This window comes from Schistocerca cancellata, chromosome 1 (assembly GCF_023864275.1).
Source record: "Schistocerca cancellata isolate TAMUIC-IGC-003103 chromosome 1, iqSchCanc2.1, whole genome shotgun sequence".
NCBI classification, from domain to species: Eukaryota; Metazoa; Arthropoda; class Insecta; order Orthoptera; family Acrididae; genus Schistocerca; species Schistocerca cancellata.
The window spans coordinates 1,084,481,579-1,084,734,208 of NC_064626.1; the positions used below are offsets into that span (position 1 = coordinate 1,084,481,579).

Below are 252,630 nucleotides of genomic sequence, written 5' to 3' on the forward strand. Positions count from 1 at the left end.
AGTATTATAATGTCGGTAATGTGTCGCTACGGTACTAATTCAACAACTCCTACGTCGTAAATCCAGAGATAATGTATTCTCTAATTAACTTACAGAAAGAGTCGTAATAAAATATTCAATTACTGTTCACTGTTAATAATGTCACTCAATCACCTTTAGCCTTCTATCAAGAAAATAATTGTTTCACATTTACAGAATAAAGTTCAATTAGATGATGTAGAAGACACGAAGTATTAAAGTTATAACTGAGTTTATTGAGCTTTTGAATTATCTAACCACTGCACTAGAAAGAACACCGATCTGTCATTCAAGGAACTGAAGCTACGATTTACATCATCAATTCTGACACTGACTACAGCTTCCGAAACACTGCGTATCTGTGAATTCTTCATGACTGCGTATATATGTTTCCTCCTCAAGTCTATTTGTAGAGCTTATGTCGGCGTTTGGTATATTGCTATGTCCTTCAATGTTCGTGACGATCACAGATCACGACGACTAAGTTCCAGAATTGATTAAGTATCACACGAATTACTTTTCCCTCGAGTATAATATCTCTGTTCCGTTGTCTGGCTAAACGGTAAATGTTCTATCACTTTTCTTCACAACTATGACTAACACGTCAAGACGATACATGAAAAACTTTAAAATTCCAGATCGGTCTGAAACAATCTAGTATCGGTCAATAAGCGTCGGCTACAAGAGAGCGAATTAACATCTCTATTGAAGTTTTTCATTGTAGTCGCTGCGAACTTACAGCTCGATGCGGCCACAGCTTTTTTATTGGATAAATGTTATCTCTGATCACTTTATCTTGTCTGGGTCTTAATCTTCGTAAAGCATATATTTTTAATTCTGATGAATTCTTCTCGGGTAATCAGCCGAGTAGTGGCGTCGTCTTGTCGCAACGTTCCAATGAGTTTCGTACCCATCATCTTCTCTCGCATCTCACTTCGCCAGAAGTGTTAACCCGAGAAGAATTCATCAGTGGAATACGCCGAGAAAGACTGCAATCGCTTATTTTTTGAATTCTTTATTTAGAGTTTCATGCTTCGTAGATTAAGTGACCATCTGATAGTCTTTCATTTAGTTCTTTCCGTAGAATAGATGTTGTTAGTTCCCTAGTATTATTGTTGGTCAAACTTTCAATAGTGTTAGTTAGTATTTTGTTCCCAATAGCTGCCGTCAAGGTCGTGATCACTACTTTTTATATCTTTTGCTGTCAAAATGGATGTCATTAAGGGCTCTATATTTTGGGTTTTATAGTACCCGTGGCCAAACTTCAATAAGGTACGACTGGAATTAGTAATCACGTCCATATACCTTTGGGTAACATTTTGTAGGTATTTGAAATTGTATAATTACATAGACTCAGTCGTAGACGAGGTAGGTTGCAGACTTCGGTTCACATGCTGGGTACTGGGAAAATGCAGTGAGTCTACAAAGAAGACTGCTTACAGGTTTGTTTGACTCACGAAGAGCATCACGAAACTCGCAGACCCTTGAAGATAAACGGCAGTAATCTAGTGAAAACCTATTTGTAAAATTTCAAGAACCTGTACCAAGGCAAAAATCAACAGACTTTCTCCAGACCCCTCCAAATCGGTCCGCTAGGAATCGCGAAAACGAAACTAATTACAGCACGCGCAGAGGCATTTGGCAGTTCCATACTGATCGGAACGGAAAGAAACTATAATATATGGTGCAACAGTAAATATTTTTTGCCATGCACTTCACAGTGTTTGCACAGTTTGTAAATGTATACTTCTTTTTGGTCTGGAGAAGACTGGTGGATCACTTGTGGAGCGAGTATTTACTATTACACTGCAATTTATACTTGAGTAGTTAGCCTCCTTTTATTATTTCCGACACATGGTTTTAATTGGCAAATGTGTTTAATCCTTGATTTCTTTCTGATACCCTACTCATTTTGTGTACAAAGTCTTAAGATAAGACATGATAAACTGCAAGTGAAAAAGACTAACAGTAAAATGTGAAGACGCATCAAAGTACGGGTACACGGAAAAACCATGTGATTTGTTTAAAATACAGGCTACTTACGTACTAGCGAGTTTGTTTGCGTGGTCATTCTGTGTAAAGGTTACTTAGCCACTGCCTTCCATTCACCGTACTTCGCCATAGTTGAACAGTAGACCTATCAAGTGACATGTAACTGCGAGAAAAAATGTGATACGAGGAATCAGATACTATAGTGTTGTGCATGGAAGGAGGTGGGTTGTGAGACGGTGCACGATCGGCAGCGTACCACGTGACGCTCCAGTCAGTAGCGTCATTCTGTCACATCTGACTCTAGCGTCCGCTTTGGGGAGGACGTACAACACTTGCTTCCGTGCGAGTTCAGGTATGTTGAAAGTAGTTAGCCATACGCATTGGCTTCTTTTACATATGTGAAGCATCTTCAGTGGCTGCAATACATGTTTATTTTTATACAAATAGTGAATGCATTATCTAGTAATTACAATTTCCAGTGCACGAAGGCACACATGGCTAGCATCATTGGAAATCGTAAGCAACACGAAACGATAATTTAATCTCACGAAACGTACACTGCCAAAGTTGTTTTTCAACAAGAGACAAACGCGAGAAAAAGGCAGTAAACTACTTACAACTGCTACACAAGTATTACAGGCCACTGAGAGTGATTCATAAATAAAAGAAGCGAAACGCGTATGGCAAAAAGCAAACTGCCTTTCATTTAGTTTCAAACACGGAACATATCTCCATGAACTTTGAAGCAACTAAGGAACGATGGAAAACGGAAAACATGACGAAAATAATTTAGCATTTGACAAACCTTTCACGCAGGAGGATCGTACAAACATACCGTCGTTTGAGTCTCGTACAGATTCCCGTATGGAGGACATAGTGATAGACATCCCTGGGGTTGTGAAGTAGCTGAATGGGTTGAAAATAAATAAATCGCCAGGTCGTGATGGGATTCCAATTCGGTTTTACAGAGAGTACTCTACTGCATTGGCTCCTTACTTAGCTTGCATTTATCGCGAATCTCTTGCCCAACGTAAAGTCAGGAGCCACTGGAAAAAAGCGCAGGTGACGTCTGTATATAAGAAGGGTAGAAGGACGGATCCTCAAAATTACAGACCAATACCCCTAACATTAGTTTGTTGCAGGATTCTCGAACATATTCTCAGTTCGAATATAATGAATTTCCTTGAGACAGAGAAGTTGCTGTCCATAATCAACACGGCCTTAGAAGCATCGCTCCTGCGAAACGCAACTCGCCCTTTTTTCACATATCTTGCGAACCATGGAAGAAGGGTATCAGACAGATGCCATATTCCTTGACTTCCGGAAAGCGTTTGACTCGGTGCCCCACTGCAGACTGCTAACTAAGGTACGAGCATATGGGATTGGTTCCAAATATGTGAGTGGCTCGAAGACTTCTTAAGTAGTAGAACCCAGTACGTTGTCCTCGATGGTGAGTGTTCATCGGAGGTGAGGGTATCATCTGGAGTGTCCCAGGGAAGTGTGGTAGGCCCGCTGTTGTTTTCTATCTACATAAATGATCTTTTGGATAGGGTGGATAGCAATATGCGGCTGTTTGCTGATGATGCTGTGGTGTACGGGAAGGTGTCGTCGTTGAGTGACTGTAGGAGGATACAAGATGACTTGGACAGGATTTGTGATTGGTGTAAAGAATGGCAGCTAACTCTAAATATAGATAAATGTAAATTAATGCAGATGAATAGGAAAAAGAATCCCGTAATGTTTGAATACTCCATTAGTAGTGTAGCGCTTGACACAGTCACGTCGATTAAATATTTGGGCGTAACATTGCAGAGAAGTATGAAGTGGGACAAGCATGTAATGGAAGTTGTGGGGAAGGGGGATAGTCGGTCTTCGGTTCATTGGTAGAATTTTGGGAAGATGTGGTTCATCTGTAAAGGAGACCGCTTATAAAACACTAATACGACCTATTCTTGAGTATTGGTCGAGCGTTTGGGATCCCTATCAGGTCGGATTGAGGGAGGACATAGAAGCAATTCAGAGGCGGGCTGCTAGATCTCGTACAGAGGCATATAGGCAGTCATTTTTCCCTCGTTATGTTTGGGAGTGGAACAGGGAGAGAAGATGCTAGTTGTGGTACGAGGTACCCTCCGCCATGCACCTTATGGTGGATTGCGGAGTATTTATGTAGATGTAGATGTTGTATAGGAGTAGGCAGAAGAATAAAATTTGGCTCATCATGGCGCTTAGTCCAGTGTTACCAGTTACCAGGGCAGGCAACGGCTGGAGTTTCTGGCATGCGACAAAGAACAGAGAGTGCAATGCCGAGTCTCCAGTGTATTTTCCCCCCTTGTGTGCACAGATCAGTTCACACAGCCGCTTCCTTACTTACACGCCACTATACAAGTTAGACGTACCTCTTATATAATCACAAGCATTTTAAGTTTGAATATTATGTCTGTTTATTTAAACATATACTCACTATGTTGTCCTGCGCCCAGTGACAAATGAAACACATTTATCTTACCACGTAACTGTTACTGCGTTTAAGGAAAATAAAACGTTCACAAAAGAGGTTAGAAATGAAAACATTTAAATTAGCGTTTATTGTTGGTTAATAATATCATGGGTTCGGGATGCAACTCGAAATGTATGAACCTCTGTTCCTTAACAGAGGATACAATATACTGAGAAAATTTTCTGATAAAGTAATTTTAGCCTCACAGACTTAACACCGTAACAGTTCTGTGCCACACTTCTTTGGCAACAAACAATCAAACCGATATCTGATAAAAAAAATGGCTACGAAGCCATGGTGTGAACAGCAGGTGGTGGACCGCGCAGCAGAGCATCTGGGTGGAGCAGCAATGCAGGGCGGGCAGGCCATGTGTTCAGACGCGCGCCCTCTTCGCGCTGGGAGCCGTCGCCTGCTCTTGGGTTTGGACGTCTTCAGAGGCAGCGCGCTTCCGAGAGGCGGCGTCTTCTGGTCGCGCTTCCTTCGCAAGTTCATCTTCAGGGTGCCTCCTGTCCGCTACCTGCAGGATATACGATCTTGTTAGTAACTGTCTACTACACTTAACAAACAGCCAGCCCATATTGTTGTTATCACTATGGCCACATACAAGGGTGATTCATTGATTATGCTACAAACTTCCAGCGACGACAGAGAAGGGTATACGTATCAACTTAAGATAAAAGACCCTGGTCCGGAAACGACCGACTCGAAAATTATAAGGGAAAATTGTTCTGAAACCTCTAGACCTCTTCTGTTGCTCTCTTTGCTTTGCATGTCGTGGGAGGAGGTAGTAAGAGCCAAAACAAGAAAAAATGTAGAGTAAACATGGGTTCTAAAGTGGATCCCTCAAGTGCTACGAGCACTGGTTCGTCTTTACTACTATGGAGCACATCTCTTATACTGAAAAAGTACTCGCAGCTCATAAGATACGCATTTTAGTTCCCACGTTTACTAGACAAAAAAAAATGGTTCAAATGGCTCTGAGCACTATGGGACTCAACATCTTAGGTCATAAGTCCCCTAGAACTTAGAACTACTTAAACCTAACTAACCTAAGGACATCACACACACCCATGCCCGAGGCAGGATTCGAACCTGCGACCGTAGCAGTCCCGCGGTTCCGGACTGCAGCGCCAGAACCGCTAGACCACCGCGGCCGGCGTTTACTAGACATTTTTTTCTTGGTTTGGCCCATCCTACCTCCTCCTAAAACGTGGTGAGCAGAAAGCTTGCAGCAGAAGAGATCCACTGTTATAGGTAACGGAAAGATTTTCGCTTTTAACTGTCGACTCGAGCGTTTTCGAACTATAGTCGCTTAGCTCAAATTGGCACATTTATAAAATAATCATATCACCCTATATAATCTACATCTTACTGTACTGTACAATGCAGTAGGAGGTTCGAGTCCTCCCTCGGGCATGGTTGTATGTGTTTGTACTTAAGATAATTTAGGGTAAGTAATGTGTATGCTTAGGAACTGATGACCTTAGCAGTTAAGTCCCATAAGATTTCACACATTTGAACATTTTTTTTGTACTGTACAAACAAAAAATGCAAGCAGAACACCCAGATAGAACAAATACAAACTAATCAAGTTTAGTCCACATATTACGCAGGTTGCAGAGTTAAAAGAAAGTTTTGTACACATTTGACAAAATTATTCATCAAACAGACGGCCATGAGAGTTTTGATTGCGTAAGATAACAAGTGATCTCTCCAGAGCTTAGCGGAAGAGTTTCTTCGGAAGAGATTAGTGATGGCTCTTAAGGTGCTCCATGATTTCAAATGGTATAAGACCATGTCGACGACGGATATTGGAGATTTAGTGAACTGAAGTTTCCTCTCTGAGGTTGGCTGTTGTAACTGTTTTCTGAGTGGGAACCAATTCTAAAGTTAACTTCACGGCATACCTGCAGACTGAAGAGGTGTATACACTGATGTGCCAAAACTAATGACCACCTGCTTAATGGCTTCTTTGTCTGCCTGTGGAAAGAAATACGTCGCTGATTCTGCGTATCAGGGATCATACAGTTCGTCGGTGGGTTTTTGGACGTATGTGGCATCAGATGTCTACGAACATTTTAGGTAATTCGCATAAATAACGGACCGCTGACTTGCATACACGGTGATGGCCCCAGATAGCGATCCAGACGGATTCCATAGGATTTACGCCAGGCGAATTTAGTTACCGAGGCATCAACGTATATTCACTGTACTACTCCTCAAACCACTGTGGCACGATTCTGGCTCTGACACATGGTGACTATTTAACTGCTGAAAGATGACATCGCCGTTGCCCGCATCTCGTGGTCGTGCGGTAGCGTTCTCGCTTCCCACGCCCGGGTTCCCGGGTTCGATTCCCGGCGGGGTCAGGGATATTCTCTGCCTCGTGATGGCTGGGTGTTGTGTGCTGTCCTTAGGTTAGTTAGGTTTAAGTAGTTCTAAGTTCTAGGGGACTTATGACCACAGCAGTTGAGTCCCATAGTGCTCAGAGCCATTTGAACCATTTGACATCGCCGTTGGGGAACACATCAACCATGCAGAGGTGCAGGTGACTCGCAAATTTCGTTCTCAGATTACTACCACAGGTCCCTTGCAGTCGAAGGAGAATGTCTCCCATAGCATAATACGGCACCCACCAGCCTGAGTCCGTGGTGAGCTGTAGGTTTCGAGCTGCCATACACCTCGGTAACGGCGTTTGTGGAGAAGACTAGCCACCTAGTGTAGCAAAATGTGGTTTACTCGAAAAGACGGCACGTTTCTATTGATCGAGGGCCGAATCCCGATGGTCCTGTCCCCACTGCAGTCATAACTGACGATGTCGTTAGTTCAACCAGTGAACACGTATGGGTGGTGTGCTGCGGAGCTCCATGTTCAACAATCTACGTTGAACGGTGTGCTGCGAAACACTTGTGCGTGCACCAGCATTGTGCTCTTTCGGCAGAGATGCCACAGATCACCATCTGTCCTACTTTACAGAGCAGACAAGCCTCCGAACCCCACGTTCTGTGAAGAGTCGCGGATGTGCAACCGTCATAATGTTTTGGCTTATCAGTGTGTAACATCAGCATGAAATCAACAGTGGCTTGATTTAAGTGAAGGTATGGAGTAACCAAAAATACTATTTGTAGATGTAGAGGAACTAGAACTGCTATTTTGTAGATAAAGTGAGGCAAATTAATTCAAAACATTGAACTGAGATGTATCTTATTTAGACTGGCCGACAAAAATGTAAAGCATCTACACTCCTGGAAATGGAAAAAGAACACATTGACACCGGTGTGTCAGACCCACCATACTTGCTCCGGACACTGCGAGAGGGCTGTACAAGCAATGATCACACGCACGGCACAGCGGACACACGAGGATCCGTGGTGTTGGCCGTCGAATGGCGCTAGCTGCGCAGCATTTGTGCACCGCCGCCGTCAGTGTCAGCCAGTTTGCCGTGGCATACGGAGCTCCATCGCAGTCTACAACACTGGTAGCATGCCGCGACAGCGTGGACGTGAACCGTATGTGCAGTTGACGGACTTTGAGCGAGGGCGTATAGTGGGCATGCGGGAGGCCGGGTGGACGTACCGCCGAATTGCTCAACACGTGGGGCGTGAGGTCTCCACAGTACATCGATGTTGTCGCCAGTGGTCGGCGGAAGGTGCACGTGCCCGTCGACCTGGGACCGGACCGCAGCGACGCACGGATGCACGCCAAGACCGTAGGATCCTACGCAGTGCCGTAGGGGACCGCACCGCCACTTCCCAGCAAATTAGGGACACTGTTGCTCCTGGGGTATCGGCGAGGACCATTCGCAACCGTCTCCATGAAGCTGGGCTACGGTCCCGCACACCGTTAGGCCGTCTTCCGCTCACGCCCCAACATCGTGCAGCTCGCCTCCAGTGGTGTCGCGACAGGCGTGAATGGAGGGACTAATGGAGACGTGTCGTCTTCAGCGATGAGAGTCGCTTCTGCCTTGGTGCCAATGATGGTCGTATGCGTGTTTGGCGCCGTGCAGGTGAGCGCCACAATCAGGACTGCATACGACCGAGGCACACAGGGCCAACACCCGGCATCATGATGTGGGGAGCGATCTCCTACACTGGCCGTACACCACTGGTGATCGTCGAGGGAACACTGAATAGTGCACGGTACATCCAAACCGTCATCGGACCCATCGTTCTACCATTCCTAGACCGGCAAGGGAACTTGCTGTTCCAACAGGACAATGCACGTCCGCATGTATCCCGTGCCACCCAACGTGCTCTAGAAGGTGTAAGTCAACTACCCTGGCCAGCAAGATCTCCGGATGTTTGGGACTGGATGAAGCGTCGTCTCACGCGGTCTGCACGTCCAGCACGAACGCTGGTCCAACTGAGGCGCCAGGTGGAAATGGCATGGCAAGCCGTTCCACAGGACTACATCCAGCATCTCTACGATCGTCTCCATGGGAGAATAGCAGCCTGCATTGCTGCGTAAGGTGGATATACACTGTACTAGTGCCGACATTGTGCATGCTCTGTTGCCTGTGTCTATGTGCCTGTGGTTCTGTCAGTGTGATCATGTGATGTATCTGACCCCAGGAATGTGTCAATAAAGTTTCCCCTTCCTGGGACAATGAATTCACGGTGTTCTTATTTCAATTTCCAGGAGTGTAGAAGACTTCCTCGGATGTCAATGTAACTTCTTACATGAACAAACTATCGGTGGGTATCTAAATGATTAGCGTTCCGTTGCGGTATGAGGGCCGTGAATGGCATCAGGTGTAGTGTTATCACAGTGAAAGACCTTGCGAAGCCCGTCCTCGTGTCAGAGTTATCGGCAGCTGACAGAGTTTGGTGGGTGCCACATTGTGGGTCTCCACCTGGCCGGCTGGTCGAATCGTGCAGTATCCAAATTGTGGTGGGTTCGAGTGTGACAGAGGCGTAATGTTGGACTGCATGGGACCGTGATGCTGGCATACTCGTTCGTCGAGGTTCTGGCTGACCACCTCTGACCCCCGTATTGCGCTCCAAGCACACTGTAATACATTCACATTTCCGTCTGCCGTCCGAGAACAAGTAACAGCCCACTTGGAACATTCTGTGTCATCCTGCGCCATTTGGTTGAAGGCTAGCAGCATGAGAACTAGAGAACTACCGTCCGTTGTGTAGTCTGCCGTTAACGCCACAAGACAGACTGCTGCGTTTGGAATGGTGCCGTGGCCTGAGAGTATGAAATGCTGATGAAAAGCATTGCACCGTGTTACTCCCGGGTTCATAGTGTGGGGAACCATAGGGGAAGACTTCAGGTAGACACTGAGCGGACTGACGGCGAAGCGGTACGTCACGTAAATACTACATTGTGATTTGTTACTTCTCACGCAACTTTATTGTGGCGTCGCTTTACAACGGGACTATGCTAATCCACAAACTGCGCATGTCTCTATGAACCGTGTGTCTAATCTTCAGGTACTGCTGTGAACAACAATTTCTCTTTATATGTCCCTGATAAAACATGTATCAACTCCGTTCAAAAATGGTTCAAATGGCTCTGAGCACTATGGGACTTAACATCTGAGGTCATCAGTCCCCTAGAACTTAGAACTGCTTAAACCTAACTAACCTAAGGACATCACACACATCCATTTCCGAGGCAGGATTCAAACCTGCGACCGTAGCGGTCGCGCGGTTCCAGACTGAAGCGCCTAGAACCGCTCGGCCACCGCGGCCGGCACACGTGATCAGACAGATTGCTTACGTATATTTCACCTATCAGAGTCGTATCTGGACGTATCAACTGCACGCGCCCCACACCATTACAGAGCCTCCACCAGCTTGAACAGTCCCCTGCTGACAAGCAGGGTCCATGGATTCATGAGATTTGCCTCCACACGCGTACACGTCCACCCGTTCGATACAATTTCAAACGAGACTCGTCCAACCAGGCAACACGTTTGCAGTCATCAACAGTCCAGTGTCGGTATTGAGGGGCCAGACGAGGCGTAAAGCTTTGTGTCGTGCAAAAAAATGGTTCAAATGGCTCTGAGCACTATTGGACTTAACCTCTGTGGTCATCAGTCCCCTAGAACTTAGAACTACTTAAACCTAACTAACCTAAGGACATCACACACATCCATGCCCGAGGCAGGATTCGAACCTGCGACCGTAGCAGTCGCGCGGTTCCGGACTGCGCGCCTAGATTGTGTCGTGCGGTCAGCAAGGGTACACAAGTGTACCTTCGGTTACGAAAGCCCATATCGAAAATGTTTCGTTGAATGGTTCGCACGCTGACACTTGTTGATGGCCCAGCATTGAAATGTGCAGCAATTTGCGGAAGGGTTTCACTTCTGTCACTTTGAACGATTCTCTTCAGTCGCCGTTGGTCGCATTCTTGCAGGATGCTTTCCCGGCAGCAGCAAAATCGGAGATATGCTGTTTTACGGGATTCCTGATATTCACGGTACACTCGTGAAATGGTCGTACGGGAAAATTCCCACTTCATCGCTACCTCGGAGATCCTGTGTCCATTGCTCGTGCGCCGACTATAACACCACGTTGAAACTCAAATTTTGTTAACCTGACATTGTAGCTGCAGTAACCGATCTAACAACTGCGCCAGACACTTGTTATCTTATGAAGGCGTTGCCTACCGCAGCGTCGAATTCTGCCTGTTTATATATCTCTGTATTTGAATGTTCATGTCTATACCAGTTTCTTTGGAGGAGACAGAGAGAAGAATACACCAAACAAATAACCGAGATCGATTTGTGTAGGTGCTTATCTGAAATATAGAGATAGGTACAAGAAGAAAATTGCGGAGGACCACATCGAGGCAGTCAGAAAACCGATGAAATGGCGTTAGGATTTTAATAACTAGAACACATCAAGTTTGAAGTATGTTCGTACGTGACCTAGAGAGATCAGATTTGTAGTACAGCGTTAGATAATCCGACAGGATTCTCCATTGTTCAGATTAGTTTGGGACCATTACTTCTCAATATTTTTATGATAAGGGGTGTAATTTATACACCATAGACAGCCCAAACTCTTCTCTTCGAAGACAAAATTACTTCTCCCACAGGATCCTACACTATCTTTTCGAATTTCGCCGCGCAAAAGACACCTCGTCCAGAAACACTGCCATTTCTCTGTGACTTAACCTTTCCGGTTTGTCGTAAGCTTTATACAAGGTGACAAATTTATTCCTGACGGGGGTCTATTACGAAAATTCCCATTGTACGGTATTTATGCATTTCAGGCTGTACACCGTGTTGCATCATGTATCTAATTCCCCTCCTCATGTTCTTGTAATGAGTAACGTCTACCAGTTGCGAACTATGAGCAATGGTAAACTGTACTATGGACCCATCACAGACGACTGGGTATAGTTTTTCACGCTCGCACCATCGACGTCGACGCTGGAGCACAGGGTCCCAACAATAAGCGCCCTTTTGGAAGAGGCCTTGCACATTTTCTGGTAACAGGTAACTGGGAATTTAGCCTTTTAAAATGTGGAATATTGAGTTGTCTGAGCCGGGCGATTTGTTGTCACGTCTGTTTCGAGTACACTACCGAAATTTCACTGGGAAGCTTACACATCCTCCATTCAATCCCGATCTCTCCCATACTTTTTGAGCCCTGAAGAAATTTATGGCCGTCGATTTGCTTCGAAACAAGAGGTGCACGCCTGGGAAAAAATCATGCTTTCGTAGACAACAGCAAAACTTTTTCCATTGAGGAATTGACTATTTATCTCACAGTGGAATTGATGTATTAAAAGTTATGGTGATTACTTTTCACCACCATCATAATCACCGTCTCCTTTCAGGGATTAGCTGTTGTAGTCACCAGTTACAGTCTCTACCACCATCATTATCACCGTCTCCTTTCAGGGATTAGCTGTTGTAGTCACCAGTTACAGTCTCTATCATCAATCCACAGATCCATCCATCCACCCATCCATCTCTTAAGAGGTGTATCTAGTTCTCTCTTTCCAGTAGGCAGATAGTTCATGATCTTTTTTTCTATTTTCTATCATTCTATCAACATGATCTTTCCATTTCTTTCTAGTCTATCTTGTCATGAACTGAAAAGATTTTTAAATTCGATCTTATCGTTTCCTTCTTTATTTTATCCATTTTATTACAGTCCCTTGCATATCCCATGAACTTCATCTCTGTTGCCTGTATGTGATTTTCCTTATTTTTTGATACTCTCTTGTATATACCAAGCCACGTAATCACTCTCTGCGGATACAATGGCTTCTCCATTATTACTCGAGTGTCTTTAGTGCCCCAAATCTTGCATTTTTGATTGTTCACGAAGCTATTCAACACAGAAAGCGCCTCATCAGCGACCGTTGTTTTCATTATGATATTGTTGTCCGCTCTTTGTTTCGCAAGCACCCAAGGTGCAAATGCTCGGCGATTTTCCTGATCGTTTGGCTTCAATTCTTATGTTAGTTGGATTTTATCGGCTGTCCATATATTAGATACAGCCAGAATTTTATGGAATTTCCGTTTTTGTTTTCTCCCCAAAGTTGCTCCATTGCTGCGCAGATAACTTGGTATTTATTACCCTTTTTCTCTGTTTATTTGTCACAGTTAGAACTAATATCACATCCTATATAACTGAAGTCGGATACTTGTTTTAAAATTTTCTCATTCATTATTATTTTCGATCTGACTGCTTTCCTTCCTCTTAAAGCTATTATCTACGTCTTATTTACAGAACTGTATACTGCTGTTTGTAAATTATCCTCCCTTTCCTGTAAAATTGTCTGGTCATCAGCATATAACAGAGTTATTTAATGGTACACTAAATCTTATTTTAATTCCTGATTGTATCTCATCTTTCCACTTTGTATCTTACGCAGTCAGTATACACATTAAATAAAGTGAATGTCAGACAACAACCTTGTCGAACTCTTTGATTTATTAAAATTTCATATGACATTTTCGAATTTGGATTTATAACTATTTTTATATTTATATTTAGACTCTTTATGATATTAATATCGTGTTTATAAGAACGTTTCATTTCCAACATTTTACACAAAAGGGGTCTTTTTACCTCATCAAAGGTTTTCTCATAATCAAAAACTGCTACATGCGGTGCTAAGACGAATTTCCGACGTTTCCCACTAACCTGTGGTATTATGAGTATGTTATCATTACACGAATGTCCCTTTCTGAAATAAGAATTTTCCTATATATTCTACATCCTGCATTCAGTAGACTTATTCCTCTATAATTTACTGCGTCCTTCTTATTGACTTTTTAAGATATAGAAGTAAGACCGAAATTTAGCTATGTTCCATACTTCAGGCATTGAACAGTTCTCCCAGTGCATATTTAAGATATGGAGGAAGCAAAATCCGAAAACGATTCCTCCATATCTCATTAAGTCAGCATTAATGCCCTTTAGGTCAGTACCTTTTCTTTTTTTCTGTATTTCAGGCTGCTTTAAATTCTTTTATGTCTAACTGATATACAGAGTTACTATCAGTTTTTATGGAATAATTTTATTTACTATCTTCATCATACCATACATTTCTGTAATGGTGTGTCTATTGATTTTCTGTTATTATATTAATGGCTACAGTATCTTTCTCCGTTTTATTCATATGACTCATAAGTTTAAATCCTATATTCTGTTTTTCGCGAATGTCATCTTCAGCATTAGCAATGAATCTTTCCCAGGCTTCGCCAAACCACCTTTTTATTAAAGTCTTTGTTTCATTTCTTTTCTGGTTGTATATTTCCCAGGATTCAATTGTTCGTATTTATAAATAAGCGTTATAAGCGTTTTCCTTTAATTATTGTTGGTTATTTCTGTATTCCATATTTTAAGACCTCTTTTCTGGTCTGATATTTTACTTTTTCCTAGTACCTCACTAGATATTTTCAACACTGCTGACTTTTATCTTTCCCACACTTCTCTAATGGTTGAAATTGCTCTGAGCACTATGGGACTTAACATCGGAGGTCATCAGTCCCTTAGAACTTTGAACTACTGAAACCTAACTAACCTAAGGACATCACACACATCCATGCCCAATGGCAGGATTCGATCCTGCGACCATAGCAGTCGCGCGGTTCCGGACTGAAGCGCCTGGAACCGCTCGGTCACAGAGGCCGGTACACAGTTCTCTAATATCGTCTTTAGTTTCAACCATTTGCAATAAACGTGTGAGTCTTCGTTGATATAAATTAGTCGTACTTCCACTTTATTTCTGCATAACATGAACTTTTTGTTTCAAGTTTTGGCGTTGGGGCAACTTTACATTTGATTGTTTACTCCATCCTATATTTCAATCGTTGGAGTGACTAGGAAGTGATCAGAGCTTATATCATACCCTCGAAACACCTCTAAATATATGAACCATTACTTTTGAAATATTAAACAGTTTGCTCACTTTCTTCCTGTATCGTTTTAATTTGACTGCCCTTATAAAGAAGCGAAATATGGGAAATCACATTTTTGTTGTCCCTCGAAGCTGTTTGTTAAGGTACCACCAGTTGGTACTTAGTTTCAGGTTATGGGTTCCAGGACAGTCGTTTAGTAATACTGATATTTTCTTACCGTGTCTAACGTTTAACGTAAGATTATATCAGCATTTAATTTTTATTTATGTTCATCAATAACTCTACGAAATATTGAAAATACCTTCCTTCGTAGCATATGGATGCCGTTACATAGGCAAATTGGGACCGAGACTGCTAGCCGTTTAGTAAAATGCGAGGGGCGTTCAGTAAGTAATTCAACAACTGTAGTGATTCGAGAATTTCTGTATAAATTCTGGAACAACTCGGCCTTCCACAGTCTCGAACACACGATATTTTAGATATGATTGGGAAAAAGGAACCCTATCTACTGCGCGTCACCTGTCTGTGTGTTCAGGTCTGAAGTTTGTCGTGAGAAGACTGTAGACATGGCGGTCGAACAGCACCTACAAGTACTTGTCGGTCTGTCCATGGAAGTCGTAGCGAAAGCACATGGAAGAACCAAGGAACTTCTGTGTTATTCTGTGCTGTTTTGTAATAGTGACTATTGTTAGTGACAAAAGAACAGTTGAGTTGAGAAAGACTTTTAAGTAACTCTTAACACAGACTTGCTAGAGGCAAGACATGTTTATGATTTCTTTGGTTGTTAAAGCAACTCTGTTGTAAATGTATCTTAATTGTTTCTAATGTGAGACGACACGGGTGACTCACAAGAAGTCGAATATTTATGTGAGAAATGATGATTTTGTTCTTTGTGGAAGTTGAAATATACCGAAAGTGAACCAAAAGTGCTCTTCGAGTACCTACTTACTTCACGAATAAAGGGAGAGTCTCGTATGTTCCTTTAACTAGCATCATTCACCGGAGAAGAAGTTTTTAGAGATTGACGTAGGCAGCTATCCAGAGAAGAAGATCGGCTGTGCATAACAAGTAAGTCGACTCGTGTAAAAGAAGTGGTAAGGTTGCAATCCAATGTCACACATTCTTGTCGTGAAAGACGTTAAGACACTTTTTTAGGCTAGTATGTTGGAAAAAATCAGAATTTGCTATGGAGCATAGTAGAATCTTTCTGTTTCAGCCCATGTAGATTCACGAAGTTCCGATTCAAGGCGTCGCTATATGTAGCTTTCAGAACGGCGTCTCTAACTGAGTTGTATTCCAAGCAGACAGCTGTCGCTAAGTTTCTTTTGGTGGAAAATGAAAGCATCGCAGATATTCACAGGTGCTTGTAGAACGTCTATGGAGACAGGGCAGTGAACAAAAGCACGATAAGTCGTTAGGCAAGGCGTCTGTCATCATCGCCCCCAGGTCGCACAGACCCGTCCGGTCTCCCACGTGCCGGCTGTCAGCACACAGCTGTGGCTTATGCAATGTTCGGACGTGCGGACACTCTCATTCGAGGTAATCGACGGACACAAACACTCCGCTGCCCAACTGGACGCCTTTCTTCGTAGGGCTGATAGACTCGTCCACCAGCTGGGGTACTCAAAGCTTTGCGCCGGCCAGTGTGTCCGTGCGATTCTAGGCGCTACAGTCTGGAGCCGAGCCCGAGCGACCGCTACGGTCGCAGCTTCGAATCCTGCCTCGGGCATGGGTGTGTGTGATGTCCTTAGGTTAGTTAGGTTTAAGTAGTTCTAAGTTCTAGGGGACTGATGACGATAGGAGTTAAGTCGCATAGTGCTCAGAGCCATTTGAACCATTTTTCAAAGCTTTGTGCCTGCTGTGTTTCTCGGCGCCTAACAGTGGACCATAAGGAGCAACGGAGACCACCTGTCCGTTATTGCTTGAGCGTTACGAGGCTGATCGTGACAGTTTTTTGTCGAGTTCAGGCTACGAAACATGAAGTAATCAGTCCGGACGGGAAACAAAAAACCAGTCAATGGAGTGGCACCACAGCATCTCTCCTCCGAAGGAATCGTTCAAAACCGCACCCTCAGTCGAGAAAGTCGTGACGACGGTATTCTTGGACTCTGAAGCGGTTAATTTGTTTGATGTCTTCAGTGAGACGTAGCCTGAAGTGTACTGTGCTACCCTCAGTAAATTAGAGAAACGACTTCAGTGTGTTCGTAGCCACAAAAATGCAAATGAAGTTCTCCTTGTCCATGACAACGCAAGGGTCCACGCAAGACTGCGTAGCTGACAGGAGCTCAGAAAACTTTATCGGACGTTTTTTTCTCATTCAGCCTAGAGGCCGGATCTTGGACCTCCATCTGCTAGGCCCAATTAAGGGTGCCCTCAGTGGGAAGCAGTTGGTAGATGATTGAGAGGTTACTGACTCGGACGTCGATCCGTAGAGCGGCAAGGTAGGAGTAGGCAAAATGCAACAGGGAATAACAATATTAATGTGCTAATAGTAAACTGCAGGAGCGTCTATAGAAAGGTCCCAGAACTGCTCTCATTAATAAACGGTAACAACGCTCATATAGTACTAGGGACAGAAAGTTGGCTGAAGCCAGACGTAAACACTAACGAAATCCTAAACTCAGATTGGAATGTATACCGCAGAGACAGGCTGGACAGTGAAGGGGGAGGCGTGTTTATAGCGATAAGAAGTGCAATAGTATCGAAGGAAATTGACGGAGATCCGAAATGTGAAATGATTTGGGTGAAGGTCACGGTTAAAGCAGGCTCAGACATGGTAATTGGATGTCTCTATTGGCCCCCTGGCTCAGCAGCTGTTGTGGCTGAGCACCTGAAGGATAATTTGGAAAATATTTCGAGTAGATTTCCCCACCATGTTATAGTTCTGGGTGGAGATTTTAATTTGCCGGATATAGACTGGGAGACTCAAACGTTCATAACGGGTGGCAGGGACAAAGAATCCAGTGAAATTTTTTTAAGTGCTTTATCTGAAAACTACCTTGAGCAGTTAAACAGAGAACCGACTCGTGGCGACAACATATTAGACCTTCTGGTGACAAACAGACCCGAACTATTTGAAAAAGTTAACGCAGAACAGGGAATCAGCGATCATAAAGCGGTTACGGCATCGATGATTTCAGCCGTAAATAGGAATATTAAAAAGGGTAGGAAGATTTTTCTGTTTAGAAAAAGTGACAAAAAAGCAGATTTCAGAGTACCTGTTGGCTCAACACAAAATTTTTGTCTCAAGTACAGATAGTGTTGAGGATCAGTGGACAAAGTTCAAAACCGTCGTACATAATGCGTTAGATGAGTATGCGACAAGCAAGATCGTAAGAGATGGAAAAGAGCCACCGTGGTACAACAACCGAGTTAGAAAACTGCTGCGGAAGCATAGGGAACTTCACAGCAAACATAAACATAGCCAAAGCCTTGCAGACCAACAAAAATTACGCGAAGCGAAATGTACTGTGAGGAGGGCTATACGAGAGGCGCTGAATGAATTCGAAAGTAAAGTTCTATGTACTGACTTGGCAGAAAATCCTAAGAAATTTTGGTCTTATGTCAAAGCGGTAGGTGGATCAAAACAAAATGTCCAGACACTCTGTGACCAAAATGGTACTGAAACAGAGGATGACAGACTAAAGGCCGAAATACTAAATGTCTTTTTCCAAAGTTGTTTCACAGAGGAAGACTGCACTGAAGTTCCTTCTCTAGATTGTCGCACAGATGACAAAATGGTAGATATCGAAATAGACGACAGAGGGATAGAGAAACAATTAAAATCGCTCAAAAGAAGAAAGGCCTCTGGACCTGATGGGATACCAGTTCAATTTTACACAGAGTACGCGAAGGAACTTGCCCCCCTTCTTGCAGCGGTGTACCGTAGGTCTCTAGAAGAGCGTAGCGTTCCAAAGGATTGGAAAAGGGCACAGGTCATCCCCGTTTTCAAGAAGGGACGTCGAACAGATGTGCAGAACTATAGACCTATATCTCTAACGTCGATCAGTTGTAGAATTTTGGAACACGTATTGTGTTCGAGTATAATGACTTTTCTGGAGACTAGAAATCTACTCTGTAGGAATCAGCATGGGTTTCGAAAAAGACGGTCATGTGAAACCCAGCTCGCGCTATTCGTCCACGAGACTCAGAGGGCCATAGACACAGGTTCACAGGTAGATGCCGTGTTTCTTGACTTCCGCAAGGCGTTCGATACAGTTCCCCACAGTCGTTTAATGAACAAAGTAAGAGCATATGGACTATCAGACCAATTGTGTGATTGGATTCAGGAGTTCCTAGATAACAGGACGCAGCATGTCATTCTCAATGGAGAGAAGTCTTCCGAAGTAAGAGTGATTTCAGGTGTGCCGCAGGGGAGTGTCATAGGACCGTTGCTATTCAAAATATACATAAATGACCTGGTGGATGACATCGGAAGTTCACCGAGGCTTTTTGCAGATGATGCTGTGGTGTATCGAGAGGTTGTAACATTGGAAAATTGTACTGAAATGCAGGAGGATCTGCAGCGAATTGACGCATGGTGCAGGGAATGGCAACTGAATCTCAATGTAGACAAGTGTAATGTGCTGCGAATACACAGAAAAATAGATCCTTTATCATTTAGCTACGAAATAGCAGGTCAGCAACTGGAAGCAGTTAATACCATAAATTTCTGGGAGTACACATTAGGAGTGATTTAAAATGGAATGATCATATAATGTTGATCGTCGGTAAAGCAGATACCAGACTGAGACTCATTGGAAGAATCCTAAGGAAATGCAATCCGAAAACAAAGGAAGTAGGTTACAGTACGCTTGTTCGCCCACTGCTTGAATACTGCTCAGCAGTGTGGGATCCGTACAAGATAGGGACGATAGAAGATATAGAGAAGATCCAACGGAGAGCAGCGCGCTTCGTTACAGGATCATTTAGTAATCGCGAAAGCGTTACGGAGATGATAGATAAACTCCAGTGGAAGACTCTGCAGGAGAGACGCTCAGTAGCTCGGTACGGGCTTTTGTCAAAGTTTCGATAACATACGTTCACCGAAGAGTCAAGCAGTATATTGCTCCCTCCTACGTATATCTCGCGAAGAGACCATGAGGATAAAATCAGAGAGATTAGAGCCCACACAGAGGCATACCGACAATCCTTCTTTCCACGAACAATACGAGACTGGAATAGAAGGGAGAACCGATAGAGGTACTCAAGGTACCCTCCGCCACACACCGTCAGGTGGCTTGCGGAGTATGGATGTAGATGTAGATGTAGATGTGTTACCATGTGGGCATACAGGCCCTCCCACTAAGGTGACCTAAGGCCGTCGAATTGGACGGATGGTTATGTTGAAAAATAGGATTTTGTAAGCAAAGGAGTGGAGAATAATGCGATTTATTGAAACCCTGAATAAAACGACCTGCTTGTATAAAAATAATTGTGCTGTATTAGTTACTGAATGCCCCTCGTAGATATTCAGAGTTCGGACTGTTTTTCTTGACAGTCGGTAGCACTCGCAAGGAGGCAGGAGGGACAGTAAGGGGGAGGCTGAGACCGAGCAGATGGGTGGGAAGGCGCGGCAGCAGCGAGGCACCGACCTGGCGGTGGACGACGAGCGCCCAGTCGCGGGGCCCGAAGACGGCGAGGTCCGCGCCGGCGGCCGCCAGCTGCTGCAGGCCGGCGCGGTGGTTGTCGCCGTGGTGGGCGAACACCGCAGCGAAGCGCAGCGACAGCCGCACCCGGCCGCACAGCTGCCGCAGCGCGGCCGCGCACTCGCTGCACGGCGACACGTTCGCCAGCACCGTCACGCTCCTGCAGCACACACAGTAGAGATGGGCAAAACTGTTCTTTTCAGAGATCGGATCAGAACTGTTCACTCCCTGAAATGAATTAGCTCTTTTTCATAACTCACCACTCATTTACAATAGAAAATAAATGGAAGGCACATTGCCCTTTACACTTGGTTTATTCCAGTACTATACCTTTATTTCGATCTTATTTGATCCTATTTTGAAGTAACACAGATAATGAGTAAGAATTTTGTATTGTTTATTGAAATTTCCACGATATGACAAAGTTTTTGATTATTGATATATTTTGCACTATCGTGGTTTTTTGGGTGATCGGAAAATGTTGTAACTTGAGATTTACATTAACAATATATTTGGCTATAATGTATTAAAATTTCATTAACCTCATCCAAATACATCGCAAGCCATATATTTTTAAAGTGAACCTTTCCTTCCAAAGACGCCTAAAATCGCAAAATCCGTACCAGAATAAGAAAAAAGATATAAATTTGACTGTAAAACGAAAGTGCTGCATATAGCCTTACGCAGAATAAAACAAGGAAAATATTGGTGTATCACATTTTGCGATACGTTTATCGGTTCGCTCGTAATTAAAGCGTAAATTCGAGTGTCCATAATAAAAATCCTATAGTAAGAGGAGTCGTCAGGAACCTAATCTGTTCAGCTTAAATAAATAAAAATAAAATAAAAACAAATGATGTATACATAACTTAATAATGTAATATACATAGCGGTATTACTACGAAGAACAATAACCAGTAGAGACAAACTCCGATGTAGAAGCACTGAGTCGAGCAGGTCGAGCCGCGAGCTGTATTACTGCGTGATCTAAGACCGCAGAGACCAGAGTGACACCTGAGTTTCTTTGCTCAACGCTCTGGCTAGAGTCGAGAATGGTGGGGTGAGCATTGAGCGGGCGAGTTCCAAGGGTGGGGGGAGCGGTGAACGGCCACCAGTCACCCGCTCCGTTCTCTTGCGAGCAGGATGTTGCAAGTAGTTCTTATGTTATCTGCTAGGTGGCTCTCTGTCCTGTTGCTCGCATCAACTGCCCAGAGGGCAGGACGTGCGACTGAAACGATCGCCGACAGAATGCGATGCAAAGTTAAGCTGTGCCAGACACTGCACGCGGCAGACGACGCACAGAGACGGCACGGCATATGTGAAACACAAAATCCAATGGGGCACTGCACAATGCAGGCAGCCAAGGTAGAAGCAGGGCAGAGGCCGGCGCTGGCTGTGTTGTGTGGCGTGCACTGTGCTGTGACCAGCAGAGGCACTGCTGATATGCTCCGTCTCTCTCTCTCTCTATCTCTCTCTCTCTGCCGTGGGAAACGTTTGGAGCTACCGTTCTTTTTTTCTGAATCACTGATTGTTCATTCCTTTGAAAGATTCAACTCTATGAATTAGTTCAAGAGCGCATCCCCCATCTCTAACACACAGCACACGACACACAGCACCGGTCAGTTCCTGTCTCTGCTTCTCGACATCAGTCACACTTTAAGAAATGCGCTCAACCAAAACTACGGTTCAGTAGTTTTGGTACGGTAGTATTGGTAGTATTGACCAGAAGTATTGGTAGTATAACTAGAGAAAGATACAAATGAATCTGTCAGAGAGAACCTGGGAACCGATGACTTCTCTTTGATTTTTTGTTTGTGTGGTTGTTCGTTTTGCACATAATTAGGCCCGCTCGTCATTCAGTGTCAGTCCATTACGTATTTTATATCTTTAAAAGAATACAAATTTCATTTTATAAGTAATAAAAATTAAATGAGTGCATAACTTCTGTTCCTATATGTCAACAAAGCAGCTATGTTTGATACAACTACAGTATACATCCACATATAATATGTATATGTAATAATTGTTATTTTGTACTCAACTGAACGTTCTTTATCATGATCAAAGGTAAGAGTTTCCCGTTATTACTGATGACGTCAAAGTTGTTTATGAATAACAGAAACATGTTTTATACAGGGTGTTACAAAAAGGTACGGCCAAACTTTCAGGAAACATTCCTCACACACAAATAAAGAAAAGATGTTATGTGGACATGTGTCCGGAAACGCTTACTACGGTTCAGTAGTTTTGGTACGGTACATAAATGACACAACAAATGGTAGGATGACCAGAAGTATTTGTAGTATAACTAGAGAAAGATACAAATGAATCTGTCAGAGAGAACCTGGGAGCCGATGACTTCTGTTTGATTTTTTGTTTGTGTGGTTGTTTGATTTGCACATAATTAGACCCGCTTGTCATTCAGTGTCAGTCCATTACGTATTTCATATCTTTAAAAGAATACAAATTTCATTTTATAAGTAATAAAAATTAAATGAGTGCATAACTTCTGTTCCTTTATGTCAACAAAGCAGCTACGTTTGATACAACTACAGTATACATCCACATATAATATGTGTATGTAATAGTTGTCATTTTGTACTCAACTGAACGTTCTTCATCATGATCAAAGGTAAGAGTTTCCCGTTATTACTGATGACGTCAAAGTTGTTTATGAATAACAGAAACATGTTTTATACAGGGTGTTACAAAAAGGTACGGCCAAATTTTCAGGAAACATTCCTCACACACAAATAAAGAAAATATGTTATGTGGACATGTGTCCGGAAACGCTTAATTTCCATGTTAGAGCTCATTTTAGTTGCGTCAGTATGTACTGTACTTCCTCGATTCACCGCCAGTTGGCCCAATTGAAGAAAGGTAATGTTGACTTCGGTGCTTGTGTTGACATGCGACTCATTGCTCTACAGTACTAGCATCAAGCACATCAGTACGTAGCGTCAACAGGTTAGTGTTCATCACGAACGTGGTTTTGCAGTCAGTGCAATGTTTACAAATGCGGAGTTGTCAGATGCCCATTTGATGTATGGATTAGCACGGGCCGGCCGCGGTGGCCGTGCGGTTCTGGCGCTGCAATCCGGAACCGCGGGACTGCTACGGTCGCAGGTTCGAATCCTGCTTCGGGCATGGGTGTGTCTGATGTCCTTAGGTTAGTTAGGTTTAAGTAGTTCTAAGTTCTAGGGGACTTATGACCCAAGATGTTGAGTCCCATAGTGCTCAGCGCCATTTCAACCATTTGATTAGCACGAGGCAATAGCCGTGGCGCGGTACGTTTGTATCGAGACAGATTTCCAGAACGAAGGTGTCCCGACAGGTAGACGCTCGAAGCAATTGATCGGCGTCTTAGGGAGCACGGAACATTCCAGCCTATGACTCGCGACTGGGGAAGACCTAGAACGACGAGGACACCTGCAACGGACGAGGCAATTCTTCGTGCAGTTGACGATAACTCTAATGTCAGCGTCAGAGAAGTTGCTGCTGTACAAGGTAACGTTGACCACGTCACTGTGTGGAAATTGCTACGGGAGAACCAGTTGTTTCCGTACCATGTACAGCGTGTGCAGGCACTATCAACAGCTGATTGGCCTCCACGGGTACACTTCTGCGAATGGTTCAACCAACAATGTGTCAATCCTCATTTCAGTGCAAATGTTCTCTTTACGGATGAGACTTCATTCCAACGTGATCAAATTGTAAATTTTCACAATAAACATGTGTGGACTGACGAGAATCCGCACGCAATTGTGCAATCACGTCATCAACACAGATTTTCTGTGAACGTTTGGGCAGGTATTGTTGGTGATGTCTTGATTGGGCCCCATGTTCTTCCACCTACGCTCAATGGAGCACGTTATCATGATTTCATACGGGATACTCTACCTGTGCTGCTAGAATATGTGCCTTTACAAGTACGACACAGCATGTGGTTCATGCACGATGGAGCTCCTGCACATTTCAGTCGAAGTGTTCGTACGCTTCTCAACAACAGATTCGGTGACCGATGGATTGGTAGAGGCGGACCAATTCCATGGCCTCCACGCTCTCCTGACCTCAACCCTCTTGACTTTCATTTATGGAGGCATTTGAAAGCTCTTGTCTACGCAGCTCCGGTACCAAATGTAGAGACTCTTCGTGCTCGTATTGTGGACGGCTGTGATACAATACGCCGTTCTCCAGGGCTCCATCAGCGCATCAGGAATTCCATGCGACGGAGGTTGGATGCATGTATCCTCGCTAACGGAGGACATTTTGAACATTTCCTGTAACAAAGTGTTTGAAGTCACGCTGGTACGCTCTGTTGCTGTGTGTTTCCATTCCATGATGAATGTGATTTGAAGAGAAGTAATAAAATGAGCTCTAACATGGAAAGTAAGCGTTTCCGGACACATGTCCACATAACATATTTTCTTTCTTTGTGTGTGAGGAATGTTTCCTGAAAGTTTGGCCGTACCTTTTTGTGACACCCTGTATACAATGTGTACAACTCTACTTCCGCCGTTTGGCCATCGGTGGCGACAACGCAGCTTGGATCTCGGTCAACATAAACTTATATATTTATTTATTTACACGTCAAGATCCGTAGGACCAAATTGAGGAGCAAATCCCCAAGGTCATGGAACGTGTCAGTACATGAACTTACAACATAAAACTTGTAACAGATAAAAATAAATGTTCATGAATCTGATAAAAGTCAATCCATAAGTTTCAGTAAACGCTATCAGCGATACAATAAGAATCAGCATAATTTTTCAAGGAACTCCTCGACAGAATAGAAGGAGTGACCCATGAGGAAACTCTTCAGTTTCGATTTGAAAGCGCGTGGATTACTGCTAATATTTTTGAATTCGAGTCGCAGCTTTTTGCACAAGAGTTAAGGAAGTCCGATCCAAATGGAGGTTTGATTTCTGCCGAGTATTAACCGAGTGAAAGCTACTTATTCTTGGGAATAAACTAATATTGGTAACAAGAAACGACAATAAGGAATATACATATTGAGAGGCCAATGTCAAAATACCCGGACTCGTGAACAGAGGTCGACAAGAGGTTCGTGAACTCACACCACGTATTGCCCGAACCGCTCGTTTCTGAGCCAAAAATATCCTTCTAGAATGGGAAGAGTTACCCCAAAACATAATACCATACGACATAAGTGAATCAAAACAAGCAAAGTAGACTGATTTACGAGTCGAAGTATCACTCACTTCTGATACCGTTCGAATAGTAAAAATGGTAGTATTAAGTCTTTGAACAAGATCCTGAACGTGGGCTTTCCACGACAGCTTACTATCTATCTGAACACCTACAAATTTGAACTGTTCAGTTTCACAAATCATATGCCCGTTCTGTGAGATTAAAACGTCAGGTTTTGTGAATTGTGTGTTAGAAACTGTAAAAACTGAGTCTTACTGTGATTTAACGTTAGTTTACTTTCTACAAGCCATGAACTGAGGCCATGTACTGCATTATTTGAAACCGACTCAATGTTGCACACAACATCCTTTACTACCAAGCTAGTGTCATCAGCAAACAGAAATATTTTAGAGTTACCCATAATACTAGATGGCGTATCATTTATGTAAATAAGGAACAGGAGCGGCCCCAACACTGATCCCTGGGGCAGCCCCCACTTGACAGTGCCCCACTCAGATCCCACATCGTTATCGACACTGAGAAGAATGACCTTTTGCTGCCTGTTGCTAAAGTAAGAGGTGAACCAATTGTGAGCTACTCCCCTTATCCCGTAATGGTCCAACTTCTGGAGCAATATTGTGAGATCAACACAGTCAAATGCCTTAGTTAAATCAAAAAATATGCCAAGCGTTCGAAACTTCTTGTTTAGCCCATCCAGTAACTCAAAGAGAAAAGAGAATATAGCATTTTCAGTTGTCAAATAACTTCTAAAGCCGAACTGTACATTTGATAGCAAATCGTGTGATGTAAATTGATCAATTAACCTTACATACACACCCGTTTCGATAACTTTTGCAAACACTGGTGGCATAGAAATAGGTCTAAAATTATCTACATTATCCCTTTCACCCTTTTTATAAAGCGGCTTTACTACTGAGTACTTTAATCGCTCAGGAAACTGACCATTCCTAAATGAAAAATTACAAATATGACTAAATACAGGGCTAACTTGTACAGCACAGTACTTTAATATTCTGCTAGACACTCCATCATAACCATGAGAGTCCTTAGTCTACAGTGATTCAATTATTGACTCAATCTCCTTCTTGTCTGTATCACAGAGGAGCATTTCAGACATTAATCTCGGAAAGGCATTTGCTAAGAAATTTATATGATTTCCTGTAGAAGCTAAATTTTTATTTAATTCACCAGCAATGCTCAGAAAATGGTTATTAAATTCTGTACATACATCTCATTTATCAGTAACAGAAATATTATTACTGCGAACTGACTTTATATCATCGACCTTGTGCTTCACAACTGACCACATGGCTTTAATTTTATCCTGTGAATTAGCTCTTCTATTTGCATACCACTTACTCTTTGCCTTCCTAATAACATTTTTAAGCACCTTACAACACTGTTTGTAATGGGCTACTGTAGCTTGATTGTGACTACTTCTAACATTTTGATATAATTCCCGCTTTGTTCTACAAGATATCCTTATCCCACTAGTGAGCCAACCGGGCTGCCCATTACTGCTAGTGCCCCGTTTAGAATGTTCTAATGGAAAGCAACTCTCAAAGAGCATGAGAAATGTGTTATGGAAAGCATTGTATTTATCATCTATATTATCGGCACTATAAACATCTTGCCACTCTTGTTCCTTCGCAAGTTTTAAAAAACTCTCTATTGCCGTTGGATTAACTTCCTTACACAGTTTGTAATTAAATATGACATTGGTTTGAGTACAAAAACATTTTAGTGTCAAAATTTGTGAATCATGGTCTGAAAGGCCATTCACCCTTTTAGTAACAGAAACTGATTCAAACATTAGTCGATTTGTGTCTGCATCATAAAGTTGTTCTTGATTGAAAATGTCAGTCTGCGAGCCTAATTCTCGTCATTTGTTGAGTCTCGTAGAATGCTCTCCAGTACGTATGGTAAGGACAGTATTAGTAAAAAAACGTGTCGTGAGTGGTTTCAACGCTTCGAGAACAGTGATTTTGACGTCGTACACCGGCATAGTGGTGGAAGAGGGAATGTTTTCGAAGATGCAGGATTGGAGACATTGCTGAGTGAAGAGTCGAGTCAAACTCAAGAAGTATTGGCATGATTAGTGGGAGTGACACAGCGAGCCATTTCAAAACGTCTCAAGCCCATGGGCGCTGAAACCAAGAGACGTTGAACGGCATTTGTATGTTTGTGAACAGTTGCTTCAGAGGCAGAAAGGGAAGGGATTTCTGCATCGCATTGTCACGGGGGACCAAAATTTGGTATATTACGATAACCCTAAACGCAAAAAATAATGGAGCTATTCCGGCCATGCTTCCACGTCGACGGCCAAACGGAATATTCACGGCTCCAAGATCATGCTCTGCATTTGGTGGGACGAGTTCGGCGTCGTGTACTATGAGGTGTTAAACCAAGTGAAACAATCACAGGTGCTCGTTATCGAACGAAATTAATGCGTTTGAACAGAGCATTAAAAGACGAAAGGTCGCAATACAGCGAGAGGCACGATAAAGTGATGTTACAGCACGACAAGGCTCGACCCCCCGTTGCAAAAGAGGTCAAAATGTACTTGGAAACGTTAAAATGGGAAGTGTTACCCCACCCGCGGTGTTCTCCAGACATTTCTCCTTCTGACTATAACCTGTTTAGATCAATGGTGCGTGACCTGGCTGACCAACACTTCCGATCTCATGAAGAAGTCACAAATTGGATCGTTTTGTGGACCGTTTCAGAGATGAACAATGGTTTCGACGCGGGATTCGTACACTGCCCTAAAGATGGGAGAAAGTAGTGGCCAGCGATGGAAAATACTTTGAATGATACAAGTGTAACCAATTTGTTTCATTAAAGCCTCAAATGTTGGGGAAAAACGGCGGAAGCAAAGTTGTACACCTTGTAATATAAGAGTGCATAGTTTCACGGTGATATGTACTAATAAAAGTTTCCCGGACTTTCAGCCGTCATTACGGAACGAGCAGACTATAAAGCGAAGATTCGGTTGATGTTGGAGGAGGAGACATATCAAAAACTGTCAAAGGATTGAGCTTCAAGAATAATGAGGAAGACGTCGGAGATTCTCAAGATGTCGTCGCTGGAAGAGACTGTCATCAAAAATCTCCTGCCTCGGGCACCTCGACCACCTACATTGTATCGCCTTCCCAAGGTTCACAAGAAGAACGCTCCTCTACGCCCTATCGCCAGCACCGTTGCATCGCCGATTTACAGACTCGCGAAACATCTGGCCAACCTCCTTGTCCCCCACATTTTGGTCACTGTGTGCACCACATCAAGAATACAGGCAACTTCATCACTCGAACTAAATGCCTGCGTCTTGGAGAAGGGGATATTATGGTCAGCTTTGATGTAATTCATTGTTCACGCGTATTCCATTAAATACTCTATAGATCTTCTCTCCCAGTTATTTGACGACAGTGTTATTGATTTATTCAAGCATACTCTGAGGTCATCGTATTTCTTGTATGATGGAGATTATTTCAACCAGACGGACGGCGTTGCGATGGGAAGCCCATTAGCTTCCGTTGTAGCCAGTCTGTTCACGGACTACTTTAAAAACACCGCCCGGAACACAGCTCCTGAAAACCCTAGTTGTTTTTATCGTTACGTCGACGACACGTTCGTTGTCTGGTGTCATGGTCGTTAAAAGCTGGGAGAATTCTTGGACCACATCAACAACATCCATGACAACATCAAGTTCACAATGGAGATAGAGATACATGGTGCCTTGCCGTTCCTTGATGTCCTCGTCCGCCGCAAAGCAAATGGGTGTCTCAGCCACAGCGTTTACTGGAAACCCATCCACATAGACCGATATCTGCTATCACCATCCGTCGCAGAAACGTTCTGTTCTGAGGATCTTAGTGCATCGAGGCGAAACCGTCTCAGATTCTGAAAACTTGCCGAAGGAACTGAGCCACTTACGGAATGTATTCAAGGAAAACGGCTACAACAACCACCAATTTCACAAGCTATCTTTCCGAAAGCACGTAAGCTGAAAGACTCCTAGGAGAACTCGAAGAAGTTTGCGTCCTTGCTGTTCTGTGGCTCAAAAACAGGAAAGATAAGCCGGGTCCTAAAGAGGCATAAAATCGATTCAGTCTTCAGAGCACCAGCAAAAATTCGACAACTCTTGAGGCCTGTGAAAGACGACGTTGGCCTCAGAATTCCATGAGCATATAAAATACCACCTGTGTGTGGACAGTTATAAATCGGACAGACTGTGCATACCATTGAACAGCGCTGTGTAGAACACGAGAGATGTTTTAGTCTACGGTACCTAGAGAAATTAGCGGTAGCAGAGCATCCACTAGAAAACGGTCATTGTATTGCAATCGACGAGACATCTATTATCAAACGGACTAACAGTTTTTGGGATAGCGCAATAAAAGAAGCGATAGAAATAAAAATTTGTGAAAACACGTTCAATAAAGAGGGGAACCGGCCATCGGAAGGTTGAAGCGAGCGCGGTGGCCGCAAAACGCAAACATTACCATATATGGTGCCGGAGCGGGTAGCAATGACGTCACGGCAGGCAGCGCGGCTATATAAAGGAGGGCAGCAGCAACCAGAAGACAGTCACCACTTCACAATGGCCGAGGAGTACTTGGCTGAAAGCTGGTGGATTTTAAACCACTTGACGAGGTTGGAAGCCCAAGAAACTTTTATTGTGTTTTATATAATTTTAAAGAAGTACTAAGGCGATGTTTCATATATTTTCATTTTGTGATTTTTTATTTTACCTTTCGTGTTTGAGGAAATAGCGCTTTCTAGTGCTACATCATTAATCTGTATTGTTTCCTTTTTCTTTTTCGGGGAAAACCTGAACATTTCAGTTTTGCTACAAATACTGTTTAGTTTTAAGCAGCAAACAGGAGGAAAACTTTATAGAACAACAACGTTCCATAGGTTACATAGTCCTTTACATACCCTCACTCGGTTTCTAGACGGTTCACCGCTTCCGCCTACTTGGGGATTTCAGTAAGACACTGCTCGCATATGTGAAGAAAGTGATCGTAATGATGTAACGCCAGATAGGTATGCAACACACCTAACATAAAGGTAATGCAGGTGCGACCTTAACTGATCAAAGCTACTAGGAAAACTGCTGTAGCCTATGATTACTTATGGTAGTCAACGGTAGCTTACGGCAGTCTTACAGCTCTACTCACAGTAAACCAGGCCTGGCCGAACAGCGCTCCGGCCGCAACCCTGCCTACCGCTCCGAGCGCAGCGGCGAGTGGAGCTGAGGAATGAGGAGGAAGAGGAAAATGAAGGCTGCAGCCGGATGCTACTAGGGCAAGGCAGCCGCCTTCTCAGACGCCACGAAGTTCGCTGACAGTTCTACTTGTCTTAAAGTAGATTTGCCTCAGGAATACTATGGCGCCTGTACACTTGTCCGAAAAAGATAAAGCTCCATTCCGAATGGGAATTGCTATACATTACGTATTCTGCAGTCACGGAAGCTGTTTATCACAACAGGTGAATGGCACACATCCCAGCATTACAGAGGCAGCTACCTGCCGGCCATACAGACGAACGTCTCTTATCAGCTGTAGTTCACTTCCTTGATGCTTGGTAGACTTCATGTGACCTCTCTCACCCGCATGAGGATGGACACAGGTGTTATCCCGCCAACCTTTACAGTTTGCACATCATCGCTTGATGACAGGGTGATCAGGGCAACGGCGGTGGTGGATCTGAAGCACATCATATTGGCGTGTACGAAGTACTCGGCAGCACAGGCGATCTTATACAAAAAATTGGTCGGGGGGGGAGGGGTGGAGAGAGGGGGGGCTACTTTACTTCTATGGTTCAATATATACAGGTATTTGCTCGCGAACTATTTAAAAGACGTCGGTGTTCGCTTTGACCTATAAGCTACACTCCTGGAAATTGAAATAAGATCACCGTGAATTCATTGTCCCAGGAAGGGGAAACTTTATTGACACATTCCTGGGGTCAGATACATCACATGATCACACTGACAGAACCACAGGCACATAGACACAGGCAACAGAGCATGCACAATGTCGGCACTAGTACAGTGTATATCCACCTTTCGCAGCAATGCAGGCTGCTATTCTCCCATGGAGACGATCGTAAAGATGCTGGATGTAGTCCTGTGGAACGGCTTGCCATGCCATTTCCACCTGCCGCCACAGTTGGACCAGCGTTCGTGCTGGACGTGCAGACCGCGTGAGACGACGCTTCATCCAGTCCCAAACATGCTCAATGGGGGACAGATCCGGAGATCTTGCTGGGCAGGGTAGTTGACTTACACCTTCTAGAGCACGTTGGGTGGCACGGGATACATGCGGACGTGCATTGTCCTGTTGGAACAGCAAGTTCCCTTGCCGGTCTAGGAATGGTAGAACGATGGGTTCGATGACGGTTTGGATGTACCGTGCACTATTCAGTGTCCCCTCGACGATCACCAGTGGTGTACGGCCAGTGTAGGAGATCGCTTCCCACACCATGATGCCGGGTGTTGGCCCTGTGTGCCTCGGTCGTATGCAGTCCTGATTGTGGCGCTCACCTGCAAGGCGCCAAACACGCATACGACCATCATTGGCACCAAGGCAGAAGCGACTCTCATCGCTGAAGACGACACGTCTCCATTCGTCCCTCCATTCACGCCTGTCGCGACACCACTGGAGGCGGGCTGCACGATGTTGGGGCGTGAGCGGAAGACGGCCTAACGGTGTGCGGGACGGTAGCCCAGCTTCATGGAGACGGTTGCGAATGGTCCTCGCCGATACCCCAGGAGCAACAGTGTCCCTAATTTGCTGGGAAGTGGCGGTGCGGTCCCCTACGGCACTGCGTAGGATCCTACGGTCTTGGCGTGCATCCGTGCGTCGCTGCGGTCCGGTCCCAGGTCGACGGGCACGTGCACCTTCCGCCGACCACTGGCGACAACATCGATGTACTGTGGAGACCTCACGCCCCACGTGTTGAGCAATTCGGCGGTACGTCCACCCGGCCTCCCGCATGCCCACTATACGCCCTCGCTCAAAGTCCGTCAACTGCACATACGGTTCACGTCCACGCTGTCGCGGGATGCTACCAGTGTTAAAAGACTGCGATGGAGCTCCGTATGCCACGGCAAACTGGCTGACACTGACGGCGGCGGTGCACAAATGCTGCGCAGCTAGCGCCATTCGACGGCCAACACCGCGGTTCCTGGTGTGTCCGCTGTGCCGTGCGTGTGATCATTGCTTGTACAGCGCTCTCGCAGTGTCCGGAGCAAGTATGGTGGGTCTGACACACCGGTGTCAATGTGTTCTTTTTTCCATTTCCAGGAGTGTATGTGTATCTTGTTCTCCCATAGAACCATTCCGGTTAGAAAACTGGGACACCTGTTTGTCTTTTTACTTTGCTTAAAGCATTTATCTTTGTAAATGACGCCTGTCTCCAGCTCTCAATGATAAGTTGCCGTGGATATCATTCTCCTCTGGAAGCCGTCCGGGTCGAACCCTGGGTCATAAGTTCGTGTTTTTTAATTTATATAACGAGCTTATCTTTGTACTTCACAGGTTTATCATTATTCTACTGTCAGAATTTCACTAATGTTAACTTGGCATTGTTTTAACTACTGCTGAATGTCTGATATTCACCTTTTAGTGTTTTTATTTTACGTTAAGAACATACTGCATGCGTTCAAATGGCTCTGAGCACTATGGGACTTAACATCTGTGGTCAGCAGTCAAATGGTTCAAATGGCACTGAGCACTATGGGACTTAACTTCTGAGGTCATCAGTCACCTAGAACTTAGAACTACTTAAACCTAACTAACCTAAGGACATCACACACATCCATGCCCGAGGCAGGATTCGAACCTGCGACCGTAGCGGTCACGCGGTTCCTAACTGAAGCGCTTAGAACCGTTCGACCACACCGGCCTGCGGTCAGCAGTCGTATATCCTCCTAGCCGAATATTATTTTTATTTATGCATGTTATCCCAAAGAAAAATCTTTCGTAGTTACATTATTCAAAATAGACACAGAGACTTTTAGACAAATAGAGTTGTCACTACTCCGCGTAGGGGAGTTTACTATGTCATTCTTTCCCTATTCCTGGAAGTGTATCCTCTTGCCCGAAGAAGAGCGGAAGAGCATCTGCACTCATCTGTTCCAAGTTTTGTCAACAGAAGTTCAAGACAGGTGGAGGTAATTCACTTGTACTTTATTAGAAACGAAACGCTACTTTAGAACAAGTGTTTCTGTCTTTGAGATCAAAGACAGAAACACTAGTTCTAAAGTAGCGTTTCGTTTCTAATAAAGTACAAGTGAATTACCTCCACCTGTCTTGAACCTCTGTTTTACTCTTTTTTGAAAGACGGAGGAACGATAAACTGCTCGCAGAATCATCACTTTCTCATCATGCGATACAGCAAGAAAAAGTGGCTGCTACACGGAAGTTGCCGTCATATGGCACACTCGAGAGGCGTACTTTAGCTTTTGCTGTCCGCATTAGACGACACCGTTGCGCCATCATGAGCCATCATGCTTTTAATTATGTAAGCAACTTGTCGCAGGCCCTTTGACACCAAAGAAACTGACATTCTAAAAAAAGGAAATGATGGGGACTTTCATTTCACACATTGCGTTGTACACGGCCGAAGAGGACAAGCATAGCTCGAAAGGAAGCGTGCAGACCGCGATGTTACAATGTAGAGAATAATGATTGAATACCAAAGCCAACTACAATTAACAAACAGAGGTAAAGCCTTACATTCGTCATTCGTGGTTAAACTTTGATTTTCGTCTTGTCTCTTTCTCCTTTCCTTCAAACCGTCATATTCTCTTGCGTTCGGAATCCATACAGACTAGCAGATAACGAAGACACCGGAGATACATTCATCTCTCATTCAGTCTGCTCTCTACATCTGACTATGCCATGTTAATTATTTCGTCTCCAGACAGTGGAGGTAATCAACATGTTCAACAGTTTGCTGGACATATTCCATTTAAGTTTAGTCATTGCACTATAATACTGACACATTCCTGCTATCACTGAAAAATCCTTCGTCCTGCCTCACAACGTTTATTGCTATGATGTTTTCCCATCTCTCTTACAATGATTACCTTCGCAAAGCCATTTCCTAAATTTTCATATTTCCTTTGTTATTCACTTCCGTGGTACATTTCTGTCATGTTTTTTTTTATTATGAACTGCGATTATACACTACGCAGTATAGTTAGTTCATATATAACATTTTCTGTAAGCTATGCTATATTTGTGCTGTAAACTGCTCTTAATATTACACATTTATCGTTGCAACGTCTGTGGCTGTGGTGGTCTAGGGGCTGGAGCACTACACTCAAGCTCTGGAGTCCCGGTTTCAGTCCTGGGTTGGAGCGGGGAGTTTTGCTTCACCCAATTTCCTATCAAATTGAGTCCTGGGCATCTTTCTCCGGGAGGGGGGGGGATAAAATGTGACCGAGAGTCGACGAGGAGATGGGCTCAACATGCTCACCTTCCTAGTGCCACAGCTAACGAAAGTCCGCACTCTATTTAAATTCAGGCCGCAACCTTTTCACGGTTTGAGCGCCACACACTTTACCTCCTACGTTTTAATAGTATATCTGAGGCGTGGTTTGTGCTATTGAATAATGCGTATGGTTTAATATTATCCTGTGATTGCTCCTTCACTAAAAAAAAGCTACAAAATGCAAATTTCGTTGTCTTTGGATTTTATACACAGCATGCTTTTTACAGGTATATAGGTGAGTAAGAAAGTTCCTGAACCTGAAAATATGAAGCATGCTTTTTAGAGATATTTAGATTTGTAAGAAAGCTTCTGAACTTGAAAATATGAATATCACAATAACTTTATCTTGCAACTCTTCCATTCGGTCCGTATTTGAATAGAAAAATGACAATATGGGAATTGTGAGTCCGCCTTGATGCAAAACAATTTGTTGTTTATTTACTTATTCCCCCAAACTAGTTTCAGCAACAGATATCGCCATCGTCAGTGGGTTCTTTAAATCTTATTTATTGTATGTTATGACATGTCTACAAGAACTGTTGCGCTGTTTGCGGCATATTTATTGTGCTTTTTTCTGTTGCCGTTTTTCCCAGCATACATTATGTCATCTGCAAGTTCATTGGACTGCGTGCAGCTAATTCTACACAGAGGAAGATGCCATAATGTTTTGGATCATAAATAAAGTGCGAAAGGTTTTGCTTTCCTGTGTCTAGATTTAGAGGCATGCCGTCGAACGAACTTGCAGATGACATGATGCACGCTGAAAAAAAGGCACCAGAAAAAAGCACAGAAAATACACTACTGGCCATTAAAATTGCTACACCACGAAGATGATGTGCCACAGACGCGAATTTAACCGACAGGAAGAAGATGCTGCGATATGCAAATGATTAGCTTTCCAGAGCATTCACACAAGGTTGGCGCGGGTGGCGACACCTACAACGTGCTAACATGAGGAAAGTTTCCAGCAGATTTCTGATACACAAACAGCAGCTGACCGGCGTTGCCTGGTGAAACGTTGTTGTGATGCCTCGTGTAAGGAGGAGAAATGCGAACCATCACGTTTCCGACTTTGATAAAGGTCGGATTGTAGCCTATTGCGATTGCGGTTTATCGTATCGCGACAGTGCTGCTCGCGTTGGTCGAGATTCAATGACTGTTAACAGAATATAGAATCGGAGGGTTCAGGAGGGTAATACGGAACGCCGTGCTGGATCCCAACGCTCTCATATCAGTAGTATTCGAGATGACAGGCATCTTATCCGCATGGCTGTAACGGATCGTGCAGCCACGTCTCGATCCCTGAGTCAACAGATGGGGACGTTTGCAAGACAACCATCTGCACAACAGTTCGACGACGTTTGCAGCAGCATGGACTATCAGCGCGTAGACCATTGCTGCGGTTACCCTTGACGCTGCATCACAGACAGGAGCGCCTGCGACGGTGTACTCAACGACGAACATGGATACACGAATGGCAAAACGTAATTTTTTCGGATGAATCCAGATTCTGTTTACAGCATCATGATGGCCGCATCCGTGTTTGGCGACATCGCGGTGAACGCACATTGGAAGCGTGTATTCGTCGTCGGGGTTGATGGTATGGGGTGCCATTGGTTACACGTCTCGGTCACCTCTTGTTCGCATTGACGGCACTTTGAACAGTGGACGTTACATTTGAGATGTGTTACGACCCGTGGCTCTACCCTTCATTCGATCCTTGCGAAACCCTACATTTCAGCAGGATAATGCACGGCCGCACGTTGCAGGTCCTGTACGGACCTTTCTGGATACAGAAAATGTTTGACTGCTGCCCTGGCCAGCACATTCTGATCTCTCACCAATTGAAAACGTCTGGTCAATGGTGGCCGAGCAACTGGCTCGTCGCAATACGCCATCCAAGCTCTGTTTGACTCAATGCCCAGGCGTATCAAGGCCGTTATTACGGCGAGAGGTTGTTGTTGTGGGTACTGATTTCTCAGGATCTATGCACCCAAATTGCGTGAAAATGTAATCACATGTCAGATCTAATATAATATATTTGTCCAATGAATACCCGTTTCTCATCTGATTTCTTCTTGGTGTAGCAATTTTAATGGCCAGTAGTGTATACCGCAAACAGCGACATCAGTTCTTAGAAACATGTCATAACATACAGTAGATAAGATTTGAAGAACACACTGCAGATGGCGACATTTGTCGTTGTAACTGGTTTGCGGGAATAAATATGTAAATAAACAACAAAGTGTTTTGCAGCAAGGTCGACTCACAATTCCCATATTCTTACATGAATATGACATTTGTTGCAAAAAGTCACATTCACTACTAAATCTTCAATTTTTTAGTTACTTTTGCTGAAAAATTTTAAATGTTTACGGAGTCTACTGTAAAGGGGCATTAAAAACTATAAGTTGTTTAGTATTTTGAAACAAAGTACAGGACAAGATTAGACCATTTCATAAAGTTCCCCCCTTCTTCAGTCTACAAAAATGCTACGACGCAAGGATGACAGCACGTAGCGTATGAAATTTCTTTTATGTAAGAGCTGAGCCAATTCTTTCACCTACAGCATCGTAAATGCGGGGCACTCTCTCGGTGAAATTGCCTGCCCTAGTTTTTCCACACCCTCTTCACGTTAGTTCACAGGCTAAGCACTGATAGTATGCCGTGTGCGCATCGACCATCTCTTCATAATTATGCTGTACAGATGGAGGTGATAATTTAATTTTAGCTACTGACGACGCCTTTGGCACGATTGTTTTTATGCATCTCCACTGCAGGATGCGATTTTAGTACATGACTAAATGTTTTAGTGCTTGTAATACTTCGGTAATTTTCATGGTTACTTAAAGCTATAAGTGTTTTTTCTTCTGCCGGCCGGGGTGGCCGAGCGGTTCGAGGCGCTACAGGTTTAAGTAGTTCTAAGTTCTAGGGGACTGATGACCTCAGAAGTTAAGTCCCATAGTGCTCAGAGCCATTTGAACCATTTCTGTTTCTTCTACCTCGGTTATGTTTCTAAGTTTCTTTTGCTAATGAACGTGTCTTACTGTTCAGGTGCATTTTTGCTTCTGATGAAGGTATATTTAGATGTACCGAAACCGTGGTCAAGGATTTCAATAAATCTGCAACTGTTTGGCTGTTATCGTCTACCGTGAAAATTTTCAACAGTTGCTGCTTCAGCCACGTTTAAAATTTTGATACTTTTGCTACATGAATAATAGTCACAGGATGTGCTACAAACCCTAAGATAAAAAAGAAACATGTATCACCATGCAGTTGCACATGTTTAACCACAAGACCACATCGATTACGTAAGATTTCGAACATTTTTATTGTTCATCTTAGAATTCCATAAGGACTTTTACAGCTGATGTACGGTTAACTGACGTTTAATTGTAACAATTCTTACCTACATTTACGTGTCTGTAATAAATTTTCAGTGCGCCGCTGCCTTGAAATTTCGCACTGTATAACGCACAAGCTATAAATCGGAAACCATAAAAAGTAGCGAGTGAGGAATATCACGTGATCGATTTCTTGTTTTAGCCGAACTTCATCCGGCTTTCTCATTTTTGTCACTAGTAATTCTGTGGTTGTTGTGAAAGCGTGATAATACATGTGCGAACTTGTAAGGTAGGTAATTGCTGATTTTCTTAGAAATCATGCCTAATATCTGCACAGCATATAACTGCGCGCACAAGCAATAAAACTGCGAATATATCAACTCAAAGTATGTACCTCCTGTTTAAAATTATTATCTGCTTGTGGATTTGTATATTTTGGTATTATACACCTGCAGAGAAAGAACTTTCATGTGTTTGACTTAACGTGAATACATTAATTTATCATTTTCCTCTAGATTTCGTTATTTCCTTATGAATTACCATTACCACGACCGTGAGGTTTGACTTACAAAAACATGTCAGAGGATTTTTCACTTTCCTTCATTTTGGCCGCGGTGTTGCCTCTCTGTCGTATTCTGATTCTCTGGTGTAACAATGTTTGTGATTCTCTGCTCGATTAGTTAAAAGAATGCAGTGTGATTGAACGGGGCCCAAGTATTTGCTTTCAATGTATTCAGACACCTAAGATCAGACGAAAGAGGTAAAGCAAGAACAGAGCCTGTCACAGCAGGAGAATATAAAACCCATTTTAAAAAACAGTTCAACCAGGAATTCTCATACGCAACATTTAACACTAACTAAAGCGATGCAAATTTCTGCTCGTTATTTGTTGCTTTGTGCCTCATTATTCGGTTGACATACAATTTTTTATATGTTTGCTTCTTACATTCGAAGAGCAGAGCCGGTGGTTTAAGATATGACTCATTATAGAGCTTACTTCTCTTCATCCACGAAGCAAGCAAGTTGGAAGTGGCAAAGGGGAGTCGCAAGAGTTTTGTTTTCCCTCCCTGGGTGGGGGGATTCTGGCTAAGACATTTGCCTGCTAGGCAAAGTAAACATCCATAAACCCATTGGATGGAACCGTGTATATTATTATCATTTCCGGTAAAAGTTGAGTTGTCTATGCGGAAGACGTCACACCAGCTGTTGCCTGTTTTAGAACGATATTTTCCTACATGGTTTCTGCTACTTTGTTTAATAAAGTGCCGTAACTTCGTTTTACAAAACGAATAAACTAGTTTAATACGTTCTCTTTAATTGTAATACCTTAAAGAAACCTTCTTTACGATTCCACCGATATCTAAATTTGAAACTCATTTGTTATGCACTCTTCGCGCATTGAAAAAGTGGTGCAGAAAATCAGCGTTTCGGAATAACTACACTCCTGGAAATGGAAAAAAGAACACATTGACACCGGTGTGTTAGACCCACCATACTTGCTCCGGACACTGCGAGAGGGCTGTACAAGCAATGATCACACGCACGGCACAGCGGACACACCAGGAACCGCGGTGTTGGCCGTCGAATGGCGCTAGCTGCGCAGCATTTGTGCACCGCCGCCGTCAGTGTCAGCCAGTTTGCCGTGGCATACGGAGCTCCATCGCAGTCTTTAACACTGGTAGCATGCCGCGACAGCGTGGACGTGAACCGTATGTGCAGTTGACGGACTTTGAGCGAGGGCGTATAGTGGGCATGCGGGAGGCCGGGTGGACGTACCGCCGAATTGCTCAACACGTGGGGCGTGAGGTCTCCACAGTACATCGATGTTGTCGCCAGTGGTCGGCGGAAGGTGCACGTGCCCGTCGACCTGGGACCGGACCGCAGCGACGCACGGATGCACGCCAAGACCGTAGGATCCTACGCAGTGCCGTAGGGGACCGTACCGCCACTTCCCAGCAAATTAGGGACACTGTTGCTCCTGGGGTATCGGCGAGGACCATTCGCAACCGTCTCCATGAAGCTGGGCTACGGTCCCGCACACCGTTAGGCCGTCTTCCGCTCACGCCCCAACATCGTGCAGCCCGCCTCCAGTGGTGTCGCGACAGGCGTGAATGGAGGGACGAATGGAGACGTGTCGTCTTCAGCGATGAGAGTCGCTTCTGCCTTGGTGCCAATGATGGTCGTATGCGTGTTTGGCGCCGTGCAGGTGAGCGCCACAATCAGGACCGCATACCACCGAGGCACACAGGGCCAACACCCGGCATCATGGTGTGGGGAGCGATCTCCTACACTGGCCGTACACCACTGGTGATCGTCGAGGGGACACTGAATAGTGCACGGTACATCCAAACCGTCATCGAAACCATCGTTCTACCATTCCTAGACCGGCAAGGGAACTTGCTGTTCCAACAGGACAATGGACGTCCGCATGTATCCCGTGCCACCCAACGTGCTCTAGAAGGTGTAAGTCAACTACCCTGGCCAGCAAGATCTCCGGATCTGTCCCCCATTGAGCATGTTTGGGACTGGATGAAGCGTCGTCTCACGCGGTCTGCACGTCCAGCACGAACGCTGGTCCAACTGAGGCGCCAGGTGGAAATGGCATGGCAAGCCGTTCCACAGGACTACATCCAGCATCTCTACGATCGTCTCCATGGGAGAATAGCAGCCTGCATTGCTGCGAAAGGTGGATATATACTGTACTAGTGCCGACATTGTGCATGCTCTGTTGCCTGTGTCTATGTGCTTGTGGTTCTGTCAGTGTGATCATGTGATGTATCTGACCCCAGGAATGTGTCAATAAAGTTTCCCCTTCCTGGGACAATGAATTCACGGTGTTCTTATTTCAATTTCCAGGAGTGTATATTATTGTACAGTATATATGTATGTGGAATGTAATTGATATAACTGCTGATATTTTTATTCGTTACTGAGGATAGTGTACTGTATAACATTACATCAGTATTCACGTCATTTGGAGAGTAATAATTATATCTATTAGAAGTTATATGTTTTTGTAGGTTGGTTAGTACCTGCAAGTACATGTGGCAAGAGTAGTCATTAATGCTTATTTTCCCCTGGGCAGCAGATCAGGTGTTGAACTGTGGGCGCATCGACGTGAAATGGGTAGTCTAGACCGAAAGGCGTAGTCCACTTAGTGGTGCAGTTACGACTGTGCAGCAAACATCAGGCAGTAAATTATGCGACGTGCTTTCTGGAAGGCTGCTCGAGGCAGAGAATAAACAACCAACACACTGATGTGCGTACTTACTAAGGTACCACATATACAGACATCAGCACTCATACCAAGTAGACTCTGTATCTCATCACTGATAGCAAGGTGGATTTAATCTTGATATCAGTATGGATCTATTCTGAATTGTAGAGATATCGTAGGTTAACAATAAATAAACTAGCTCCACTCTGCAGTTATGGCGTTACACGTTTAACGCAATAAAACTTGTAACAACACAGCTGTACTCTGAAGCTACTTTATTTATTGTTATTGTTATATGTGGCTGTGTTCCCACCATTCACCATGACAGGTAATGAAGAGGAAGCTTCGTTAGTGGTTTTACGCATGAAGTAAGAAAAGGATCTATGATTTCTTTCATGCTAGGAAGCTTGGAAGACAATAAAAAATTCAGTAGCAGTCACACCAACCAGTTTTCTACTCTACTCCACCTCCCCCCCCCCCCCCCCCAAGTTTCGTCACTAAAGTGTTAATTGAATCCTGAGAAAAAAAGTAATTATAAGTACAGGCAGTTGTGCGTGACGCCTGCCGCGTTATAAGATCGCCGCTACGTTGTTGCGGAAGCTGGGCGAAAGCAAATTCCGGTGTCTTTCTTCGTGACTGACTGAAAATGTTTCGTGGTGAGCTGCTAATTGTCTAATTATGACTGCCATCGTTTCCGCTACTTGTAATTATAATGTCTATAATGTCAGACTGCTGTGGGACAAGGCGTCGAACATCTTCACTGTCGTAGCAGGCTCATCCCCAACAGAGCAGAGTTCGTTAGGAGTAGGTAACAGTCGTGCGTATGAACTATTAAACTTCTTCGAATTTATCATAAAGTAAGGGATGTTGTGCGAAACGGGACAATTTATGTCTGTTGTCAGTTCGCTTCAGTTATCTTAAAATGTTCCTTTCGTAGGTAATTCTCCGATCGTTGGTACTATGAAAACAATGAGCAATAACAGTGGAAGGTCTAATTTACAAGATGATTTTGTTCTCAGTTCAATTTTCATTATCTCAGTAGATTTCCTTGCGAATTTTTATTTTAAGAGAGGACTGACAGTCGTTTGTGACGTCTCTGATCAAATGCAACGCTTTTTGAAGCTCAGGCCAAACTTCCAACCATACGATAGTGAAAATGCTCGCTTTTCTCCTCAATTGCGTGTTATAGTGTTAAATAGCCACAGGTCATCATTTATAATTTACTGGTTTCATAGATGTCGACTCATTAATCTTAAGAAACAGAGTCAACTATTAGGTGTTTACTTTGTAAAGAAACCATCAAATAAATCATTTGCGTTTTAACGGAACATGGCCAACATTTTGTCAGCCTGACATTACGAACAAAACTGTCTATTAGAAGACGATAGAACATGGACGTCTGGTTTGTAAGAGAGTTGAGGGCGAGCTGTCCATTTCTTCCGAAAGGCCCCTACATACAAACAGCATTTTATGCATCTTTTATGGTCTTTGATGTCTTCATTATTCTTTTTGTTTAAATTACAGGTGCTAAAACTATTACAATGAAACCGAATGAAATGTCCTATGTTTCGCTGTAGCTACATTTCTTCAGGTCACTTAGAAACACACACAACCGGTTTCGCAACTATTGAGGTACCTCTTCTAGTGTCAGTTCCACCGAGAGTAAGAGAACTGGAAATATTTGAAAACATCACCTTCGGCACGGCTCTAGCAAAGTTAAACTGTTTCTAACATTTGAAGCAAATTAGCACCGAGAAAATGGTAATGTTGCGCTTTACGTCACAAGCCCTGCTGAGTGTGTGTAACATTTCGAAGTTGTGGAGTGTCGGTCAGAAGCCAAGGAGACTTCTCTTCACTAGGAGACTTCTCACTGGCTGTTCGGAGAACTTCCATGTATGGTATCATTGCTTTTACTTTACGGTTATTGGGCGAAACGCTTGAGGCAGAAGTCCCACAGTCGCTGATAGCGGAGCTGGGTGGTGGAGTCCGAAGTGTGCTGTCCTCTGTGATCACAATGAGGTTCATGACTATTAATATCTGGAGGTGAAATGTGTAAAATGTCAAGAACAGTTGTACTGATCATTGGCACTGATTCCAAGATCATGAAGTGTGATCAGCGTTATTACTAACACGTGTCATGTACTGTTTTACGATATAGGCAGTCATGTAGAATGTTGTGTAGTACGAGTATTTCGTGTGTTTTATTTTAAAAGGGTTGTGGGAAAAAATAGAGAGCTAATTGAAGGACGACATCCCTTAAAGCTACGCGCCCTTTACTGAAAAGCAGACATGTGTTTCCCTACAATCACGGTAGAGTGAGGTGACAAAAATCACGTGATACCTCCTAATATCATGTCGGACGTCCTTTTGCCCGGCGTAATGCAGAAACTGGATGTGGCATCGACTCAACAAGTCGTTGGAAGTCCCCCACAAAAATATTGACCCATGCTACTTCTATAGCTGTCCATAATTTCGGAACTGTTGCCACTGCAGGATTTTGGGCACGAATTAATCTCTCGATTACGTCCCATAAATGTTCGATGGGATTCATGTGGGGTCATATGGGTGGCCAAGTCATTCGCTCCAACTGTCCAGAATGTTCTTCAAACTATACAATGAAGGCTTTCACGACTGGATGTTTCAGCTGCCGAGAATTATTCCGGGTTGTATGGCCGTGGTCCATAGAACTCTTCTATCCCTGACGTTTCGTCCAAAGCTGCGTTGGACATTTTCGGAGGTGTTCCTGGTTGTGCTGATTCTTGCCGACTGGCGAGTCGAACGTCGAAGATCGGCCTAAATACCGTGGAAAGTAGGCGTGTCTGGATTTCACGTGATAGCAGAGATAAACCTTTTCAAGGATAAAATATTACTATCGGTCATAGCACGATAAAGATAAAAACTTCTAATCGATTCTGTAGCGCCACTGTCCATATATCGGTGAGTTTCATAGCTTCTTCTTTTCTGTTAAAATTATCCCAGTGTTTATATATTGAGATGGCTTCTCCATATAGCCGTGGATAATAGTTCGTCATAGTACATAAAACTTCAGTTTCCGAAAATTTTACTGCGTGATCACCCGACTGAAGAGCATGTTCCATACGGCTGACTTGTCTGTTTTCCCTAGTCGGCAAAGACTCTTATGTTCCTTCAACCATGTATTCACACTTCTCTTATTAGTTCCAATGTAGACCCTACCACATGTGCAAGGAATCTTGTATACACCACTTGCAGACAAAGGGGGACGTTTATCCTTAACGGAACAAAGTTCCTGGCCTATTTTCTTAGTTGGTCTGAAAATCAGCCGAACGTTATGTTTCCTTAAAATCTTGCCAATTTGATCCGTTACTTTTTTGATGAAGCGTAGAGAAACCGTGTTCTTCCATCGCTGTGTCCTATTGTTGTCTTTATTCGGTCGCAAACCTCTATTTATTTCCTTACTAGAGTACCCATTCTTCTCAAAAACCTACTTTAGGCGTTTTAACTCGGCGTCCAGGTATCCCGGCGCACAAATTCTTGTAGCTCTGTCCACTAGACGTTTAATTATACGTCTTTTCTGTTGTGGAACCAATCGCGAACAACTGCGGTCCGGTGACATGGTCCATTGTCATCCATATAAATTCCATCGTTGTTTGGGAAGTCCATGAATGGCTGCAAACGGTCTCCAAGTAGCCGAATATAATAATTCCCAGGCAATGATTGGTTCAGTTGACCACAAGAGCCAGTCCATTCCATGTAACTCAGCTTCCTGAATCCTTTTCACAGGAATCACCTGAATGCAAATGACAGCTCCGTCAATGCACTGCCCTTTTATATCTTGTGTACGCTATACTATCCGCATGCGTGCATGCTGCTAACTCATGACTTTCGTCACCTCAGTGCAGCTGCATCATCACTTCTTAAGAGGAATCACGACCGAGCATGTACTTCGGCAGCGAGAGGGACATTCAGGCCTAGCAGATGCAATGTAGTTGTACACATCCAGTTGCAGACCACACGTGTACATCTGGGATGTTATCCCAACCACCAGGGCACGGATTATACAGCAGAAGTGTGGTACGTTTTTATCGTTATATGGATGACACATTCGTTAGAAGGTATTGGCTCGCCAGAACAACATTCATGTCTACTTCAAACTCCATGTGGGGGTAGAGGTAGATGGCGTGTTGGTTTTTATGCTATCCTCCGTCGAAAATCCAATGGGTAACTGAGATATAGAGCACATAAGAGACCCATCCATACGGACCGATATCTGCACACTCTCGGCCAACACCATTCGAATAAGAATCACACTATTATGAAGACTTTAGTCCTTTGTTTTGACGCTGAAAATCTGCCACAAGATCTAAGGGAAGTAGTAAATTCTATCGTGAAAATGACTATGATCACTGCTAATTTCGCAGGCCACGTCAGGCGAAGCTTAAAACCAAAACACCTCAGAACGGTTCCTGAAGACGCACAAACTTACAGCTGTGTTCAGTCCCCCCGCCGCTGCAAAGTAAGGGAAGGCCTGAAGAAGATGGTATAGTACTCAGAACTCCTGGTACGTAAGGTACCTGTGAGAATCATTGCACTATGTTGTGGTAACAGTACGCACCATACCACAATGTCCGACTTAGTGTGAGAAACGTTCACGGCTACACTGTTCCGAAAAATACAGCCAAGGCGGAACATCAGTTAGAATATGGACACCGAATCGCATTCGACACCACCTCATTACGAGGACTAACGGCTTTTTTCGGATAGTGTAATAAAACAACGTAATGAAGTTAAAACCTAGGAAATAAATTAAAAAATATGGCGCCAACACCTTAGTATTTTGTAGGATCCTGTAACAGCGAGATTGAAGAGGGTATGAATATCGTCTTATTTGGTGATGAGCTGAGAGCCGGTAAAGATCACGACAGGTATCGCGGCTCTATAAAGGTGAGACCATTGACTGCATGACAGTCACCACTTCATAATGGGTAAGATATTAAATAAAGGGAAATCTTTGGAAGAAAAGCGAAGTTGCTCTCGCGTGACACTGTTGGACAAACTACGAGAACTGATGAGTGTGGAAATTCTGCTGCTTACATCAAAAATTATGCGTAATGACGACGAGATTAAAAAAAGATAGATTTTGGCGCGGATAAAACCATACTAATGAATGAAATAATAGAGAAACTCCCTAATATTGGTACCTAACATCTTGCTTCATGCACTGTACAATGGTTTCCGGAGCACTTGTCTAGATGTGCATGTTGGTATAGTTAATAGCGGCACCAATTTGTAAAATGACTTTCAAACGTTAGTCAGTCTGATCAACGATAATTGACTGACCATTGCAGCTCGTGGATAGTCACAAGAGTAGATTCGGCAGATTGTGTGTCCTACTACAGAATTACTACGATGGGATTGAAATCATTTGATCTCGTGGTTTCGGACAAAAAAATGGTTCAAATGGCTCTGAGCACTATGGGACATAACTGCTAAGGTCATCACTCCCCTAGAACTTAGAACTACTTAAACCTAACTAACCTAAGGACATCACACACATCCATGCCCAAGGCAGGATTCGAACCTGCGACCGTAGCGATCGAGCGGTTCCAGACTGTAGCGCCTAGAACCGCTCGGCCACACCGTCCGGCGTTTCGGACAGGCATCATAGTTTTCACGCAGGGTGCAATTGGGCAGTGTTTTGTCTTGCCGCAAGTACATTTCTTTGGCAGCTGTTGTAGCCTTCTACGCAGCTCGTATGGTCGATGTATCACAGCAGAGCTATCAACCGCGCTACTCATCCTCCCAGTTGTAAAATCCCACGATATACTCACCCACTCCTAGTATTGTTCATCTATGGGGAATCACGAAAGGATCTCTTCTGCAGCGTGAGCTTCTCCTCCATCCTGAACCACAAGTATCCAGTCACAGGCCGTTACCAAATTTCTCCGTATTCCTAATCTCACTGAATGTGATTTTCGGCTAGCTCAAGTATCGAATAAGGCCACCATTGAACCACGTTGCGACCAAAACTTTATGGTTATTACGGTTGAAGTGGCCTCTAGCATACATTTAAACGGCTTTGGTCCCCGGTGCAATGGTCTCTTGAGGAGTTGGGCAATAGTAGCTCATGTAATCGTCTCGTTAGGGACTACAGGTGGTCAGGGCAACAGTTTCACTACAATCGAAATACTTGCTGCAGATGTTAGACGCAATAGCCAAAGTAAAAGTGAAGTCCGGGATGAAATTTCCCATACTTTTCCCTCTACGATCAGTTTCCATTCAAAGTTATTTTAAGCTACATTGATCCTTCGTGAGTTATTTACAGTATTTGATATGAGAATACCACAATAATGTGTCCCCGACTGTCCCACTCATCTAGGAGAAAAGCTCAACTTCTCCTGCATGGCAGCTATCGCTCTGCTGACCAGTAAACTTAGAACACTATGAACGTGGCCTGCCACAAAGTTAGCTTGTTATGATGCGTACAATATGGTGAGATATGCAAATGGGATTTCAGAGCAACCACCCAAATTAGGTAGAGATGACGCGATCTATATTCTGTGTAACCTCCTCACTACGTTTATCAATGAAATTTAGCATAACCTTACCTCCCAATCTATAAAAGTCTACGTATTACCAAAACTATGTACACACAAACTGTTATTCGACTTAAACTCGTATGCTAACGTTTGACTAAACAGAACCTAATTTGAACTGAACTGCTCCTGATCTGAGTGCAGCTTGTCCTTATGTTAAATGCGCAACTGAAGTAAAAACGATTATCTGTTGCTAATGAAAATTATCACTTACCTCTCGTTTTGACAACATTGTTGCAGATTTCTCAAAAGAACAACAGCAAACAGCAAGCAGGCAGCGGATCAGCTAGTTTTCTGTTTGTAAATACACATTCAGACTGTTGCGTGTGGTAAAGAGTAACGACGAACAGTGGGGTGAGGAGAGAAAATATTCCTATGAAACGACATGTCAAGATAACGATTTTAGAATTAAGTACGTATTAAAAAAGACAGAGTAATACTTCACGTGACAGTCACACATAACATGAGTCTGAACAATACTATCATTACCAAAGTGAACAATGTTAAAAGAGAAATTCTATAAAAACCAAACGGCGTAACCAGTTAATATGTTAGTCCATGACTCAGGGAAGTGGGTTGGTCTTTCTCTCAGTTCCGAGCAAGTAAACTAGCTCACAATAATCAATCCTAGCTGCGCAAGGCTGGAGCCTTTTCTCAACCTTCTTCTCTTCAGAAACCATAACATTATTCAAGATATATTATTCAAAAATCCATAACAAATAGCAAACTTATTTAAAAAGAAAAATATCACAGTCAGCTATTCCACAAATAATAAATTACAACAAAAAGTAATCCATGATGTAATACCTCCAAGAGTCCCTACCGTTAATCAGGAATATACAAACTCAAATGCGATACATGCCCGAAATTCTACATTGGACAGACAGGCAGAAGTTTTGAAATTAGATACAAAGAACATATTGATGCTTTAAGAAAACTTGAACAAATCAACATTTGCAGCCCATATTGCTGAAGAAAACCATTCAGTGGGAAACTATGAGGACAATTTAAAAATTTTACATCTAGCAGAAAAAGGAGCCACTATGAATATTTAGAAGAAATAGAAATACATACACACAAAAACAGCACCCCAGACTATATCCTCAATAAACAAAGTTAGCTAACACCCCTTTCCTGAAAAATTTCCAAAAATTATTTTCCAACCTCCAAAGCAAATAATATTAGTACGGCTATCTGCAGATCAAGTAGCAAATTTATATGTTACTATAATTCTCATGATGCTAAATGTAATTAAATAATATACTATTTTACCTATACAATGCTATATATATATATATATATATATATATATATATATATATATATATATATATATATATATATATTAACAATATCAACTCAAAAATTCAATGTCTCTGTACTAGTGTAAAAGGCATTACAGTTGCGTAAATGAATATATGATCCTTTCCAAACATAGGACATCATCGTCAAATGTTACGATATATCATAGCATATTTGATACTCATATGTTTGTAAGCTCTTTGTATGTATCAAAACATGTGGTACGTAGTAGAAATCTTCTCAGTGACAAATCTAAAGTGTTCAGTGAGAACAGTTTACGTGTGCGACAATAAGAATGCAGTGGGAATGTATTCACATCTGTTGGACGAATCTTATGAAAACAAAAACTCCAAATCGACATTTCACGTAAGTCACATGCAACGAAAATCTGTAACGCAACCATCTGTGTGTGGCGTATTTATAATTATGTTTTACTTATATTTTAGGACAATTAATCTGTAAATACTACACCACATGTCATAAAGAAAGCGTGTAAACCGTCTGAGGATGAATCACAACGATTCGAAACCAGTAACGGTACCCTTTGAATAAAGGAACTGAAAGTAAATTTGTGGCTGGTTGCTGTCCTAACACCACCAACATTTATATTCATTTCACCTTTCAGTGCACAGATCATACCCATGCTTGCCGTCCTTTACCACATTCTTTAAATCACACGTCAACACAGCACTGCTGAATTCGTCCATCACCTACCACGCTTCAACTAAGAATGTATCAGACTACGCAGGGCCTAAAAATGTGCCACAACAAGACCACAGATTGTTTAACAGTTAAGTAACTTGCACTCTCTCTTTCTCTAACTTGCACATCGATGACATACAAAAGTCAAAACGACTTTCCTGTAAATCAGGAAACATTATGCTGCACGATTCTCATTGAATATGGAGAAATATCTACCAGTCAGTTTTCGAAGTTCTTACAGCAAGCGGCAGGATCATCGTCTGCCTAGATAGCGGTTGATCGTTCTCCCATTTATCGGAATCGCATGAGTATAGTGCGAATATGGAATCATTGAGTTGAGGAACGTCAAAATCAACGACATGCGGGATCTAAGCGGCTCCACGTAACGTGCGCCTGAGAGGGTACATTACCCGCTCAGCCGTCCAGGATTGTGGAGTGACGTAAAGTAACGGGCTCCTTTGCAGCAAGACAAGTAGCATCCACATGTATAGTGTGAGGACGTGTAGAGCACCAAGGACTGTCAGCACGGTGTCCATTGTTTTGCGTCCCCTGAATGAGGCAGCAGTTATATGTGTAATTTGTGTAGTTTGCAACTGAATTAGTCGCAGGCGAAGGAACTGTAATACAATGAAAACTAGAATCCAGCATTCCTTCATTTATTAATCCATTTTACTCGTCTCGGCATTAGCTGTCATCAGAATCGTGGTTCAGATAAGAATCATGAGATTACATACACTCCTGGAAATTGAAATAAGAACACCGTGAATTCATTGTCCCAGGAAGGGGAAACTTTATTGACACATTCCTGGGGTCAGATACATCACATGATCACACTGACAGAACCACAGGCACATAGACACAGGCAACAGAGCATGCACAATGTCGGCACTAGTACAGTGTATATCCACCTTTCGCAGCAATGCAGGCTGCTATTCTCCCATGGAGACGATCGTAGAGATGCTGGATGTAGTCCTGTGGAACGGCTTGCCATGCCATTTCCACCTGGCGCCTCAGTTGGACCAGCGTTCGTGCTGGACGTGCAGACCGCGTGAGACGACGCTTCATCCAGTCCCAAACATGCTCAATGGGGGACAGATCCGGAGATCTTGCTGGCCAGGGTAGTTGACTTACACCTTCTAGAGCACGTTGGGTGGCACGGGAGACATGCGGACGTGCATTGTCCTATTGGAACAGCAAGTTCCCTTGCCGGTCTAGGAATGGTAGAACGATGGGTTCGATGACGGTTTGGATGTACCGTGCACTATTCAGTGTCCCCTCGACGATCACCAGTGGTGTACGGCCAGTGTAGGAGATCGCTCCCCACACCATGATGCCGGGTGTTGGCCCTGTGTGCCTCGATCGTATGCAGTCCTGATTGTGGCGCTCACCTGCACGGCGCCAAACACGCATACGACCATCATTGGCACCAAGGCAGAAGCGACTCTCATCGCTGAAGACGACACGTCTCCATTCGTCCCTCCATTCATGCCTGTCGCGACACCACTGGAGGCGGGCTGCACGATGTTGGGGCGTGAGCGGAAGACGCCCTAACGGTGTGCGGGACCGTAGCCCAGCTTCATGGAGACGGTTGCGAATGGTCCTCACCGATACCCCAGGAGCAACAGTGTCCCTAATTTGCTGGGAAGTGGCGGTGCGGTCCCCTACGGCACTGCGTAGGATCCTACGGTCTTGGCGTGCATCCGTGCGTCGCTGCGGTCCGGTCCCAGGTCGACGGGCACGTGCACCTTCCGCCAACCACTGGCGACAACATCGATGTACTGTGGAGACCTCACGCTCCACGTGTTGAGCAATTCGGCGGTACGTCCACCCGGCCTCCCGCATGCCCACTATACGCCCTCGCTCAAAGTCCGTCAACTGCACATACGGTTCACGTCCACGCTGTCGCGGCATGCTACCAGTGTTAAAGACTGCGATGGAGGTCCGTATGCCACGGCAAACTGGCTGACACTGACGGCGGCGGTGCACAAATGCTGCGCAGCTAGCGCCATTCGACGGCCAACACCGCGGTTCCTGGTGTGTCCGCTGTGCCGTGCGTGTGATCATTGCTTGTACAGCCCTCTCGCAGTGTCCGGAGCAAGTATGGTGGGTCTGACACACCGGTGTCAATGTGTTCTTTTTTCCATTTCCAGGAGTGTAGTTACAGGGTTGACTTGCAATCAACATGAGCAGATTAAGTCTGCTCACGTTCTTTCCAAGTTTCCTTTTTTTAATACACACAGTAATACACATAACGGAGACTAGTCATCAATAATAAAATCCTCTCGACTATTTACAACAGTCCGCCAACGCTGGGGTGACTTTTCTATCCCGCAGCTGAAGAAATCACGTGGTTTCGTTACGAGTAAATCGTCGAGCCACGTTCGGAGCGCATTTCCATACGGAATGTAAGTTCCTTGAAAGTTGCTCGATAGAGAGCACGAATGGTGGAAATTTGACGGCGCAAGATCAGGGGAATAAGGTGGATGCGGAATGACTTCGCAATCCTTTTTCATATGTTAGAATAAAGGCACCATTTCTCTTCACCAGTAACGATACAGGATTGGAATGGTCCGCGTTGTTCACGAGCCAGTTGATGACGAGTTAGCAGACATGCACGTATGGTCACCTGCAGGTTTTTGTGATTTTGGCTTAGAGCATTCGGTACGCATACACCCGAGTTTTGAACCTTCCCCTTTGCATGTCAATGTCCACGTTAGGGGAATGATCACAGTTCACAACGTTTTCCAGTTCTCGACTACAATGACGTGGCTAATGTGGACTAATGCCTTTAAACGATTTTCATCAAGCCCCGAAGATCTTCCTAAACATGGAGAGTCACTACCGTCAAAACAATGTTCCTTAAAACGAGAAAACCCTTTTCTTGCCGTGCTCTGTCCAGTGGCACTATCCCCATAAAGAGCGCAAATGTTTCTGACTACCTTCGCTGCTGTCACGACTCTATTGGACGCCAACAAAAGAATATGTCGGAAATGTTACGATTTCTTCTCTTAGCAGTCCATTTTTAGCGCCTAAACTTCCACTCACTATGTTCAAATGACAAAATGACAATATGTAAACTCAGATAGCAATAGTGAACTTTTGCAAATAAAAAATGACCGTCGATAAACAAAGCCGCAGCAACGGGAATAGTAGCTTGCAAAAAAACACGCTACGAAATGATGCACCAGCGTAATACAACTATGTCTTCTTCCTAATATACTGGAAAATTACACTACTGGCCATTAAAATTGCTGCACCACGAAGATGACGTGCTACAGACGCGAAATTTAACCGACAGGAAGTAGATGCTGTCAGATGCAAATGCTTAGCGTTTCAGAGCATTCACACAACGTTGGCGCCGGGGGCGACACCTACAACGTGCTGACATGAGGAAACTTTCCAACCGATTTCTCATACACAAACAGCAGCTAACCGGCGTTGCCTGGTGAAATGTTGTTGTGATGCCTCGTGTAAGTGCGTACCATCACGTTTCCGACTTTGATAAAGGTCGGATTGTAGCCTATCGCGATTTCGGTTTATTGTATCGCGACATTGCTGCTCGCGTTGGTCGATATCAAGTGACTGTTAGCAGAATATGGAATCGGTGGGTTCAGGAGGGAAATACGGAACGCCGTGCTGGATCCCAACGACCTCGTATCACTAGCAGTCGAGATGACGGGCATCTTATCCGCATGGCTGTAACGGATCATGCAGCCACATCTCGATCCCTGAGTCAACAGATGGGGACGTTTGCAAGACAACAACCATCTGCACGAACAGTTCGACGACGTTTGCAGCAGCATGGACTATCAGCTCGGAGACAATGGCAGCGGTTTTCCCTTGACGCTGCATCACAGACAGGAGCGCCTGCGATGGTATTCTCGACGACGAACCTGGGTGCACGAATGGCAAAACGTCATTTTTAAGGATGGATCCAGGTTCTGTTTACAGCATCATGATGGTCGCTTCCGTGTTTGGCGACATCACAGTGAACGCAGATTAGAAGCGCGTATTCGTCATCGCCATACTGGCGTATCACCCGGGATGATGGTATGGGGTGCCATTGGTTACACGTCTCGGTCACCTCTTGTTCGCATTGACGGCACTTTGAACAGTGGACGTTACATATCAGATGTGTTATGACCTGTGGCTCTATCCTTCATTCGATCCCTGCGAAACTCTACATTTCAGCAGGATAATGCACGACCGCATGTTGCAGGTTCTGTACAGGCCTTTCTGGATACAGAAAATGTTCGACTGCTACCCTGGCCAGCACATTCTCCATTCCAGCAATTGGCTCGTCACAATACGCCAGTCACTACTCTTGATGAACTGTTGTATCGTGTTGAAGCTGCATGGGCAGCTGTACCTGTACACGCCACCCAAGCTCTGTTGGACTCAATGCCCAGGCGTATCAAGGCCGTTATTACGGCCAGAGATGGTTGTTCTGGGTACTGATTTCTCAGGATCTATGCACCCAAATTGCGTGAAAACGTAATCACATGTCAGTTTTAGTATAGTATATTTGTCCAATGAATACCCGTTTATCATCTGCATTTCCTCTTGGTGTAGCAATTTTAATGGCCAGTAGTGTACTTGCGATCATTCCTGACGTGGTGTGTTTAATGGTCGGCAGTGTATTCAGCCAGCTGGTCGTCAGTGTAGTAGACACGGAGGCCGTTAGCTGAGGCTGCAGAGCACCCACCTGAGCTGCGGCCTCGCGTTGACGGCGTCCACTAGCTGCAGCTCGGCGTGCTGGCCGCAGCCGCGGCTGGACAGGTGCAGCCACTCCGAGGTTCCGTCTCTCGCCGCCAGGCGCGCCCACAGCTCGCTCCACGCCTCCGCCGGCCCGCCGCGGTTCGTGCACCACGCCTCACCGGCTGCCTCCTGCTGGCCCTCCTCTCTGTATACAGAGCGTACTAGTAAGTGCTGTGCCTCGCCTTTACCACTGAAACTATCCTAGACCTATGGGTGAAGCACTATAAAAACCATAACAGATTTCTTATGTCGTAACACACAACACAGTACTGTCACTTATCTCTGCCGGTACTACACTTTAGCATAATTGCTAAAGTGCCGGTAATTAATAAATTTCGCATGTGCAGTCCGTTCGAAGCTAACGGCGTAGCTGCAGTGGTAACACCGGTTCCCATCATATGACCGAAGTTATGTGCTATCGGACTGGCCTAGAATTTGGATTGGTGACCGTCCGGGACTGCCGAGCACTGTTGACAAGTGGGATGCACTCAGCACTTGTGGTAACAATTGACGAGCTGCTTGACTGAGAAGTAGCGGCTCCAATCACGAAAACTGAAAACGGCTGGGAGAGGTATGTGCTGACCACATGCTCCTCCAATCTGCATCCAGTGACACCTGTCGGCCTAGGATGATACGGCGGTCGGTCGGCCTCGTTGGGCAATCCGAGACCTGTTCGGTCGGAGGGACGGAGAATAGAGAGGGAGAGAGAGAGTGTTAGAAAATCGACATGAGAGATGAGGAAGCTGGTGTGGACTTGAGATACAAGTTGTGTAAGATAAGTAATGAGATTGATTTTTTTATCTACCAAAACTTTTATTTTCTTCGGGCAACAATATTGTACCCTTCAAAGTAGATCCCTTCGGCAGCTATAGTATAGGCGGAGTCGTTCCCAGTGTAGGTAGCAGCGCTGAAACGCTTCTACTGGCAGGGCATTTAACATATCGGTCACATTCTTTTGAATGTTCTACAGAGTAGCAAAATGACGCCCTTTTAATACATTTTTCAGTTTCGGGAATGGAAAAGTTTTACAAGGACTCAAATCAGATGAATGGGGATGGGGGGTGAGGGGTGGGGCTGTGGAACAGCAGGAGTGCCTTTCGAGGCCAAAAATTCCTTGATGGAAGTGGCCGTGTGGCTTGGGGCGTTGTCGTGATGCAACATCGACTCGATTCACCGGCTTCCTGAGCCTTTCAGGGACATCTTTGTAGAACACTTGGTTGACACAAACAATACCGTCGGAGGAACATCCGCAACTGAGCATTATACCAGAGGTTGTAAATACTGTTACAGTTGTAAGGTTCTCTTATTTAGGGCAGGACCGCTTTCGGGCTCTTATGTGCCCATCTTCGGATGTCGTAAATCTGCGCTCACTGGTAGCAAACTGCGTCTTATACTCGTTCACCGTGATGCTTGGAGTCACAGCACCAAGTTACGACACCTGAGGATGGGCGTGTAAGAGCCCGAAACCAGTCGTGTCCTAAATAAAAGAACCTTACAACTGCAGCAGTATTTTCAACTTGGTTGACAGTTGGTCACCGCGCGGTATTATCCGAGCGGTGGGAGGCACTGCAGCCATGGACTGTGCGGCTGGTTCCGGCGGAGGTTCGAGTCCTCCCTCGGGCATGGGTGTGTGTGTTTGTCCTTAGGATAATTTAGGTTAAGTAGTGTGTAAGCTTAGGGACTGATGACCTTAGCAGTTAAGTCCCATAAGATTTAACACTTTTCTTTTTTTTTTTTTGGACAGTTGGTCCTGGAAGAACAAATTCTTTATGCACGATACCCCTACTGATAAAGCGAATCAGTATTTTTATTATCTTTGATTCGTTCATTCGAACTTTTTTCGCTAGAGGAGAGGTCTCAGTGTGCCACCCTCACGTCACCGCTTTGTCTCAGGACCGTACACAGAAATCCACGATTCCTCGTTACCTTTGATCATAGAACTGAACCATTCGTGGTCGTTGGTAATCTTATCAAGGAGATCAACGGACACGTTTCTCCGATTGTACTGCTCAGTTTTGAGATTTTTCGGCACTATTTTAGTACAGACCTTTCGTATGTCCAAAACTTCAGTCAAAATTTGATGTCCAAAAAAAGTGTTTAAAGTTAACAGGTCATCCATCACCATTGTTGTTAAACATCAGTTTGATCTCAGAAGAGCAAGCACACGTTCAACGTTTTCATTGGTTTTTTAAGTTGAAGGTCTCCGTGAGAGAGGTTCATCTTCAACGTATTCTCGGCCTTTAAAAATTATTTTTGCCAGCAGAAAACTTGTGGTCTTGATACGGAATGTTCCCCATAGGCCTGTTTCAAAGGTCACACTCACGGTTTCCCCAAGTTTAACATGAAACTTTGTGGCATAAAGTCGCTTTAAATCCTGCTGTTCCCTTTCCGTAACACACAACAAAAACAAAGCTTCACCGATGGCGCGCTCAAATATCACGTGATGTACGGAGCTGAAACTCGGACTGAGAATCTGGAAGGGCTGAAGACGCCTGTCAACACAAATAGAACAAGAAAGTGTTGCCAGATTGCTCACAGTGTTGTCAGTCTGATTACTTTTCTTACACATTTCGTGTGTAAGATACAATATCAGTTAAAGTTAAAATGTTATATAAATTAAATAACAAGAATTTATACCTAAACAAGGTTCCTGAAGAAACTGCCAATGTTATAACTGAAGAATTTGAAATTACAGAACGGTTTATGCATAAGCATAATTGGTAGGCTGTTTCCATGACTGTATGTTTATCATACGAGTATAAATAAAAACACGACATAATCAATAACTAACAGTTCAGATTTTTACTTATGAGGCTTTTCGGAGGCTTTTGAGCCCTGTGAGAGTCTTTATCGATACCTGCCTCTGTAGCGTAACTTCTTTGGCACATTGTCTGTTAACCGTGGCTCGGGCGTCCCTCCAGTGGGTAACATTGTAGTAGTTCGTGAACATAAATGCTCGCGTATGAACTACATATAAAATTGCAAATGATGTAAAGCTAAAATGTAGAGGTCTCGACTAAAGTACACAATGACGATGCGTAGAACTGCAGACATTTCGACGTTGTTGGCTTTTCCCGGGACAATACATCTGAGCTAAAAATCGGAACTGTCCCCTGGTGATACAGCATAGCCTTTAAGTTCTTATGAAAAGATTGTTGTAGTGCTGTTCATTGAAACTGGATCCGCAGTTGCGATTAATTATTTGAATGATTTGATATTGCCGCAGCTGTCATTTTTGGTCAAATGTTTCAGCGGAGCGAAAATCAAGCAGTCTAAAAGATCACACAATCTTTTTTGTCCCATTCTTTATAAGTAATAGACGGAAATGGACAAATGAGGTGTCAAATAGATCAGCTTAAAGTCTAGTTCTGAAATATAAGGTTTAATTCCTTAAAAGTACTAAAAATAATTAAGAAAAATTAGTTAGGATTTTGACGAAAATAACTGTCCGAATCTTCTTAACCGAACCAAGAGTGGAAAGTCTATAAATGGCGTACCAAATTAGCCAGCGTGAGGTCTATTTCTCCAAAAAAGATTTAATTCTTTCGAAGTTGTCAGGGTAATTAAGGAAAGCGCAATCAGTGATTTGAGGAGAAAATGAAATATTTCACCAATACTGGCTGCCAACTATATAAATGAGCTATCAAAAAAATTCATGTGTTCAAGGGCTAGCTATTTTGGGCATAAAAAATTATACTGATGTACAAATTGTGAATTCGTTCTTTCATGTTGAAAAAATAAAATCAAATTACAGCATAAATTGAAACGTCTCTGCTTTCTCTTGAACTCTATCACTCTTAATAATAAAAGAATACTGAAACGTATTTAAATAAATTATACTTCATGCTTTCTGAACAAAAATTAAAAAGAAAAAGAAATCGGCCAAATGTTTTCTGAAATGATTTGCCAAAAAGCAAGAAATGAAACGGATTAGAGAAACGCAGACGCGTCTCATTTGCTGTACAAGATTTCGAGTTTCAGTCGAAGGCGAGTCAAATATTTCTGTAACATATTTTATTTCTTACTTTTAGACAAATCATTTCACAAGACGTATGACCCTTTTTTGTTCATTTATTTATTTTACTTTTGCTTTTTGTACTACTGCCAGTATTGGTGTTAAACTATTGTCAAGTAATCCTTTAAACGGAAATGTATTAACTTAAAGTTGCCCAAATGTTGTTTAAACCAGGAAAAATTAAAAGTACAACGTTCTAACTAGCGAATGAGTGTTGACTGATGATGAAAACCTTTATTTTTATAAAATCGCTAGCAAATTTAAGCACTGAACTCATAGCTATACTTGGAATTTAACGAAGATATGAGTAAAAAATTTCGTGAGATTCTAAACTGATATACCTCGCAAGATCCAATAATGCACTTTATTCGTAAGACACTTCTTTATTGAATATTTGCATCCCTCCAGACTTCTCACGAAAACTGAATGTGAAAACGTAGCTTCAGTAAGAACATAAATTCCTTGTATTAGTGATAAATTTCGTGGCAACGTGCATGCTTATTATTACGGGAACGACGAACCCGCTGAGTTCACTGCCATGTAGTAGGCTACGTAAAAGTAGATAGAAACAGAAGGTATTCAGCGCCACAGTGCTTCTTTGTAAGTTTTACATCACTTCTAACATTTCACTTTCACAGATAGGCGTCCACATAGCGAAAGCAACGTTTTACTCTGCCGTTACTAGTCCATGATCTCGTTCTGAACGGGCTATTCATACCATTCTGGATCAAATTTACTTCAAAATCAGATGCGAAAGCACACTGCGGAAAGCTAAATCTTCTTCGGTGACAGTCTGAATCATGTAAAGCTATGTGAGTAAACATTATCATCAGAAATATTAAGCTCTCACGTTTCTTTTCTAATACGTGAGTCAAGATTAGCAGCAGGCCTATTTGTGTTTGACACTGACGTTTTTATCCCGTTGTCTGTTGCTGAATTAAGAGATTTGGTTTATCTTGTCTTTTTACTCATTTCAAAAATCTTTATTGACAGATTCCATAAATAGTTGTTTCTTAATCACATCAGGATTTTGGTGTTTTATCTTGCAAAACATGCCTCTGTTGTGTAAGACTGGAAGGAGATAAATCTGGTGTTACTTATTGTTCTTCACAAGATAATTATAAGGGGCGATAAAAAGTTTCCGTTCGAATGCCGCACAGTCCAGAAACGGAATTTCAATCAGACAAAACTGCCGTGAGTTTCGAGGTAATCATTCCCCCGAAGCACTCGGTTCTTAAAACAATGTGCTCTGCTGTGTGAAGTCAGTAACTGCATTCTGCGGGTCATCGTCCGATCGGAATCGTACACTCATCAAGGCCACTTTCACTCTTTACGGACTGAAGGCGCGATAATCGCATGGGGGAGAGTTCATGTAGGACGCGTGCTCGAGGCCTTCCATTTTAATAGACGAAACTCCTGCGTTATATTTGTTTGCGATATTTGGTCGTCCGTTATCGCGGCGCAGCAACACCCCTTGGAGCAGCATTACACAACCGTGCTTTTCGACACATTTTTCGTTCTCCGATGTACGTCTATCGGTGTTTGCCCTTCGGTAGCCAAGAAAAGAGTAACAGGTCCTGTTCGGATGTATTGCAATTAGACTAGGTTCTGGACGTTAAAGATTTTAATAGCGTCTTCCGAGGAGCAATTTCTCATTCTCTTTCGATTAAATACGAACAGTTTTGAAGGCACGGACAAGCATACATTTTCATTACGCGAGTAGCAGGCCCGACCGAAGTCATCCAAGGATGAAATGCGGCCACACGCAGTATCTTCTGTGTGCCAAGGCCCCATGGGAACCGTCTACTTGCAGCAGGATTAAGACCACGCGTGCTTCTGTCCGTGCTATCACTGACATGACGCCATCGTCAGGCACGGGTACTTTGGTCCCATGAAAGAGTTGAATGGGGAGTGTAACGGAGCTCTGCTGTCTTCGGTGATGAAAGTGGGTGCATTCGCCCACGACACAAGGCTCCCATCCCAGCTTTATGGTGCAGGAGGCCATCAATTGTAATTCGCCGTGATATTTGATTTTTCTGCAGAGTAAAGTAACCTCTGCCCGCTACAATGAACAGGTTGTTACTGGCGTGCATTTCTTCGAAGACAAGGTCACTTGCTTTTACAGCAGAGCAATGCACGTCCACATATGGGTGCCGGGTCGCAACGCGCTCTTCGTGGTGTACAACAGCTACCCTGACCAGGAAGACTTCTTGAAAATTGAACACGTATGGTACATGATGAACCGAGAGTTTACTCGTTCTCAGAGCCTGCAAAAACCGTTACCAAATAGCAACAAAAGGCCCATGACGCGTGGGACGGTGTATCACATGACGCCATTCGCGACCTTAATAATAGTTTGCATGCAAGAATAATCGACTGCGTTGCCGCAGAGGGAGGTACACTGTGTACTGATGTGACGGAGAACCCTGTACTGTGACGTTTGTTTCATTTGGTCTGAATTTGTCATGAAATCCTGCAATGATTAACTACCTTCCACCTCACTTCTAAGTAAAATGACTTTGTCCTTGAGGGTGTTGAATATCTGTTTCCATCAGTGTACGTATGCAGCATTCAATGTCATCCGTAACAGAAACTGCATGTTGTGGTTCTGAAGATCCCTGCTGCTTTTATCTTGCGCTTTACTTTTCCATTACCAAATTGATTTGTCAGAATCTGTAGTAAGTGTCCGTTCTTCTGGGAAAGGTTCATGGACATCTTCTGCAGCGTTTTCTAAAAAATGGTTCAAATGGCTCTAAGCACTATGGGACTTAACATCTGAGGTCATCAGTCCCCTAGACTTATAACGGGAGGCCACGACGTTTGGAACTCGGATTTACTGCAAACTTCGTACAATCGTAGTACTCCATGAGGACAACAAAATGTGTAAGCAGTAGCGCGTACTTCTCAAGCGTTACTGAGAAAATCGTAAGATAATTTCGGTCGTCGATGAGAAAATCGTAAGATAATTTCGGTCGTCGAATATATATATATATATATATATATATATATATATATATATATATATATATATATCGGGGCCGTTTTAACCATGAAGCGACTGCAGCCGAGTGGTGTCGGCGCGGTAGCTCAGCGTGTTCGCTCAGAGCGTTAGCTACCCTTTATACAGGGCTATTACAAATGATTGAAGCGATTTCATAAATTCACTGTCGCTCCATTCATTGACATATGGTCACGACACACTACAGATACGTAGAAAAACTCATATAGTATTGTTCGGCTGAAGCCGCACTTCTGCTTTCTGCCGCCAGAGCGCTCGAAAGCGCAGTGAGACAAAATGGCGACAGGAGCCGAGAAAGCGTATGTCGTGCTTGAAATGCACTCACATCAGTCAGTCATAACAGTGCAACGACACTTCAGGACGAAGTTCAACAACGATCCACTAACTGCTAACTCCATTCGGCGATGGGATGCGCAGTTTACAGCTTCTGGATGCCTCTGTAAGGGGAAATCAACGAGTCGGCCTGCAGTGAGCGAAGAAACGGTTGAGCGCGTGCGGGCAAGTTTCACGTGTAGCCCGCGGAAGTCGACGAATAAAGCAAAAGCCTTACCGTTTACAATTGCTACAAGCCCTGACGCCCGATGACAAAGTCAAACGCTTTGAATTTTCGGCGCGGTTGCAACAGCTCATGGAAGAGGATGTGTTCAGTGCGAAACTTGTTTTCAGTGATGAAGCAACATTTTTTCTTAATGGTGAAGTGAACAGACACAATGTGCGAATCTGGGCGGTAGAGAATCCTCACGCATTCGTGCAGCAAATTCGCAATTCACCAAAAGTTAACGTGTTTTGTGCAATCTCACGGTTTAATGTTTACGGCCCCATTTTCTTCTGTGAAAAAAACGTTACAGGACACGTGTATCTGGATATGCTGGAAAATTGGCTCATGCCACAACTGGAGACCGACAGCGCCGACTTCATCTTTCAACAAGATGGTGCTCCACCGCACTTCCATCATGATGTTTGGCATTTCATAAACAGGAGATTGGAAAACCGATGGATCGGTCGTGGTGGAGATCATGACCAGCAATTCATGCCATGGCCTCCACGCTCTCCCGACTTAACCCCATGCGATTTCTTTCTGTGGGGTTATGTAAAAGATTCAGTGTTTGAACCTCCTCTGCCAAGAAACGTGCCAGAACTGCGAGCTCGCATCGACGATGCTTTCGAACTCATTGATGGGGACATGCTGCGCCGAGTGTGGGAGGAACTTGATTATCGGCTTGATGTCTGCCGAATCACTAAAGGGGCACATATCGAACATTTGTGAATGCCTAAAAAAACTTTTTGAGTTTTTGTATGTGTGTGCAAAGCATTGTGAAAATATCTCAAATAATAAAGTTATTGTAGAGCTATGAAATCGCTTCAATCATTTGTAATAACCCTGTAATAAAAGAACTGTGCGAACGGATCACCGAACAAACTGAACGGGTGTCATCGGACGTCCGCCCTGAACGAATTTGAACGAATTCGACGAACAATATAGAACAATTTAAAAAAAAAGTGTTTGGCGTTCAAGCCGCTGGATCGCTGGATAGAGTTCCGTTCGTCGTTTTTATTTTTTCAGCACAGTCAGTTTCTTAATTATTAATATTACAATTGATATAATGGAGAAAATACGTGTAATTGGATGAAATTTTATTAAATTTACAATGTTATTTGGGAGTCCACTAATTTTTATTATCACAAATAATGTAATATTCATAACTATTGACTAGTAAACGACCAAATGCATAAAGTCATACCGAAAATGTATGCTTGTCCGTGATCTGAGAAATCCCTTATACCTGGAACGAGCCCGAAACGAGTTGTTACCTCCCAGTTTTGACCGGTACAGACGGCTTTCGAAAGATGTGCAATTAATCGTCGCTTTAGACATAACGAGTACAAGAAGCAGGATGGTGTTTTTCGTAAAAAAAATGGAAAACATAAAGTTAAAAGGCACCAGCTCCATTGAATAAATGATATGTTTCCGCATACGCAAGGTCTTTGACGTTTTATGTGGAAAATCGAACCATGTTAACATTTTCAAAAACCTCTCATTCAGACGATAGTTTGGAAGCAAACCATGCATAACGCAGTATTTCCTTAAAATTCGGCGCTGATAATTGGTTATGCAGTATCGAGTGTATATTAATAGTGTCTTCCGAGAAGCAATTTCTCGTTCTCTTTCGATTAAATACGAACAGTTTTGAAGGCACGGACAAGCATACATTTTCAGCATCAGTTTATGTATTTGGTCGTTTACAAGTCGATGGTGATGAATATTATATTATTTGTGATAATAAAAATTAGTAGACTGCCAAATAACATTGTAAATTTAATAAAAGCTCATCCGATTACACGTATTTTTCGCATTATATCAATTGTAATATAAATAGTAAAGAAAATGACTGTGTTGAAAATAAAAAAAAAAAACTGACGAACGGAACTCGATCCAGGGATCAAGCGGCATGAACGCCAACCACTTAAAAAAAAATACATTTTTTTCTACATTGTTCGCTAGATGTGTTCAGGACGGACGTCCGATGACACCCGTTCAGTTTGATCGTTCATCCTTTCGTTCAGTTTATTTGATCAGAAAGGGAAGCTTTTTTTAAAATCTCATTTTGTTCGTTTTCGTTCATTGTATCTGCTCAGGGAGGACGTCGAAAGACACCCGTTTCAGTTCGTTGTTGATCTATTACCTCAGTTTTTTTTTTATTACAGAGGGCAGCTAGCCCTCTGACAGAACACGCTGAGCTACCGTGCCGTCGTCACTGGGCTGCAGTCGCTTCATGGTTAAAATGGCCACGCACGGATATATACTGTATTCTACGACCGAAATTATTTTGCGATTTTCTCAGTAACGCTTGAAAAGTACGCGCTCCTGCTTACACATTTTGTTGTCCTCATGATTAGTACGAGTGTACGAAGTTTACAGTAAATCCCCGTTCCAAACGTCGTGGCCTCCCCTTGTTAGAACTACTTAAACCTAACTAACCTAACGACATCACACACGTCCACGCCTGAGGTAGGATTCGAACCTGTGACCGTACCAGCAACGCAGTTTCGGACTGAAGCGCCTAGAACCATTCGGCCACAGCGGCCGGTGCATTTTCCAATATAACCTGGTTTCGCATATATTTCATAAAGCTTTTGCAAGATGCAGACCAACTTATTTGAATCTTGTAGAGTCGAGGGGCATGAAAGGAAAGCAGTGGTTGGGAAGGGAGTGAGACAGGGTTGTAGCCTCTCTCCAATGTTATTCAATCTGTATATTGAGCAAGCAGTAAAGGAAACAAAAGAAAAATTCGGAGTAGGTATTAAAATCCATGGACAAGAAATAAAAATTTTGAGGTTCGCGGATGATATTGTAATTCTGTCAGAGACAGCAAAGGACTTGCAAGAGCAATTGAACGGAATGGACAGTGTCTTGAAAGGAGGATATAAGATGAACATCAACAGAAGCAAAACGAGGATAATGGAATGTAGTCGAATTAAGTCGGGTGATGCTGAGGGAATTAGATTAGGAAATGAGACACTTAAAGTAGTAAAGGAATTTTGCTATTTGGGGAGCAAAATAACTGATGATGGTCGAAGTAGAGAAGATATAAAATGTAGACTGGCAATGGCAAGGAATGCGTTTCTGAAGAAGAGAAATTTGTTAACATCGAGTATAGATTTAAGTGTCAGGAAGTCGTTTCTGAAAGTATTTGTATGGAGTGTAGCCATGTATGGAAGTGAAACATGGACGATAAATAGTTTGGACGGGAAGAGAATAGAAGCTTTCGAAATGTGGTGCTACAGAAGAATGCTGAAGATTAGATGGATAGATCACATAACTAATGAGGAGGTATTGAATAGAATTGGGGAGAAGGGGAGTTTGTGGCACAACTTGACGAGAAGAAGACACCGGTTGGTAGGACATGTTCTGAGGCATCAAGGGATCACAAATTTAGCATTGGAGGGCAGCGTGGAGGGTAAAAATCTTAGAGGGACACCAAGAGATGAATACACTAAGCAGATTCAGAAGGATGTAGGTTGCAGTAGGTACTGGGAGATGAAGAAACTTGAACAGGATAGGGTAGCATGGAGAGCTGCATCAAACCAGTCTCAGGACTGAAGACCACAACAACAACAACAACATAGTTTTAATTGTAGATTCTGCTTGTACATGCACAAATAAACCATTATGTTTGTTCCCGTATTATCTACGAGCACATATCACGCAAATTCTCAGTGACGATTTTATATTGTGTGCTGAAATCCGTTTAATCATTATCAGTAATGAAGGAAACGTAATGTATATTCAGCAAAACTGATGATAAATTTTAAGAGAGTTAGCGTCTCTTACAGTAGATTGCAAGTAAACAATTTTATCAATTTTGTTTGTGGCATCGTTAAAATATTCCACTTTTTCCAGTATCCTACCTCGACATAATACACTGAAGAGCCAAAAGAACTGCTACACCTGAATAATATCGTGTAGGACCCCCCGCCAGCACACAGAAGTGCCGCAGCACGACGTGGCATGGACTTGACTAATGTCTGAAGTAGTGCTGGAGGGAACTGACACCATGAATTCTGCAGGGCTGTCCGTAAATCCGTAATAGTACGAAGCGATGGAGATCTCGTCTAAACAGCATGTTGCAAGGCATCCCAGATATACTCAATAAGGTTCATGTCTGGGGAGTTTGGTGGCCAGCGGAAGTGTTTAAACACGTAAGACTGTTCCTGGAGCCACTCTGTAGCAATTATGGACGTAAATGGATGCAGATCATCACACAAAATGCTTACGTGCATGCCACCTGTCAGAGTCGTATCTAGAGGTATCATGGGTCCCACATCACTCAATCTGCACTCATGTCCCGACAGGTGCATTTTTCCACTGGTGGCATTATGATCTAGCGGCCTAGTCCAGATGAGATGCAGTGCCTGAGTAGGAACGCAGTTGAAGTGTGAAAATGGAAAACGTTCTGTCATTTTTTTCAAAAATCATGTTTCAGTGCTATTTTTTCTCGGTGCAACGTTGCATTTCTCTAGACTTCATCCGGGCGACAAACATGTAAAAAGTCATTCAAACACGAGTTAGTAGATTCCATACAGTCTTTGCGCCAGCTATACTTCCATCTGGAATTCCAGATTTAAAAACATATGAAAAGTGACTTTTGCTGGAAACAGTTCCACTAGCTAAAAAACCTAATGTTGTATTTCTGTCCTTGTACTATCACGATAAAATTGAGTGCCTCAGTATTAATGGCACTTGAAGCAAGAACTTTCTTCCTGCTATTCTGTCGCAAAACTGAAATATTTGAGATTGTGGTTGAGCACAAAATAAAAGTTTACTCTTGCAGAGGAGCAAAAACCAACCAACCACAGTTAATAATGGTATTTTTTTACACCAAAATAGCGTCTTTACAGGTGTCGAACCGACGTGTTCATCTTAAGACTGCTTTTCACGTTTATGTTTCATCTGTTGTTGTTTGCGTTACTCGTCGGCCGAAAACAACCCAACTAACAAATTGCAACAACGAATGTGTAAAGGTATCGTATTGATAACAAGATCTAGTCAGCTTCATGGTTATGCACTTAGACCGGTCTTCACAAAATACTTATTTTCAGACTTGTGTCAAAATACCTTCTCGCCGCCGTTGTGGCCGAGGGGTTCTAGGCGCTTCAGTCTGGAACCGCGCGACCACTACGGTCGCAGGTTCGAATCCTGTCTCGGGCATGGATGTGTGTGATGTCCTTATGTTAGTTAGGTTTAAGTAGTTGTAAGTTTAGGGGACTGATGACCTCAGATGTTAAGTCCCATAGTGCTCAGAGCCATTTGAACCTTTTGAACCACTTTCCAGTCTTCACTTGTGCAGCGCTGTGAGCTCGACTGTTGGTATCTCGGAAAGTGAAGATATCAAAGAAAGGGTAACATTTCGTCACCGAAATTCTTGAAACACACACGATCCACGCGTTGTGGATTACAGTTTGATAGTACTGATGGCACGCTCATCATCTTGCTTAATTTGAGAACAAGATCTCACGACATGACGGACTACACTAACTGCGTCCACTGAGCTAATCTCCAGTGGTTGTGTTATTAGGTTCATTGAATACGTGCCACTGGATGTATCGGTGTGATTAACAGTCTTTTGCTTTGTGCTCGACTCCAAATATACATTGCATGCATGGAATACCCTTCATATTATTCACTCTGAAACTGGTTGAGAGGGCCTGCATTTACTGTCAACAGCAGTTCATGTGGGCTTTGGAACCAATTGTCGTGAAGAAGGTCTCCGGTCCCTGTCGGTTAGGATGCTTTAATGGTCATTGTCCGTATGGTGTATTACACGGCTGCCAGTGGTACATCATTCCTTGTAGACAGGTTGGAGAGTCCGCTTCCAAATATGGCCAGTTCATTAGCGATATGGTCACGGGTACGTCCAAACAGAAAGCTTCTCTCTATCATTCCATTTTATTGCATTGGGTCTATACAAGCGAGTGGCACAGAAACACCACTCGACTGCAATGACTTCCGTCGGCGTTGGAAGGTCATATGACCACCTGGTGCTAGTTCTGCACTATTTACAGCGCTACAGAGTGAGCAGTGTGGTCTTTTAACGGCATTATTTCGTTGCAAACATGCTGCGGTGGTTAATGCTGGTTGTGCATGGTACCGGAATTGTCGTCAGATAACGTCCCTCATTTGAGCGATTGGAGACAGATCATGCATGCAATGTATATTTAGAGTCGAGCACAGATCTGGTGATCGAGGAGTCCAAGGCAGTATGTCGTCATACTGTACAGCATGTTGGATTACAGCAGCGGTATGTGGGCCAGCGTTATCCTGTTGAAAAACACCCCCTGCCGACCTTTACTGCTTGTGTGTTCGTCGAAACTGTTCACCGCAGCGGCGGCACTGCTCAGTTTATTGTTCTCTGTGAAAGGTACAACAATCTGAGTTCGGGAGATGGACTGAAACAGCGTTCCAGCTGTTTTGTAAGAAGAGGAAATTATAGTTCCGTGATCTAGTTCTAACTCTAACAGCACACTTCAGACTCTATCACGTATTATCCTTTGTATGTACTGCACAATTCTGAAATAGTGGTGATACACACGTGTTCTACTAATTGCTCATCGTCGTAACTATCGTAACTTTTATTTTACATTACTGATCATATGAGATTTGGAGCGCACGTTATTTACCACGCGCGGCGGTCACAAATCGCCACTAAACTGCCCCTACACTGATCGAGCAACGTAAGTTTTAGAAGAGACAGTAGATGATTTTACGAAAGTTGACTGCAAAGTGTTTCCATCAACTACTGACCCGACGCTTGGCCGGACACCAATAGTCAACTGGCAGCTGTCACTGGCAGCGCCCACGGCGCGCAGTTCCAGCCAAATACGCTGCAGGGTTTGAAGTTCCAACACCATGAAGGGGACCAAATTATGAAACTTCACCATTTTTGTGTATGTAGGAGGATAAATTTAAGATTAATTTTATGCTAATCTGAAGGTATAAATGATAATTCCGAGATGATGTTACTAACTTTCAGGGACGATGGAAAAGGGCAAGTACACTCCTGGAAATGGAAAAAAGAACACATTGACACCGGTGTGTCAGACCCACCATACTTGCTCCGGACACTGCGAGAGGGCTGTACAAGCAATGATCACACGCACGGCACAGCGGACACACCAGGAACCGCGGTGTTGGCCCTCGAATGGCGCTAGCTGCGCAGCATTTGTGCACCGCCGCCGTCAGTGTCAGCCAGTTTGCCGTGGCATACGGAGCTCCATCGCAGTCTTTAACACTGGTAGCATGCCGCGACAGCGTGGACGTGAACCGTATGTGCAGTTGACGGACTTTGAGCGAGGGCGTATAGTGGGCATGCGGGAGGCCGGGTGGACGTACAGCCGAATTGCTCGACACGTGGGGCGTGAGGTCTCCACAGTACATCGATGTTGTCGCCAGTGGTCGGCGGAAGGTGCACGTGCCCGTCGACCTGGGACCGGACCGCAGCGACGCACGGATGCACGCCAAGACCGTAGGATCCTACGCAGTGCCGTAGGGGACCGCACCGCCACTTCCCAGCAAATTAGGGACACTGTTGCTCCTGGGGTATCGGCGAGGACCATTCGCAACCGTCTCCATGAAGCTGGGCTACGGTCCCGCACACCGTTAGGCCGTCTTCCGCTCACGCCCCAACATCGTGCAGCCCGCCTCCAGTGGTGTCGCGACAGGCGTGAATGGAGGGACGAATGGAGACGTGTCGTCTTCAGCGATGAGAGTCGCTTGTGCCTTGGTGCCAATGATGGTCGTATGCGTGTTTGGCGCCGTGCAGGTGAGCGCCACAATCAGGACTGCATACGACCGAGGCACACAGGGCCAACACCCGGCATCATGGTGTGGGGAGCGATCTCCTACACTGGCCGTACACCACTGGTGATCGTCGAGGGGACACTGAATAGTGCACGGTATATCCAAACCGTCATCGAACCCATCGTTCTACCATTTCTAGACCGGCAAGGGAACTTGCTGTTCCAACAGGACAATGCACGTCCGCATGTATCCCGTGCCACCCAACGTGCTCTAGAAGGTGTAAGTCAACTACCCTGGCCAGCAAGACCTCCGGATCTGTCCCCCACTGAGCATGTTTGGGACTGGATGAAGCGTCGTCTCACGCGGTCTGCACGTCCAGCACGAACGCTGGTCCAACTGAGGCGCCAGGTGGAAATGGCATGGCAAGCCGTTCCACAGGACTACATCCAGCATCTCTACGATCGTCTCCATGGGAGAATAGCAGCCTGCATTGCTGCGAAAGGTGGATATACACTGTACTAGTGCCGACATTGTGCATCAATTTGAAGTAAGGGAGTCTAGTTCGGAAACAACCGTGGTGATAATCTTAATTAGATTCTCGAAACCTCAAAGGCGTCCGTGTTTTACCCATTCTGGTGTTTTCAGAATGAGGCTACCATTTTCTAGGAATTTTTATTCGTAAACAAAATCAAAATGCAACGAGCAGGCACGGAAATCACGCAGTTCGTTTTTCCTAGCAAAGAACATAAATAAAAGATGTCGAAAGAAGCAAAGCAAAGTTGTTAGGTTCAATACACAAAGTGAGATCAGTAAATCCACGTATCCTAGCCAAGTAAATTTAATGTTAGTTTGTAATTGTAAAAATAACATCGGAGCGCTTAGTTCTATCACTGATGTAACCTCCCGAAAACACTGAAATCACAATACCAAGAAGGAGTTGTGCAACATAAACGAGAGTGGTAGGCGTTTTTTTACATCTGAAAAATTGTGTTTTTAAAATTTCGCGCCAGTCGCGTATGAGAATGCAAACGGTCGTGAGCGTTACCCACCTTTGAGATTGGACGTTTTGCGTTGATGTTAGTTAAGAATGTCTTCAAGACAACGAAGACGCCATTATCAACACCTTACTTAGTTAAAGGGGTCGTGTATTAGGGCTACGACAAGCTGGATGTTCCTTCTGCTATTTGGCAGGAATGTAGTCGCTGTACATGACTGCTGTCAGCGGCAGTCATGAGGATGTACGGTCGCAAGAAGATCTGCCCCGGACGGTCACTTGGGACTACCGATAGGGAAGACCATCGTTTTCGGCGTATGGCTCTGGCACATTGTACTGCATGTGGAGCAACAACTCGAGCAGCAGATGGCACCACAGTGATACAGAGAACTGTTAAAAATCGGTTACTTCAAGGACGTCTCTGAGCCAGAAGCCCTGTAGCGTGCATTCCATTGATGACAAATCACAGCCATTTGTGACTTCAGTGATGTCAAGTGAGAGTTCATTGAAGGGCAAGTTGTGTTTTCTGATTTCTTCCTCGGTGCCAGGGATGGAAGTGTCTTGGTTAGGAGACCAGTTGGCCGGCATCGAAGCTGTTTGCGTGCTAGTCACACTGAGCTTACACCTAGAGTGACACAGAACTGCAAATTTGCACGTCAGTCTGGTGATTCGACCTGTTGTTCTGCCACTCAGGAACAGCATTTCACGGGGTGTTTTTCAACAGGATAACGCTGATCCACATACCGCTGCTCTAATCCAACATGCTGTACAGTATGTCGACATACTGCCTTGGACTCCTCGATCACCAGATCTGTCTCCAATCGCTCAAATGAGGGACGTTATCGTACGACAGTTCCGGTACCATGCACAACCAGCATTAACCGTCCCCGTCCCTGTATCGAACGAGTAGATGAAGCAGGCGAGGAACTCCGTACCATAAACTGACATCCGGCAGCTGTACGACACAGTTCAGGCACGTCTGCATGCTTGCATTCAACATTCTGGCGGTTACACCGGTTATTGAACAAAGTAAGAGCATATGGACTATCAGACCAATTGTGTGATTGGATTGAGGAGATCCTAGATAACAGGACGCAGCATGTCATTCTCAATCGAGAGAAGTCTTCCGAAGTAAGAGTGATTTCAGGTGTGCCGCAGGGGAGTGTCATAGGACCGTTGCTGTTCACAATATACATAAATGACCTGGTGGATGACATCGGAAGTTCACTGAGGCTTTTTGCAGATGATGCTGTGGTGTATCGAGAGGTTGTAACAATGGAAAATTGTACTGAAATGCAGGAGGATCTGCAGCGAATTGGCGCATGGTGCAGGGAATGGCAATTGAATCTCAATGTAGACAAGTGTAATGTGCTGCGAATACACAGAAAGATAGATCCTTTATCATTTAGCTACAAAATAGCAGGTCAGCAACTGGGAGCAGTTAATACCATAAATTATCTGGAAGTACGCATTAGGAGTGATTTAAAATGGAATGATCATATAATGTTGATTGTCGGTAAAGCAGATGCCAGACTGAGATTCATTGGAAGAATCCTAAGGAAATGCAATCCGAAAACAAAGAAAGTAGGTTACAGTACGCTTGTTCGCCCACTGCTTGATACTGCTCAGCAGTGTGGGATCCGTACGAGATAGGGTTGATAGAAGATATAGAGAAGATCCAACGGAGAGCAGCGCGCTTCGTTACAGGATCATTTAGTAATCGCGAAAGCGTTACGGAGATGATAGATAAACTCCAGTGGAAGACTCTGCAGGAGAGACGCTCAGTAGCTCGGTACGGGCTTTTGTCAAAGTTTCGAGAACATACCTTCACCGAAGAGTCAAGCAGTGATAAAATCAGAGAGATTAGAGCCCACACAGAGGCATACCGACAATCCTTCTTTCCACGAACAATACGAGACTGGAATAGAAGGGAGAACCGATAGAGGTACTCGAGGTACCCTCCGCCACTCACCGTCAGGTGGCTTGCGGAGTATGGATGTAGATGTAGATGTAGATATTGAGGTACCAGCATTTCACATTTGCAATGGCTGATCCCGCGCTTACGTTAAACTGTGACCGTGCAATGACGATCACATGTATTACCTCGACAAATGTATTCCTGAAATTTCATTACTTTGCATTAATTATTTTTTGGTGTTGCGCTTTTTTCCATAAGTGTACATGTGTGACTGAATTAAAGAAGCTTACAGGGGCATATATTGATCCCTTTGAGTACTACGGCATGACGATTAAACATCCGAACTACTAAGCTGATGAAACGATTTTAGGTAAAACTTTAAAGTACGATATCTTTTCCCCGTGATCCGACTTTCATGATACTAAGGTTCAAATTTTCTGTGAAAGCTCCCTGAAATTCGTCTAGTAATTTTGGAGATTAGCGCGCTCAAGCAGACAAACAGTCAGACACTATGGTTTAACAGTTTTAGTATTAGTATGGATATTATTTATTTTATAATATTCCTTGCAGTATGGTATGCGATCACAGCCGCAGGTAACAGCTAGTACCGTCAAAAATCTGACACAAGGAATCAAGAGTCAGAAGGTGACACATGGTCTGTGTTGAATGTGTAAAGTGTACCATTAAGTTAAACTGATAATAGTCTAATGTGTGTAGGTTATATTACTTGAGAGAAGGTGAACTTCTTAGACAAGATCGCCTGTAAACAACTTTTACTGTCTACTACAGCTTTCGGTAAGTGTGGTTACCATTTTCAGGTGTCGATAAAAATTGTAACACGTCTCCTACATCAGCTGTACAAGTACTCTCTATGAAACATTGGCAGGCAAGTGAGGTACGAGTTGAACGATGGATCGGCATGTCAAGGTTAAAACACCAATACAAACACTGACGTGCCAATGCCTTGTTCAGCTCGTCCCTCACGTACCTAGCAATGTTTTTGAAAGAGCACTTGTTCAGCGGGTGTAGGGGACATGGAATAACCTTTTATCGAGATCTGAAGATGGTAATCACGCTTACCGAAACCTCTAATCGACAGTAAAAGTTGTTTACAAGCGATCTTGGCCAGGAAACTTATCTCTTCTTGAGTAATAATAACATATCGCCCCCAAACACCCAAGATGAGTAAACTATTGAACGATATTGCACACCAACTCTGTCATTACTGACTTCTCTAGCTGCATGATTTACGCCAAATGCCAATAAGTAAATACAGGGTGACCATTGCTGAACTATAAGAAATAAAATCGTCATAACTGAACGGTTTGCTTTAGGACGTTCAAATTGCACAGTTGGCCTCGGGGCATGATGGGAATTAGAATGTGCATGTATGGTTTGGTTTAGGGACAAAGTCCACTTTCATTTGGACGGGTTCGTCAATAAGTAAAACTGAAGGATTTGAGGGACTGACAATCTGCATTTTGCGACCGAGAAGTATCTACACCCTCAACCGGTGACTGTGGGGTGTGCAATGTTCAGTCACGGAATAATGGGTGCCATAATCCTTGATGGAACGGTAGGTAATCTTTTTAAAGATGATTTCATCCCCATTATCCAAAGCGTCCCTGATTTCGACAAGATGTGGTTCATGCAAGACGGAGCTCGACCCCATCGAAGCAGGAGAATCGGCTTTGGGGACCACATTCTGGCTCTGAGGTACCCGGAGGCCATTGGCTTGTTCCCCGATTGGCCGCCATATTGTCTGGATCTGAGCACAAGCGACTCCTTTTTGTGGGGTTATATTAAACAAAAGGTGTACAGTAATAACCCCAAAACCAGTACTGAGCTGAAAACAGCCATTCGGAAGGTCATCGACAGCATCGATGTTCCGACACTTCACCAGGTCACGCAGAACTTCGCTATGCGCCTGCGCCACATCATCGCCAATGATGGCAGGCATATCGATAATTTCATAACCTAAATCCGAATATCAGTAGTGACGTATGTAAGCAGGCTGTTTAGGTTTTTATGTTGGTAACGCCACGTAGCGCTTTGTATGAAAATCACTGACTGTGCTGTGTGCAGTCTGTGGCTGGTTTGCATTTTTGGAATATTTACTATTGTAGTGTTGGGCTGTTGGATGTGAACAGCGCGTAGCGTTGCGCAGTTGGAGGTGAGCCGCCAGCAGTGGTGGATGTGGAGAGAGAGATGGCAGAGTTTTCAGAGCGGATGATCTGCACGTGTGTCCATCAGAGACAGTAAATTTGTAAGATAATGACTTTTGAACACTATTAAGGTAAATACATTGTTTGTTCTCTATAAAAATCTTTCATTTGCTAAGTATGCCTATCAGTAGATAGTGCCTTCAGTAGTTAGCATCTGTTATTTAGCTGCCAGTATTGGCGCTCGCTGTATTGCAGTAGTTCGATTAACGAAGGTTTTTGTGAGGTAAGTAATTCATGAAAGGTATAGGTTATTGTTAGTCAGGACCATTCTTTTGTAGAGATTACTGAAAGTCAGATTGCGTTGCGATGAAAATATTATGGGTCAGATTAGTGTTGAACAGAATAAATAAAGAGCGAAATGTCTCAGTACGTTCAGTTTTGCTCAGCTGTTTGAAAGTCAAATAACGTAAGGGGTTTGTCAGCACAATGATTCATAAATTTTTCTAATGGGAGGTTTCATATGGCGACCCTGCTCATATTAGTTGTAACGTTGCATTTGCTTTGCTAATTTAGATATACTGCTTGCTTTGCCAATTTGCATTTTTTTGTCATTGCTGTTTGTGTTAATTTGTTGTGTGTTGCTGCATTGCCTCGTCCCTTAGTATATATATCTGAGATAAGTAGTTTTAAGTTAGCTTAAGAGGGGGAAGACTATATAAGAAACTAACTATGAAGAATAGGGAAAGAATGCATTGAGAAGTTATATGAAAAAGATTATAATCCGCTCTCAAAACTCTGCCATCTCTCTCCCCCCATCCACCACTGCTGGCGGGTCACCTCGACAACTGCGCAACGCTACGCTCTCTTCACATCCAACAGCCCAACACTACAATAGTAAATATTCCAACAATGCAAACCAGCCACAGACTGCACACAGCACAGCCAGTGATTTTCATACAGAGCGCTACGTGGCGTTACCAACATAAAAACTTAAACAGCCTACTTACACGTTTAAATTTGGAATAAAGTGCATGCACGCCTTAGTTTAATACTAATTTACGTTTTTTCCCCCTTATAGTTCAATAATTGTCACCCTGTAAATAAAGACACACCTCTTTCTCGCTGTTGTACTCACACGGTGTTGTTGTCCTTGAGGAAGGTGTGCAGTTCGCGCTCGATGTCGAACGCCGTGGCGTCGGGCAGGTCGCGCCTGCGCAGCACGCCGTCCAGCACCGCCGCCCACACGGCGTCCCAGGCCGCGCGGCCGTCCTTGGCGCCGTCGAGCACGCCGCGGATCCACTGCCGCAGCTCCATGGGGACCGCGCGCAGCTGCAGCGGCCTGCGCACCACCATACTTCGTAAGCCTCACTGCTGCTCCCTCAGGCTCTGCAACGAATCACCTCGCAGCGTCACATGACGCTTGAGCTCTTATATACTGGCAAGACGCCGGCGAAGATTCTAAATGTCTCCTATCAGTGCGACGCCGATAAATTTCTGTACTTATCTATATCTGAAATTCAGAGAGATATTTTGGGATTTGCTGCAGTGACAGATTTCAGGATGCGATGGCATTAGTTGGGTATTTCCAAAGCCAACTGGATGCTAACCGTGAGTAGGAAAACAGCTCACGAGAAAGGTACACGCCACTGTCAGTTTGGTTTAATACGTCATAAAACAATGTAAGGTAAGGAATGAGGAGATTCTTCGGAGTATCGGCGAGGAAAAGAATATACAGAAAATACTGACACAAAGAGGGACAGTAAAATAGGAAATCTGTTAAGACATCATAGAATAACTTCTTTTGTACTAGAGGGAGTTGTAGAGGGCGAAAACTGTAGAGGAAGCCAGAGATTGGAATTCATGCAACAAATAATTGAGGACGTAGGTTACAAGTGTTACTCCAAGATGAAGAGGTTTGACAGGAGAGAAATTCGTGGCGGGCCGCATCAAACCAGTTAGAAGACTGATGACACAAAAAAAGTGTGTATATTTTATATACATCACACAACTTAACGTAAATTTTTTGTGCTTGAAAGATGACTATGGCACCACACAAATGATCAACATTGACGTACAAGATGTCCATTAATTACTTTCATAACCTAAGACTTTAATAACTTGCAAACTGTACTATGTAGATGTACCCGTGGTCGTCTAGCAGGTAGATGGTAAAGCTCTAGACTTCAGCCCTACATGTTTTTTGTTTACTCCCAGATAACGGTGGGGACTTTTCCTAGTTCCAGTATCTCCAGGACGGCCACAGGTCCACTCGGCCTGGTATTTAGTTATTTACATGTTCCACACATTAGCTGAACGATTCTTACCGAAATGATGGGGAATGAGTCAGTTTACAGAATATGTATACACGACTATTCTGTACATTAATGTACACATTGTTTTAGTCCTACTCATGCAATTGCGCTTTTCTGTGATGTATATGTACAGACTGGAGATCCGAATGAAAATTTATGCAAAGGCGAGGATTGAACTAGTGTCCCTTCCTCACGAGGCAGACACATAACCATCATAGCTTTACACAATTATACAGTTGCAAAATTGTATGGACTACCCTAGCACGCTTCCCTCCTCAATCCAAATACCCATTCAAGCCTCACCCCACTTGGCATTTCCCCTAAACATTGTAGAGGCTCTCCAACTATGTTGGAATAGCAGTTCAGGAATGCCGGTGTGGCCGAGTGGTTCTGGGCTCTACAGTCTGGAACCGCGCGACCGCTACGGTCGCAGGTTCGAATCCTGCCTCGGGCATGGACGTGTGTGATGTCCTTAGGTTAGTTAGGTTTAAGTAGTTCTAAGTTCTAGGCGACTGATGATCTCAGAAGTTAAGTCGCATAGTGCTCAGAGCCATTTTTGAACCAGGAATGCTGTTAGATTTCAGGGGAAATACTAAGTGGAGTGAGACGTGAATGGGAATTTGGACTGAGGAGGAAGGCATTCTAGAGTTGACTGTGCAGGGGTGCAAAGCCACTGTGCCAAAGTGGTGTAGTGTTTAGCGTACCAACGCAGAGAGCAGGAGACTAGGGTTCGAATCCTGTCCTTGGTACAAATTTTCATTATTCGTTTCAGTCTTCATATATACATCCTAGATTTCTGAGATTTGTGAAAGCCTCTGGAACCATATACAAGGGTTGGAATTTTAGTAATGGCAACTATTTATTTACAGCTCGTACAAAATAGATAAGTGTTGACGTGTTTCAAAGTTCTACTGACCTTCAGAGTAGTCACCAGCATTATGTATAACCTGTTGCCAGCGTTGTGGAAGTCGTAGGATACTCTTAGCAGTGCCAGTTGTGTTGACAGTTCGAGCGGCGCGGTCTATTGCCCGAAGAATTTGTCGCAGTTCGCACTCCCCTGAAGCCCTCGTGAGTTCAACTCGATTTCTAAACTGAACGAAACACTTCGTGGCATTCGCTATAGAACTGTTACAAATTCGTCGGGCAATGGACCGCGCCCCTCGAATTGTCAACACAACTGGCACTGCTAAGAGTATCCTACGACTTCCACATCGCTGGCAATGGGTTATACACAATGCTGGTGACTACTTTGAAGGTCAGTAAAACTATGAAACACATATCTATTTTCTACGACACGTAAATAAATAGTTGCCACTATTACAGTTCCTACCCTCGTAGTTTCATTTTGAAATTTTTCTTTATCTGGCTACCAGTTTTTAACCAGAAATTCGGCCGGCCGGTGTGGCCGTGCGGTTAAAGGCGCTTCAGTCTGGAACCGCGTGACCACTACGGTCGCAGGTTCGAATCCTGCCTCGGGCATGGATGTGTGTGATGTCCTTAGGTTAGTTAGGTTTAATTAGTTCCAAGTTCTAGGCGACTGATGACCTCAGAAGTTAAGTCGCATAGTGCTCAGGGCCATTTGAACCCTTTGAACCAGAAATTCGTTAGTGGAATAGACTCAGTTGACATTGGGAAATGATTTTTACATTACATTGCTTTGCTACTTGTCGGACACTTTATGGTACTGCGCAAATGATAAAAAACTTTTGTTGCTGGGCATTGAAATCGTTTCTGAGCCACTGACAGCTTAAATAATGGGTAATAAAGGTCGTTTTCCCCCTAGTGTTGTAGGCATGGATTGTTTATCACAAATTCGTATTGCGAAAATATATATATATCGTGACGGCATAGTTTGAACACCTAATTCCTTGAATGAATACAAAGGATCTTCCTCGATGACAAAAGACGGCCGGGGAAATTTTAAAATTTATGGAAAATGAGTACCCATAAAATCGTAATATTGTGCAATATGTAGCAAGCGCTACTGTCGAGCAGCCTATTACGAGATGGAGGCAGCTTGGTGGCGAGTTACGGCGTCTCCTGGAGACAGCGTGGTCGCTTCCTATTGGCTGGCTGTAGCCGTCCATTGCCAGGTAGCGAGGATTTTTCGGGCCTCATTGACCGAAATGTTTGAACAGCAGCTCTGTTGTCATTGCTGGTTAGTGTCGGGTGATTGAGTACGCTTGAGTACGGGGCGAACGTGACGTCACTTTTATGAAGTACCATATTGTCAAAATCGGACAGCAGTGCGTGTTACAGCAATGATTCCGACACGGGTAGGCGCACCGATCCCCGAATGTATTCGCGCGGATTAATGACGAGGGTTAGTAAACCGGACAGTCTAGATGTGCTTGTTATACGGTGAAAAGCGGGTTGGTACTCCAACCTCGCCTCAGTTACACGATTCTCAAATGTGTAGAAAACTTTAGCTCACTTTCACTTGAATAACACTACACGCGAACAATTGAGACACACTCATTGCTCCCTCCAGGGAGATTACTTTGCGGTGATAGGAAGATCATCCAGCTACCACTTAAGTTAATCACGCCAAATCCGTTACTATGACGATCCTTCGCCGTTGCTGTACAACGGCACAAGAAAAAGGAAAAGAAGTTGGCAGCTACGACAATAAGCGGTCGCCTATGTTATGTCACTGTTCAGTATTTGAAAACGGTATTAATTCTTTCATTCAGGGGGTTAATGACATCAGGAGGGTGTGTTCTTCGAGTGAGTTGGTGATGGCCAACATGAAGGGTCGTGTATGTGACGACCGAAGCCATTGATGGTAACGAGTGTAAAGTTTTGTTAATTACATCAGATTTGTGTGCATAACTCGGTTCACTGCTCAGAATATTTACGACGAAGGGTTATGAAGCATTACTGAATTTGTGTGTCAAAAATTTATACATGTGGCACATTGTGTATTCATTTTGTGTAAGCATTTGGTGGTAACGATGCTCTTGTAAGACCGACAGCACAGAGTAAAATAGCACGTATCTTGAAATATACGGGGTATAACGGGTACAAGTGTAGACATTTTTTTCTATGACCGAAGACAGTGCACTGAACAACATTACATCAGTATTTACTTCATTTGCTTATTAATAATTATAGGTATTAGGAGTATACTGTTTTAGGGTGGTTAATATCTCCAAGGACATGTGGCAGCAGCAAGCCATTAATGCTTACTTTCGTCTGGGCAGCAGGTCAATATTTGACGTGCCTTGGCCCATGACGATTATTCTATACTGACAAGTGTAGTCCATTTAGAGGTGTAGTTACGATTGTCCAGGAAAGAGATTGTGATGGTTGTAAAGTGTTGGTGGAAAATAGTTTGAGGCAGAGAAAACAACCAACCCACTTATGTGTGTACATATTCAAGGACCACATATAAAAATATCTGCAGTTATAAAAATGGTTCAAATGGCTCTGGGCACTATGGGACTTAACTTCGGAGGTCATCAGTCCCCTAGAACTTAGAACTACTTGAACCTAACTAACCTAAGGACAACACACACATCCATGCCCGAGGCAGGATTCGAACCTGCGACCCTAGCGATCGCGCGTTTCCAGACTGTAGCGCCTAGAACCGCTCGGCCACCCCGACCTGCCCTTAGTTATACCCGTTATACCCTGTAAAGAAGGGTTCTTTACTGCGAAATAGATTTTTTCGATAATCACAACCTTTAAAGCATCATTTCATAAAGGAAGCCACGGCAGTATCCTCTGCACCGAAGGAGACATAATCTTTTCCGGCTGCTGTAGCCGAGCGGTTCTAGGCGCTTCAGTCCGGAACCGCGCGACCGCTACGGTCGCAGGTTCGAATCCTGCCTCGGGCATGGACGTGTGTGATGTCCTTAGGTTAGTTAGGTTTAAGTAGTTCTAAGTTCTAGGCGACTGATGATCTCAGAAGTTAAGTCGCATAGTGCTCAGAGCCATTTTTGAACCAGGAATGCTGTTAGATTTCAGGGGAAATACTAAGTGGAGTGAGACGTGAATGGGAATTTGGACTGAGGAGGAAGGCATTCTAGAGTTGACTGTGCAGGGGTGCAAAGCCACTGTGCCAAAGTGGTGTAGTGTTTAGCGTACCAACGCAGAGAGCAGGAGACTAGGGTTCGAATCCTGTCCTTGGTACAAATTTTCATTATTCGTTTCAGTCTTCATATATACATCCTAGATTTCTGAGATTTGTGAAAGCCTCTGGAACCATATACAAGGGTTGGAATTTTAGTAATGGCAACTATTTATTTACAGCTCGTACAAAATAGATAAGTGTTGACGTGTTTCAAAGTTCTACTGACCTTCAGAGTAGTCACCAGCATTATGTATAACCTGTTGCCAGCGTTGTGGAAGTCGTAGGATACTCTTAGCAGTGCCAGTTGTGTTGACAGTTCGAGCGGCGCGGTCTATTGCCCGAAGAATTTGTCGCAGTTCGCACTCCCCTGAAGCCCTCGTGAGTTCAACTCGATTTCTAAACTGAACGAAACACTTCGTGGCATTCGCTATAGAACTGTTACAAATTCGTCGGGCAATGGACCGCGCCCCTCGAATTGTCAACACAACTGGCACTGCTAAGAGTATCCTACGACTTCCACATCGCTGGCAATGGGTTATACACAATGCTGGTGACTACTTTGAAGGTCAGTAAAACTATGAAACACATATCTATTTTCTACGACACGTAAATAAATAGTTGCCACTATTACAGTTCCTACCCTCGTAGTTTCATTTTGAAATTTTTCTTTATCTGGCTACCAGTTTTTAACCAGAAATTCGGCCGGCCGGTGTGGCCGTGCGGTTAAAGGCGCTTCAGTCTGGAACCGCGTGACCACTACGGTCGCAGGTTCGAATCCTGCCTCGGGCATGGATGTGTGTGATGTCCTTAGGTTAGTTAGGTTTAATTAGTTCCAAGTTCTAGGCGACTGATGACCTCAGAAGTTAAGTCGCATAGTGCTCAGGGCCATTTGAACCCTTTGAACCAGAAATTCGTTAGTGGAATAGACTCAGTTGACATTGGGAAATGATTTTTACATTACATTGCTTTGCTACTTGTCGGACACTTTATGGTACTGCGCAAATGATAAAAAACTTTTGTTGCTGGGCATTGAAATCGTTTCTGAGCCACTGACAGCTTAAATAATGGGTAATAAAGGTCGTTTTCCCCCTAGTGTTGTAGGCATGGATTGTTTATCACAAATTCGTATTGCGAAAATATATATATATCGTGACGGCATAGTTTGAACACCTAATTCCTTGAATGAATACAAAGGATCTTCCTCGATGACAAAAGACGGCCGGGGAAATTTTAAAATTTATGGAAAATGAGTACCCATAAAATCGTAATATTGTGCAATATGTAGCAAGCGCTACTGTCGAGCAGCCTATTACGAGATGGAGGCAGCTTGGTGGCGAGTTACGGCGTCTCCTGGAGACAGCGTGGTCGCTTCCTATTGGCTGGCTGTAGCCGTCCATTGCCAGGTAGCGAGGATTTTTCGGGCCTCATTGACCGAAATGTTTGAACAGCAGCTCTGTTGTCATTGCTGGTTAGTGTCGGGTGATTGAGTACGCTTGAGTACGGGGCGAACGTGACGTCACTTTTATGAAGTACCATATTGTCAAAATCGGACAGCAGTGCGTGTTACAGCAATGATTCCGACACGGGTAGGCGCACCGATCCCCGAATGTATTCGCGCGGATTAATGACGAGGGTTAGTAAACCGGACAGTCTAGATGTGCTTGTTATACGGTGAAAAGCGGGTTGGTACTCCAACCTCGCCTCAGTTACACGATTCTCAAATGTGTAGAAAACTTTAGCTCACTTTCACTTGAATAACACTACACGCGAACAATTGAGACACACTCATTGCTCCCTCCAGGGAGATTACTTTGCGGTGATAGGAAGATCATCCAGCTACCACTTAAGTTAATCACGCCAAATCCGTTACTATGACGATCCTTCGCCGTTGCTGTACAACGGCACAAGAAAAAGGAAAAGAAGTTGGCAGCTACGACAATAAGCGGTCGCCTATGTTATGTCACTGTTCAGTATTTGAAAACGGTATTAATTCTTTCATTCAGGGGGTTAATGACATCAGGAGGGTGTGTTCTTCGAGTGAGTTGGTGATGGCCAACATGAAGGGTCGTGTATGTGACGACCGAAGCCATTGATGGTAACGAGTGTAAAGTTTTGTTAATTACATCAGATTTGTGTGCATAACTCGGTTCACTGCTCAGAATATTTACGACGAAGGGTTATGAAGCATTACTGAATTTGTGTGTCAAAAATTTATACATGTGGCACATTGTGTATTCATTTTGTGTAAGCATTTGGTGGTAACGATGCTCTTGTAAGACCGACAGCACAGAGTAAAATAGCACGTATCTTGAAATATACGGGGTATAACGGGTACAAGTGTAGACATTTTTTTCTATGACCGAAGACAGTGCACTGAACAACATTACATCAGTATTTACTTCATTTGCTTATTAATAATTATAGGTATTAGGAGTATACTGTTTTAGGGTGGTTAATATCTCCAAGGACATGTGGCAGCAGCAAGCCATTAATGCTTACTTTCGTCTGGGCAGCAGGTCAATATTTGACGTGCCTTGGCCCATGACGATTATTCTATACTGACAAGTGTAGTCCATTTAGAGGTGTAGTTACGATTGTCCAGGAAAGAGATTGTGATGGTTGTAAAGTGTTGGTGGAAAATAGTTTGAGGCAGAGAAAACAACCAACCCACTTATGTGTGTACATATTCAAGGACCACATATAAAAATATCTGCAGTTATAAAAATGGTTCAAATGGCTCTGGGCACTATGGGACTTAACTTCGGAGGTCATCAGTCCCCTAGAACTTAGAACTACTTGAACCTAACTAACCTAAGGACAACACACACATCCATGCCCGAGGCAGGATTCGAACCTGCGACCCTAGCGATCGCGCGTTTCCAGACTGTAGCGCCTAGAACCGCTCGGCCACCCCGACCTGCCCTTAGTTATACCCGTTATACCCTGTAAAGAAGGGTTCTTTACTGCGAAATAGATTTTTTCGATAATCACAACCTTTAAAGCATCATTTCATAAAGGAAGCCACGGCAGTATCCTCTGCACCGAAGGAGACATAATCTTTTCCGGCTGCTGTAGCCGAGCGGTTCTAGGCGCTTCAGTCCGGAACCGCGCGACCGCTACGGTCGCAGGTTCGAATCCTGCCTCGGGCGTCGATGTGTGTGATGTCCTTAGGTTAGTTAGGTTTAAGTAGTTCTAAGTTCTATGGGGCTGATGACCTCAGATGTTAAGTCCCGTAGTGCTCAGAGCCATTTGAACCATTTGACATCGTCTTTAGAATACAATAGGAAGATAGAGAGCACTGTAAGTTGTACCTGATGCACATTTCCGGCTACAGCCCTCACTTGTACAGTCAGTCTCTTACAAAGAGCTACCAAGACACGCCTTTTAAAACAGCGGAGACGTAAGAGCCCGCCCCCCACGCCCCCCCCCCTCTCTCCTTGTGCCGTCGTGAAGAAAGTCTGCACTCTACCTACATCCATCAGGTCACAGTATGACAGAAAACTAGCTGCGGTCTTTTCAAACCAACTACTACATTCCTGCTTCTGCCGAAAACGATTTATCACACGATACCCCATTTTACCAATGGGCGGCGATGTTTTGATTGTTGCGAATGGAGACACTTATATGTAAACATACATAGTATTTATTATGTAATGTTATTTTTTCGAGATGATAATTAAAATTTTGTTACTGCCGCTCGTAAGTGTGGCCGCTGAAGTCTACCAAGTAGAACACTAGATTCCGGCCCTGAATATTCTGGGTTCAACTGTGGACAGGGGAAGAGATTTTTGCTCGTCACAGTCTCTCTAGGACGGCCCGAGGTTCACTCAGCTTGCTCTCAAGTGAGCACCGGAGATCGCTCCTGCGGGCAAAAGAATTGCGTCGTCATCCTGCCCCTTCTAGTTCCATGATTACACTCTAACGACTGTGAGGCCAAAAGATGAGTGACCCCTTGAGTGCGAGTTCAGACTTTAGTAAGGTTCATTTGAAAATATTGTGTTAAACAATACGACAAAAAAATATTAACTGCTAAGTACTGACATTTCCTACTACGAGAAAATGCATTTGAAAGGAACCCTGGATATTTGAGGTACCAATAGAGTTGTACTAAGGTCAACTACACTCATATTCTGAAAAGAAAACACAACACCTTGAACGACCAGAAATAGGACGTTCATGTTCACAGGGTATGTTCTGCACCAACGATTAGCATTTCAATCACCTCGGTTCATTATGTGTCCTGTTGCCTAGTAGGTACAGGGTCCGCAATGGGCCCTCATGCGTGATGGCATCAACGCGTATAAGGTGCGGATGGCGTCCTGTGGTATAGCCATCCATGCTACATTCACCTGTTTCCAAAGTTCTTATGTGGCTGTTGGCATTGGGTCACAGCGCTGCACCCATTGTTTCACCATATCACACACATTTTCGAGTGGTGACAAGTCTGACGATCTGACGGACCAGGACAAAAGACTGACAGCATGTGAAACCAAGAAGACACGTATTCGTGCTGCAACTTGTGGTCGTGCATTATCTTGCTGAAAAATGGCGTCTGTGGTGTTGTGCAGAAAGGATATGGCTACGAGTCACAGGATGCCATAGCGCCCTGGACACGCATCAGTTGTGATTTGTGGTTGTACCCAATGGCACCCCACACCATAAGGCCTTGCGTTGGTCCTGTATTTCTTGCGAGAATGCAGTTACTGTGATGCCACTCCCTCTGTTTGCGGACAACCAAAATGTGGCCATCTTTCTGAAAAAAACACAACTTGGATTCATCCGAAAACACTATCTGACGTCACCCGTGTCCCATTGACTTCGTTCCATACACCATTACCTTCTAGCATGTTTCTGCAGACTCATCAATGGTAGTTGTAGAAGTGGACGATGTGCACATAATACATGCCGTAATGAACGGCGACGGAATGTCAACCCCTGTAGTGTACGATGTGTTACACTGTTCCACTGTTTTGACAGATCCTAAAGGTCGCAAGATCTGTCCTGCAATGCCATTCAGAGGTGTCGCTCCTGTGGTCTGGATTGTGCGACCTGACCCATCTCGTCGTGTTCTACGGTCTTCCGTGAGCCATTCTGCACACACCTTTTGCACTGCCGAAATACTTCGTCCCACACGAGCAGCAATTTCTCAGGTGGATGCGTCACATTCTCTCATATCAATAATGTGCCCTCTTACAAATTCACTGATTTGACGATATGGTTCGCGCATACGTCTGCGAGGCATCTTACAGGTCTACTCAAGTCACAGTGTTCCATTACCTTGGGTTTATAGAGACAACGAGAGCCGCAGGTACATTTTGCCGGCTGCGTCCTGTTGCCATGCGGAGTCAGTGTTGACATTGAACCCGCTGGCCGACATGGTTCAAATGCTTATCATTTCTGCAGATCATACTAGTGTACATGTCTTGTGAATATGAACGTCATATCTCTATTCTTTCGAGATGTTTTTTTTTCTGAACATGAGTGTGATTCAGTGCCTTATCGCATTCGTATACAATTATGCCGACTGTTAATGTGGATAGAAATTTGGCTGCAAAGCTATGTATTGTGCTGCGAGAAGTTGGAGGTGCTTTGCCTCGTACGATTCTTTTCGTAAGCGTGATCTTGCAAGGGCAGTAGGGAATATTTACCTCACAGGAAGCAAGAGTGCGAAAATTGGCTTAAGAGAACTACAAATACGTTATAAGCACTGCTTTTGGCCAGTATCTGCTTTTGCTTTTGCTTCATTCCTGACCTGCGTAAAAAACCGTATTCCTTTAGAGTAAACCATAACTCCTAAAAATTGTGCGACATTGGAAGTCTTACCGCCTGGAACCACTGGACAAATTCCACCTCTGGATGTTTCTTTTTGCCGTGCCTTTAAAACATATTCTCACATTGTGTGCAGCCACGCTTGCAAGGATGGCCAGTATCACGATAAGTTCTACGACAGACTGTTTCTCATTCGGTTGCATGCCATCACATTCCATCAGAACGCATCACCCAGTTACACCAATATGATTCTAAATGCATTGTTTAAAAGTAGATAACTGGCTGAACGTCATGCACGTTTTGTAATTCCCAAGAAATTCACCTTCGATCTTGATTGTGCGAACGTTTTCGACCACTTTGGCGTGCCATTTTTCATTCGGTGTTCATGGCGCAAGGTAATTGCTTTTTTCGAACACTTCCTGAATGTCGAAGTGTAATACACTCCTGGAAATGGAAAAAAGAACACATTGACACCGGTGTGTCAGACCCACCATACTTGCTCCGGACACTGCGAGAGGGCTGTACAAGCAATGATCACACGCACGGCACAGCGGACACACCAGGAACCGCGGTGTTGACCGTCGAATGGCGCTAGCTGCGCAGCATTTGTGCACCGCCGCCGTCAGTGTCAGCCAGTTTGCCGTGGCATACGGAGCTCCATCGCAGTCTTTAACACTGGTAGCATGCCGCGACACCGTAGACGTGAACCGTATGTGCAGTTGACGGACTTTGAGCGAGGGCGTATAGTGGGCATGCGGGAGGCCGGGTGGACGTACCGCCGAATTGCTCAACACGTGGGGCGTGAGGTCACCACAGTACATCGATGCATTGAGCATGTTTGGGACTGGATGAAGCGTCGTCTCACGCGGTCTGCACGTCCAGCACGAACGCTGGTCCAACTGAGGCGCCAGGTGGAAATGGCATGGCAAGCCGTTCCACAGGAATACATCCAGCATCTCTACGATCGTCTCCATGGGAGAATAGCAGCCTGCATTGCTGCGAAAGGTGGATATACACTGTACTAGTGCCGACATTGTGCATGCTCTGTTGCCTGTGTCTATGTGCCTGTGGTTCTGTCAGTGTGATCATGTGATATATCTGACCCCAGGAATGTGTCAATAAAGTTTCCCCTTCCTGGGACAATGAATTCACGGTGTTCTTATTTCAATTTCCAGGAGTGTACATACATACTACTAAACGATGATCTCTGCACCTCTTGGACACTCAATTTCTATTGCCCTACTGATGCACGTGGTGAGATTAGCAGCTAATATCTTCCCTTTCATAACCGTTAACACAACAATTTCAAACGAGTCACACTCGTGATAGAACTTGCGACCTCGCACACAAAGGGGTTCAAAATATGGTTCAAATGGCTCTAAGCACTATGGGACTTAACTTCTTAGGTCATCAGTCCCCTAGACTTAGAACTACACTACTGGCCATTAAAACTGCTACACCACGAAGATGACGTGGTACAGACGCGAAATTAAACCGAAAGGAAGAAGATTCTGTGATATGCAAATGATTAGCTTTTCAGAGCATTCACACACGGCTGGCGTCGGTGGCGACACCTACAACGTGCTGACATGAGGGAAGTTTCCAACCGATTTCTCATACACAAATACCAGTTGACCGGCGTTGCTTGGTGAAACGTTGTTGTGATGCCTTGTGTAAGGAGGAGAAATGAGTACCATCACGTTTGTAGCCATCGCGATTGTGGTTTATCGTATCGCGACAATGCTGCTCGCGTTGGTCGAGATCCAACGACTGTTAGCAGAATATGGAATAGGTTGGTTCAGGAGGCTAATACGGAACGCCGTGCTGGATCCCAAAGGCCTCTTGTCACTAGCAGTCGAGATGACAGGCATCTTATCCGCATGGCTGTAACGGATCGTGCAGCCACGTCTCGATCCCTGAGTCAACACATGGGGACGTTTGCAAGACAACAACCATCTACACGAACAGTTCGACACGTTTGCAGCAGCATGGACTATCAGCTCGGAGAGCATGGCTGCAGTTACCCTTGACGCTGCATCATAGACAGGTGCGTCTGCGATGGTGTACTCAACGACGAACCTGGGTGCACAGATGGCAAAACGTCATTTTTTCGGATGAATCCATGTTTTGTTTACAGCATCATGATGGTCGCATCCGTGTTTGACGACACCGCGGTGAACGCAAATTGAAAGCGTGTATTCGTCATCGCCATACTGGCGTTTAACCCGGCGTGATGGTATGGAGTGCCATTGGTTACACGTCTCGGTCACCTCCTGTTCACATTGACGGCACTTGGAACAGTGGACGTTACATTTCAGATGTGTTACGACCCGTGGCTGTACCCTTCATTCGATCCCTGCGAAACCCTACATTTCAGTAGGATAATGCACGACCGCATGTTGCAGTTCCTGTACTGGCCTATCTGGATACAGAAAATGTTCGACTGCTGCCCTGGCCAGCACATTCTTCAGATCTCTCACCAACTGAAAATGTCTGGTCAATGGTGGCTGAGCAACTGGCTCGTCACAATACGCCAGTCACTATTCTTGATGAACTCCGATATCGTGTTGAAGCTGCATGGGCAGCTGTACCTGTACACGCCATCCAAGCTGTGTTTGACTCAATGCCCAGGCGTATCAAGGCCGTTATTACTGCCAGAGGTGGTTGTCCTGGGTACTGATTTCTCAGGATCTATGCACCCAAACTGCGTGAGAATGTAATCACATGTCAGTTCTAGTATAATGTATTTGTCCAATGAATACCTGTTTATCATCTGCATTTCTTCTTGGTGTAGCAATTTTAATGGGTAGTAGTGTACTTCAACCTAAGTAACCTAAGGACATCACACACATCCATGGCCGAGCCAGGATTTGAACCTGCGACCGTAGCAGCAGCGCGGTTCCGGACTGAAGCGTCTAGGACCGCTCGGCCACAGCGGCCAGCCTCAAGGGGTTCCTTGTGATTCAGTCTCAGTAGTTTGAGGACGTGTCAGTATTTCAAGCAGCTATAGATGCCTCCGTAGATTGAGGCGTGACTTGATGGGCAAAACGAAAATGGCGTTTTTCAACTTCACATATGCAAACATAAACTATAAAACTTTAGTGAAAAATCAACTAGTCGTTTACTCTCCTTAGTGTAAGAGCAAATACTCCTTGAAAACTCGCAGCTGAGTAACACTAAATAGAAACGGACCTCTGCCTGACAAAGGGTAGTTAAAGTAGTAGCAGCAGCAGCAGCAGAGGCGATTCTGTCACAATGACGGGCCCAGCTGTCGGCACTGGCAGGCAGCCACGCGCGGGGGCGGCAGCCCGACCACCAACAGACGCCCACGCGGGCGGCGCGGTGCCAGGCCTGAAACACCTGCACGCTGCCGGGCGTCGGCGAAAGTCATTGCACCAGCCCCCCCCCCCCCCCCCTTCTATCCGCTACCCTCGCGCTTGCCCGCAGAGGCTGTTAGCATACTCTTTCATAATCCGTGAGGGTTGACCACGGGTCATGCTAGTAATTTCTGCAAGCGCTATATCCTCTCCGAAATACTAATATCCTTGTTCGAGCAAGCCATGAGAAAACTATTCCACCAGGTGTGGAAGATATGCGAGGCGTTCACTAAGTAAGGTTCAAAATGTTCAAATGTGTGTGAAATCTTATGGGACTTAACTGCTAAGGTCATCAGTCCCTAAGCGTACACACTACTTAACCTAAATTATCCTAAGGACAAACACACACACCCATGCCCGAGGGAGGACTCGAACCTCTGCCGGGACCAGACGGAACGTCCATGACTGCAGAGCCCGAGACCGCTCGGCTAATCCCGCGCGGCTCACTAAGTAACGCAACACATTTCCTTTTTTCTGGAATCGGGTTGGTTTTCTTCAGGACTCCAATTCATATTATTCCTCACTCTCTTGGCTACAAAATTCTGTTTTTCAACATAAATTCCGTTCAATGTGACGGCCTTACGCCGCTTTACTGGGAGGGCTGTATGTTCAAAAAAAAAATGGCTCTGAGCACTATGGGACTTAACATCTGTGGTCATCAGTCCCCTAGAACTTAGAACTACTTAAACCTAACTAACCTAAGGACATCACACACATCCATGCCCGAGGCAGGATTCGAACCTGCGACCGTAGCAGTCGCGCGGTTCCGGACTGCGCGCCTAGAACCGCTAGACCACCGCGGCCGGCGGCTGTATGTCTGCATGGTTCTACTCTACTGGTCGACGTCGAAACCTGTCGTGATGTTTGTCAAAAAATTATTGCTATTAGCCTCGTAACGCTCAAGCAGTTCAGCACAGATGGTCGTTCGTTGCTCTTCACGGTCTTCTGTTTGGCGATGGAGAACTCAACGGGCACACACCTTTGAGCACCGCGACTGGTGGGCGAGTGTGTTAGCACTTGTGTTAGCAGTTGTGCAGCGAGGTGTTTCTGAACCTTCGATAGCATCGAGCGACAGTGTCCGAACGTTCCAATGAGAGTGTCGGGACGTTCCAACTTTGAAGGCGCCACAGCCGTGAGCGGCTCGCCGGTACACGTGACACCGGACGGGACTTCGCTACCTTGTTGCAATGATGACGGATGCCTCGCGCAACGGCCTGCCGTGCTTTTGTTCTCTGCCAGGTCTCCGTAGATATTCTGCAAGCGCCTATGAGTGTCTGCAATGTTCTTGTGTTCCGCAAAAAGACACTCTTTGACAGTTCTCTGCTTGGAACCATAGAGTAAATATCTCTGGAGTGAGCATTCACATGCGCGGAACAGGTTTTGTGTTGTCAACATACATTGCCGGCCTGGTCACGTGTTCTCGGGACGTCGTGTGTTTGTCCGTATAGTGCCCTGTACATTTCGAATGTCACTACATCCCTAGTACAGACGGATTCTTTTCGCACGTGACGTGGAATATTTATATATGTTGCGCAGACATTTTAACAGTATCCATTTGATACCGGGAATAAACCAGCTACGTAACTTTTAAGGGCAAGTGATATTGCATTCTGCTTCTTTGCGATACGTGTCACAGATCAGATGCACTCGATTTTTGGTAGTTTTCGGTATGTACGGCACTGTATAGTGTTACGGAGCGTGACGTACATTTTTGCAGTGATAGTCTTGCAAAACGACTTGACAGTACGCTAGTACTTTTGCAAGTGTCCGAAATCACCGAATTTGCCACACATTAGCGATTATATCCCTGCTAATTCGTCCTTTTTTTCTGCTATTTCTGTGTATTTATTTTCTCGTTTTTGCGACATAAAGCATTATTTTTCTTACTAGTGACACTTTGAAGTGTTTATTTAACGCATTTTACGTACTTGCTCCCAGTTTATTAAATACATAGTAGACGCAATAACAAGGGGGAAAAAAGGCGATCGGATAATAAATGTACTGTAAACCAAATACAGTTGGTCATGTAACAGTCAACCCATATAACACCATTAAGGGAAGTGGAAAGTGACACAAATGAAAGAGTTTGGCGACATGTTTACTAATATTTTACGCTTCTTAATGAAGTGGCGAAGAAAATAAATTGAAGGCAAAATACACCAAAGAAGATGAATGTGTACTTTGATTAGCTACAGTACTGTGTTTTTTATTTGATTTGTGCAGAAAATGTATTTAAGCTGAATGCAGAAATTGGTAGTAGGTGCTGTGGAAAATTAAAAATAGTTGGTATAGCATCTACCTTCAGCCACACACGTCCAAATTTTTCTCTGTCTAAACATTCCTCTTCAATGTGTTTTGAACATACTTTGGAATATTTTGTGGGGACAAAATTACTCCTACTTATTTTCTGGAGCCACATCTTTACTCGTTGTTCATCCTTCGGGAAACTAAAATATAAATCACACATAATCATTCTCCATGTCCTAGACACACTTAACATGGTCTCCTACTGTAACTTTATAGTAAACAAAAAGGTTTGGACACACATATTATACGAAGACAAGTACAGACTCCCACTCTATTGAATTTATCTGTCTCCCGTCTTTCAAATCTATATACATAATCGACAAGTCACTGACAAATACATGGAGGATAGTATTTGCTGAAACAACTAACCATTCCCTTTCCTGATCCACTACAAAAATTAAAAGAGGAAGCGATTGTTTGTAAGCTTTTGTAAGAGCCGTAATATCTATTATATAGCCATAAAATCGTAGGAAAATAGGTCTACAGAATCAAGCCTTAATTATAATGCGTCTCTAAATTTTTAAACATAGTACCCAAGAAAAGTTACTATCCCTATTTTCACATATTTTCCTTTGTATCCGTAGCAATAACAGTAATTCACCATCGCTATTACACTATCAACAAACGGTAAGAACACAACAAAACTCTTGATATTATAAACTTCAAACTCTGCGGAAAGCACACACGCACAGCAAAGACGCCAAAACACGTGACAATTCTGGTTTTAATGTTGACAACATGCGCAGAACGCAATGCTCAATCCAGAGATATTTACTCTATGCTTGGAACGCCCCTCCGTTACAGACGCCATTTTGAATGCTACGTATAGCGCAGCCACCTGTTGGAACGTCATGAAACTGTAGACGCTGAAGAGGGAAAATTTCACGATATCTCATAAAAAATTCCGCACTTTTTCAAGCGAAAGTGGCCAAGTGTTGTATTGTCTATTGAACGCTCCTCGTATTGGAGACAGACGGAATGCCCTGAGACTACACGACGAATGTAGTAATTCCTTTTTTTCCTTCTTTTTTTTTTGGTCATCAGTCTGGTTCGATGCGACCCGCCACGAATTCCTTTCCTGTGTTAACCTCTTCGTCTCATAGTAGCACTTGCAACCTACGTCCTCAATTATTTGCTTGACGTATTCCAATCTGTGTCTTCCTCTACAGTTTTTGCCCTCTACCACTCCCTCTAGTACCATGGAAGTCATTCCCTCATGTCTTAGCAGATGTCCTATTATCCTGTCCCGTTTCCTTATCAGTGTTTTCCACATATTCCTTTCCTCTCCGATTCTGCGTAGAACCTCCTCATTCCTTACCTTATCAGTCCACCTAATTTTCAACATCCGTCTATAGCACCACTTCGATTCTCTTCTGTTCCGGTTTTCCCACAGCACCACTTCGATTCTCTTCTGTTCCGGTTTTCCCACAGTCCATGTTTCACTACCATACAATGCTGTACTCCAGACGTACATCCTCAGAAATTTCTTCCACAAAGTAAGGCCGGTATTTGATATTAGTAGACTTCTCTTGGCCAGAAATGGCTTTTTTCCAACAGCGAGTCTGCTTTTGATGTCCTCCATGCTCCGTCCGTCATTGGTTATTTTACTGCCTAGGTAGCAGAATTCCTTAACTTCATTGACTTCGTGACCATCAATCCTGATGTTAAGTTTCTCGCTGTTCTCATTTCTACTATTTCTCATTATCTTCGTCTTTCTCCGATTTACTCTCAAACCATGCTGTGTACTCATTAGACTGTTCATTTCGTTCAGCAGATCATTTAATTCTTCTTCACTTTCACTCAGGATAGCAATGTCATCAGCGAATCGTATCATTGATATCCTTTCACCTTGTATTTTAATTCCACTCCTGAACCTTTCTTTTATTTCCATCATTGCTTCCTCGATGTACAGATTGAAGAGTAGGGGCGAAAGGCTATAGCCTTGTCTTACACCCTTCTTAATACGAGCACTTCGTTCTTGATCGTCCACTCTTATTATTCCCTCTTGGTTGTTGTACATATTGTATATGACTCGTCTCTCCCTATAGCTTACCCCTACTTTTTTTAGAATCTCGAACAGCTTGCACCATTTTATATTGTCGAACGCTTTTTCCAGGTCGACAAATCCTATGAAAGTGTCTTGATTTTTCTTTAGCCTTGCTTCCATTATTAGCCGTAACGTCAGCATTGCCTCTCTCGTCCCTTTACTTTTCCTAAAGCCAAACTGATCGTCACCTAGCGCATTCTCAATTTTCTTTTCCATTCTTCTGTATATTATTCTTGTAAGCAGCTTCGATGCATGAGCTGTTAAGCTGATTGTGCGATAATTCTCGCACTTGTCAGCTCTTCCCGTCTTCGGAATTGTGTGGATGACGCTTTTCCGAAAGTCAGATGGTATATCGCCAGACTCATATATTCTACACACCAACGTGAATAGTCGTTTTGTTGCCACTTCCCCCAATGATTTTAGAAATTCTGATGGAATGTTATCTATCCCTTCTGCCTTATTTGACCGTAAGTCCTCCAAATCTCTTTTAAATTCCGATTCTAATACTGGATCCCCTATCTCTTCTAAATCGACTCCTGTTTCTTCTTCTATCACATCAGACAAATCTTCACCCTCATAGAGGCTTTCAATGTATTCTTTCCACCTATCTGCTCTCTCCTCTGCATTTAACAGTGGAATTACCGTTGCACTCTTAATGTTACCACCGTTGCTTTTAATGTCACCAAAGGTTGTTTTGACTTTCCTGTATGCTGAGTCTGTCCTTCCAACAAACATATCTTTTTCGATGTCTTCTCATTTTTCCTGCAGCCATTTCGTCTTAGCTCCCCTGCACTTCCTATTTATTTCATTCCTCAGCGACTTGTATTTCTGTATTCCTGATTTTCCCGGAACATGTTTGTACTTCCTCCTTTCATCAATCAACCGAAGTATTTCTTCTGTTACCCATGGTTTCTTCGCAGCTACCTTCTTTGTACCTATGTTTTCCTTCCCAACTTCTGTGATGGCTCTTTTTAGAGATGTCCATTCCTCTTCAACTGTACTGCCTACTGCGCTATTCCTTATTGCTGTATCTATAGCGTTAGAGAACTTCAAACGTATCTCGTCATTCCTTAGTACTTACGTATCCCACTTCTTTGCGTATTGATTCTTCCCGACTAATGTCTTGAACTTCAGCCTACTCTTCATCACTACTATATTGTGATCTGAGTCTATATCTGCTCCTGGGTACGCCTTACAATCCAGTACTTGATTTCGGAATCTCTGTCTGACCATGATGTAATCTAATTGAAATCTTCCCGTATCTCCCGGCCTTTTCCAAGTATACCTCCTCCTCTTGAGATTCTTGAACAGGGTATTCGCTATTACTAGCTGAAACTTGTTACAGAACTCAATTAGTCTTTCTCCTCTTTCATTCCTTGTCCCAAGCCCCTATTCTCCTGTAACCTTTTCTTCTACTTTTTCCCCTACAACTGCATTCCAGTCGCCCATGACTATTAGATTTTCGTCCCCCTTTACATACTGCATTACCCTTTCAATATCCTCATACACTTTCTCTATCTGTTCATCTTCAGCTTGCGACGTCGGCATTTATACCTGAACTATCGTTGTCGGTGTTGGTCTGCTGTCGATTCTGATTAGAACAACCCTGTCACTGAACTGTTCACAGTAACACACCCTCTGCCCTACCTTCCTATTCATAACGAATCCTACACCTGTTATACCATTTTCTGCTGCTGTTTATATTACCCGATACTCATCTGAACAGAAATCCTTGTCTTCCTTCCGCTTCACCTCACTGACCCCTACTATATCTAGATTGAGCCTTTGCATTTCCCTTTTCAGATTTTCTAGTTTCCTTACCACATTCAAGCTTCTGACATTCGACGCCCCGACTCGTAGAACGTTATCCTTTCGTAGATTATTCAGTCTTTTTCTCATGGTAACCTCCCCCTTGGCAGTCCCCTCCCGGAGATCCGAATGGGGGACTATTCCGGAATCTTTTGCCAATGGAGAGATCATCATGTCACTTCTTCAGTTATCCTGTGGATACACGTTACGTGTCTTTAATGCAGTGGTTTCCATTGCCTTCTGCATCCTCATGTAGTTGATCATTGCTGATTCTTCCGCCTTTAGGGGCAATTTCCCACCCCTAGGACAAGAGAGTGCCCTGAACCTCTATCCGCTCCTCCGCCCTCTTTGACAAGGCCGTTGGCAGAATGAGGCTGACTTCTTATGCCGGAAGTCTTCGGCCGCCAATGCTGATTATTTATCAAAATTTAGGCAGTGGCGGGGATCGAACCCGGGACCGAAGACGTTTTGATTATGAATCAAAGACGCTACCTCTAGACCACGGGTACAAACCTAATGTGAAGAATAAGGTACTGACAGGTGTAAATATCACCGAATTATCAATGTGATAAGTCGTGGCTGCAAAACACTGACAAGGGGACCCTCCATATTGTAAATCACGGATTTTTATGCGCTTCTAATATGTTTTAGAGGTGCTTACCCTGAGTACGTCGCTATCCGGCTTTTTAGCGACGGGACTTGGATTTTGAGAAAACTGATTTTGAAGTTAATTGCACGATTTGTATACCTGTAACGTAACATATATTTCGAGCAAGTCAGCGTAGCGCAGCGGTAAAGGTTCATGGCTACAGCGCTGGAGGTACCGTATTCGAATCCTGCTCGTGTAATTTTCTTTTTATAAAATCGACCAGTTTTTCAGTTTTATTTCAAAGAATATCAACAAACAGTGTAAGATGTGCGAAATTATAAAGATATATTCAGTTATAATTTTTTTAAATATTCATTCCGTTTGTGGTTCGCATCATATCCCCCCAATTCATCTTCTTCGTTGAAATCTATCAATTCATAATCATTAATTATCTGTTTTTCGGCCAACAGGACCTGTATTGCGATACATATCTCATCGCCAACTGCAACGGTATTGGCAGAGATCACGCTAGGCTGTGTATTCGTTACGAGATTCAAATCGCGGAGGAGATTTACGGCATATTTAATGACATTTGCGATTTCGCCTTTTGATTCTTCGTTCAACTCCTCTACTTGTGGATCTGCTTCTGGCTCCACTACTGCAGAAACACTTGGTTCTTCCATTTCACATAATTTTTCTAACACGCGGCACTAGAGACGCTTTGCGAGCAACTGATGCTGTAGCTAGACGCGAACGTAAAGGAATGCAACTCGCATCCTAACTGGCCGCAACTAGGAGCTGGGCTTCCCATTACGGCTAACAGTATTCACGGGGTTGGGGTTGGGTTGCTGGGGGAAGGAGACCAGTCAGCGAGGTCATCGGTCTCATTGGATTAGGCAAAGAAGGGGAAGGACGTCGGCCGTGCCCTTTCAAAGGAACCATCCCGGCATTTGCCTGGAGTGATTTAGGGAAATCACGGAAAACCTAAATCAGGATGGCCGGACGCGGTATTGAACCGTCGTCCTCCCGAATGCGAGTCCAGTGTCTAACCACTGCGCCACCTCGCTCGGTCAGTATTCACGGGAGAGGGGACGATAATGGCTGGAGATCGATTTCAGGTAATACAAGAAGCGACTGTTGTACGAATATTTGGAACTCCAACTGCGAACCACAAACGGAATGAATGTTTGGGAAAATTAATAACTGAATATATCTTTATAATTTCGCACACCTTAGACTGTTTGTCGATTTTCTTTGAAATCAAATTGAAAAATTCGGTCGATTTTGAAAAAAAGAGAAACTACACTAGCAGAACACAGTACCTCTAGCGTAGTAGCCGTGAGCCTTTACCGCTGCGCTACGCTGGCTTGCACGGAATATATATAATGTTACGCGTATACAAAGCGCGCAATGAACTTCAAAATCGATTTTCTCACAACCAAGGCCCGTCGCTAAAAAACCGGCTAGTCAGGTATTCAGGGTAAGCGCCTCTACAACATATTTGAAGCGTATCAAAAACCGTGATTTACAGTATGGAGGGTTCACTTGTGAGCCGGTGGCTGTGGCCGAACTGTTGTAGGCGCTTCAGTCAAGAACCGCGGTACCGTTACGGTTGCAGGTTCGAATCCTGCCTCGGGCATGGATGTGTGTGATGTCCTTAGGTTAGTTAGGTTTAAGTAGTTCTAAGTCTAGGGGACTGATGACCTCATATGTTAAGTCCCATAGTGCTTAGAGCCATTTGGACCAAAACACTGACACAAATTGTTTACACAGAAATGGAAAAACTGGTAGAGACCAACCTTGGAGGGATCCGTTTTGTTTCCATAGAAATGTTGGCATACGCGAGACGACACTGGTCTTACAATGTATACCAGAAAACAGACCGAAGAAGGTAAACCTACGTCTGTAGAATTTCTAGATTTCTAGAATGTGACTTCAGTATACTGTCTGAAATTTTGAAAGTAATAAGGGTATTAATACAGGGAATGAAATACTGTGTGCAACTTGTACTGGAACTAGACAAGTTGTAGGAGTAGAAGGACATAAAAGGGGAACAGTGGTGCAGACAGAGTTGTAGCTCATCCCTGATCTTAATAAATCTGCACACCGAGAACAATAAAGGACACCTAGAAGACTTTTGGAAAAGACATTAAAGTTCAAAATGAAATAATGCTTCAGTGTACGCCGATGTCCTTGTAGTACTGGCAGAGTCGGTAAAGCGTTTGGAAAAGCAATTGAACGAAACGGGTAGTGTCTTGAAAACGCATTAGAGGATGAATACCAGTCAAAGAAGGGTATTTGACTGCAGTTAAATTAAATCAGGTGATGTTGAAGGAATTAAATTAGAAAATGAGACACTAAAATTAGAATATGAACTTCTTTGTTTGGGCGATTATGAACGAACAATAGATGATATAAAATGCAGACTGGCAACAGAAAGGAAAACACGCTGAAAAAGATAAATCTGATAACATCGAATATGTATGTGTTATAAGTGTTCGGAAGTCATTTCTGGAGTGCAGTCATGTACGGAAGTGAAACGTGGACAACAAACAGTACAGACAAGATGAAAACGAAGAAGAAGAGAATAGAAGGTTTTTCTATGTGGTGCTGCAGAAGAATGCTGAAGATTAGATGGATAGATCTCCATTCAGCTCATCTTCCAAGTACTTTGCGGCCCCTGACAGAATTGCGAGGTTATCGGCCAACAGTGAAGTGTTCATTTCTTTTCTCTGAACTTTAAAGTCCTTTTTTAAGTTTCTTCCTGATTTCCTTTATTGTTACTCAAAGTAAGATTCATTAACATCGAGGATAATGCTTTAACACTATCTCAATCACAGTTTTCCATTCAGGTGCTTCGACTCTTGAAACTTCAAAAAAATGGCTCTGAGCACTATGGGACTCAACTGCTGTGGTCATCAGTCCCCTAGAACTTAGAACTAATTAAACCTAACTAACCTAGGGACATCACACACATCCATGCCCGAGGCAGGATTCGAACCTGCGACCGTAGCAGCAGCGCGGCTCCGGACTGGAGCGCCTAGAACCGCACGACCACCGCGGCCGGCCTCTTGAAACTTCAGTCTAGTTCCTGTACCCGTAATGCATAATCTTTGTCTCCTTGTATTTTGTCGCTTTTACTTTAAGAATTTGCTTATTGGAGGTGCAGAACCGAACTAGGGAAAAAACGAATGTATGGCGCATACTGACTAAAAGAAAGAATCCGTTGATAGGACATAGCTTCAGGCATAATGGAATCTCAGTTTGGTATTGTAAGGATGTTCGAGAGGTAACAATTGTCGAGAGAGATCGAGCTCTAATACAGGTCGCAGGAGCTATGTCGAGATGAAGAGGCTTGCACCGGGTAGACTGTCGTGGAGAGCTGGTTCAAACCAGTCCTCGTACTGAAAACCACAACAATAGCAACAGATACTGGCGCTGACACTGGCTGATAAGAAGGAGTTTGAAATCTGTGGATAGTCACAGGACGACAATAAAGAAATTGCTACTGTGGCATCGGTGTGGGGGGGAGTACATGTTGACGTTAAGGCCTTCCTGACAAGTCACTAAGGATTATATTCATGACTGACAGTGCATGATGAATACGTATTCAAGATACATTCCTGTAAGTTAATGGCCGGCCGCTGTGACCGCGAGGTTCTAGGCGCTTCAGTCCGGAACAGCGCTGCTGCTACGATCGCAGGTTCGAATCCTGCCTCGGGCATGGATGTGTGTGATGTCCTCAGGTTCGTTAGGTTTAAGTAGCTCTAAGTCTCGGGGACGATGACCTCAGATGTTAAGTCTCATACTGCTTAGAGCCATTTGAATCATTTGTAAGTTAATGAAAGGTTGTTTATGAAGTCTGGTTGGTTCAAATGGCTCTGAGCACTATGGAACTTAACATCTGAGGTCATCAGTCCCCTAGAACCTGCGATCTGCCTCGGGCATGGATGTGTGTGATGTCCTTAGGTTAGTTAGGTTTAAGTAGTTCTAAGTTCTAGGGGACTGATGACTACAGATGTTAAGTCCCATAGTGCTCAGAGCCATTTGAACCATTTTTGAACCTTACAATGTTCTGGGTTACAAACGTTCTCAATGTGATGGCCACCTGCATCCACGACAGCCAGGTACCGCCTAGAGATATCATTTCAGAGTTGTTCGAAGTACTTTTCGAACAGTGGACCATGGAATGTTCAGCTGTCATGACACAGCTGGTGCACTGCTTGAAGATCACACATTGCGTCCAGAGTTCTCAGCCGTGGCAACAGAAACTTCTTCAACAGTTGGTGGCTCCATTGGCTGGCTGTTTCCCTTAAGAAAAATTACCAAATTGCCAGTTAATTCAAACTTCAGAATCATGTTCTTCAACTCCGGTGCGGAAAGATGACCTCTCCGTGTTCCTTTAATATGTCGACACTCGCGAAGAGCCAAAGCATTATTGCTGTTTTGATGAAATAGTTTTACGAAAAAAGCCCTCCCCACATTGTCCCAGACCTATGTTGCCTGGCTACAATTGTAACGCCCACCGATTACTATGTGTCAACCCTACGTCGCCGTACCATTACAGTCGCCTAACGGCAAGTCATGACACTAACATTATTAACAAATCAAATCCTGCAGCGCACAAACTGCACATCATTCCTATAAAGATGGGTAACCGTACAGTGAGTAGTTTGCCGCCTACATTGGCTCAGGAAACGAAAATTCAATTATTGACTATTTCACTTCAAGAAAGGTTGCTTCTTCGAATGCTACAACATTTCTGTCACTATCGAACAGTGTACTAAAGCAAATGATGCTCGTAAATCACGGGTCAACTGCATGTTATTTAGACGTGCATTGGTTGACATATACCTGAGAAATGGTTCAAATGGTTCAAATGGCTCTGAGCACTATGCGACTTAACTTCTGAGGTCATCAGTCGCCTAGAACTTAGAACCAATTAAACCTAACTAACCTAAGGACATCACACACATCCATGCCCGAGGCAGAATTCGAACCTGCGACCGTAGCGGTCGCTCGGCTCCAGACTGTAGTGCCTAGAACCGCGCGGCCACTCCGGCCGGCACACCTGAGAAATAATGGGCACTGTCAGGCATACAAACACATTTAACGTTTGATTTTCTCAAAGTAGACAGGTTTTTATTACTAAACGTGAACCCCTCTAAGCAAAGTGACACACTGAGGTCTCTTGCAGTTTGCTTTTGCATTTTTACAAGCGTTTTAAAAAGGAATAGAACTGTAGTCATCTAACATACTGCGTCAGTTTCGCTGTACAGCGCATCGACGTGCATACAATGCGAACTCGGCATGTGTGTTACGTTCTTAGTCACTCTACATGGTTTTCAGCAATTGATATTATGCCAAGAGGTACGTATTGTTTTGTACGGATAGTGTTCTGAACTCTGATAGGTCTATCAACCGAGATATTGAAACAACTAATTTTATAATGTGTTCGTATACTTTTCACAGCTGTATTCAGTAGCTCTAAGAAAGTCAGTTACAGTGATATTGCATCTGTTAGTATTGCCGTTGAAATCTTTGGCAAGAAGATTCCGAGAAACTCGCTGGGTTGGAAAGGAATACGGCCAGTGTCGGCTGTTCGGTAGCTCTCATGGTTCAAATGGTTCAAATGGCCCTGAGCACTATGGGACTTAACATCTATGGTCATCAGTCCCCTAGAACTTAGAACTAATTAAACCTAACTAACCTAAGGATATCACACAACACCCAGTCATCACGAGGCGGTAGCTCTCATACCAGGCCCTGTCGTTATATGCAGCAAAACAGGCCTACATCTACATCCACATCTACATCTGCATCGATACTCTGCAAATCACACTCAAGTGCCTGGCAGATGGTTCATCGAACCCCCTTCATAATAATTCCGTATTTCACTTCCGGACAGTGCACGGAAGAACGAACGCCTATATCTTTCCGTGCGACCTCTGGTTTCCCTTATTTTATTATGATGATCGTTTCTTCCTACGTAGGTCGGCGTCAACATAATATTTTCGCATTCGAAGGAGAATGACGGTGATTGAAATTTCGTGCCAAGATCCCACAGCAACAATAAACGTCTTTGTTTTAATGATGTTCACTCCAAATCCTGTGTCATGTCCGTGACACTCTCTCCCTGTTTCTACTTTTCTTTTAACTGTCTCGATGTACTTGGTCAATCCTGTCTGGTAAGTAGAGGACGGACAAGCGTAGTGTAGGTAGTCTCTTTAGCATATCTGTTGCTTCTTCTAAGTGTTCAGCCAATAAATCGCAGTCTTTGGTTCACCTTCCCCACAACGTTCTCTCTGTGTTCTTTCCAGTTTAAGGTATTCGTGACTGTAATTCCTAGGTATTCAACAGAATTTATGGCCTTAAGTTTGATTGGTTTATTGTGTAACCGAAGTTTAACGTATTCCTTTTTGGCACTCGTCTGGATGACCTCACACTTCTCATTACTTAGGTTGGTGCGTAAGTTCTTAGTGTTTTTGCGTAAGTTTAATAAACACAACAGATACACATAAGAGAGACTTTAGTCACCAATAATAAATTCCCCTTCACTATTTACAAGCCGGCCGGAGTGGCCGTGCGTTTCTAGGCGCTACAGTCTGGAACCGCGAGGCCCCTCCGGTCGCAGGTTCGAATCCTGCCTCGGGCATGGATGTGTGTGATGTCCTTAGGTTAGTTAGGTTTAAGTAGTTCTAAGTTCTAGGGGACTGATGACCACAGAAGTTGAGTCCCATAGTGCTCAGAGCCATTTGAACCATTTGAACTATTTACAACAGTCTACCAACGCGAGGGTAGAAATCACGTGGTTTTGAGGCGAAGAAGTTAGCGAGTCATGTTCGGAGCCCATTTTCATCCGAGAAGGAAGTTCCTTGAAGGTTGTTTGACAGAAAGCGGCGAAGGTGAAAATCTGAGGATGCAAAATCAGGTGAATAAAGTGGCTTTGGAATGACTTCCCAGACCAACTCCTGTATAGTGTTTTTTGTCAGTGTAACAGAATGCGGACAGGAATTATCGCAACAGTTCATGCAGTCGGCCTGGTTGTTGTTCTTCGATCGCGTCTGCAAGACGTCTCAGTTGTTGACAGGAAGTGTCAGTAGTCAGAGCTACAGCTCAGGGATGCAGTTGGTAGCACGCCACACCGTCACTGTTCCACCAGACGGATGCGTGCAGACCATTGTATCGTGTTTTGCTGCTTTGTTTGACCTCAGCCATGCCTTTCTTTTCCCTATGTTAGCATAAAGACAGCGTTTCTTGTGACCAGTATCGATACAGGATACCCGCTGATTTTTGTGATTTTGGCTTAGTGCGTGCGGTACCCATGAACTCTATTTTTGAACATCACATTTGTCATTTTTTGAGTACGGTGACGCGGACCATTGCGCATTAGTACGTTTAAACGATCTTCATCACACGCGGACTGTCTTCCTGAACGCTGAGAGTCACAAATGTCAAAACGATCCTGCTTAAAACGAGAGAAACATTTTCTTGCAGTGCTCTGTCCATTGGCACTATCGTCATACACGGTGCAAATGTTCCTGGCTGTCTCCGCTGCATTCTCTTCCCTACTGAACTCAAATCCATCGCGACCGGAATACCAACATGCAAAAGAAAAAAGCTGTGAACTTATGCATCAACCTAACATAACAAAACCTAATTTTCTATAAGACATACGTACAGGGTGAGCCATAAGTTTTGTATACGGCATCACACCATATGCTAAGTTCTGGTGCCTCAGATGCGGCTTAAGAAAGGTATTTCAAATGTGCGTACGTTTCCAGGTTTTTGTGGAAACCAGTGCCATTTCATCAGTTACCATTTCGACAGTATTTGTTTGACATTCGCCATACTGAAGTAGCACGTCGAACTTCTCTGCAGTAGTGTAGAAGTCTACATGCAAGAAATGTTAAAGCAGAGCTGGCCGCGGTGGCCGAGCGGTTCTAGGCGCTTCAGTCCGGAACCGCGCGACTGCTACGGTCGCAGGTTCGAATCCTGCCTCGGGCATGGATGTGTGTGATGTCCTTAGGTTTGTTAGGTTTAAGTAGTTCTAAGTTCTATGGGACTCATGACCTCATATGTTAAGTCCCATAGTGCTCAGAGCCATTTGAACCATTTACTAAAGTAGATATGATCTGAAGACAGTCAACGCAGTTCTTGTTAGTTCTGGAGTACAGACAAAACACAGTTGAACGACTTGGTACACTGACATAGCTCGGCATGAGCGCGTTAGCAATGCAACAGCCGAATTTGCCCTAATTCCTACTGAATTTCAGAATATTTCTGGGAGTCTTTCGCAAAGTGTCTCTAACTATCAATTAACAAGCACTATATCACCATACTCTTCTTTTTAAGTGCCTTCGCATGCCGTTAAAAATATATCGTTCTATTTAAAAAATGATAGTTGCTCCAGTGTCTTCACCGATAGAAGTGTTAAGATTCTGTATTAAATACCCTTAGCGTACTACTATTTGCCAGAAACCTCGGTTCGATCCCTGGAACCGTTCACGAAATAAAAGGGGTGTTACGTCTTACGTGAATCACCCTTAGTCACCGACCTGTAGATAGCACTTTTTAACGCGGAAATTCCAAGATTATCTCGAAACAAGGCTCTGAAGTAAACTCACTTCAGCAAGAAAAGGTGAAAATCACTGACTGTGCTGTGTGCAGTATGTGGCTGGTTGGACTCATTGTTGGAATATTCGCTTGTGTAGTGTTGGGCAGTTGGATGTGAACAGCTCGTAGCGTTGGGCAGTTGGAGGTGAGCCGCCAGCAGTGGTGAATGTGGAGAGAGAGATGCAAGAGTTTTGAGAGGTTACTATAAGCGGACGATCTGGACGTGTGTCCGCCAGAAAAAGGAAATTTGCAAAGATGGATGTCATGAATTGATACATATACAGGGTGGTCCATTGATAGTGACCGGACCAAATATCTCACGAAATAAGCATCAAACGAAAAAACTACAAAGAACGAAACTCGTCTAGCTTGAAGGGGGAAACCAGATGGCGCTATGGTTGGCCAGCTAGATGGCGCTGCCATAGGTCAAACGGAGGTCAACTGTTTTTAAAAAAAATAGGAACCCCTATTTTTATTACATATTCGTGTAGTACGTAAGGAAATGAAAAATGTTTTAGTTGGAATACTTTTTTCGCTTTGTGATAGATGGCGCTGTAATAGTCACATACGTATAAGTACGTGGCATCACGTAACATTCCGCCAGTGCGGACGCTATTTGCTTCGTGATACATTACCGGTGTTAAAATGGACCGTTTACCAATTGCGGAAAAGGTCGATATCGTGTTAGTGTATGGCTATTGTGATCAAAATGCCCAACGGGCTTGTGCTATGTATGCTGCTCGGTATCCTGGACGACATCATCCAAGTGTCCGGACCGTTCGCCGGATAGTTAGTTATTTAAGGAAACAGGAAATGTTCAGCCACATGTGAAAAGTCAACCACGACCTGCAACAAATGATGATGTCCAAGTAGGTGTTTTAGCTGCTGTCGCTTCTAATCCACACATCAGTAGCAGACAAATTGCGCGAGAATCGGGAATATCAAATGGTTCAAATGGCTCTGAGCACTATGGGACGTAACTGCTGTGGTCATCAGTCCCCTAGAGCTTAGAACTGCTTAAACCTAACTAACCTAAGGACATCACACACATCCATGCCCGAGGCAGGATTCAAACCTGCGACCGTAGCAGTCGCGCGGTTCCAGACTGTAGCGCCTTTAACCGCTCGGCCTCGGGAATATCAAAAACGTCGTGATGAGAATGCTACATCAACATCGATTGCACCCGTACCATATTTCTATGCACCAGGAATTGGATGGCGACGACTTTGAACGTCGTGTACAGTTCTGCCACTGGGCACAAGAGAAATTACGGGACGATGACAGATTTTTTGCTCGCGTTCTATTTAGCGACGAAGCGTCGTTCACCAACAGCGGTAACTTAAACCGGCATAATATGCACTATTGGGAAACGGAAAATCCACGATGGCTGCGACAAGGGGAACATCAGCGACCTTGGCGGGTTAATGTATGGTGCGGAATTATGGGGGGAAGGATAATTGGCCCCCATTTTATCGATGGAAATCTAAGTGGTGCAATGTACACTGATCTCCTATGTAATGTTCTACCGATGCTACTACAAGATGTTTCACTGCATGACAGAATGGCGATGCACTTCCAACATGATGGACGTCCGACACATAGCTCTCGTGTAGTTGAAGCGGTATTGAATAGCATATTTCATGACAGGTGGATTGGTCCTCGAAGCATGGCCCTCACGTTCACCGGATCTGACGTCCCCGGATTGCTTTCTGTGGGGAAAGTTGATCCTATCGTTATCCACCGACAACGCCTGACAACATGCGTCAGCGCATTGTCAATGCAAGTGCGAACATTACGGAAGGCGAACTACTCGCTGTTGAGAGGAACGTCGTTACACGTATTGCCCAATGCATTGAGGTTGACGGACATCATTTTGAGCATTTATTGCATTAACGTGGTATTTACAGGTAATCACGTTGTAACAGCATGCGTTCTCAGAAATGGTAAGTTCACAAAGGTACATGTATCACATTGGAACAACCGAAATGAAATGTTCAAACGTACATACGTTCTGTATTTTAATTGAAAATACCTACCTGTTACCAACTGTTCGTCTAAAATTGTGAGCCATTTGTTTGTGACTATTAGCATCAATCACAAAGCGAAAAAAGTGTTCCAACTAAAACATTCATATTTCTTTACGTACTTCATGAATATGTAATAGAAATGGGGGTTCGTATTTTAAAAAACGCAGTTGATATCCATTTGACCAATGGCAGCGCCATCCATAGCGTCATCCATAGCGCTATCCATAGCGCCAACCATAGCGCCATTTGGTTTCCCCCTTCAAGCTAGACAAGTTTCGTTCTTTGTAGTTTTTTCGTTTGACGCTTATTTCGTAAGATGTTTGGCCCGGTCACGATCAATGGACTACCCTATATATATATATATATATATATATATATATATATATATATATATGATTACTTTTGAACAAAAAAATCTTCGTTACTCCAACTACTGCAATACAGCGAGCGGCAATGCTGCCAGCTAAATTAAAGTTTCTAACTACTGAAGGCAGTAACTACTGATAGGCATAGTTAGCAAATGAAAGATTTTGATAGAGAACAAACAATGTTTTTACCATAATAATGTTCAAAAGTTAATATATATATATATATATATATATATATATATATATATATATATATATATCAATTCATGACATCCATCTTTACAACTTTCCTTTTTCTGGTGGACACACGTCCAGGTCGTCCACTTATAGCAACCTCTCAAAACTCTGGCATCTCTCTCTCCTCATCCACCACTGCTGGCGGCTCACCCCCAACTGCGCAACGCTACGCGTTATTCATATCCAACTGCCCAACACTACACAATCGAATATTCCAACAATGAGTCCAACTAGCCACAGACTGCACACAGCGCAGTCAGTGATTTTCACACAGAGCGCTACGTGGCGTTACCAACATAAAAACCTAAACGGCATACTTACACACTTTTATGACCCACTGTATTTTCAAACTGACATGCTGTGTCGGTCATTACTGTAGGCGCACTGGCGGTACCGCCAGAACAATAGGGAAAGATGAATGGAATGAAATAGGGTAAGGAACTGTCAACTTACTCCAATTTGCTTCTTTAGCACCTGTTTGTATGTTTAAGAACATCTGGCAGGTTACCTTGAAGCGACGAGTGTCCTTGCTGTTGTCACTGCTCACTCTGAGTTTGTCTAGTGGAAGTGTTCCAGCTGCGCAGTATAACCGCCGAATAGGATCTGCTCAGTCGACGTAGCTGACGGATGGCGAGAGCGCGCCCTGAGGATGGCGCCCCTGTGGTCCCGTTCCTCAGGGTCCCCCGCGAGAACAATGCCACGGCCGCGATGCCAGGTACTGAGGTCGCGAGAGTGGCAGCGGTGGTGCCGTGCGGCGGTGTGCCACTGCGCCGCGCTGTATAAATAGCCTGGCAGCGGGACTGCGATGCGTCAGTCGGGCGCCGAAACGGCGATACCCGTTGCCGGCGGGAGTTTTCCGCTCGCTACTGTGGTCGCAAACGTACGAGTGTCCCTGACGTAGCGTGTATACACTCTCGACAATTGTGGCCCACGTCTCTATTAATGACCGCAATAATACTTGTCCATTGCCACGGGGATGGAGAAGGTCCGTTCAATAACTGTTACAACACCTTTCTTTCTGAAAGCAGGTAGATTTTATTCCGGATTCCAAAACACCATATTATTCACCGAAATTCTGACTGCAAAACCCTATGTTTCTCCGTTCAATGCAACGCTCTTACGGCACCTTAAGGCCGGTTCCCACAACAGCGCGGCGTGCGGCAACAGCAGCGGCAAGCGTTTTCCGCTTTGACGCGGCGGCTCGCGGAATTGGCGTTCCCATCTGGAAGCGGCAGATTCTAGCGGTAGCCAATGATGGACAGCCACTGAAGTACGGGGCGGGACCCACTGAAACGCCCGGTGGGTCTGATTAACTATACCTTACACCTACATGAAGGAAAGACGAAGTTGGGTGAGGATATACCAATTTTTCATTTTCTGTACTCTGTGCTCTTTCACATATTTCATTATTCATGTTTTCTCATTTCACCATAAACAGATTTCATGACTACCGTTCATGATTGTTCACTCTCTCCTAATACACTGAAACAATTTACTTTAAAAGAGATTATTCAGATAGTTAAGCGTGACAAAAATTTAAAATGTGATACGGTAGCAGGTACAGGAAAACAGTAAGAACACAAAGTCTTGGGGGAAGGGATGAAAGTGGAAGCCACCTGATAGAATATCGCACAGAGCATAATGTAATCATCGCCAGCACGTTGTTTAGGGGTGGTGTTCCTGGACATCGAAAAGGCTTTCGCCCATCTATGTTACAACGGCCTCATTCGCAAACACTGCGACGCGGGATTCCCCGACGGGCTGGTGCGTCTAATATACTCATCCCTCACAGACAGGAGTTTCAACACTGACGTGCAGGGAAAACAATCAACACAACACGGTATACACGCTGGAGTACACCAGGGAAGCATCCGAGGGCCGCTACTGTTTAACCTCTACATAAACGATCTTCCAACCACCCACAACACAACGATGGAAATCTATGCGGATGACACAGCCATCCTCGCGCAAGGTTGGAAACCATCAGACATTACGTCACGCTTACAGACCGCACTCAGAGTGGCTGAGCCTTGGTTGGAGAAATGGCATGTTAGAGTAAACGTCGACAAGTGCGAAGCCGTTCTGTTCACTAGAAGACCGAAGCAATTGCGCAAACACCGATACCGGAGACCAATAACTCTACATGCACGCCCAACACGTTTCCGTGAGAAAGTCAAATACCTCGGTGTCTGGCTGGACCGGAAATTACTCTGGGGGGACCACATACAACACATGACCGACCGAGCTAGCGCGAGGCTCAAACAGCTCTACCCTATGCTCAACAGGCGTAGCACACTGAACAGAAGGGTGTCGAGGTCCATGTACACTTATTCGACCCCTGATGACGTACACAGCTCCTGTCTGGGGATACGCTGCGCCTACACGCCTGCGCCGTCTGCAGCTCATACAAAACAAAGTACTCAAAATCATAAGCAATGCTCCACGATACACTCGCATCGCGGACCTTCACCGGGAATACCGACTTGAGACTCTCACGGAGGTAATCCACAAACTCACCACAAGACTACACAGAAATTGTAGACATTCGCAGAGCCCGTCTATTCTCAATCTGGGGAACTACGACCACAACCATAGATGGAAACATAAAAGACATACTTGTAAGGACCTAACATTTATGGCCAAGCACACGCAAACACAACGGTACAGGTGAGCCCCTGTTAATCAGACGCCATTACTGGATATCCAGCTGGAACACACTGCCGAATAACTGGCACCACGCAGGGGAGCCGTACCGTACACTGGATGCAGACAAGCTCCCCCCCTCCCCCCCTGCCCCTCCCCCCCCACACACACACACAGTGAGATGATCTATGGCCGATCTCCCACTACTATATAACGATCTAGATTGTTCCAGGAATGTAGCGGCTGCAGCAACTGGGATACATCGCCATCGCTTGCCACGGTAATGATGCATGATATCCATACTAACAAATCCAACCTTGCATGAACTATCGCAGCTAGTAAGCCACTACTGCTCTTACTACACATGCCACTGTCGCAGAGGTTTTCTTCCCACGGCAAAAGCCTTGTCACTTTTTTCCCTCTGCTCATCAAATCGCTACCCTCACTGGCGTTTCGTTTACTATCTGTCGCCTGATGGACCGTGTTGATGCGTAGTCTTACCCAGACGCACGGATAACATTACAGCCCAGCATCCAGTGATCCACTTACTACATAACTAACATGTTGACGGAGGTGACAGTAGAGCGTTTGGTGTGGTCACCACATTGGTGCGGGTGTGGAGGGGCCCCATCTCTAATAAATCATGAAAGAATAATACATAATTGGAACAGAGTTTTCGAAACAAGATTTTAAATTGTAAAACATTTCCCGGTGCAGACGCAAACCAACAATAAGTTATTGGTTACGAGATGCAGTTTACAACTAGTGGTAGCAAATTAAGGAGATGGAACTTGAATAAGTCAAGACCCACAGTTTTTCCATAATCTTAAAATTACTGTAAGGCAACGACTGACTGAAACAGAGAAAGGAATCCGCTAGGACACGAATGGATATCTTTGAGAGAAAATGGCTCTGAGCACAATGGGACTTAACTACTGAGGACATCAGTCCCCTAGAACTTAGAACTACTTAAACCTAACTAACCTAAGGACATCACACACATCCATGCCCGAGGCAGGATTCGAACCTGCGACCGTAGCGGTCACGCGGTTCCAAACTGACGCGCTTAGAACCGCACGGCCACCCCGGCCGGCTATCCTTGACAGAAGAAGTGGTGAATGCAGCAGAGTATGTGAACGGGTGAAAGGTACAGTAGAAATCGTTGGATAAAACGTGATATATTACATTTAATTGAAAAGAGAGAAAAATATAAAAATGCAGCAAATAAAGTGGGCCATGGGAAACAGAAATGTCTAAACATGAAGTTGGCAGAGAGTACAAAATCGCAGACCGGTGATTGAAATTTCATGAGAAGATCCCGTCGCAAAGAAAAACGCATTTGTTTTCATGATTGCCACTCCAATTCACGTATCATGTCTGTGGCACTATCTCCCCTATTTCGCGATAATACACAACAAGCTGCCCTTCTTTGTACTTTTTCGATGTCATCCGTCAGTCCCATCTGATGTGGATCCAACACCTCACAACAGTACTCTAGAATAGAGCGGACAAGCGTAGTGTAAGCAGTCTCTTTGGTAGACCTGTTGCACCTTCTAAGTGTTCCACCAATGAATCGCAGTCTTTGGTTTGCCCTACACACAATATTATCTATGTGATCGTTCCAATTTAGGTTATTTGTAATTGTAATCCCTAAGTATTTAGTTGAACTGGAAAACAAAGGAGAATGAAAATGAGAAAGAAGAAACAAACCTTTGCTCAAAGGAGAAGCAACTGTCAAGAACTCATTTGGCAAGCCAGAACTAAGCAAGCAAGAGAAGGCTAGAAAGCGGAAGGAATATGTAGAGAGAAGAGGCAACGTTAGATTCTTGTGAAATGTCTTAACACGCAAGGTAATACTGATTCTACAACTTAGCTAAGTAGATAGACTGAAGAACTGCAAAATTGTGTTCATAGCATTCGCGTGTTTAGACAAGGGTTTTGACCATCTTAATTGCCGGCCGGAGTGGCTGTGCGGGTCTAGGCGCTACAGTCTACAGTCGCAGGTTCGAATCCTGCCTCGGGCATGGTTAGTTAGGTTTAATTAGTTCTGAGTTCTAGGCGACCATGACCTCAGAAGCTAAGTCGCATAGTGCTAAGAGCCATTTGAACCATCTTAATTGAAAAACATTCTTTGAAGCTCTGGAGGTGTCATCGATAAAACACAGGGACACAAATTATCTACAACTTGTACAGAAACCAAACTGCATTTCTAAGACTTCAGTGGCTTGAAAGGGAAGCAGTGATTGAGAAGGCAGAGGTAGAGATGATATAAAATGAAGACTGTCAATAGCAAAAAAGAGTTTTGAAAAAGAAAATTTGTTCACATCGAATATAAATTCTAATGATTGGGTATTATTTTACATAGGTACTTGTGCTGAGTGTAGCCTTGTATGTAAGTAAATCGTGGACGATCAACAGTTCTGTCAAGAAGAGAATGGGCGCTTTCAAAACGTGGTGATAAATATGAATGCTGAAGATTATATACAAGGATCGTGTAACTAAAGAAGAGGTACGGAATTAAATAGAGGAAGAAGAGGAAATTATGGCACAACTTGACTACAAGAGAATCATTAGTTTGGTACTGGAAGCTAAACGGTAGAGTGAGACCAAGGCTTTCCAACGGTAAGCAGATTAGAATGGATGTAGCATGCAGTAGTTATGTAGAAATGAAGAGGCCTGTAGAGGACAGACTACTGTGGAACACTGTATCAACACACAGACGAATTGTATTTCTTGTTTATACAGCCCAACAGCAAATAAAATCACTTTTCATTAGGAAGGTCACTTGCCAGAATATTTGTTTAGTGTCGCCCATAGAAAATATATGTGTGATGTATTTGTGTATACATCTCTATTAGTCTCTGCAAACAGCCTTATGTTAGGGAAAAGTTACAACTGAATTCAGTTTTCTTATGGTGAATGTCAGCAAATGATGAAGTTTAATTAATGTTACGGCCACTCTGCCATTTGTAGCATTTTCCATAAGACATATTCCTTCATGAAACAACAGCCAATAACTGGTTACGTATTATCCATGACTTTCGATTGCACTGGCAGTTCTCAAACTATGTAGAAGTCATCAGTGGCAAATGTATCATAATGCAATTTTACATATGCTCGCATACGTTTTTTGTGCAGTGGAGGCTTTTCCGCTGGCATGAGATACCATGTGACCATTCACAAGCATATTAAATGATGCACGAACGTCGTATGAAACTATTTTTAAGTACCGGTTTTGTGGGGGAAAGCAGGTTAAACAAAAAATAAATACGGTAATTTGGTAATGAAATATCGAACCAGGAATTGGATTATAACGCTTAAAATGGTAACTGTAAAAGCAATTATTCTGACTGGTCCTTCATAACTACTTGCAAGAACATGATCAGTGAGACTTTATGGATATTGAAAATGATTCACAGAATGTTATATTTGACGCTTTAAGCCAAGGTATTTGACAGAAATATTCGATCAAGGAAGTAAAATCTTTCGTAAAAGAAATCGACTTATCAAAAACTATACATCTGACTGTAAGGACTGTTTTAGCGATGATGGAATAAGTAATTGGCAATCAAATGTTATTACATGCAATTATAAAGTATTCTAAACGTTGCAAATAAACAAAGTATCTTAAGGAAAAACGAAATAATAAATAAGAAATTTGTTTACGTGGCCATCACCTGCATAAAGCACAGAAATATTCGTTTTGTAACTAACAAACGTCATTTTCTTTATGTGATGTATTTTGTTTGTTCTATACGCTTTTCGCCGTTTACTTTAAGGCGCTTCCAGTGGAATATTTGTGTTATTTGTAGATCATGAAACAGTTCAGGTCTTATTTTTTTAAGTGAATAGGTGATTACTGACAGTTAATCGAATTTTTGGCTGGAGTCTGCATTTCCACTCATTTGGTCACAGGCTGTTGATCGCACTACAAAATCACTTACGAGACGTAAGCACATTAATTTCACGTTACAAACTTTCTCTTTCACAATTTTTATGTTCTTTGCGCTAATTGGTGAGGAGCATAATTATTCTTCTGTCACTATGTGCGAGTATTTTACCAAAAACTGATTTAGAGTCGTAACTACTGTGTGTTAAATTTATGTCTCTTCTTATTTGGTTTGTTTATTTACACGTTGCCAACCTAACGAATCGTATGCTGTAAACTAAACTCTGTTCATTCTGTTTTCCTTATATCTCCTTATATGTGCGTGTAGTTAGCCATGCTGAGCTGAAGAAATTGAATGTGAATGTAATAAACGTATGCCATAGCGTAGTTGAAAGTTTTCGTGGTCAGCTGATTCGAATTTTGATTTAAATATCTTGTGGAGTAGTTCATGTAAGAGTGAGAACAAAGGGGTTGGGTGCTAGTATTCCGATAATAATCATCTGTTGAAATGTTATTCTACTATTTTATCTATTAATTTAAGCAGTGAATTTACTCTTACATGAACTCCTCCACAAAACATTTGAACCATAGCTGAAATCAGCTGAACACCAAACCTTTCAACCACTGTCTGACAACTACTGCATTCACTGTCAACCTTCTACAGTATATCTACCACTGGCTAGCCACACACACGTACAGATATAAGGAGGACAGAAATAAACAAACAATAGTTTTCAGCATATAATTCTTTAGGTTGGCAACATGTACATAAACAAACCATACAGGAAGGGACATGAGAAGATCACACTGTAGTTACGACTTTAAATCAGAGTTTTCGGTAAAATTCCTACAGCTAGTGACAGAAGAAAGCAGAGCGAACATGAAAATTTGGTTATGTTCCATAATCAATGTTTTAATTGAACCTCCAGCATGTGAGCAGGTGAGGAGGAGCGCAAATGTCCGCCAAAAACTCGATTAACTGTAAGTAATCAGTTATTCACGTAAAAAAAGATGTGAACTGTTTTATAATCTGCAAGGATCACATATCAAAACAAAACTGAATCATTCTAGATTCCACCGAAGATGCCTTCAAGTAAAAGGCGAAACGCGTCTTGAACAAATAAATTACACTGGAGCAAGAAAAAAACGTTAATTTCTTGAACCGTTTACGAAATTTTCGGTTGATACAACAACATGGTTTACGATGAGCAGGACGAAGTATCGGTCGCATCGACAGCGACCCGCGCGCGGTCACTGCACAGCCCGTCCGCCGACATATCATTCAATATCTCGAGACAGGTGATAACTATCGTTCTGCTCTCAGCTTTAAAAAAATTTCGATATGTTGACTAAATTTCATACGCAATAATTGAACTGCACGCAAGATCCACGCAATGCGCTTTTACCTCTGCACACTCATTAAAATTTCGTGTAACGGTTTGCGTAAAGCGATACAGCAAGTAACCACGACGTATAACGAAAAGAAATTCGGTCCTTCATTGAGAGGAGATATCTGGCTGTAACATGCACAAGAATCAAATTTTCCTACCAAATAGTTTCCTTGAAATCGGATGATAAGTATTTCATAGCTGCCGCTACGTCATTGCCAGCGGTTCGGCGGAAGTTCGTGTGATCCGCGTTTCTGTACCTGAAGTCAGGCTCTACGCGTTCTGTGGTTGGCCGCGCGGACCCGGAGTGCAGCACGCGGCCGCGGCCGCGGCAGCGGCAGCGGCAGCGCTTCGACATGGGCGAACCGCGACGCAGAGCCGCTGTACAGCGCCGCTGACGGCGTTTCCATGGCAACAACGCCGGTGCCGCGCGGTTTTGACGCGCGGCAGCCATAGTCGGAACCGGTCATTACTCGGAGGACGTGTATGCCTGCTTGGTACCACTCCACTGGTCGGCGTCGGACTCAAATGTGTGCGAAATCTTATGGGACTTAACTGCTAAGATCATCAGTACCTAAGCTTACACACTACTTAAACTTAATTATCCTAAGGACAAACACACACACACCCATGCCCAAGGGAGGACTCGAACCTCCGCCGGTACCAGCCGGGCGTCGTACTCTTTATGTCTTACAGCAATTGGACCAAACAGGTGGAAGTCAGAAGGTGCTAGATCTACATCTCCATCTACGTAGATACTCTGCAAGCCACCATACGATGTGTGGTACTGTGCACCATTACTAGTCATTTGCTTTCCTGTTTCACTCCAAAACAGAGTAAGGGGAAAACGACTGTCTACATGCCTGCACATGAGCCCTAATTTTGTGTCTCTTATTTTTGCGGTCCTTATGTGCAATGTATGTTAGCGGCAGCAGAATTATTCGGCAGCTTCAAATGCCGGTTCTCTAAATTTTCTCAACAGCGTTCCTTGAAAAGTACGTCGCCTTCCCTCCAGGGATTCCCATTTGAGTTCCCGGAATGTCTCTGGAACACTTACCTGTTGTCGGAACTTACCGGTAAGAAATTTAGCAGTCCACCTCTGAACTGCTCCGATGTCCTCTATCAATATGACCTGGTACAGATATCAAACACTCGAGCAGTATTCAAGAATAGGTTGCACCAGCATCCTATATGTGGTCTCCTTTACAGATGAAAAACACTTTCCTAAAATTCATCCAATAAACTGAAGTCGACCATTCGCCTTTCCTGCCACAATCCTTGTCCCATTTCATGCCTTTGCTATGTTGCCCCCGATGTTTAAAGTATGTGACTGCATCAAGTGGTACGCTACTAATGCTGTAACCAAACATTAATGGTTTGTTTTTGCTACTCATCCGCATTAACAGGGCTGTCGGGTGCTTAGGGAAAAACAGTCCGATGGAGTCCTGTGAGCTGATGTCATATGTGCAGACCTATGTGAGATGTTGCTTCCTCATGGGGAAGGAGAAGTTCTTTTGTATTTTTGTGGTGATGAACACTTTGAATTCGTTTCTTCTCTTTCCTGGGGGTAGCACAATACACTTACAAGCTGATTGTTGCATCACGAGGGAGGATACCAAACAGAACAACCCCTTCAGAGCCCCATAAGATTGTCGTCATGACTTTACCAGCTGAGGATGTGGTTTTTAACTTTTTCTTCTCACGATCAGTCTCATAACATTCAAGCAGTTCAGCACAGAATGGTCCTCCGTTGTTCTTTACACTCTTCTGTTAGGTGACAAGGAACTCGGCAGAAAAACAGCTCTGAAGACACCAAATGGTTTCAGAGTGTATCGGTACTTCCAACAGAGGTGTCCACTTGAACAGAGAAGAGCTACATTGTGATCCGTCGATCATCTCGAATTAGAGTGTCCGCACTTTCCAACATCGCAGGAGTGATAACTGTGTGCGGCAAGTCGGCACGCCGAAGATCGATCAAGTTTGCGCGACTTTGTTACAATGATGACAGATGCCTCGCCCAACGACTCACCGTGCTTTTGTTCGCTGCCAAGTCGCCATAGACATTCTGCAAGCGCCTATGAATATCTGCGATGTCCTGGTTTTCCATCCGTTACAGACGCCATTTTGAAGGCTACATATAGACACACCACCTATCAGAACTTCGTGAAACCGTAAGGAATGAAGCGGGAATATTCCACGGCGCCTCACAACATATTACGCTTTTTTCAACGGAAACTGGCAGATGAAAAATTTTGTTGCATTACAGTGAACGTGGCATGGCTGTGTGTGATGTCCTTAGGTAAGTTAGGTTTACGTAGTTTTAAGTCTAGGGGCTGATTACCTCAAATGTTAAGTCCCATAGTGCTTAGAGCCATTTGAACCATTTGAACAGTGGCAAGAGTACCAATTTCCGTTTCCTCTTTAGTAATTTTCCTTTCCCAGATACGTTACCGATGCGTTAAAGATCCAGTTGTTCTCAGTTTATGATACACATATTTAAATGTACAACGTGTAGGGTGAGTACTTTGAGGATATCTTTCAGCGTATAAGTCTCTAGCTCTCACTGAAATTCGTTGGCATTCTCCGTAAATTAGAAGCATATCGACTTGTTCTTCGAAGGAATACGTCATTCACATTCGCTTGATTCGACGATACTAGTCTTGCTGTTCCTGTCAGTGTTGTATTGCGAAACCGTCGAATGGTGTTTACATGTCAATGGCACGCTAGATGGATACGCCGTATTTGGTGAATATTTACTATTGGCACGATATAGGAGAGAGAATTGTCAGAGCATGTGCTTCAATAGCTGCCGAAATGATAAGGAATACCACTCAATCCATGATAAGAAAATTGCAACACTTCGAACACTTTCTGTAAATGGACGTTCATGCCACCTTTTTGACCTTCGTTGACCTTCAAAGCCCTTAGTATTACACATCTACATCTACATCCACATCCAAACTCCGGAAGCCACCTGACGGTGTGTGGCGGAGGGTACTCTGAGTACCTCTATCTGTTCTCCGTTCCACTCCAGTGTCGTGTTGTTCGTGGAAAGGAAGATTGTCGGTATGCCTCTGCGTGGACTCTAATCTCTCTGATCTTATCCTCATGGTCTCCTCGCGAGATATTCGTAGGAGGGATCAATATACTGCTTGACTCCTCGGTGAAGGTATGTTCTCGAAACTTCAACAAAAGTCCGCACCGAGCTACTGAGCGTCTCTCTTGCAGAGTCTTCCACTGGAGTTTATCTCCGTAACGCTTTCGCGATTACTAAATGATCCTGTAACGAAGAACGCTGCTGTTCGTTGGATCTTCTCTATCTCTTTTATCAACCCTATCTGGTACGGATCCCACACCGGTGAGCAGTATTCAAGCAGTGGGCGAACAACTGTTCTGTAACCTACTTCCTTTGTTTTCGGACTGCATGGTCTTAGGATTTTTTCCAATGAATCTCAGTCTGGCATCTGCTTTACCGACGATTAATTTTGTACGGTTGTAGGAGGGAGCAATATACTGCTTGACTCCTCGGTGAAGGTATGTCCTCGAGACTTCAACAAAAGCCTGCACCGAGCTACTAAGCTATCAGAAAATAAGTACCACACTATAGCATCCCATTTAAAAACCTTAAGTTGACCTTCATATCTCTGACGCGACCCCACCTAGCAACAAAAAAACCAACGTCATAATATGGCCCCCGTTGTCCCATGCAACATTTGTTCCAAATGACGTCAAATTGCAACGGAAGATTATCGGAGAAGGGGGAAAACGTATGGGAGAAGGAAAATAAATAATTAAAAAATGTAGAAATAGATGGCGATGTAAGCATCATAATTTAATAGTGGTCGACTACAGGTGACAAATGAATCATACAACAATGCCTAAGGTGTACGTAAGAGGTGAGACAAATGTACTACTCAGTGAGCATGGATGTACAGGTGTGATACTGTTAGTTACGTAACCCCATCCACCACGGCAAGGTCATATCACATCGGTTGGTAAAAATCGGTTTTTAATTGTCCTGAGGCCAAAAATCGCATAAAAAGTATGAATCAAAATCAAATCGGAGTATTAATATTTCCGTGTGACCAGCGCAAAACATGTTCAATACGCTGTCCACCATTTTCCGTGACAAGTTGAAATCGAGAAACAGCGTGTTCCACAACTGATCGAACTGTTTCTGGAGTCACGCTCATAACGCGTTGCGCAATGCGTGCCTTCAATGCAGCTAAGTTTGCAATCGGCACACTGAACACAACATCTTTCAGACAGCCCCACAGCCAGAAGTCACACAGATTAAGATCAGGTGATCGGGAAGGCCAGACTGTAGGGAAATGGCGGCTGATGACTCCAGCATTTCCTAAATGGCGCTTCAGCGGCTGCTTAACTTCATTTGCAATGAGTGGAGGTGCGCCATCTTACGTAAAAATGATCCCATCCACACATCAACACTCTTGGAGAGCTGGAATGACGCTGTTGTGCAAAAGACACTCATAGCGCTTACCAATGACTGTACAGGTAACAGGACAGGAAGCACCTGTCTCTTCGAAAAAGTATGGCCCTACGACAATGATGCCGTAAACACGCGCCACACAGTGACCTTTTCAGGATGAAGTGGTACTCATTGATTTGCGTGTGGATTTTACGTTGTCCATATCCGACAATTCTGTGTGTTGACATATCCTGTCAGATGGAAGTGGGCTTCGTCTGTCCACAAAATCTTCCACGGTCAATCATTGTCCACTTCCACGTGAACAAGAAATTGTAAAGCAAAACTCTCCGTTGCTGGCAGGTCAAAAGGAAGCATCTCGTGCACATGGGAATTTTGAATGCATGGCAAAGAAGGACGCTCCGTAGGATTTTGCGCACCGTGCTCACGTGTATGTCCAATGTTAGGGCAATTCTCCGTGCACTACACGCTTGCACACCACCACTCGTCTCCTCGTGCACTCCTGTGGCCACTGCTTCGAATCAATTCCTTTCACCTCTCTACCAGATTGCACACCAAAAGAACCCGTCTTTTCGAATTTCCGAATCATTTTCTCCTGACCCACAGCAGTCATCAGACCAACGCCTTTTTTTCAAACCCTTCAGTGTCCGGAACTTGTGCAGAGTGACTTGTGCACCGTCTTGTAATGCAGCTGTACAAGCAGACGGCGATCCTGCGTTGAGACAGTCGTGGTGAACGTCGCAGACGCAAAAGGAGGAAAAGCCGCGTACCCGGCCTGTTTATACTAACTTCAATGGGTCGTGCGCATGACAAGTGTTTTCATTTATGTATTCTGACACATACAGCTCCATCTATTGACCACTATTGTTTTCTTCTGCCATAAGTATCCCCCCTTCTCCGATAATATTCCGTTGAAGCTTGACGTCATTCTGACCAGTAGTGTTATTTCTACAGCGGTTTGAAAGTTTAACTTTAATTATAATCACCCTGTATATATATATATATATATATATATATATATATATATATATATATATACTCCTGGAAATGGAAAAAAGAACACATTGACACCGGTGTGTCAGACCCACCATACTTGCTCCGGACACTGCGAGAGGGCTGTACAAGCAATGATCACACGCACGGCACAGCGGACACACCAGGAACCGCGGCGTTGGCCGTCGAATGGCGCTAGCTGCGCAGCATTTGTGCACCGCCGCCGTCAGTGTCAGCCAGTTTGCCGTAGCATACGGAGCTCCATCGCAGTCTTTAACACTGGTAGCATGCCGCGACAGCGTGGACGTGAGCCGTATGTGCAGTTGACGGACTTTGAGCGAGGGCGTATAGTGGGCATGCGGGAGGCCGGGTGGACGTACCGCCGAATTGCTCAACACGTGGGGCGTGAGGTCTCCACAGTACATCGATGTTGTCGCCAGTGGTCGGCGGAAGGTGCACGTGCCCGTCGACCTGGGACCGGACCGCAGCGACGCACGGATGCACGCCAAGACCGTAGGATCCTACGCAGTGCCGTAGGGGACCGCACCGCCACTTCCCAGCAAATTAGGGACACTGTTGCTCCTGGGGTATCGGCGAGGACCATTCGCAACCGTCTCCATGAAGCTGGGCTACGGTCCCGCACACCGTTAGGCCGTCTTCCGCTCACGCCCCAACATCGTGCAGCCCGCCTCCAGTGGTGTCGCGACAGGCGTGAATGGAGGGACGAATGGAGACGTGTCGTCTTCAGCGATGAGAGTCGCTTCTGCCTTGGTGCCAATGATGGTCGTATGCGTGTTTGGCGCCGTGCAGGTGAGCACCACAATCAGGACTGCATACGACCGAGGCACACAGGGCCAACACTCGGCATCATGGTGTGGGGAGCGATCTCCTACACTGGCCGTACACCACTGGTGATCGTCGAGGGGACACTGAATAGTGCACGGTACATCCAAACCGTCATCGAACCCATCGTTCTACCATTCCTAGACCGGCAAGGGAACTTGCTGTTCCAACAGGACAATGCACGTCCGCATGTATCCCGTGCCACCCAACGTGCTCTAGAAGGTGTAAGTCAACTACCCTGGCCAGCAAGATCTCCGGATCTGTCCCCCATTGAGCATGTTCGGGACTGGATGAAGCGTCGTCTCACGCGGTCTGCACGTCCAGCACGAACGCTGGTCCAACTGAGGCGCCAGGTGGAAATGGCATGGCAAGCCGTTCCACAGGACTACATCCAGCATCTCTACGATCGTCTCCATGGGAGAATAGGAGCCTGCATTGCTGCGAAAGGTGGATATACACTGTACTAGTGCCGACATTGTGCATGCTCTGTTGCCTGTGTCTATGTGCCTGTGGTTCTGTCAGTGTGATCATGTGATGTATCTGACTCCAGGAATGTGTCAATAAAGTTTCCCCTTCCTGGGACAATGAATTCACGGTGTTCTTATTTCAATTTCCAGGAGTGTATCTACAGATAGAGGCGTATTAAGAATTTTTATCATCTTGTTGTCCGCCCCCGATAGCTGAGTGGTCATATATATATATACATATACATATATATATATATATATATATATATATATATATATATATATATATATATATATATATAAAGGTTAACGTATTCTCTAAATCCTTCAGAGTATGACCAGAAATAAATAACTGTTCTGCTAAGGTGGAATTGTACATTACCATCTTTCTTTCCCAACAGATGTTCTTTATAAAACGTTATACATATGAAATCAGATTCTACAGAGCATCGGCTACCTATGTATTGTACAGAGCGTACTACCCAAGTACGCCACGGTGGTGGTGGTGGTGGTTGTTGGGATGTTTAAGGGGGACTAAACAGGTACGGTCATCAGTCCCCCAAGTACACCACGTACATAGGGTAGAGGTACTAGCCTTGGGTAGCCTCTGGCAGGTGGCGCTCCTGCGCGTACCTGCAGTGAGCAGCGTGTGTGATTTCAGAAGTACATATTCATTACTAGAATTAACGTGTTACCCAAACAGTTTGAAAGGAGGAGATGGAAGAGGGAGGGGGGAAGACAAAATATTCCATTAAAGTCATATGCCTTATAAAGTGTCAGCACGAGAGGCACTTGTGCGTGAATACACAGGTGTAACAATTGTGAATGTCAGAGCAAAAACGTTCCAAGGAAATATCATTCTGTAAGAGGCCTAATAGTTGACGTATTAAGTTCACCTCTGACATGAAGAAACACTGCGAAAGGACACACTGTAACAGAGAAACTGCAAATAGTAAAAGAGGAATGCAAACTGTGGGAAGAGGATGTGGGAAAAGAGGGGGTAGATTGTCGCTTGTGAAGCAGCATGCTATATGAAGTGGTCGTACTAATAATTCAAGCTATATGAACAAATATACTAGAAAAGGGGGTGTTATGAAGCACCCAATAAAACAATGAATAAACTGAGGCACACACTATCAGTGTATATACGCACAGAAATCACGATGTTGTGGGCATTATAAAACACGCTAAAATAAAAAAGGGTCTAAAATGGTTCGGTACTAAAATGTTATCCAGCCATTGTAGTAGACGAAGTACACATAATAAAATAACATAATAAAAGACGCATTTTTACTGAAAATAGAATTCTGAGGAACACAAATGCCAGCACCGAGCGGTAAACTCGGATACTTGGCCAGAAGTAGAGGCTTATTGCCTTCGAGGAAATGTCTACTTTCAAGTTGAAGCTGATCATTTAAATGTAGCCTTCGTTTTTCTCTTAGTGTTCGAAAATTTCGATCACTTCCCATGAATATGACGTACACTCTTTTACTTCTTTGTGTAAGATTAAGGTATCCTCTAAATCCTTCGGAGTGGTCAGCAATAAATAAATGCTCTGCAAAGGTGGAATTTCGTATATTACCATCTTTCTTTCCCAACAGACGTTCTTCATGAACTATTGTGATATCTAGGCATATATACAATGTTTGGTGTGGTTTAGTTTATTTATTATTTTACTGGGTGTTTTGTAACACCATTCTTCTAATATATGTGTTCGTATAGAGTAGATCGGGGGAAGATGCCATACGTAAGGTTTGGAGGGTCAAAAGGCGAGTTAGAATTGGAGAGCTAGGATCAGCACTGAAATATTGTTCACTGATAAGAATTTTCAGTGTAAAGGCCAGTTGGCGTTACGAAACAATTAGTAATTATATACGTATTTAATTTTTTTATGAACAGTGTCGTTTAGGCATTCACCCCAGGCTTCAGGGTGAGATGACAATTATATTGCAAGGAGATTTCAGAACTAGTTTTGTGCATTTACGATACAACATAGCTACATAAATAATTCAGAAAGCAAATTTGTTACGTTTGTTCAAATGGTTCAAATGGCTCTGAGCACTATGGGACTTAACATCTATGGTCATCAGTCCCCTAGAACTTAGAACTACTTAAACCTAAGTAACCTAAGGACGTCACACAACACCCAGTCATCACGAGGCAGGGAAAATCCCTGACCCCGCCGGGAATCGAACACGGGAACCCGGGCGCGGGAAGCGAGAACGCTACCGCACGACCACGAGCTGTGGACAAGTTACATTTGTAAGGAATACAATACAAAACAAATATATAAAGACATTTAAAAATAAGCAAATGACAAGAAAGCGTCCAAATGAAATCAGAATTCATTTTCACAATTATTGCACATGCTTTCTTCCTCTGTACAGGTTTCATGCAACCATTTATTGCAAATGACACACTGAATCCAATCCACCTGTGGTCCATTTTTATCATAGTAAATCTTGGCACACACAGCACAATAATCGCTGTCATTTGCTGAGTTACTTGGTTTGCTAAACTTAGACCGACCTGGAGTTGATTTTTTGCTTTTTATTCGCTGTGACCTAGCTGTTGCGCTTCTTTTCGACTCCCTTCTGTGATAACTTCAGCGGTTTTCTTTCTGCGCTTAGATGGTAATGGATCCAAGATAGGCATAGGAGTAATTTCTTCGAACGACTTTTCTGGCATCGGCTCATTATCAACCTGTGCTTCAAGTCTTCTATTGCCTTTCTGTGGGAGAACAACCTGAGCACACTCTCTACAGTCGGTGTTATATCCTTCATTCTTGTCTGCCACACGAGTAGCAACCAGATCAGAAATTTGAAATTCCTCCTCTGGAATTCTTTCCGGGTTGTATGGGTACAAGCCACAAGCTTCAAATCCAGATTGAGCATTGGATGGAACTGCAGCTTTCTTCCAGGCTTCGCTGAGGAAGACTGGGAACTGTGCTCTTGAGACTTTACGTCCAGGATGACACAATGTCCAGTTTCGCATTGTCTTGTAAAAAGCTTGTTTCAGTGATTTGAAAACACGCCTGTCAAGATGCTGAAGGTAGTGTGTTGAATGCGGAGGTAAACAAATCATGATCACATCATTTTCTGTTGCAAAATCAAGCATATCTGGATCAGTAGAATGTGAGGCGTGCCCATCGAGAATCACAACTACTTTTCCTTCTTGTTTTCTGGGAGTAAAGTGGTCTTTCATCCAACTCATGAATATATCAGAGTTGACATACCCTGATCTCTCATTCATAAATACAATCGGACCATTCGGAAGTCCATCCTCCCATTCAAACTTCTTTATTTTACCTTTTAAAATACACGCTGGAGGAATGAATTTGCCTTCATCATTGCAGCAAGTGATTACCGTTATGGTTTCCCCTTTTTCTTGGGAAGTTACTTTATACAAAGAAGGAGAACCTTTTTCTGTTATCATTTTGTCTGGCCTAGGATTCATCTGAAACCCAGTTTCGTCTATGTTGTACAGTCGGCCAGGCTTATCCAGTAAAGAAATTGCTGTTAAGACAACCAGAAATAAAAAATAAATGCTGCAATAGCTTCTCTGTTTATTTCCATAGCCCTATCAATAGGGAGACCTTGTAGCTTCTTCATAGCCAGCTGTGGGTTACGTTTCAGAAAGGACTGTAACCACTCCCAACCTGGCATTTGATTTTCTTTAGAAAATCTATGAGGAATTCCATTTCTTTCCGCAAACTGGAATACCAGCCTACGAAGAATTTCTCCAGTAAGTGGAAATCTACACGTTTTCAACTGTACTATGTAAGTGAGCAATTGTTTCTCATTCTCTTCACCAAGGCTACCTATAAAGAATACCAATAATTATAATGTGACAGTTATTCATCAGTGAGAAAAGTTTGAGGAATTAAAAAAGTATAATTCAATCATTAATTTTTAGGTGAATGAATATTTCAGTTAGAATTTGTTATCATTTTGCTCCATAATCAAAGAAAACATAATTAATAGAGTACTGCTTACTTCGTGGTCCCATGCCATGCTTGTTTTCATCTTTCTTCACCAGACGTCGTTTCAGAGTTCTATATGTGATCCCATATTCTTGGGAAGCTCTAAAACAATTCATTCCACCAGTCCTTACATGTTCCATAGCCATTTGTAGGGATTCTTCAGACCACTGACCCCTGTTTGATGTTCTAACATACGTTCGAGGCATTTCCTACGAAAAGAAAGTCTGTGTACCTGAGGGATGCGATTCGGCATCTTACCCCGAGAAAACAGTGGCGTCTCTCCCGAGCATCGGGGTGAGATGCCATTTACTGTGACTGGCACAACATTGCCGTTGTGTGGCAACGGCGGATGGCAACTTAAACTACAAAGTATCTTCTACGCTCAACATGTGCAGCATTTGGCTCTACTACATTATTCAGACGCTCGTACGCTCTTGAAAATAGCTATGCACTATTAAGAAGGCGTCAGTTTCAGCTCTTACCTTGTATTTGTTGCTTCCAAAGCGGAGAAACAATTACCACAGTGAGCCGGCCGCGGTGGTCTAGCGGTTCTAGGCGCTCAATCCGGAACCCCGCGACTGCTACGGTCGCAGGTTCGAATCCTGACTCGGGCATGGATGTGTGTGATGTCCTTAGGTTAGTTAGGTTTAAGGGGCTCCGGAACGCCCTATACTTGCAATGTTAAAATAACGCTTATAAATTACATCTTTCCTCACAAAGTATTTGAGGTAGGAAGTTGAACTTTTACAGATTATTTATTGGAATATGGGCTACAACTTAACACAGGGATTTTACAAAATTTTAGTTCAGTTATTAAAGATGATTTTTTTCAATTGTAATGAAAATTCACAACATTTTTTTGCAATTTTTTATTTATATATTCAAATATATACAGTTTTTTGGAAAAAGGCTGTATTAAATTATGCAGAAGGTACTGTGTAACATTTACTGAAAGTTTGAAACAAATATGTTTGGAAGATCCTTAGAAAACATGTAATTAGTATGAGAAAATAAAAGTTTTGGGAATCGAGCGACAAAGATTGGATTAACTTTTTAGTGCATTCCAGGTCCATAGGATGGATTATCTTCATCCTCTGCAAACTCCTCCTCCAGCTTCCTCTTGTTCCTCCTCCTGTTTACTCTTGTTTGTATTTCTAGACTCTTTACAGCCCTGTCTGCAGCCCGAAGGCGTTCCTTGTCTAAAGCAAGCATCGCTCGTACCATGTTAGAATGTTATTATTTACAGTAATAACACAAACCTTTGGCTTTCCAACATTTCTCCTTTTCTTAAAAGCCTTCAGAGGATTTCTAATAACTTTACTTTTACTCATTATTATACTTCAACAAAACAGAGACTCAAAAAACAGAATTAATTACGAATATTTTCGAGATAACGACAGAGTAAATAAACATGAGACAATCGACAATCACACCAGCGATATATATTGAACCATCACAGGTTAGCCACAACACATACTTTATCTCACATCACTAAAATGTACCTGATGAACACGGACGTTAATAATAACACCATTTGACAGCAGTTTAACAGCGCCACAGTGGGTCACGCCCATGTAGAACACATTTAAAAACAAAGTTAAAAATAGTTGTAGTCTTCGGAATTGAATAAATTATATATCTATTAAAAGGTAATAGTCTGCAGATTCAGAAAACGCAAAAAAGTAAAAATTGAACTTTTCATGATTTTGAGCCTTTCCGGAGCCCCTTAAGTAGTTCTAAGTTCAAGGGGACTGATGACCACAGATGTTAAGTCCCATAGTGCTCAGAGCCATTTGAACCAATTACCACAGAGATACACGGAGCTGCCTTCGACCCCTGCTACAGCTAGCGATTGCCGGCGGAAATGCCAGCTTTAGGCATCTCACCCCGATAGGCATCTCCTCCGATCTACTCTGACATGCTTTATTGGTACGACCACTTTCTTTAAAATGATGCTTCACAAATGATGATCTAACCCCCTTTTGCCCTTTTCCTGTCTCCCCAACCGGTATTTGCCTTTTGATATTTGGAGTTCCTTCGTCACAGTGTATCCATTTACAGTATTCGTTCATGTCAGGGGTCAACTAAATACCTCAAATATTGGGCCTCTTATGCACTGATAACATTTTCTTGCAGCGTTTTCGTTCTGGCACTCATCCTTGTTACAGTTGCGTATCTACGCACAAGTGCTTCTCATGCGTTTTTATGATACTGTAAAGAATTCGCTATGTTTACATGAGCCTGTGGGCTCTTTATGAGACATATGACTTTAATGACATACTTTTTTACCTCCCCCCTGTCGGCTCACCCTTTCAACTTTTTAGTTAATATAATAATTCTAAGTAAGCGCAGGAGCGCCACCTGCCAGAAGCAACCCGAAGTTAGTGTCCCTACTCTTCAGCCAGTCGGCGTGAGGGGTAGCCGTGCGGGCTAAGGCGCCTTGCCTCGGTTCGCGCCCCCCCCCCCCCCCCCCCCGTCAGAGGTTCGAGTCCTTCCTCGGGCATGGGTGTGTGTATGTGTTGTCCTTATTCTAAGTTAGTTTAAGTTAGATTATGTAGTGTGTAAGCCTAGGGATCGATGACCCTAGCAGTTTGGTCCCATAGGAACTTACCACAAATTTCCAATTTCAAGCAGTCGGCGAATGTCACTGGCTCTGCACGTGGCGTATTTACGCTCTGCAGGATCCGATGCCAGTTTAATATTTGAATGTCATGAGGCAATTCAATCACTTGGCGACGTAGCCTCTTTGAGTCGGCGTGCAACATAGCATCCCTGCAGGTCTTTCCATTTCTACCCATCTTCAGCTTTCGGTTACCAGTTCAGACCGGCTGTCTTTTCAAGTCTCTATCCCATCTATCCGGTGTTCTTCCCCTTGATTTTTCTCGTAAATCTGGCTCCAGGCTAGTACTTGTTTTGACCACTTGCCATCTTTTCTTCAAGCGACATCATCAGACCACTGCCATTGTTTTGTCTCTTTCCATTATGTCACTGATCTTTGTTGTCTGCCTGATATCGACTGATTTCTTTCTGCCTCTCTGTGTCTAGCACGCTATTGATCTTTCCATTCCTCTTTGGGCTACTACTAGTTTTCTGACAGTGAATTCATTTGAGGTCCATATCTCACAGTCATAACTTATTACTGGCAGTATACATTGTTCAAAAGCGGCTTTCTGCAGCTCGGCCGACATTTTGGATTTGAAAACTGTGGAGTCACCCTCTTTCATATCACTTTCGATGGTAAATTTATTGGCTTCTTCAGCTACATTCACAAACTCCGCGGAGTTTTTGTGTGTGCTGAATAAAACTTTAGTATAGGTCTGTTCTTCGTCTTGCTCGGTTAGAAACTGTGACTGATCGAATCAAATGCCTTTTCAAAATCAATGAACGTAAGACGAAGAGGTAGACGATACCCATTTTTCCTGTTAATTGTTTCGCGCAGAGTGAGGATATGATCGATTGTACTAAACCCAGAGCGAAACCAGCTTGCTCAATGGGCTGGTCCAGGTCAAGTGCAATGCTCAAACTGGTAGTCAAAATTCTAGTAAATACTTTGTACAGTATGGACAAGAGACTGATAGGGGGATAGTTCTTTATGTCTTTAATACTACATTTCTTATGTGGTAGGAATACTTTGACTTTATTCTAATTTCTTGGTAATTTTCCACTGTGCAAACAATACGAAAATATTTTAGCTAAATACTGTATAGATTCGTAGTCCGTCAGCTTTAAACTTTCGACTGAGAGGTCATTACTACCTGCAACGGTGCCTTTTTCATCTTGTCGATAGCATATTTGACTTATGAGGGGAGTACTTCTGTAATTATGGATACAGAGGCATCGAATTCGCGCACGATTAAGGTATCCCGATTGACTTTATTGTACAGGTTACTATAAAAATGCTCAATATATTCGAATATTTCTTTCTTGTCTGTAGTCTAGCCTTAGTTTGTGTGTAACGCTATTAACTGATTCTTTCCAATCGTAAGTATCCGCTAGGCTATCTTTAAACTAGATTTATTTTCAAGACTCGCTTTTAGCGTATTCCTTGATGCCATCTTTCATGCTCTTTCTCAAAGACTTGCAGAGTTCTGTATATTCTATATTAGCTTTCTCTCTTTCTACCTTTCTTTTTTTTTCTCTTGTCCATCAAAATTATCGGTTTGTCAGTTTCTTTAGTTGATTTTGAGCTTTGCAAAGGCCACCCACTTTTTCAGCTGTCTTGATATACTATATTGTATACATATATATAAAGCGGCACACTACTACACACTATACATTGTTGGATCCATTGTCATATACGTGGTATTCTAGAAGTTTTAAGGCAAAGCTCTACAGTAGAGAGCTACTAATTTTAAACAGTGATTAATTGGATGACACCCACACATACTAGACACAGTCGACGACTCCAACACTGGATACAGATCTAGGTTAGTATATTTCGCTAAACTAATTTATAAATATTTACTGTAGGTTTGTTTATTGTAATGGTACCATATCTGTTCTTCACACAATGCCATAATATTGTTTAATAGGTACAATGACTTCTGAAGCAGACAGCTTTAAAACTGTCGAAACAATGGTCGAAGTCTAATAAACCTGTATTTTGCAACTGGTTGTCTGTTATTTCCAACCACTTAAGCTCTTGCATGCACAGTTGCTGAAGTACAGCAATGCTCAAAAAAAAAAAGACACAGTATCAAGTGTGCTTCGTTTTGCAATTAAGAACCAACATATCTGATTCTACATGTCATTTACGATGTAGATGTAAACCTTTGTGTAGTAATGGTTCAAAGTGATATTCAAAAGTTAATTGAGGGTTACAAATGTGATTGTACAGAACAAGTAATATGGCTAGACATTGACATTTCTGGCAAATAAGCTGCTTATGTGGTAACGTGCTTTTCTGTTCCCTACAGGGTTGGTTGTGGTGAGTCTCCAAGCCATCGAAAGGCGTGATTTCGGCGGCCACCCTGTAGCACCGCTATCAGGAAGAGTGACTTCGATGTATGTTGCCATCCATCCGCCGTATCTCTCGCGTTGACCGCTACTCGGCAACCAGAGGAATACAAACAACAACCATTGTAATAAGGTAAAATGTCCATGAAGTGATAGTGACAGGCACACATGTCATGGATACCCACCGAAATCAAGCACCCCAGTGGTGACAGGCAAATTCACCAAAATCAAGTACCCCAGTGGTGGGGGATGGGAGGGGGGGGATGACCGAAATCAAGTTCACCCATGGTGAGAGGCAAGTGGATTCATCGACAGCAAAAATCCCAATGGGAACAGAGTAATTATATCCACGTTCTTTTTCGTGGATCACGCAAAACGTAGTTTTTAACCAGACATTGAATTGCGTAACCATGCTGTGCTGTACATACAAATTTGCAGTTCTAAAGTAAATTTCGAATATAATTATCAACCGCGAGAGTACAAAGGTTTGGATTTACATCGTAAACGAAACGCAGAATAAAATGCGTCGTTTCTTAATACCAAAAACGGGTTGGGTTGGGTTGTTTGGGAGAAGAGACCAAACTGCGAGGTCATCGGTCTCATGGGGTTAGGGAAGGACGGGGAAGGAAGTCGGCCGTGCTCTTTCAAAGGAACCATCCCGGCATTTGCCTGGAGCGATTTAGGGAAATCACGGAAAACCTAAATCGGGATGGCCGGACGCGGGATTGAACCGTCGTCCTCCCGAGTGCGAGTCCAGTGTGCTAACCACTGCGCCACCTCGCTCGGTCCAAATACGGGTACAGTTCATGTTTGTCGATTACAGTGCCATCTAACGCAAATGGAAAACAATGCTTTGAGTAACCCGTAAGCATTTTTTGGCGTAGAATACTAATATGCAATTGCTGTGTGGTTACCCATTTGAAAATACAAAGTTTACCTCGCCCACACAGGAGAGGTGGTTAGGAAGTGCCCATCTGTAGCACATACATTTGTCCCCTTTACTAATATTAACTTTTCACCTAGCATATTTTTTTACGGTGCGTCGTTTTCGAGATATTTGTCTCAAGTTAAAACCGACATCCTGGACGTCCGAGTTGTCCAGTTAGGCGACCAATAAGATCAGCCACCAGTCTGGTCTTACGTGCAACGTGACAATATTGCAGTATGCGAAAGTGTTTGGAGGAGGTGTTATGTTTTTCTCCAGCTGTTTGATATATCAGCTCATGCTGTAGATGTAAAGTCGCGGCCGTGCCGTTCTAGGCGCTTCAGTCTGAAACCGTGTGACCGCTACGGTCGCAGGTTCGAATCTTGCCTCGGGCATGGATGTGTGTGATGTCCTTACATTAGTTAGGTTTAAGTAGTTCTACGTTCTAGGGGACTAATGACCACAGATGTTAAGTCCCATAGTGCTCAGAGCCATTTGAACCATTTGTAAAGTCGCGTGATAGGGTAACTCCTTCCTCTATTTTTTAAACAGTACCTCGAGTGACTGCTTAAGTTATCAATCTAATGTAACCTCAAAAATGGTTGGTTTCAGTTTCTCACCCACCAGCGAACACTTCCAGAAACACTTTTGCAGAACATCTCGCGGCTGAGTCAAGATCGGACCCGTTCACGCGTGAGAGTTTCTTCGTCCTACAGCGCCACCGGCTACTGGAAACCGAGCATACACCACGCGTCATCTCATGCAGGTACCGTCCGACCGGGCAAACGCGACGAGGAGCTATGAGTGGCTTTATCACCTGTCATGCTTTTATTTGCATTTCTAGTGTTAGTCTTGCAGTTACGTGTTGGATCGGGGCTTCTTTAAACTTATGAACGTTGTTCAAGCGTTGTAAAACACAGTCGAAAGCGGAGAAAGGTCTAACATATTGTTCGCTCTGCATATAACAGAATTATAAAGACACAGGAGGTAACTCAAAATCATTGTACTGTGTGTGGGGCAATTGCTTTTAGGCAAAACAAATCAGAAAAGATTTTTCGTGTTTGAAGTAAGATTGTTCTGGCAAGAAATATTTTCCGCGTTCAGGAAGTCTCGATACATGTATATGTGGTGAACTGCGAGCATTTTAGCGTCGTGCGACATTTGCCTTCGATAGGCTAGGTTAAGAATTGCGGTTTTAAATTATTATACGTACACGATGCGGTCAGCTATCGGCCGATTTGCTTATGTCTTTGGAGATATCGTTCAGATCTATCTATTATCAGAAAGGAAAATGCTTCTGCCATAGCAGAAAATACGCGAATATGTCCTGGTCAGAGTTGGAGATGTAATAGGAGAGAATTAGCTTTTCGACTTATCTGCCGACGTCCAGGATATTAAAACCAAAACGTCTTGACATGTTTGCGAAATTTTACTTGTTAATATCAGTACCCATGCCATGTAATATTATGTATCGTGTTAAGTAAAGTAACATGATACATGATTTCATCTCGTATAACATGAGACACGCCATCGTGTCATCCAACATGGCATATGTCATGTCGTGCAATATGTCATAAAGTGTTATTACAGTTTAGGATATATGCATCCCCACTCTGCCATACTTCCTATTATGATGCACCTCTACTCTTGGATACTTCCTATTGTAGATGCAGCCCACTCTTTGTTTGTTCTTACATCCTTCACCATATCTCTAACAGCGGGTGGCTTTGGGGGAGAAATGATTCCATGGGGGGAAAAAAGATCAAACCACTGAGAAATCAAAGCATTGTTTTGGCTTTCCCCCACCATAAAAATTGCACCCAGAAATTTTTTCCCCACAAAAACGTTTTTAGCTTTTTACATGTATGCTCTTCATCCATATGATGTTTCGCATTGTTTACTATGGCTGGCAAATCTTCTGGATTTTGGGCACAGGACCAGGCCCTTTATCCTATTAATTGCAATCTGCAGGTTTGTCAACACTCTGACCTAAGAGTGCACGGTACACTGGGAAGCACGGTTAACTCGTAAGAAGGCACGAATATGTTAAGATGCTTTAATTTAAATGTCTTTGAAGTTGACACTTAAGTCGGAAAGCTACTTCCCTCCTATTACAACTGTAACTCTAGCCGGGACATATTCGTCTTTTTTTTTCGTTTTCTTTGTTATGGTAGGAGTATTTTTCATTTTGGTTCTCAACTTATACTCTACCACAGTTTTGATATTAGGCTTTCATAGCTGGGCAACCGATGCAGATTTTTGTTGACTCTTGCAGCGACTGATACGATAAAGTTTTCTTATTGTCTTTCGACCCTTGAGGGTTTTATCATTAGTCTGGGTACAATAAGGTTATCTGCCTGGTATGGTTGAACCTGTCCACTGCAGCCTATTGTGTACTCAGAGCACACAAGCCTCACCACCACGTCAAGGTCACATGAGCGCGGGAGGTTATTGTTTTAATATTTTTTTTAATTTTTTCGTATTTTCATTATATTTTGTTTAAATTTTTAATTTTTTAACTTTTTTTACTTTTCATTCTTTTTAATTTTTCTGTTTTATACTTACATACATTTCATTCGTATACGCATGAAACTGTTTCGCTCATATGTGCAAAATAATGAGACTTATTAAATGTAGTCACAAAATAACAGCATAAATACGATACCGAACGAAACATTAAATGTATTGGCAATTGCGAATACTGACAACTATTAGCTGTACCATTGGATGACGGCAATGGAAACTTGTGCCGGACCGGGACGCGAACCCGGACTTCCTGCTTATTGCAGGTGGTGGCCTTAACATGTGGTTCTCCGTGCACGACTCACGACCAGACCTAAACTTCCATATGTCGTCAACCAAGCGTCAGCGACCTGGACTCGTACACCCAAATGTATATTCCAGTACAGGTCAAACGTTGTACTTTGAAAGTCGCTTGCCCGGTATCGGCAGAGCAATACGATATTGCAGTGCCTGTTTTATCCTGATTACGACGCAAAATTACTTTGGACAGGCATGCACTTTGCATCGTAATCAGAATAACACAGACACTGCAATATTGTATTCAAAATATGAGTTCTTCTAGTCTAATGAGGGTTTTAAGGGCTGATTAGTCTGATAGCTAACGGACACAAAAAATAATGACTGTTATGTATATCTGATGGATTTGTATACGATCATCCGTCCTTACGAGCCATGTGCTCAAATGAAAAGAGGGGGTACATTTATAGACGTTCAGCGATTCAAATCCACGTCCGGAAATCAAAGTTTCAGTTTTCCATGGTTGCATGAAAACAGTATATTTTTCTGTAAAACTCATTTAACGTACCACTTGAAGTTATGAATTACACACCCTATGGCATTTTCATTTCAGGATAGGTAACTGTATTTAAATCGTTGCACCTTAAATAAGAAATATAGAGTCTTTCATTCCTGCAATTTTGTCTCTCCCAATCTCTGTTTCTTGCACTAATTCTTCAAATACGTACCCGCAGAGAGTGTTTTGCATAACATACACAATAACGACGAAGAGAAGTTAGAACAAGTAATGAAAGACACCTCCTAACTTTACAAGAAAACTATCACATATACAAAACAAAGGCAGAAAGAAACTATTATTAAATGGTCAAGTGAATATGACGATAATACAATGATTATAAGTAAGTGTTATGAAAAGATTTTTCTGTTTGACAAGGCATGGCTACAAGAGTCTAAGAATTAATACATTTATATACTTAGTCACAGTTTTGTTATTATCTTTTAAATGAAAAGACTTTTAGGAGTTTTTTAATCAGTCCACATCCATCAGGACCAAATTACTTGGGATCTACAGAAGGTTCATTAAACTATTAGCTGTTCTTCGTAAATATTTATTGTGTATTCTTGTGTACTGACATGTTTTACGCACTGCAGGATCTAACTTGGGTCTACTGAAATGAAAACTACTCCTAGTCTAATATAAATCTTATCATGCGGCTCTTTGTTTACACTAATTTATTGCATAACGGACTTATACCAAGAAATGATCTCAAATCCCATTCCTCTCCTAAATTAACAAAAAAAATCTCTTTTACAAATGTTCATAGACACACACACACACACACACACACACACACACACACACACACACACACACTGACAGAAGACGGGTCAAAACAAAAAGTCGGGAAGTTAGCTTCACACAGAGACACAAATAACACACTAGATACCGAGATTAGCAGCTGAATTTATGTTATATTCCAAAATTACTGAGACTAGAAGAAAAAGTGCAACTTACAACTGGTTTTCCTTGCAGGGGAAAAGGTATGATCTCTCACGTAGTGATTTAGATGTTTCACTGTAAGTACCTTTCCATTTTATTATAAAGTATTTATCTAAACTATTATATATCTAATAACCAAAATGTGGAAACGAAACATCATATAATATTCCAAGGCACCGACTGAGGATGCCTTGCTGAAACGCAAAACACGTCTGGGTGAATTATTAGAAAAGGCGTTTTATTGCTGACTACTACTGTTTGTATAGAGTTGCTGCGAAAAACGGCCACCGCAAGAAACTTGTGAAGTTCAGAATAATTTCTTAATCAAGGATATAATATGCATATGCATGATAGATATTTAATTTTGAAAAGATGTAAAAATATATTCATTTTCACTAAACCGCATATTATTGTAGCTGTAATGTGCAGAAGCTAGAAGCACTATTTCCACTGATTTATTCACAGCTCCCTCATAAATCACAAAAATTTCTATAGATATTCTCGCGTCTCAGTTAATGCAAGTTGAGTGTTCTGTGTATGGAGAAATATGTTGACAAGGTAAAGTCTCACGAAACTGATACAGCTGTGAATGCACTGTGACTGTTGTCATACTTATTCAACGCAAAGATGCGCGCGAAACCGAGACGATATCTTTTAAAACTACTATCGCTACAAATGAGCCACTTAATCCGAAATTCTGAAGGTGGCAGGGGTAAAATACAGGGAGCGAAAGGCTATTTACAATTCGTACAAAAACCAGATGGCAGTTATGAGAGTCGAGGGGCATGAAAGTGAAGCAGTAAGTGGGAAGGGAGTGAGACAGGGTTGTAGCCTATCTGCGATGTTATTCAATCTGTATATTGAGCAAGCAGTAAAGGAAACAAAAGAAAAATTCGGAGTAGGTATTAAAATCCATGGGAGAAGAAATAAAAAATTGGCGGTTCGCCAATGACATTGTAATTCTGTCAGAGACAGCAAAGGACTTGAAAGAGCAGTTGAACGGAATGGATAGTGTCTTGAAAGGACGATATAAGATGGACATCAACAAAAGCTAAATGAAGATAATGAAATGTAGTCGAATTAAGTCGCGTGATGCTGAGGGAATTAGATTAGGAAATGAGACAATTAAAATAGTAAATGAGTTTTGCAATTTGGGGAGCAAAATAACTGATGATGGTAAAGTAGAGAGGATATAAAATGTAGTCTGGCAATCGCAACGAACGCGTTTCTGAAGAAGAGAAATTTGTTAACATCGAGTATAGATTTAAGTGTCAGGAACTCGTTTCTGAAAGTATTTGTATGGAGTGTAGCCATGTATGGAAGTGAAACATGAACGATAAATAGTTTGGACAAGAAGAGAATAGAAGCTTTACAAATGTGGTGCTGCAGAAGAATGTTGAAGAGTGGATGGGTAGAACACGTAACTAATGAGGAGGTATTGAACAGAATTGGTGAGAAGAGGAGTTTGTGGCACAACTTGACTAGAAGTTGGTACTACATGTTCTGAGGCATCACAGGATCACAAATTTAGTATTGGAGGTCAGCTTGGAGGGTGAAAATCGTAGAGGGAGACCGAGAGATGAATACACTAAGCAGATTTAGAAGGATGGAGGTTGCAGTAGATACTGGGAGAAGAAGAAGCTGGCACAGGATAGGGTAGGATGGAGAGCTGCATCAAACCAGTCTCTGGATTGAAGACCACAACAACAATAATTACAAATTAAGAATTTCCAGATTTTTTCCTTTGCTTGTACTGTGAAACCATACTTCTTGTCACATTTCGTCGTTGTATGTGCCCTATACCTTTTGACGACTGAGTCTGCGAGTATTAAAATATTCGAAACAAATGACTGTAGCATTTAGCCTACATTGACTTAGAAGCAATTTTTTACGTTGACCAAGAGCGTAGGCCTTAGTAAGTGGCATGAATTTCAATTTGAAATGTCTATCCGTTCCTGAGAAAAGGGGTCTTAACAGACGGATGAACAGACAGAGAGTTAGATAAGAAATTACATTTTTTGCATGTGACGTAGTCAAAAATTTATAGTTTTCGAATTTTTTTCCTTAGCTTGTACTATGATACCTTCCATTTTGCCAAATTTCATGATTCTAGGGCAGCGGGAAGAACCCTGTAGGTTTTCGTTTGTGAGTTCACGAGAATTAAGCTATTGGACCTACATGGCCGTAGCTTTTGTTTGCATTGACTTAGAAGCTAACATTTATGACACCGCTAAGGGCCTATAGACTTCGGTACTCTACTTAAATTTACGTGAAACCGTTCCTACGCTACTTTGGTAGGGTCCTGTAACAGTGTCTATTAGAGGAGTTCAGTTGCTGCATTATGACTCGCGCGAGGATTTTATAATCTTAATATTAATATGACTGTTTCCTCTATTGTGTTGCTTTTCTTCAACAAGAAAAATGTTTGAAGAACATTCTGGATAATTCAAGCGAATGATTTGACCACTCAGATCGCCCTACATGAATCCCATCGTACATTTATGGGACATAACAGAGAGGTCAGTTTGTGCCCAAAATCGTGTACCGGCAACACTTTCGGAATTATGGATGGCTATAGGGGGAGCATGGTTGAATATTTCAGCAGGGGCCTCCAACCACTTTTTGAGGCGATGCTACATTGAGTTCCTGCACTAGGCCGGGTAAAAGGCGGTCTGAGAAGTTACTGGGAGCTATCCCATGAATTTTATTACCTGAATGTGTTTTACAGTGTTTGTGTTTTATGTCTGTGTTTTACGGTGTGCTGTGCAATGTCTTTCAGACACACATGATGTCTGAAGGAACACACTGATACGATCTACAGCTGCATGAAAGAGAAGAAAAGTATTCACAATAGCGAATACGATTAGACTTTAGCAGCACAATTTTTTAGCGACATATGAAAATTTGCCTGTAAAGGACACTGCATAGTACACCGTAAAACACGGGCACCGCAAAGTAGTATTTCATGACTAGACAGGGCCACAGTAATAACAAATAAGTCTCTCCCTGTGCGGGACGACAACAACCGGAAGAGTGCGATGAGGACAAACGGTGCTGCATGGAGGTTTATAACGGTCCAAGAACCGTCCTAGGCCGAGATGGTGAAGGCAACCGCACAAGTACAGCGAAGAATCTAGATTCGAGTACCGGTCCGGCACAAATTTTCGTATGGCGCTAGTAAATTGTGCAGCTGAAGTCTAATAATTGTATTCGCTATTGCGAATACATTTCTTCTATTTGCTTTGGGTTTTCTCTATTACTAAGGGTTTATAAAATTCTACATGACTGCAAGTTTAATAATAAAGCATACTACTTGAAATTTAGGTAACTGTGTGTAAACATCAGATTTCGGATTGTTGTTGTTGTTGTTGTGTTCTTCAGTCCAGAGACTGGTTTGATGCAGCTCTCCATGCTACCCTATCCTGTGCAAGCTTCTTCATCTCCCAGTACCTACTGCAACCTACATCCTTCTGAATCTGCTTTGTGTATTCATCTCTTGGTCTCCCTCTACGATTTTTACCCTCCACGTTGCCCTCCAATAATTTGTAATTATATCAATCGAAAAAAAATTTCTTTCGTCATTTGATATCCGACGCCAACCTTTAAATTAAAACCAATGGTTCTGTATTCAGGCCCACTGGGTCGCAGTGGTGTAAGTCAAACATGAGACAATGAATGACTTTATTGCTCACATGACGCGCTTCGAAATTTATCCATCATCAGATATCCGGGAGCGATAAATGCACTTAGATTTGGCGTTTCAAGTTCTTTGTGAAACGAACATTCTGTCTGCTAATGTTTCACATACAGTTATCGCTCTTGGATATCTGATGATGGATAAATATCGAAAAGCATCATATGAGCAATAAAGTTCAAAATGGTTCAAATGACTCTGAGCAATATGGGACTTAACATCTTAGGTCATCTGTCCCTTGGAACTTAGAACTACTTAAACCTAACTAACCTAAGGACATCACACACATCCATGCCCGAGGCAGGATACGGACCTGCGACCGTAGCAGTCCCGCGGTTTCGGACTGAAGCGGCTAGAACCGCACGGCCACTGCTGCCGGCTAGCAATAAAGTCATTCCTTGCCTGGTGTTTGACTTACACCCTCACAATCCATTCAGCCTAAACGGACAATTACTGATTGTTGTGATAGTGGTCGCCTGCCTCGTGAATGACGTTATGAAGAAACTTATGAAACTTTATGAAATTAAAACATTCTCAAAAATCTTGGAATCTGGGACCGATTTCTTGGCAGTATCAATGTTCATAACAGGCAAAATGTCGAGATCCTCGATTCTCGGAGTGGATGAACAGTCCATACACGTAATTAAGATTTTACGGAAGCCTCCGTGTGCGAGTTATAATCGCATCTGGCATATTAGTTTTTTATTTCTCACAAACACGCACCCACGAACGGAAGAAAACACGCGCACACACACACACACACACACACACACACACACACACATACAAACGTTGTAGACGGAATATAAATAGTCGTAGATCGACAATTACTGTACAACCATTACAAATTCGAAGGCTATAGAAAAGTTTTGTACAAACCGTAGATCCCAGATCCGGATGCCTGCGGCCACAACGAATCTATACATGACGTTGTAAAGCTTGTGAACCTGTGTTGCTAAGAAAGTTGTCCCTGCTGATCGGAAATAGATGACGAAGATTGACAAGTTTCTTTTAAAGGACTCTGGCATATACATTTCGTTTGTCAATGCTGCTTGGAAATGGATGAACAAGCTTGACAAGTTTCTTTTAAAGACTGTGGTATATACATGTTGTCTGATGCGCACAGAGGAAAGATGATCCGCATTCTTTTCGTATGTACAAGAGCAGAGAGGTATGTCGACGATATGCAGCTTTTGAAGATGTTTGCCGAAGCATCGGTGGTTAAATTTAGGTCTGTTGGTACACACTGCTGGCGTAAGGTTGCCTAGGAGAGGAAGGACCGGGCAAAGTGAGGACTGAACATCATTCGTATCAAGACTTTAGTTAACACTCCGCAACCGATATAACTTTACAAATTAGGTCAATAGGACCTTGATATATTAAGACAAAACTATGTAACTGCACAAAACCTTTTAAAAGCAATTACTGATAGTCGATTGACAATGTTAAATATTCCAGTGAGATTAATGACAAAAGGTTACAGTGTTAATTCAAATACTTACCCCAACTCTCCAAAAAGTCATACATGGGAACATGAAGTATGAAAATTTAAATTTACAACAAATTTTATACTTATTTCAAAACGTTCAATTTTTTTGTGCTACTGGTTACTATGGCCGAAATATTTACAGCCAGTTACAATAAGAGAAGCGAGATAATATTTCGGCAACTGATGTTATTCAACAACATCTTCAAAGGTTCTAAAGCAGCCAGGCCACGGATATCTATAAAATGTGTTCTACTAAAATACAATACATGATCCAGGTTTGCCGAAAGAGAAAATAAAAAAAAAGTCACGCGACGAGGCAGAAACGTTGAATACTTAACCGTGGTGCGGGACGGAAAACCCAGATGGAAGGAAGACGCGAACTATTGGCTGATGAGCCTCAGCCGGCCGGAGTGGCCGAGCGGTTCACGGCGCTACAGTCTGCAACCACGCAATCGCTACGGTCGCAGGTTCGAATCCTGCCTCCGGCATGGATGTGTGTGCCGTCCTTAGGTTAGTTAGGTTTAAGTAGTTCTAAGTTCTAGGGGACTGATGGCCTCAGAAGTTAAGTCCCATAGTGCTCAGAGCCATTTGAACCATTTGATGAGCCTCACCTACGTAAACACAAGCTTGGTTTGCAGGTATACCCCACCAAAATAAAGGCAACAAGATTTTCCCCGGTAAGGTGCATAAGCTTGCGGGCTCCATATAACCAAAGAAAGTGACTCGGCGATTTAGTGCACAACGTACGAGACAAAAAATATTTTGGAAGTCCTAAGTAATGACTCATTAAAAATTAAAGCAATTTACAAAACCCCAATACTTAAAAATCCACCATCAAATTACAACCCTATTACAATTACCAAGTGGAAGCTATTATGTTTCGATGCGAGCGACAAGCTCCTCAAAATCCGTGACCAGACACAGGAACAGAGAACAACAACGAACACAGAAAGCTGAACCGAATTCGATGTAGCAGCATCAGACCACGCGCAGGAAGCGAACCAGTCAGAATTACCACGCTCACAGCGGGGCCCATGATCAAACTTTACGAATGCCGCGTGATCTCGTCACCGAAGCAACGAAATAAAATTACCTCACCGAGTACACAAGCCGCTGTCCGATGACAAACAGGGAAAAGCTTACAGCCGCCTCTCGATGTGTGGATGGCGACGACCTACCGCCCGCCTCCAAATGTGGTAGGCCAAAGAACTAACGTGTCCACTGTCGTTTCCGGCGCAGGTCACCCGTGTCCGGAAGATGCTCAGGCAGACCAATTGGAAGCTGCCTGGACGGAAGGGCAAACATCCGGCCCGTTGCCGCGCAACCTGCGGTGTTCGCACTGCTTCACAGTTTTATATACCTCAACCCGGAAAACGGCCTCAACGGTACTCGCGACAAACGCACCCTTCACGTCAAAGGTTCTGTTTCGGGATCGTGGCACCAGCTATTGACTGCGCAGCGCTTCATCTGCCTATTAGAGGGGTGACGTGCCTAGACATTGATTAGGTATGAGATTTTGTGGAATAGAGGACTGACGAGTGTGAAGTGCCTAGACATTTAATGGGTATGAGATTTTGTGGAATACGGGACTGACGAATGAATTATTAAGTACTTCTTGGCTCTGGGACAATGTCTCCTCCTATTCACATCGCTAGACTTTCAGCATGCCTCTGTGTAGTACATACCCATAATCTGCACTTGGTATTGCAGTGCAGGTGGTGTGCTCGACACCTTTCTGCCTTTGATCCTGCTGTGTGATTTCACCCAAGCTTACGTTATGGCATTCTTCACGCATCTGTTCGAACACTCAGATAATGCTGTACCGCTCAGTTGGTTACTAGTGCCGCAAGTGGCTACGCAAAGCTGAGGTCTATTGCTGATCTTGTGGCTGTTCCATCATTGAGCACCAAATGGTCCTTGTCTTCCAGGATTGACATTAACAGATCGCAATAGCCTTCATCGTACTCGGATCCAAATGATTTTTGTTGGCTGTTAAAGTCCCCCACCAAAAGCAACTTGCTTTAAAAACAATGTAATACCGGCGCTTGAAACAGGCGTGTTAGTTGGCGTGGATGTAGCCTACATATTCAGGTCGTATTCTGAGGTACGTGTGGGTATTGCTACAGCTTGTATGTCTTGGTTGTCGCAGTTCAAGAACATCCAAAGAAGTATTTTTCTCTCGAGTATAACTGCCCTTCCGTATTGGTCACTTCTGTCTCTCCTTATAAGGTCAAAGTAACGGAAGTGAAAATCCTCCATCAGCTCTAATTATGTTACAGAAATGCCACACACCAAGATATATAAATGCTTTGTGTGTGGCATTTCTGTAACATAATTAGAGCTGATGGAGGATTTTATATATATATATATATATATATATATATATATATATATATATATATATATATCTGGAGGATATATATATCCTGCTGTGTGATTTCACCCAAGCTTACGTTATGGCATTCTTCACCCATCTGTTCGAACGCTCAGATAATGCTGTACCGCTGAGTTGGTTACTAGTGCCGCAAGTGGCTACGCAAAGCTGAGGTCTATTGCTGATCTTGTCTTTAACGGTATATATATATATATATCTATATATGCTCATAAACATTCCTTGGAGAGTATTTTACTAGAGAAATATGTTTCGTAATGGCATTTTAGCCGTTAAAATATTTTACTATTCATTTGCTTTAAGGGCAGCACATTTTCCCACTCTCCCCTTTTCCCTTCTGTGAACTTCTTGACTTTTGGAAACCTAATTTGCTGATTTGTGAAAATATTTCGTGCTCACAGTTGGCTACCGTGTTTGTGCGATACATTAACTTGTTCCTTGTTCTTGCAGAACCCAAATAAATCATTAAACAGTGTCATATGGTCTAGAATTCCTAAAACAGTATTTGTGGGTAAAGATACATAGAGTTTGGGTGTGATGCAGCTCTTTCATTTAATGATAATAATGTGTCGAGAGTCAGGCTGCTTCAAAAGTTAGGCATACAGCTTGGGGAAAATATGGGGATGGCATGTTCCGAACTGGATGCTGTCCTTGTGACGCAAGCAGATTATGAAATTACTATCATAGCTAGGAAGGCAAGAATGCACTCAAGGAATGCTTATAGAGCCAGGGAGGATGAAGAAAATGCAGATGACCTAGGATATAGTGCTGGGGTGTTCTAATGTCAGCAACTAATTATGTTCACCTTTAAAGCCACATTCCTGAGATTTTATTTTTTTTTTTAATGATTAAGTACATTTTTTTCAGGAACTTACCATCATAGAACAGTGAAATGTTTTCTTACAGAAACTGGGCTGTATATCAATTATGCATTTTTGAAAGAAGTTCATTTATGAATTAATAAAGCTTAACGATGTGGAAAAATTGTACAATTTGCAAAAAATTCTGTAAAAAAAATTAATTATGCAAGCGACTTATCTACAGAAATAAGTCAATGAAGAGAGACTCTTCCTCTACCAGCCATGTCCGCCGCTCGTGGTCTCGCGGTAGCGTTCTCGCTTCCCGAGCATGGGGTCCCGGGTTCGATTCCCGGCGGGGTCAGGGATTTTCACCTGCCTCGAGATGATTGGGTGTTTGTGTTGTCCTCATCATTTCATCATCATCCAGGAAAGTGGCGAAATTGGACTGAGCAAAGATTGGGTAATTGTACGGGCGCTGATAACCACGCAGTTGAGCGCCCCACAAACCAAACATCATCATCATCTCTCCTCTACCAGCCATTAAAATTTTATAACATTATCAGGAACGGTTCACGAGATAAAATGTACTTACTATTGATAAATTTAACATTGTAAGTATATAAGGTAAAATATCCCATTTATGGACTAAGTATGTAGTACGGTCTTGATAAAATTTCGTCATTATTTAAAGAAACTGAAGACAGCAGATTTAATACTATCTTACTTACGGAGGATATTCATATCTTTGTAAAGATGTTGTTCGATATTGATTTGCTCATCGTAACAACTGTTGCGTTTCTTGCTGCTTATAGGCGTGCACGCTGGGACGTGGTACGTCCTGTGTGTGTGTCTCGTCGGCGGCCGCAGACTGTTCTAGTTTGCCGTGATAGTGGGATTGGTGGCGCACAGCATTGCTGGTCGTCACTGGTAACGTAAACATGGGCGGCCGTGATTCCGGCGGTTGCTGAATAGATCGGCGCGGTGGGACGGCTGCCGGGACCGTCAAGGAGCACACATTGAGGGCCCTGTCCGTTGATTCGCTGCACTGCCGTCGTGTTTGCATACTGTCTGTTTCTGTACTACGCAGCAGATTCTTTACAGCTGAAGTTACTGTAATCCTTTCTACGTTTAATTTCTTTTTGTTGCGAAGTACTCAGGGCTTGTTTGTCCATGACATTTGTGAGATGCTTCACAGTGGACACATGCGGGAACTGCTTGACACTGTACACTGTGTGTTTTAAGATATCACGGTGTCTGCTATGACAAGGGGAGGCCACGACGTTTGGAACGCCGACTTACTTCAAACTTCGTACACTCGTAGTACTCCACGAGGACAGCAAAATGTGTAAGCAGTAGCGCGTACTTCTCAAGCGTTATTGAGAAAATCGCAACGTAATTTCGGTCGTCGAATACATATCTGTGCGTGGCCATTTTAACTACGAAGCGGCTGCGGCCGAGTGGTGCCGGCACGGTAGCTCAGTGTGTTCGGTCAGAGGGTTAGCTGCCCTCTGTAATACAAAAAACTGAGTTAATCGATCAACGACGAACTGAAAACGGGTGTCTTGTGACATCCGCCCCGAGCAGATGCAACGAACGAAAACGAACGAAATGAGATTACAAAAAAAAAAAAAAAAACAGCATGTTCAGTCAGAGCGTTAGATACCCTCTATAATAAAAAAACTGGGCGAATGGATGAACGAACAAACTGCACGGGTGTCATCGGACGTCCGACCTGAACTAATTCGGCGAACAATATAGAACAGAATTTAAAAAAAAAAAAAAAAGTGTTTGGCGTTCAAGCCGCTGGATCGCTGGATAGAGTTCCGTTCGTCAGGTTTTTTTTTCAACACAGTCATTTTCTTTACTATTTATATTACAATTGATATAATGGGGAAAATACGTGTAATCGGATGAACTTTTATTAAATTTACAATGTTATTAGGGAGTCTACTAATTTTTATTATCAGAAATAAGTAATATTCATAACTATCGACTAGCAAACGACCAAACGCATAAAGTGATACTGAATATGTATATTTGTCCGTGATTTGAGAAATCCCTTATACCTGGAAGGAGCCCGGAACGACTTGTTACCTCCAAGTTTTGACCGGCACAGTCGGCTTTCAAAAGACGTACAATTAATCGTCGCTTTCGACATTACGAGTACAAGTTGCTGGATGGTATTTTTCATAAAAACATGGAAAACATAAAGTTAAACGGCACCAGCTGCATTGAATAAATGTTTTATTTCCGCATACGCAAGGTCTTTTGACGTTCTCTGTGGAAAAACAAAATTCCTTAACTTTTTCAATAACCTCTCTTTCAGACGATAGTTTGGAAGCAAACCATGCATAACGCAGTATTTCCTTAAAAATCAGCGCTGATAATTGGTTATGCAGTATCGAGTGTATTTTAATAGCGTCTTCCGAGAAGCAATTTCTCGTTCTCTTTCGATTAAATACGAACAATTTTGAAGACACGACCAAGCATACATTTTCAGTATCACTTTATGCGTTTGGTCGTTTACTAGTCGATAGTTATGAATATTACTTATTTGTGATAATAAAAATTAGTAGACTGCCCAATAACAATGTAAATTTAATAAAAGTTCATCTGATTACAATTATTTTCCCCATTATATCAATTGTAATATAAATAGTAAAGAAAATGACTGTGTTGAAAATAAAAAAAACTGACGAAGGGAACTCTATCCAGCGATCCACCGGCTTGAACGCCAAACACTTTTTTTTTTTTTAAAATTCTGTTCTATATTGTTCGCCGAATTTGTTCAGGTCGGACGCCCGATGACACCCGTGCAGTTTGTTCGTTCATCCATTCGCCCAGTTTTTGTATTATAGAGGGTATCTAACGCTCTGACTGAACATGCTGTTTTTTTTTTTTTTTTTTTTTTTTTTTTTTTTGTAATCTCATTTCGTTCGTTTTCGTTCGTTGCATCTGCTCGGGCGGATGTCACAAGACACCCGTTTTCAGTTCGTCGTTGATCCATTAACTCAGTTTCTTTTTTTTTTTATTACAGAGGGCAGCTAACCCTCTGACCGAACACACCGAGCTACCGTGCCGGCACCACTTGGCCGCAGCCGCTTTGTAGTTGAAATAGCCACGCACAGACATATATTCGACGACCGAAATTATCTTGCGATTTTCTCAATAACGCTTGAGAAGTACGCGCTACTGCTTACACATTTCGTTGTCCTCGTGGAGTACTACGAGTGTACGAAGTATGCCGTAAATCCGCGTTCCAAACGTCGTGGCCTCCCCTTGTGAGTTAAATGTAAATGCGCGTACAAGTTGCGGCCTCCGGCAAGCATCAGCCTTCGTTGTCCCCTGATAATATCTCCTTACTGACACTACCCCAACGTCCCAGACAATTGCCACCAATATATCTCCTCAGCTTCTCTGAAACATGAAAGAATGTCTATTCATGAAAACTAACTCGCAGGAAGCGTGTTTCATTGGAGGCAGTCGTACCCGTATTTTGACCACAAGCTCGTTACTTCTAGGTATGCGATTTGGCTCTAGTGTCTGACGCTTCACAAATGAAGGTCCTTAACGCATTTGGCAGACAATAATCAAAGGATTTTTACAGTCGCAGGGGTGGTCCTTATACATGGAAAAGCTATTCATAATTTAACATGATTCTCATTTATTGTTCAGCCTCTGTTGCACATTTCTAATTATATGACACTTTTCTACCACTAAGGCTCTTCAGATCTAATACAAAGTAGAATGAAATAATGTCGTCTAATATTTTAAGATAAGTAGACAAAGGAAAAAAAATACATATATGTAGAACAATGTTACAAGCTTCCAGCCTACCGGTTGCAAACAGAATTTAAAATTCTTTAACTAGTTTTCAACGGCAACTAGGGGCGCCTTGTTTACGAGAAACTGTTTACCTTTAAAGAAATTTTTCATCTTCATCATTAGGTATTTTATCTTATTGCCGATACGTTGATGACATTTTGATTATTTACAAAGGCCCTGAGTCTGGCACTGTCCATCTGTTTAAAATCTTTAATGAACTGCACGAAAAAATCACGTTCACATGTGAACGCGAAAATGAGCAACGTCAGTTAAACTACTTGGATTTGACATTAACGATAACTGACGATATAATAACCTTTAACATTTTTCGCAAAGAGACATATACTGACCAGATTATACCAGCCTCCTCAACGCATCCTGAATCCCATAAAAAAGCCTTTTTTCACTCAGCCATCCATAGAGCTGTTTCCACACCACAGTCCGTAGAAAAACTTGCAATTGAGATAAATCCGTTAAAAATAATTACAGTTTATAATGAATATAAGCCGACTATAGTAGACAAAATATTCAGAAATAAGACCAAAGGCAGAATTACTACTCTCAGTACTTCTCTTAATAATGAAGTTGACGAAAAGAAATCCGCGCTGGATTAGCCGTGCGGTCTTAGGCGCTACAGCCATTGACTGCGCGGGTGGTCCCGGCGGAGGTTCGAGTCCTCCCTTGGGCATGGATGTGTGTGTTTGTCCTTAGGATAATTTAAGTTAAGTAGTGTGTAAGCTTAGAGACTGATGACCATAGCAGTTAAGTCCCATAATATTTCACACATTTTTTTTTTTTGACGAAAAGAGAAAATATTTTTCCATTCCGTATATAGTGCCAGTATCTTATAGGATTCAGCTATTACTCAGGAACAAATATAACTGCAATGTAGCCTTTTCCACTAACAACAGCTTACATAGCAACCTTATATGTAATTTAAAATCAGAACGGTCTTCCCTCCAGCACTCAGGAATCTATAAAATCAGTTGTGACACATGTAAAGCCTATTACATAGGCCAAACAGGTCGTGATTTCTCTACCAGATACAAAGAGCATCTTTTAGGGAGAAATGGTTCTAACGTTCATAATTCAACCTTTGCCAACCACCTGTTTGTTGATCACTGGTCACAAATCTATGGAAATTCACGACATCGGAATTTTGCACCCCGAGAGAATAGGTATTCAACCAAATATTTTGGAAGAGTTGCAGATCTTCAAACATTTTTCTCTGAAGGATGGCCTCATATTAAATGAACAACTGCAGTCACATAATATAAATTACTTCAATGGCTGAAAGCCACTACTAAAAGATGTTTGACAGCTAAAGTTGCTAATCCGTTTCCTTGTAAGCCCTTAAATACTGTTTTCCTCTCTCTTGCTTGTATAATTCACATCCTATTAATCTGTTAATCACTATTATATTAATTTCATATAGATGTTGTTAAGCTCTTATAAATTCTCCTACCAGATGGCGCGATCTGTATCATATTCACGTCGTTATTTGGCACGGCCTGCTCGCACAGTTGCTGTTACTTACTCGTGGCAAACAGCACAGTACTGCCCTTAGAGGCATGTTTACACATTGTTTCAAAATTTTGACTATATCTGTTATGATTCCAGATGGAACATGTTTTAGTTGTGGTTTTAACGTATTGACTAAAGCGATGTCGCTCATATTTTCCTTTTACCCACACTTGGGGTATTTTTTTTTTTTTTTGCAGTTTAACTTGTAAAAATTAAGTATTTGTTCTGTGCCTACCTGCTATTAATGTACTTTCCTGTTATATTGTTAGGTAAGGTAACAGTTTCTTCTGAAGAAGGCTCCCCTAGATGGCGTTGAAAATTAGTTAAAGAATTTTAAATTCTGTTTGAAACCGTTTGGCTGGAAGTTTGTAACACTGTAATTAATTACGGTTGCTGAGTATAGGCATGTTCAAAACATACATGTAGAATTTACATAAGTAGTTATGTACTGTGTTTTCCAGTGTGCTCATAGTTTTAAATTAATGTCTGTTGGAAGATTGGGAGTAAGGGGGGGGGGGGGGAGGGGAAGCGGTAAATAGAGTCATTGGGGATGTGGAAGGAAAAGGGATGGGGTGACGGGATGTTATGAGTTTAACAAGAGGGATCTTGCTTAAGTTAAAGGACAAATAATCGCTTAAAAGTTCTCATGAAAATACATGTAGTATAGAACAATGAATGTGTAACATGTAAATCGCATAAAGTAGTAAAATTACCATAAAATAGACCGAGGGGGATTGAAAGTGGTGAAAGACGGCAAAGTAGGGTGAGGGAGAGTATATGGCAGGGATAGTATGGGTTATAAAGAGTCTTTACTATAATTCCAAAAAGGCAGTTATGTAAAAAACCTTCTGTTAAAATACCGGAAGACTAATGAATGTGTAAAATGTAAAAGGGGACAAAATGGTAGATCACAAAAGTGGAAATAAAGTAACTAAAACCGAAGTGGTGTCTTAAGGCATTAAAACAGAAGGTTTTTACATAATTGACTTTCTGAAATTTTAGTATAAGACCCTATCTTTTTAAACCCATGGTATCTTTGCCACTACGCCACCCGCACCCTCACTCTACTTTGCCTCATTTCCCTGCTATGTCTCCTTCGCTCCATTTTGTAATTTTACTATTTTCTGCCGTTTATATTTTCATACCTATTGTTCTAAACTGTTTGTACTCGCACGAGAATTTTTACAGAATTATATTTCTTTCAATTTAAGCAAGACCCCTCTTATTAAACTCATAATACACCTATCACCCGATTGCTGTTTCCTTTCCCTTCCCCAATCACTCCATTTTCCTTTCCCTACTCTCCGTCCCCCTCTCCACAACCTCCAACAGATACCAAATTAAAACAAAGGCTCCAGCTGCAAAACACAGTACTCTTAATAGACAAGAGGGCTTGCTGACACAACGGCTTAGGTAAATTCTATATTTATGTACCTTCTTCTTCTTCTGCCAACTTATTGTAAAATATTAGACAGCACAAATTTAGTTCTAGTTTTTGTTAGATGTGAAGATGATTCTGAGTAATTGAAACATGTCATTCAATTGAAAATGTGCAACTAAGATTGAACAATAAATTAAAATTATCTTAAATAACAATACAATTGCTGATTCTCAAAAGGCGAATAAGTTGGTTGTACCACTCTCATCATTAGTGTGACATAAAGTTTAAATCTCAGCGAGTAAGACATTATCATTCTCCTATCCTTTCTATGCATAACTGATACACGATGGTAGATAATCCTTATTATTCTTTTTACGGCAGTAACCCATTAGACAGAGATGGGGAATGGAACAAAAATAAATGGCGTCCGTAATTATTAGTTATGTACAAAATAGTTCGAAGTAAAGGAAGGAAGAAAGATTAGGCTTTAACGTTCAGTCGACACCGAGGTCATTAGAGACAGAGCACAAGCCCCGAATGTTTCAAGGACGGAGAAGGATTTCGCTGTGTCCTTTCAAAGGAATCTTTTCTTGTATCTGCCTTTATCCATTTAGGGAAATCGCGAAAAACCTAAATCAGAATGGTCGAACGCGGATTTGAAGCTTCATCCTCCAGAATGCGAGTCCAGCGTGCTAAGAGCTGCGCCACCTCGCTCGGTATAAGGCGAGGTAACATAACATCTTACAAATGGTCGAAGTGCTTCATTATAACTACGCTGCAATTTGATAATTTCCTGGTAGGATAGATAATATCGACTAGACATTTTAGCTTTTGGATTGTTAGCATGGTGGTGTTACGAGTGATTCTTGTAGTTAACGAATGCTAGGGTTCCCTTTTCCTAATTCAGCCTAACATCTTTTCACTGCGGTCATATTATCATCCATGAGTAATATCTCTCAGAAATTTCCTTACGTTTCGTTTCAGAACACTTTTATACCTCTAGAATGGTACATTCACCTTTCCTAAGACTAGAGCCACATAGTTTTATTGATATCACAGCTTTGAGTGTAACCTCATTAATAATAGAAGAGACACCTTTCTACAGTACGTCAAGAACGGAAAGAGCAATCTTTAGTCCAGATTTGGTTCTTAGTGGCAGCAGTGCTTTCCATAAGGCGGACATCAGGCGATCAGCCAGTCGCAAAAACCGGTCATGAAAGCTGAAGGGAAAACGGCAGCCGGTCCCCAAAAGCTGTGAGGCTGGACGAGATTGGCCAGAGCTGAGCGGACTCGTTATGCAACAGTGAAACCAAAGCTCATACGTATACTCAGGCCATTGGACTAAGCCACCCATCTAGCACTTTTCATCGGAAGCTATACCCTTACCATGCTTCCCAAGGTTAAACAAGCAAAGTACCCATAACATAAATGTCACATCTGCATCACCGTATAAATTCTGCAATCTACTCTTCAACTCATGGCGCAGTGTCCTTCGCACGGACATAAGTAATTTTCTGCCCTACCCCTTTCGCATAAGGAGCGAGGGAAAAATGACTGTATGCCTCCGCATGCGGCCTCGACTCTCTTACCTTATTCTCGCGTTCCTTATCCGAGATAGACAATAGTTGCATCAGAATAGTGGCGCTATTCTTCGAATAGAGGTCCTCTAAATTTACCCAGCAGTTTTTCACGAGAAATAAGTTACCATTCCTCCAAGGATTACCACTTAAGTCCCGAATATTTCTGTTACACTTTCTTACGATCATAGTGCCTTTGAACTCTTTCGTTATGACACCTACTTAATAAAGACAACAAACACTGGAACAATAAAATTGGTCACACTAACGTTTTGTATGCGTTTTCCGTTACAAGTGCACTGAATGTTTCCAGAAGCCTTCTTACAAATATACGCTCATGTCCAAAATTAAAGCAACACACAGAAATTTTGCAAGGTTGCGTTTATTTTTCCACAGAACAGAGTAAATGGGTGATAGTAAAGTAGAAACATGTAGAGAGCGCAGAACCTAAACAACTATAACATGCATAATGGTAGACAAAAATGTTCCTTGCTCTGTCAAACGCCAGATGTGGTCGCACGCCATAATGAGCACATAACCAGTTGTCGAAAAGTGTGTTACATCTGTTAAAGATTTACACACACTTTTCGACAACTGGTTATGTTGTTTTGTAGGAGGGGCAACTACAACCAAACTTCGACATTTTTTCAAAGAAAATTCCGCACAGGCTGTATCAATGATTTTTATTAAATCTGCGACCGGTTTCACACCACCTACCGGTCCATCCTCAGGCAATCTGTACAAAAAATGATATAATAAGAGCTCATATAAACTATTGGATCCCCCAGTTCTGAGGTGTAAATTAAAGTTTTAAATACCCAGTTTTTTGAATGAAGCAAGAAAGTGCTATTTTGTCATGATGACGTGGTTGGAGACCGTGGCTGTTATCTGAAGACAACTGTTGATAGTGTTAGGACAGCAACCAGCCACAAATTTACTTTCATTGCCTTTAATCAAAGGGTACCGTTACCGGTTTCGAATCGTTGTGATTCATCTTCAGACGGTTTACACACAGCAAAACTAGATACATGTGAGAAAAATGCACTTGCATACAAAAAAAAATGAACTGATAGTGAAACAACTACAAAAAAATAATACCCACAAAACACTGAAATGAGAGATATGAAAAATATTAACAGCAAACTGTCTAAAAGTAAAGCACTCATAGTAAAAGCTGACAAAGGAAATTCTGTAATCGTAGTGCATGAAAAAGAATACGTCGAGAGAACCATGCAACTTTTCCATAGCAACAATATTACTGAAATAAAGTCAGCAGTTGACCGGCGTTGCCTGGTGCAACGTTGTTGTGATGCCTCGTGTAAGGAGGAGAAATGCGTATCATCACGTTTCCGACTTTGATAAAGGTCGGATTGTAGCCTATCGCTATTACGGTTTATCGTATCGCGACATTGCTGCTCGCGTTGGTCGAGATCCAATGACTGTTAGCAGAATATGGAATCGGTGGGTTCAGGAGGATAATACGGAACGCCGTCCTGGATCCCAACAGCCTCGTGTCACTACCAGTCGAGATGACAGGCATATTACCCGCATTGCTCTAACGGATCGTGCAGCCATGTCTCGATCCCTGAGCCAGCAGATGGAGACGTTTGCAAGACAACAACCATCTGCACGAACAGTTCGACGACGTTTGAGCACCATGACTATCAGCTCGGAGACCATGGCTGCGGTTACCCTTGACGCTGCATCACGAATGGCAAAACGTCATTTTTTCGGATGAATCCAGGTTCTGTTTACAGAATCATGATCGTCGCATCCGTGTTTGGTGACATTGTTTTGAACACACATTGGAAGTGTGTATTCGTCATCGCTATACTGGCGTATCACCCGGCGTAATGGTATGGGGTGCCATTGGTTACACGTCTTGGTCACCTCTTGTTCGCATTGACGGCACTTTGAACAGTGGACGTTACATTTCAGATGTGTTACGACCTGTGGCTCTACCCTTCATTCAGTGCCTGTGAAACCCTACATTTCAGCAGGATAATGCACGACCACGTGTTGCAGGTCCTGTACGGGGTTTTCTGGATACAGAAACTGTTCGACTCCTGCCCTGGCCACCACATTCTCCAGATCTCTCACCAATTGAAAACGTCTGGTCAATGGTGGCCGAGCAACTGGCTCGTCACAATACGCCAATCACTACTCTTGATGAACTGTGGTATCGTGTTGAAGCTGCATGGGCAGCTGTACCTGTACACGCCATCCAAGCTCTGATTGACTGAATGCCCAAGGGTATCAAGGCCGTTATTACAGCCAGAGGTGGTTGTTCTGGGTACTTATTTCTCAGGATCTATGCACCCAAATTGCGTGAAAATGTAATCACATGTCAGTTCTAGTATAATACATTTGTCCATTGAATACCCATTTATCATATGCATTTCTTCTTGGTGGAGCAATTTTAATGGCCAGTAGTGTAAAAGCATTAACTTTCTTGACCTGCAATAGTAACAATAAACCTCAATTTAGTATTTCAGAAAACCTATTGTCACAGATGTGAGTATTGATAACTCATCTTGCCACGCCCGCCAACAAAAAATGGCATATTTCAGAACAATGATACACTGAATTAAAAATGTACCAAAAGTGACAGTGACCAACAAAATGAAATCGATATAATTAAAACAGTTGCTCATAATAATGTATATAAACCCATAATAATAGAGAAACTCCACAACAAAATGCAGACAAAAACCCCAGATCCACTTTACAGCAGCCACTTCAAGCCAAATCAGTGTGCCACAGAAGCCAAACCTAAATATGCTACTCTCCCATACATAGGCCCTCTATAATACCAAATATCAAACTAATTTAGAAAGAAAAATATCACAAACAGCTTTTCCACAAATAATTAATTACAACAAAAAGTAATCCATGACGTAAATATCTCCAAGAGTCCCTACCGTAAATCAGGAATATACAAACTGAAATGTGATACTTGCCCAAAATTCTACATTGGACAGACAGGCAGAAGTTTTGAAATTAGGCACAAAGAACACATTCATGCTTTAAGATTTGGTTACTTGAACTAATCAATATTGCTGAATAAAACCATTCAGTGAGAAACACTGAGAACAACTTAAAAATTTTATATCCAGCAGAAAAAGGAGCCACTATGAATATATTAGAAGAAATAGAAATACACACACACAAGAATAGCATCATATCCTTAATAAACAAACAGAGTTAGCCAAAACCCCTTTCCCGAAAAATTTCCAAAAATTATTTTCCAACGTCCAAAGAAAATGATATTACTACACCTATCTGCAGATCAAGTAGCAAATTTATATGTTACTATAATTCTCATGATGCTAAATTTTATTAAATAATGTACTATTTTACCTGAAAAAAGGAACAAGTTTATAATTAATGAACAGTATCAATTCAAATAAGCAATGTCTCTGTACTAGTGTAAAAGGCATTTTAGTTGCATAAGTGAATATATGATTCTTTCCAAACATAGGACATCTTCAAATGTTACGGTATATCATAGCATCTTTGATACTCATATGTTTGTATGCTCTTTGTATGTATCAAAACATATGCTGCGTGGTATAAATCTTCTCAGCGAAAAATATAAAGTGTTCAGTGAGAAAAGTTTACGTGTGCAACAATAAGAATGCAGTGGTAACGTATTCACATCTGTTGGACGAATGTTATGAAAACAAACATTGCAAACCGACATTTCACTTAAGTCACATGCAACCATCTGCGTGTGGTGTGCTTATAATTATGTATTATTTTAGGAAAATTAATCTGTAAAAATCACACCACATGTCATAAATAAAGCGTGTAAACCGTCTGAAGATGAATCACACGATTCGAAACCGGTAACGGTACCCTTTGAATAAAGGAACTGAAACTAATTTGTGGCTGGTTGCTGTCCTAACACGATGAAACTCCGGCCGGTGGCTCCTCTTAACTTGTAAGGTATGTTTATGATACAGGGTGTTTCAAAAATGACCGGTATATTTGAAACGGCAATAAAAACTAAACGAGCAGCGATAGAAATACACCGTTTGTTGCAATATGCTTGGAACAACAGTACATTTTCAGGCAGACAAACTTTCGAAATTACAGTAGTTACAATTTTCAACAACAGATGGCGCTGCGGTCTGGGAAACTCTATAGTACGATATTTTCCACATATCCACCATGCGTAGCAATAATATGGCGTAGTCTCTGAATGAAATTACCCGAAACCTTTGACAACGTGTCTGGCGGAATGGCTTCACATGCAGATGAGATGTACTGCTTCAGCTGTTCAATTGTTCTGGATTCTGGCGGTACACCTGGTCTTTCAAGTGTACCCACAGAAAGACGTCACAGGGGTTCATGTCTGGCGAATAGGGAGGCCAATCCACGCCGCCTCCTGTATGTTTCGGATAGCCCAAAGCAATCACACGATCATCGAAATATTCATTCAGGAAATTAAGGACGTCGGCCGTGCGATGTGGCCGGGCACCATCTTGCATAAACCACGAGGTGTTCGCAGTGTCGTCTAAGGCAGTTTGTACCGCCACAAATTCACGAAGAATGTCCAGATAGCGTGATGCAGTAATCGTTTCGGATCTGAAAAATGGGCCAATGATTCCTTTGGAAAAAATGGCGGCCCAAACCAGTACCTTTTGAGGATGCAGGGACGATGGGACTGCAACATGGGGCTTTTCGGTTCCCCATATGCGCCAGTTCTGTTTATTGACGAAGCCGTCCAGGTAAAAATAAGCTTCGTCAGTAAACCAAATGCTGCCCACATGCATATCACCGTCATCAATCCTGTGCACTATATCGTTAGCGAATGTCTCTCGTGCAGCAATGGTAGCGGCGCTGAGGGGTTGCCGCGTTTGAATTTTGTATGGATAGAGGTGTAAACTCTGGCGCATGAGACGATACGTGGACGTTAGCGTCATTTGGACCGCAGCTGCAACACGGAGAACGGAAACCCAAGGCCGCTGTCGGATCACCTGCTGCACTAGCTGCGCATTGCCCTCTGTGGTTGCCGTACACGGTCGCCCTACCTTTCCAGCACGTTCATCCGTCACGTTCCCAGTCCGTTGAAATTTTTCAAACAGATCCTTTATTGTATCGCTTTTCGGTCCTTTGGTTACATTAAACCTCCGTTGAAAACTTCGTCTTGTTGCAACAACTCTGTGTTCTAGGCGGTGGAATTCCAACACCAGAAAAATCCTCTGTTCTAAGGAATAAACCATGTTGTCTACAGCACACTTGCACGTTGTGAACAGCACACGCTTACAGCAGAAAGACGACGTACAGAATGGCGCACCCACAGACTGCGTTGTCTTCTATATCTTTCACATCACTTGCAGCGCCATCTGTTGTTGAAAATTGTAACTACTGTAATTTCTAAAGTTTGTCCGCCTGAAAATGTACTGTTGTCCCAAGCATATTGCAACAATCGGTGTATTTCTATCGCTGCTCGTTTAGTTTTTATTGCCGTTTCAAATATACCGGTCATTTTTGAAACACCCTGTATGTTTACATGGCACTAATTCCGCTGTTTGTTAATGCTAATGTTCCGCTCTTCGTCGTTTCCTGTTTAGAGGAGTTTTATCAACATCGTGTTTTATTTTTATTTTCTAGGTCACTGCCGCTCCCATCATTTAAAAAAATATTTAAAAAGGATTTGAAAATTTTAACTGCCACTCTCACCAGATGACGGTATATTGGACGTCAATGGCGGAGAGTGGCTACAGGACAATGTTCAACGTTACTATATTACAAATAGGTGTGTGAGTACTTTCTTGTTTCATTAAAAAATCTGGTTATGTGCTCAGTACGGCGTGCGAACACCTCTGGCAGCAGTAAGGGTCTGACAACGACGGGACATTGTCATCACTCTCATTTTCAGGCAATAACGACCATTCTTCGTGCACAACCGCTATCAAGTCTTGGAGAATGATTTGTGTACACTGACGGGATACAACCCGTCTGCCTAATGCTTCCAGGACATGCTCAATGGGATTCAAATCGGGAGAACGAACAGGCCACACCATACGTGCAATATCTTCCGTTTCCAAGAAAACTGCAACCGCCTGTTCTGTGTGAGGTCGAGCATTATCGTCCATCAGCACGAACTCTGCGTCCACAGCACCTCGCAACAACCACTCATGAGGTCCCAAGATCTCGTCAAATACCTGACAGCAAATAAACCATGCCAATTAATAATTACAATTTGATGAAAAGGTGTTAGTGTTCAACATAATCCCCGCTCAAACAATTAGGGATGATCCTCGATACCGGTCTCTTTCCACAGTGTTTGGGTCCCGAAACCGTGTTCCATGTTCCTACCAGAAGCGAATCCTTTGAGAATCACTCTCCAGACCAAATCAGGACTCATCTGTGAAAACAACATTGGCTCCCAGTTTTGTTTGTTTGCTAATGACCGGTTTCAGTCTAAATTTTGCCGTCTCAGTAGCTGTTCATTCTTGTATTGCATAACGGAGGATTAACTACTTTGCAATTTTGAGTATTAACTTCACTCAAGGCGAATGGAGTCTGGCGGCTTTATACTTGTTTTATTGTTCTTATGCTAAAAGTAAATTATTTGCTCATTTGCTACAGCACTCTACCACCAAGTCCCTGGCTATTTTTCCATTACAAGGATATTGCACAATTGCCGTTCGTGGTCACATACGAGTACAACAACGCAACCTCCAGGCTTGACTAGCATCTGGATTTAAGTTCAAGCACGCGTTTCTCGCAGTGTCTCCATACTTCTGTCCAACCCATGTAGATGGTAACTGGCTCAGCAATGGTTTTATATAAAGGGTGGTCCATTGATAGTGACCGGGTCAAATACTTCACGAAATAAGCATCAAACGAAAAACTTACAAACAACGAAACTCGTCTAGCTTGAAGGGGGAAAACAGAAGGCGCTATGGTTGGCCCACTAGATGGCACTACCATAGGTCAAAGGGCTATCAACTGCGTGTTTTAAAAATAGGAACCCCCATTTTTATTACATATTCGTGTAGTACGTAAAGAAATATGAATGTTTTAGTTGGACCACTTTTTTCGCTTTGTGATAGATGGCGCTGTAATTGTCACAAACGTATAAGTAGGTTGTATCACGTAACATTCCGCCAGTGCGGACGGTATTTGCTTCGTGATACATTACCCGTGTTAAAATGGACTATTTACCAATTGCGGAAAAGGTCGATATCGTGTTGATGTATGGCTATTGTGATCAAACTATCCAACAGGCGTGTGCTATGTATGCTGCTCGGTATACTGGACGACATCATCCAAGTGTCCGGACCGTTCGCCGGATAGTTACGTTATTTAAGGAAACAGGAAGTGTTCAGCCACATGTGAAACGTCAACCACGACCTGCAACAAATGATGATGCCCAAGTAGGTGTTTTAGCTGCTGACACGGCTAATCCGCACATCAGTAGCAGACAAATTGCACTAGAATCAGGAATCTCAAGAACGTCGGTGTTGAAAATGCTACATCAACATCGATTGCACCCGTACCATATTTCTATGCCCCATGAATTGCATGGCGACGACTTTGAACGTCGTCTACAGTTCTGCACCGGGCACAAGAGAAATTACGGGACGATGACAGATTTTTTGCACGCGTTCTATTTAGCGACGAAGCGTCATTGACCAACAGCGGTAACGTAAACCGGCATAATATGCACTATTGGGCAATGGAAAATCCACGATGGCTGAGACAAGTAGAACATCAGCGACCTTGGCGGGTTAATGTATGGTGCGGCATTATGGGAGGATGGATAATTTGCCCCCACTTTATCGATGGCAAACTAAATGGCGCAATGTATGCTGATTTCCTACGTTATGTTCTACTGATGTTACTACAAGATGAAACTTCCTGGGAGATTAAAACTGTGTGCCGGACTGAGACTCGAACTCGGGAGTCCCAAGTTGGAGTCTCGGTCCGGCACACATTTTTAATCTGACAGGAAGTTTCATATGAGCGCACACTCTGCAGCAGATTGAAAATCTCATTCTGGTTACTACAATATGTTTCACTGCATGACAGAACGGCTATGTACTTCCAACATGGTGGATGCCTGGCACATAGCTCGCGTGCGGTTGAAGCGGTATCGAATAGTTACATGTGGTATTGAATAGTTATATGTGGTGACTTCAATATTAGTTTTGTATATGATTGTGCAATAAAAAGGATGTTGGTAGATCTCCTAAATTCATATGATCTGATACAAACTGTGTTTTTTCCAACTAGGGTGCAGGGTAACAGTAGCACAGCGATAGACAATATTTTTGTTCATTCTTCATTAATAGATGGGCATTATGCTAACAAAAGCGTGAATGTCCTTTCAGACCATGATGCACTAATTTTAACACTAAAAGACTTTTGTACTCAAACCAATGTCATATTTATTTACAAACTATGTAGGAAAGTCAATCCAACATCAGTAGAGAGTTTTTTGAAACTTGTCAAGGAACAAAAGTGGCAGGATGTTTATAGTGCCGATAACATAGATGATATATACAATGCTTTCCTTAACACATTTCTCATGTGCTTTGAGATTTGTTTTCCATTATAACAGTCTAAATGGCGTACTAGAAGTAATGGGCAGCCAGGGTGTGTGACTAGTGGGGTAAGGATATCATGTAGAACAAAGCGGGAATTATATCAAAATGTTAGAAGTAGTCACAATCAAGATACAGTAGCCCATTACAAACAGTATTGTAAGGTGCTTAAAAATGTTACTGGGAAAGCAAAGAGTATGTGGTATGCAAATAGAATCGCTAATTCACAGGATAAAATTGAAGCCATATGAGCAGTTGTGAAGGAAGTGTCTGGTCAGTAGCACAAGGTCGGCGATATAAAGTCAGTTCGCAGTAAAAATATTTCTGTTACTGAGAAATCAGATATATGTAAAGTATATAACAATCATTATCCGAGCATTGCTGGTGAATTAAATAAACATTTAGTTTCTACAGGAAAACATATAACTTTCTTGGCAAATGCCTTTCCGAGATTGATGTCTGAAATACTCCTCTGTGATACAGACAAGAGGGAGACTGAGTCAATAATTAAATCGCTGAAGACTAAGGACTCTCATGGTTATGATGGACTGTCTAGCAGTATATTAAAGTACTGTGCTGCTCATGTTAGCCCGGTATTTACCATATTTGTAATTTTTCCTTTAGGAATGGTCAGTTTCCTGAGCGATTAAAGTACTCAGTGGTAAAGCCGTTTTATAAAAAGGGAGAAAGGGATAATGTAGATAATTTTAGACCTATTTCCAAGCTATCAGTGTTTGCAAACGTTATTGGAAAGGCTGTGTATGTAAGGATAATTGATCATTTTATAACGTACGATTTGCTATCAAATGTACAGTTCGGCTTTAGAAGTCGTTTAACAGCTAAAAATTCTATATTCTCTTTTCTCTTTGAGGTACTGAATGGGCGAAACAAAAAGTTTCGAACACTTGGCGTATTTTTGATTTAACTAAGGCATTTGATTGTGTTGATCACAAAATATTGCTCCAGAAGTTGGATCATTACGGAATACAGGGAGTAGCTCTCAATTGGTTCATTTCTTACTTTAGCAACAGGCAGCAAAAGGTCATTATTCACAATTTTGATAACGGCTGTGATGTGGGATCTGAGTGGGGTACTGTCAAGTGTGGGGTGCCCCAGGGATCAGTGTTGGGGCCACTCCTGTTCCTTATCCATATAAATGATATGCCCTCTAGTATTATGGGCAACTCTAAAATATTTCTGTTTTCTGATGACACTAGCTTGGTAGTAAAGGATGTTGTGTGCAACATTGGCTCGGTTTCAGATAGTGCAGTACATAACCTCAGTTCATGGCTTGTAGAGAATAAACTAACGTTAAATCACAGCAAGACTCAGTTCTTACAGTTTCTAACACACAATTCACAAAACCTGACGTTTTAATCTCACAGAACGAGCATATGATTAATGAAACTGAACAGTTCAAATTTCTAGGTGTTGAGATAGAGAGTAAGCTGTCGTGGAAATCCCACGTTCAGGATCTTGTTCAAAGACTTAATACTGCTATTTTCACAATTCGAACGGTATTAGAAGTGAGTGATACTTCGACATCAAAAATAGTCTACTTTGCTTATTTTCATTCGCTTATGTCGTATGGTATTATATTTTGTGGTAACTCTTCCCATTCTACAACGATATTTTTGGCTCAGAAACGGGCGGTTCGGGCAATAAGTGGTGTCAGTTCACGAACCTCTTGTCGACTTCTGTTCACAAGTCTGGGTATTTTGACATTGGCCTCTCAATATGTATATTCCTTATTGTCGTTTCTTGTTACCAATATTAGTTTATTCCCAAGAATAAGCAGCTTTCACTCGGTTAATACTCGGCAGAAATCACACCTGCATTTGGATCGGACTTCCTTAACTCTTGTGCAAAAAGGTGTGCAGTATACTGCTGCATCCATTTTCAATAAGCTGCCATTCGAAATCAGAAACCTTTGCAGTAATCCGCAAATCGAAACTAAAGAGTTTCCTCACAGGTCACTCCTTCTATTCTGTCGAGGAGTTCCATGAAAAATTAAGCTGATTCTTATTGCATTGCTGATAGCGTTTGCTTAAACTTATGCACTGACTTTTTTCAGGTTCATGAACATTTATTTTTATCTGTTATTACTTTTATGTTGTAATTTCATGTACTGACACGTTCCATGACCTTGGAGATTTGCTCCTCAATTTGGTCCTACGGAACTTGATATGTAAATAAATAAATAATAAATTACATGACAGGTGGATTGGCCCGCACGTTCACCGAATCTGACGTCCCCGGATTTCTTTCTGAAGGGGAAAGTTGAAGGATATTTGCTTTCGTGCCTGACAACATGCGTCAGGGCATTGTCAATGCATGTGCGAACATTACGGAAGGGGAACTACTCGCTGTTGAGAGGAATGTCGTTACACGTATTACCAAATGCATTGAGGTTGACGGACATCATTTTGAGCATTTATTGCATTAATGTGGTATTTACAGCTAATCACGCTGTAACAGCATGCGTTCTCATAAATGATAAGTTCACAAATGTACATGTATCACATTGGAACAACCGAAATAAAATGTTCAAACGTACCTACGTTCTGTATTTTGATTTAAAAAACCTACCTGTTACCAACAGTTCTTCTAAAATTGTGAGCCACATGTTTGTGACTATTACAGCGCCAACTATTACAAAGCGAAAAAAGTGGTCCAACTAAAACATTCATATTTCTATATGTACTACACAAATATGTGTTAAAAATGGGGGGTTCCTATTTTAAAAAACGCAGTTGATATCCGTTTGACCTATGGCAGCACCATCTAGCGGACCAACCATAGCGCCATCTGGTTTCCCCCTTCAAGGTAGACAAGTTTCGTTCTTTGTACTTTTTTCGCTTGACGCTTATTTCGTGAGATATTTGGCCCGGTCACGATCAATGGACCACCCTGTATATGTGTTAAGTTCCATTTTTAGTCCAGCTTTTTTCGGACCTCAAAAGGGTTTTCAATTTTGATATTTGTCTTCTTCCTGAGTTGAAACTGTTTCTCAGGTCATCTTCACATGTTCCATCTTTATTAATTATATTCCTTAGGTATTTACAACGTTGAAAATTAGTGTTGGTTGCACTGTCTGATATTCTATCATCTACCGATTGCATTTCCGTGTTACCTTTTGTATGTTCTTGAGCAGTATCAGTTCCTGTTTGCTATATTCTGCTGTTAATTTTGTCACTGTATAGTAGATATTTAGTATTGCTCTTAATATTGCTGGTGTGTGACGTCCTTAACACATCCATCGAAATCTTGTAATCGAATGCTGTGCGATTCCTTCTCTCTGGTCTAGACATTGTGTTGCGTTTATTTGCATTTAAAGAGAGCTTTCTTTCATTAGATCATGTGCAAATTTGATAAAATGTTTCAACGTTTCTTTATGATCGTCAACGACTACACTTTCCAGTAAATATTCAAATTGTCAGCGAACAGTCTTATTGTGCTCTGATAAATGTAGTAATGTATCAAACAAAATACATTACATTTTATATCTAGTAGCATAGTATATGCTGATGAAAAGGGAGAAAGCATCATTTGGGAGCTGCTTTCTAATTAATAAAGGCATAGAAAGTACTTGTGACTGTTACTGCGACGGAAGTTTTGTAGAAAGTACAGTTAATGCAAGGTGTCATATTGCTGACGACAGTAGCTTCTTTTGCCGACAACAACAGCAGACTTATCAGTGTCCCTGTCAACCAGTTTCAAGTAGAAATACGTCAATGCAGTAGAAGTTGTCCAGGAGAAATGAATTTAGATTAGATTTTCAACTTGATCTGCTACATGTCCGACATTTTACGTTACTGGCCAAACGGTCAAAGAATTTTGTTTGCTGCATATTGATCACGTTTCTTAGCCACTGACAGCTTCAATAATGGGTAATGAAAGTCAGTTTTCCTTCTAGTCTTTCAGGTGTAGTTTTCACTATTCGGGTTTTCGTGGCTCTATGACGAATTTCATTAGCGATATGTGTATGTATTGTGACGACGCAGTTGAAATACCTAGGTCCTTGAAGAAGTACCTAAATGTCGTTCGTGGTTTAACACTACATATCATTCTTGCTGATAGCTTTCATGCTATCAGGACTTCCTTTCTAAGTGTTGAGTTACCCCAGAAAATCATTCCGTAAGACAAGGTTTATTCGCTTTTTTTCAAGACAAGCAATTTTACGAAGTTCAAATGTAGCTGTATTTAACTGTTTGAGAAGCTCAGTAACCAGCTTTTTCCAGTTCAGGTTTTCATTAATATGTACACCCAAAAATTTTGAGCATTCTACTCTGTTTACTGATTTCTGATCATGCACTACGTCAGTTGCTGGTATGACTCTATTTGTTGCACAGAACTGAATATGGTGTGTTTTTCCAAAATTAGGACGAGTCCATTTTCTCAGAAACGTTTCATTATTATATGGAAAATATCATTTACCCTCTCGTCTGATACTTTCTCTCTAGTGGGATTTAATATAACCCCACTTTTCCCTGCAAAAAGTAACAATTCTGCTTGTTCGTCAATGTTATGTGGAAAGTCATTCACATTTATAGGGAATAGGAGTAGACCCAAAATTTGAACCTTTGGACTACCTCTGTGATTTCTCAGCAGTTACAAAAAATTTCTAACCTTCCGACATTACTTTCATTCTGTTCGTTAAGTATGATTCAAGTAAAGTGTGTGTAATATTCAATAGAACTTGAGTTTTTAAAAGAGAGTAACATGATGTACACAATCAAACGCCTTAGAAAGATCATTACAAATGGCGGCATTTTACTATATAAGGCTTGTGCTATTTGATGAGTGGACGTTTTAAGAGCATTGTCTGTCGAGCAACCCTTCTGGAATTCAAACTGTGATATACTCAGTAAATTGTTTCCACTTAAGGCGAGACTACCCTTGAGCATATTACTTTTTCAAATATTGTAGGAAAAGATATCAGTGAGATTTTGGGTGATAGTACTTTAAGTATTTTTCGCTACCTTTCTTTTGAAGCGGTTTAACAGTAGCTTATTTTAAGCTGTCTGGAAACTTCCATGTGCCAGTGACGCATTGCATATATCATTGAGGACATTAATTATTAAAGTGGAACTATTTTTCCACATTCTATCTGAAATTGCATCAACACCAGATGAGGTTTTGTTTTTTAAAATTTTTATGACTCTGTTTATTTCAGTAAAGGTTGTTGGTGCTACTTATAGGTGGTTAAATTTTTATGGAATGATGTTTTTAATATATAATCTTGCTTCTTCAACTGAATTCTACATCTGTTACTACATGCACTGAGTAGAAAGATGCCAATGTGGTACGAAGGAATAAAGCACTTTACGATTAGGCCAACAACGTCACACGACTCTTTATTGTACTGCCTACACTTCCCCCTGATGCTTGCGAGATGCAGCATCGTGTATTGTGCTTTCGATATGCTCGTAGCCCACCATTCGGCGTGTACCTGTATGTACCATGAAGTTGTTCCATCAGTAAGACTGAAATTTATGTTCTATGAAGTGAGATGAGAGGTGTGTGCTTGTTGGGAGTTGTGGTTTCTGTACGTAATACCAAGGCAGGTTTGAATCCCTTGGTCTGGAGATGACATCTTTTACTACTAATCTCAATGTCGTGAATACTGGGTTTGATCCCAACAATTACTTTAATTTTGAATAAGACTCGTCATCAGCGAAATTGGAAGACTTCCAGCATCATCATTCACCCTCACTCTGCATGTCAAAGAGGCTAGAGAAGTCGACAGAGGTTCACGCTACCCTCGTACATTTGGGATGAGAAACTACCATTAAGAAGGATGAATAAGCATTGCAACGATATGAACATGCAGAAGGCAGTGAGTTAAAACAACATGTGTATTCATGGAATAGCATTGTCGCATTGTGAAGCGTAGAAGGTCTTGAGTCTAAATGCGATTAAACATCTTCAAATTTGGAAAAAAAAAGGAAATAAAAAGGCTCTACATAGACATTGTGAGTTCACAGTGAAGTGAAGGTGCTATGAGGATTTTTGGTCAGATGAAAATAGGGTAATATCAACAACAGTAGAAAATTTATGATGAATAAGATGTCAGCGCACAGAGTGAGTTACGCTTCAGTGATAGTATATTCCCATTAGAATCTATCGTAAACCAATATCAACATAAATCGAGTGCACAAAAGATCAGCTATATGTGTCGACGTCACAAGATCAATATCAAGAGATAGAAGAAGAATGTTAAGTCTGTAATTCTGTATGGAAAGGATGATGAAGAGCTAATGATCGTGGGACACTGGAACCCCATACTAGGGGTAGGAGTGGACGACAAAATTACGGGCGAATAGGAAATAGGTAGCAGGAAAGATAGAGGAGAGAGACTCTTTGCGGTCTGTAATAAATTTCACCCAGTAACAGCGAACGTGATTTTCAATATAGAAAAAAGGAGGTATCCTTACAAAAGCTGTATAGAGAAGGAAAAATACCAGCTGGATTATACCAAGGTGAAACAGAGATTTTGCAATAATACCGGATTGTAATGCGTTACCAACAGCAGATAGATAATTTAGTGGTGATGAAAAGTAAATGGTGCTTTAACAGAATCATTAGGAAGAATCAATGTGTAAAGAAGTGAGGTAATCAGCCATCTGGAATGGTTATGTAAATAGAGATAGCAAGTAAGTAACTCTGCAGATTACAGCTCTTAGCTGTGCTACTAGCCTGAATAAATAAAGCCTTTCTTCGCCGGAGCACAAGGAGATGAGACTGGGGGGCCCATCGCTTAATCCTCCTTTTACTCCAATGAAGGGTCACCAGTACTCCATTTGATAGAAGGATTTGTGAATCTGGCCGTATCGGACGGACTAGAAAGTGGAAAACTTCCTGGCCCTATGCGGGAGTGAACCCGGTATCTCTAAGGCCGTAGTCTAATGCTATACACGCTAGACCATCACAGTCGCTGATTACATAGATACTTGTAATAAAGAATAGCATAATAGTCCATCTCACGACAAATGGGCTTATTAAAAAATGGCAGTCACGTTAGATGGATAGTCAAGGAAGGTAGCTGCCAAGAAACAGTGGGTAACAGAAGAAATGTATCTACTGTTTGACGAAGGACGAAAGTAAAAATTTTTCTAGAAAGGACATTAACACAGCGGTACAGGTCACATATAAATGAAAAAAAGTAATAGCGGGTGAGATAAAACCAAATCCGAGAAGAAAAAAATAAGACTGTACCGTAGAATATGTCATTTGCTTTAAGATAGGTAAAACAAGTAACAACTAACGTCATCCACTCTGGACGTGGGTGACGAACGTTATTTCTTAAGGCACATGAAATATTTCCCGTGTCAGTTTAATTTTTCCCGTTCTATATAAAATGTTACTACATAGTTCTATTATTTAATGATGTGATAAATAAAATGAAGTGGTCAGTTCATTGAGACATAGAAGACTATTTATAAACATAACTGTAAATAATTATATTAAAAACCATTACGTTCATCTCCACGCAAAAATCAAAATTTCAGTTACAAAAATTACACTCTGCACTCATATATATATTCGTGAGGTATAATTATTACAACCAAAACAACAATTTTAATAAAAATTCTTTCGTATTTTTTAACAAAAAACGCGCCTGTTTTCACTCAAACTCCTTTGGCATGCGAAATGAATCAATCTGTGTAACAGATATCTTTAACTTCCGAGCTTGATCTTCCGGCAACAATGAATCTGATAGAATCAGGTTTCGATAAAGAGGAATAGAAAAGAACAGATCGTTAATTGTGGTTCAAATGGAGTACTTTACAACAATTTTTAAGACTGAAGGTTGCGAAAATGGTATTAAGAAATACAGAGTAAAATAACGATCATTTTTTAAATGAGCTGACGCTTGCATGGACTGCCCAATAAAGATCAGAAATTGGTAGCCTTTGTGTCGTTACATACATAGTGGATAATATGTCTGCATGGATCATCTTTTGGTTTACTATTCTTTACCTGCAGCCTTGATTGCAGAATAAATTTTGCTGGTTTCCCCTGTTGTGTCAGCTACAGTTATGTCTTTTGTACGCTAGAAGAATGTTGTGGTTAGCATCAACAGGTGAAAGTGAATTCCACAAGATGTCTGCAGCTGGCAGTAGTAAGAGAGGCAATCCTATAAATCTCAGTTAAACCTCTACGTGCTTGACCTTTTCCCTCCCTAAATGATATATAGCCTTTACAAGGTGCTACTGCCGCCCGGTATCAAAGAACTTGTTGGAGTTGTTGCGGGTGAAGAAGTAGGGCGCCTCCACAGAGGGGCACAGGAAGCGCTGCATCAGAGGCCGCCAGCCCTCCGTCTTGTTGCCGACGGGCTCCAGCATGTTGTTCCACAGCGCGTTGGCGACTGCAAACAAAGGATAAACACATCACTACCGGCACTCCACATCCAGACAGTGTGAACAATTGAAAGGCACCAATACGAATCACGGTCTGCCAAAAATAGGCAGCATGGCCACCATGCACGAAGCGCTGGAAAACTAGCGGACATCACACACACACGTGGGCATTCTGGTAGTAGCTAAACACCAACAAATGTTAAAAACCAAATTGTTATCCATAACTAGTCATAAATGATTTTCTTCATTCTGTCGACTGTCTTCAATTTTTTAAAGAGAATAACATCTTTTCTTATCTTGAATTACTATTCGCATTCGCTTGAAAGTGTGGAAAACATTAAACTGAAATTTGGTGCAAAAATAAAAAACATCAAAACGAAAGTACGATATTTTTATATATATTTCGATAGACAGAACAGTATTTATTCATGTACATAGATGTATTTAACAAGAACGCTCTTCGCACGCCCGTTGAAATTTTAATTAATTTTCGTGTGTCCTGTGATGAAAAAAATCTGACTTTTATTAAAAACTAATATTCTGTATTTGTCAATTAATATTTCCCATTTTTGATAAATGTGGAATTTACATAAAACTAAAGTAAATATTTCTGCTAGAGACATCGGCATCAGTGATTTCACCATCAGAAAACCTATTATAGCACGTACTGGGTTACTGACATATACGCTAATAAGCTAGGAATCTTCCGCACATAAGAGCGCTCGGAAATCTTCTAATCTTCAAAGGTGGTTTTTTGTTTTTAGTTTTGTTGTGAATTGTATAGTACTGGCTTTAATATTAGCGCAAATGCAGTGTGTGAAGACATTCACATCATCCTAAACATTTTTGATCAAGTGCGGCAGTCCACTGGATGCAGTTGATAGGTATTCTGTAATGCTGGAGGCAGTCGTTTGGAACATACAATTAGTTTTGTTCGTTTACGTTTAGCGTTAGATTCGGTAATAGTATCAATTTTTCAAACTTATTTTCCAGGTTTTACAGAATGTAGTAGATATCTTTTAGTTTCTTTTATTTGATGTTCATTTTTATGTTTCATGCCCTATATATTCAGGAGAATTTTAAATGTGAACATTTTAGCCTAAGTTTTGCGATGACTGTTAGGGATATCAGCCACATGTTTCGGAGATTTCGCCCTCCATCATCAGGTGAATGTATGTCAATTAATAGGACAAATACGTGTTGGTTTTATAAATACGAAAATACAGAACATAAAACTCTATTACCCAATAGAAGTTAAAGACAACTGCTGGACCTAGAAACATGTATCAGCTGACTTCATATATGAGTGACTAACAGAACGCAGTACGTTTATGCTTGTCGGGGAACTTTCAACATACATCAAAGAAACAACGCGGTTGTCCCGATGAGCATGATAGGATTTCTAATGTTCTCACTGAACATGCAGATAAGATCAACAATTTTATCCGATTGTTCGTTAACCACGCTGCTTTCTGCAGGACATTATCGACATTGGACGATCCCAGTGAAATGCAGACAGATCTGGACAAAATTTCCACTTGATTTAATGAAGGGCTGTGCTTCGAGACCTTATCAAATAGACATGACAGTGCAACAGCAGACATGGTAGGATTTAAGAGATGCACTGATGGTGAAGCCAATATGAAAATAATTTAAGGGAATTTAAACTGGAATGACTGGCAAAAACTGCATTGTACTCGACACACCTTGTATTAGAGAAAGAATGTGTGACATTTTTGCCACTGTGGTCGTATATTTCGCACAGTGACCTTGAGAATAAAATAAGAGAGACTAAGGAGCGTACAGTGATGTAGACATTTTCAGTATACGAATGAAATACAACAGCAAACTGCTAACACTGAAACTAATTGAGTATGTTGAGGTAGATTCAAAAAACTCAAGTATTAACAATATAACATCAGCAACAGAGCATAGAGCTCCAGTACTCAAGCAATGTATGCTTAACGAAACTGGGTGCACTACCGAAGCGCCTGCGTGCTTTTACATAGGGGAGCTCAGAGCACTGTAGCCGGAATACACCTGAAGATGGCAGAAGACTGCGCCGAAATGCCGTGGCATCAAGTTACTTGACACCTGGCAGTTCAACAGGAATTTCAAGGAAAGATTTAACATCAGTTACTCTCGAACACGACTTGCACCATCAGATCAAAAGTGTCTGGACACGGCTATGTACGGAGGAACTGGCCATTAGATGACACGAGAGGCGGGCCAGTCAGTATAAAAGGGGGCCAATAGCAGCAATACGGGTCGGGCAGTCGAGCTCGGTGTCTTCAAACGCACACAAGTCACTGGCTATCACTTAAGTAACAAATTCGTCATGGACATTGCAACCCTTCTGAAGCATCCCAAGTCGACTGTTGTAATTGTGAAAGTGGAACGTGTAGGAACAACCACAAGTAAATCAAGACCAGGCATACCTAATGAGTTAATGATCAGGGATCGCCGAGCATTGTGGAGGGTCGTTGTAAAAAAGCGTATGAAATCAGGGGAAAGAATTACCATTGAGCTCCAAAGTGCTACGGACAGTCCAGCTAGCACAGTGGCTGTGTGTATGGAGTTAAAAGAATGGGTTGCAATACTACTGCAGCTTCTTACAAACCACACATTTCTGGTGTCACTGCAAAGCGATGCTCGAGGTGGTCTAAAGAGCGATGGCAATGGACAGAGGATGACTGGAAACGGGTGATCTGCAGTGATGAATCACGCTGAACCTTGTGGCAATCCGATGGAAGGGTCTGGGTTTGGCGTAGGCCTGGAGAACTTTACCTGACATCAGGTGCAAGGGCGAAAGTGAAGTGCGGAGGAGGTGGTGTTGCCTAATGAGGTGTTTTGCTTGGTTAGGGTGTGTTCCCCTTATTGTGCTAACAAAACGCTCTGTACGGGATATGAACACGTTTGCTTACCGTACAGCAGTCGTTCCCAGCCTGGGTATAATTACACCCTAAGGGGTAAAATGAAAATTTCTGAGGGATAAAAACAGAATTGTTCATTTTAGTTTCAGTAACGAAACGAAATAATTTTTAAAGCTATTTCTGTTATCGCTAATTCCTGAGACTGTAATACTTATTACATAAGTCGACAAAAGTACATTTTTAAATATTAGCATTAACGTGTGACACAATGTGGCGAAACGAACTTATGAACGAAAAATTCCTCACGTAGTCCACCGACTACATACATACTTCTTACTATGCATCTAAAACAACAAAATGGAGACTTATACATCATATATACTTAAATATCTCATTAAAATGCCTTTTCTGAGTTGTTGATAGGCCCCGCAATAGACCAGAAATTGCTTCATTGTTCACTTCGAAGCAATAAACGAACTGACTGACAGTGCGACAAAAATAATTACGTAATGACTACTCCACTACTGTAGGGCCTACACTTTATTATTACTATATTATTATTAGCGGCAGTCTTCAGACACAAAGCATTCACAATCTGAAGTTGACCGATATCTGCCAATTCAGAAGTAAGGAGTTCAGCAATCAAGTGATTTTCAAGCATTATGTTTAGTGCACGTATTTTAATTTGGTTTATTTTGAACGAAGTAGCAGGATGTGGGTGAACCAAGTGCACAGCAAGCATGTTTTGTAACAAGTGTCTACTGCCAATGAGGATAGTTAGCTTTCTTTTCCGAGATGGAATTTTAGGTAGCTATCGCGATGCACTGAAAATTGTTTCATTGTTCTATAAAAAAGCGGTGTTAGAAATAACAGTACCAATTGTCTAAAAATTTTAAAATGTGGGTTAATTCCTAAGGGACCAAACTGACGAAGTCATCGGTCCCTAGACTTAGACACTACTTAAACTAACTTATGGTAAGAACAACACACACACCAATGCCCGAGGGAGGACTCGAACCTCCGGCGGGAGGGGCCACGCAGTCCGTGTCATGGCGCCTCGGACTGCGCGGCCATTCCGCGCGGCAGCAGTTGTCTCATTGACTCATTAATTCATGTTTTAATGCAACTACAAGCATTAAATAACGTTTATCTTTCGTCACTTCGAAATGGAATTGCTCAAAGGAAGATTAGTTACACGCTTATGTTGGTGGATGATAGTGGTGGTGGTATGGGGGCAGGGGAGGGTGATGAGGATACTAGCTAATATCTGATTGCATTAATGGGTAATGGTCTAAGAAAGGTTGGGGACCACGCCCTAGAGTAACAGTATGTCAATGACAGCTTAACATAAAGCACCATTTGTCAGCCAGTTCCTTGGGGAAAATAGCATTTCTGTAATGGACTGGTCTGGCCAGAGCCCTGAGTTGAAGAACCCAATGGAACTCTTTTTGGATCGATTAGAACGTCACCTGCCCTCCACATCACAGTGTTCAACACCACTACCTTCTCTGGTTCCAGATGTTGAGGAAGGATGGACTGCCAATCCTCCCACAGGCATATAGATACACCATTGAAAGCGTCTGCAGCAGAGTTCAAGCCGCTATGAAGGTGAAGCGTGGTCGCACATCATTTTAATATTCCCTAACACGTGTTCGAATACTTTGAACAGATAATGTATGTCTAACTACTGACGTCCAGTGGTGTCCAATGCAGAAAATCAGATTGGAAGTGTTGCTCGAGTAGGAACCAGCAGAGGTTAGTTACCTCATTTTTGTTCCACTCCATTTGTTGCGCTATTCGGACGTTGAGTCCTTATTCTTGATGTTTACCTACAGACACCCTTAAGAAATACCTCCAGGTTTTATGGCACCTGTCTGAAATACCGCGTATGTGAGGTAATAGAGAGGTTGCACTTCAGACAAGATTCCACTGCATACCAAACCATCGTGCAAAGACGATGTGCATCAGGAAAGGAGCACTGCCTTTCTACGATAGCTTTTTGTTACCACTGATATGGTTCCTGAATTAATAGATCACAAAATATTTTGGAGACAAGATTAACCCGTGAGTACTAAGAGGTAAGATCCCATGTTAGTTCGCGAGTATTCAAGTGTACAGATGAAAGGACTTAACTCCTTAAGACTAGTACTCTTAAGTACTCACTGAGGGCGTGAGCTTTCTGGCTAAAGTGGAAGCAGTCAGGCGCGAAGTAGCTGAGGTCTGGCGCTGCGCCGAACCACGTGTTCACGTCAGCGGGACTCTCCACGCCCAGGAAGAACGGCTGCAGCACCACCGCGAACTCTTCGCTCTCGAAGCGATCATCCAGCGCCTGTTGAGAACGACGCAATTGCTGAGTCTCGTGTGCCCGCTTCAACGCTGTCTCTCTCTCTCTCTCTCTCTCTCTCTCTCTCTCTCTCTCTCTCTCAGACACACACACACACACACAGTACCAGTATATATTATATTAAATAACGTACAACTCTAAATAAATCCTATTACATGATTCGCAAGTGGTATATAAATTTCACGGAAATGGATATTGTTATAAACCTTACATTCAATACAGTTTTCGTAGTCGTAAGTCGATAAATTTGTGTGATTATCACACAATGAGGTAAGCAGTCGTTGTCTAAGGAAAATTTGCGGAAGAGGTGCATTATAAATACATTAAAATACAAATAAAATGTTAGTTTTTGTCGTGATTCTATCATTCAGCTGCTAAGTCGAAATAATGCTTATTATACAACCACTATGTGTTTGAATAGACTATCACTAAGTAAACAAACGCGCACAATGATATCAAAAAGCAACTAAAACAGCTTACATGAAACAGAATACCGAAACATTGACACAAATATCGTTACATACGCATCCGACATACTTAAACAAGTTCTGCAATTTGTATGAGTTGGTATGTCCAAAGGACAGTTTCATAAAATCTACGTCTACTAAATTCAACATTCGTGTGTCATAATTAGACCAAAGAAAGGTTTTCTTGGGAAGACACATTCGGAATTATCAATGAATAGTCAGTTTGGTAGTGGTACGAGTAAAGAAATTAAGGAAGATTATAGCTTAACGTCCCGTCGACAATGAGGTCATTAGAGAGAGAGCACAAGCAAGGAGTAAGGATAGATGGGGAAGGAAGTCTTCCACGCCATTTTAAAGGAACCATCGCGATATTTGGCTTAAGCGATTTAGGGAAATGACAGAATGTCTAAATGTGGGTGGCCGGATGGGGAACTGAACCACCGTCTTTGCAAATGGAAGTCGAGTGTGCCAACCACTGCACCACCTCGCTCGGTTTGATAGTGGGAGGGAAGTTTGGGGGAGAGGTTAAAATTTTTAAGAAGGCGTCCAAAGCTTGACTGTAGTCAGCAGCTTAAAGTGGACGCAGGTTGCAGTAGCTGTGCAGAGATGACGAGGTTTGCGCAGGACATGGAAGAACGGAGTGTCGCACCAGAGCAGTCGCCCGACTGAAGACCACAACAAAACAAAAACGACATTAAGCAGGTACGTGCAGGTGGCAAGCCGACGTTAAATTCGAAACATATAGCTTTTATTTGTCTATTCTTGGGACATTTCGGCTTATATTAAGAGTAATGTTAAACCGGTAGAACTAAATTAAGTTTGATGGATCTTCATGTAAGGACACAAGCATGTATTTGTTGTTCATTAATTTCGTGTCTCCTTTCCTTTATTTTATTTTGTAAATTTATACCGGTAATCTGATGATCTGCAATATTGCCAGTGCTTTCTACAGGTGCGGTGTACTCAATATCTCTTGTACTTCTATAGTCTTGGACTGGAACCGGATTATAATTGAGTTCAGTTACTTTCATAACGTTCGTGTGATCATTCACCGTTTGTTATGACGTCATGGGGCATGTGCTGCCACACATCTATGCCTGTTTGTGGTAAATGTCTTATAGACAGTTCATGTGACAGAACGACACATGCCAGTGTGACGCTGAAGATGGAATTTGGCTCCATACATGCCCGGAATAAAAAATAACTAAATAAATAAATAAATAAATAAATAAAAATTCTAGCAGCCGATTTTGCACTTAGACAACAACAGTGAAGCCCTTGAATTTCATGCGAGCTGCAGAGCACCATATGTGCAAAACCAAGAAGTAATCGAGTACCGCTGGCCGGAGTGACCGAGCGGTTCTAGGCGCTACAGTCTGGAACCGCGCGACCGCTACGGTCGCAGGTTCGAATCCTGCCTCGGGCATGGATGTGTGTGATGTCCTTAGGTTAGCTAGGTTTAAGTAGTTCTAAGTTCTAGATGACTGATGATCTCAGAAGTTAAGTCCCAGAGTGCTCAGAGTCATTTGAACCATATTTTAATCGTGTACCTCCAGGACTTCTGCCAGAAACTTCTGACGGATTACCGTTGACGAACGTTTTATCTAAAGGTGAACATTAAATATGATCGAAACTACACTTCCGTCACATTTGTCTCACAATTTAAAACCCTCACCTGCTACTGTGTGACTGAATGACTGCTTTCATGAGTTTCCTGCTGATGCCTGCCTCGTCCTGGTCATATCGAAGTTTGCATCTCTCTCTAATGGATTTGTCTTTAATGGGACGTAACATGCTATTCTTCCTTCGATGACGTTCATGACGATTCGACGGAAACAATATGTCTTACTTCTGTATCTTTTTTTGGCATAAAAGACAAGATATAATCTTTTATTTGTACATTTTCATCATTAGCTGGCCATTAGGTCTTAGGTGTCCGCAGCTCGTAGTCTTGCGGTAGCATTCTCGCTTCCAGCGTACGGGGTCCCAGGTTGGATACCTGGCGGGGTCAGGGAGTTTCTCTGCCTCGTGATGGCTGCGTGTTGTGTGTCTTTCATGATCATTTCATCATCATTGACTCGCAAGTCGCAGAAGTGGGGTCAACTAAAAAGGCTTTGCAATACTGCGGCCTACAATGCCATTAGATTATTTCATTTCAGGTCTTAGGTCTTATGATGTTCATTTGCACCGTTTCTCCTGAGATGTAAAGTGTTGTCGAACTGGAAAAACACTATTAACCGTCGAAAACATCTATCTTATGTAAGTGAATAAGCATGCCCGCACTGAAACGTCAGAATGACCTATTAACTTCAGATGGTACATCCGTAGTAACGAGAATGCTATGATCTGTATGATTTTGACCACTGAATACGTATGGCATTTTCGGAGTTGCATATAAACTGAATTAGAGAACGAAGTGAATAGACTGTGCGAACAATTCGTATTTCAGCATGAGCACCACATCATACGAATATCCTGTAGACCACACGTATGGGACGGCCAGATAAGTAAGTTTCATTTAGGAGAAGATAGCCGTGTACTATAGTGTGATTGGTTTAATAATCATTTTACTTACGTTTATCAGTTTCATCAGATGAGTCAAAATTTTGTGTTTGGTTTTCTTTCCAGTATTTATGCTTAACATAGGTTTCACTGTATGTCCAGTGCACTCCTTAATCATTGTAGCATAATAAGTGTCGCAGGAGGTAGCTTTCTTGAACTAGTGTCATCAAACATGATACTAGAAGGATGTTCAGTTTTTTTATATTTTTCTTCAAACAAGAAAGCCTTATGGCATAAATATATTTCTGTGTAGAAGCAGGAGGTCGAATTACGCCAATTCTGATTAGTAGTTTCAACGATTTTAATCAGTTAAACTTGGATAAAAATACATCGATAACTTCCGAAATATTTTGCCTTCACACTATTCGATTTCAGAGCTGTAATCAAACTTAGTTATTGACACATATACCGATAACACTCTACTTTTATTTTGGCATTTTTATAGTGATGTACTTTTTGTACATTTTAGCTATACCACCATCACGCCAATCCGGTTCAGTCAACGTAGTATAAACTCTATTTACATATGAACAGAATCTGCAATCTGTCTCGAACGTTAATTTTTATTATGCTCTACTGAATACTGCTTGAAATTAGCGTTCATCTCAATTTAAAATTATGTGAATGTTATGAACTTTTGCGGCAAGTTAAAAGTGTGGGCCAGAGCAAGCTTCGAACCTGGGACTTTGTATTTTTCGAGCAGTTGCTCTATCAATTTTTTTTTTAAAATCACGTTCTGCTCGTTACTGTTCGTTCCATTTGTTCGGAGAGGACGTCCCATGTCACCACTTGAAGTTCATTGTTGATCCATTTACTCAGTCTTTGTGTTACAAAGGACGACTAACCCTCTGACCGAACACGATGGCGTCCCATTGAGTTAGGCAAGGATGCGACAGGACAGGCCCTCGGAGCTTCATTTACAGCAGCACCTACGTAGCTGCCTGGTTAGCGTGGTCGAAAGTTCAGCATGGTTGGCGGTCATTTGAAGTCCCCATGTTCGATTCCCAGTACTACCAGGCATTTTTGCTCGGTGGGAAATGGATACATTCAATCTTGTGATGAAAATTGAGGCTCTGCTTGATCGAGTAGTACTGGTTTCATGTCTGCTAACGATAACAGTCCAGGGAGCAGTGTGTTTGTCCCACCCTTTCCACGCCGCATCTCGATGTGGCAATTAGTTCAGGATTAAGCGGCGGTCGGTCGTACCCGACTAGGCGATTCTATCACTAGAACAGTAGAATTTTCCTCTCTTTTTTTGTCGTAAGTTTCAAACTTCACAGAAATTCTGCCGCATACGTGGAAGAAAGGCTATTGCAGAGAGACGACTTAGCTACAGCCTAGGGGAAGCTGTGATGCGGCGTCGTGAGTCATGCTTGGATAGCGTAGTCCATAAAGCACTTGCCCGTGTAAGGCAAAGACCCGAGGTTTGAATGCTAATTCAGCACGTAATATGTAACAGTGTTCCAAATCAGTGAAAGTAAAGGGTACTTTGAGTTAAAGTAAAATTAAAACTACTATAATTTAAATTAGAGTATGTAGTTGTTGTTGTGGTCTTCAGTCCTGAGACTGGTTTGATGCAGCTCTCCATGCTACTCTATCCCTTGGAAACTTCTTCATCTCCCAGTACTTACTGCAACCTATATCCTTCTGAATCTGCTTAGTGTATTCATCTCCTGATCTCCCTCTACGATTTTTACCCTCTACGCTGCCCTCCAATGCTAAATTTGTGATCCCTTGATGCCTCAGAACATGTCCCACCTACCGGTCCCTTCTTCTTGTCAGGTTGTGCCACAAACTCCTCTTCTCCCCAATTCTGTTCAATACCTCCTCATTAGTTGTGTGATCTACCCATCTAATCTTCAGCATTCTTCTGTAGCACCACATTTCGAAAGCTTCTATTCTCTTCTTGTCCAAACTATTTATCGTCCATGTTTCACTTCCATGCATGGCTACACTCCATACAAATACTTTCAGAAACGACTTCCTGACACTCAAATCTATACTCGATGTTAACAAATTTCTCTTCTTCAGAAACGCTTTCCTTGCCATTGCCAGTCTACATGTTATATCCTCTCTACTTCGACCATCATCAGTTATTTTGCTCCCCAAATAGCAAAACTCCTTTACTACTTTAAGTGCCTCATTTCCTAATCTAATTCCCTCAGAATCAGCGGACTTAATTCGACTACATCCCATTATCCTCGTTTGCTTTTGTTGATGTTCATCTTATATCCTGCTTTCAAGACTGTCCATTTCGTTCAACTGCTCTTCCAGGTCCTTTGCTGTCTCTGACAGAATTACAATGTCATCGGCTAACGTCAAAGTTTTTATTTCTTCTCCATGGACTTTAATACCTACTCCGAATTTTTTTTTGTTTGTTTGTTTTCTCTACTGCTTGCTCAATATAAAGATTGAATAACATGGAGGAGAGGCTACATCCATGTCTCACTCCCTTTCCAACCACTGCTTCCCTTTCATGTCACTCTACTTTTATGACTGCCATCTGATTTCTGTACAAATTGTAAATAGCCTTTCGTTCCCAGTATTTTACCCCTGCAACCTTCAGAATTTGAAAGAGAGTATTCCAGTCAACATGGTCAAAAGCTTTATCTAATTCTACAGATGCTAGAAAAGTAGGTTTGTCTTTCCTTAATCTTTCTTCTAAACGACTTAGAGTATAAATGCTATAATTAGCACATGTGTCTTGGTTGTTGTCAAAACAAGCCAGCATCCTCAGCTGAAGGAAGGCAGTGACAGGCGGTGAGTGATCTGACAGCAGCAGGTGGTGCAGCACACGCTGTATGGTGGAGACAGGAGAGGAAGCTTGTGGGCTAGCGGGACGGACCAGTTGTCGCTCGGCGTCCCAGTAGCCCTGCAGCAGCGCCGCCACGGACGTCGCCTTGACGCGCTCGGCGCCACCGAACAGGCACGAGCACAGCACCAGCTGCTTCACGTGGCACACCACCGGCACGTTCTGCATGTCGCGCAGCTGCAGCAGGTCTGCGGGCACCAAAGTGACGTAGGGTCGTGAAAGCGGACCGGCTACACCACAGCGCACAGGCTATCAACAGTCGCAGTGAATCACACCTCTACTACCGCTTTGTACCAGCACTAAAGTGATTGCACAATAAAGCCTTACATACACAGGTAAAATGAAACATTATGACAACTTGCTTAACATTGAATTCATCAAATGAATTCTCCATTGCGAATAAGAAGTACCATCAGCTGTAGAATGGAATGACGACAATGAAAATTTGTGCCGGACCGGGACTCGAACCCGGATTTGCCGCTTATCGCCAGTGTTCGCCTTATCATGCATGCATGTCCGCTGAATCGTAATCAGATTAACATAGGCACTGCAATATCGTATTTATCTACTGATACCGGGCAAGCGACTTTGAAGTACAACGTCGAACTTGTACGGGAACATGCATAATGGATGTACGAGTACAGGTCGTAGACGCATGGTTGACGACTTATGGAACTTTGGGTCTGGTCGCGAGTCTTGCACGGATAGCCAAATGGTAAGGCGACAGCTCGCGATAAGCGGGAAGTCGGGCTTCCAGTCCCGGTCCGGCACAAATTTTCATTGTCGTCATTTCATTCTACAGTTGATGGTACTTCGTATTCGCAATTCAGAATTCATTTGATGTCTTCTGAAATGGCAGAGCCTGTTCCTTTGGGCATGCATGCATGTCCAAAGGAACTTTGCGTTGTAATCAGAATAACACAAGCACTGCAATATCTTACTTAACATTGTGTTGTTCCGCATTTGGAGTGCAATACAGCTTGTGCCACGCAATTCCGGCAAAATACTGGCAGGAGGTTTATGACCGCCAAACTGACGCCTGATAGCGTCCGAGACGTGTTCTGTTGCTCACATCAGGCTATTTTCGTGGACAGGAGGCATGAAAAACATCATCATGTGTGAGTTCACTACCCTTCTATTCAAACCACTGTAGGAAAGGTATGGCATTATGAAATGAGCTGTTGTCCTACTGGAAGATGCCACAGGCGTCGGGGCAGATGACGAGCATGAAGGGACGGAGGCAGCCTACAGCTGTCATCATGGTGACTTCGATTAGTATCAAAGGTCCCATGGAAGCCTTGGTGAATGTTCTCCATAACACAATATAGCCCTCCCCCCCCCCCCCCCATCCCGCCCCACCCTCTCCCCGACTAAGTGCGGCTCATGTTTCGAACAGCGGTTTGCTCGAATTATAGTGCATCCAGAGGCTACAATCGCTCTGGTGTAACGAGAAATGGAACTCATCCGACCAAGCAACTCTTTCCATAGTCCTGACGCCATGATTCCAAGTGTACTGCAGTCGGAAATGACGATGTCGTTCAATCTAAATGGGGCACGTAGGGACCGTATGCTGCACTGCTTTCAATAACTTGAACTGAATGACAATTTCGGAAACATTCGTGCTTGCAACAGCTTTGCATTCTGGCGTCAGATGTGCCACTAATCTCCGCCTACTCCATTTTACAGATGGGGCAAGCCTCCGACCTTGTCCGCCGCTCGTGGTCTCGCGGTAGCGTTCTCGCTTCCCGAGCACGGGGTCCCGGGTTCGATTCCCGGCGGGGTCAGGGATTTTCACCTGCCTCAAGATGACTGGGTGTTTGTGTTGTCCTCATCATTTCATCATCATCCAGGAAAGTGGCGAAATTGGACTGAGCAAAGATTGGGTAATTGTACGGGCGCTGATACCCACGCAGTTGAGCGCCCCACAAACCAAACATCATCATCATCAAGCCTCCGACCTCTACGTTTTGTAATGAGACGTGGACATCCAACATCTCGTCACCTACTCGTGGTTTCATCGTTCTTCAGCTACTCTAGATATATTTTCTCGACATTAGCACACGGATAGCCAGACAGCTTCGCCGTGTCCCACATGCTTGTTTCCGGGCCCGGAGCTATAAAAATTTGGACTATCTCTAAATCTCTTATATCAGTGGATTTCCCATTTTACGGCTTGTATTGCTACAACGATTCCCCATTCGTCTCGGCTTTGCTTTTATACCGGGTTAACCACAAGTACCTCCGGTGACACAAGTACCTCCGTAGTTTCAGAGGACGACTGCGTGAAAACTACTGTGAGGCATACAGGAAATAGACGCTTATAAGTGGGTATAGTATTTCCAAATGTTTTAGCTCACTATCGTCAAAAATAATAGAAACGATTGTGAAAGACGGATTAATGAATTACTTGAATAAAAAACACCCTTTTCAGTAAATCACAGCTTTGTTTCCGAAATGGTAGCCATAGTGGAGTTAACAAAAGAGGTACTCGATGCTCTTGACAAACATGAGTGTATCACAGGCATACTTTTAGCACTAAGGCTTTTGATATTGTTGTCCAGACAATTCTATTACATAAGCTAGAAACATTAGGAATAAGAGGGAAGCTAATGACTGGTTCCGATCGTACCTAGCAAATAGGGTACAAAGAGCAGAGATAGCAACTACCTCAAGGTAGCATATTAGGAATAGTACTGTTCCTTATACTATGACGTTCCCAGTAGGGTCAGTCAGGGGGAAAAAATATCTCCGCTGATAACAGCAATATCATAGTCACTGATAAAATAACATAACCACTTTCACAAAAAACATATGAAGTCTTGAAAGAAGTTTACAACTGGTCTATAAGCAGTAAAAAGACACTGAACATTAGGAGCACTAACACGATGAACTTGAAGAGAGAAAATTTCACTTTTAAATAGTACATGATACCTCTCTAGTCTGTGTAAGAAATGCAAAATTTCTGAGAACAAATGTTGATTCTCAGTTGAAACGGTGTGAACACACAAAGACACCTGTAGACAGAATGTCATCAGGATGTTATGCCCTTAGAGTCACCAGTGCGTAACGGCCACTGTCTTTTAGTTACAATTCATATGTACTCTCAGCGCTTAGCTATGGCATTCTCGTCCGGGGAGCAAATGCACAAAACATGACTTTTTCAAATTCCAGAAAGCGGCCTTACGAACATTAACCGAAACTAGTACTGGAGCTCACTGTAAGGATCGGTTCACAACACTGGGGATTTTAACTGCACCGTGTGAGACTATTTACCAGTCAGCTGTACACATAAAAAATAGCATTAAGAATTACTACAGAAAGAACCATGTACATGACTATGAAACAAGATCTGGTATGAAGTTAATTTTATCCTGAAAGAACAAGACATAAAACTCAAAACAGAATTTTAAATCAAGAATAAAACTGTACAATTATTGCCAAAAGGAGATTAAAGAAATTCCTAAAGTAAACTTAGTTAAAAATTCCGTTAAAAAGTACCTGTTAAGCAATAACTTCTATAAATTGAAGGATTACTTAGATAACACAGAGTACGGGTTTGGGAAAAAATGTAACACAAATAAATAATAATAGCGTTATGATACTTATTGCCAGATAAAGCATTTCATTTATTCTACATAATGCATCGATTACGTGCTAGCAAATGATGCATTTCTGCTGTTACCTTTTTGAAGTTAAAAAAAACTGAAGAGAAATATTTTCGGACAAAATGTTTTATTGTTTTTAAAAGTCATTTGTTCTTTTGCTTGGGCATTTATTCCGCAGTGTTAGCATGGTCACAATCGGATTTGGCATGTTGGCATGGTTAGTTTGCAGTGGTGCCGCCACCCCGTACACCCCCCCCCCCCCCCCCCCCCCCGCGCAGGACAGAAACAGTTCACCCCTGCTGTCTGCTTCTAGTGTAAATCATGAAATAGTGCGAACGTGTTTCAAAAGTCTGCGAGTCGTGTAACTGAGGCGAGACATGGGGACGAGCCCGGTAATCACCTAGTAGCATCTGGAAAACAGCCTAAAAACCGCATCCAGGCTGGCCAGCACACCGGCCCTCGTCGTTAATCCGCCGGACGCGCCTATTCGTGTCCAGGAAGCAGAGCATTAGTGCTCTCGGATAACCTGGCGGGTTTTATTGTTTTAAAAAAATTCTACATTTAAATTTCACTCTCTCAACAATTAAAACCAATTCCGGAAACATTACATGGGTTTTTAACGATTCAGCAGCTCTTTGAGACGATTCAAATCGGTGTATACACGTTTTATGTTTGACATGAGGAAACAAAGATAAATCCTTAGGCAATAAATCAGATGTTTATGGGCAATGAGAAATGAATTCTTTGGTTTTTTATTCGTCAATTAATAATTGGCGTGTCATGTGACAGCTGGCAAAAACAGGCTAGCGGTAAACCAACACTGGAGATCTGCCTGCCGGAGAGTGATCTCTGATCGGTCTTCCGCCGCAAAGTTTTCGCGGTCTGAGATAATGAATGGCGCACCCTCAGTACCCAAAACGAACTCCGTGTTATCTAAGAGACAAGGAATGTGTGTCGGTCATCCATGCAAGCCACTCACAACGACTCTATTCTCCTTTGCCGGCTCCGCATCGGCCATACTTAGCTAACACATGGTCACCTCCTCCGTCGCGAGGACCCACCTCTGTGTCGCTGCGGCTCCCGTATTACTGTCGTCCACCTGTTGTTGGACTGCCCAATTTTAGCCGCTCTGCGGCGGACTTTTAACCTTCCCAACACCCTACCTACGGTGTTGGGGGACAATGCCTCAATGGCCGATTTGGTTTTACGTTTTATTCGTGAGGAGGGTTTTTATCGAACCGTCTAAGGATGGGCGTCTGGCCTTCTCTCCCAGGCGTCCACCCTCCCTCCCCATTTATATCTTCGTCACTCTTTCTTTGCTTTTTGTTTTCCTTGGTGTTCGTCTTTTCCCTATGTGTGATCTTCTCGCCTTGTCGATTAGGGTGACGATTTTAGTGTGTTGCAGGGTGACTGGCTCATTCTTTTTTTTCCTTGTGATTAGCCAGCTCAAGCCATCTGCTATATGATTTTAATACCTTTCTCTACCTTTCCTTTAAATGTACCTTTCCCATTTTGGTTCCCTTCTTTCATCGCATCAAGAATGATGCGACGTTTTCAGTTTTTTTTTATCCTAGTTTAATCTGTGACTTGCGGCAAAGAAATAGCTATATACAATTTGTGCCGTAGTAGTGTTAGCTTTGAAAAGCGCACCGCAGCGCGTAGCGTGAAGCAGTCGCCCTCCGTTTTCTGGCGGTGGCGCCTTTGACGCAATTGAAGGCTTCTGTGTCTCCCTCTAGCGGGAAAGGGGAAAAGTTCGGTTCGCATGGGTTTCAGGAGTGGCTGTATGGGCACTCTTGGAGAGTTGGCAGTCGGCGCACCAAGAAGCGACTTTTCTGCCGGTGCTAGAGGGACAGCACGCAGACCGCAGCATCAGCTTAAGCGACGAGAGCAGCGGCTCCGTGGTATGGGGCGTTAACTGCTCGTCGCGAAAGGAATCTTTCTGAGCGTGGGTCCGCAGTGGGCCTAATCTACAGTTCGCCCGTATGTGGTCGACCGGCGAGGAGGTTCTGAAAATCGGCGCGCCTTCCTGCGTCCGTTGACACGGCTGGCAGCGGTCGGCTCGGCAGAGCATTTGGAGGTGCTGTGTTGGTTCAGTCCTGGGAGTCGTAACGCACCAGAAGTTAAGTATTGGTTGTTAACAGTTTTTATGAAGTTTAATTGAATTCAATTTACTTATTCTTGTTAGTTATACCAGCTGTACTTTCGGGGGGGGGGGGGGGGGGTTGTTCCCGCCATTCATTCTCGTCTGCCCACCCGCGGGAAGGTGGTAATATTAGAATGGGTGGTCCGTTTGTCCCCTTTTGAGGACGAAAGGGGGGGGGGGGGTGAGTCAGAGTAAATCTGTGGTTCGGATTGCTTCATTCCCCTCCCAGCTTACCTACGGGTTTACTCGACTGTTAGCCTCTGCCATGTCTGTGAAAGTCTAAGGCACCAAATGACTGTACTGCTTAAAATGCAAGGCACTAAGACCTGATCCATTATCTCACTAAACTAGTATTACTAGACTCACGTGTAAAAGATAGTCTAAGAACGAAGAAAAATTGCTTTTCCCTCGTAGTAACAACTAGTCAATTGCATAACGAATTCCTGCTCATCTGGAAGCTGTAACTTATGTAAATTGGTGTTTATGTATATTTGGCTATAATCAAGCAACGTTAAATTACGCCGTAGTGGGTTTTTTCTAGTCAGCAAAAACTGTTGTGTGTTTTTCCAATTCAATACCTTTTAAGACTTTTACTCAACGTGCTTATGTGTTTTATACAGGTAGTTGGTTATTAGTGTGTTTTTCTTGCCATGCAAAAGTATGTCGTTTCATTAGGGTAGAAATTGTTGCCTTGAAAGGAGAATGTTATAAAAGTTCGCAAGTCCTACCTGTCGAGAGTGTGTGTTTGCCGTAAGTTAACTTGGAGAAATTTGTAAAATTTGTTTTTTTATATATTTTGAAATGTTAATGTTATTAACTGTGAATGTCCCCCCGTGTGCATGACTCATGCGTTTTGGTTTTTCTGTTTTGAGAACTTTTGTAAACAGGATTGTCTTTATATGTTGCAGACAAGTTAGATTATGTGCCATTTAATGCATGCAGTGAAATTCACCTGTAATTTAGCTAAGCTTGAAAACATTATACAGCGTCGCGTTCTATACGTTAAATTGCTGGCCTGTACTTGCCTTTTACTGGCGTGAAATTTTTTATAATTTAACAGTCCTTTCCTATCGTAAATTGTGACTTATTTGTTAAATGGTTGGTTTGTTTTGTTTTTTAAATATCGTAAAGTCTTGCACCAAATTTGAATAAAGAGTGTTACTGGAAATTGCGTGTAATTTCAAAAGTTATTCCTGGGCACCCACTTCCACTTTACATTTTGTGTACTGATTGAGATTAATAACCCTTGGTGAACCAGTAGTAATTTTACGGTTCGCAATTCAGTAATAATCGCTCTTCGATCCTCTAAAGTACGCTGATCCTACTCGCGTGTCTGCCAACGGACAGCCTTGCGCCCACAGGCTCTGATGGGCAGGGATGAGGAAACACGAAACACGAGCAGTGTGTCAGGTGGCACCAGCCAACGGCGTCCCACTGCACAGAGCCAGAGCACGCGCGCAGGGGCGGCCAATTAGGTCGTGCGCGCGCATAGGCCGTGCAACTGACAAGGGAACCTCCCCATCGCACCCTCCTCAGATTTAGTTATAAGTTGACGCAGTGGATAGGCCTTGAAAAACTGAACACAGATCAATCGGGAAAACAGGAAGAAGTTGTGTGGAACTATGAAAAAATAAGCAAAATATACAAACTGAGTAGTCCATGCCCAAGATAGGCAATACCAAGGCTAATGTTAGCTAAGGAGCGCCGTGGTCCCGTGGTTAGCGTGAGCAGCTGCGGAACGAGAGGTCCTTGGTTGAAGTCCCCCTTGGAGCGAAAAGTTTAGTTTCTTTATTTTCGCAAAGTTATGATCTGTCCGTTCGTGCATTGACGTCTCTGTTCACTGTAATAAGTTTAGTGTCTGTGTTTTGCGACCGCACCGCAAAACCGTGCCATCAGTAGACGAAAGGACGTGCCTCTCCAATGGGAACCGAAAACATTTGATCCCAATGTCATAGGTCAACCGTTTCCTCCACAGGAAAACACGTCTGATATATTCTATACGACACTGGTGATGGCATGTGCGTCACATGACAGGAATATGTTGTCCACCCACTTAACTTGTTCACTTGGCGAATGGGTAAAAAGATTCTTCTACTCTGCCCGATTTAGGTTTTCTTATGGATGTGATAATCACTCCCAAAAAAGTGAATGAAAACATAAGAGTGTCACATAAACTGAAAAAAAATTAAAATTTTCACTGAGGGAAGATTTGAACCAAAACCTCTCGTGCCGCAGTTGCTCACGCTAACCACGGGACCAAGGCTCTCCGGAGCTCTTCTTATCCTTGTGTTGCCTATGATGCGCATGGACTACTCAGTTTGTATATTTTGCTTATTTTTTCATAGTTCCACACAACTTCTTCCTGTTTTCTCGATTGATCTGTGTTCAGTTTTTCAAGGTCTATCCACTGTGTCAACTTATAACTAAATCTGAGGAGGGTGCGATGGGGAGGTTCCCTTGTGAGCTGCCTGGTAGGTAGCGCCTACTAGCGGCGCCAGCCTAAGGGCGAGCTGGTGGTCGCCCAGGACTGCCTGTGCCCTGCGAGGCAACGGTGGAACAGCCTGCAGTAGAGCAATGGTTGCGACATGCACACCGTAACTAAAGAAACAAGCAATCATTTTCGTGAATTGCTTCTCAGATTACCTTAGTAGGTTTGAGTCCGTAAGAATATACAGGGTGTTACAAAAAGGTACGGCCAAACTTTCAGGAAACGTTCCTCACACACAAAGAAAGAAAATATGTTATGTGGACATGTGTCCGGAAACGCTTACTTTCCATGTTAGAGCTCATTTTATTACTTCTCTTCAAACCACATTAATCATGGAATGGAAACACACAGCAACAGAACGTACCAGCGTGACTTCAAACACTTTGTTACAGGAAATATTCAAAATGTCCTCCGTTAGCGAGGATACATGCATCCACCCTCCGTCGCATGGAATCCCTGATGCACTGATGCAGCCCTGGAGAATGGCGTATTGTATCACAACCCTACACAATACGAGCACGAAGAGTCTCTACGTTTGGTACCGGGGTTGCATAGACAGAAGCTTTCAAATGCCCCCATAAATGGAAGTCAAGAAGGTTGAGGTCAGGAGAGCGTGGAGGCCATGGAATTGGTCCGCCTCTACCAATCCATCGGTCACCGAATCTGTTGTTGAGAAGCGTACTTCGACTGAAATGTGCAGAAGCTCCTTCATGCATGAACCACTTGTTGTGTCGTACTTGTAAAGGCACATGTTCTAGCAGCACAGGTAGAGTATCCCGTATGAAATCATGATAACGTGCTCCATTGAGCATGGGTGGAAGAATATGGAGCCCAATCAAGACAACACCAACAATGCCCGCCCAAACGTTCACAGAAAATCTGTGTTGATGACGTGATTGCACAATTGCGTGCGGATTCTCGTCAGCCCACACATGTTGATTGTGAAAATTTACAATTTGATCACGTTGGAATGAAGCCTCATCCGTAAAGAGAACATTTGCACTGAAATGAGGATTGACACATTGTTGGATGAGCCATTCGCAGAAGTGTACCCGTGGAGGCCAATCAGCTGCTGATAGTGTCTGCACACGCTGTACATGGTACGAAAACAACTGGTTCTCCCGTAGCACTCTCCATACAGTGACGTGGTCAACGTTACTTTGTACAGCAGCAACTTCTCTGATGCTGACATTAGGGTTATCGTCAACTGCACGAAGAATTACCTCGTCCATTGCAGGTGTCCTCGTCGTTCTAGGTCTTCCCCAGTCGCGAGTCATAGGCTGGAATGTTCCGTGCTCACTAAGACGCCGATCAATTGCTTCGAACGTCTTCGTGTTGGGAAATCTGTCTCGATACAAACGTACCGCGCCACGGCTATTGCCCCGTGCTAATCCATACATCAAATGGGCATCTGCCCACTCCGCATTTGTAAACATTGCACTGACTGCAAAACCACGTTCGTGATGAACACTAACCTTTGGATGCTACGCACTGATGTGGTTGATGCTAGTACTGTAGAGCAATGAGTCGCATGTCAACACAAGCATCGAAGTCAACATTACCTTCCTTCAACTGAGCCAACTGTCGGTGAATCGAGGAAGTATAGTACATACTGACGAAACTAAAATGAGCTCTAACATGGAAATTAAGCGTTTCCGGACACATGTCCTCATAACATCTTTTCTTTATTTGTGTGTGAGGAATGTTTGCTGCAAGTTTGGCCGTACCTTTTTGTAACACCCTGTATGAAAGTTTGGTACCCTCCTACCACGTTGTCTACACATTTTCAGTTTTCTCGGTCGAATTTTTTGAGCATTTCCTTACACCAGTCGAAGAAAACTCTATATTGAGCTTCAGCCAAATTGTACAGAGCCTGTCGGGTATAAGGGCAGTTATTTTCATATATGGTACCTTAATATGTACATACACCAGTGTGTTGGTTGTTTCTTCTCTGCGTCGCACAGTGTTTCCACAAACATGTCACAAACTTTACAAACTGATGTCTTCTGCACGGTCTAACTGCACCTTAAGTAAATTGCGCCTGTCAGTGTAGATTAACTGTTCTGCGTACATGAGTCTGCGCTTCAACACCTGCCTTGCTGCCCAAGGGAACGTAAGTATTAATGGCTTGCCCTTGCCATATACAGGGTGGTCCACTGATCGAGACCGGGCCAGGTATCTCACGAAATAGACGTCAAACGAAAAAAGTACAAAGAATGAAACTCGTCTAGCTTGAAGGGGGAAACAAGATGGCGCTATGGTTGGCCCGCAAGATAGCGTTGCCATAGGTCAATCGGATATCGACTGCGTTTTTTTTTAAATAGGAACCCCCATTTTTATTATATATTCGTGTAGTATGTGAAGAAATATGAATGTTTTAGTTGGACCACTTTTTTCGCTTTGTGATAGATGGCGCTGTAATACTCACTAACATATGGCTCACAATTTTAGACGAACAGTTGGTAACAGGTAGGTTCTTTAAATTAAGATACAGAACGTAGGTACGTTTGAACATTTTATTTCTGTTGTTCCAATGTCACACATATACCTTCGTGAATTTACCATTTCTGAGAACGCATGCTGTTACAGCGTGATTACCTGTAAATACCACATTAATGCAATAAATGCTCAAAATGATGTCCGTCAACCTCAATGCATTTGGCAATACGTGTAACGACATTTCTCTCAACAACGAGTAGTTAGCCTTCCGCAGTGTTCGCACATGCATTGACAATGCGTTGTCAGAAGTTGTCGGTGGATCACGATAGCAAATATCCTTCAACTTTCCCCACAGAAATAAATCCGGGAAGGTCAGGTCTGCTGAATATGCGGGGCATGGTATGGTGCTTCGACGACCAATCCACCTGTCATGAAATATGCTATTCAATACTGCTTCAACGGCATGCGAGCTATGTGCCAGACATCCATCGTGTTGGAAGTACATCGCCATTCTGTCATGCAGTGAAACATCTTGTAGTACCATCGGTAGAAAATCGTAGGAAATCAGCATACAGTGCACCTTTTAGATTGCCATCGATAAAATGGGGGCCAATTATCCTTCCTCCTATAATGCCGCACCATACATTAACCCGCCAAGGTCGCTATGTTCCACTTGTCGCAGCCATCGCGGATTTTCCGTTGCCCAATAGTGCTATTATGCCGGTTTCAGTTACCGCTGTTGGTGAATGAATGACGCTTCGTCGCTAAATATAACGTGTGAAAAAATCTGTCATCGTCCCGTAACTGTAAACGACGTTCAAGGCGTCGCCATTCAGTTCCTGGTGCATAGAAATATGGTACAGGTGCAATCGATGTTACCAGCAGGGGTGGCCGAGCGGTTCTAGGCGCTAGAGTCTGGAACCGCGCGACCGCTACGGTCGCAGATTCGAATCCTGCCTCGGGCATGAATTTGCGTGATGTCCTTAGGTTAGTTAGGTTTAAATAGTTCTTAGTTCTAGGGGACTGATGACCTCAGAAGTTAAGTCCCATAGTGCCCAGAGCCATTTGAACTATTTTGCAATCGATGTTGATGCAGCATTCTCAACACCGACGTTTTTGAGATTCCCGATTCTCGCGCAATTTGCTACTGATGTGCGCATTAGCCGCGACAGCAGCTAAAACACCTACTTGGGCATCATCATTTGTTGAAGTTTCACATGTGGCTGAACAGTTCCTGTTTCCTTAAATAACGTAACTATCCGGCGAACGGTCCGAACACTTCGATAAAGTCATCCAGGATACCGAGCAGCACACGTAGCAAACGCCCGTTGGGCATTTTGATCACAATAGCCATTCATCAACACGATATCGACCTTTTCCGCACGGTCCATTTTAACACGGGTAATGTCTCACGCAGCATATACCGTCCACACGGGCGGAATGTTACGTGATACCACGTACTTATACGTTTGTGACTATTACAGCGCCATCTATCACAAAGCGAAAATTGTGGTCCAACTAAAACATAAATATTTCTTTACGTACTACACGAATATGTAATAAAAAATGGGGTTTCCTATTTTTAAAAGAACGCAGTTGATATCCATTTGACCTATGGCAGCGCCATCTAGTGGGCCAACCATAGCGCCATCTGGTTTCCCCCTTCAAGCTAGACGAGTTTCGTTCTTTGTAGTTTTTTTTCGTTTGATGCTTATTTCGTGAGATATTTGGCCCGGTCACTATCAATTGACGACCCTGTATACTTGGAGGCACTACCCAACCTAAGAACATGGGATTTGTAATATTTATATTTACTAATCTGAAAATCAAATACACACTGCTGTAATGTTGTTTAGTACACTCTGCTCAGTCAACAATAAAAATGTCTGCACTTATACCCAGTACTCCTTGTATCTTTCACACAGATGAATGCCCATGCAGAATCGAATCTACTGAAGTTTTCCTCCTCAAGTCACGTTGGGCACAGTACTGGCAGTTCTTATTACGTTTGTTACAAATATATAAATACATTTTTTCTACCTTCTCTAAATTCGTTCAGTCGCAAGCGATCACACAGGCTAACAAGTTGTGGAATGCAGTGACTGAGACGCTTACTGGGGATGTGTATGATGTTGACGAGGGTGCGCGGCAGGTGGCGCTTGAGGTAGAGCAGGGCCGCCTCCAGCTGCTGCCGGTGCCCGTCGGCTGAGTCCTTGCCGTCGTCCACGTGGCAGTACTCGTTGCACAGGTCGTTGCCGCCGATCAGGATGTTCACAAGCTGCCAAACAGCGAAACATATCTTCCAAACCAAGACATAGCGACAGTTTACAAGCGACAACAATCGTTTAACACAGAATATGTTCCAGCAGTTCAGGCCTCATGTCCTGACATCTTCAACTTTTGTAGTCCAGTCTTCCACAGTTGCGTCTAATATTACGGTATATTGATAATTTTTACTTATGGACCGTCTGACAGCAACTGAATAAAACACAATTTTAGTGCCATACGTGTTTCGCCTTTATTTCCTGCAAGGCATCATCAGTGGCCTGGAATATGTACAAATGTTTGCTATTTAATTTACATTTTTGTCACTGTACCTATAAGTTGTAAACAATTCTGGTGGTTGGTATTTGCTATTAAGTAGTAATGTTTTGAACTGTACTTACAGATTGCGTGGACAATTTCTTACATAATACGGTCCTGTTGCATTTTTGGCGTTGTTCTTCTTCTTATGAATGCCAATTTGCGTGTTTTTTTTTCCCACATTCCATAGCACAGCACACTCAGGTTGTATTGCCATTATTCGGTCGTCATTATTCCGTGAGCGGGAATGGGACCACATGCTTGCGTGTAGTAAAATGGAAGCTCATAGGTCGCTCCCACTTCGTTCAACAGGAGCTTTAATTTGACTGTACTATAAATTCAAAGTTGCTACCCTCTCCTAAAGCATAACGTAGTTTTGCTGTAATCAAAACAGTAAGTTGAGAACGTGATGTTTCGATTGCTTGTCGTTAATATGAATCTAATAGTTGTAGGTTTGAGTACCCACGTGGGTCCATCATGTGTTCAATTATCATATAACAGCTTATCCATCTACTTATTACAAATTCATACATACGACAGACATCTTATTACATGTTACGGGCTGGCCTCAAGACCCATGAACATTCTGATGTATCGACAGTCACATACTGACTTGTGGTCATGTGACATTAGTAATATGTAGTTCGTCTTTCCATGCTGTCATGTTAAAGGTGCTGATAACGTAGGTCAACTGGTACTGTTCAGCGATTGCTGTTTACCAGATCTAGTGCAAAGTAATCTCTCACACGGTCTTGATCTAATGTATAAATGATATTTATAAATTAAATTTTTGTTCTGATGTTGTACTTCAAGTCAACAGTTATAAAACTTGGGTGATATCCTCATTGCACAGTTGGATGCTATAATCAAAAAGCTAAAACATGTTCACTTTCGGAGCAATCTTTAAGGAATCATTGTTTAGGTGCTCAGATACTAACTATGGAAGCACGTTTCTCTCAGTTATGCTGTATTATGAAACGGCGTCTGTATGTGATTATTTCTAATAAATTTTAAGAGTCTTACTGCGTTTCCAAATTATGATCTGAGTGTAAGATTTATACTCTTTGCATTACGTGGTTTCAGGACTTAATTATCACTACTTATGAGTCTCGTCATTGCTTTTTATCATAAGATAATTTTGCTGACCCTGCCAGAATTAATCGTTCCTATGAAGTTGCTGGCCATTTACTAGCTACAGTTTTTTTTATTTACTGTGTTTCTTATCATATCTGCCCATATTTTTCAATACTGGGTATCCTGCCAGCATTTTTTGCCGCTATGAATTTTTTCCGATTACTTATAAGGTACAAATTCTTAACTGTGATGTTTATTACTGTTTTAAGTCTTTCACTGCATGGTTCTGTTACTTGTGATGACAACGTACAACTTCACATTTACATTCATATTTTGAAATCAAATTACTGAGTATTTACATTTTATCTGTTCTTTTAGGTATGAGATTTATATGGTTAAATGTTTTGTGTTGATGAAGTAGAAATGAAGAGAATGTAAGTTGTTTAGAAAAATAGTGAAGACCATATGTAAATATTTAGTGCTGTTATACTGATGATAAAGTAACACAAAGTGGGAATTTTGTGGAATGTGGTGGACTTGGGTTGTAATTAAAATTTTGTTCAACTTTATGCTGTGAAGACTTGTCATTTATTTTTAAAATACAGGGAAGTTCAGTTTGTAATGAGTATGAGATTTCTGTTTGTTTTTCCTTCATGTACCTAGGCGTTTGTGAGGTCTCCTTTCGCAGATTGATGTTGACTAATTATAACGACATTTTTTACCTGAGCAAAATGAAATTTATTTATTCATGATTCAAGTATTAGTAAGAGGGGCCATGTGTAGAATTGTATGGGCGTCATGCAGAATTTAGTAGTGCTGTGATTCAGTTTCTTTGACTTGAGGTGTAGGTTTGAGAAATCCATCTTCCCCCTCCCCACCCCATGAATTTTCTGTTAAAGGAATTGAGATACAGACTCAATAGAAGAGGCATTTCCAGTTGATTAAGAGATGTTAAAAACATTGAAATTACTGCAGTTTACCTGTATTTATTTACTTGTCTGGGAGATAAGTTTTCGGGACTCTATAATTTTTTGTAAGCGAAACAGGATCTGCTGTTATGTGGAGGAGATAGATAGAGGCTTAAGACTATTTAGGGCTCTTGTGGATATTCACATAACACTCTTGTGGAATAAATTGCAAAGTTTTTTAATATTTCATTACTACAATAGTATTTTTTAATATTAAGTCATTTTCATATTTTGAATCCTTTGACTGAATTTCTGATATTGATTCTGGTCTATGGTATGAGGAGAAATTTTGAGCAGTGATATTCCTTGTCTTAATAATTAGGCACTTTGTTAAGAATTGTTTGAGATTTCTTGGATGATTTTTTTCTGAGAATTTTTTATTGGATATGCCCAGTTTGATATGTCAAACTTTGATGTGTGTCTTTGAAGCTGTTGATTGCTCCTTGGTGGTGCCATTATTCAGTGTATGATGGAGAAGCCTACATTTAGCCAGAGTGAGACAACAAGGGTACATTTTGGGAAACACCAATAAAGAGGTGATAAATCTTAGTTGATGGAAATATCTGATTGAGGTATTTTCCATACTGGTGCTATACCAGAATGTGCCAGTTGTTCTCAAAGTGACGCAGCTAAGATGTCAGTTAATCAAGCCAGAAGTTTTTGTACCCAAAAAGTTAGTTTTGTGAATCAAGGGGTTAATATCATTATCTTGAGTGATGGAACATTTGAATCTGGTGTGGTTCTGTCAACTGAATCTACTAGTTATGGTACATCAGTAGGAGCCTCTGCAATCTCTGGAGCTTATCCTGTTCAGACTGAACACCAGAGTAACACTTCAGTTCCTACACTTACGATTCATCATTCTGTTTCATAATTTTTGCTGCCATTCTTAAGGAAGTTAGAGACTAATACAAAAAGACTTGATGAAAAACTAGATGCAAGCAAAAAAATGAATTAGGAGCTGATGTGAAGTGACTTAATTAGAGAGTGGAGATTAGTCTGAAGATTAGCAAGGATAATAATAAGGAATTGGGTGAGAATTCAGGAGAGAAAGTACAAATTAACACAAGGGAATTAACAGAAAAATTAGAAGCTAATGTCATTACTTTGCAGAGACAGGTACATATTTCGGACAAAATATGTGAACGTTGCAGTGAAGATATTGCAGGGAAATGTAATGCTTTTACCGCACAGTTACGGGTCAGTGGCATTCTTATGTTGATGAGAGGATTTCTAATGTTGAAAGTAAACCTGCCTCTGTAGATTATGGTCAGAGTATATTTCAGGAGACTATTAATGAACAGACTAAATAGCTGCAAGTAGAATTACAAAATTTAAGGAAGGAATGTTCAAAGAATATAACAGGAATGTCAGACTTTTGAAGTTGTTACTCAAATTCAAGAACAAATTTTATGTCATGCTGTATTACTACTGGGTTTATAAATGAATTTTCAAGAGTTGAAGGTCAGCTCTGAAAGTCATACATCAGAGAGCAGGGGAGAGATTAAACAAACAGTTACGAAAATTGATGATTTAGTACTACTGTTGCACAAATAGTAGTTAACCCTGAATGTTTCTCCAGGGGTGCTATACCAGTAGGAGTCGGTGTGTCTGAAGAGGTAATGTCCTTGTTAGGGTTTGAAGAATGTCAGATGCGAATTATCATGAGAAGAGGGGAATCAGGGTGAGAAATAGAGAGTGTCTAAGACTGAAGAAAAGTTAAGTGAAGCTTGTGTTGAATGTCACTGTTATAAAACCGGTCATGTACCTACTGATGGTGTGGATTCAGGTCAATCGACATGAATCAAATCATCCATAATCATAATTTCAGCTTCTTTGCGGCCTCAGATTACGATAATCAAACTGTCATTGCTACCATGACTCTTTACACCATGAAGATGAATCAGATACCACGTCTCATTATCAGAAGAGAAGTGATCATTTCGTTCATGAAAATACACATCGTGAAGCCATTACAAGGGATTACTATTAAACTGTTTTAGGTTTCAGAAATACACCAAAGAATAATCATCCTCATGCTTGGTTTCAGAAGCTCGATTTTTCACTGCCTTCAACGCGGTCACTGGTCATAAGATTGAATTTGTGTGTTGTTATTTGGAAAGTGAGTCTGTTGTGCACGTACATAAGTTAATTGTTAGTTGTGAATCGTATGATTAGTTTAGGCACATCTTTTTGTCTGCATATTGGTCTGAGGCACCCCAAGAGAGAGTCAAACATGGTATTCTGATAAGGCAAAATTTTGGTCATTATTGTTTCAGCAGTCCCGCTAGATTCTTTGAACATATGTTGCTGAAAAATCAATTTTTGTACAATCCTTATAGCACTGCTGAGTTCATTCACATTGATATTATGAAATTCTTTCACATTTATATCAAGTTACACTTGTAGGTCGTGTTTATCAGTGTCAAAGGTTACAAATAGAGTTGGAATATGACAGTAGTGGTGTAAAGAGTCATGGTAGCAATGACAGTTTGATTATCGTAATCTGAGGCCGCAAAGAAGCTGAAATTATGATTCTGGATGATTTGATTCATGTCGATTGATATGGGGCATGTTATATGGAGGAATCCGGATGAGGAATCCGAATGCTGTGAAATAAATTTTTTGGATGAGGCAGATATGTTGGAATAGCAGACGTTTTAGTCATAATTGAGGAAATAGGAGAAAATATCGAGATGATCACGGAGAAAACAGAGATTCTGAAGCTCGCATTGTGTAATCCGCTCATCCATGGAACTGTGTGTGTGTGTGTGTGTGTGTGTGTGTGTAAAGCCCACAGCCAGGTGATAAACAACTGCTGTCAGCAGCCAACTGAGGTCGTCCAGGGGTAACATCATTGACAATTGATCAGAGTGTCCTGGCTCCTGGATTGGAACTTCAGCTTAAATTTTGAATAAAAATCCTAGCAATGGAAGGCTGAAGACTTCCGGCATGAGAAGTCTCCCTTGTTCTGCCAAAGGCCTTGTCAAAGAGGATGGAGAGGCGGACGGATGTACAGGGGAATACTCTTTCCTTTGGGACTGCAAACTGCCCCTAAAAGGCGGAAGAATCAGTTACGATTAACAGCATGGACATGCAGAAGGCAGTGAAAACCAAGCATTAAATACATGTAATGTACATCCAGAGGGCATCTAGCTTGCTGTCTAAAAGCATGATGATGGTTTCTGCATTGGCAAAAGATTCTGGACTAGCCTTCCATTCCGATCTCCACGAGGATATCGCTAAGGGAGGGGGAGGGGACTGAACATGAGAAAAAGATTGACTAAACAACGAAAGGGTAGGATTCTACGAGTCGAGGCGTGGAATGAAAGAAGTTTGAGCGTGACAGGGAAGCCAGAAAATCTGAAAGTGAAATGCTAAGGCTCAGGCTAGATATAGTAAGGGTCACTGAAGTGAAATGCAAAGAAGACAAGAATTTATGGTAAGAAGAGCATAGGGCATAAAATGATGTAACAGCAGTAGAAAGCGTTATGAATTGGAAGGGAGGATACAGAGTGAATTAATGTGAACAGTTAGGTGGTAAGTGTGTTCTCATCGGAATTGACAGCAAACCAATGGTGACAATGACAGTTCAGGTATACTGTCGATGTCAAGCACAATATGAAGAGACAGGGAAAGTATATCAGGATACCGAAAGTGTAAGTCAGTAAATAAAGGAAATGAAAATCTAACAGTCGTGGGCGATTGCAGTGAGGTTGTAGATGGAGGAGTAGAATAAAGTGCTATGGCAGACTATGAGCTTGTTTATAGGAATGAGAGAGGAGAAAGACTGATTGAGTTTCACAGTAAGTTTCAGATAATAACAGCAAATACTCCGTTCAAGAAACACAAGTGGAGGAGTTGTAATTGCAACAGGTCGGGAGTATGGTTGCACAGGGATTCTGAAATCAGATGGTGGATTGTAAGAGGCACCCAGTTTAATACTGATTAAGACTAGGCTGAAGTTTAAGAGACTAGTCAGGGGGAATCAGTGAGCAAAGAAGTGGGATATGGAAGTACTAAGGAACGAATAGATATAGTTGAAGTTCTATAAGGCTATAGATACGGCATTAGTTTATAGATCAGCTGGAAATTCAGTGGAAAGTGGATGAACATCTCTAAAAAGGGCAGTTACAGAATTTGAAAAGAAAAACAGTAGGTACAAGGTCAGTAAGTGCGAAGAAACAGTGGGTAGCACTAGAAGTACTTCAGCTGACCGACGAAAGAAGGAAGTACAAAAATGTTCAGGGAAATTCAAGAACACACAAATGCAAGTCACTTAGCAATTAAATAAATAATAAATGCAGAGGAGATAAGGCCAAATGGCTACATGAAAAATGTGTAGAGATCGAAAACAAGATGAGTGTCCGAAGGATTGACCCATCATACATTACAGTTGTTTTAACTTTCTGTGAAATTAAAAGCAAGGGCGGAGAAATTAAGAGTGAAATGGGAATTCCATTGTTGAACGCAGAGGAGAGAGCGGATAGGTGGAAATAGTACAGTGAAGGACTCGCTCAGGGCAGGATTCGTCTCATGATGTGATAAAAGAAGAAACAGGAGTCGACAGGAAAGAGACAGGGATCCAGTATTAGAGTTAGATTTTAAAAGAGCTTTGCAAGACTTATGATCAGATACGAGAGTTGGGATTGATAACATTCCATCACAATTTCTGAAATAAAGGGGAAAGTGGCATCAGAACTATTATTCACGTTGGTGTGATAATCTGTCAGACAGGCGATATACCATCAAATTTTCGCAAAAAATTAACAACACAATTCAGATGATAACAAGAGCCGACAAATACGATAATTATCACGCAATCAGATTGATAGATCACGCATCAAATTTGCTCACAAAAATATAAGAATGGAAAAGAAATCTGGGATCTGTTCGATGACGATCACTTTGGCTGTAGGAAAGATAAAGGCACCAGAGAAGCAATTGCGACATTGCGGTTGATAACGGAATCAAGAGTAAGAAAAAGCAAGACACTTTCATAGGATTTATCGATCTGGAAAAAGCGTACAAGATGTTCAAAATTCTGACAAAATAGGTGTAAGCTATAGGGAAAGAAGGGTAATACGCAATATGTACAAGAAGCAAGAGGGAACAATATGATTGGAAGACCAAGAATGAAGTGAGCGTATTAAAAAGGGTGGAAGATAAGGATGTAGTCTTTCGACCCTACTCTTCAATCTACACATAGAAGAAGCAATGACGGCAATAAAGGAAAGATTCAAGAATGGAATTAAAATTTAGGGTGAAAAGATGTAAACGATAAGATTCGCTGATGACATTGCAAATCTCAGTGAAAGTGAAGAAAAATTACAGGAATGGAATGAAAAGCCTAATCATTAGACCCCAGTGAGTATAGATTATGGATTGAGAGTAACCCGAAGAAAGACGAAAGAAATGAGAATAGTGAGAAACTTCACATCAGAACTGGGGATCATGAAGTAGAGGAATTTAAGGAATTCTGCTATCCAGGCAGCAAAATAACCCACGACGGACAGAAAGAATGACATAAAAAGCGGACTAGACTGGCAAAATGGGCTTTTCTGGGTAAGAGAAGTCTGGTAGTACCAGACACTGGCCTTAATTTGAGGAAGAAATTTCTGAGAATGTTCGTTTGGAGAACAGTATTTATGTTAACGAAACATGAACAGTGCGAGAATCGGAACGGAAGAGAATGGTGTTACAGAAGAATTTTGAGCATCAGCTGGCCTGATACGGTAAAAAATGAAGTTCTCCGCAGACATTACGAGAAAAGGAATTTTTAGGAAACACTGAAAAGAAGAAGCGTCAGAAATAAGACATCTGTTAAGATATCAGGGAGTAACTTCTATGGTACTAGAGGGAGCTGTAGAATGTAAAAGATATAGAGGAAAACAGGGACCAGAAAACGTCCAGTAAATAATTGAAGATGTAGGTTGTAAGTGCTATTCTGGGATGAAAAGGTCAGCACAGATGCGGAGTTCTTGGCAGACCGCATCAAACCAGTCAAAAGATGGATGACTCAAAAAAAAAATCAATAGCTGTGAACAAGTGAATATGAGAGGGAACGTTTGCTTGGTGAGAGATATGAAAAAGCAAATGCTTTGGTTCACCTAGGGCTTCAGATTGATTTTGATGGGCTTATTTTGCCTCGTGTTATGGATACTGGTAGCCAGGTGTCTGTATTGAGTGGTTAGGTATTTTAAAAGTGTAAAGTTGTGGGTTTATGGCCTATTCTTCAATTACAGTGGACTATGGTGAGAAGGACAGTTACTGGAAAAAGTAAATTGGTGAAGAAAATTGGGTGCTGAATTTCTTCGCCTAGGTAAGAGGTTATTCTGCGAGTTTTGTGAATGTTAAGCTACAATTCGGGTTGAATGTCAGTTCAATTGCATTTATCAGAGGTTTTAATAGAATGTTTCATCAAATTTGAGAAAGATAGTGAACATCTACGTTGACGAGGTATTGATTGCAGTGATCAGTAGGGATGCACATAGGTGGAATAAACATAAGGAGGTTTTGGGTGGATTATTGAGTATTTTCAGACAGATGGAGCCATTATGACTCTGGGAAAATAAGTGTCAGGGAGGAGTCAGGGCGGAGTTAGGTGAGATTTCTTGGACAAATTGTGACTGCATTAGGAATTTTATCTGATCCAAAGAAAATTGGGGTGACTGCACTTCCCTTTCCTAAAAAAAGGAAACTGATTTATGCATTCTTGAGATAACTAACTTCTATAAAAAAATTATGAAATTAAATATTTTGGCTATGCCATGACTATGTCAATTGACAGATAAGGAAACTACATGTAACTGGGATGCCCAAGCACAGCTAGGTCACTGAGAGAGCTTGCGGCAGATGATTTATTTGGTCCTCTTCCAAGAACTTCGTTGCTGTTTAGTTGACTTCCAAATTTGTATCACTCACACTATTAGGGAGAGCTACTGGTCAGGCATTTGTACAAACATTTCTAAATCAGGGTGCAAAACAGGCTGTTTTGTAGAGACCCTCTTCTGTAACATCCGAATTTCAGTAAAGATTTTAGTTTAAGATGAGACAATTCGAAGATGTAGACATGTGCTGACCTCTTCTAAGCATGTAGTACTGATGACATGATGAAGCATCACACCATTGTTTTTGTGAAGCGAGTGTTAACTATTTGGTTTCTGAACTTGAAGCTCCAGTTGTCGTTTGAAGTTTTGTGAAACTCGGACGCTTTTTCCTTGGAAGGGTAACGAAATTCTATACAGGTCATCGAGCATTGGAATTTTTGATGAGTGCAGAGTTGACTCATGGTCGTTTAGCCATGTGGTCGTTTTACCTCCAACAGTCCAATTTGAGGATTCTGTATGTTCCTGGTGAAGATAACGTCTTTGCTCATGCTGTTTCAAGTTATCATCCAGGGTTGAATCATGTGACTGAGGATTGTTTTGGGGAAAATAATTTCAGTGTCGTGTATTTGATCATTTCATTACGAGTGGACATTGATGATATTGCTAAGGAGCAGGATAAAGATCTATCATGGTATGAGGTAGAGGAGAAGAGGATAACTTAAAATACCGTTGGCATTAGATAGTTTTATTTGGTAAAATATGATATTTTGTCTGGAAAAAGAGGTAGAGATACTTTGCACTGGGACGTTTGCATTCCTGACAAACTAGTCAACAAACTGGTTTGGCCCACTCTCTTGACTTATGCACACTTTGAGACAAGGAAATGTTTTCACAATCTTTATGAGATGTTCTATTTTCTGAATATGGAGGTTTTGGCTATATGAAAGCGTTGTCAAAAGGTAAAACTGCTGCATTGTCGAATCACGCGCCTTTATAATTCCATCGACACTGAGAGAACTTGCGGCAGATGATTTATTTGGTCCTCTTCCAAGAACTTTGTTGCTGTTTAGTTGACTTCCAAATTTGTATCACTCACACTATTAGGGAGATTAGGGGATTGTACAAACATTTCTAAATCAGTTTCTAAATAAGGTTGGTCATGTTGAAAAATTAATATCAGATGATGGTCCACAAGCCACATCAGTAGTTTGGGCATGCGCTTTATATAATGGAAGGATAAAGACAATTTACATGTCATCATACGATGCAGCATCCAGTACCTCTGAGTGAGTCGTGAAAGTGCTTGGTAAACTGTGTAGACCCTAATTCCAACGTTGTTATAGATCTTGAGATTAATATATGTATTTGTTTGAAAAAGTCATGAATAAACTGCCAAATGATCTGAAATCTTAGCTACCAGTTTTAGTATTGAACAATCAGCTTCAACGAGCAACATACAGGAAAATCCATCACTGCCAGCTTCCAAGGAAATGAGGCATGGTAATTTAATGAGGTTAGCATTGGGAAATATCAGGAAGACATCAGGAGACATGCAAAAAAGTCATAAGAAAAGCGAGAGTGTGTTACTGAGATCAAATAAAGAATTGGGCAAAGGACACTCATTCATGTACAAGTGTTACTGCTGCGTACCTAGGACCATACAGAGTGAAGTGAAACATGTTGTGCACCTAAACGCAATGGAAGTCTAAAATCTTTGGTGTAAGAAGGGTCAAGGAATAAGTAAAACACACAAACACACACATAGAACGATAATTTGTCTGAAATGAAATGATTTTGGAACCACAGTTATTGTTATATGAACTGTTGATTAATGCATCTTGATATTTGCAGATCAGTAAATCTATGTTGATGTTTTAAATTCATAATCTGAATAAGTGAAGGAAAAACTGTGGAAGACTTATGGGGGTGCAGAAGATGGAATTAGGAGGAAGGAAAGGATGAAAAGGAGGTAGAGTAGGATGTTAAGAGGAGGAACTTGGACAAGACTGTGAGGAAATTAAATGGTCATATAAGCTAAAATAATCACAAATGGGTGAGAAAGAAGACAGGTGAATCTGACCATTATTAAAATGCTAATTTGTGTAACTTTTTTCGTATGTTGTTCGGAACATATGTATGTGTGTGGCATTTCAAGTGATTTTGTATGTAAAGTTCATGTTGTTTCAGTATTGAATGTATTACGAGTTTTGTATTTTTCAGTACTGTATTGCAGACGATATGCTTGTTCCACTCATTAAGGGTTCCAGAAGCAGAGGAAAGTTTCAGGACAGAAAGAATGATGAACCCAAAAATGTGTTTCAACTCAATTTTTCTTGCAGAGAGAGTCCTGCTGAAAAGAATTTTCTACCTTAACAAAAAGCGAAGAGTCTGTGCTATTCTTGCTAGAAACTCAAACATTTCGTGATTATGTATTGTTTTATTAATACTGTCCAATGTTTCTACAGGCAATAACGGACGTAAGGCACCCAGCAAAGTGGCTTAGTTAAAGAGGCGAGGTTATTTTGGCAATGATTGGTCACGTTTAATCCGCGAGCAGAGGTGGGGACGCATGCTTGCAGACAGTAGAATCGAAGCTCATAGGATGCTCATACTACGCTGAGTGGAAGCTGATTACAGCGCTGTATATTATCTTGCCCCTAATGGTGGAAGAATCATCAATGATCAACGACATGAGGATGCAGAAGGCAATGGAAACCACTGCATTAAAGACACGTAACGTGTATCCACAGGACATGTGGCCTGTATTTGAAGAAGTATCATGATGATCTCTCCATTGGAAAAAGATTCCGGAATAGTCCCCCATTCGGATTGGACTGCCAAGGGGGAGGTTACCATGAGAAAAAGATTGAATAATCAACGAAAGGATAACGTTCTACGAGTCGGGGCGTGGAATGTCAGAAGCTTGAACGTGGTAGGGAAACTAGAAAATCTGAAAAGGGAAATGCAAAGGCTCAATCTAGATATAGTAGGGGTCAGTGAAGTGAAGTGGAAGGAAGACAAGGATTTCTGGTCAGATGAGTATCGGGTAATATAAAAAGCAGCAGAAAATGGTATAACAGGTGTAGGATTCGTTATGAATAGGAAGGTAGGGCAGAGTGTGTGTTGCTGTGAACAGTTCAGTGACCAGGTTGTTCTAATCAGAATCGACAGCAGACCAACACCGACAACGATAGTTCAGGTATACATGCCGACGTCGCAAGCTGAAGATGAACAGATCGATAAAGTGTATGAGGATATTGAAAGGGTAATGCCGTATGTAAAGGGGGATGAAAATCTAATAGTCATGGGCGACTGGAATGCAGTTGTAGGGGAAGGAGTAGAAGAAAAGGTTAAAGGAGAATATGGGCTTGGGACAAGGAATGAAAGAGGAGAAAGACTAATTGAGTTCTGTAACAAGTTTCAGCTAGTAATAGCGAATACCCTGTGCAAGAATCACAAGAGGAGGAGGTATACTTTGAAAAGGCCGGGAGATACGGGAAGATTTCAATTAGATTACATCATGGTCAGACAGAGATTCCGAAATCAAATACTGGATTGTAAGGCGTACCCAGGAGCAGATATAGACTCAGATCACAATATAGTAGTGATGAAGAGTAGGCTGAAGGTCAAGACATTAGTCAGCAAAAATCAATACGCAAAGAAGTGGGATACGGAAGTACTAAGGAATGACGAGATACGTTTGAAGTTCTCTAACGCTATAGATACAGCAATAAGGAACACCGCAGTAGGCAGTACAGTTGAAGAGGAATGGACATTTCTAAAAAGGGTCATCACAGAAGTTGGGAAGGAAAACATAGGTACAAAGAAGGTAGCTGCGAAGAAACCATGGGTAACAGAAGAAATACTTCAGTTGATTGATAAAAGGAGGAAGTACAAACATGTTCCGGGAAAATCAGGAATACAGAAATACAAGTCGCTGAGGAATGAAATAAATAGGAAGTGCAGGGAAGCTAAGACGAAATGGCTGCAGGAAAAATGTGAAGACGTCGAAAAAGATATGATTGTCGGAAGGACAGACTCAGCATACAGGAAAGTCAAAACTACCTTTGTTGACGACATTAAGAGCAACGGTGGTAACATTAAGAGTGCAACGGGAATTCCACTGTTACATGCAGAGGAGAGAGCAGATAGGTGGAAAGAATACTTTGAAAGCCTCTATGAGGGTGAAGATTTGTCTGATGGGATAGAAGAAAAAACAGGAGTCGATTTAGAAGAGATAGGGGATCCAGTATTAGAATCGGAATTTAAAAGAGCTTTGGAGGACTTACGGTCAAATAAGCAGAAGGGATAGATAACATTCCATCAGAATTTCTAAAATCATTGGGGGAAGTGGCAACAAAACGACTATTCACGTTGGTGAGTAGAATATATGAGTTTGGCGATATACCATCTGACTTTCGGAAAAGCATCATCCACACAATTCCGAAGACGGCAAGAGCTGACAAGTGCGAGAATTATCGCACTATCAGCTTAACAGTTCATGCATCGAAGCTGCTTACAAGAATAATATACAGAAGAATGGAAAAGAAAATTGAGAATGCGCTAGGTGACAATCTGTTTGGCTTTAGGAAAAGTAAAGGGACGAGAGAGGCAATTCTGACGTTACGGCTAATAATGGAAGCAAGGGTAAAGAAAAATCAAGACAATTTCATAGGATTTGTCGACCTGGAAAAAGCGTTCGGCAATATAAAATGGTGCAAGCTGTTCGAGATTCTCAAAAAAGTAGGGGTAAGCTATAGGGAGAGACGGGTCATATACAATATGTACAACAACCAAGAGGGAATAATAAGAGTGGACGATCAAGAACGAAGTGCTCGTATTAAGAAGGGTGTAAGACAAGGCTGTAGCCTTTCGCCCCTACTCTTCAATCTGTACATCGAGGAAGCAATGATGGAAATAAAAGAAAGGTTCAGGAGTAGAATTAAAATACAAGGTGAAAGGATATCAATGATACGATTCGCTGATGACATTGCTATCCTGAGTGAAAGTGAAGAAGAATTAAATGATCTGCTGAACGGAATGAACAGTCTAATGAGTACACAGAATGGTTTGAGAGTAAATCGGAGAAAGACGAAGGTAATGAGAAGTAGTAGAAATGAGAACAGCGAGAAACTTAACATCAGGATTGATGGTCACGGAGTCAATGAAGTTAAGGAATTCTGCTACCTAGGCAGTAAAATAACCAATGACGGACGGAGCAAGGAGGACATCAAAAGCAGACTCGCTATGGCAAAAAAGGCATTTCTGGCCAAGAGAAGTCTACTAATATCAAATACCGTCCTTAATTTGAGGAAGAAATTTCTGAGGATGTACGTCTGGAGTACAGCATTGTATGGTAGTGAAACATGGATTGTGGGAAAACCGGAACAGAAGAGAATCGAAGCATTTGAGATGTAGTGCTATAGACGGATGTTGAAAATTAGGTGGACTGATAAGGTAAGGAATGAGGAGGTTCTACGCAGAATCGGAGAGGAAAGGAATATGTGGAAAACACTGATAAGGAGAAGGGACAGTATGATAGGACATCTGCTAAGACATGAGGGAATGACTTCCATGGTACTAGAGGGAGCTGTAGAGGGCAAAAACTGTAGAGTAAGACAGAGATTGGAATGCGTCAAGCAAATAATTGAAGACGTAGTTTGCAGGTGCTACTCTGAGATGAAGAGGTTAGCACAGGAAAGGAATTCGTGGCGGGCCGCATCAAACCAGTCAGCAGACTGATGACCAAAAGAAAAATAAAAGAACATTATCTTTTCGCTTCGTCATGCTGTAAATCAAAGTTGTCAGACTCTCCTGTAGTATCAAATAGTTCTTGCTTTGGTCAAAAATGTGAGATGAGACCTTTATGTGGCGACTGATTGTCATGAATCTGAATCTTATAGGTTTGTGTACCCTTGAAGACTTGTAAAATCATGTCCTTTACAATATAATTGTTTATAAATATACTTGTTTCGTATCTATCCACGCTGCACAGCAAGCATCTGTTATACGTTGAGTTGGCCTCACGATCCATGAACACTGTGATGCATTGACAGTCACACACATACTGGGTTGCAGCCATGAGACGTTAGTAATAAGTAGTTCCTCTTTGCATGCTATCCGATTATAGGTGCTGATAAGGTAGGTGGACACGTTCTGTTTCAACGTTGCTGTTATCGGATGACGTGCAGCATAATCCCGCACACTACTGTAGTCTTATGTAAAAATGATTTCCATGAATTACATTTTGGTTGAGATAGTTCAAATAGCCTTGTAGTATTCAAACAGCACCAAGGAAGTCCGCCTTTCTCAGTTCTGCTGTATTATGAACTTGTGTGTGTGTGTGTGTGTGTGTGTGTGTGTGTGTGTGTGTGTGTGAGTGTGTGTGTATGTGTTTGTGTGTGTGTGTGCGTGTGTGTGTGTGTGTGTGTGTGTGTGTGTGAGAGAGAGAGAGAGAGAGAGAGAGAGTGTGAGTGAGTGAGTGACTGAGTGACTATTTCTATTAAATTTTCTGAGTCAGACAGCGTTTCCAGATCATTTTCTGGCATGAGAGTTCTACTTTTTGTGTATCTTGGAGGTTACAGGTCTTAATTATCACTACTTATGGGGTAGTCATTACCCATACATGTCTTTCGAATGTATTAACTTACAAATACTGAAATTTTAAGGGAATTCCATTAGCCTTTCTTACTACTATTGTTGAGCCCATATACTCTCTTAATTCATTTTCCAATTTCAGCGATTGTGTCACCCATGATTACTACATTTTAATTTCCCTTTGCATCCTGAATTATTCCCACACCTGCAATCTCTTCGTCGTTTGCTTCTTACGTTGGCAATTATACGTGACGTATTTTTGTATCGACGGTTAGCTGTCGATTTCAATGAGAATAATCCTATCACTGAACCATACACACTGACTCATTCTCTGCGCTACCCCCCTATTCGTGACGTACCTTACTTCGTGGTAGGGAAACATGAAAATTTGAAAAGATAAATGCAAAAACTAGGACTGGATATAGTGGGGGTTAGTGAAGTGAAATGGAAAGAAGACAAGGATTCCTGATCAGACAAATATGGGGTAACATCAACAGCTACAGAAAATGGTGTAACGGAGCACGATTCGTCATGAATAGCGACTTAGGGCAAAGAGTGAGTTCCTGTATATAGTTCAGTTATAGGGTTGTTCTCATCAGAATCGACAGCAAATCAACACTGAAAAAAAAATAGTTCGGGTCACAACTGGAATGAGGAAAGGAAAAGAAAATATTTGAGGATATTGAATGTGTAGCAGTATGTAAAATGAGCTGAAAACATAATCGTGGGCAAATGGAAACCTTTAGTAGGAGTGGAAACAAAAGATAGCGTCAAGAGTAATATGCGCTAGTGAGCAGGAATGAGCAGCTAATTGAATTCAGCAAGCAATTTTAGCGGGTAATAGTAAATATATTATTCAGAAGTTACAAGAGAAGGAGGAATACTTGGAAAAGGTCTGGCGACAAGGGAACATTCCAACTGGATTACGGCACTATGACACTGAGACATTTTGGATTGTAGGGTGTACCCAGGAACAGATATTGACTCTGATTACAATTTGATAATCGTATGAGGAAGGATCAATGTCGAAGGAAGTGGGATACTGGATTACTGATATACGATCGGTTTCTGAAGGTTTGTAGAGACTGCGTTAGTGATTTCCCCGTAGGCAGTTCAGTTGAAGAGAAATCGATATCTCTAAAGAGGACAATAGGTCAAATTGAGCAGACTTAATAGGTACAAGAAAGGTAATGCAGAGAAAGGTTGAATAAAAAAAATAAAAAAGGTTGAATAAAAGAATACATACTTCACTTATCTAAGAAAGAAGGAAGTACAAAATCGTTTAGGAAAAAAAAGTGAAAAAATATAAGCCACTTACGAATGAAATAAAAAGGAAGCACAGAAAAATTCAGGTAAAATGACTGCAAGAAAAATATGAAGATGTCGAAAAGGAAACTGTCGTCGGAAGAACTAAGCCATCACGCAGAACAGTCAAAACAACGTTTGGTGAAATTGAAACCGAAGCCGTGTAAATTAAGACTACGTGAACAATTATTCTACTGTTAAAGGCAGAGGAGAGAGCGAGTAGGTGGAAAGAATACATGGGAGACCCTTGCGAGTGAGAGGAACAGTCTGATGACATGACAGAAGAATAAATGGTCGTTGATTTGGAAGATATAGGTAAGCTAGTACTGGCGTTGGAGTTTGTCAGAGGTTTAGAAGACTTAATATTAAACACGGCAGAATGCAATGACACCTTTAGAATTTCTAAAATCAATGATGAAAGTGTCAACGAAACGACTATTTAAGTCGGTATGTAAACAGACTGGAAACATAGCGCCAGATGATAGTAAATACGAGTATACCATCCACAAGATGGAAAGGGAAGGTAAAAGTTTGAGAGCTTTTGTACAATCAGTTTATGTGCTCATCCAGTCAGATTTGTGGCGAAATAATATACAGAAAAATTGAAAAGGTAATATGCCATACTAATACCTTACCTATCTGTCGGTGCTTTTGTACCCGCACTGGAGTCGCACTACGTTGCAAATACGCTGCAGCAACGGCTTCAAACGGAAACTTTTTGATTGCCCCTTATGCGAGAGAAGAGGAGCCTCCACACAGAATACGTGAAGAGAAGAGCATGTAAAAACTTCGACAAGAAAATGAGACAGGCTGATTGATGTGTTGAGACATCAGTGAGTAACTTCTCTGTTACGTGAGAGAGTTGTAGAGGATAAAATCTGTAGGGGAGGACAGATATTGTAACACACTGTCGGAAAAAAGCAACATTCTCAAGGATATTGTCCAGCCTCATCAGAGTCTTATACGTACTGAAGAGTTGTAGTGTTCGTTACTTATCTTTCATGGTCATTGGCGATGAGGCGGAGCTGATAGGAACGTCTGTGCATCCTCTGCTTTAATTCTACAGGCAGTAACTGTGCTGAGCTTAGAACGTTTACAGCGTTCATTTTAGGGTACAACCATGCCCCATCGACTATTACATATTACTACTGAATAGTTTCAGGCATTCGAAAGAGATCGAATTGTGGGCCTGTGGAAAGCTGAATGGTCGTATCGGCGGATTGCTGTACATGTTGCGCACAGTGTATCGGTGGTGTGTCACTGCTTTCAACAGTGGTCCTGGAACAATCCCACATCTGTAGAACAGGTTCTGGAGTTCGTGTGGTACAGACACACGCCAGGATCGGTGCAACGTACGAACAGCGTTATCCGATCGAACAACATCCAGCGACGGACATGTCGCACCTCCTGTGTCATCATGGACCACTGGGAACTGTTTGGTGGCTTTAGGACTAAGAACACATGTGAGTCTGGCCAGGCTATCACAGAAACAATGAAAGAGTTGAATGGAGAGTGAAATGGAACTCTGTTGTCTTCAGTGATGAGAATACGTTCTGTTTGCATGTGAGTGATGGACATATACATAACGGCGTGGACCTAGCGAGCTGCCTATTCCACAATGCAATCGACATGACACAGAGGTGTCATGCCAGTCTTCATGGCTGGTTGTGGGGGACGGTCACCAGTTACCTCTCGTTCCACTGTTGGTGTTTCTGCAGAGTGAATTAACCAGTACCCGTTAGAATGCACAGGCGCTACTACTACGTTTTCGACACGAAGGTGATGTGCTTTTTCAGCACGACAATGCACGTCAAAATAGGGCTGCTGTGACGCAATTTGCTTTTCGTGGTGTACAACAACCGCCCTGGCCACCAAGATTGCCAGCTCCCTCGCCAGCTGAACAGGTATGGGACATTATTTATCCGTTCTCCAGGCCTTGGAAGAACCAATGCCAAATTGCAACAAAAGGCGGAAGATACGTGGGAAGATCTATCGCATGGTACCGTTCGGCACGTTTATGATCGTTTGCATGGGTTGCTGCCAAAGGGGGAAACACTGTGTAATGATGAGACGGTTTGTTAATCCTTTACTGTCACATGTGTTTCTCACTTGGTCTGAATTTATTATCAATACACCTACAATGATGAGGCAACGCCCTTGCCGCAATGGATACACGGGTTCCCGTGATATCACCGAAGTTAAGCGCTGTCGGGCGTGGTCGGCACTGGACGGGTGACCATCCAGCCGCCATGCGCTGTTGCCATTTTTCGGGGTGCAGTCAGCCTCGTTATGCCAATTGAGGAGCTACTCGACCGAATAGTAGCAGCTCCAGTCAAAGAAATCCATCATAACGACCGGGAGAGCGGTGTAATTACCACACGCCCCTCCCATCCGCATCCTCAGCTGAGGATGACACGGCGGTTGGATGGTCCCGATGGGCCACTTGTGGTCTGAAGACAGAGTGCTACAATGATGAACTACCCGTCACTTCACTTGCGAATGAAACGACCTTGACCTTGAGGCTGTTGCATTTTTTTTCGCTGGCGGTTTATATGAAACAAATAATTGCGAAGATTTAGTGAAGCTGATAATTTAGGGGGATAGGCTGGCACAGGAACCTACCAGAAGACTGATGGGTTCAAAAAAATTAATTGTGTGGCATCTGATTGATTTAGTTTAAAAAACTGAGAGCATAAAGTGCCTTAATGTACTTACGCACGTAATTTATCAGTGCTAAAACAATGTCACCTATTTTTCTCGTAGCACTAATTGTAACTGGTGTGGCAACAGTAATTCTCAACCTCCGGCTCAGTGAGCAAAACCACTTATCGAAGCTGGACACCGAACATTTGAACAGAAAGTGGAGCAGCTGTTGCACTCACTCTAGCGTATTAAAAGCTTCCTCTCGTATACATTATTATCAAACAAGACAGAAAATACAAGTATTCAGGACAGTACATCTACATATACATGATTACTCTGCAATTCACATTTAAGTGCTTGGCAGAGGGTTCATCGAACAACAATCATACTATCTCTCTACCATTCCACTCCTGAACAGCGCGCGGGAAAAACGAACACCTACACCTTTTGGTTCGAGCTCTGATTTCTCTTATTTTATTTTGATGATGATTCCTACCTATGTAGGTTGGACTCAACACAATATTTTCGCATTCGGAAGATAAAGTTGGTGACTGAAATTTCGTAAATAGATCTCGCCGCGACGAAAAACGTCTTTGCTTTAATGACTTCCATCCCAACTCGCGTATCATATCTGCCACACTCTCTCCCCTATTACGTGATAATACAAAACGAGCTGCCCTTTTTTGCACCCTTTCGATGTCCTCCGTCAATCCCACCTGGTAAGGATCCCACACCGCGCAGCAATATTCTAACAGAGGACGAACGAGTGTAGTGTAAGGTGTCTCTTTAGTGGAATTGTTGCATCTTCTAAGTGTCCTGCCAATGAAACGCAACCTTTGGCACGCCTTCCCCACAATATGATCTATGTGGTCTTTCCAACTGAAGTTGTTCGTAATTTTTACACCCAGGTACTTAGTTGAATTGACTGCCTTGAGAATTGTACTATTTATCGAGTAATCGAATTCCAACGGATTTCTTTTGGAACTCATGTGGATTACCTCACACTTTTCGTTATTTAGCGTCAACTGCCACCTGCCACACCATACAGAAATCTTTTCTAAATCGCTTTGCAACTGATACTGGTCTTCGGATGACCTTACTAGACGCTAAATTACAGCATCATCTGCGAACAACCTAAGAGAACTGCTCAGATTGTCACCCAGGTCATTTATATAGATCAGGGACAGCAGAGGTCCCAGGACGCTTCCCTGGGGAACACCTGATATCACTTCAATTTTACTCGATGATTTGCCGTCTATTACTACGAACTGCGACCTTCTTGACAGGAAATCACGAATCCAGACGCACAACTGAGACGATACCACATAGCCCCGCAGCTTGATTAGAAGTCGCTTGTGAGGAACGGTGTCAAAAGCTTTCCGGAAATCTAGAAATACGGAATCAACTTGAGATCCCCTGTCGATAGCGGCCATTACTTCGTGCGAATAAAGAGCTAGCTGCGTTGCACAAGAACAATGTTTTCTGAAACCATGCTGATTACGTATCAATATATCGTTCCCTACGAGGTGATTCATAATGTTTGAATACAATATATGCTCCAAAACCCTACTGCAAACCGACGTCAATGATATAGGTCTGTAGTTCAATGGATTACTCCTACTACCCTTCTTAAACACTGGTGCGATCTGCGCAGTTTTCCAATCTGTAGGTACAGATCTATCGGTGAGCGAGCGGTTGTATATGATTGCTATGGAGGGAGCTATTGTATCAGCGTAATCTGAAAGTAAAAAATTCTCATATAACTGAAGACTTTTGTCGCCAGAAAATGTGCTAAAGAGCGCATTCTAAGTAGTAGTATGAGGTCACCATGCAAACCACCATTGTAGACATAGAACCTAAATCGCCGGCCGCGGTGGCCGTGCGGTTCTGGCGCTGCAGTCCGGAACCGCGGGACTGCTACGGTCGCAGGTTCGAATCCTGCCTCGGGCATGGGTGTGTGTGATGTCCTTAGGTTAGTTAGGTTTAAGTAGTTCTAAGTTCTAGGGGACTTATGACCTAAGATGTTGAGTCCCATAGTGCTCAGAGCCATTTGAACCATTTTTGAACCTAAATCAGTTTTGTGCAGAGAAAAACATCGTGTTTACTAGCATTTATAGAGGGCTGCAGAGGTACTCAGTCGTTTCGCTGCGGTGCGCAGCAAGTGCCGCGCTGCGGCGCTGGAGGTACCTTCCAGTGCCTGGCCACGTCGACGAAGGGGTCCCTGCGCAGCATGAGCACGAGCCGGCGCGCCTGGTGGACCAGCGAGTCGTCGAGCGCGCCGTTCTCGGCCAGGTTGAGCCCCGCCAGCGGGGTGCCCGTCTCGGCCGGCCGCAGCGCGAAGCCCCGCAGGCGCGGGTTGAACTCGCGCAGGATGTTGGCCAGCGTCAGGTAGCGCCTCCAAGTGCCGCGGCCTCCTGAACATAACAGCGACAGGTGTCAGAAAACCGTACAGAAATCTTCTCCCACAAGTATCTACAGCCGGCCAGAGTGGCCGAGCGGTTCTAGGCGCTACAGTGTGGAACCGTGCGACCGCTACTGTCGCAGGTTCGAATCCTGCCGCGGGCATGGACGTGTGTGATGTTCTTAGGTTAGTTAGGTTTAAGTAGTTCTAAGTTCTAGGACACTGATGACCTCAGAAGTTAAATCCCATAGTGCTCAGAGCCATCTGAACCAAGTATCTACTGATAGAGGCGTATTAAGAATTTTTATCATCTTGTTGTCCGCCCCCGATAGCTGAGTGGTCAGCGCGACAGACTGTCAATCCTAAGTGCCCGGGTTCGATTCCCGGCTGGGTCGGAGATTTTCTCCGCTCGGGGCGAACGGTCTACCCCACGGGAGACCCTCGCCACACGACTTGATATAAGTTATTGAAATAAAAATTGCACAAATCGCAATTTATTTACGTTTCTTCTGAAGGTTAAAAAGTTTCCGCTGTTGGTGACGGAAACGTTATGTGATTACAAAGTAGCTGCATTCACTGGTTCCTCATGTGCTCTGCTATCTCGGCCTGGCGGTAATATTATTTTACTTTTTAGGTGTTGTTACCTCCGGCAGAACAAAAACTAACTGTGACTCGTACTGTTACATACTATTTATAAAGGAAAATTAACACCAGAATTACAAGGGGAAACTAAATGAGTACGAGACAGATGGACAAAAAGTAAGTAAGCTATCTAGTATTTCAAAAGTAATTAGTCCATTGAGAGACAAGGCAGTCCATCCCTTCATGGAAAAATTTACGGTAGCGTGCGGAATCGTGAGTGTACCCAGGCATCCATCTCTTCGAAGTACATCGACAACCGCGAATGTCTTTCTTCAGGTCTCCAGTAATACGGTAATCGCGTAGGGAAATAAGTAAGCTATCTAGTATTTCAAAAGTAATCGCCAAAACTGATGACACCTTTAGTCCATTGAGAGACAAGACAGTCCATCCCTTCATGGAAAAATGTTTTCGATAGCCTGCGGAACAGTGAGTGAACCCAGGTATCCATCTTTTCGAAGTAAATCGACAGCCACGAATGTCTTTCTTCAGGGCTCCAGTAATATGGTAATCGCGTAGGGAGAAATCGGGACTGTATTAAGATACCTAAGCGCACATCTCTGTCCGCCACATTTCAACAGACTGCATTTCATACCGTGATGCAAGGGCAGAAGCACAAGTTGATGGGGATCTGCTCTGTGTTTTAGCTAATGATGAGACGTGTGTGTCTAGGGACTATGGCCTAAACTTTTAGGCTGGAGGTTTTAGTGTATCGCAAAGTGGCTGGCTCCTCCCTTTTTTTTCCTTGGGGTGAGCCAGCCACTTCCATCTGCTATATTGTTTTAGCTCCCTCTACCATTTTCTTCCTGTGCTGTCCACGTGTTACTGCTGGCAGCATTCTTCGTCTCACGCTTTGGTGTGAGTAGGCACATATCTTTCCAAGTTTGTTACCTGTGTTTTACCTTTTATCTTACTGTTCCGAGTCTTTTCTTGACACCCGTCTCAATCTGTTACTGAGCGGGCGCTGAAGACCTTGCCGTCGTGCACCCATACAACCCTCTCCATCCATCCATTATTGAATCTTAAGGAGAGCAGTCGATAAAACCTTGGTAACTTAATACTCCACCCGCATTTTGCTCGGGTTGTTTCGAGCCATGAAGGAAGACATTCGTGTCAGTCTGGTTACTTTTCTCCCTCTGCCTCGTTTTCATTTCACTGCCCCGTACATTATCCTTAAGTGCTAAGAGACGTTTGTAACCAGATACTGAAAGAAATTATATTGGCCCGTCCGTATAGCCGAGCGGCTTACTACGCCGCTTCCGAGACGCCGGCAGACGCCATCCCCAGGACGAACCCGCCCAGCAGAGCCAATGTTGCGACCAGACTGGATGTGGTTTTTAGGCGGTTTCTCACATTCGAATTGGCGAACACCACGCTGGTAACCACGTCTCCCCATAGCTGTACTGCTAAAACGTTCATACTATTTTTTAATGTAATAACACTAGAGCACACGTATGGGTACACAAATTCCGGTCCGATGTAGGAGGTGCAGGGAGAGGGGGGAAGGATTGCGACAGGAAAGGCATCTGCCCGGTCACACTCTACCACTAACAAATCAAAATGCGCCAAATTCAGATAAACATGCCATTGTGACGGTCCACTCATATCGGCTCTATGCGCTCCTATTTTATTTCCTCTTGGTTTTAAGGCTAAGGCGATTTGGAAAAATGTTGCTGAGTAACAGAATAAGGCTACAGACGGTGGGTAAAACATGTATTAATACACTGCGCAAAAAAGTATAGCCCTTTCTAAACCCCGTGACTGTCTCCCATTATGACGCAAAACTTTGCAATTTGGGTCAAAGATGCTTACAGCCTCACTCTATAATGGTGCAAAAGCGTCGCGCACTGTGACGTCACCCTCGATTTCGGCGATGCTTCAATCAGCAAGATTCGTAAAAAAGGCCAGAGCCCAGAAGGTCATGTGAGTTGTAATGTGTGTTAATGATGTCACATTGGTACTAAATTTCACCACAACTCTGCACAACGCCATGGTGCACGAGTCGTGATATGGAAAGGTCGTCACATCTTCTCATACCCACATTTCACCCTTTCGTTTGACGCCTCTGCGACAGGGGCCAGAACGATAGCGTCATTGAAACTGCTCCTTCCCTTATTTGGGGCGTTGATTTCCACATATTTCGCGCTCCAAAACGACATTTCGCAGTGCGGTGAGCAACGCGCCGACGTTCTTGCCAACGTTCGACACTGCTGACAGCAACCCGGACAATTCATGCCCACTCTATGGACATCGTGGGACTGCAACCCCCATTTAGCGTGATCTGTCTCCGTTGGTTTTCAGGGTGAAACCAAAAGAGATCGTTCAAAATTATTCGACGAAATTTGAATGTGATCCGAAGCAGCAAAGGGACTTTATGTCCTTTAATTCCTCCCGTTTCGCTCCTCTCCCCCCCCTCCCGTGGAGTGATCATGGTGGGGTGCAACTTCGACATTTGCGTGAATAAAATGCAAAGGGTACCCAGCATTTCGGCAGCACCCTCGGCCCACCCACGCATCTTTCTTGAACACATAAAAAATTTTCTTGTGACGTCGACTTCATTCAGCTTAGTAGTACGTCGCTACCGCTCTAGCGCCGGAGAACAGGTAAGCCCTTCGACACCCCTTATGTGGTGCTGAAATGTAGGTAAGAGGGGGTGTGACGACCTTCCCGTCGCGTAACACATCCACAATAATGTGTGCAGATTTGTGGATATTTGTTGCCAATACGACATCCCCAACATACCTTGAATATCTCATGAACATCTGTGCTATGGGCGTTTTTGCGCATATGTCGACACCTTGCTGTCTTAAACGACGCCGAGCCCGAAGGTGACGTCACAGCACTTTACGCCTATGCACCATATCAGAGGACAGTTATAGGAGTGTTTGGGTCAAATCTCAAACTTATACGTCCCAGTGGGAGACAATGACGGGGTTTCGAAAAAGGGATACTTTTTTTGAGAACTGTATTTTTGCAAACCTATTTCAGTAAATTAACGCGTCTCCACGCAGTAATTCGAGTCACTGAGGAAAAAAGTTCCTAGCTGCAGCAGCGTTCGCGGGGACAACAGCATGACAATGGGTCTAAGGCCGTGGAGCGTCCGTTAAAAGATCTGAGTTAAACACTGTCGCTGCAGTCACTGCATCATATACTCAACGGACTGACGTAATAATATTCTGTATTGATATTAGTTGAGCCAGACTAGTTTATTTGAATGAACTTCATTTTAATATTCACGGAAATATTTGACGCAAAGCTACCGAAATAAAGTAGAATCAAAACGGAAGAAATGAGATTTCGAAGAGGAGTTAAGATCTGTATGAAGTTAGATAAACTCAGAAACTAAAACGTAAGGGTAGTGCATGGGATATGTATTATAAACGACAAGATGAAGTGTAATCAACAAACCTGGCTAGAACATCTACAAAGCATGCCAGATTCAAAACTATCAAAACAAGCCTTAAATTTCAGACCTATAAGTACAAGATCAGTGGGAAGACCAAAAAAAGATGGCTGGATACTTAGAAGACGTAACAGGCCCACGGCCAAGACCATGATGAGGAGAGAAGAAGAAGAAGAAGAAGAAGAAGAAGAAGAAAGAGAAGCCAGTGAATTCCTAGGCAGTGCCTGTAACGTGGAATTTAAGAAAATATGTTCAAGTTTGTACGATAACAGGACTTATTTGAGTGAAAACGTGGAAGGGTGGCGATTAATTTAATCAGAACTACTCATATATTATTATTCTGGTGCCCGGGAAGGGGGGGGGCGTGAGGGCGGGAGAGGGGTAGTCTCTGCAGCAGATAGACGCAAGTTTCCAGCTAACTTCGGCAAATAAAACAAACGCTAAGTCATTAAGATTGTGGATAAGGCCCGGAAAAAGAAGAAGATTGAAAGAAATCATAATGACAAAAAGAATATAAATTCTGCATTTAAATGAAAAAAAAAACAAATAAACGAACAGAAAGTACCTTCTACAAGGCGTGTTCTGAAAACAGTAGAAAAATGAACTAACATGCATGGTGTTAAAGGTATAAGTGCAGATATGTTTGGATGGTGTACCTTAATAGGTACACGCTTCACTGTGCTGTTTGTTATCTCTCTGCATCTAACAGTCTTCCCACAAACACGTCACACAGTTTACTGCCTGATGTTTCCTCCACAGCCGTAAAGTCACCAGTAAGTGGTCTACGTCTGTCAGTATAGACTACCAGTTTTGTGACTACATGTCCACACTTCAGTATCTCCAGTTACACGTGGCAAGGGCAAGTTATTAACATATATCTTCCCCTGGACAGCTGGTCAGATGTTGAAGTTCCTAAACTGACAGACGTAGCCCACTTACTGGCGCAGTTACGACTGTGCAGTAAACATCAGGTGGTATATTGTCTGACGTGTTTGTGGGAAGACAGTTCGATGCAGAGAAAAAACAACCAGCACGGATATGTGTACCTATTAAGGTACAACATCTAAAAATATCTGCAAGTATACGTCCAATGTTATTTACTATTCTTACTGGTCATGTGAATAGTTTGTCCAAGGTCTTTGCAACACACACTTGGGGGTGATAGATAATGTCATGGGGAATAATTTTTATCAGAGACAAAGTATTCTCTTACACTTGCTGGCGACACTAGGTGACTCTGTGTTATATAACGACCCTGAGAGGTGGCAGGACGTAGGCACTCGGCGATGTGAGTATACCTCGTGTGTTGCCTTTAATACAGTCTTCTGCTCATTATGGAAGGGAGTAGGCTTATTAAAAGTATAAGGTTCCAGATTCGCCACTAAAATATCTTTTTCTCCTTAGACACAATCATTTTTAAGGTTTTCTTCGTGAAATCACTCTACGAGTTAACAGGTTTAGATATTATGTAACACAAGTAAACAGTTGACCCTGCTAGTTCGACGAATCTCGTCGTCCCAGGCAGACGAATACCGAAGGACGCCTAGCGTTGCGGGCAGGCGTCAGCTAACATTTTTTTCTCTAGCAAAAGTTGTTGCCCATTATGTAATCCATCACTACTAGACATTTCATTCAAAACGTTGAAATACCCTGTATACAGGGTGGTCAGAAACAGCCTGGAAAGTTTGTAAGGGTGCTGTAGGGTAGGTTGTGCTGAGAAATAACTGTTAAGAAAAAATATTGGTACATTGCACCATTTCCGAATTAATTAGCATTGAAAGTTAGCCATTCAGGACGTTGCGCGCTTAAGTTCAAGCGGCCCGCCAGAGACGGTGTCTTCAAACGTTTCCTTCGTTTGGTTTCCGAAAACCAAACAAGAAAGCGATACAAAATTAGACACTGGACGGTGATACGGACTGACCCAGAAACAAAGGCGTTCTCATCCGTTGTGTTCTATAGTATGAGAACGACTGACACTGTATTTGGAGCGGCACTTGAATTTGTTAACATCAGTGCTAATTAGCTCGGAAACTAATCGATGTTTTTTCTTAATAATTATTTTTAAGTGCAACATATATTGAATTTGCTTTTCAAGCACCGAGCGAGGTGGCGCAGTGGTTAGCACACTGGCCTCGCATTCGGGAGGACGATGGTTCAAATCAGCGTCCGGCCACTCTGATTTAGGTTCTCCGTTATTTCCCTAAATCGCTTCAGGCAAATGCCTGAATAGTTCCTTTGTAAGGTCACGGCCGACTTCCTTCCCTATCCCTCCCTAATCCGATGGGACCAATGACCTGGCTGTTTCGTCTCCTCCTCCAAATCAACCAATCAACAGATCAACTTTTTCAATCTTTTGAGATTGTTTCTAAAATACCTGTGTATTGGGGATTTTCAAGCTCACTCCACGAAAGTGTTAGTCGATTTATGATTGCATCATTAAGCTATTTTCGATTGAGTATGACAACTTACGAGCCCAAGTCTAGCGTCATTTGGACGAAGTTTTAATTTTCTTGTTTAACATGAGGAAATCTGCGCCTGAAACTCATAAAATACTGGATAAAACCAATGGTGAAGCAACTATTATTAAAAGAAAGCGCAGAGGATTTTTAAACGGTTCACTAACGGTGATTCTGGCGTCGTATACAGGCATGAGAGAGAATGTTTCCGAATCTACTGAAACCGACAGAAACACAGGAGATCGTTATCGAAAGCAATTTATGCGTTTGAGCCGAGCACTGAAAGACAAACGGCCACAACACAGCGACTGACACGAAAAGTTGATTTTGCCGTATGACGAAGCTCGATCCCGTCTCTCAAAACCCTCAAAATATACTTGAAAACTTTGAATGGAAAGTCCTACCCCATCCACCATACTATCCAGACATTGCTATCTCTTATTACCACCTTTATCAATCGTTGACACACACGATCTGACTGACCAGCACTTCCGGTCATATTAACAAATGCAGAATTGAATCTATCCATGGACTCTTCAAGGATGCCCAGTTCTTCCGTCACTGGATTCGCATGCTACCCGAAATGTGAGAAAAAGTTGTGACCAGAGATGGCCGATACTTTGAATCGTGAAGTTCTTGTAGGTTTCTCACCATAAAATCTCGAACATCAAGAAAAATAGGCAGATGCAAAGTTGTAGATCTAATACAGGATGTTTTGTGAATGTTACTGGATGGTTTTACACAAGTTGGCTGCGATTAAAACTTGAAAAATCATAGCTAGTCCAATTTTAGACTGTCGGAAGTATCCCACCTGCTATTAACCTAATATACTAACAAGAAACAAAGGGTTAGAAATTCCTAAGTTCTTATGTGTGTTCATTGATGAAAACTCAAACTGGAAAATTCACATAGTAGACGGGCTAAAGTGTTTAGTTTCGGATACTTCTGCAATAAGAAGAACAATTGCCAACTTTGCGGATATAGAAGTCAATTAATGTATTTCGCATATTTTCATTCATCGCGTCTTACGGAATGATGTTCTGGGATAACACTATGTTTAAGAAAAGTGTATTCATCGAACAAAAGAAAGTGATTATAATGTGTTAATATGGCATTAAATACTCATTATCTTGCAGGCATCTCCTTAGGCAGCTGGCAGTACTAAGCACAGTCTCTCAGTACATTCGCTTATGACATTTGCTGTCAACAATCCAGATGAGTTAGAGAGTAATATAGATATTCACAAATACAACCCCAAAAGGAAAATCATCTACACTTAAGTCAAGTTGACGTAAGGTGATTCCTCACAGCTTTCAACTACAAAGCGTAAACGGCTGGTTGAGATAGGCACGCAAAGCTGCCGCGTCCTACCCACTACAACTATCAGGCATCTTTTAACGCAATAGCACTAGTAGGAGAAGAACGTAATACATCCACTGGCCGCTCTGCAAACTTTCTCACACAGCGGTAAAGAATTTATTAGGTGAAAAGATGGTTTTCTCACATTTTATAGAGTAATTTGTCAGCTTGATAGTGAATTGCCTATCTTTTCGTTAATGCTATATTTATAATGATATTACGAAATTAAGTAAGCCACTGCACGAAATTCGAATAGTTTGCAATAAATAATAGGAGGCACTGTGAGTTTACATTTCGTGCATGTTAGATTATGCATTGCTGGATATGAAATGTAGCTAACATACTGATTTTTTCTTTAAACTTAGGAGACATGTCTATATTCCTTCAGTCCCTATAAAATGCGTGTGGTGAACTCGCTTTTGCCTCCAGGGGCATCCAACTCTGATTTAAAGAACTATTCATAACATGCACAGTATCTCATAAAGGCTCAAGATACCGAAAACAGCTGTAATGATATTTTATCACACGTAGCTGATTTCGATCTATAATCACACCATCATAGGATCCAAAAACCATCTCAGCTATGCATCTACGTAAGTATAGTATCGTTATCAGACGTACAGTGTTCCATCATTACTATTAGCTATATGACATTGTGTGATTAATGGCTATGAGGGTATATGTTATACCTTATACAGCTAACGGTAATGATGGAATATTGTACGTCTGGTAATAGTACTATAAATTGCATATGCACAGCTGAGATCAGTTTTGGACTCGAAGGTGCTTATCGTGGGACGAAATCGATCGTCCGTAATTAAATAAATCGAAACAGCTGTGTATTGCATAATGGAGTTCTTAATATTCGTTTAGGCTGTACAAAACCACCTCCATAAGATATATCGAAACAGATTATGGCTAATGCTAACACATAAAGACGAGAGTGTTCAGCTACATGGTTAACTTGCGAAACTTTTGTATCTACTGCAGTATACAAGTACCTGAAGGCTTTTCCATAGAATTCTGTAATTTCTTATCGGTCATCGATAGCTGGTGAAATGAGAATTCGTGTTGGTTTACAATAGCAAAAGTGAAGAAATTACACATTTGTTTTTGTAAAACAATGAGGTTTTCATGTGTTCTTTAGTAGTTTTGTCATCAGCTTTTTTCAATAATCCACTGTTTCAGGGATGTGTCAAATTTGCAACTGTGTCAGCATGATAGTGAGGTACTGAAATTTCCACCACAAATAGATCGTAGCGCTAAATATATCCGAAGTCTTGTACGCACCAGCGTTTGAGAACTCAAAACAACCTCCTCTTCCATCACAATGTTCCACTAAACATATCTGGTGAAAAAAAAATCTACCGATTACACAAACTAGCGATTGCGAGCCGCGCGCCGTTCGCCATCTAACGAAACCCCCGTCCGCACCGGCCGCGAGAGAGAGCCATATCCGATATCGATATATGCTCAATAATGTTCATTTCTGGGGAGTTTGGTGGCTAGCGGAAGTGTTTAAACTCAGAAGAGTGATCCTGGAGCCACTCTGTAGCAATTCTGGACGTATGGGGTATCGCATCATCCTGCTGGAATCACCGAAGTCCGTCGAAATGCACAAAGGACATGAATGGATGCATGTGACCAGACCGGATGCTTACGTACGTGTCACCTGTCAGAGTCGTCTCTAGACGAATTAGGGGTCTCTTATCACTCCAACTACAAGCACCCCACGCCTTTACGGAGCCTCTACCAGCTCGAAGAGTCCTCTGCTGACATGCAGGGTCCATGGATACATGAGGTTGTTTTCATACCTGTACAAGTCCATCCGCTCGATACAATCTGAAACGAGACTCGTCCCACCAGGCAACTTGTTTTCAGTCATCAACAGTCCAATGTCTGTGTTGAAAGGCCTTGGCGAGGCGTAAAGTTTTCTGTCGTGCAGTCATCAAGTGCACACGAGTTTGCCTTCGGCTCCCAAAGCCCATATCGATGGTGTTTGTTGAACACTTCGCACGCTCACACTTGTTGATGGCCCAGCATTGAAATCTGCAGAAATTTGCGGAACGGTTGCTCTTCCATCACGTTGAACGAATCTCTTCAGTCATCGTTGCTCCCATTCTTGCAGGATCTTTTTCCGGCCGCAGCGATGTCGGAGATTTGATGTTTTACCGGATTCCTGATATTCAAGGTAAACTCGTGAAATGGTCGTACGGGAAGAACCCCACTTCATCGCTACGTCGGATACGCTATTTCCCGTCGCTTGTGCGCCGACTATAAAACCACGTTCAAACTCTCTTAAATCTTGATAACTTGCCATTGTAGCAGCAGTAACCGATGTAACAATTGCTCCAGACACTTGTCGTCTTAGATAGGCGTTGCCGACCGCACCGCCATTTCAGCCTGTTTACATACACTATGCGATTAAAATTATCCGGACACCTGGCTGAAAATGACTTACAAGTTCGTGGCGCCCTCTATGGGTAATCCTGGCTCACCCTTAGCCCCGATGACAGCTTCCACCCTCGCAGGCATACGTTCAATCAGGTGCTGGAAGGTTTCTTGGCGAACGGCAGCCCATTCTTCACGGAGTGCTGCACTGAGGAGAGGTATCGACGTCGCTAGGTGAGTCCTGACACGAAGTCCTCGTTCCAAAACATCCGAAAAGCATTCAATGGGATTCAGATCAGGACTCTGTGCAGGTCAGTCCATTACAGAGACTCTGTGCAGGCCAGTCCATTACACGGATGTTATTGTCGTGTAACCACTCCGCCACAGGCCGTGCATTATGAACAGGTGCTCGATCGTGTCGAAAGATGCAATCGCCATCACCGAATTGCTCTTCAATAGTGGGATGCAAGAAGGTGCTTAAAACATCAACGTAGGCCCGTGCTGTGATAGTGCCACGCAAAACAACAAAGGGTGCAAGCCCCCTGGATCAAAAAACACGATCACACCATAAAACCACCACTTCCGAATTTTACTGTTGGCACTACACACGCTGGCAGATGACATTCACCCGTCATTCGCCATACCCACACCCTGTCATCGGAGCGCCACATTGTGAACCGTGATTCGTCACTCCACACGTTCTTCCGCTGTTTAATCGACCAATGTTTACGCTCCTTACGCCAACCGAGGCGTCGTCTGGCATATCCCACGTGATGTGTGGCTTATGAGCAGCCAATTGACCATAAAATCCAAGTTTTCTCACCTCCCGCCAAACTGTCATAGTGCTTGCAGTGGATCCTGATGTATTTTGGTATTCCTGCCTGATGGTCTGGATAGATGTCTGCATATTACACATTACGACCCTCTTCAACTGTGGGCAGCTTATGTCAGTTAACAAAAGAGGTCGACCTGTACGCTTTTGTGCTTTACGTGTCCCTTCACGTTTCCACTTCACTATCCCATCGGAAAGAGTGGACCTAGGGATGTTGAGGAGTGTGGAAATCTTGCCTACAGACGTCTGACACAAGTGAGACCCAATCACCTGACCACGTTCGAAGTCCGTGAGTTCTGCGGAGCGCCCCATTCTGCTCTCTCACGATGTCTAATGACCACTGAGGTCGTAGATATGGAGTACCTGGCAGAAGGTGGCAGCACAATGCACCTAATATGAGAAACGTATGTTTTTGGGGTGGCCGGATGCTTTTCATCTCGTAGTGTATTTCTGAATGTGCATGCCTATACCAGTCTTTTTGGCGCTTGAGTGAGCCTATGGATCACTTTGATAATCTACCCAGGATAAGCGTTTCCAAATGTCGATTGAAGATTTTTCTCCTCTACTACTACTGTGCCACTGACTCCTCAAACAGAAATAATTAGTCACTTGCACTGAAAAAAATCTCTAAAGGGCTAGCACTTTTTTAATATGTGTTCTATGTTCGTTCTGTTGACACTTTCCACTTTGCTGTCAATACGATATGTTGAGCATGTAACTAACAAGACCCGATCACTCCTCCGCTGTTTTGGGCAAATACTAGTGATGAGAAGTCTTCGACCCGCCAGGGTAGCCGAGCGCGCTAACGCGTTTTTAGGCGGTTTTCCACATCCCGCTACGTGAATACCGGGCTGGTCCCCACTTTCCGCCTCAGTTACACGACTCGCCGACGTCTGAACACGTTCGCACTGTTCCATGACTTACACTAGACGCAGACAGCAGGGGTTCACTGATTCTGTCCTGGGGAGTACGGGGTGGCGGCAGGAAGGACATCCGGACACCCCCTTGCCAAATCCGTTCCTAACAATGCCGACCCTGCGTCAGTGCGGGACATGTCACCAGTGAAAGAAGAAAGAAGAAGACTAGTAATGAAGTCTTCGCCAGCAAGATTAGAAGCGGCTACCTACGAACTGACTGCCACTGCAAAGATATACAATAGCGGTCCCTGCTACGGAGGAGGTTCTTCCTCACTTTACAGTACCTCCCATGGCGGAGACGCCCCTGTAGTTGAGGCGCGTCTCGTCCTCGGTGTAGGCCATGGCGCCGTTGGCGGCGGTGATGCTGTCGCCCAGCGCGGCGATGACGGCGATGTCCTGCGGCCGCAGCCGGTGCACGCTGCCCGGCACGTCTCCGCCGGAGGAGTTCCTCGCCGCCGCCACCTCCCGCCAGCAGGGGAACCGCACCAGCTCCGGAATCTCGTCCTGCTCCCTCTGCAAAAGCGCACGCTGCTGTTAGACTGAGTGGCCGGGAGTCGCGTCAAGGGTCGTCCCATACGAAGATGTGCCGTGTGTGACGAACGAACGTTACAGCTAGATGTGGCTTTTGTGGCGACTGGGACGTTTGTTACAGACAGATCTTTACCATTAGTTGACAGCACCACAAGAGTTAATCGAATCTGAATGTCGTATGATACTCGATGCAAGACGGGTCGTAGATTACAAAAAAGTTCGAGTTTCAGAGAGCAACAGTTTTGTAAAAGATTCGTCCCGGGAAGGGGGGATATAATTGTTAATCCCACTTCTCGACACCAATTGTGAAAGAGTACGTAGTTTGGGGATGGGGAGAGAGAGTTCTGAGACCAATGTTAATGTATAAAATGGCAAGGAAGGGGGAAGAAGGTTGTTAAATATGCCTCGTGGCGACAGTGTGCAGGAGGTCGAGCGGTCAGGATTTGATAGTGGGCATCCAGGGCTGCCGTTAAATGACAAAACAGGAAATTAAGTACAATGAACAGGGTATATTTCAATATACGGAGTACAAAGGGCGCGCCTAGGGTTGGAAGTTAGCAGTTTTAGGACAGTCTAGGAGGTCGAATAATTAATTAAAATGGGCAACGGAAGGGGAAGTGGTTCATGTTAGTTTACATTGGTGGTCGGTCGCGATAGGCATAGCCGGAGGCTCTGCCTTCCAAAAACACGTCTGTTCTGCTCGAGGTCTGGATTACGAGAGACAGAAGCAAGTGAGTTCTGCTCCGCAGGACGCTCGGGCGTCCACACACGTGGTCGGTATCCCGCGCACGCTATTGGCTAAAATCAAAGGCGTGAATTCACTAATAGTTTCAGCAGAGGGCTCAGGGCGTCTCCTGTTACCAGCTTTACCTGGACAGAACCGCCTCAGTTTCGAAAGGCAAGCGACTTGTGTCACGTAGACACGGCGTGAATTACTCTGGGAGAAAACTTGTAAAGGTTCCACTGGGCCTTTGAAATAAATTTTTTTAAACTAATTCCCTACAATATTCCTTGACTGGCTGCCATCCTGTACAGCTTCTATTTCCTGTCCGGAAGTTAAATGACGAGGAGATGTACTTGGAAAAGACAAGGATACACGGTAGATACAAGATAGGTTACACGATGGTCATACATAGATTCCGGAATTGGAACATTGGATTGTAAGCTCCACCCAGGGTCAGATACAGACTCAGATCACAATGCAGTAATGATGAGCAGTAGACTAAAGTTTAAGAAAATTCTTCAATAAAATTCTTCAGGGTATCAGACCGCATCGTCATAATTTAAAATGCGCCAACGTTTCGGCCAGCGTTGCAGCTAGCCTTCATCAGGGCCTTACGTTAACTGCTAAATGAAACACACTTGGTTTCTTAAATATCTGCACGAGAAAACCGTGTCGTTACTTGATTGGCTGTAAAAGGAGGAGGAGGAGGGGTGAAAAGTATGCTTTATTGGTGTTTCCTTTATTATCTGTCATTGGCTGAAATAGCTGTTTTCTATTGGTCTTTATATTAATCCACCCCATTGGAGGAGTCGGACGAATAGCGAACAGGTGATGGCTGTGACGTCACACTGTTTCCATGCTGTCCAGAAGCCGGCTGCGGCGTGCCATTGCTTTGCGTGCTCGCGACCACTACTGCGGCTCTCCGCGTGTCTGCTTGGGCCGCCACGGCTCTGCCGCCGCTCCGTAGCCCTGCTATTGCAGGCAGCCAAGACCTCGGAAGCTTGTACCCGTCCTCTCTATTCATGTTGGCGGGTCTTTTTGCTATTTCTATCGCCTCTCTAATCTTTCTTTTGAAAGTGAGAGGCTGTTTCGCCAGGACGCGTGCTTCTTGAAAAAATATTGGTTTCCCGCACTCGTCTCGGTGTTCCGCCACTGCTGACTTAGTGTGTTGTTTCAGGCGGATATATCTTTCATGTTCCGAGAGCCTTGTGCTAATCGGACGTCCCGTCTCACCTATGTAGACTAATCCACATGCACAACCAATTTCATACACGTCAGCTGTGTGTAGTTTGTCAACTGCATCCTTGGTAGAACCGAGCATATCTGATATTTTGTTTCTGCTTCGGAAAATTGGTTTGATGTCGGCTTTTCGTAGAATTTTGCCAATACGTTCGGTGACCCCTTGTACATATGGTAACACAGCAATGCTCTGTGCCTCCTTCTCCTCTTCCCTATTGGTCTTCTCCCTTGTCGACATGGTGCTGTCTATCATCTGCTTCCCATAGCCATTAGTTCCGCAGATGGACCTGAGGCGTTCAAGTTCTGTCTTCAGATGTTCTTCGTCGCTTATCCTGTACGCTCTCTTCGTTAGCGTGTGCAGGGCGGACTTCTTCTGCGTGGGGTGATGGTGGGAGGAGGCGTGAAGGTACCTGTCCGTATAGGTTGGTTTCCTGTACACTTTGTGGCCAAGTTTACCATCAAGTTTTCGATAAACTTCCACGTCGAGAAAAGGCAGCACCCCATTCTTCTCTGTTTCCATTGTAAACTGAATTTTCCTATGCTGTTGGTTAAGGTGCTGGTGGAAGTTCTGTAACTCCTCTTCTCCGTGGGGCCACATGACGAAAGTATCATCGACATAGCGAAGCCAACAATTTGGACGTAATGGTGCGGACTGGAGGGCTGTTTCCTCAAATGCCTCCATGAAGATTTCTGCTGCGATAGGCGATAGGGGTGAGCCCATAGCTACACCGTCTGTTTGTTCATAAAATTGACCTCTCCACTTGAAATAGGTGGTCGTCAGACAGTGGCGCACAAGCTCACATATATCAGGTGCCACGCGTTCTTCCAGGATGTTCACAGTATCTGACACTGGGACATTCGTGAATAGGGATTTGACGTCGAAACTAACCATCAGATCTTGGTCCGTAACACGCATTTCCTTTAGGAGAGACACGAAGTGAGTGGAATCCTTAACGTAGGACTCGGTTTGATGCACTAGGTGTCGGAGCCTAGGTGCCAGTTCTTTCGCTAGGTAGTAGGTCGGCGAATTTATACTGTTTACTATGGGCCTTAAGGGGAAGTCGGTTTTGTGTACCTTCGGTACACCATATATCCTTGGTGCCTGTGTCACTTGCGGGATGAATCTTCTGGCCTTGTCGAAGTTGATTCTAGAGTGCTTGAGCAGTGCCTGCGTCGTTTTGATTACCTTGGCCGTCGGATCTCCCTGAAGTTTCTTGTAGATAGGTTCTGCGAGAATATCTTCCATTCGTTTGTTGTAATCAGTTGTGTCCAAGACTACAGTGGCGTTGCCCTTATCTGCCTGTACCACTACTAAGTGGGGGTTGTCCCTGAGTTCCTTGATGGCATGGTATTCCTCAGCGTTGATGTTTTGCTTCGGTGGCTTTGCTTTATTCAGAACTCTGACCGTTTCCTGCCGGATCTTCTCCGCCTCGGCCTGTGGCAGATGACGTACCGAAGCCTCTACGGATTCTATGATATCTTCTTTTGGAACTCGCTTAGGTGCGACTGCGAAATTCATCCCCTTGGCCAGAATTGCTGTGGTTGTTTCGCTCAAGGTGTGGCTGGAGAGGTTGACCACTGTCCGTCGCCTGTCCAGCGTCAATGTTTCGTCCGTGGCTTTTTGTTGTAGTTTGTCGTACTTTCTCATCTGGCGGTTAGTAATACTATTGCTGGTCCTTGATGCTTGCTGAAAGGTTAACCTGTCGACTTTATCCCAGTCTTCCATCTGAAGTTTTCCGGCCAGAAATAGGTGCAGATCACACAAATTCCTGTTGTGAGCATCGAGACTTATGCGGATGTGGCGGATCCTTTCCCGTAGCAATGCTTTGCTGGCTTTAGCACAGATATTCCTCGCCTTGTTCGTTTTTATGTGAGACGTCAACCGCAAATAATACGGCACAACACTCGTGTCTCTGCATCTCTTCAAAAAAGCAAGGTCATTCAGCAGTTTACATCTTTTTAAACGCAGTACTTCTAACTTCTTGATGTTTCCGTGGATTTCCTGCCCATACAGGTTGGTTAAATGTAAGCGTAGGCTTCCGCGGCCGTTGTCTTCTTCAATAAAACAATGAAACAACACACTAAGTCAGCAGTGGCGGAACACCGAGACGAGTGCGGGAAACCAATATTTTTTCAAGAAGCACGCGTCCTGGCGAAACAGCCTCTCACTTTCAAAAGAAAGATTAGAGAGGCGATAGAAATAGCAAAAAGACCCGCCAACATGAATAGAGAGGACGGGTACAAGCTTCCGAGGTCTTGGCTGCCTGCAATAGCAGGGCTACGGAGCGGCGGCAGAGCCGTGGCGGCCCAAGCAGACACGCGGAGAGCCGCAGTAGTGGTCGCGAGCACGCAAAGCAATGGCACGCCGCAGCCGGCTTCTGGACAGCATGGAAACAGTGTGACGTCACAGCCATCACCTGTTCGCTATTCGTCCGACTCCTCCAATGGGGTGGATTAATATAAAGACCAATAGAAAACAGCTATTTCAGCCAATGACAGATAATAAAGGAAACACCAATAAAGCATACTTTTCACCCCTCCTCCTCCTCCTTTTACAGCCAATCAAGTAACGACACGGTTTTCTCGTGCAGATATTTAAGAAACCAAGTGTGTTTCATTTAGCAGTTAACGTAAGGCCCTGATGAAGGCTAGCTGCAACGCTGGCCGAAACGTTGGCGCATTTTAAATTATGACGATGCGGTCTGATACCCTGAAGAATTTTATTGAAGAAGACAACGGCCGCGGAAGCCTACGCTTACATTTAAGAAAATTGTCTGGAAGAATCACTGTGGAAAGAAGTGGGATACTGAACTAGTGATGAATAGTGAGGTACGTTTGAAGTTGCGTAAAACTGTAGACACTGAGAGAGCGAATATTATGTCAGGCAGTACAGTTGAAGTGGAATAGGAATCTGTAAAATGGGCAATCACAGCAACTGGACAAACAAATACGTATATGCAAGAAATATAACAGCGAATAAATCATGGGTAACTAAATAAATCAACTGATCGACTGAAGAAGAAAGTACAAATATGTTCATGGAAGGACAGGAATGTAATAATGTAAGTCACTTAAATTTGAAAGGTGAAATTGCTGCACAAAAATTGCAAGGAAATCGAAACAGAAGTGATAGTCTAAATTACCGCTTCAGCATATAGAAAAGCGAAACCAGCATTCAGTGAAGTAAAAAGCAAATACTTCAACATTAATCGTAAAAGCGTAGTTCTACTCTTAAACGCAGAGGAAAGAGTGGATAGGTGGAGAAACTAAATTGAAAGCCCTTACTAGAGGGAGACATCATACGATTAGAGTAAAAATTCAACAGAGCTTCTGAAGGCTCGCAGAAACCATAAATAATTATCCTTCTGAATTTCTAAAATCACTGAGAAAACTGCAGCCAAAAGTCTGTTCAAGCTGCCTCCTAAAATCTGTGAATCTGGTAACATACCACCAGACATCTAAAAGACTATTATTTAAGTTATCAGTAGGATAACAAGTGCAGATAAAAGCGAAAATTATCGCACAATCAGTTTAACTTCTCGTCGAAGTAGCTGACAAGAACAAAATGAACTAGAATCGAAAAGAAAATTAAGCATCTGCTAGATGACGATAAGTCTGCCTTCAGAATGTTCAAATGTGTGTGAAATCTTATGGGACTTAATTGCTAAGGGCAGCAGTCCCTAAGTTTACACACTACTTAACCTAAACTATCCTAAGGACAAACACACACATCCATGCCCAAGGGAGAACTCGAACCTCCGCCGGGACCAGCCGCACAGTCCATGACTGCAGCGTCCTCGACCGCTCGGCTAATCCCGCGCGGCTCTGGCTTCAAGAAATGTATACTAATGATAAAGAATAATATGAATGTAAGACCAAGTATGGAGTTCAAATGGTTCAAATGGCTCTGAGCAAATACCTCTGAGCACTATGCGACTTAACTTCTGAGGTCATCAGTCGCCTATAACTTAGAACTAATTAAATCTAACTAACCTAAGGACATCACACACATCCATGCCCAAGGCAGGATTCGAAACTGCGACCGTAGCGGTCGCGCGGTTCCTACTGAAGCGCCTAGAACCGTTCGGCCAACCCGGCCGGCTCAAGTATGAAGTACTTGAACTAAAAACTTAGAAAGACAGAGATGTAGTCTTTCAGCGTTAGTGTGCAAACCATACAACGAAAAAGTAATGACTGAAACAAAAAAATAGTTCAGAAGCAGAATTAAAATTCAGAGCGAAAAGATAACATGCAAAGATTCATGGACGAAAAAACGACTTTAAAAGCTGAGTGGCAAAGACAAAGAGGACATTGCTGGCCAAAAGAATTCTGCTAGTATCAAATATCGGCTTCAGTCTGAAGAAGAAACTTCAGTAAATGTAATTTTGGTACACAACATCGTATGAATGTTAATCATGAATTGTGGGCGAATAACATGTGGAAACAAGGTAAGAAGAAGGTGCAAGGTGATGGAACATACGTTAAGACATCACAGAGTAACTTCCATGGTACTTGAGGCAGCTCTAGAGTGTAAAAATTGTTGGGGAATACAGAGATTGGCAAACTCGTATATTCCAAAAATGATTGTGGATGTAGTTTGCAACCGACCGTGGTGACCGAGCGGTTCTAGGCGCTCCAGTCCGGAACCGCGCGACTGCTACTGTCGCAGGCTCGAATCCTGCCTCGGGCATGGATGTGTGTGATGTCCTTAGGTTAGTTAGGTTTAAGTAGTTTTAAGTTCTAGGGGACTGATGACCTCAGATGTTAATCCCCATAGTGCTTAGAGCCATTTTAACCATTTTTTAATTTTGTAGTTTGCAGTTATTTCTCACAGACGAAGAGAAGCGAACAAGTCGACGCGAGTCTCATCAAACGTAAAAAACAAACATAGACCTTGAGGCGGTTGTGCGCTAGAAGATGTGCAGTTTTCTTTAAGTTGCCCTGGTAAGGGGCAGCAGTATGGGTATGGAAAAATCTACTACATCGCAGAACGAAAAAAGACCTAAATTACAAATCAAAATACAACATTTTTCGAAAGAACTAGCAAACAAAAGTTGGGATGAATAGTATACAGAAACCAATGTAAGTGTTAATTTCTCTGAATTATTCACATTATTTAAGTTGAACTTTGAGAAGACATTTTGAAATATATCAAAGGCAGTGTGAATGTCTCACAAAAACAAATGGATAACAGCAGAGATTAAGAAGTCCTCCCAAAGCCTTAAGTAACGACGTTTGAAGAAAAAGGATAATAATCAGCCAGAGTTCGTAAAATTCTATCAACGGTATAAAAAGCTTTATAGAAAGATGCTAACTGCTGCAAAAAAGTGATTTAATGCCTAAAATAATACAGACTGCAGAGAATAACTGAAAAACAGTCTGCGATGTTATAAGAAAGTACACAGGTAGAGACAAGCAAAGACATAATAATACATTGATAAGAGAGGGAATTTAAAGTAATAAATAATGGACACTAGCTAGCAAACTATATGAAAGAACAGTTTCCAAACATTACAGAAAATTACAACAAAAATTCCCAAAAACACCTGTAGGTAATTATTCACTAAGTACAATGACATTACTACTGACCACACAGTATGAAATCAGTAAAACAGTAAAAATGATAAAAATTAAAAGTAGTGGGTTTAAATGAAGTACCGATGTGTATACTGGAGCAATGAATGTAGATTACACAAGATCCCTTAACAAACATAATATATGAATCCTCCACATCAGAGAAATTTCGGAGTATTTAAAACATGAGACAGTTGTACCTCTGGCAAGGAAAGTTAATACAGAAGACGCAGAAAACCACCGGCCCATTTCTCTTGCGTTACCATTTTTAATAGTAGCAGACTCAGCAACGAAAAACATCGTAATGACTCACTTGAATAAATACAACCTATTAAGTGAATCACAGTTCGCTTTCTGAAGTGGTAGAAGCACAGAATCATTCATAGTAGAATTCAGTATAGTAGAACCTTAAGCTTCTGACAAGGCTGAGTGTGTCACACGGATATTTTTACATTTTTCTAAATTTTTTATGTTGTTGATTGTAAGATTCTACTATATAAGCTAGAAGAATTAAGAATAAACAGGATAGCTAATGACTGGTTCCGATAATACCTCTGTAGACTGTGCAGCAAATGCAAAATTTCTAGGATTCTCAGTGGTGTGAAAGCACAAAGGTGCTTTCTTTTAGGTACATACTACCATCTGTACACTCAATTCTTAGCTATGGCATCCTTTTCTCTGGAACAAATGCATAAAACATGAATATAATTTTCAAACTGCAGATAAGTAGTTAACCGAAAATAGAAGTCGGGCAGATTTTAAAAATCTGTTAAAAACAGTGGGGATTTTAAATTCTCTATGTGACTATATTTACCAATCAGTTGTACACATTAAAAATAAAACTGATAATTACTGCCCATACAATTCTTCCGTCCACGACAACGGAACGAACTCTAGACTGAATTTATATTTGCCAAGAAAGAAAAGAATAAACTTCTATCACAAACAGCATTTTTACCAAGGAATAAAACTTGACAGTAAATTACCAAAAGATAGTAAAGAAATTTCTAAAATAAACTTATTTAAAATGGTAGTTAAAAAGTACTGATAGGCAATACAGCCTACACCTTGAAGAATTACTTATATGACGCAGAATAAATAATTGGTCAGAAATGTAACACAATTAAATAATAATAACGATATTAAAACATCCATCATTATAAATAACACCTTCACAGTATATTTTTCCTTCATTTTTTCTTTTCTGTAAAATCTTACACCGATGTAACTATGGAAATATTTGTATCTGTGAATTACTTTATTTTCGTTGAACTTAAATTGTAATAACAGGACATAACCTGCACCCTTGTAAAAGAGAACTATAGATAAATAAAACTACCACTACCACTACTGTTACTACTACTACTGCTACTACTACTACTACAGAGTACACACGGAACCAATGCATGCAAGAAACATCTGAGCTTGCGACTCGGTTGTGTATTAACTTTTCGTACCAGTGGCTCACAGTCAAATGATATTGTTGAAGTATATCATTGTCATCTTTGAAGGTAGAACTACTTATTAATAAAATCCACAATTTTATTTCGTTGGGTTGCCATTATCAAGTGGAGTACCGCGAAAATCGTGCTTCAGTAAGTTAAAAATCGGAAGTGTATGTATGTTATCGTCATTTCTACATGTTGCATATTTAACTTTGTAGCTTCTTTTGCCGATTTCAATGTCCAGTGTGCTCTTTTTATGATTGTACGAATTACGCACAGTAATGTTATTTGCAGGAGACTTGAAAATTACACGTAGACCTGTCGAAACAGGAACCTGAGGAAATAAAAATATTTGAACACTCTACCTTGGCTACTAAAATTCATATTCATCAATAAATATCAGATCGCATCCAGCAACATGTGCAATTTATAATTTAATATTTGTTTGCTACCAAAATCCCATGTGAATGGCTAGATACACAACTGATTAACTTATCGTAGCTGCAGTTTACAATCTCTGACCACGAAAATATTAATTCATACAGGGTGACAATTACTAAGCTACACGAAATAAAACCGCCATAACTTCTGAATGGCTTGCGTTAGAACGTTCAAACTGCATGGTTGACCGCGGGGCATAATGGGAACTAGCATGCACATGCGCACGCGTCTTGATGTCGTCCATTTGCTTGTGAAAATGTCACGGTACAGCGTGCCTGAGAATATAGCGCTTGTGGAGGCCTACTATGCGAACAATAACAGCACAGCTTCGGCTCAAAGGAAGTTTGCGAGCAAGTTCAAGCTGAAGACAGCTGGTCCAAGAGTGCTAACAATGAAGAATTTGATACGGAAGTCTGAGAGAACAGGTAGTGTTCATGATGGCAGTATAGGCAGTATCGGTCGTCCAAAAAGGGTCAAAACAGCTGAAAACATCGAGAAGACACGCGCTGTCTTTCAAACCAACCTCAAGAAATCGAGCAGACGAGCTGCACAACAGGTGGGAATCAACTGGGAGACACTGCAACACATAGTTGTTGAAGACCTATATCTCTTCCCATACAAAACTCAACCCCATTGGCCATTAAACTCCAGGGCCATGGAACAGCTGCAGTGTTTCGCCAACACTATTGTCCACAGAACTGACGACCAGGACTTTGATATGAAAATGGTTTGATTTAACGACGAAACCAAGTTTCATTTGGATGGGTTCGTCAATAAGCAAAATTGTCGGATTTGTGGAACTGAGAATCCGCATTTCGTGATAGAGAAGCCTCTTGAGCCTCAACGGGTGACTCTGTGGTCTGCAATGTCCAGTCACAGAATAATTGGTGCGGTATTCCTTTATGGCATGGTGGACTACCGAACAGCATTTGAAGGTTTTGGAAGATGGTTTCATCGCGATTATCCAAAGTGATGGTGATTTCGACAAGATGTGGTTCATGCAAGATCGAGGTGGACACTACCGAAGCAACAGAGTGATATCCTGGAGGAGCACTCTGGGGACTGCATTCTGGCTCTGGGGTACCCAGAAGTCACTGGCATGGAACTCTATTAGCCGTCGTATTCTCAGGATTTGAACATATGCGACTCCTTTTTGAAGGACTATATTAAAGACAAGTCGTATAGCAACAACCTCAGAACCATTGCTGAGCTGATAACAAACATTCGGGAAGGTCATCGACAGCACTGATGTTCCGACACTCCATCGGGTCATGCACAATTTCGCTATTTGTCTGCACCACATCATCGCCAATAATGGAAGGCACATCGAACATGTCATAAACTTGCAATTTCTCCTTTCCGCCCCCCCCCCTCCTCTCACACAGACAGCGTGGTTTGGTGGTGGGAGAAAGGCGGAGGTGGGAGGTGGACTCTACCGAAGCAAGAGAGTGTTTGATGTCCTGGAGGAGCACTCTTGGGACCACATTCTGGCTCTAGGGTACCCAGAAGTCACTGGTATGGACCACTATTGGCCGTCGTATTCTCAGGATTTGAACATATGCGACTCCTTTTTGAGGGACTATATTAAAGACAAGACGTATAGCAATAACTCCAGAACCATTGCTGAGCTGATAACAAACATTTGGGAAGGTCGTCGACAGCACTGATGTTCCGACACTTCATTGCGTCATGCAGAAGTTCGCTATTTGTCTGCTCCACATCATCACCAATAATGGAAGGCATATATAACATGTCATAAACTTGCAATTTCTCCTTTTCCTCCCTTCTCTCAGTCAGACAGCTTGGTTTGGTGGTGGGAGAACTGTGCAGCCTGGCTGAGCACTATGGTTCGCGAACCAGAGCATGGGCCGGCCGGTGCGGCCGAGCGGTTCTAGGCGCTTCAGTCTGGAACCGCGCGACATCTACGGTCGCAGGTTTGAATCCTGCCTCGGGCATGATGTGTGTGATGTCTTTAGGTTAGTTAGGTTTAAGTAGTTCTAGGGGACTGATGACCTCAGATGTTAAGTCCCATAGTGCTCAGAGCCATTTGATCCAGAGCATGGCTCGCGAGACGGATTTCCCTGGTCTACAACGTACCAAAGACTCATTAAAGTCCATGGTTAGGGGGTCTGATGATCCCCTTGTCAGCTTCGCCACGCGGATGCGGTGCACCAGTTTTGGAAGATGATTTCATCCCGATTATCCAAAGTGATGCTGATTTCGACAAGATGTGGTTCATGCAAGACCGAGGTGGACCCTAGCTACGCACCTTGAGGCCGGGGTAGTAGCCGAGCCGGATGGGCAGCAGCATCAGCTGCCGCGGCAGTTCCAGCACGGCGTCGGCCGCGTCCTGCGCGGCGTCGGCCAGCCACGAGAGGCGCGCCGTCGCCCACTGTGCGGCGGACTCCAGCGGCGTCGGCTGGCCGCCGCGCCGGGGCGTCGCCTCTCCTGCTGGCGCGCCGGCCGGGCTGTGGGCAGGCGTCGCGGCTTCTGAGCTGGCGGCCAGTGGCGGAGCTGCTGACGCCAGGATCAAGACAGAGGCTGCGAGGCACCTCCAGTCTGTTCGTACTGCCATGGTGGCGCACCTACGTAGGTTACAAAATTCGATAAGAGACTAAAATTTCGTAATTCGTCTGGCTATAAGGGATGTCCTAGTTTGTACAGTGGTGTGGAGGACTTAAACATGAAAGTGGCCTTCGTGTGATGTCTCAATGTCAAGTAACATAACACGATGAAACTTGGAGCATACGCACATCTACATTCACACTCCGCAAGCCACCCAACGGTGTGTGGCGAAGGGCACTTTACGTGCCGCTGTCATTACCTGCCGGCCGGTGTGGCCGTGTGGTTGGTTGGTTGGTTGGTTGGTTGGTTTGGGGAAGGAGACCAGACAGCGTGGTCATCGGTCTCATCGGATTAGGGATGAATTGGGAAGGAAGTCGGCCGTGCCCTTTCAGAGGAACCATCCCGGCATTTGCCTGGAGTGATTGAGGGAAATCACGGAAAACCTAAATCAGGATGGCCGGACGCGGGATTGAACCATCGTCCTCCCGAATGCGAGTCCAGTGTCTAACCACTGCGCCACCCCGCTCGGTGTGGCCGTGTGGCTCTAGGCGCTTCAGTCTGGTACCACGTGACCGCTCCGATCGCAGGTTCGAATCCTGACTCGGACTTGGATGTGTGTGATGTCCTTAGGTTAGTTAGGTTTAAGTAGTTCTAAGTTCTAGGGGACTGATGACCACAGATGTTAAGTCCCATAGTGCTCAGAGCCATTTGAACCATTTTTTTTTTCATTACCTCCATTTCCTGTTCCAGTCACGTATGATTCGAGGGAAGAACGACTGCCGGAAAGCCTCCGTGGGCGCTCGAATCTCTCTAATTTAACATTCGTGATCTCCTCTGGAAGCATAAGTAGGGGGAAGCAATATATTCGATACCTCATCCAGAAACGCACCCTCTCGAAACCTGGACAGCAATCTACACCGCGATGCAGAGCGCCTCTCTTGCAGAGTCTGCCACTTGAGTTTGCTAAACATCTCAGTAACGCTACCACGCTTACCAAATAACCCTGTGACGAAACGCGCCGCTCTTCTTTGGATCTTCTCTATCACCTCTGTCAACCCGACCTGGTACCGATCCCATGTTGATGAGCAATCCTCAATTATAGCTCGAACGAGTGTTCTGTAAGCCACCTCCTTTGTTGATGGACTACATTTTCTAAGGACTCCCAATGAATGTCAACCTGGCACCCGCCTTACCAACAATTGATTTTATATGATCATTCCACTTCAAATCGTTCCGCACGCATACTCCCAGATATTTCACAGAAGTAACTGCTACCTGTGTTTGTTTCGCTATCATATAATCATACAGTAAAGGGTCCTTCTTTCTCTGTATTCGCAATACCTTACATTTGTCTATGTTAAGGGTCAGTTGCCACTCCCTGCACCAACTGCCTATCCGCTGCAGACCTTCCTGCATTTCGCTGCAATTTTATAATGCTGCAACTTCTCTGTATACTACAGCATCATACGCGAAAAGCCGCATGGAACTTCCAACACTATCTATAGAAAGAACTGCTATAGTATAATACACAGCGACAGCTCTGCCAAAGCAGAGTTACTAAACACAGCCTTCCGAAATGCCTTCACAAAAGAAGACGAAGTAAATGTTCCAGAATTCAAATCGAGAACAGCTGCCAACATGAGTAACGTAAAAGTAAATACCCTCGGAGTAGTGAAGCAACTTAAATCACTTAATAAAAGCAAGTCTTCTGGTCCAGACTGTATACCAATTAGGTTCCTTTCGAAGTATGCTGATGCATTAGCTCCATACTTAACAATCATATACAACGGTTCGCTCGACGGAAGATCCGTACCCAAAGACTGGAAAGTTATACAGGTAACACCAATATTCAAGAAAGGTGGTGGGAGTAATCCGCTGAAGTACAGGCCCATATCTTTAACGTCGATATGCAGCAGCATTTTAGAACATATATTGTGTTCGAACATTATTAATTACCTTGAAGAAAACGGTCTATTGACACACAGTCAACACGGGTTCAGAAAACATCGTTCCTGTGAAACACAACTAGCTCTTTAATCACATGAAGTATTGAGTGCTACTGGCAAGGGATTTCAGATCGATTTCGTATTTCTGGATTTCCGGGAGGCTTTTGACACTGTACCACACAAGCGGCTCGTAGTGAAATTGCGTGCTTATGGAATATTGTCTCAGTTATGTGGCTGGATTTGTTATTTCCTGTCAGATCGGTTACAGTTCATAGTAATTAATGGAAAGTCATCGAGTAAAACAGAAGTGATTTCTGGCGTTCCCAGAGGTAGTTTTATAGGCTCTTTTTTGTTCCTTATCTATATAAACGATTTGGGAGACAATCTGAGCATCCGTCTTCGGTTGTTTGCAGATAGCGCTGTTGTTTATCGACTAATAATCACAAGATCAAAACAAATTTCAAAACAATTTAGAAAAGATAACTGAACGCTGCGAAAAGTGGCAGTTGACCCTAAATAACGTAAAGTGTGAGGTCAACCACACGAGTGCTAAAAGGAACTCGTTAAACTTCGGTTACACGATAAATCAGTCTAGTCTAAAAGTCGTAAATTCAACTAAATACCTAGGTATTACAATTACGAACAACTTAAATTGGAAGGAACACATAGAAAACGTTGTGGGGAAGGCTAACCAAAGACTGCGTTTTATTGGCAGGACACTTAGAAAATGTAACAGACCTACTAAGGAGACTCCCTACGCTACGCTTCTCCGCCCTCTCTTAGAATACTGCTGCGCGGTGTGGGATCCTTATCAGGCAGGACTGACGGAGTACACCGAAAAAGTTCAAGAAAAGGTAACACGTTTTGTGTTATCGCAAAATATGGGAGAGAGTGACACAGAAATGATACAGGTTTTGGGCTGGACATCATTAAAAGAAAGGCGTTTTTCGTTGCGACGGAATCTTCTCACGAAATTCGAATCACCATCTTTCTCCTCTGAATTCGAAAATATTTTGTTGACACCAACCTACATAGTGAGTAACGATCACCACGATAAAATAAGGGAAATCAGAGCTCGTGTGGAAAGATATAGTTGTTCATTGTTCCTGCGCGCTATACGAGATTGGAATAACAGAGAATTGTGAAGGTGGTTCGATGAACCCTCTGCCAGGCACTTAAATGTGATTTGCAGAGTATCCATGTAGATGTAGATGTAGTTGCTGAAAATAACTGTCATAAATGCTTAGTGAGACTACCTGGATTGAGGCGGTTATTCAAAAAGAATAATTGTGCTGAAGTCAGCGACATTTATGTAAGTCCCTCGGCATTACAAAATGCTGAACGTGGTTCTTAGTATGGTATATGATCACCAGTGATAGAAAAGTGCGCTGTACAACGTGCTCCCATGCCGACCACAAGGTTGATATGGTGTTCTTGTGGCAGGACGTTTCATTACTCCAGCAGGGCACTTGGCAACATGTGGATGGTTGTTGTACGCGCTACAGCACGCTTCCCCAAAGCATTCCACGTGTGCTATATGCTATTTATGTCTGCAGAATGGGCACGTCACTCCATTCGCCGACTATGTTTTAATTCCAAGAGTTGGCTGTGCCGGCCGGTGTGGCCGTGCGGTTCTGGCGCTTCAGTCTGGAACCGCGTGACCGCTACGGTCGCAGGTTCGAATCCTGCCTCGGGCATGGATGTGTGTGATGTCCTTAGGTTAGTTAGGTTTAAGTAGTTCTAAGTTCTAGGGGACTGATGACCACAGATGTTAAGTCCCATATTGCTCAGAGCCAATTGAACCAATTCCAAGAGTTCCTCCATCTATTCCGTTCGATACGATCGGACACTGTCATCCAAAAACACTAAGTCAAGGTCTAACGCACACCTGAGAAGACGCACAAGGAGCGGGAGTACAATGTTACAATTATGTTAAAAGGTGAATGTACCATGTTCAAGTATAGCGTTAGTACAAAAAACTGGTTCAAATGGCTCTGAGCACTATGGGACTTAACATCTTAGGTCATGAGTCCCCTAGAACTTAGAACTACTTAAACCTAACTAACCTAAGGACATCACACACATCCATGCCCGAGGCAGGATTCGAACCTGCGACCGTAGCAGTCCCGCGGTTCTGGACTGTAGCGTCTAGAACCGCACGACCACCGTGGCCGGCGCGTTAGTACACCCAGACGACATTATGCCTCCACACACCAAAACACCTCGACGAACAACACCATACTCAACAATGTTCCCGAGTGTGTTATGTATACGCACCTCTCGCCAAATCAGAGTCTTTAAGCTCTGAACATTAGTGTAGCTTTTTCGTCTTTCCAAGCAGTCACTGTCTGTGGCCTTGTGTGGTGACTTATAACCTGGAGTAAAACTCATCTACAGGGTATTCGTAAATTCCTGTTACAAGCTTCTAGGACTAGTAGAGAGTAATGAACACATAATATCTTAATAGGAACACATGTCCAGAAATGTCATCCAACGATGCTGCATACCGTCAAAGTTACAGGCACCGGTGCCTGCAAATGTATACGTATACAAGGTGATTCGGTGATTATGTTGCAAACTTTGAAGAATGACAACTGTATCAATTTGAGGTAATGCTCCCTGGTTTGGAAAGGAACAAATCGAAAGTTACAAGCGAAAATCATTCTGATACCTTTGAATAAAAGATGTTCAAATGTTCGTGAATTCTGCTGAGGTCATCGGTCCCTGGACTGTGTGACGTAATGGGCGAGTAGTGGCGCCCTGGAAACACTTTAAGTTCAGAGTTGGCAGCCACCGCTCGGGCCCCTCGGCAAGCCGCGGCTCCTTAGCAACCGCGTGATGCTGCGCAACGGCCAGCCGGACCACGTGGTCCAGCCGACCGCGTTGCTGGGAACTCCGTGGTGACGCTGTGCCGATGGAGGAGACATGCCAGGAGTGCCAAATATGGCGGACTTTGCGAAACCATAGTGGCTGACATTTTGCTGTTCATGTGGAAATTAATAATAGCCAGAGGGGTCATGATACCTTAAGAAGAAACATGTACATTACCATTATTTGCGTGACGATTCTGATGACGTAAACAGATTTTCAATATCTTCATTAGTTTAAAGGTTTGTATCTGACTGTAAGTTATACAAGTAGCACCCAGCAACGAATTTCCAAAATCTAAACGGTTCATCCGATTTTGCTGATCGACGTGTCTTTAGAAAGCTATTGGTGTAAACCTAAATTGGTATAAATTACAGGAATGTACCTTGAATAGTACATGAGTTATTGGAGGTCAAAGTGGCCCATTACTATCGATCACGTCAGACCATAAATACTCCACAGTTACGCTAGAAAACGGTAGCAGCATGCTTATAGATATATTTATTTATCTGTGTCTTTGTTTATATCCGATATATACTATTGATGGACAAATTCGTTAAATATTTACTGTGTTTTAGAAAGCACAGAGACATTACGCTACTGGCCTACCTTCTGTTCTCTTCCTTTGATATATGTGTATTTAATGTGTTTATGTATTTAATAATGTGCATTAGAGCATGTTTATGGGCCATCCGTAGGAATATATATTTAATTTCAAGTTATTTACATGTGAATCCAGTATTTAGAATGTTTCATTATGTTTGTGAGTGTTGATTGGCTTGGAGACAGGGCGGGAGCGCTCTAGCCTATCACAACGATCGTTCAAAAAAGGACACGTGGAGAGACTGTATGGAAGTGGGGGATAACCATCGTTCCGAGAGAGCACAGAAAATTTCTGGACTGTATGCGAGAGGACACGGGAGAGTGCTGGACGTGAAGGCGCGGCGTACAGTCGCGGAAACGACTAGGAGAGTGGAGCAGTTTGCGCGTGTTTTGGGAGATAGAAATATTCCGTAGTGCCGACTTGTGCACTTGTGAGACTTCTGTGGCTTCTGCAGTGAAGACGTAGTATGCGTTTAGGAGTGAATATCTCACGATCTATGTTGTTGTTCATAACTAATTACGTGAGGTAGGAATCGATTGTTTCCCTGTTTTATTTAATTGCTGGACCATCGACACCAATAAGAGTTTTACAGCAATAGAGGGCAGTCTTAAAGGTACTTCTGCTATAGTATTCATCATTTAAAGTCTTTAAAATAGTACCTGCAGAATTTATTTAATTGCAGTCTTTCATTTATAAATGTCTACGTTACGTTCAAAATTCGCAATTGCCGATTCATAGTAACCTTCGACCATTCGTTTCATGTGCATATTCATATGGTATACTACAGACTCAGCAGTATTTTGGCTTGTAACGCGGCAGCTACGTGTCCCAGCCCCTAGACAAAGAAACCAGCCAAAACTTTTAATATTTCAACTCCGAGTCTGTGGACACTTAGTTGAGGCCCACCACACCATTATTTCATCTTATTTGAAAGCCCGCAATTTACACAACTTAAGCTGACTTATGCTAAATACAGTACACAACCATGCCCGAGGGAGGACTCGAACCTCCGGTGGGAGGGTCCGCGCAATCCGTAATATGGCGCCTCTGACTGCACGGCTTACCTCTGACAGTGGAATAACTTTACCGATAATGTTGTTGCTAATAACTTAGGGTATATAACTGTAGGGGTGGCAGTATGGGCGAAAACAAAAAAATAATGTCCCATAAACATGGTCTCTAAATTGACTACCTGAGGAGCTATGAGCTTTCAAAATGGCTCAAATGGCTCTGAGCACTACGGGACTTAACTTCTGAGGTCATCAGTCGCCTAGAACTTAGAACTGCTTAAGCCTAACTAACCTAAGGACATCACACACATCCATGCCCGAGGCAGGATTCGAACCTGTGACCGTAGCGGTCGCTCGGTTCCAGATTGTAACGCCTAGAACCACACGGCCACTCAAGGCCGGCTATGAGCTTTCGTTCATCTTCGCTAGCGTGAAACATATCTATTCCACTGAACAAGTGCTCTTAGCTCTTAACGTATACATTTTACAGCCCATGTTTACTAGACATTTATTCTTGTTTTTGTCCATTATATCACCTCTGAAAGTTTCCTAACCTACAATCTTAGTAACAACAGTACCGGTATATGTATTACAATGTCAGAGGTATCAGAACGGTTTTCGACAATAATCTTCGGTTCGTTCGTTCAGATACCGGACCCTTACCTCAAACTGATACCTTTATCCTTCTCTATCATCACTGAAGGTCCGTAACAACATCATCACGGAATCACCTTCTATATATATATAGTCCATGGATTTTCAGGCGTCGGCGCTAAAAACGTTGACGCTTTGTAGCGTCGTTGAATGGCGTTTCCTGACATGGGTTCCTGTTCAGTATATTATGTTTTCACTCTCCCCTACAAGTCCTTGAAGTCTGTAACGAGAATTTCTGAAGACCCTGCACAAAACTTTAAATAAGCAAACTACAGTTAATTACAGACCTCTTTCACCCCTTGCAGTATTTTCAGTCTTTTCTGAGAAATTTACTTGTGACAGAATAATGACTCGTTTTTCCGTTGATGACTTACTGACTGCCTCCCAGTTTATATTTCGTAACGGCTTCTGCTCCACCAAAAGTTTACAGGACTACAGAAATGAAGAGTGGTCATAGCTGAAGAAACAAAATTATCCTGTTGATATGTTATGTATTCTTGACAAAGCCTTAGACTTAGTCGTCATCAGGACACAATTATTTAAAATTGAAGTGCTATGACTCAATGTAGTTCCGCTTGTACAGTTGGAGTCTATCACAATAGAAAGAATTTACTGATTGCTTCACGTGAACAAAACCAAATTCAGAATGAGACGTGTGGAGTTCTACACGGTTCGATACTGCGTCCAAACGTATTCTTATACTGCATGTACGATCTTCCATTGACTACCTGGCAAACAGCAATGTTCGTTGAAAAATACCAAGGTATTAATGTAAATAGTAAAATAACAGCTGCATATAAACAACAGCTATTTAACATTATTTGTGGTGGTACACCTTGCCTGTTTACCATTTCTCTATCAATAGCAGCTTGAGGAAGATTATGCAGTACCATATAGCATTGGAAGTTTCTGACCCTATACTGCTTATAAGCGTGAAAACCGACTAATCAGACCTTATCGTGAGGATGTGGGTCAAGAGAATGGGCCGTACGACAGTCGTAGCAATCAGAGGAATCCATATTTGATTAATTCAAATGAATTCTGACTTTAACGTTGGCACATAAGAAAGGAAACGAATATAGGTTTATGGAAAAGAAGTTCAAAACTTTGAATATTCGTACAAATTTATTCATTCGACTTGCAGAATTGGTCTTAGTGTCATCTTGAAAGAAAAGTATCTGTTCTTTCGGACCGAACAGATACCATCTTCATATACATATATAGTTAAGACTCACCGGCCATTTGACCATCTTCTTCTGTTCGGATGCACAAACCGTGCCCGAGCTCTTACGGGTATCGGCAAAAAGCAGCGAATAATGAGTATATTGGGCAGGGGCACTATGAATATAGTGCGGGACAATAAGTTGAGAAACTGGGTCTCACGGGAGGCGTGCCAGAATCCTTGCAGTCGCACTATCCTCTGTGTCATCGGTGGCTCGGATAGAGCGTCTGCCACGTAAGCAGGAGATCCCGGGTTCGAGTCCCGGTCGGAGCACACATTTTCAGTTGTCCCCGTTGACTAATATCAACGCCTCTATGCAGCTAGGGGTATTCATTCCAATGTAAAACAGATCGAGTTTGACTGTTTGGTAAGACGTGTAGGATATTCTAAATGTCCGTTTTCTATGACCCCGACGTGACACCTGATTTTTTTTTTTCTTCTTATGGGGAATCAAGGCTACCTCGTTCGTTCCGCTCTCAGCAGCTTCTCGAACAAAGCTCATATCTAGAGTCTACCTCGCAACTGAGCACGTCAAACATGCTGTAACGAGTTTGGCAAGAAATCGATTTCGCATCAAATGTGCGTCACATAATCAACGTGTATAGGTATATGGTAAAAAACTTTATGTATTTTCCTATAAAAAGGCACCAAAACCATATCCGTAGTTTAAAAGAATATATCAACATGCTTTTTCAAAGCTATAAAGTCCTTTTGGCTACACCCTACATTACGCAATGAAGTAAGGAGTAAGGAGAGCACTAATATTCGATATCGGGTTTCACATATGTTAAAGCACCAATTAAAAATAAAAGAAAGTTATATCAAGGACGGCTGAGACGAACGTGACACAGAGGTAGTATGGTACAAGACTAGAAGATTTGCCCACTAAACATAGGCTTTAAAGTGTGTGCCTTAAAAGCTATGAACATTTGATCATCTTCACTACTGTGAAACATGTCTCTTCTAGTAAACAAGTACCAACAGCATTTTAAGGTATGTATTTTAGAGCCCATATTTACTAGCTTTTTTTCTTGTTTTGGACCATACCACCTCCTCCAAAAATATAGAAACCAAAGAGTTTGCGGTAGAAGATGTGTGTTTCACCTCTTCCACCTCTGAAAGTTTCCTACCCCAAAATCTTAGCAACAACAGTAGCGAAGCACGTACAATTATTTCACTGTCAGAGGCGTCAGGACGATTTTTGCTTATAACATGCGACTCGGTCGTTCCCGGACCATGGTCTCTTACGTCAAATTGATACATGTAGCCTTCTCCATCATCCCTGTAAGCTTGTAACATCATCACGGAGTCACCTTGACTCGTTCGTCATTCCTTTGGTTCAACAAACAATGATGAGAGAATGATTGAATGAAAGACGTCGTCAGTTCTGAAGACCGTCCTTACATTCTGTTCCGCTTCATTGTCTCCAGCTCTGAAATCTTCTGTATAAAATAATGACTAAAACTCGGTACAGGGAACATGAGGTGCAGTCACTTATTTAATCTATGCCCTGGCCATCAGTAGCAGTTTGATTTTTATAATAAAACAAGATTTCTGTTTACATATAAGTAAATTTACCGGTAACCACAAATGAATTATTCCTTTTACCTGCAGTTTCAAGAGACTTCTGGTCATAGAATTTCCATCTAGTGGAAAGATATTTCGTCCGTACCTCCTGAATATGACCATTTAGTCTTAGGTACCTTGCTCACAAATTTACCCGCATATTTTAATATGTCAGCAATCATGCGCATGAAGCATATTTTCTCATTCTTGATTCCATAGAATTATCCTTCTCTAAAATTGGTCTTGTAATTCTGGGATATACTTCTTCTGTAGCTTCTTTGGATTATGTCGCAGGTCTTAATGGTGTACTTTCATATGTTTAGTCGAACTGTTTCCATTTTATGTGTAACTGGCATAGCGTCCGCTGCTTCACTCGCGTTGACTGTATGGTTTGCTAAGATTTATTTTGTTTCCCATTAATCGAATCATTATGTTGTTCACAAACATCTTCTAAGCCTTGCGCGCTAATTAAGACCACAGAAGTATTGTCTTTCCTGAATGTATTTCTGACCACAAAGCGATTCTGGCAGTTAGAGTCGGAGGTCTTTGTGAATCGTACCTTTACAATTCTTCTGGTGATATTTCCATAGAGCATTTCATACCCTAACACACGTTTCTTTAGAATTCAAACATAAATTTTCATACATTTTTCTTCAGAAATGTTTCCATGTAAAATACGATTTCATAAAAAGTTTGCTCCTT

General features: G+C 42.8%; 2 protein-coding genes across 2 annotated transcripts; both read right to left on the bottom strand.

Moving 5' to 3' along the window:
* Positions 1 to 4,576: 4,576 nt before the first annotated feature.
* LOC126162988 (uncharacterized) lies at positions 4,577 to 109,755 on the bottom strand. Its single transcript, XM_049919848.1, has 5 exons — positions 109,517 to 109,755; positions 76,611 to 76,814; positions 55,013 to 55,210; positions 20,438 to 20,651; positions 4,577 to 5,024 (listed from the first exon to the last, which is right to left on the bottom strand). The coding sequence occupies exons 2-5, from the start codon at positions 76,787 to 76,789 to the stop codon at positions 4,881 to 4,883; spliced, it is 735 nt and encodes a 244-aa protein (XP_049775805.1). The 5' UTR covers positions 76,790 to 76,814; positions 109,517 to 109,755; the 3' UTR covers positions 4,577 to 4,880.
* Positions 109,756 to 170,537: 60,782 nt separating this feature from the next.
* LOC126128954 (phospholipase B1, membrane-associated-like) lies at positions 170,538 to 242,068 on the bottom strand. Its single transcript, XM_049915156.1, has 7 exons — positions 241,763 to 242,068; positions 229,824 to 230,052; positions 217,329 to 217,555; positions 195,257 to 195,419; positions 182,500 to 182,654; positions 176,445 to 176,610; positions 170,538 to 171,416 (listed from the first exon to the last, which is right to left on the bottom strand). Exons 1-7 carry the CDS (start codon positions 242,066 to 242,068, stop codon positions 171,259 to 171,261), a joined length of 1,404 nt encoding a protein of 467 aa, XP_049771113.1. The 3' UTR covers positions 170,538 to 171,258.
* Positions 242,069 to 252,630: the final 10,562 nt, after the last annotated feature.

Coding starts and splice junctions, on each gene's coding strand:
- LOC126162988 (XM_049919848.1), bottom strand. CDS start 76,789: ATGGAGCTGCGGCAGTGGATCCGCGGCGTGCTCGACGGCGCCAAGGAC. Junction 20,652..55,012: donor AACGCGAGGCCGCAGCTCAG/GTGGGTGCTCTG, acceptor TGTGTGCTGCAG/GAGCGTGACGGTGCTGGCGA. Junction 5,025..20,437: donor CGCTCGTCGTCCACCGCCAG/GTCGGTGCCTCG, acceptor TATATCCTGCAG/GTAGCGGACAGGAGGCACCC.
- LOC126128954 (XM_049915156.1), bottom strand. CDS start 242,068: ATGGCAGTACGAACAGACTGGAGGTGCCTCGCAGCCTCTGTCTTGATC. Junction 195,420..217,328: donor ACGTGGCCAGGCACTGGAAG/GTACCTCCAGCG, acceptor GCTGTTTGGCAG/CTTGTGAACATCCTGATCGG. Junction 182,655..195,256: donor CAACATCATACACATCCCCA/GTAAGCGTCTCA, acceptor TGGTGCCCGCAG/ACCTGCTGCAGCTGCGCGAC.